The sequence below is a fragment of the Anabrus simplex genome, chromosome 7 (genome assembly GCF_040414725.1).
Source record: "Anabrus simplex isolate iqAnaSimp1 chromosome 7, ASM4041472v1, whole genome shotgun sequence".
In the NCBI taxonomy this organism is placed as follows: domain Eukaryota; kingdom Metazoa; phylum Arthropoda; class Insecta; order Orthoptera; family Tettigoniidae; genus Anabrus; species Anabrus simplex.
This window is the reverse complement of record NC_090271.1, coordinates 139810628-140025380: the sequence shown is the minus strand read 5'-3', so window position 1 is coordinate 140025380 and position 214753 is coordinate 139810628. Positions and strand designations below refer to the sequence as shown.

Here is a 214753-nt window from a genome sequence, read left to right as displayed (position 1 = left end):
TGTGCCATGGAGTTTGGTTTGGTGTTTGGTTCATACTCTGTGAGGAATAAAGTCATCAGAACCACTTCAATCAATCAATCAATCACTACTGATCTGCATTTAGGGCAGTCGCCCAGGTGGCAGATTCCCTATCTGTTATTTTCCTAGCCTTTTCTTAAATGATTGCAAAGAAATTGGAAATTTATTGAACATCTCCCTTGGTAAGTTATTCCAATCCCTAACTCCCCTTATTATAAATGAATATTTGCCTCAATTTGTCCTCTTGAATTCCAACTTTATCTTCATATTGTGATCTTTCCTACTTTTAAAGACACCATCCAAACTTACCGGTATTCGTCTACTGATGTCCTCCCACGCCATCTCTCCACTGACAGCTCGGAACATACCACTTAAATCAGATCAAAAATTAGATGTATGGCTTTTCAGGCATTTGCTCTATTAACCAGCATTTCGTCTTAGGTCTGACACTAGACTCGTCAGAGTGGGATGTGTCAGACCCTACCCACTGATGCTGCGGTGTATGCAGGTGAACTTATCAGAAGCCCATTTATGAGGCACAGTCTGATAACTGCATACGGGAGACAAAACTCCACAATGGAATTAATGCCCGCCTAGCAATTCCAAATGGAAATTCTAAATTCCCATGGGGGGAATTAGATATTTTTCCACCAATAGAGCATATCAAAAACCACATACCACTTAGTCGAGCAGCTCGTCTCCTTTCTACCAAGTCTTCCCAGCCCAAACTTTGCAACATTTTTGTAACGCTACTCTTTTGTCGGAAATCGTCCAGAACAAATCGAGCTGCTTTTCTTTGGATTTCTTCCAGTTTCTGAATCAAGTAATCCTGGAAAGGGTCCCATACACTGGAACCATACTCAAGTTGAGGTCTCACCAGAGACAAATATGCTCTCTCCTTTACATCCTTACTACAACCCCTAAATACTCTCATAACCATGTGCAGAGATCTGTACCCTTTATTTACAATCATATTTATGTGATTACCCCAATGAAGATCTTTCCTTATATTTATACCTAGGTATTTACAATGATCCCCAAGGGGAACTTTCACCCCATCAATGCAGTAATTAAAACTGAGAGGACTTTTCCTATTTGTGAAACTCACAACCTGACTTTTATCCCCATTTATCATCATACCATTGCCTACTGTCCATCTCACAACATTATCGAGGTCATTTTAGAGGTTGCTCACAATCTTGTAACTTATTTATTACTCTGTACAGAATAACATCATCTGTGAAAAGCCTTATCTCTGATTCCACTTCTTTACACATATCATTGATATATATAAGAAAACATAAAGGTCCAATAATACTGCCTTGAGGAATTCCCCTCTTAATTTTTACAGGGACAGATAAAGCTTCACCTACTCTAATTCTCTGAGTTCTATTTTCTAGAAACAGAGCCACCCATTCAGTCACTCTTTTGTCAAGTCCAATTGCACTCATTTTGGCCAGTAGTTTCCCATGATCTACCCTATCAAATGCCTTAGGTAAGTCAATCGCAATACAGTCCAACTGACCTCCTGAGTCCAGGATATCTGCTATATCTTGCTGGAATCCTACAAGTTGGGCTTCAGAGGAATAACCTTTCCTAAACCCAAACTGCCTTCTGTTTCAACCAATTATTAATTTTGCAAACATGTCTTATATAATCAGAAAGAATGTTTTCCCAAAGCTTGCATACAATGCATGTCAAACTGACTGGCCTGTAATTTTCAGCTTTATGCCTATCACCCTTTCCTTTATATACAGGGGCTACTATAGCAACTCTCCATTCATTTGGTAAAGTTCCTTCATGCAAACAAAAATCAAACAAGTACTTCAGATATGGTACTACCGGTATATCCCACCCATTGTCTTTAGTATATCCCCCGCAACCTTATCAATTCCAGCAGCTTTTCTAGTTTTCAACTTTTGTATTTTACTGTAAATGTCATTGCTGTCATAGGTAAATTTTAAAACTACTTTAGTATTAGTCACCTCCTCTATCTGGACATTATCCTTGTAACCAACAATCTTTACATACTGCTGACTGAATACTTCTGCCTTTTGAAGATCCTCGCATACACACTCCCCTTGTTCATTAATTATTCCTGGAATGTCCCTTTTGGAACCTGTTTCTGCCTTAAAGTACCTATACATACTTTTCCATTTTTCCCTAAAATTAGTGTGGCCACCAATTATGCTTGCCATCATGTTATCCTTAGCTTGAAGTTTTCAGTAGCATGCAGAAATCATCTTTTTGCCAATGATAAAATATCACATGTGTGAAATGGAAACACATGAGATAACTACGTTTAAGGGGTGAAGTCCTGATATATTATATTGGCAATGGGAGAAATCAATTCATACTAAGTACTTAGTAGAATTTACAGTATCAGAACTTAAAATTTCATGGTCAAATGGATAGATGAATAGAACTCTCAGTCCAATGAACTTTCTTCTTCCTAAGATGCCATCTCCCTTCAAAGGCTGGCAATTAGATATGAAGGTGTTCATCTGAACCGATGCATAGATTCTTAAGGCAAGAATTTCTATCTCTTTTCATAGATCTTCCTCCTTCAATTTTCCGCTCAATGACAAGTTGGGGAAGTTCGTACCATTTGCCTCTCGAGATGTGTCCAATGTACTGGAGGTTAATCAGAAGCTCTTCCATTCGCTTTTCTTCATCCATCCATCTAAGGACTTCATCATTAGCTTCCCAGTGAACTTATGAAAATCAAAATAAAGCGGAGTTCAAATTCATTAATTTAATTTTAACAATTTATGCAAATCTTTGCAAAACAGTGAGGGTGTGGCAACTGAGCAACATTACTGGTTTATCATCTAAGCAAGGTGCAGTTTGAATTCCAGCCGATGCATGTGAGATATTTGAAATTTAAAAAAATGGTCTTGTCCCTTCAGCATGAAAGCAGAAGTCCTGGTGCTATGATCAGAATATCAAGAGTCATGTCATAGGTCCACCTAAACTACATCTTCATCTTTGTTTGGTGTTCCTTTCAGCTTACAAGATCTGTTAACCGTTAATCAGATTTAGTAAAAAATACATCCAAAGAAATATTTAAAGCAAGGGAGCTCATCTTTGTTGTATCAAGTCATAAACCCAAAGACAGAAACATCAATAGGAACACATAATAGGATAATTTGTTAAGAAGGAAGCCATACTTTCCAGTGTCGACTCAGTTCAATGTAACTTAAACACTTTTCAGTCTGTTGAACACACAGGTTAAATATAAACATTATACTACAACATACCTGCAAAAAAAAAACATTTTTAAATAAGGGATAAAAAGGGATAAGTTCTAGAATTTAAGTTCCTGAATATTAAATAGAGATAAACATAATTATTATTTCTAAATATTTGAGTGTGACTTGGTAGAATCTGATGATGTTCTTTTAAGAACAAAACATGTCATTCTTTGTTGCCATTGATGTTTTCATGGCCCGTAGTTATAGACATGATACTGTATAGGCCTTTGGGCTTATGCCGTATCAAGAAAATAAGGTGAAATTCTTTATGTTTCTTAAACAAGAAGCCTTTCTCGTGGACAGTCGAGATTTTCTTCTGATGACGCAGAGCACAGTTCTCTTCGAAACGGAAAGAATTTCACCTTATTTTCCTGACACAGCATAAGCCCAAAAGCCTATACAGTATCATGTCATTCTTTGTTTAATAGTGTGTATTTTTATCCCTTATTTAACAATGTATGTTGTAGTATAATATTTACATTTAACCTGTGTGTTCAACAGACTGAAGAGCTTTTAAGTTGCATACTAGAATAAACACAGTGACAGATCAATATGGGAAGAGGGAGCAACAGACAAAGGAGACAAGGACATACTCTAGATCTTTACTAACTAGTGTATTCATATAGATGGGCTCTATGCATCAAGCCCATGGTGCTAATTTACTAGTCCCTAGCCCTAGACTGTTGTTGTAGTTCTGCTAGCCTGGTAGATTATTGAAATTTGTGCCTACTTCATATCAAAATCATAAACTCTTTATTTGCAAGTGAGTTGTTGTCTACCTCGGTGGCAAATGGTACACTAAAATACATTATTGTCAAGCACTAAATTTTAAATTAAAAAGGAGAGACAATTTTTCTAGAATACAATATTATACAATTTATGCTAACAATTTTTTCTATTAAACACACAGCTCATCCTTAATAAATTTATATTGTTTACAAAATTCTACTTATATCTCCTGTACTTACAAATATAGTCAACTCATATACAGTATGTGGAATTACTTCAAATAATAATATACAACTGGTATAAGATTAAAATTGACATTACATTTATTTACTTATTTATTTTTTTGGAACCTAAGTAGCATAACAACCTGCTGCATCTTAATCAGAGTCCCTTTTGCCACCACTTTTCAGAATTCCTGAAGGGCCTTCCCTACCGTAGCGGTCCCAGGGCCCTCGAAGTCCCCACTGTACTTCACCCCTGCAGGCAGTCCCCTACTTTGGCTGTCCAAACTCCTTAGACCAAGGGATGGAATTAATTTATTCATATACATTTTTTATTTATAATAACCTGCACTGGTCGAATGCCCTCTAACATTTCACTTATTTTCTCTGTTGCTGTTTATTCTCTTCTTGAATATCTGTACAGATTTTGGAAAAGGATCAAACAGTACCCCTGGTAAACTGTTCCACTCCTTCATGCCCTTCCCAATGAATGAAAATTTACCCCAATCGCTTCTGCTAAAATTCCTTCTAATTTTATACTTGAGGTCAGTTCTGCCAATATAATTATTTTCCAACTGAAGCCTCTCAAGGATATCACCCCATGCTCTTCTCCTGTATAGGCTCTATATAATCCTAAAAGTCTAGTCTTCTCCCTTCTCTTACTTAAAGGTTCCCACCCAAGTTCCTTTAACATTTCTGATTCACTACTCTTTCTCCTTAAATCCCCTGCTGCTTTCCTCTGCACACTACCTATTTCTTTTATTAGGTATTCTTGGTGAGGATCCCAAACACGGTTTGCATATTCCAATAATGGACGAACCATACTTAAATAACTTTTCTCTTTTAATTCTTTGTTGCATCCTTTAAGTAGCCTCATTATGACATGTAACGATCTGTATGCTTTCCCAACAATGTCATCCACATGACCCTTCCAGTGCAAGTTACTTTCAAATCTCACACCTAAGTATTTGCACTTGCCATTTTTTGGGATAACTACCTCATCCAAAGTATATTCAAATTCGGTTTTAAAACTCCTGCTTGTAAATGTTGTAACAGTTGATATCCTCTATTATACATGAACATGACTATTTAGGTGCACTGTATTTTAAATACAAGGTGTATGTTGAATCCTTCGTGCATACAGAGTGGTAGTAAATGAGAGCACTCTAGCCAACATGCACTGAGCATGTACCCACACCAAAAGTTAATTATTCAAGGAGAGGAAAAAATACCAGATTGCAGCAAGTATTGAAAATACTCTCCCCATTAGCCTGTAGACAAAGATTAGATCAGAGGATCATAAGCCAGTTTATCTTCTGCCATTTAGACTCCAGTATTAACATTTCTCTGCAAATGGCATTTTTCAGTTCTTCCATAGCGCTTCCCTGGAACAGGATGTCATGCTTGGAAGGGTTGGTGGCAACAGAGCAAATAGAAAGCTATGATCAAGTTGGTTACTTGGCATCAAAGGAGATAATGGCACGACAGTCATCAATTAAAACAAGCTGCCCGGAACAGAGCTGAATGGAGACACACGATCAATAGGATGACCAAGAGCTGTACTTGACTGAACAGACAAAAAGAAAAAACTACTCCCACAAAAACGGCATAAGGTGCTGGAATATTTATCAGAAGAATGTTGCACAATACATACACATTAACATTAGCATTTGCTTTGTTGGTAATGTTATTGTTGTCTTTCCAGTTACAGCGGATGCAAATACAAAAGAACACACTCATGCATAAGAGATCTGTGCTCAGATGGCCTTCACTTAAACCGCAGTGGTACGTGTAAATTAGGAAATTTTTTGGCAGGGTTATACGGAGGTACATTCAGGGAAACGGGATGGTCTATGGAGCGGTGATAAGGGTACAGGGATCTGGAAGTCAAGTAGGGATGACATAAAAATGTTAATGTTGAACTGTAGAAGTAATGTAAAGAAAGGAATAGAACTAAGTAATTTAATAGATATTGTAATAGGAGTTGAATCATGGCCGAGAAATGAGTTGCAGAAATATTCTCACGGAACTGGAGTGTGTATCGTAGAGATAGGATAGGAATGGTAGGAGGGGGGGTATTCATCCTGGTGAAAGAAGAATTTGTAAGCTACGAAAAAGTTAAAGGTGACAAACATGATATTCTAAGTGTAAGGTTCATTTCTAAAGAAAATTGGAAACTTGATGTCTTTGGAGTGTACAGACCGGGAAAGGGTAGCACTGACGCTGATTCAGAATTATTTGACATAATCAGCTATGTGGGAAATGACATGGAAAGGAATGTGATTTTATTGGGAATCTTAATTTATGAAATGTCAACTGGGAAGGAAATGCGAACGAAAGGAAGAATGACCAACAAATGGCAAATAAGTTAATATGGGAAGGGCAGCTGATTCAGAAAGTGATGGAACCAACTAGAGGGAAGAATATCCTGGACGTGGTGCTGGTAAAACCAGATGAGCTCTATAGAGAAACCGAAGTAATAGATGGTATTAGTGATCATGAAGCTGTTTTTGTTGTAGTTACAAATAAATGTGATAGAAAGGAAGGTCTTAAAAGTAGGACTATTAGGCAGTACCACATGGCTGATAAATCAGGTATCAGGGAGTTTTTAAGAAGTAACCATGATCAGTGGAAAACGGTAAATAAAAATGTAAACAGACTCTGGGATGGGTTTAAAGCAATTGTTGAGGAATGTGAAAACAGGTTTGTACCTTTAAAGGTGGTAAGGAATGGTAAAGATACACCTTATTATAACAGAGAAGTAAAGATACTAGGAAGGAGGTGCAGATTGGAAAGAAATAGAGTTAGAAATGGCTGTAGAAGTAAGGAGAAATTGAAGGAACATACTAGGAAATTGAATCTAGCAAAGAAGTCACCTAAGGAAAAGATGATGGCAAGCATAGTTGGCAGTCATACAAATTTTAGTGAAAAATGAAGGGATATGTATAGGTACTTTAAGGCAGAAACAGGTTCCAAGAAGAACATTCCAGTAATCATTAATGAACAAGGGGAGTGTGTATGTGAGGATCTTCAGAAGGCAGAAGTATTCAGTCAGCAGTATGTAAAGATTGTTGGTTACAAGGATAATGTCCAGATAGAGGAGGTGACTAATAACAAATACAGTAGAGACAATACGCGACACTCAGCGAGATATTGAGGGACAGCTATTAGAGCTCTCTCTAGCGGGTAGACCTGAGAACTACTGATTCTGTCATAAGAGCACGTGTATTTGTGTGTGAAGTTTTTGGTGTTATTTATGAGTTTTCAGTCAATTGACATAATTAAATAGTAGCGTGTGTCATTCCTTGATATCTCCTCTCACCATGAGGGAAAAGGTATGTGCTGTGTTTGGCTGCAGTAACTATGAAGTAGAGAAGAATGCGCGGTCTTTCTTTCGCTACCCTCGTGACAAGAAAATGTAAGTAATATTGTGTTTGCATATTTATTCTTCCAGTGACAAAGAGATTTTTATAGTACTTCATAATCTTCTGACCTGCTCGAACCATATTTTAACTGGCTTAATATATAATACGCATATTTTATTGTATAGTGCAGCAGTTAACCTTCAATACCAATGTGTTGTTGTAGGTGTGATATGTGGGTTTTGAAATGTCACAGAAGTGATTTGGATAAGGTGTACAAGAAAGAAGGGGCGTTACGCTTATATAAGAATTATAAGATCTGTTCAGATCATTTCCAGGTCAGCGACTTTAAAAATCCTCGACTATACAGCCAAGTTAAAAATTAAATAATTGAAAAAGAGGTTCAACCTATTCAATACATAAAAGAAAGAAATGTAGTGATTACATTCTTATTTAATAGTAACTATAAATGGGACCGGTTTCGACCCTAGTCCAGGTCATCGTCAGCCGTAAAAACATGTAAAACAATGCATATGAAAAGGAAAAAGAAAAAGATTAAGTGAACTCTGGATCGGTATAAGATGAAACATAAATTAACAAAGGGGGTAGAAATTGTGAGTCACTTAGAAGAAAACAGTACGTAATATTAAGAATGGTAGTATGGCATACGCAATGATAGGCGAAGTCTCATAATGTTTATGAATATTGGAGAACGGTCAAATGGGTCAGTTTCCACACTCTGTCAGGCACAAAGTCACAACACAATTAACTTGAAGTCGCAGACGAATAGATTTGTAGAAGCAAACTGCCAGCTCCCGGTGATCAGCGCGGCACATTCAAGGTCATGCGCTGCGGTCTCGAACGCCAAAGTTGAAAGGAGAATATCCTGAAGGTCCAGTATTTGTCTCGGTAGCGGGAAGTTAAGTACGTATATATAGAAATATACAACGCAAATCAGTATAATTGAATGAGTACTTGTGCTCCTGCTAAGTTCTTGGAAAACAGTTGACTTGAAAAAACAATTGTAAAGAGAAAAGAATATAGTAAAATGCGCAATATCGGAAAACAAATGAAAACTTATATGCACAGTGCGCTATTTTTTTTAATTGAAAAAATTTTAGGTCATGATTGAAGTAGTCGAAGTTGGCGCAAGACAAGAGTTAAAATTTGAAAGAGGAGAACCGAAATGAAGGTTTATTTTTTTTTTTAAATAGAAAAGGTAGAATAAATTAACAGAGGAAGAGCGAGAGTGAAATAAGAGAAAGAATAAAAGAAATTGAAGTTAGATGGTATTGAGGAAGGATAAGATAGGGAAATGAAGGAGGGGTAGTTTAGGGTGGGTTAGGAGGGTGGGTTATTGGAGGTACAAAATGTGGGTGGGAACTTTGTAAGGCATGGAAAATAGAATTGGGGTTTTGGAATTTGGAATTTTTTAGAAGAAGAATTAGGAAGTCAGAAATGTCGTTTAAATTGAAATTAGGGTTGAAGTACTGGTCAAGGTGGATAAAGCAATTTTCAGTAATGTTTAAGAGGGGGCCTTTGTTAATGATTTTAAGTATATTCATGTCATTGTCAATACTGGTGAAACTATGCTTGGAGTCTTGTATGTGCTGTCCTATGGCAGAGAATCTGTTGTATTTGATGGCGTTGACATGTTCAGAGTACCTGATATTGAAGTTGCGGCCAGTTTGTCCGACGTAGGAGGAATTGCAGTTGTTGCATTTGAATCTGTATACACCAGATTTAGAAAAAGCATTAGACTTATTTAGAGATTTAGAGTTGTGTAAGAGATCAAGATTTCTATTGTTAGTTCTAAAAGAAATTTTCATGTTATGTTTTTAAAAAATATTAGTTATTTTATAAGCATCCTGAGTGAAAGTGAAGGTGGAAAAAGCAGTTGGTTTTATTGTGTCTTTAGATAAAGTGGTTTTTGGACGGTGTTTGAATTTGTTGATGATGCGGTTTATGAAGGAGTTGTTAAAGCCATTGAATTTAGCAATGTTGCGGATGGTGTTTAATTCATTATTTAAATCTTTTTTGGACATAGGGGTGTTGAAGGCATGAAAAATTAAGCTGTTATAAGTAGCACGTTTATGAGCTTGGGGGTGCGAAGAATCTTGTCTTATTGTGGTTGCTGTTTGGGTTGGTTTTCTGAAAATTTTGTAAGATAAAGAAGAAGGATGTCTAGTAATGGTTAGGTCTAGAAAATTAAGAGTTTGGTTGTGTTCTGATTCGAGGGTGAATTTAATGTTAGAGTCTAAGTTGTTGAGATGAAGAAGTGTAGAGGCTGCGTTTTTTGATTCCTCATTTAATATTACTAATGTGTCATCGACATATCTCGCCCAAAAGAGGATGTTGGAGAAATTATTATTATTATTATTATTATTAATTCTTGTGTTTTCTAAGAAGTCGAGGTAAATTTCAGCAAGAATGCCAGAAGCTGGTGAGCCCATAGCCAAGCCATCTTGTTGATAAATGGTGTTGTCAAAGGTAAAATAATTATTGTTGAGAACTAATTTTAAAATAGACATGAAGTCTTGAATTTCAAGTTTACTTAGGTTACTGAATTTGTTTAGGTTGTTGTTTATAATGGGGAATAATTTTGAAATTGGAATACTAGGGTACATGTTCACAATGTCAAAAATTTGGTTGGATTTCAAAATTCCTTAATTTGTTGATTAGATCAGAAGTGTTTTTGATAGATTTGTTGGATAAAAATCGATAATTTTTTAGTAAAAATGTTTGGATGAATTTAGAAGTGTTGTATAGGGGACTGGGTCTGTAATTGATTATTGGACGGATGGGAATGTTAGTTTTGTGAATTTTAGGGAGGGCTTTGGCAGTGGGTAGTCCTGGGTTCATGTTTATTAATTTAGTTTTTTATTGATCTGTGAGGAGAAAGGAAGCGTTTTTAAAGTATGTTTGAGTAGGCGTTGGATTTCTGTGGTTGGGTCTTTTTTTACTATAGAAAAAGAAGGGTCACTGAAAAAGTTTTTGGTTTTATCTAAGTAGTCAGTTTTTCCCATTATGACAGTAGTGTTGCCTTTATCAGATTTGGTGATAATGAGATTATTGTCATTGATTTTCTTTTTAAGATCTGAAATGATTTTATTATCTTTAATTAAATTATTAATATTATTATTATGATTATTATTATTATTGTTATTATTAAGAGGAATGTTTTTGTTATTGTTAATGAAGATTTTTTCGAGTTTCCTTTTTATTTGATATCTGATTTCATCTTGTTCATCTGTTGGCATTTTGTTAATGGCTATTTCAGATTCAATAATTAAATTGGTGGCTACATTGAAAGTGTTGAGATTGGGCCAATTGTGTTTGAAGTTCAACATCACTCAGAGTTGTTTTAGATAGATTTACGATGGGAGGATGGAATTGTTCAATAGTTTTGGAGGGTGTGTTACGGTTCCTAAACTGGAATTTATGTGAAGAAGAGTTGTTCTTACGAATTTTGAGTTTTTTCTCTAGGGTTTGTTGTTTGATTGACAGTACATGAAATAATTTATTGTCTACTTGAGTTAGGAAGAGGTTCCATTGTGCACTCGGGAGAAGATTAGCAATTTCTAGATGTGTTTCGTATAATCTGTTGCTTAAAAATGATTTTTTCTTTTATAAGAAACGAATTTCGTTTTTTAACCAAATTTTGTTGGTTATTCTTTGGGTTTTTAACATGTGAGGGGAAGAAATGTTTTTTCTGGTACAACTTTGAAGAAATTTGGGGGTAAGATTGTAGGATATGCATTGTTTCAGGAAGTCGATGTCTTTTCCTAATTTAGCGATCTTGATCTTAAGGCCCATGTAAGAGAAGGCTTTTTGTTTAGCTTGGTTAGCTTGTGCATTTAAAGATAAAATTTTTTTAAAGATAAAAATTTCATTGTTCCGTATTGAAAGTATTAACGTTAAAAATTAAATAATTGAAAAAGAGGTTCAACCTATTCAATACATAAAAGAAAGAAATGTAGTGATTACATTCTTATTTAATAGTAACTATAAATGGGACCGGTTTCGACCCTAGTCCAGGTCATCGTCAGCCGTAAAAACATGTAAAACAATGCATATGAAAAGGAAAAAGAAAAAGATTAAGTGAACTCTGGATCGGTATAAGATGAAACATAAATTAACAAAGGGGGTAGAAATTGTGAGTTACTTAGAAGAAAACAGTACGTAATATTAAGAATGGTAGTATGGCATACGCAATGATAGGCGAAGTCTCATAATGTTTATGAATATTGGAGAACGGTCAAATGGGTCAGTTTCCACACTCTGTCAGGCACAAAGTCACAACACAATTAACTTGAAGTCGCAGACGAATAGATTTGTAGAAGCAAACTGCCAGATCCCGGTGATCAGCGCGGCACATTCAAGGTCATGCGCTGCGGTCTCGAACGCCAAAGTAGAATGGAGAATATCCTGAAGGTCCAGTATTTGTCTCGGTAGCGGGATGTTAAGTACGTATATATAGAAATATACAACGCAAATCAGTATAATTGAATGAGTACTTGTGCTCCTGCTAAGTTCTTGAAAAACAGTTTACTTGAAAAAACAATTGTAAAGAGAAAAAAATATAGTAAAAAGCGCAATATCGGAAAACAAATGAAAACTTATATGCACAGTGCGCTATTTTTTTAAATTGAAAAAATTTTAGGTCATGATTGAAGTAGTCGAAGTTGGCGCAAGACAAGAGTTAAAATTTGAAAGAGGAGAACCGAAATGAAGGTCGATTTTTTTTTTTTTAAATAGAGAAGGTAGAATAAATTAACAGAGGAAGAGTGATAGTGAAATAAGAGAAAGAATAAAAGAAATTGAAGTTAGATGGTATTGAGGAAGGATAAGATAGGGAAATGAAGGAGGGGTAGTTTAGGGTGGGTTATTGGAGGTAGAAAATGTGGGTGGGAACTTTGTAAGGCATGGAAAATAGAATTGGGGTTTTGGAATTTGGAATTTTTGAGAAGAAGAATTAGGAAGTCAAAAAGGATATTGGGTTTTTCAGAAATGATGTTTAAATTGAAATTAGGGTTGAAGTACTTCTTCTCAAAAATTCCAAATTCCAAAACCCCAATTCTATTTCCCATGCCTTACAAAGTTCCCACCCACATTTTCTACCTCCAATAACCCACCCTCCTAACCCACCCTAAACTACCCCTCCTTCATTTCCCTATCTTATCCTTCCTCAATACCATCTAACTTCAATTTCTTTTATTCTTTCTCTTATTTCACTATCACTCTTCCTCTGTTAATTTATTCTACCTTCTCTATTTAAAAAAAAACAATCGACCTTCATTTCGGTTCTCCTCTTTCAAATTTTAACTCTTGACTTGCGCCAACTTCGACTACTTCAATCATATCCAAAATTTTTTCAATTTAAAAAAATAGCGCACTGTGCATACACTGACTGACAGAGCAAATGCAACACCAAGGAAGAGTGGTTCGAAAGGGATGAAAGTTGGGGAAAAAACAGAGTCGGCACGGAAGAATAATTGATGTTTATTTCAAACCGGTATGCAGGTTACACAATGTGCACGGCATCGACTCAGTAGGATGTAGGACCACCGCGAGCGGCGATGCACGCAGAAACACGTCGAGGTACAGAGTCAATAAGAGTGCGGATGGTGTCCTGAGGGATGGTTCTCCATTCTCTGTCAACCATTTGCCACAGTTGGTCGTCCGTACGAGGCTGGGGCAGAGTTTGCAAACGGCGTCCAATGAGATCCCACACGTGTTCGATTGGTGAGAGATCCGGAGAGTACGCTGGCCACGGAAGCATCTGTACACCTCGTAGAGCCTGTCGGGAGATGCGAGCAGTGTGTGGGCGGGCATTATCCTGCTGAAACAGAGCATTGGGCAGCCCCTGAAGGTACGGGAGTGCCACCGGCCGCAGCACATGCTGCACGTAGCGGTGGGCATTTAACGTGCCTTGAATACGCACTAGAGGTGACGTGGAATCATACACAATAGCGCCCCAAACCATGATGCCGCGTTGTCTAGCGGTAGGGCGCTCCACAGTTACTGCCGGATTTGACCTTTCTCCACGCCGACGCAACACTCGTCTGCGGTGACTATCACTGACAGAACAGAAGCGTGATTCATCGGAGAACACGACGTTCCGCCATTCCGTCATCCAAGTCGCTCTAGCCCGGCACCATGCCAGGCGTGCACGTCTATGCTGTGGAGTCAATGGTAGTCTTCTGAGCGGACACCGGGAGTGCAGGCCTCCTTCAACCAATCGATGGGAAATTGTTCTGGTCGATATTGGAACAGCCAGGGTGTCTTGCGCATGCTGAAGAATGGCGGTTGACGTGGCGTGCGGGGCTGCCACCGCTTGGTGGCGGATGCGCCGATCCTCGCGTGCTGACGTCACTCGGGCTGCGCCTGGACCCCTCGCACGTGCCACATGTCCCTGCGCCAACCATCTTCGCCACAGGGGCTGCACCGTGGACACATCCCTATGGGTATTGGCTGCGATTTGACGAAGCGACCAACCTGCCCTTCTCAGCCCGATCACCATACCCCTCGTAAAGTCGTCTGTCTGCTGGAAATGCCTCCGTTGACGGCGGCCTGGCATTCTTAGCTATACACGTGTCCTGTGGCACACGACAACACGTTCTACAATGACTGTCGGCTGAGAAATCACGGTACGAAGTGGGCCATTCGCCAACGCCGTGTCCCATTTATCGTTCGCTACGTGCGCAGCACAGCGGCGCATTTCACATCATGAGCATACCTCAGTGACGTCAGTCTACCCTGCAATTGGCATAAAGTTCTGACCACTCCTTCTTGGTGTTGCATTTGCTCTGTCAGTAAGTGTATAAATTTTCATTTGTTTTCCGATATTGCGCTTTTTACTATATTTTTTTCTCTTTACAATTGTTTTTTCAAGTCAACTGTTTTCCAAGAACTTAGCAGGAGCACAAGTACTCATTCAATTATACTGATTTGCGTTGTATATTTCTATATAAACGTACTTAACTTCCCGCTACCGAGACAAATACTGGACCTTCAGGATATTCTCCATTCTACTTTGGCGTTCGAGACCGCAGCGCATGACCTCGAATGTGCCGTGCTGATCACCGGGAGCTGGCAGTTTGCTTCTACAAATCTATTCGTCTGCGACTTCAAGTTAATTGTGTTGTGACTTTGTGCCTGACAGAGTGTGGAAACTGACCCATTTGACCGTTCTCCAATATTCATAAACATTATGAGACTTCGCCTATCATTGCGTGTGCCATACTACTATTCTTAATATTACGTACTGTTTTCTTCTAAGTGACTCACAATTTCTACCCCCTTTGTTAATTTATGTTTCATCTTATACCGATCCAGAGTTCACTTAATCTTTTTCTTTTTCCTTTTCATATGCATTGTTTTACATGTTTTTACGGCTGACGATGACCTGGACTAGGGTCGAAACCGGTCCCATTTATAGTTACTATTAAATAAGAATGTAATCACTACATTTCTTTCTTTTATGTATTGAATAGGTTGAACCTCTTTTTCAATTATTTAATTTTTAACGTTAATACTTTCAATACGGAACAATGAAATTTTTCTCTTTAAATGCACAAGCTGACCAAGCTAAACAAAAAGCCTTCTCTTACATGGGCCTTAAGATCAAGATCGCTAAATTAGGAAAAGACATCGACTTCCTGAAACAATGCATATCCTACAATCTTACCCCCAAATTTCTTTAAAGTTGTACCAGAAAAAACATTTCTTCTCCTCACATGTTAAAAACCCAAAGAATAACCAACAAAATTTGGTTAAAAAACGAAATTCGTTTCTTATACAAGAAAAAATCATTTTTAAACAACAGATTATATGAAACACATCTAGAAATTGCTAATCTTCTCCCGAGTGCACAATGGAACCTCTTCCTAACTGAAGTAGACAATAAATTATATCACTGTCAATCAAATAACAAACCCTAGAGAAAAAACTCAAAATTCTTAAGAACAACTCTTCTTCACATAAATTCCAGTTTAAGAACCGTAACACACCCTCCAAAACTATTGAACAATTCCATCCTCCCATCGTAAATCTATCTAAAACAACTCTGAGTGATGTTGAACTTCAAACTCAATTGGCCCAATCTCAACACTTTCAATGTAGCCACCAATTTAATTATTGAATCTGAAATAGCCATTAACAAAATGCCAACAGATGAACAAGATGAAATCAGATATCAAATAAAAAGGAAACTCGAAAAAATCTTCATTAACAATAACAAAAACATTCCTCTTAATAATAACAATAATAATAATAATCATAATAATAATATTAATAATTTAATTAAAGATAATAAAATCATTTCAGATCTTAAAAAGAAAATCAATGACAATAATCTCATTATCACCAAATCTGATAAAGGCAACACTACTGTCATAATGGGAAAAACTGACTACTTAGATAAAACCAAAAACTTTTTCAGTGACCCTTCTTTTTCTATAGTAAAAAAAGACCCAACCACAGAAATCCAACGCCTACTCAAACATACTTTAAAAACGCTTCCTTTCTCCTCACAGATCAATAAAAAACTAAATTAATAAACATGAACCCAGGACTACCCACTGCCAAAGCCCTCCCTAAAATTCACAAAACTAACATTCCCATCCGTCCAATAATCAATTACAGACCCAGTCCCCTATACAACACTTCTAAATTCATCCAAACATTTTTACTAAAAAATTATCGATTTTTATCCAACAAATCTATCAAAAACACTTCTGATCTAATCAACAAATTAAGGAATTTTGAAATCCAACCAAATTTTTGACATTGTGAACATGTACCCTAGTATTCCAATTTCAAAATTATTCCCCATTATAAACAACAACCTAAACAAATTCAGTAACCTAAGTAAACTTGAAATTCAAGACTTCATGTCTATTTTAAAATTAGTTCTCAACAATAATTATTTTACCTTTGACAACACCATTTATCAACAAGATGGCTTGGCTATGGGCTCACCAGCTTCTGGCATTCTTGCTGAAATTTACCTCGACTTCTTAGAAAACACAAGAATTAATAATAATAATAATAATAATAATTTCTCCAACATCCTCTTTTGGGCGAGATATGTCGATGACACATTAGTAATATTAAATGAGGAATCAAAAAACGCAGCCTCTACACTTCTTCATCTCAACAACTTAGACTCTAACATTAAATTCACCCTCGAATCAGAACACAACCAAACTCTTAATTTTCTAGACCTAACCATTACCAGACATCCTTCTTCTTTATCTTACAAAATTTTCAGAAAACCAACCCAAACAGCAACCACAATAAGACAAGATTCTTCGCACCCCCAAGCTCATAAACGTGCTACTTATAACAGCTTAATTTTTCGTGCCTTCAACACCCCTATGTCCAAAAAAGATTTAAATAATGAATTAAACACCATCCGCAACATTGCTAAATTCAATGGCTTTAACAACTCCTTCATAAACCGCATCATCAACAAATTCAAACACCGTCCAAAAACCACTTTATCTAAAGATACAATAAAACCAACTGCTTTTCCCACCTTCACTTTCACTCAGGATGCTTATAAAATAACTAATATTTTTTAAAAACATAACATGAAAATTTCTTTTAGAACTAACAATAGAAATCTTGATATCTTACACAACTCTAAATCTCTAAATAAGTCTAATGCTTTTTCTAAATCTGGTGTATACAGATTCAGATGCAACAACTGCAATTCCTCCTACGTCGGACAAACTGGCCGCAACTTCAATATCAGGTACTCTGAACATGTCAACGCCATCAAATACAACAGATTCTCTGCCATAGGACAGCACATACAAGACTCCAAGCATAGTTTCACCAGTATTGACAATGACATGAATATACTTAAAATCATTAACAAAGGCCCCCTCTTAAACATTACTGAAAATTGCTTTATCCACCTTGACCAGTACTTCAACCCTAATTTCAATTTAAACGACATTTCTGACTTCCTAATTCTTCTTCTAAAAAATTCCAAATTCCAAAACCCCAATTAGTATTTTCCATGCCTTACAAAGTTCCCACCCACATTTTGTACCTCCAATAACCCACCCTCCTAACCCACCCTAAACTACCCCTCCTTCATTTCCCTATCTTATCCTTCCTCAATACCATCTAACTTCAATTTCTTTTATTCTTTCTCTTATTTCACTATCACTCTTCCTCTGTTAATTTATTCTACCTTCTCTATTAAAAAAAAAAAAAAATCGACCTTCATTTCGGTTCGCCTCTTTCAAATTTTAACTCTTGTCTTGCGCCAACTTCGACTACTTCAATCATGACCTAAAATTTTTTCAATTAAAAAAAATAGCGCACTGTGCATATAAGTTTTCATTTGTTTTCCGATATTGCGCGTTTTACTATATTTTTTTCTCTTTACAATTGTTTTTTCAAGTCAACTGTTTTTCAAGAACTTAGCAGGAGCACAAGTACTCATTCAATTATACTGATTTGCGTTGTATATTTCTATATATATGTACTTAACTTCCCGCTACCGAGACAAATACTGGACCTTCAGGATATTCTCCATTCTACTTTGGCGTTCGAGGCCGCAGCGCATGACCTTGAATGTGCCGCGCTGATCACCGGGAGCTGGCAGTTTGCTTCTACAAATCTATTCGTCTGCGACTTCAAGTTAATTGTGTTGTGACTTTGTGCCTGACAGAGTGTGGAAACTGACCCATTTGACCGTTCTCCAATATTCATAAACATTATGAGACTTCGCCTATCATTGCGTGTGCCATACTACCATTCTTAATATTACGTACTGTTTTCCTCTAAGTGACTCACAATTTCTACCCCCTTTGTTAATTTATGTTTCATCTTATACCGATCCAGAGTTCACTTAATCTTTTTCTTTTTCATATGCATTTTTTTTACATGTTTTTACGGCTGACGATGACCTGGACTAGGGTCGAAACCGGTCCCATTTATAGTTACTATTAATAAGAATGTAATCACTACATTTCTTTCTTTTATGTATTGAATAGGTTGAACCTCTTTTTCAATTATTTAATTTTTAACGTTAATACTTTCAATACGGAACAATGAAATTTTTATCTTTAAATATACAGCCAAGGGCATGTTACATTTTTACTCTAATTGTGTATAAATATTCCTCAAAGCATCACTATCGACAACATTTCATACTTTTCCTTCTTTTATCCCTCTTCTCAGATTAAAGCCAGGATTTTATAGGTTTTCTTTCTGTTAGTAGGCTTCATGTTAAGAGGAAAATTGTCCAGCTTTTAAATGTTAATTCATTGCATCATGTATGTAAGGAATATGCCGATTTTTTATTCAAAAGTGTCTTAATATGATACAATGTTTTTTAAATGAGAAAAAAGACAAATCTAACCGTAAAAGTTCAGGCAGGAATGCTAAAGCAAAAAAAGTAATGCATAAATGAAAGATCAACCCATGTCACAGCAGTCCATTTCACATCATATTTATATGTCTAATTTCAATCTTTAAATAATAACCTTTAAAATAATTCTTCATTCATTTATCCAGAATTGCTTTAGCAACTTCAAAGTTAATATCTCAATAATACTTTCTTTCTAGACGTAATTTATTTATCCATTTTCGTATATGCATTTCCATTGATATTTGAATTTAGCGCGATTTTTCAGGTCAAGTCACTAGGAGCGCCACCGTCGAACTGTCTCCCATTTTAACAAGTTTAAATCCGTAAGTGTTGCGTATTGTCTCTACTGTGTTTGCTAATACTAAAGAAGTATTAAAATTTACCTATGAAAACAATGACATTTACAGTAAGATACAAAAGTTGAAAACTAGAAAAGCAGCTGGAATTGATAAGGTTTCGAGGGATATACTACCATATCTGAAGTACATATTTGATTATTGTTTGCATGAAGGAGCTATACGAAATAAGTGGAGAGTTGCTATAGTAGCCCCTGTGTATAAAGGAAAGAGTGATAGACATAAAGCCAAAAATTACAGGCCAGTCAGTTTGACATGCATTGCATGTAAGCTTTGGGAAAGCATTCTTTCTGATTATATTAGACATGTTTGCAAAATTAATAATTGGTTTGACAGAAGGCAGTTTGGGTTTAGGAAAGGTTATTACACTGAAGTTCAACTTGTAGGATTCCAGCAAGATATAGCAGATATCCTGGGTTCAGGAGGTCAAATGGACTGTATCGCGATTAACCTATCTAAGGCATTTGATAGGGTAGATCATGGGAGACTACTGGCAAAAATGAGTGTAATTGGATTTGACAAAAGAGTGACTGAATGGTTGGCTGTGTTTCTAGAAAATAGAACTCAGAAAATTGGAGTAGGTGAAGCTTTATTTGTGCCTGTAATAATTAAGAGGGGAATAACTTAAGGCAGTATAATTGGACCTTTATGTTTTCTTACATATACAACCTGTGACAATAAAGTTCGGTGAATAGTCCTGTACTATCAACAAAGATGAACAATGCACGACAGTGACCTTACTATCATTCGGAATTGTCCCCTCCCATAACTATGCACTGCTGAAATCGGCGATACATGTCCTGGAAACTTTGCAAGAAGGCTTCCTTTGGGATGATGTTCAAAAGCCTTGTCACGTTCTGTTGGATAGCAGAAATATCGTCAAATCTCTTTCCTTTCAAAGCGAGTTTGAATCATGGGAATAGGAAGAAGTCTGGAGGATTGAGATCTGGCAATTATGGGGGATGTTCAAGTAGCCCCACCCCCTTTTTTGCCATGAACTGTTTGACGATATTGGCTGTGTGTTGGCGAGCGTTGTCATGGACAAAAAACCATGAACCTTAGAGTGCATACTGGGGTTGTACCCTGCATAGACGTTTCACGAAACGGGTCAAATTTTCAATGTACTGTGCAGCATTCAATGTCGTTCCCTCAGGTAGAAATTCCTTGTGGATAATGCCTTCACTATCGAAAAAGGTGATGAGTAGAGCCCGGATTTCCATGCAAATGCACGTTTTTAAATAAGCTAGCTACATTTCTCAAACTTCGCATATATTCGTTTTACGGCTTGACAATTCCAAATAACTGTTCTTTCTCCGTGCATATTTTCATGTTTTGGCCTTTATAGGATAAAATTCATGCATAATGCATATTTGGAAGATTTTGGATTTAATAGCGAATATTTGGATGTTTAATATTGCATAATATTACGTTTATTCTTACTTTGACGCATATATATTGTTAACTTGCATGATAGTGCCTTTTCTGAATGTTAGTTTGCAGAATTTGGTACAATTTTTCCACGTTATAGGCTACAGTATGTCTATTACTGAGAGACTGAGAGAATGTATTCCTGGCATCCTATATGACAACCAAAGTTAGTAGCATACATACGGTACAGGTCCCATAATCCAATTAACCAGACACTTTCTTATCTGTTGCTCGAGTAAATAATGACTTAAGTCGGAAGGCCCCATGTCGATCTCTAATTCTTAGGAATAAGGTGTTCCAGTTTTACAGTTGTGCATTGCTGTAAATTGAACCGTAAATTGTGCATTAATCATTGATGGCTCAATTTTCGTCTATGTTAGACGAACAAAAGAAAACTTGTAACGCACTTCTGTGGCGCCGCGTTACTGAGATAGCAGCTTACAAACTCTTTTTGCATTGAACCCTCTTCCATTGTTATCCTGGAATTTCCCACCTGACACTCTCACTCGTCACACGTCTTTGTTGTCGCAACAGGCAATCATTACCAGTTACTGAGGACATTCAAATGTGTCTGCAATCATCGCATGGAGAAGTAGCTGCCTCAGCTAGAGATAAGATGAGCAAATTAATTCGTTCAAATACTGATTTTGAATTCGTCAAGCTTATACAAGCTGTCCACTTCATGGCCGTATCGATGAGTTTAATCAACAAATTAATCTAAAAAGCCACCTAATCGATACTTTATTTCTTTTGCCTTTGGCAAACTTAAAAATACATTAACAAACACAGTATATGTTTCGACCACTTAGTGGTCATCTTCAGCTGTATATAAAAGTCTTAGATGATAACATTTAAAAGCAAGCACATTGGATCTTAAAAACTATATCCCAAGGGAATCCAAAAACTATTGTTCTAGATGCTTTAAATGAATTGGAAGATGGGGTGGGTAAGGAGATTTATGTGAATGATACTTAAATTACAGCATCGTTTACAATTGTGTTTAAAAAACTTAAATGTTGAAAAACATATTTAAAATATTTAAAAGCGTTATTTAAAAGAATTTTACCATAGACGCTTTTAAATATTTTAAATATGTTTTTCAACATTTAAGTTTTTTAAACACAATTGTAAACGATGCTGTAATTTAAGTATCATTCACATAAATCTCCTTACCCACCCCATCTTCCAATTCATTTAAAGCATCTAGAACAATAGTTTTTGGATTCCCATGGGATATAGTTTTTAAGATCCAATGTGCTTGCTTTTAAATGTTATCATCTAAGATTTTTATATACAGCTGAAGATGACCACTAAGTGGTCGAAACATGTACCGTGTTTGTTAATGTATTTTTAAGTTTGTCAAAGGCAAAAGAAATAAAGTATCGATTAGGTGGCTTTTTAGATTAATTTGTTGAAGCTTATACAAGACGTATTGTGGTGAAAAAGCAAAAGACGTACAATTTTACCTCACTTTGTCCAAATGTCTGAATTGAAGTATGCATCTATCACTTCCTGTGACGTAAAAAGATCATTTTCTGTGCTTAAGAATGTGCTGACAGATAAACGGATGAGCTTCAATCGAAACAATTTGGAGAAATTAGGGTAGTTTTTGTACAAAGTTTCAAAAGGAACTGAATTTTGATAGTGCATACTTTCCAGTTTATTGTGCATGTTTTGCCATATGATAGTGCATGAATGCATGCATATTTTGAGATTTGATAGTACATGGAAATCCGTGCTCTAGTGATGAGCATCGTTTTGATGTGTGACTTTTCGGCTCTGACCTTTTTCCGACGAGGGAATCCCGTAGAACACCATTCCATGCTTTGCCATTTCGTTTCAGGGTGGTACCTGAGACACTAGGCTTCATCCTCAGTGACAATACAGTTCAAGAAATTTGGTGTCACATCCGCCGTTTCGACAAAATCCTGTGAAGCCTCTAAATGTGCCTGCTTCTGATCGTTAGTCAAGTGATGTGGCACAAGACGAGAACACGTTTTTCTCTTCCCTAACTTCTGGGTAATGATTTGTCGCACAGATTCACGGTTAATCTGCAGTTCATCCGCTATCATGCACACAGTTAATCGCCGATCGTTTGTGATTAAGGTCCTCACCTTCTCAATGTTTTTGTCACTGATGGCGGTCACCGGTCTTCCGCTATGGGGGTTGTCAGAAACACTTTCCCGGCCTCCTCAAAAACAGGCAAACCACTCGTACACACACTTCAAGGACAGTGCTTGATCTTCATAAACATGTACCAGCATCGCATACACTTCTTTCAGTGTCTTGCCAAGCTTAAAACAAAACTCTACATTGATCTTTTGGTCATTCATGTTCCTGCTCGCAGTTCAGAACCAATGCAATAAACACGCACTGTGTCAAACAGGTCTTACACAGCACACACACGATGCTCAACTGAACAAGGTTGGGAGCAGGTGGTCAAAACCTGCTGCTATGCAGGTGCAGCGTTGTGTGTCGCCAGTGTTGCCGGATCAACCGTTCTGACTTCATTCACCAAACTTTATTATCACAGGTTGTACAAATGATATGAGTACAGATGTGGAATCAGAGATAAGGCTTTTCGCAGATGATATTATTCTGTATGGAGTAAACAATAAGTTACAAGATTGTCAGCAACTGCAGAATGACCTGGATAATGTTGTAAAATGGACAGCAGGCAATGGTATGATGATAAACGGGGTTAAAAGTCAGGTTGTGAGTTTCACAAAACAGAAAAGTCCTCTCAGTTTTAATTATTGTGTTGATGGGGTGAAAGTTCCTTATCGGGATCACTGTAAGTATCTAGGTGTTAATATAAGAAAATATAAGAAAAGATCATCATTGGGGTAATCACATAAATGGGATTTTAAATAAAGGGTACAGATCTCTGCACATGGTTATGAGGGTGTTTAGGGGTTTTAGTAAAGATGTAAAGGAGAGGGCATATAAGTTTCTGGTAAGACCCCAACTAGCTTATGGTTCCAGTGTATGGGACCCTCACCAGGATTACTTGATTCAAGGAATGGAAAAGTTCCAAGAAAAGCAGCTTGATTTGTTCTGGGTGATTTCTGCCAAAAGAGTAACATTACAAACATGTTGCTATGTTGGGGCTGGGAAGACTTGGGAGAAAGAAGACGAGCTGCTCGTCTAAATGGTATGTTGCAAGAGACTATTCTCATTTTAGATCCTGTATTGAAAATCAATTGAAAGGAAAATAATAAAACTTTGTTTTACACCTATTCAATACTTAACTAGCATACAAAATTAGGATTTCATCCTTATTTTTTGCCAATTTATTAAAAACGTGGTACAGGTTTTGCTCATTTTCTGAGCATCTTCAGCCATGTTGTCATCACAAGGTTAATTAGGGACAATGAACTTGAATTTGTATACATGATTTGTCAGTAGCAAACTTAAATAATACAATTTTTTGGAAACCTTATCTTATATATTACATCATTTGGCTGTGATAAGAGGATATAACAATTATTAACATTGAAATTAAAACTATTACAATATTCTTGTATGTGACGTCAATTAGTTTGTCTAAGTATAACAATTTTTCACATTCTGTTAAAACTATTAATTATCTTAAAAGTTTGTTGTTTGAACTTAAAATGTTTTAATAAAATCTTGAATAATCATTGTCACTTCATATAAGTTTGAAAAATGAACTATATTACACTTTCAAAACAAATTATGAGATCAGGCGCAATTATTCTTGTGTTCGTCGTCATAATATCTGAAGCTCTAAAGTCCCATGGATTATTATAGGTGATGATGTTGCACACTTGAAATTAACATTTGTTGAAACTTGTTAAATTTAACATTTGCTGTTATCTTATACACGATTTAAATATCCTGTGTAAGTGAGCAGAGTCTAGGTCTGACGGAGACTCAATAGTTTTAATTTCAATGTTAATAATTGTTATATCCTATATCACAGCCAAACAACATAATATATAAGATAATTATATTTAATCAGGTTTCTTAAAAATTGTATTATTTAACTTTGCTAATGACAAATCATGTATACAAATTCAAGTTCAATGGTCCTAATTAACCGGCACGATGACCTCGATGTTAGGCCCCTTTAAACAACAAGCATCATCATCATCATCACCTAATTAACCTTGTGATGACAACATGACTGAAGATGCTCAGAAAATGAGCGAAACATGTACCACGTTTTTATTAAATTGGCAATAAAATAAGGATGCAATCCTAATTTTGTATGCCAGTTAAGTACTGAATAGGTGTAAAACAAAGTTTTATTATTCTCCTTTAAGTGGTATGTTCCGAGCTGTCAGTGGAGAGATGGCGTGGTATGACATTAGTAGACGAATAAGTTTGAGTGGTGTCTTTAAAAGTAGGAAAGATCACAATATGAAGACAAAGTTGGAATTCAAGAGGACAAATTGGGGCAAATATTAATTTATAGGAAGGGAAGGTAGGGATTGGAACAACTTACCAAGGAAGATGTTCAATAAATATCCAATTTCTTTGAAAAATTTTAAGAAAAGGCTAGGAAAACAACAGATAGGGAATCTGCCACCTGGGCGACTGTCCTAAATGCAGATCAGTATTGATTGATTGATTGATTGATTGATTGATTGATTGAGAGGAATAGCATGGCGGTGAAGAATGATGCAGCGGAAGGGGGCAAGTGTCACAGTAAAGAGGATTATTTACAACAAGGAGAGTATGAGATAGTACATTCATAATTTCTAAAGCCACGAGAACTGAACATGTAACAATGTACATACATGCAGATGATATGACTCTGGTTTCGAGAAGCCGAGAAAGACTTCAGGAATCCTTCAATAAACTGATAGATTGGACAGAGAAGAATGATCTTTTGATCAATGACAAGAAAACTGTGACTATGGTGTTTAGGAGAGGTGGAAGACAATCCAGAGACGATGTTATCTACCTGAAGGGAAGAAAACTGGAATAGGCGAATCAATTTAAATATTTGGGCGTCACACTTCAAACCCGTGGGGAGTGTTTTGGAATGCACATGCGGGAGAGGATCACAGCGGCAATAATAGCAATAAATGACATCCCTCGCTTAAGACTTTTATCTGTGGAGACTGCGATCAAGTTATTCAAATTCAAGATAATTCCAATAGTTACTTACGGTTTAGAACTCACGTGGGAATTCTTAACTAAGAACGACCTAGTAAAGCTGGAACAATTAAAATCCCTTTACTTAAAGAGAGTCCTATGTGTCCAAAAATATTCCAGGGCAAGATTGGTATATGAGATGGCAAGGGAACCGTTCTTCATCGAGGAACTGAGATATGAAATATGAAATGACGTTGCCGTGTACACAGCAAAGCTTCACACTACTACAGACTCTGTATGAAAAGAAGAGGAATATTCCTATAGAATTCTACGCCACAAAAGCTATGACATCTAATGAATGGAAAAGTACTAACTAGAATTGAGGCATACGATTACCTGTTTTTCAGTACATGGATTTCACTTCAAGCTGTGTACAAATATAAAATTCCACGACCCAACCTCAGATTGCAAGTGTAAATGGTGTGGGGGACAGTGTGGCAGATATCACGCTCTAATGTGTAATAAAAGGACTATCTCAGTAAGGCAACTTTGTAGTGAGTGATAGTAGAATTGCATTAATATGCATCATGCACATTGTGAGCTTTCTATTTAATAAACAATTTCTAAAGCCCATGTCACTGTAATTGTACCGGGAGGTACACCCCAACGCCGCGCATTTAAATGTAGCGCCTAAAAGAACTCCTCTACTGCAGAAACCGTGAACTTGAAACTAGACCTACTTAAAACTTTACTCACAAGATGTCACCACTAATATATGATATAATTTTGTTATTGTGAAGTTTCCTGAACTGACTGTATTTCTACTTGTTTTGTTTGACATTCATCAAGAAGTTTGGACTTTCTCTCATAGATGACACTACCAGAAACTATGATCATGCACCCTGGTGCGAAGTGAAAGAACTTTTGATTTATAGAAGTTTTGTATTCATAAGTTTTTTTATTGACTGATGTTCATTTATTTTTGGGTTGGCAATATTTATCTTTTCTTTTTGCCAGTTTTGAATCTAGCCAATCCCGAATTTCTGTAATTAATTTTCTGCCTATCACAGGCTTCTTCCTCGAATGTTACTTTTGAATTTAACCAATAAAATTCTGTGGGTGTGTCTTGATTATTCATGAATGATCTCAAACTTTTCCTGAGGGTTTATAAACTATGGCTTTTCTCATCTCTTGGACATTTGATCGTCATCTAACTAAGTGTGTGTGTCAAGTAGAAGGTGGGCTCTTTCATCAGGCAGCAGTTCTTCAGCAAGGTAATGGCCACCTAACATCTTACTTTCTTGTTAGCTCCGCAGTTTAACCCAAGGGAAAGGTCCGACTCATTAACTATGTAACCTACTTTTCTAAAAATGTAACTTTCTGACGGCTAATGTAAAAACTTCATAAAATCGGGGGAGTGATGTACCCTCTCGAGCTCCCCTTCATATTGGTTTGAGGTAACTACGTTTTGTAACAGGTTTTCTTCCTTTCTGTAATGTCTTAATTTATTCTTATACGAGTCACCTCCATAGTTTGGGAATAGTCCCTGTTTCATCGGCCTAGTGCCCTTTAGGTTTTAAGAATTCATTTCTAGGAGTGCAAGTACATGCCTCCATTCAATTTATGTTTCGGGCCATTTACTTAACCTGATTTTTTTCCGCAACGGCCCAATAGGTTGGGTACTACTGTAGATACCTCTGTTTCAAATTTGTAAGTTGTGCCTTGATGGCGAGTGATTGTAATTTTCTGATATCGCCTTGAATAGGCTTGGAAAACTGAGAGCACATCAGCTCTTTTCTAGTGTTGTAAAAGTGCCTCTGGGAGGCTTGATATTGTGAGTTGGGAGCAAACGCTCTATGTATTGAGGGATTTCTGCCCCTGAATAAATTTGTGCTTTTGTAAATTTGAGCTAGGAGCTCAAGAACTGTAAAGCGAGGGGCTTGAAGCCCAGTTTTTTTTTTTTAAACAGTCACTAAATTTTGGATTTCTTGTCTTGTCTAGAATTTGTCAGTGTACCTGACATTTCATTGATATGAAAATTTTGTTATTTAAGAAAATATAAACTTCAGTTTAAGTTTTAAATTCTTTTCTTGACATTGTAGTTAGACCCATTCACCCCAGCACCTTCTTTCACCTCTGCATTCCACGGGTAACCCCGGATCAGTAATAATCCCATTTTCTGGCCCCATTTAAATCTTATGTTGGCATTTGGTGCAAAACCATCCTCCATGCCAGCATGAATGATAATTCGATTTTCTTTCAAAACAGGTTTAAAAAAGGCCTGCAGTGAATTATTACTTCATATGGTCCCATGTGAGAAGCATGAATGCAAGTCTCCTCTATACAGACAACTGGACCGTACCCATTCCTGTACCTTTGGTTACTTCTTCATTTGACCCCAATACTGCTTTATTACTGGAGTACTTTTTGGTTATTCTTTGTATTCTTCCTCCTGAATCCTAGAATGCAAATAATTTTGCAGTATAATATGTTAATACTTCCTTTGGAATTCATTAGTCTGTAATTTTGCATACATATTCTTTAAAGTGGGAATTCTTTTATCTGTGATGTAGAAATTATTTACCACCCAGCAAAAGGCTCGCTCATTAAAATTGTCTTAAGTGGCTTGCCAAGTTCTTCTGGGCCTTTCCTAGTGAGGTGTTGAAAATGACCTGCCTGGACAATTTTCAGTTAATTCTTAATTCACTACATGGAAGTAAACAATACATCAGCTGCTTCGACCACTCATTTCAGTGTGAATTTGAGTTTTCCACAGCTTCTTTCTTCATAAATTGGTAAACATTAAGAATAACTTTGCAGGTTTAAATATTAAGAAAACTGTCCTGTAACTTGCTTTGTGCTGGTGAGATCTTCAACTTTAAATGTGTTCCCAGAGAGTACTGTAATAGCACCTGACAACACATCCACTGCTGGTGATCGACTGAGCAAAGAATTCAGACCTGTAGGCCAGGCCCACTGCACATCTTGTTTACAGTGTTTTCCTCTATTCGCATGAGCTGCACTGGTTACACTGTTTATCTTGTTGACTCAGAAAACAAATGCAGCCATGAACGTATATAAAACAGCCATATACCGCAGCTAACACGGGCCGGAGTTTCTGTCACAAGAGTCACTGTGGTTATTCTTTGTCTTCTTCCACCTGAATCCTAGAAAGTGAATAATTTTACAAAGTGTATTAATACTTTCTTCAAAATTCATTGGTCTGTAATTTTTCATAAATTTTATTTTATCTGTAATGTAGAAATTATTGACCATGCAGCAAACGACTTGATTCGCCGGATGGAAGTAAACAATATGCCAGTTGTTTCGACCACTCATTTCAGTGTGGATACGAGTTTCAATGGAGCAGCAAGCTTCCTTCATAAATAGGTAGTCATTAACAACTACTTCACAGGTTCAAGTATCAAGAAATTTGTCCTGCAACTTACTTTGTGCTGGTGGCATCAACTTCAAATGTGTTCCCAGAGAGTGTGAATTACAGTAAATCAGTGTATTGATTCAAATTAATAGTATGTTAAATCAAAGGTCCTATAATTCTTATTGCAGCAATAGCACAATGAATACCAATTTTTCGGTCATAGAGAGGATTTTTATGAATTAATCAAGTTCTTCCGCTTTGTCATACAATGAAGATATTCGAGCATGTCCTAGACGCACGCCTGCGTGACATAGTCCACATTGCCCCAAACCAATGTGGCTTTGTGAAAAGAACGGGAATGATCAATGCTATACATGCAACGTCTTTTGATAGAACGTCACAATGAAAAAAAGAAACCTCTCCACATCTCTTTCTTGGATCTCGAAAAGGCCTTTGACAGGGTGCCTCGTGATCTTATTTGGCATGCACTCAGGCTGCATGGTGTACCGGAAGTATATATGCGATGGATCCAGCTTCTGTATCGGAATACTACCAGCTCTGTCCCATGTGCTGCTGGAATGTCTGCACCATTTCACATTCAAGTTGGTGTTCATCAGGGATTGGCTCTATCTCAACTTCTGTTCATCCTGTCTCGACACCATCAGCATAGAAGTGTTAACACCACATCCGTGGACTCTACTCTATGCTGATGACGTTATGGTTGGCTGTCAATCCCGCCAAGATTTGCAACAACTAGTCCGACATTGGAAAAACTTCTTGGACAGATATGGACTGTGACTTAACGTCGGGAAGACTGAGTACCTAGAGTGTGGGGTACAAAGTGATGGGTCAAATAACATCGAAGGCGTTGATATACTGAAAACATCTCAATTTAAATACCTGGGATCACTTATCCAATCGGATAGTGACACGCTCCCAGATGATCAAAGCAGAATCAACGCTGCCTGGATGAAGTGGCATCAAGTCACAGGAGTCCTTTTTGATCGGAAGGTGCCAATGTAACTGAAATCCAAAATCTATAGAAACATCATTAGACCAGTGGCATTGTATGGAACTGAGTGTTAGCCAGTTACAAGGAGACACGAACAACAGCTACATGTCATGGAGGTGCTTCGCTGGCCAATGGGACACTCTAGACTGGAGCACATTAGAAATGGGGATGTTCAAAATGCATTTGGTGTGGCCCCAATCCCTGAGAAAATGCAAGAGAATCGTTTGCAATTGTACGGCCACATGCTACACTAAAATGGTTCTTCAGTTGTGAGAAGGGCATTACATGGAAGTCCCAAGGGCCGGAGACTACAAGGATGACCAAAGAAGCGCTGACTCGATACTCTGCAGGAGGAACATGCATGTGGCGAAAGTCTCTCCTAAAGATGCACAAGATCGCATCAAGTGGAAAGGAAAGTGCACAACAGCAGACCCTGCAATTAAGCGGGATAAATGCTAAGAAGAAGAAGAAGAAGAAGAAGTCAAATTCCTCCATGACTAATACTGGTTATATTGTAGATTTGCATGGCTATGGAAATGATATCTTTCATTTATGCAGCGCTAATTCAGGGTTTCCATCTCACTCCATAATGACATCACTGGGAGCATATTATTAGTCATGCAGAAGTTACATGACCAACAGTGCTGCATCATGCTTGCACATGGGTGAAACAGTGCAGTGGTTCCACCACAAGTTATTGTACTTTGCAAGATTTATTTCTCTACACTTTGTCTTTCAAACTATCCCACAAGTAAAAGTCACAAACAAGTAAAAGTCACAAGATGTTAAAACATTATACACTGCATTCTTGAAATATATGCCGTAGCTCCATATTGGTGGAGATATCCAAGTGTCCTTTCCTCTTCAGTTTGTGGCAGAAAGAACTCATTAAGAATTTCAGTAATTTACTCTATTCAAATTAATAGTATGTTAAAATGACAGGTCTTATAATTCTTATTGCTGTAATAGCACATTGAATACCAATTTGTATGTCATGGAGAGGAGTTATGAATTGACAATGATGACGATGATGATCGTTATTTACAGGGGCCCAACAGCTAGGTTATTGGCCCTAAATGCCACGAGGTGCAACAAAATGAAAATTAAAACTTCAAAATGTATCCACTGACTAGAATCTAAAACAAATGATAATGAAAAAATGATTGTGAAAGAAAAACAATCAGTGGATCAAATGCTTATTACCTAAAGGGGTCCAAAATCTAGGTCACCAGTCCTCAAAGTAAAGCAGAACCATGGTGTTCCTCCTACAGTGGTAATAATCACAGGTAACGTAGACTCATGGTATTTCTCGCATGATGGTATTAATCACAGGTAATGTAGACCCATGGTATGTCACACACAATGGCACCACTCACAGTAACATAAACCCGTGGTGTTTCGCACTTAAGGATACAACTCACAAGAAACGCATACCCATTGTGCTCCGCACATAGTGGGAATAATCACGGGCGCCGGTATTCCCGTGATGTTCCTCACTTGTGGAAGTAATCAAGGCCAAGTATACTCATGGTGTTGCTCACATAGTGGTACTAATCGTAGGTAATGTAGACCCAAGGTGTATCACACATTATGGCACCACCCACAGGCAACACACACCCATAGTGTTCTTCATATAATGGTACTACTCCCATAATAATCTCCCCCATTGATACTAAACACAGAACCAGCTGAAGGCCATAGTGGTTCGCGTTCCTTAGGTAGTAGTGATTATTGCTCTAAAAGGGAGCACAACCAGGCACATGTAGTAGTACTAATAGCAAGTAAAGTTGACCCATGGTGTTCCGCACGTTATGATACTAATCACAAGTAATCTGATGATTCTAATGTCATCATCCCTTCTCGCCACTCACACACCACACATAACACTATCCTCCACCACAATAACACAGTTACCTACACATGGCAGATGCCGCCCACCCTCATCGGAGGGTCTGCCTTACAAGGGCTGCACCCGGCTAGAAATAGCCACACGAAATTATTATTATATCCCTTCTCGCCCCTTTTAGACACCTCTTATAACAGCCAGGGGATGCCGTGGGTGTATTGTTCGTCTGCATCCCCCACATACAGGGGGTGTTTTATGAATTAGTCAAGTTCTCCCATGATTAATATTGGTTATATTGCAGATATATGGTTCATCTTTAAGCAGCAGTAATTCAGGGTTTAATTGATCACTATAACTAAGTGATGTAACCAATTGTCTAATAATGTACTCTTCCAGCTGGATCTCTTGGGCTCAGTAACTGTGCTTATTTCCTCATGGCTTATATTGGGGAATGTTCCAGTCTTCCACAAATTTTCTGAAGCTTTTCATTTCTTAATACTATCGGCTGTTTTAAATTCATGCTATATAGACCCACAGTTTTAAATGTATTTAAAGTGTTTTAAAGTCCACCTAATGTTGGCACTAATAAACCACGAAACTGATAACAAAATTCCTTCCTAAATCTTACCGCAGATTCGCGCTTTTTATAACACATGAAAAATACACTGTTCAGCACTCAGAAATAAGGTAGTATTGCAACACATGAAACCAATCACTTATTACTATATAAAATGCAACTCTAATTTATGGAATGTTATCTTAGACTGATGAAATATACTTTAAGGATGCTCCACAATTACATCAATGGGAGTGTAATATCAGTCATGCAGAAATTACATGACCAAATTCTACTTCATGACACGGTGAAGCAATTTTAATATAAACCATCTCACTGTGTTTAAGTTTAAAGGTGCAAAACAATCTGATTTCTCCTTCTAACACTATTTGAATGAGTACCGTAATTTCCCACAACTATGGTCTGGCAATAAAACTATGGTCTGTGATACATACATATCCTTGAAATGTTCTACGAGTTAGTGCCATTTTCTTCTGCGTTTTCGCTACAGTGGATTGGAGAGCTAAGCAACTGCTGCTATCTATGCGTGCACTTCAATACTAGTGGCGCAACGTTGAACGAGCTCAGAGCAGTAAATCTTCCGTTACAGATGTACGCGTTTTGTATTGTATTGTGAACTTTGTTGTCTGCTGTTATCCAGGTAAGAGCATTGGGCAAATTTAGCTTTTACTTTGGGTAGCAATGCATTAGTGACATGTTTAATTTCTATTTATTCTTTAAAGCTACTACAGGTAACTTCTAATTAATATAAAATTTAAAAATTGTAACTTGAAACATAACTATGGTCCAATAAGTTTGTTGGAGCATAGTTGTGTGCTTCCCCGTATTCCTAACCAGATCCAATTTAAAACAATATAACAGTAATAATACACTTGTATCTGAATTCCAGGTTATTCCTAGCTGCAGTAATGAATTCAAAATACAACAGACGAAAAATTGGGGGTCGCTGAAAAAAATGGAATTATGCTTAAGTGCGATTATGGGAAAGAAATTAACTCAAAGAGAAGCATCAGCCAAATATAACATACCTCGTAGTACTCTAATTCTCAAAATGAAAGCTATACGCAATGACAATGTGCCGTTGCCAGGTCGTACATGTGTATTCACATGAGAGGAAGGAGACTCTTTCGTTAACTATGTAGTGAAAATGTGTGACTTTGGTTTCCCAGTTACTCCACTGGACTTGAGATTTATTGTCAAAACATATTTAGATAGCACTGGGTGGAAACAAGAGAGGATTTCAAATAATATGCCTGGGAAACGCTGGGCGGAATCATTTCTGCATCGCTATAAGGCAACGTCGCCCCACAGATTCGGTAGCAACATTAAAAGGAGCAGAGCAATGGTGAATGAAGAAATTCTTGGAAATTTTTTGACAATCCTGAGAAAGAAGTTGAAAATGTTCCTCCGGAAAATATATTCAATTTCGATGAAACTAACCTTAAAGACAAATAAATATTAATGTTTATTTACTCCACCTATTAAATACATATATATTAATATTTATTTGTCTTTACTGTACAATTCAATACGGACCAAAATATGAGAATTATAACATGTAATGAAACTAACCTTGTCGACGATCCGGTAAAAAATAAAATCTTATGCAGGAGGGGTTGCAAATACCCAGAAATAATAAGGAACTCCACTAAAGCTGCAGTTTCAGTGATGATGTGCGGCAATGCCGCTGGTGAAATGTGTCCACCATCATCAACTACAAAGCGGAAAATATGTGGGACACATGGACTGAAGGTGGCCCTGAAGTAGCTGGGTATAATAGAACAAAGAGTGGTTGGTTTGACTGCAACAGTTTTGAGGACTGTTTTTTTACCACATTGCTTCCACGTCTCAGAAAATTAAGTGGGAAGAAAGTTGTGATTGGAGACAACTTAAGTAGCCACATCAGCAACAAAGTTTTGTGCGCATGTTTAGCCAACAATGTAGCCTTTTTGCTTTGCTGCTGAATGTAATGCATCTCGAGCAGCCACTTGATGTCGCATACTTCAGGCCAATGAAGGTGGCATGATGCCAGGTCCTTGATGGATGGAAAAGTACTCCACTGGGAACAAGACTTTCAACTATCCCTAAAGATACATTTCTATCATTGTTGAAGGAACTAATTGAGAAATTGGAAGTAAATGGCCCATCGAACTTAAGATCAGGTTTTAGGAAAACAGGTATATTCCCCACTGATTGAATGGAAGTCCTCGGAAGACTACCAAGTACCGGCACAAGACCTGCTTATAATGTTGAAGCTATCAGCACTTCATTTGTGGAACACCTTAATACCCTGAGGGCAGGAGACAATGTAGCAACTCAGAAGAGAAAGCACTCCACAGTGAATATGGTCTTTCACACATTCACAAACATTCAGGGAGAAGAAAACAGGTATGATGCTGTAAATATTTATCTTATTTATATTTATATTATAAATATTTATACTTTGAGAACAACAGCAGCACCGAAGATGAGGATAACGTCCTTCTCAAATCTGACACAGACTCTGATTTCCACCAATCAGAAAAGGAGCAGGAACTGTTTTCTAAAAAGCGTGATTATGATCCTACAGTAAATGATTTTGTCATAGTGAATTATGAAGGAGAATACTGGCCTGGTATTGTTTTAAATATTTCTGATTCAGGAAGTAAGTTGCATGGCTAGGAGTGGTAGGTTGTGGACTTGGTTTAAAGACACAGATATCCTCATCTATGAACTTTCCGATATCATTTCTAATATAAACCCTCCAGTACAGGTATCCTCCAAACGGGGGTTATATTCCGTGAATGAACTGAGTGCTAAATGGGGTAACTGATAACTTTATGATTTTCTGCATTTTAATTGTTCATTATTGATTCAATAAAACATCATTTAATAAGTAGAAGCCATTTTATTGCGAATTTCACAGTAAAATACTAAAACGAATGCTACAACTATGAACCATGGTAAGGAATGCGAGTTGGACCATAGTTAGGCACCTCGACATACAACTATGTACCATGATTCAAATTTATTTTTCTTCATGATTTATAAATATAACTCAAAAGTAACAGATATTTTCTGATCAAATTTTCTACTCATTGAATTTAAAATTATTTTAGCAAATTGTATTCACGAACAGTGGAGAAAATTTGAAGAAAGTAATGAAATATGGACCACAGTTGTAGGAAGTTACGGTATATCAAGTAAAGAAAGGATAACTCAAGCCATGTATATAGAAATAAGAACATATAATAGGATAAAAATGAAAGGTCAGCAGCGGAAGAAGGAACAATTTAAAGAAGAGACAAGAAAAAACATGAAACCACAAAAGGAAAAGGACAATTTTCACATTTTTATACACTCCTTTCTTCAAATAGATAGATTCCATCCATTTCTCCTCAGGTCCCGATGAGCTTGTTTCTGCTTCCCAGCTCCATCAGGAGGGCAGGCTTCAACACTCAATTCATTTAGGGGCTGTTTGACAGATATTCAGGCTTTATACAGGAAGTGTAGGATAAGAAGAAAGTCAGGTAAACACAGGGGAACAGACAAATACATAAAGATGAATACCAGTGATAAAAGACTAGGAGAACAAGACACACACAAAAGTAAGAAAAGATCACAGTTGTCTTTGAAAGTACGAGGTTTCAGATCCCGAAACTGTTCGCTAACCATAAAACATTTCAAGATCAGCTTCTTAAAAGATTATCAAAAGCGTATATATATATATATATATATAAACCAAGCTGCCTAGTTTTTCCTGTAGCATGGAGGTGGTGTTTTTCTGGATATGCGTTCCTATTCAAAACTTAATCTACTAGGTCCTGTCTACATCATCAAAAAGTAATAGGAATTTAAAATCTCTCCATATATTTTTATTGTGGTTTATTTGAACGTTGACATATCCTTAGAATAAGCTTCAATTTTGAAATTAAATTTTTAATTGAAAATTTTACATTTGGTAGCATTAATTCTTTGCAAATTTAGTATTCTGCAGCTAATTGGCGACATATATCACTGTAATTCAATATTTTAGATTTAGTATGCCTTTCAGTTTCAACTGATACTAGCTTCATTAGATTGAGAGTATCCTCTATCTTCCGGCAATTTAAAGCCTACACAAAGTGCTGATGTAAATACAAAATGCCTAAATTATCTGTTAATATGATAAATAATATGAATATAAGTAGGACAAGTTACAAAAGAGTCTGCTGAAGCGAATTGTATGTTCTGTACACAGAATCATATTAATGAGCTCTCATTCTGATTTTTTTCCTTTAAAACCAAGCAGTGCTCTAACTACAGGGTGGGCAAAATTAGACTGGCCCAGAAAATATTTATAAGACTGATGCAGAATTGACTCTCTTTAATGAACAGAACTGCCCATCATAGGAAATACTGGAAACCGTGATTTTAATGCACCTATCGGTTGCTGTCACATGTCTGCGAGTTCGAACACCAAAAATCATTGCTTGAGTGAAGGAAAACCTGGAACAAAGTTTGGTGAAATCTCAATACCGTTTATGGGAATTAAGAGATTGTTGTGTTGAAACATTATCAAAAAGGATCTGGATTTATATCCTTACAAATTTACTGTTGTGCAGGAATTAAAGCGTCCAGATGAACCTTCACGTGTTGAGCTCTGCCAGTGGTTTCTGAGTGAAGTGGAGTCAGGACTTTTGGATCCTCAGATTTTCATTTCTTCAGATGAGGCCTGTACCATTATGCATCAGAAAATCCCCATCAGTATGTTGAAAAGCCATTGCATAACCTCAAGATTGGTGTGTGGTGTGCAATGTCTGGTGTACACATCATAATATGATTCTTCCATCAAACTGTTAATGCTAACCGTTATGTCCAGACACTGTTTAATCCATATGTATCAACTCACAGATGAATGGCAGCATGGATATTATCAGCAAGACGGAGCAACAAGCGCACACCAATAACCCAACAGCTATTGCTACGCGTCTCACAGTTTGATAAATCAAGCACAGCGCTACATCAACGGTAATGGTTGCCATTCCCAGCATCTTCTATGATGTTCATTAACGAGGGTCAATCCAGTGTCAGTCCTATTGTAAATATTTTCCAGGCCAGTTTTATAGTTTTATTGTTGTCATAATTTTCAGATGAATATATTCATGTTGATAATGTGTAAGCACCATGGTTCTAGGTGTAGTGAGCTTGTCTCTTGCCTGGTGGCCCCAGGTTCGATCCCCAGCCAGGTCAGGATTTTTACCTGGAGCTGACGGTTAGTTTGAGGACCACTCAGCCTACGTGATTGCAATTGAGGAACTATCTGACAGTGAGATACTCACCCCAGTTTAGAAAGCCAAAAATAATGGCCACGTGGATTTCTTGTGTTGACCGTGTCATCAAGCCTTCAGGCTGAGCAGCAGTCGCTTCGTAGGCCAAGGCCCATCAGAACTGTTGCTCTATGGCAAGGATTTATTTTTTTGTTTGTTTAGTAGTATATAAGCTACCTGTGTTATATACATCTCTTGGAAAGTTAGGTTTGAACTGAATATAGAAATATACTAGGAAGATCTTAAGAAAGTGAAGGAAAAAAATTAACAAAATTAACATACCTGAATGATACATGTTCTTGGTCTAAGTGATGTCCGTAGGGAAAAGCCACAAGATGCTAAAAGGTGCAAGAATTTAAAATAAAAATATATGCATGTTGGAAGATTACAGCTGTGCAATTAGGATAATGACTTGATCAGGGAAGAAGGAGACAGAAGTCTGGTTCATTGCCATTCAAAACAAATTTTCACAAATGCAGGAGAGATAAAATAACTAAATAAACAGAATTCTTATAGTTCATACTATTTTATTTTGCAGAAAGATTTTTCACTTTTTTCTAATTTTTTTACATATAACTTTTTCTTTTTTGCTTTCATGAGTTTGATCTGGGTTCTAGCATTGACTTTAAATAGTATTATACTACGAAGTGTTTTCACATATTGCAGGACACTAGGAAAAACTAAATCACTTTCATATTCCATCTGCATTATCATTTACAGTAAATATGTTAACTGGCAAATTTTCAACTGTTAAGACAGTATATCGTCACAGCACCTGCGGAAATAGCTATATGAAATATTTCAGTTTAGAATTTTGGCCGGTAAGGTTCTGTCTTCTAAGGTTAAAAAAATGTGCGAGTTATTCCAAAAAGTCTCGCTCCTAATGATATAATAATGCTGCTGGTCAGTATTTCTCCAACATCATCACATAACCACTTCTGCAGGCACAATGTATTCCTCAAGCACTTGCAAGTGGAGTTATTCAAGTTAAGTCCATACGGCTCCAAAGGGAGTCTTCTTTAGATTACTTTAAATAAGATATACTTAACCTGTTTCCAACCAAATGAAATAAGAAAATGAAGGCCCAGTTAATCCAGAGATATATATTTTTTACAATTTACTTTATGTCATACCGATCCAGAGATATAGAGACCAAGAATAACTCCTTTCTTTGGCTACAAAAAGGCAGTAAAGAAAATCAAAGAAGAATTTTCAAAGGGAATTACAATACAAGGAGAGGAAATTTTCAGTAAGTAACTATTTCCTGGCCATTTGTCCTATTCTTTACGTATATTTATTTCTATATTACTCAAAATTTGGTTACACAAATTTCTCGATTTCTTGAAGCAAACATTTCCTCCCTTGATCTAAAAATTCTCTGTAACTCGAATTTTGTGCAACATTAACTGTGCAATATGGCATTTGTGGTTTTTGAGGAACAGTTAACAAATAAAGTAGTAATCGGAAAATCGGCGAAGCCTCGTAGTTTCTCGGGTGTGAATTAATTACTGGTCATGTATGAAAGCAACCCCTGAAGTCGCGAATGACAAGCTCCATTTACAAATCTCGGGTGCGTGGTATTCATGAGAAGTTTCAACGCGAAGGGAGGAAAAGTAAACCGTAGCAAACAAAAGAGACTAATGGATATTTTTTTTCCAAAGGTGTTAACGGAGGTATGTTTCTTGTTTCACTACTGTATGTACTGTATCCTGTCTTCTAAAATGTTACTATAATAAGTGTTATAATTAAAGTGATGCCGTAAAATAGACTTTGTTTGTATATTTATAAGTACTGGTACTGTTAAAAATGATGTATTCAGCATAAGTCCATAAAGACGTACGATTCAAATATGTGCTATACATGCTAAAAAATGGTATTCTCTATATCTTGAAATTTTGATAACTCAAAATTTAGATCCCGAGGTGATTTGAGATACCAAGGTTCCACTGTAGAGAAATTACTGAATGGTATGGACATTGTCTGCAGAAGGAGTACAGGATTAAAATAAATAACTTACTGTAAATCCAAAACAAATGTAATGGGAGTACAGTTAAACAAAGTCATGTGATGCAGGAAATATTTTATTAGGAAATGAAATCTTAAAGGAAGTACATGAATATTGTTACTTGGGTAGCAGAATAACTAATGATGGCAGAAGTAAGGAGGACAATAAAAGACAGACTAGCACAAGCAAGGAAGGCCTTTCTTAAGAAAATAAATTTACTCACTTTGAACATTAGATATAAGAACTGGATAGATGTTTTTGAATACTTTCACCTGGAGCGTGGCATTGTATGGGACTAAAACATGGATGATAACTAGCTCAGAAAGAAAGAGAATAGAAGCTTTTGAAATGTGGCATTACAAAAGAATGCTGAAGGTGAGGTGGGTAGATTGAATCACGAATGAAAAGATACTATTGAATTGGTGAGAGGAGAAAAATTTGGTGAAATTTGACCAGAAAAGATAGAATAAGACGACCCATCTTAAGACACCTCGAGTTGCTTTTCGAGGAAAGTGCAGGCGGAAAGATTGGTAGGGGTAGATCAAGGTATGAATATGACAAGCAGATTATAGTAGATGTAGGATGTAGTAGTTATATAGAAATGAAAAGGTATGTATTTTATGTCGTACTAACTCAATTTGGTTTCTGGCAACAAAGGGATAGGAAAGGTAGTGGCTGTGGCCTGGTGGCTAGGTGTGAAAATTGAAAACTCTAGAAAACTATCTTCAGAGTTGCTATCTATGTATCTATCTACATCGATCTTCTCGTTTATCCCTATGTGGGGTTAGGTCACCTTTTCCTATTACTCCAGGAGGTTCTTTTCAACATCATGTCAGCGGTCAGATTATTCGACTTAAGATCTTTCTGATCGTCATCCTCCACGTAGTTTGGAGGGCATGTCTCTTCACAATTTGTGTGGGTGACTAAAGCTCAATTTGTTATGAAGCAGTCACTGACACATTCAACCAGTAAGAACATTTTGATGCAGCAGAAGAAGTGATCAGGCAATGCACCATACCAATGCATTTCATTCCATGCATGCATCTGCTTTTTTTCTTACATTGATAAAATCTTAATATTCAGCTATACATTTCTTATCGAATATCCCATTTTATAATGTATGTTCCTAGTATGTTCTTAACTGACCAAGTTGGTCTTCCTTAAAACTTTTCTTACTTTGCCAGCTTGATAATGCAGCCCATAATTCACCTGTGTTTGACTACTCTTCATTGAATCCCAATAAGAATTTATATTTAAGATCTATTACGGGGTGATTCATTCTTTGGTTTCAAAAGTTTTTTAAATAATGTAACTTTCTCACTACTGATTGGTATATCTTTTAACTGTGAGGTTTGCTCCCAGCTGAAAGGTCTTATATCTGACCAAAACCTCTGGTTGGGTGGCACTTCAAGTTTTTGAAGCAAAATGTTGCAAAGCTCAGGTACAATTGGCTGCAGTGCTATGCCACATACACGGAGAGTTTCCATAGTTAAATGAAGGACAAAATCTAACTTGGTCCTCAATTCTGGCGATTTCTTCAATTCCCAAGGTTTCTGAGACTCAAAGAATCTATTGGCTTCATGTAGAGTGGCAATAATGACATCAATGCCTTTGTAAAAATTTAGTGCTCCAAAATGTGATTTTACAGCATCTGTAAGAAAAATATTAGTTATACTCAAAATGAAAACAGTTATTATAAAAGAAATGGAAGCAATGACAGGATATAGGAACAACATAAAACTGTAGAGAAACCTGATTAATTACTCTGACTATTTAGTTCATGGCTCCAATGATCAATCTGAGATACGAATATCAGGAATTTCAAACAATCAACAGCTACCACCACAATGTTACCATTTTCGTGTAATCACTTCCATTTTATCGCACCTACATGCACCTGTTTTTATATAAATTCATCAGGTTATCACACCAGAACACCTTTATTAATAAATTTGACTACAGACTGCATAATCAATAGGACATAACTGTGTTATTCTGATAAAGCCAACATACTGAGAGACTGCAGCCCTAAGAGTTAAATGCAAACATGATACAGTATATTTCTGTGTTCAAAGTTTTTTTACAAATTAATTTCATTTTTGTTCCATAATAAATTAAATAAATTAAATAAAATTAAATAAATTAATTAAAAATGAAATAAATAAATAAAATGATTTGAATAAGTGGATGTATATTTGAACAAAGTTTCCTTGTGGAAATGTCTTGATCTTAATAATGAAAGTTATTTTCTCTGTATAAGTTATGAATACCTATGCGATTTGAATGCCTTTGCTGGTGAGACCTAGTGTTTACAGTTCACTATGTCTTCTAGTATGAGCTAGAGCAATTTTGTTACTTTCATTGGTCTATCTCAGTATTATCCTTGGCTTTGACAATATGAAAGTGACTGAGGTATGAGTGATGCTAGTAATGCCATTTCCTGACACAGCAGCCCTGCTATGAATAGTGTGAAAATGTTGTTCATAGGACCAGTTGGTGCATGCATTTCAGTGGGCTTGGCAGACTGATAAATAATAGCAACTTTTGGAGTGAGAAAAGCAATGGGAAACCACCTCACTTCTCATTTCCGTAGTATGCCTCTTCAGTGATGCCTAGGCCTACTATGATAGCTAATGGTGGAGCTGTTGAGGATCCAACCAGCCTTTGGGCTGAGGACTGAACATACATACATTGTGATTTGATTTGCTTAATATTTGTGCACTTTTATTATCATTATTTATTTAATTCTAGCTCTGTGACGAGAAACCCATGCTTCTCCTCCACTCACCGTGGAGAGAACGATCGAAAAATGAAAGAAAACAAACCTGAACGGTGGATCACTCGGCTCATGGGTCGATGAAGAACGCAGCAAATTGCGCATCGACGTGTGAACTGCAGGATACATGAACATTGACATTTCGAACGCACATTGCGGTCCATGGATTCCGTTCCCGGACCACGCCTGGCTGAGGGTCGGCTGCTAAAACTGAATGCGACATTGTGTTCGAAGGGTGGGCGCGTCGCGGTTCGTGCGGCCACGGCCGCCGCCGCGTCTCCTGAAAAGAGCTTCACGCTGGTGGAGTTGGACCGGTCGACACCACCACTGAGAGTGTGTGAGACGAGAGGGTTGGTCCGCGCAGCGTCTTTGTGTCTGCTGGCGCCAATTCGCCGCCCTTTCCCCGCGACCAAGCTCGAAAGTGTGTGCTGTGTGTGCAGCGACCGAACATTTTGTGGGACACGCACAAACCAAACACGACCTCAGAGCAAACGAGACTACCCGCTGAATTTAAGCATATTATTAAGCGGAGGAAAAGAAACTAACAAGGATTCCCTTAGTAGCGAACAGGGAAGAGCCCAGCACCGAATCTCGCAGGTTCACCCTGCCAAGAAATGTGGTGTTTGGGTGGGTCCACTTACCCCGGGAACCTGCGGCGAGTTAAAGTCCTTCTTGAATGGGGCCACGCTCCGCAGAGGGTGCCAGGCCCGTAGAGACCGCTGCGGCTTCCGGGATGATCTCTCCTTAGAGTCGGGTTGCTTGAGAGTGCAGCCCTAAGTGGGTGGTAAACTCCATCTAAGGCTAAATATGACCACGAGACCGATAGCAAATACACAGGTAGTTCAATATATAAGGTAACAAGCCTCATCTTGGGTGTACTATTCACTCCAGTGTTCAAATTCATTTTAGCAAAAAACAGATTTATTTGACAATTCAAATATCTAATATGACAGCAGTTCCATAAATAAGGTAACAGGCTATCTCTTGGGTGTACTATTTACTCCAGTATTAGATTGTTTCGCTAGACTGAATCAAAGGGACGGCATCTATGGCAGATGGTCATTTGCTAGTGCAGCATGACAGGCATCCCCTGCCATATCAGTTGTACCAATGCTGTATTGAAATATTGTCAAACAAGTAAGAACATAGTGTAATTCATTTTAGCAACTAAAGGACACTGCACCAACATAAATTCATAAGCAACTTGTCACAATATATGGTGCAAACCTGATGTCATAGAAACATGTGGATGTATGGTGTACTGCCTTTGATAACAGCAGAACATGAAATAAATTTAATTTTGAATTCGTATTGACAATTATGTTATATAAATTGAAAAATTAGCATAATGGTTCCACCTAGTCAATACTTATAAGTTATTTATTATTTCAAAGTTGTAAAAGCATCTTATTAAAATGACAGGAAATGTTTCGGCCACATTAGGCCATCTTCAGCTGTTGACAATAAACTTAAAATCAATATACTAATAGTTACAAAACATGGATAAATTTCACTCATATGATACGTGGTATTTACAAATTAAAAAATACTTGCTGAATCATCATCAGATGAAGAAGTCACTAGATGAAATGTAATGAAGTTAGAACAGTTCTGTGTAAAATGACGAAGATGTAAATAAAAAGTTTCTTCTGTCCTTAAAATTCATTTCAGTCAGTTGATTCAGTTGATTCAGTAAGATTGTTGTCCTAGTAACGAAAATTGGGAACTAGAAGTTGGGGGGCAAACAAATGTAGATAACAGATAGTACCCGGGTTTGTGGGATATAGCGGCGGGAGGGGGGGAAGGGGGCAGTGGCGCTGGGTATATACATCAAAACTGAAAAAGAAAAAGCTACAGCACGGTAAGTTTTTATGCACTCTGAGCGAATTTTGACAAAGAGGTAAAGACTGACAGTTTACCAATTGAAGTGTAGTAATGATAGTTTTTTGAGATTGTGATTCAATATTGCACAACAGAACTTTCACCAAAGGAACAATTACATATGTATTACAATTAAATAGAAGCATGGCGTGATTATACAATTAAAAATCATTTCGTATTTGACTAAACACTAAAAAACTAACAGACCCTAAAGAGACTACGAGACTGACAAATGCACGTGCCATGCGGATAAATCATACCTCAGTGTCATACCTTGGCAAAACAAATCCCTGCTACTACTGGCGGCCAGTGAACCTGTTAGGTCAGGGGGGGAGGGCACAGTACCTTTTCCTACACCTCTTTCTTGACAATTTTGACAGAAAAGAGAAGAGCAAATTGAAATCCTAAGGCTGCACTTTTCAGCTGTTTTTTGCTATTTGGATATATTTAAAGGACACTATCACTGAGGATCTGATGTGAAAACTATGTACATACAGAATAAGTCAAGCTTTATTCGCCAAACTAGATAAACTGGAGGTAAATAAGTCCCCTGGAAAAGTAATAGCTGAGAGCTATGGTGGCTCGAATGCGGGCAACACAGAGATGTACAGGCAAGAATGAAGGCCGTGTAAAAAAATGCGCACTTTGTTCATTGTTACGTCCATCAATTGAACTTCGTCATCGAGCGCTGTGCAACCCAAAACAAGCAAGTGAAAGGATTTTTAAAATAATAATTTAGAAGGATTTTGCAAGTTTTTCTCCAAATTTTCCAAATGGACAGCTGTACTAGACGAGATCATTTAGAAACGTGTCCTGAAAATTTCTGTAACTAGAAGGAATTTTAGGGCAGGATGCGTAAGAACTGTTTTCATCTCAAAAAATGAACTGAGTGAAGATTTTGTAATGACTGTAATGGTTGTTCTGGTTGTCTCAGAGAAATCTTGTCATATTTCAACTGAAGGCGTGCGGAATAAATTGAGTCTAAAAGCTCGTTCTGTATAGTTTAAGACAGTCCCAGGAAAACACGACTGTTAGCTTTCTTCAATTTGCCCCTTTAAGTAGAGTCTAGCTCGACCATTAAATTACCCAACCCACGAAAAATTCTAGGATTATCGGATGAATCTGTTTCATTGTGTCCTCACAGTGCAAACTCAAATTTCCCGCAAAACTTAATGCAGTCAATCAGTTTACTGAGTGTGAAACGGTTTTTTGATACACCCTCATTGAACTGTTCAATTTGCAACCTATATGCACCATCTAACTGGCAACTGGTGTCTACGTTACCAAGCATCGCGAACTGGATACTACTATATATGTGCTACTCCCTACTTTTTTTTTTTTTTTTTTTTTTTTTTTTACACATTCGAGTGTTCTAGGTTTGTAACACCAGTTAATATCCACGCAAGATCACGAGGATTCATAGTCAACCCATCTAGCAAAAGAATGTATTTCTTACCTCACATCCACACAACCAGTCTGCATGCTTATGGATCCTACAATGTGCGACTGAATTTACTGGTATAACCAGCTTTACATTTGCAAGGATTCTAAACCTGTGTAATATTTAGGTTTCGGAGGTCCTAGCCTTTTCAGTTCTAATCTGCTGTCAAAAGAAAGACATCCGCTCTTGAAAATAGCATCCACAGAATTCATTTTCAAAAGCAGGAATAATTAACCACCCTAAGATGTAAGCATGGTTAGAATATGAAAATTTTAAAAAATGAACGATTTTAAGATTTAAGCACTATGAGCACAACTCACCACTTTCAACTCCAGTGCACAGTAGCACACAGATAAAGAAATCACGAGGATATCACTATCACCACAAGTGGTTCCAAACCACACCCGAACCGGTAAATTAACATACACTATTTTCAAAGCTTAACAGCGTACAGAATAATCACCACCAAGCACGGACATAAAGAAAGATTACAACCAAAGAGTACAACTATGGACCAGTATCACCGCACACATTCAACTCGCTCACTGCTGCCAACCCACAAGAAACGCAGGATGCAAGCCAGAGGCCTGTGTTACTTCACCTTTGCAATCTGAATCAACATTCCTGGTCTCAAATGTTACATTTCATTATCATTATTTATTATTTTTCGTCTTCAAATATAAATAAAAATAGGTTAAACAAGGTCATGAATTATTATTTAATTTCATTATATGCCACCATGGCTGGCGCATGCTCATAGAGGGGTTTGTGAAGATGCCTTTACTATGGACTCCGCCAATATTAAAGCCTCTTCCTGCATCCTTTGTCCCTCTGAAACCATCCACCGGTGTGCTTCCCCTTTACATCTCTCTCTCCTCACCTTCACTATACCCTGGTACGGAAGCTTGAGAGTCCGTGCCTCATCTTCGACTTGAAAACATTTACCAGCAAACTGCGCGCTAAAAGTCACTCACCTAAGCTTGATATTGCCTTAACAGTCTTCCTTATTGATCGATTATAATTTACAGTTTTACGATGAAATGTAATTTTCTTAGCGTTATTCGAGTCCAGTTTTTTACTTCAAATATCGAGAGAAAACAAAAAATATTTTCGTTCTCTAGGGAGGACACCATCCGGGAGCCACTACTGCCTGCTACCCTTTCTCACAGCAGATGCAAAGTGTCCACTACTTCCTGCGGCGCTATACATATCAGTTAGCCACAACGAACGACATTTATTGCGTATTTCTGCTGATAATTTTGTTAATAATTTTAAAAAATAAAGGAAAAATTAGCTGATAAGACAACAGGATTTGTACAAATTGCTTATTTTAATCATTCCTACTTACAGCCAGCTAAAATGTAATAAAAATGTAAAATTTTCTCCACAAAGTTGGGGGGTTGCCCCCCCCCTCCCTAATCGCAACTACTGTGTTGTTCCATTTAATATAAAAACTTTGAAATATTATGAATTCACAAATGTGGATCAAAATGATTCAATGCCAGCCAGACTACTGAGTAGGAATCAACTGTCGTCGGGTGATGTTGTGCAATATGAAATCTAGAAGGAAAACGAAAAAATTTACTAAGATGATTATTAAAATCAGGGAAGCAATATTTAGGAGAAGAAGAACCAATGTGAATAAAAATATAGAAAAACTGACATAAAACTAACTTACAAAAGCTCTGTGTTTTACGTCATATCATGCCTGTACGCTGGCTAAGTTGACATGGTTGACACTAAGTCGGCAACACGTTCGTCCTTGTGTGAGTGAGAGCAATGTTATCGGTAGAGCGGAGCATGGGAGGGGAGATTTTACAAACAGGGTGAGGTGTGGAATGCGCACGTGAGACCGACATATAATACGGTGATGGCAATAAATTGAACTTATTATAAAAATTTATAATTTCACTGTGTAAGATATTGCCTTTCTCCAAAATTTCATTGAGGCTGAAGGTTGCTTTAAATCTTTGATCCAGGTGAATGTGGATATCTTCCCAGATATTGAGTAATTTGCCCTTCTGTAAGATCTTCATTGCGTTCATGTCATTTTCAATGGATGTATAGGAGTGCTTGAAATCGTCCGTGTGTTCACTCATGGCCGAAAATCTATTGTATCATTTTGCACTGACATGTTCTCGGTAGTGGGTATTAAAATTTAGGATGTTCGACCAATGTAGCTTGGCCGGCATTGATTGCATTTCATTCTATAGATCCCCAAATTTAGAAATTTATTATTATTAATGACATTCATATTGTAGAGTAATCTAGCATTGGTATTATCGATCTTAAAAGAGACTTGAAGGTTATGTTTATTGAAAATATTGGCAACTTGAAAAATTTTGTTACTGTTACATGTGAATGTAATGTACTTTTTTATTTTTTACAGTCGGCACTATCTTTTTTTAAGCTGGTGACAGGTTTATTTTTCACCTTGGTGATGATTTTATTCATGTAGCTTTTGTTATAACCAATTTTTTAGAGCTATTTCATAGATGGTAAAAATCTCTTTCTTATAGTTATGCTCGGAGAGCAGAATTTTCAAGGCTCTATGTATCAAACTGTAACAAGAAGTTTTCTTGTGAGAATTCGGGTGAAAAGCATCCTGTTTTATTACATTAATCATCTGAGTGAGTTTTCTATAGATGTCATAGGTAAGACTGTTGTGATTCTTGGTGATTCTAAGGCCCAAATAATTCAAAGATTTGTCAACTTCTGATTCTATTGTGAATTTAAGGTATGGGTTTTATAGAGTTGAGAAAATCTAAAGTGTTTTTTCATCTGTTTTTTGTTGATCAATGACTGCGAATATATCGTCCACAAATCTGTACCAGTGAAAAATACCTTCATATTTATTAATAATGTTGGCCGTTTCTAAGTAGTCTATATAAATATCCGCAAGGATACCCGATGCTGGTGAACCCATAGGAAATCTGTTTTGTTGACATATGTCATCAATGAAAATGAAAATATTATTCTCCAGGACAAAACTTAAGATTGCTATAAATTCTTCAATTTTCAAGGTACTAAGAATACTAAATTTATTCAAGTTATCTTTAACTAGATCATCATCTCCTAAATCTTGCTTCCCTAACTTTAATATTCATCTTAGTAATATTTTTGTTGTCCTAATAGATTTCATATTGCACATCATCACCGGATGACAGATGATTCCTACTCTATAGTCTGGCTGGCACTGAATCATTTTGATCCACATTTGTGAATTCATAGTATTTTAAAGTTTTTATATTAAATGGAACAACTATTTTACTGAATCAACTGACTGAAATGAATTTTAAGGACAAAAGAAACTTTTTATTTACATCATCACCACCCATTTTACATAGAACCATTCTAACTTCATTACATTTCATCTAGCGACTTCATCTGATGATGATTCAGCATGTACTTTTTAATTTGTAAATACCATGTATCATATGAGTGAAATTTATCCATGTTTTATAACTATTAGTACTGTATATTGATTTTAAGTTTATTGCAAACAGCTGAAAATGGCCTAATGCAGCCAAAACATGTCCTGTAATTTTAATAAGATGCTTTTACAACTTTGAAATAGTAAATAACTTTTAAGTATTGACTAGATGGAACCATTATCTACTTTTTCAATTTATATAACAGCAGAACAGACATGTAGGACAAGCACCATCACCGCAGGCAAAGCATATCCTCCATAGTGATTTTCATCTATTTGGGCCATCGAACAGCCTTTGCTGGCGTTTCACATCCAATGAGGAGCTGCAGCAAGTTGTATCGAGGAGTGACTTTGGGAGCTTGATACAGAGTTCTTCTATGTTGTCTTCGATTCTTTGGTATACTGGCAGAAACAATGTTCATATACGTATGGTGACTATGTTGAAAAGTAATTTGTATCACGGCCAAGTTATGGATGACATGTATATGTGAACCCTGAATACAATCTTGCAATGAGAGGAATTGTTACCTTATTTATTGAACCATCCTTGTAGTTTACTTAGCTTCATCACGTTTCATTCTTCTAAAATCATAACAAAATTGCTATGAAAGAGAGGAAACCACAATTTATATAGATACTGGGTTCACACTTAAATATCATTTCCCTTCTTTTTGCAAGATTAAATTAAAAACTTGTAAAAGTCCTATCCTCTTGCACTCCAATCTATATATATAAAATAACTTGTCCTGACTGGCTGACTTATTCATTATCGCCAAGCCAAACCTAATGGACATAAAGAAATGAAATTTTGGGGATACAGTACATTTATATTACAATGTAGGTGCTCACTCACTAAGGGAGGATTTTTGGATATTCCGTCGCAAAGGGGGTGAAAAGGGGGATGAGTATCTATATCTCGAAAACTGAACAGTTTAAAGACATGAACATTGGTATTTGGAATCAGCTTTAAAAATAAAGAAGCACATTTTTTTTGTTTTTGTTTCCAGAAGATCCTGTTAAGTGGGGTGAAAAAAGGTGAAAAAGGGGTTGAATACCTTTTATGTTGATACTTATATCTCAAAAACTGAAGATGTTACAGTCATGAAAATTGGTATTTGGAATCTCCTTTAAAAATAAACACATTTTTTTTTTTTTCTGAAAAATGTATAGAAGGTAAAATGAAATGGCGCGTGGCTTTTAGTGCCGAGAGTGTCCGAGGACATATTCGGCTCACCAGGTGCAGGTCTTTCGATTTAATGCCCACAGGCGATGTGCGTCATGATGAGGATGAAATGATGATGAAGACGACACATACACCCAGCCCCCATGCCAGAGAAATTAACCAAGGATGGTTAAAATTCTTGACCCTGCCGGGAATCGAACCCAGGACCCCTGTGACCAAAGGCCAGCACGCTAACCATTTAGCCATGGAGCTGGACTGTATAGAAGGTATCCTAACCCTTTCCTATTCTTACGTCACCGAAAACCTTCGATGTGAAAGTGTGACATTAAACCACTAACAAAAATAAAACGAAGGGTATAAATATATGTTTGTCGGTAGTCTTGTGATTAGGTTACGGTATTTATTATGTCTACTTTATTTGTAACAATTGCATTATAAGGATACCCGAGACTTCAGGAATGTCAAATCTTCATAAACGCTGCCTACCCAAGTATAAAATGCAAATTAAAAAGTCATGAGTGAAAGAGGATTCGAACCCTCATTGCTCTGAAAACTCTAGTTTGTCTACTGTGTATACAGCTACATACAGCATGCAGGTCTACACATTATAACTCCCTATTCACTAGAAGACTGAAAATTCTCACTTCAAAACATTTCTTTCTTACAGCATTATGACCTTGCTTAAAGCCTTCCTTGAATGCTCTACCAGCAGTAATTACATGGCATAAACCATCACATCTGCTGAATATTATTTATGCCCCATAGTTTATACCATAATTTGAAAAAACCCACTTTTCTATCAATTGTGATGAAATGATTAATATAATAGTGAATAAGCATGTCTGTAATTGGTCACAATTGTCACCTGTGGTAGGAAAGCCAAGATTTAAAATGATGAAAATCGCAGTTTGACTATTCATTTATTATTAATTGAACCTTTTGAACTGCAAAATTAACTGAGTGAAAAATTATTTTGTGTGTTGTATAAATATATCTCCATCGAAGAAATTATTTAGGATTGAACAAAATTATTATTACTATTATTAATATTGAGGCCCATGAAGAAAATGGACTCTAAAGAAGAATTTTTTTTAAATGTAACTTGAAGAAATTATATGTTAGGAAAACAGGAACTATTAATTATGAAGATATTTCGATCTATGAAGAATGTGAAAGTTGATGAATGTTGGTTTTAAGGAATTTTGTAATGTTGAGTAAAGGTGCATTTAATATTGGTAACAAACTTTTGAGGCAGCTTGTACCGACACGTGTAGATTTCTAATTACGAAATTGCTAGGTTTCGCAATCGAACTCTCTAGAACTTGCCCATGTAAGGAAGTGTATTTTTATTGGTCGGAATAATGACCTTTTCCATTGGTGAAAACTGAGATCTGGGGAAATTCTGTGTTATCATTGTTTTACTTGTGATCGCTCTATTTCCGGTTTGGGGCTCCTCGTGAGAACAAGGCAACTGTCCATGTCTTTGAATTCTGATCACCTTAGTGGCCGGACGCGCTCTGAGTCCGGCCCGTCTCGTCAATTGATGTAAGTAGAATAACTCTTGCACCAGGATAATTGGTAGACTAATATTCTGCATGTAATCAAAAGTTAGCAGTGCAAGATCATCCCTTTCTTGACATTTTTAGAGTATTGTAGAAGTTTTTGCTCTTCTCTTATGCATGGCTGGTTCAGCCTTCAGCCATTTCTTTTGCAACTAAAGAACAGTGATTTAAGCTTCAGCTCAAGCACCTCACAGATTCAACTGGTGTCCACCTGAGGTCACCTAAGTCGAAGTGTTATTCAAAATATTTTGTATAGTATTGATAATTCTCTTCAACATGTGTGCAGGTTTCAGTTTGAAAAGATCAAACATAGTTTTCACTGACAGTTTTGCATCTAAATATTTCTCTTTTTTCCAGAATAGTAACACTGTTTTGTAGGGAATGATTTAATATGCTTATGAACAAGCATTCTAACATCAGTAGGCTTGGTATTGACTGCAATGTTTTTACCTTATTGGTCAACTGGAGATCTTTCAAGTAGTACTAGATTCCTATAAAAACCAAACCCCATGGCTCTACAGCCCTTGAAGGACCTTGGCCTACCAAGCGACCGCTGCTCAGCCCGTAGGCCTGCAGATTACGAGGTGTCGTGTGGTCAGCACGACGGATCCTCTCGGCCGTTATTCTTGGCTTTCTAAACTGGGGCCGCTATCTCACCGTCAGATAGCTCCTCAATTCTAATCATGCAGGCTGAGTGGACCTTGAACCAGCCCTCAGGTCCAGATAAAAATCCCTGACCTGGCCGGGAATCGAACCCGGGACCTCCGGGTAAGAGGCAGGCACGCTACGCCTACTCCACGGGGCCAGCACTAGATTCCTAATGCAGTGAATTCTTCCATCATCACTTAGACCATGTAGGCTAATGGAGGCCTTCTGACACAGTTCTTTCTTTGACTCATTTACAAGAACATGGTATTTGAAACTATGAAACACCCTGGGAAAGAAAACAGTTTGGTGGAGTTTCCTCTGCGCACACTGACATTCTATTATTCCTTGCATGTAAAGATCTTGTTCACCTTTATTTGGAGGCTGTTAAATCTGTTTAATATTAGTATTTGTTGCAACTCATCTATGTCACAGACATACCTTACTGCAGTTGCATCTTGAGCGGGTCTTTTGTTCTGGAACTATTTTACTATTGTTGTTTATATATTCTTTCCCATGCACACAAGAACGTTTAATTATTTCACTTGTATAACAAGCGTTATTTTTAACACTTCTGTGCTTCTTTTTTCATTTTCACCATCCATACTTACGTAGAACACATTAACACATTATTATTACATATTATATATATAATATATATATTATGCTGCATTTGAGTGCAAAAGAATAAATAGCTACTAACAGTTGAATATTGCACAGCATTGGAAACAGCCATACCAACAATAATAAAAACATCAACTTCAGGATACTGTATCCCTGCAGGAATGCATTGGACTACCGTGGTTTCTATGCTGAATTGAGCGACTTGCCCCATAGATACATATTATGCAATAATATCAATTTATGAAAAAGTGGATTTAACGTTGTTTCTAAAATAAGCGATTAATTTATTCAGGCTTATGCTTCTTCAAGGGATTGTCCACAAACCTATGATGGAACATTATTTTTCTCGTAAGAAGTTATTAGCCACGCCCATATTTTAAAAGATCTAGCCACGCCCATATTTTAAAAGATCATGACAGAAAAGAGATTTTTTTTCCCCTTCTTCTGAAATTTCTCTATTTTTCTGACAATGAGGCATATGATGGGCAATTGCCTCCAAAACTATACAAGGTAAAGCCAGTCTTCGACCACTTTGTGAAAATGTTTCAGGAGGCTTACATCCCAGATGACCAGCTATCCATAGACGAAAGCCTTCTCTATATTGGAAAAGTTGCCTTGGTTGGAAGGTCTACATTCCACAGAAAAGATCCCAGTTTGGAATGGAATCTTACAAAGTTTGTGAAGTGAGAACTAGCTATGTGTGGAATATGTTGCGGTACACTGGAAAATCGATAGAACTCGACAATGAAGTACATGGTATTGATGTACCACGGTGTTCCAAGCCGAAGAGAATTGTATGTACCCTGGTAGATAATCTTCTGAAACAAGGATACCTGATAAGAATGGACAACTATTACAGCAGCCCTGAATTGTACGACCTGCTAAATTACCTTAATACTGACGCAGTGGGTACATTAAAAACCAACCGGAAAAACCTCCCTAAGGAACTTACAAGTAAAAACTGCGAAAAGGAGAGGAATCAGCTGCTTTTCAAAAGAAACCGATGGTTCTAAAATGGAAGGACAAGAGAGACGTTTGCATGCTCAGTAGTATCCACAATGCAGAAATGATAACTGTCCTTATCAGAGGAAAGGACAAAACTAAAGAGAAACCTGTAGTTTGCATTGACTGCAATGATTCTATGGGGAGAGTCAATCTTTCCGATCAGTACGCCATTACGTACTCAACAGCAATGAAGCAAATGAAGAAATATTAACAGAAAATTTTCCAGCATCTTCTGGACCTCGTGGTATTTAATTCATTCATCATTTTCTGACAACATGGAGGAAAATTCAATCACCTGCAGTTCAGAATTCACCACACTGATAAAATCCTTGAGAAGTACACAGGATCAACCCCACTCTGAAGCTGTATCTGTCCACTTGCTGCTGCTCCCACAGAAAGATTCAGCGGTAGGTATTTTCCTGATGTGAATCCACCATCGGAAAAAGACAGCACGATGTGAAGAGGTGTGTGGTGTATCTGGCAGAAAAGGAGAGACATAAAACCATCTACAGGTGCAGCGACTGCGATGTCGCTCTCTGTGCAGCTCCGTGTTTCCATGCTTACCGCATACAAGAAATGTAAAAGACAATGCACGAGGTGCAAACTGTGTAAATAATATAATTAGTGAAATCGGTCCTGATGTGTAAATTTATTGTGATGAAGAAGTAATTATCGTGAGAAGATGATTAGAACCAGGTTACAATTGTATGTACTTACGCTCATATTATTACTGAGACTGCAAACACTGCATGAAATGTTTCACAACTGCAGTATTTACTTCAGAAATTTGTAGATTAATTTATGCTTAAGTGTATTTCCAGTGCACATGTTTTATAATTTTCCTGAAATTAATATGAAAATTAAGATATTCTGAGAAGAAATTTATATTATTGTAATATTCCAAAGCTATTCGTAGTACGAGACTTACGTAGTTTTTGCTCCAAAAATAAAAGACCTAATCAATACAATATAAAATAGTACTTCAATTTATTTTAATCATGTTACTAGTTTTGGCTTATTGACATTACGCCATGATCAACCAAAAGGTCTTAAAGCACTTAAAAAGCTAATTGGCCATACATATAACAAAAACAGATAGGATAATATTTGAAAATAGTTCTTATCTAATATTCAATATACACTAAAATAAGTCATTGCCTTGAGGATGTAACACAACACTTGAAAATTCTTATGATTTGTTGGTATACTTCAATATAAACCACTGTCTTGAAGATCTTTTTTTTTGCTAGTTGCTTTACGTCGCACCGACACAGACAGGTCTTATGGCGACGATGGGACAGGGAAGGGCTAGGAATGGGAATGAAGCGGCCGTGGCCTTAATTAAGGTACATTTGCCTGGTGTGAAAATGGGAAACCACGGAAAACCATTTTCAGGGCTGCCGACAGTGGGGTTCGAACCTACTATCTCCCGAATACTGGATACTGGCCGCACTTAAGCGACTGCAGCTATCGAGCTCGGTTCTTGAAGATCTATACACGCTGAACACTTGTATAAAATTAAAAGCAATTGGTGAAAAAATTAAGATAGAATAGATTGATGTTAAACTAGATCTAAGATGATTGCCCGGATCCAATGTGTAGGGGAATATGCTGACCTCGTCTGGTACTTGGATTTGAAAAGTTTTTGTAAATAATCCTTTCAAAATGTATATTTACTTCTTCCGAAATTTCATTTAAATTATGAGATGGATTACTTTTTTTATCTAAGATTCATAAATATGTTCTCGTAGATATTCATCAGGTTGCTTTTCTTACATGTACATAATATTCAAAGGTCTTGTTCCAGAGAAGTATATGCATGATTATAATCCAACATGTGGTATAACCTTACCTGGCAGTGCAGACACTGTATCTACTAATCTTCTAGCATCATCAGAGCAATACTGATCAAAATCATGTTGGCAAAACTTAGGGAATACATGTAAAGGATTAAGGGCAGCTCCACAACATCTATTCAACAAGTTTCCAAATGTATCAGCAAGCTCAGCATTCAAGATATGAACTGCTTTGGTTTCACTGTAATCTGAAATAATAACAAAAACAAAATACCATCAGAGGCAAAATATAGGTAGTAAAATAGCCACATCTCTAAAGAACATCTCCTCTAACGTTAATACTGAAGTTTGCACAGAATGTGAATTACGGTTAAAAAAAATAAATAAAAAAAAATAAAATAAATAAATAAATAAATAAATAAATAAATAAATAAATAAATAAATAAATAAATAAATAAATAAATAAATAAATAAATAAATGATACAATCAGGAAAGGTTGGACTTCAGATATCTTTTGAGAAGGCCAAATTCATGACCAATATAAGAGATGCACCTATAGAACTAAAACCAGGGAATGGAAAAATCAACAAAGTTACTCATTTTAATTATTGCATCGCTTGACCAAGAAAAGTCAATTTTGAAATAATTCCACAAATGCAAAACTCTATGAATTAATTCATCATTGTTATGGAATATAAAGTTTTGTACATCAAAATGAAGATAAAAACACAGAATTTTCTTTTTAAGTTATCAAAATTAGTGATATTTTAAAAATAGTCATAATTTGAGATAATGGTGCTTGGTCATTTGGTGTTTATTATGGGTTTTTTTACTTTTTGTTTGGCATCACTTGACTAACCAACAAAAAAATAATTTAGTCATTCAGTTTACTTCAAAACACTTCAGTGCAGTGTAGAAAAATTACAGTACTTTCCTACAATTGCTCATTTAGATTTGGCGATTCCATGATTTTTAGCGTCTTTCCACGGTTCTCTTTGTCTTGTTGAGGCTCTCCTTCCACCTGGTGGATGCCTGGATCCTAATGCTGCCGTACAAGACAGCACATCTCAGTGGTCAAGCTTAGTCGGCACAGTTCCCCCTGATATTAGCAAAAGAAGTATTCAAGCTGCCTGAGATGCTTCTCTAATCAGTCATCTCCACTCGCTTCTGTAGCAGCCAATTAGCAGTTTCCAAGACAAAGCCTGTCTCCTCGCTGCTTCTTCTCCTGAATCTGGTGCATGGCTCCAAGCATTCATTACCTTCACCTTCTCTTGGTCTTCATCTTTCCAATGAGAATTTCTGTATTGTTGTGGCTTTACATTTGGGAGCAGCCATCTGTGAGCCTCACCAATGCTCAGCTTGTGGTGCCTATGTTGATCAACATGGCCTTTCCTGTATGAAAAGTAAAGGCAGACACATATGCCACTCCACTATAAACGATGTCATCTTTGCGGGCTCTGATTTCAGCAGAAGTTCCATACAAGAGCCCACTGGCTGCTGCCATTCAGACGATAAAAGGCCAGATGGAATGATACTTGTGCCATGGAAAAGGGGAAAATCTCTCTTGTGGGATTTTATCTGTGCTGACACGTTCGCCCAGTCCAATCTTTCCCTTTTGTCTTTGAGTGTTGGAGGTGCAGCCACGAATAGGGAAAATGCTAAAAGAAGAAAATACAGCAATTTGTTAGATAAATTCTTCTTCGTGCCAGTAGCCACTGAATCGAGTGCTACCTGGGGTAATGAGGGCCTCAATTTTATCAAAGAGGTTGGCCAACAGATTGCTCGGATCTCCGGTGATATGCGATCAACTGCTTATCTTATTCAGCGCATCAGCATAGCTCTAATGCGCGATAATGTCACATCCGTTCTTGGGACACTGATGATGATGATGATGATCATGATGCTTGTTGTTTTAAGGGGCCTAACATCGAAGGTCACTACCACCTGGCAAAGAGCTAGATGAAGTTTTTCTTCTTTAATGCATGACTTTGTATTTTTGGATGTTCAGGATACATTACATTAGTCTGACATTAACTTTCTAGACTAGTATTATATTATAGCTTGCAAGGTAAAGGTACCTTATATTAGTTTAATAAGAATATATTTCATCTCTTCATGAATATTTCAAGTTAACTCTCTAGATTTATATCTAATTCCAGCTCGTAATGTTCCTTTTCTGTTAATTCCCTAGAATATGGATTCATTTTAGGTCTTCATGTAGCGAATGGCGAGAGGCAATCAAGATGACATCGAATGTTTCTGCAGTACGAACTATCCCGGGCAGAACTCAGGACGGAAACCTCTGTCGCAGATGCGTCAGAGAGAAAGAAACACTGGCTCACGTCCTGGGTTCTTGCCCCTACGGCGAAGTACTGAGAAACTCACGTCACCACAAGATAAGATCACTGATTGCAGAAGAACTCCGTAGCAAAAACTTCCGTGTATATGAAGAAGTCCACGGTTTGTCTACGACACGGAGCACAAGACGAATTGACATAATTGCCTTTAAAGATAACGACACGAAAGGCTTCATTATCGATCCGACTATCCGATTCGAGCACCATGTCGGCCAGTCTACTGAAGTTCATCTTGAAAAACAGAACATCTACGCGCCCACCATTCCGTTCTACAAAAATAAATACCAGCTGAATGAAGTAGAGATTATCGGCCTAATGATTGGTGCTCGTGGCACAATACCTGCCTTGTTCGTAGAATTCTGGAAAATGTTCGATCTGCCCATCAACAGCATTGAAAGAATAGTTACCACCACCATACGTGGATCAGTACAAATCCTGAAATCTCACCTGTTCGGACCTCCATAATCCTAGAAATCCTTATTATCACTATATTTCTATATGATAAAAACTTTCTCTATCCTGATATGCTTTACTTTGTCCATTGTGGCAACCCGTAATTGCGGGAAGTCGTTGATTCGTTCAATATATATATATATATATATATATATATATATATATATCTGTTCTTGTATTCATTTCCTTGATTAATGATCCATTTAAGCTCTTAATGTATATTTGACATTGACTTTCTAGACTAATATTATATTCTAGCTTGTCATGTACTTTCTCTTGTGCTGTTTCCTAGATTAACGATGCTTTTCATCTTGTGTCTATTTTGTTACCGTAATTCCCATGACTAAGGTACCTTTCTACAGGATCTTTCTTTTAGCTCGTTCCACAGCACCACTCAAAGCATGGCACGGCTGGCACAATAATACTCTGTCGCTTGCCAGTATAATGCGCCCTTTTCCTCCCTACTACTCACGGTAATTCACACTTATAGAAATCCATTTTTAGTGAAACTAGAAGTCTAAAACCTACCTGGCATTACATTTGATGTTCAAAATGTTGTCACTCAGCTGTCAAACATGCCTGACAACTCGTAAATAGGTTTGCAGACACTTGGGGAATCTCAGCCCGTGTGATGTTCGAAATAACTTGTGTAATGTTCTCTAGTAGTTCTTCTCTTGTGTGAGGGTTGTTCACATACACTTTTCCCTTCAGCATCCCCCACAGGTAATAATCACAGGGATTTAAATCAGGAGATCTAGGGGGATAATTAACCACAGGATCTTCAAAAAATTCCCATATTACCTCCAAAGGCGGATTAGCAGTGTGTGCATTCGCATTATCTTGCATGAAGTAACCATTACTCCTTTCTTCTTCTATCAGCTCTTGAAAGAATAGTCTTAGAATGAGGTATATATACTGATCAGCATTTATTGTTTCACAGAAAAATATAAACCCTATAATGCTGCGACCACTTACTGCGCACCAAACTCCTATCTTTACATCATGAAGTGGATGGACATGCAGTTGGTGGGGATTTTCTGCACACCAGTAACGATTGTTTTAACTATTTACATAGCCACTTAAGTGTAGCCATACTTCATCACTATAAAATAAAAGTTCTGGGTCAACATACCCATAGTAAACTGACTGAAGCAATGAGTTACAACATCGAACCCTAGCAAAACTGTCAGGTTCTCTTAAATATTGGGCAGGGGTGGGTTTGTACGATTTTGCTTTTTTAACAGTTTTGTTGCTTTGTGGGCAGAAGATAATGACACATTAGCTAGTACGGCAAGACGCGACAGGGATTTTGTTGGGAGTTGTTTCCAAGAGAGCTTCTATTTCGTCAAGCTTTCCCTCTGTTAAAACGGTTTGTCTACTGCATCATTTCTTGTTAAGAATGGACCCGGTGGTGCGGAACTTCTTTACTAATTTACGTACCGTACTTCTATAGAGAGGGAGGATGCCAAGAAATTTGCAAATGATTCGAAAGCAGCACTCTGTATAAGAAGAATGCTTTGCATAGCACAACACAATGAATACACGTTGTTCTACTGTATACATCACTCGCTAAACATACTATTACAGTAATATTCCTACAGAAACGACACTATTTTAAAGCAAACACATTGAACACGCTACCAATACCACAGATGTTAAACTAAACTATTGCTGGGAAGCAATGGTTATCGCTACTGTACTGCATTAGATCATCTCAGCCGGTCATGAAGCAATATATCTCTCAGCAAATGAGTCACCCGGCCGCATTATCGCCTTCCGTGCATGTTTCCCTGATACAAGGAACGAGCCAAAAAAAGAAAAAGACCCTGCAGCTAATTAATTTATTTATTGTCACTTGGTAGGCAAAGTCCCATACGGCTGTAGTGCCATGGGGTATTACGTTAATTTTTTAGAACAATGATCCAATTAGGCTCTAAATATATGTGTTTTATTTTAAATATCTAGAATAATGATTAATTTAATCTATTCATGTATATTTCATGTTGACTCCCTATAGTCAGAGTTTCTCTAGCTCATGATATACCTATCTATACAGTATTGATCCTTTTCAGCTCTTAATGTATGGTACGTGTTCTCTAGATCATTATTCCTTTTAGCTCCTAATGTATCTCTTTCAGCATTAAGTTCCTACACTTATGTTCCCTTCTAGCTTTTAATGTTTTTGTACCTTAGACTGTTTTTCCTTTTCACCTCTCATTGTATTTGTACCTAGCTCATATTATATTCTGTGAAATAACACATCGTGTGTTATATTTAACATTCAGTGAAATAACACATCGTGTGTTATATTTAACACATATGGTACCTTTTCCTTCACATGTCAGCAATTTTGCAAGTAAGCAGAACAGGTTTTCAACATTAGGATTATACTATACAATGTACGTGCTCGCCATATCTTCCTGTCTGCATATATCATCTGTTCCAGGATATCTTCCCATTTGAGACCCCTCTCCTCCACATCTTATTTCACTGTGTCTATCCAGAGTTTCCTTGGCCTTCCCATTGGTCTCTTTCCTTGGACAGTACAGTCAAAGTATTGTCTGGCAAGTCCCTCATTCTTCATTCTCATAATGTGCCCAGGCCACTGAAGTTTACACTTCTTTATTACATTGGTAACAGGGACCTCAATGCCAGCTACCTTTCTGTTTACTTCATTCTTGACTTTGTCCTCTCAAGTAGTTTAATTCATAGTTCTAATGAATCTCATTTCTGTTGCCTGAATTTTGCTGTAGTCATTGTTTAGTAGAGTACATGCACATGCCTCTAAACCTTATGTGAGAATCGGTACGAAGTAGGTTTTGTACAGGGTTGTTTTTGCTTTCTATGGAATTTTGCAGTCCTAGAGTAGATTTCTGACTTGATTGTAAAAGTTTGATGCTTTTTGTGTCCTGCTGAGTATTTTTTGCTTGACAGTGTTGTCTTTGGGGATTGTGCTTCTGAGGTACTTTAAGTGAAAAACTGATTCTAGTTTTGCTCCTTCCAAAGAGAGGTTTAAGTTTGTTCCTTTCCTGTTGATGGTCATTTCTACAGTCTTTGTTTTGCTTATCTTCATATCAAATTTATTGAATATATTGCTCCACTCAAACAGTTTTTTCTGTACTTCAGCTTCTGTTTCTCCCATTAATAACATGTCATATCTCTCTCTCTCTCTGTATAATCATCATCATCATCATCATTTTCCAGCTCCAGTTTTCTGGGTGTGGTGTATAAGCGCTCGCCACTTCTTCCTGTCAAAGTATAGTTTCTGTTCCTCTATGTCCTCCTACCTGGCATTCCTATTGCTGACCTCTGATTTCACTGTGTCTATTCATCGATTCCTTGGCCTCCCAATTGGCCTCTCCCCTTTCACTTCTCTGTCAAAGCAATTCCTTGCTGTTCTCATTCTGTCTATCCTCATAACATGCCCAAACCATTGTAGCCTCAGTCTTCCTAAAAGCTTGGTAACAGGTATTTTGAAGCCAGCCTGTTTCTGTTTGCTTCATTTCTAATCTTGTCCTTCCTGGTTTTTTTGTTCATTGTTCTGATGAATTTCATTTCTGTTGACTGGATTTTACTATTTGCCTCATTATGCAGGGCAAATGTTTTGAGCCCATTTGGTGAGAATTGGAATGAAGTAGGTATAAAACATGAGAGGATTCATCGTGCTGACCACGTGACACCTCATAATCTGCAGGCCTTCGGGCTGAGCAGCGGTGCTTGGTAGGCCAAAGCCCTTCAAGGGCTGTAGTGCCATGGGGTTTGTTTGTTGGGTTATAAAGCATGGTCAGTTTTTTTACTGTGGTATTTTATCATCCCAAAATAGATTTCTCAGTTGAAAATAAAATTGAGAAGCTTTCTGAGTCCTATTATTTCTTGGTTTATTGTATTATCTTTTGAAAGGATACTTCCAAGGTATTTGAAGTTAGAAACAGACTGTAACAGAGTTCCTTCCAGGAAAAGGTTTGAATCTGTGCCTTTCCTGTTGATAGTCATTTCAACAGTTTTTGTTTTACTGATGTTTAGTCCATATTCTTTAAACTTGCCATTCTAGAGATTTAGTTTCTCGTGCACTTCTGCTTCATTTTCTCCCCAGATCAGAACATCATCTGCAAATATTAGCAATATTTTTAATTTGATATAATGGTGCTTGATCATTTGATGCTTATTATGGTTCTTTTACCTTTTTGTTTAACATTACTTGACTAATCAACAAAAATTTCATTTGGTCATTCAGTGTACTTATAACTACATGAAAAGCAATCGATGCCTAGGCAAAACTACTCGACATAAGCAAATGAAATTTTGGGGATACCGTACATTAATTTCTATTAAGAGTGTAGGCACCCACTACAGAAAGGTTTCAAAACATTCCACCTCTAAGGGAATAAAATAGGGGCAAAACCCTGAAAACCAAAATATTTTAATTACTCTGAAACCATTCACTGAACAAAATTGAAATTTCACTCAATGATACTCTTATGTACTAGATGTTAAATAACACAAGTTAAAAACAAAATTGAGCCCATAGGGTCAAGTGGGGTTTAATATCTGAAAATAAAAATTCATTTCTCTGAAACAGTTATACGAGGTTGAAATTTCATATGACAGTTGTCCTATATACGGTCTTATTCTGAAAGAAATGGTCTAAAACAATACACCCCTAAGGGTGCTTGACTAGGGGATGAGACATGATGACATAAATATTCATTTCTCACAAACCGTTTGACATACAAGATTAAAATTTCCTTTATGTTTTCGATTTAAATAAGAACGTGTCTTATAACCACCCTAAGGGGTTTTGGCTGGGTGGGGGGGGGGGGGGAGGGTGAAGATTTATGACAAAATTATTCATCCCTCCAAACTGTTTGACATATCAATTCGTAATTTCACAAGAACTTTGAATTTTGTAGGTGTCAAATATGATATAATTCAAAATATATCACATATACAAGGATTGTTTTTTATTTTTATTTAAATTTTTTTTTTTTTGCAAGTTGCTTTACGTCACACCGACACAGATAAGTCTTTGCCTGCTGTGAAAATGGGAAACCACGGAAAACCATCTTCAGAGCTGCCGACAGTGGGGCTCGAACTCACTATCTTCCGAATACTGGATACTGGCCGCACTTAAGCGACTGCAGCTATCAAGCTCAGTCGTATACAAAGATTGGGATCGTGTAGAAGTTGCTGAAGTTCTAAAATAAGTCTTTACAACAACCAAGGTACTCGACCAAATTTTTGACTCAGTTTCTTTATTGCCAAAAAAAATGTATTTGTAAAACTCAGAGGTTTAACTGAAATAATCGTAAACTTAGTACACAACTGGAGGAACATTTTTTGAGACTATACCATTAATGGTACCTACGTTCTTGCACATGTTGAATGTCCATTTTTTAAAGATTTAAACCTCTCAAATTACTAATCATATTCTCCAAGCTTAATATATTTAATAGGCCTAAATAATAAAGAAGGTCCCATCTTGATTTTTATCACAGATTGGTGCTGCTCTCTATACACACAAAATTATGTCTTAGAATTTAAATAAGAAGTGGAAAACAATACACCCTAAGGGGTTTTGAGTGGGGGAGAGGTGAGGAATGATAGACAAAAATACTAATTTCTATGATGAAACCGTTTAAATTGCAAAGTTAAAATTTCAAATTACATGCTAGGTGTTAACTAACAGAAGGTCTAAAACAAATTTAACACCTCAAAGAGTTAAACGGGGGTTAAGATCAAAAAGATTAGAAACCATTTAACGTACCAAACAACATTCCAAATAGCGGTATTTATTTTAAATCTTAAGTTTGCAGTAGGAAATATTTTCAAACATTCCACCCCTAAGGTGTTAAATTGGGTCAGGAAAATAAATTACTCATCCCTCCAAAACCGTTTGGCGTACAAAGTGATAATTTTACAACAAGTTTCTTCTTTTATGTCCTAGGTGTAAAATATCATATACTTCAAAATATCCACTCTTCCAAAATCATTTCAGGCAGGAACTTAAAATTTTACATGAAGGGTTGTCTTTTATGCCTAGCTGTAAAGAAATGTTTTTAAAAACATTAATTCCTCTATTACAGTTCAAAGTACAAAATCAATTTTTCACATGTCGGTCACTTTTATGTCAGAGATGTTCAATGGGATAGGATTTAAAAACATTCCAATTCTGCTGGGCTGAGTGGCTCTGAGAGTTGAGGCGCTGGCCTTCTGACCCCAACTTGGCACGTTCAATCCTGGCTCAGTCTGATAGTATTTGAAGGTGCTCAAATAAGTCAGTCTCATGTCGGCACATTTAATAGTAAAGAATTCCTGCAGGAATAATCAATCACTACTGATCTGGATTTAGGGCAGTCGCCCAGGTGGCAGACTCCTCTCTGTTGTTTTCCTAGCCTTCTCTTAAATTATTGCAAAGAAAATGGAAATTTATTGAACATCTCCCTTGGTAAGTTACTCCAACCCCTAACTCCCCTTCCTATAAACGAATATTTGTCTCAATTTGTCTTCTTGAATTCCAACTTTATCTTCATATTTATCTTCATACTAGTGTTACAGTATTTATACAAATACTTTCAATACGGACACAAAAATGAATTTTATCACATGTAATACCAAAGCCAACCAGGCAAATGTTAAAATGAATAATGTACTAATGTCATTATACACCATCTCTCCACTGACAGCTCGAAACAAACCCCTTATTACATGTGATAAAATTCATTTTTGGGTCCTTATTGAAAGTATTTGTATAAATAACACTAGTATTCTTTATTATTCTCCCACCTATTCAATACAATACAATATTAAAAGTTAGGACTTTGCCCTTATCAAAATATTAACATAAAATGAATACACCTGTCACAAACTCTTCCCACAAATACTACATTAAAGAAGATGGCCTAATGACGTCTACACAAACTTCAATATAGCCTACGGAACCAACATTCCAACTAATATTATCTTAAAAAGAACCAGTCCATACAATTATATGGAATGAACTTTTTGATTTTTATTTTTATTGTATCATCTTTTAATATCAAGAACAAACCACCTATGTTGTATATTTTTAGACTCAAATATTAACACAAATATTGTTAAGTAATAGTATACCACATTTTATATTGTAATACTTGTTTAACGATCTCTAATCCATTTACAAGACATAGTTTTTAACAGTATTCATAAGTCATTCCCAATCAGGTACCTGATCTATTCCTAAGGTAAAAAATGGCTGATGATGCCTACTATTGATAGGCAAAACATGTACCATCCAATGTATTAATTTTATGTTAACATTTTGATAAGGACAAAGTCCTAACTTTTAAGACTGTATTGAATAGGTGGGAGAATAACAAAAACATACTAGTGTTATTTATACAAACACTTTCAATACGGACCCAAAAATGAATTTTATCACATGTAATACCAAAGCCAACCAGGCAAACGTTAAAATGAATAAGTATTTGAACCTTAGAATAAAGATCAGTAAAATCTCAAAAGACATAACATTTCTCAAGGACTGCTTGAAACTAGGACTAATACCTAAGTTTCTTAAACCACTACAAAGGAAAAATATTCCATACCAAACGTCAAATGGCACTCAAAATAAAGTAAACAACATATGGCTGAGAAATGAATTTAAACAAATGTACAAGAAAAAATCATTCCTAAATTTGCAATTATACCAGACGCATTTGACCATCTCATACTATTCATCTCCACTTGAATGGAGTTCTTTTCTTAGGTACACAGACTGACTACTATATTAGATAGAAAACAAAAGATACTAAACCACAAGCTAACTTGTTTACAAAAAGCCGAACCCAAAGCCCTCAATCAGAACAGGAACACCAGGTTTTCTGTCCCTTCGTTGACGAACATTCCCACTACAAATAACTTATATGACACAGTTTTCTCAGATAGTGAAATGGATCTCCTCAAGAAAGGCATAAAATATAACTGGATTAATCCACAAAAGATCGAAGATGTAATCACCACCATCGCCGAGACCGAATCTAATATTAACAAACAGATTCCCTTACAGAAACAAAATGATGTAAAATATGAAATAAAAAAGAAAATACCTACACTCGTCAATGATAAAATAACTAACAATAATTCTAACTTTTCAAAACAAAACTTAAAACTAAAATTAACAACAATAATGTCATAGTAACAAAGGCTGATAAGGGCAATACAACAGTTTTAATGAATAAACAAGACTACAAAAAAAAAAAAAAAAAAAAAAAAAAAAAAAAAAAAAAAAAATCCTCCGATAAAACTTACACAATAATCAATAAAGATCCCATAGTAAAAACACAACGCAATCTAAACACACTCCTTAAAAATTCAATATTCCTACTAAATGAACAAGACTATTAAAAAATGATCACTATGAATTCGAAATTACCTACAGCAAGATCATTACCTAAAATACACAAGAAAGATACCCCCATCAGACCATTAATCAATAGCAGAAACAGTCCCACTTATAAAACTTCTCACTTCCTCCACATGTTCTTAAAAAAGCATTTTAAATTTCACAACGCAAATCCCATCATAAATTCTATTGAACTTTGCAAAACTCTAAACAAATTCAATTTACAACCATTTCACGTTTTATGTTCGTTACATCACGAATATGTACTCAAATATACCCGTCAACGAAACTATTACCATAATACAAAATATCCTCTCCGAAAACAGCACATTAAGCAAAACTGAAATAGACGAATTCATAAAGTTACTAAGTTTTGTTTTACACAATAATTACTTTACTTTCAACAACAAAATATATAAACAAGAAGGCTTAGCTATGGGAGACTCAATCTCCGGCATTTTAGCGGACATCTACATGTACAATCTATAATACAACAAAATAGTTTAAAAAAAAAACATTAACAAATTCAGTTTATGGCTCTGTTATGTCAACAACAATTTAGCAATTATAGATAAACAACTTAACAATAGTGATAACATCCTAACGTTTCTAAATAATTTAGACGATAATATAAAGTTCACAAAGGAAAACGAAAACAACAATTCAATCAATTTTCTAGACATCAAAATCATGCGTGTTGTAGACAAATTTAATTTCCAAATTTACCACAAGCCTTCATTTACTCCAATAACTATAAAAAACTAATCTTTGCACTCGAATTCCCATAAAAAAGCCACTTCTTACAGTTTAGTATACAGGGCATTAAAAATCCCTCTTTCACCTAATAATCTAAAAATGAATTAGATTTCATAAAAGCCAGATTCAATGGGTTCAATCCAGATATGATCAATAAAATCATTAATAAAGTTAGATTAAAATTAACCACAAACCTTTCTCCAATAAAACCCAACAAACCAAAATTTGCGAATTTCACATTTACCAACCCAAAAATCCATCAAATTACCAATCCTTAAAAAAACATGAGGTAAAAATTGCTTACACAATGCAGAATACAATTCAAAATTTATTTTTTAATCATAACTCAGTCAATTTAACTAATAATAAATATTCAAGCTCAGGTATATATAGACTCAGATGCTCAGTATGTAATTTTTCTTATGTTGGCCAAACTGGCCGATGTTTCTCAACTAGATATGCAGAACATTATAACGCCCAAAAACATAAGTTCTCTGCGATGAGTAACCACATGAAGGTAACAGGTCACAAATTTACTACAATAGATCAGGATTTACAAATCTTAAAAAGAATTGAAAAAGGTAAGCTCTTGACGGAATATGAAAACTTATACATCTTCCTAGATCAACAATTTAACAAAGACAAGAACCTAAATGATGTAATAGATAACAAAAGTCCTCTTTACAAACAGATTCCAAATATATTAAAAAAACATCCCTTCTGAATAGTAATTTCTATAAAAAATTTAGCGCCACAGTAAACACTTCCACCAATCTAACACACACACCACCCCCACCCCTTCTCCCGCTGCCAGCAACTCCTCCTCACGCACAGCGAATGGGTCCCTAGCCGCGCCTTCTATAGCTCAACCCCCTCCACCAAGACTTCACAAATACAACACGTTAAGTAAGAGCTCGGCGAATGCCAGTTGCTCTAAAGCCCTCAACATAAGTTAATATCTCAACACTTTCCATTTAACTTCCATTATTCAGGCCCTTAATTCCCATTATGGTCCTTCATTAAATTTTAAAAACTTTTTATTACAGAATTTCATCACACACTTGGCCACCCACCGATTGACAACAACGTTCCCTTTCGACTAGTACGCTCACCTCAACACGTTGTGCCGTTCCCGGCTCCCTGAGAGGACGCATAAGATCCAGGCTAGCTTAACTACGATCCTTCTGACTAACATAATTCTATCATTTGGGCTATGAGTTCCGAATATGAGAAAGACATACCATACGGAGCCAAAGAAATCTTAAATTACACATAGAAACAACTCTCATACGTTGCTTATTGAATTTCTTACGCTACCAAGATGTTGCAGCATTCATTAACTTAAATCTAAGTCTCTACGCTACGAAACACTTTGAAAGAACTGTTTAAATTTTTACATATCTTATTTATTATATACTTGTTTCAATCCAAAGGTCGAATGTTATGCTATCCTCCCTAAAGAATTTCTAATAGAGGAAACTGCATGAACATCTGATTATTTCGCCCATCTCTAGCGAACATGGCCTTAATTTGTTAAGTCTATCTATTTCTTCTACCCGAATGCATAACCAACCATTTATTTCCTGTCTTAGCCTCGCTCCATATCAACATTTCAATCAACACTTCCACATTTCTGGCATAAGGAGAAATCGAAGAAATGTCAGTATCGGGTAAAAATATATGCAAGCGACATTCATCTTGAATCTGCCGGTAATCGACACGTTCGACATTCACTATGCATTATATAAGAAATGCTATTTGAGTTAGTCATCCTTTAAAATGAATCTATTGAAATCTATTGCACTAAGTGCTTAAATCTTGATTGACCCAAAAATCAAGGACAGAATGTAATATACGGCAAATTATTGAAGTCCGTAAAACCAATTATTTAACTGAACCTTATTATAATTCAGCTCGTAATTAACAAATTAAAAATCATAAGTCCAAAGATGTCGAACTCACCATCTTAGACTTTTAAAGAAATGATCAAATCGAAATAAAGTGAAAAATTAATAGACTGAAGCAATTAAGTTAAATATGTTTGGGTAATTAAAACTTGTGAAATAGTTTAGAACATATTTGAGTAATCAAAACTTGTATGGGTAATTAAAACATATCGGGATAATTAAAACTTATTTGGGTGCACCCTAGCAAAGAAAAATATTTACAATACGCTATCTTACAAGCTAAAGGGTAGACTGAGGGCGGTTTCAAGATATTCAGGACGCATTTTAGGCCTAGAACCATATCTCATGAATTGGAATTCTCCTCTGTTACCTATGAAGTCTCTGTTAAATTACTGGCTCTTACTTGGAGCTCATATTAATCTGCTGACCTACAATTATTCCTATGTCTCACAACATATCAGTAGATACCTGTAAATGTCAACTTGGGAGGATAGTTCCCTAATATTTCTACAAATAACTGGTTTACAATTCTGAATATTCATGCTTCTTACTTCTCTTCTTCTTCTGCGTGAATATTGATAAGTCTTCTTTTAAATTAATGTAATTTTTATAAATGGTTCAATCAGTACCAGTAAGTTCCACATACCATTCTAAGATCTGAATCTTCTCATTATTTTAAATTGAACATACGTGCGACATTATATATATTCTAACGACTACTCTACTAGTCTCATCTGAAGTATACTAGCTAAGGTGGTCTGCATTGTGCGAAGACTCGACCATAAAATACAATTCATACGTTTTCAGTCAGTCATCAGTGATAGGATGTTGCCTAAGAAGTTACTACATTTCCTTTCGCCTGAGAATAGATCAGAATTAGAAAACATCTGTGACACAGTGCATGTGTTTAGTTCATCCTCCTAACAAACTTCGTTGGCACTACCAAGTACGTACGCTAACCAACAGGTGTCACTCCAATCCTACTTGAACTTTCTCATGCTTGCTCGTAAGAGAAATAGTACATATAAATGCTACATATTCACTTCCACTTAGTAAAAACTCAACTTGAAAACCATTAAGTCCACTACTACATCACCGTGCTCAAACTCGCGAAGAATCAATAACTACCACCATTCTAAATTATCAATCTCATATCAACTTCTCTTAAAATAATCATTATTATACCTCCAAACATTTATTCCGTCTCCTTTACTAAATACGTGTCCACTTCATTTAATCGTGGCCTTTATTATTTTACTCACGGTTCATGGACATATTTCACGACATTATGACCTTAATTCCGTCATAACCTTAAATTATTGTAAACACATCTGTCTATTTAGCACGCATATCCTACTGCTGGTTCCTAACTTGACATTCTTTGGTCATAACCAATGTACACGCATACCTAAATCTCTCTTTGACATAGCATATAATTCACTGTCACCTTCACAAACTCAGTATTTCACACTACATGGATCACATCTCGAACGTAGGCTTTCATCACTGATTGACTACCTATCTATGGATTTATCATTCATATACGAAGATTACCTATCCACCTTTGCTCTAATTCAATACACCACTTTCGTCGCTTCATTATTTCGCACGGAATAAATTAACAAATCATATTACACTTACATATGAATATAAAACATTACTACACTAATTTAAAAGTAAGACTTATCTGAATTCAGCAGCTCCAGTCGTCGGCATATGTCCAGCTGACAGGACATACGGATACGCTTCCTTTTATTTCCCTAGGTGAATGGGAAATACTGGCATAATTCTCCTCTGGGCTTAGTCGTCTCTCGGCAGGCAACGTCATCCGACGGCACCCATTTGGGCAGTCTGGCCTATCATCTTCTTAGAACATCGTGCTCATCCTTGGACTAGTTGGAATAGAATAGCAAACAGAATCAATTAGCATTGCCATCATGAATAGCTGTGATAATTTGTTTAACGCGAAAGATTGCTTCCTTTGAAAGAGTTGATCTACTTGACAAATAATAATCTTGGGGTAGTATAATTATATGACTTGAAATGAACAGAATTTTCTCCTTTATCTGTCCAGGAGTTACTATAGGATCCCCACTTCCATTGTGATATTGAGTAATACGTCAGCAGAGACTGCCGTGACGTAAGCTTGTCGTAGTTTATGCTCGACTTCGCGGAATGAAATTAATAATCTTCTGCTTGATTTGCGACGCAACTTCCAATAAATCTGTTCTTTGTTTCCGCTGAAATGATCTTTTGTCGATACCCTCTTTAAACTCTGACATAGTTGCTTTCCGTCTTCGACTCTAATTTAGAAGTAGCAATTCAATCTCGTTTTTTTATTTTTTCTTCAATAATTGTTAGTAACAATCTTCCCATTCGTTCTTTTTCACTGCCTTCTGGATCTAAATTCTTTTCTCTAGCGCCTAGGGTAAATACTTTTGCTTTCGCTCGCGGTACCATCAGACATTTTGACGTTAATTATTCTCGGAGACCTGGACTCCATCTTTGTCCTTCTTACGGACGGAACTTCTTATAACAGTGAAATGGCACAACGTTCAACAACAAAGACCTATCACAAACTCTTCCCACAAATACTACATTAAAGAAGATGGCCTAATGACGTCTACACAAACTTCAATATAGCCTACGGCATCAACATTCCAACTAATATTATCTTAAAAAGAACCAGGCCATATGAAAATTCTTCAAATTTATAAGCATATAAATGAAAATCAATACTTATTAACTTCAAGAACCAACGACCATTACCAATGCTCAACTTCTTTCCTCAAGTTTTTGACACGTCATTTGACAATTATATGGAATGTACTTTCAGATTTTTATCTTTATTGTAACATCTTTTATTATCAAGAACCAACCAGCTATGTTGTATATTTTTAGACTCAAATATCAACACAAATATTAAGTAAGAGTATACCACATTTTATATTGTAATAGTTGTTTAACGATCTCCAATCCATTTTACAAGACATAGTTTTTAACAGCATTCATAAGTCATTCCCAATCAGATACCTGATCTATTCCTAAGGTAAAAATGGATGATGTTGCCTACTATTGATAGACGAAACATGTACCACCAATGTATTAATTTTGTTTTAACATTTTGATAAGGACAAAGTCCAAGCAACTGAAATGAGATTCATTAGAACCATGAACCAAACAACCAGAAAGGACAAGATCAGAAATGAAGTGAATAGGAAAGTACCTGGTATTCAGGTTCCTATTATCAGTGTCATAAAGAAACGCAGACTTCAGTGGTATGGGCACATAATGAGAATGAACAGGGAAAGACCTGCCAGAAAATATTTCGACCTTAATCTCGTAGGAAGAAGACCACAGGGAAGACCAAGAAAACGCTGGATAGAGACTGTAAGATCAGATGTGGAGGAGAGAGGATACAAATGGGAGGATGTACTGGATCAGAAGATGTATGAAGACAGAAGGAGATGGCGAGCGCTTGTACACCACACCCGGGAAACTGGTGTTGGGAAATGATGATGATGATGATGATGATGATGATGATGATTGTATTGAATAGGTGGGAGAATAATAAAAACATACTACTGTTATTTATAGATACCCCTTAGTCAAGCAGCTCGTCTCCTTTCTCCCAAGTCTTCCCAGCCCAAACTTTACAACATTTTCAGAACACTACTCTTTTGTCAGAAATCACCCAGAACAAATCGAGCTGCTATCCTTTGGATTTTTTCCAGTTCTTGAATCAAGTAAATCTGGTGAGGGTCCCATACACTGGAACCATACTCTAGTTGGTGTCTTACCAGAGACTTACATGCCCTCTCCTTTACATCCTTACTACAACCCCTAAATATCCTCATAACCATGTGCAGAGATCTGTACCCTTTATTTACAATCCCATTTAAGTGATTACCCCAATGAACATCTTTCCTTATATTAACACCTACGTACTTACAATGATTCCCATAAGGAACTTTAACCCCATAAACGCAGTAATTAAAACTGAGAGGATTCTTCCTATTTGTGAAACTCACAACCTGACTTTTAACCCCATTTATCATCATACCATTGCCTACTGTCCATCTCACAACATTATCGAGGTTAATTTGCAGCTTCTCACAATTTTGTAACTTTATACCGAATAACATCATCTGCAAAAAGCCTTATCTCTGATTCCACTTCTTTACTCATATCATTTATATACATATACAAGAAAACAAAGGTCAATAATACTGCCTTGAGGAATTCCCCCTCTTAATTATTACAGGGTCAGATAAAGTTTTGCCTACTCTAATTCTCTGAGTTCTATTTTCTAGAAATATATCCACCCATTCAGTCACTCTTTTGTCCAGTCCAATTGCACTCATTTTTGCCTGTAGTCTCCCACAATCCACCCCATCAAATGCCTTAGACAGAACAATCATGATACAGTCCATCTGACCTCCTGAATCCAAGATATCTGCTATATCTTGCTGGAACCCTACAAGCTGAGCTTCAGTGGAATAACCTTTCCTAAACCCGAACTGCCTTCTATTGAACCAGTTATTAATTTTGCAAACATGTCTAATATAATCAGAAAGAATGCTTTCTCAAAGCTTACATGCAATGCATGTCAAACTGACTAGCCTGTAATTTTCTGCTTTATGTCTATCACCCTTTCCTTTATACACAAGGGCTACGAGAGCAACTCTCCATTCATTTGGTATAGTTCCTTCATGCAAACAATAATCAAATACTTCAGATACGGTACTATATCCCAACCCATTGTCTTTAGTATATCCCCAGAAATCTTACCAATTCCAGTTGCTTTTCTAGTTTTCATCTTGTATATCTTAATGTAAATGTATTTGTTATCATAAGTAAATTTTATTATTTCTTTAGTATTAGTCACCTCCTCCATCTGCACATTATCCTTGTAACCAACAATCTTTACATACCGCTGACTGAATACTTCTGCCTTTTGAAGATCCCTGCATACACACTCCCCTTGTTCATTAATGTTATCCTTAGCCGACTTCTTTGCTAGATTCCATTTCCTAGTAAGTTCCTTCAAGTTCTCCTTACTTACGCAGCCATTTCTAACTCTATTTCTTTCCTACCTGCACCTTTTTCTTAGTCTCTTTACTTCCCTGTTATAATATAGTGGGTCTTTACCATTCCTTGTATGTACGTATGTTGGGTAATCAGCCCAAAGGCTGGTTTGATCCTCTGCAGCTCCGCCAACAGCTGTCATAAATAGCCTAGGCGTCACTGAAGAGGCGTACTAGGGAAACAAGGAGTGAGGTAGTTTCCCGTTGCTTTCCTCACCGAGCCAGCAGTTGCTCTTACATATCAGTCTGCCAAGCCCACTGAAATGTATGCACCAACCGACCCTATGAGCGATATTTTCACACCATTCATAACAGGGACTGGCTGCATTAGGAATGGTATTACTAGCATCACTCATACCTCAGTCACTTTCATATTGTCAAAGCCAAGGATGAGACTGAGACAGGTCAATGAAAGTAACAAATTTGATATAGCCCATACAAGAAGACATAGTGCACTGTAAACACTACATCTCGCCAGTACGAGTACCTTTAAAGGTACAAACCTGTTTTCACATTCCTCAACAACTGCTTTAAATCCATCCCAGAGCCTGTTTACATTTTTATTTACCGTTTTACACCTATCATATTTGCTTTTTTTTTAAACTCCCTCAAGCCTGTTTTATCAGATATATGGTACTGCCTAATAGTCCAACTTTTAAGACCTTCCTTTCTAACACATTCATTTTTAATTACGACAAAAACTGCTTCGGGATCACTAATATCATCTATTACTTTGGTTTTTCTATATACATCTCATCTGGTTTTACCAGCACCATATTCAGAATTTCTTCTCTCTAGTTGGTTCCATTACTTTCTGAATCAACTGTCTTCCCATTTGCCATTTGTTGGTCATGTTTCTTGTTGTTCGCATTGCCTTCCCAATTGACATTTGGTAAATCGAGATCACTCGCTACAATCACATCCCTTTCCATATAGTTTCCCCACGTAGCTTATCAAATAATTCTGAATCAGCATTAGCGCTACCCTTTCCCAGTCTGTACACTCCAAAGACATCAAATTGCCTATTATCTTTAGAGATGAGCCTTACACCTAGAATTTCATGTTTGTCATCTTTAACTTTTTCGTAGCTTACAAATTCTTCTTTCACCAGAATGAATACTTCCCCTCCTACCAATTCTATCCTATCTCAACGATACACACTCCAGTTCCGTGAGAAAATTTCTGCATCCGTTGTATCATTTCTCAGCCATCCGACACCACGGCATCTCCAAAAACCGTAAAAGTAGTGGGACATAAAGTTAATAACATTATTTACATTCCAATTCTTCTGTACAGGGTTCAAATGAGTTTTAGATCAGAAGATAAATAATCATTCCCCCAAAACCTTTGACGTACAAACTGATTGTGTATTTTACAGGTTCAGCTGACAGTGGATTCTCCAAAATGTAACACTTTGATAAACACTTTCAGTTCAAAACCGCAGCAAAGCACGGGTATCTTGCTAGAATATATATAAAGTAAGAGTTTTGTCTGTACATTACTCAGAATTTAAAAAGACGGATATTTAAGTATTGGCCATTCCACAATAATAAGGAAAAGCAACTTTTAATTTTTCATCATATCTGTCCGTCCACCTGTCTGTACGCACATCACAAGAAAATGGCTGAACAGAATTTAATGAAAATCAGTATGTTATGTCGGGGAATAAGGCATTATGGTCTAGGCTATAAATAATTTTGTTCACAATGTGTGAAATGGTAGTTTACGGCAAGGCCTAAAATGTAATTCTCAAATATCTATGTTATTAGTGATCCTGGTGATAAATACTACGTACAAAAGTTATAGAGAATGTAGTTCTAATCATTTATGTCTTTTACAGTTTTACTGTACTGGCGATAACAGAAATATTCATGAATTTAAGCTTTTGTTGCTTCATCCATATCAGCGCCTTGCTAACATGGAAATATTGTTCAGTCATGTTAACTGCTGATGGTGATTTTTGTCGTGCCTTACTCAAGGTGAAAACCGGCAAAGTCATCACCTCATATTGACAAGGAAAATTGTGAAGATGGATGTGAAAATGAGAAAAAAATCGTGGTGGAACAATCTCTTCAAGAATAAGAAAAGAGCAAGTCATGAAAGGAGAAAGAAGGACTCCCTTTACACTGGATGCTCTAATATTACAGAGTCAAAAGAAAACTAAATGTGAATATCAGAAACTCATAAAATTAATCACAGTAACGTTACACTGACTATTGCTTGTCGTGAAGTATTTTGAATCTTCTGCTGCCACTCATCTCCAATAGATGGTGTTATTGCTGCATGCCCCATAAGGGAGTTACCTATTTGAGTAGAAAAGCCTGCCTGAATATTGGCAGGAAGTAGCTGGGGAGTTACACTTTTTTTTAATTTTTTTATTTTACAATTTTCCTATGGAAATCAATGTCTACATCATCTGATGGCTTAGCAGGCATCAATTTTTGTAAACGAGACAAAGTCTCTCGAAGTGCACTGGCATTGCCTGTGGCTCCAAGTAGTCTACTCAGTGGCCTCCACCATATGCACTAGCCATGCGTCTTGGTACGAGTGCTAGTTACCAACTGATGAGCCCAAATTGGCACACTAGGGTGAAACGGTGGCAACCAAGAGTGAGATAGCTGAAAAATGTATAATGTCCAATAATGGACCATTTATATTGGAATTATGAATAAACGAATTCAGAACATGTCAGTATTTCAGGTTACCTATGGGAATCAATATCTGCATTGCGAGGAACAAATCTCAGTAAGTCCCTACAATTACAATGCATTCAAAATTTTTACTGTAAATTGTTAACTTCCCACTTGTCCAAACTGTTCAATTTTAAACATCCTAGTATCACTCCAGAGGCATCTGTGGCAAACGTTTCAGTTTTCTTCTTCAAACAGCATCACCTAATCTAACCGTATATGCATTATGAAAACATATTTCAAGTGCACGTAGAGAAATTATAACCATCTTGCTAATAATTTACATTGGATTATTCCAAAAATTAACTAGACACAAGAAAATATAAACTATGCTCTGAAATCAGTGATGCGCTCTGCCATCTCTTGAGGTGTATTGCATTCTTACTTAATTTCAGTGTAGAGTATTCAAATTAAGCGTTAACAGCTGCTATCGACCACGTTATTTATGTATTTGCTACGAAAACTGATGCAAGTGTAATGGACTGGTATAACTTGGAAACAATTCTCTAACCCATGGGTAAATAATGTAAATATCAAGCTCGATTATTATTATTATTATTATTATTATTATTATTATTATTATTATGACTTGTGAGGTGTGGATATGAAGTTGTTACGTCTATTATTATTTACGTAGTTATGTACGGATTTTATTTGGTATAAATAGTGGTCGTAACAAAACGTGCGGTTATGTCACGACATGTCTGCTGTATGTATATTTATATGAGTTTATTTAATGTAAGAACATGTAATTAGTAGTATATAATTTATTATTACCTGTAAATATGATGCATAAATCCAATGTAATGTTGTGCAACATAGAGTAATAGTCCAGAACAACACACTTTGTCATTAGAGGTTTAATGAATGTTCAATCCATTTGTAAATAGGTTATTGGAGGGACTAGAAAATACAAGAAAATATGTTGTGTCATACTTTTCTAGAAGCCTGGCCAGGCAATGTATATAAAGAGGCAATCTTGGGAGTTGGAATTGAGTTGCTAGCGAGACTTGTAATGGAAGTTGTTAGCCGAGTGTGTGAAACCATGTTGCGATTCTGTCGTGTTGGTAATCGGCTGACATGCTAATGGAGCAGTCTTCTTCTTCTTCTTCTTCTTCTTCTTCTTCTTCTTCTTCTTCTTCTTCTTCGTAGTGTTTTGTTCAAGATGGCAGTTTATTAGTGTCTGCATGTTTGTGTGTGTACAATGTGTATATAATTTGTAAATAAAACAGCGTACACAATTGACAGCATCTCCTGTGCGTATCTTTGTGGTTACAAAACATGTAGTCCTGTTTCATTTATAATTTTCTTTATGGAACAGAGACAAGAGAGCTCGCAGGTGCACATAGCAAGAAAAAGATACCGAAGGTCGCATTTTGTGGCAAACGCTTGAGCTCCCTTATTCAATCAGCATCAGCTAACCTAACTTTACCGCGTATGTACCATGAAAACATATCAATATAATCTAACCTTTGAAATCAGTGATGCGCTCTGCTATATACTGAGGTGTATCGCATTCTTACTTAATTTCAGTGTAGAGAATTAAAATTACGCGATCATTTACTTACTGTTTATTTCTAATGAGTTGACAATTCCTATTGACCATGTTATTTACGTATTATGAAAATATGTTGTCCTCTTTCATTTCTTATTTTCTTCACGGAACGGCAGTTGATGGATATTACTGATCGACTCCAATATCTCCTTCGAATGTTGGAGAGAGATCTCGCAAGTGCACATAGCGAGAAAAAGATACCGTACCAAGGATGGTCGATCAGATTTTGTGGCAAACGTTGCCGTTTTCTTATTCAAACAGTGTCATCTAATGAACTATATGTTATCATGAAAACATATTTCAAGCACCAGTAGAGAAATGATAACCTTCTCGCTATAAATTTACAAGATAATAGCCTTTCCAAAATTTAACTCGATGCGAGAAAATATAAACAAATCTCTGAAATCAATGATGCACTCTGCCATATCTTGAGGTGTATCCCAATCTTACTTAATTGCAGTCTGTTTCGATTACAATGCGGTCGTGAAAATTCAATATTCATTGACATGCCCCACAACGGGTGACTTAAACGCACTCTACAGTATGCTAGCAGCAGTGCCAGACCTGTAGCTCAGATCCTTTCAAACAGAACAAAGATGGCCTAGACCACCATAGCTCAATTGGTAGAGCAACCGACGCAAAATCGGGAGGTTGTGGGTTCGGATCCCACTGGTGTCCGGCTGGCCATTTTTGTTCTGTACTTAACATCTCTTCAACACGTACTACATGTACGTAACACGACCTAATACGTTGAAAGTCTGTTTCGATTAATTCCTTGATGTTCTCCTCCTGTCCATCCTCATTCCATGCCCAAAACATTATAGCCTGCAACTTCCTAAAAGCTTGGTAACAAGAATTTTGATGCCAGCCTCATTCTTGTTTACTTCATTTCTAATCTTTTCTTTCCTGGTCTTTTGGTTCATTGTTCCGATTAATTTAATTCTGTTGACTGGATTTTGCTATTAGCTTTGTTATGTACAATACATGTTTTGAGTCCATAGGTGAGAACTGGAATGAAGTACGAATGAAACTGGGTCAGTTTTGCTTTCTGGAGTATTTTATCTTCCCACAGTAGATTTCTAGATTTCTCAAATGAAAATAAAATTGAGAAGCTTTTTGAGTCCTATCATGTATTTTCTTGCTTCATTATGTTATCTTTTGAAATAATATATCCTAGGAACAGATTGTAACTGAGTTCCCTCTAGAAAAAGTTTGATACTGTACCTTTCCTGTTGATGGTAATTTCAACAGTTTTTGTTTTACTGATGTTCAGTCCATATTTTATAAACTTGTCACTCTGAAGACAAGTACACCAGTTTCCCCAGTACTTCTGCTTCAGTTTCTCCCCAAATGAGGACATCATCGGCAAATATCAGAGTGTTAGGCTCTTTGTAATGTTCTTTGATGAATTTTATGATCCAATCCATGACAATTATGAATAGGAGTGGTGACAAGGCACTTTCTTGCTGGTGGACTCCTCTCTTGGTTTCAAGTCAAACTAATCTTCCATCCCCTACTTGGACACAGCTAAAACATTTTTGATAGAGCATCTTTACTTTATCAGTCAGGACGTTTAGCACACCTGTAACTTCTAGGCATTCCCAAATCATCTTCCTAGGACACAGTCATTATAAATAATAGCGGTGACAGTGTTTCTTTTCCCATATACGTAGAGTTCAATTACAGGGCAACTGTGATATGAGTAGTACAAGTAGGTTCTTTTTTCAGCACATTTTCACTACATTTATGTAGTATAGAGGTTTTGCTGTAGGTTGAAAGCATGTTCTATGTCCCAAAAGTACAGGAGCTATCATCAAGGAGGAAACAATGGTCTGAAAAAAAAAAAAAAAAAAAAAAACCCTTTGTGTAATTTTTTTCAATGGTAGGGTGTTCCTCCAAAATTGTTTTCAGAATCTGAACAATTTGAATACTGAGATTCTAGCCTGCACAAGAACCTGACCACAATATGACTTCCTAGGCTGTGTGAATATTTTTCCAACAGATACAAGCAGAACCCAACCACCTGAGCTCCTTGTCCTGCTTCTCCTTCCAACCAGACATAACAGACCATGATAACCCATCTCACTAAAAATCTCCAAGTAGTAAAATCAAAACCTGTACTTAATAAAAATTTTTGCTAGTGGCTTTACGTCACACCGACACAGACAGGTCTTATGGCGATGATGGGATAGGAAAGGGCTAGGAGTGGGAAGGAAGTGGCCGTGGCCTTAATTGCCTGGTGTGAAAATGGGAAACCACGGACAACCATCTTCAGGGCTGCTGACAGTGGGATTCTGTCTAGATTTTCATCTTTGTTTCTGCCAAGTCAAACTTGGGGCTTATGTTACATCTTTGAGACATTCTTTTTTTTTTTCTTATCCTCAAAGTTTTGATTTGCGGTGCCAGTGGAATTACAGTATTAATCTGAAGGTGTATTATGTCACAGGCGTTCCATGTGAGCAAGTTACTGCACACTCTTGTGTGGTCATTTGATGCACATATCACACTCAGAAAAGGTAGTTAATCATGATGCACAACTTTATGACTGAAGGACTGGCATTTGGTCAAAACTCATTTTCAACGGAACCACAATGAGGAAACAAGCAGGAACTATAATATGTTTGTAGCTTTACTAGATGAGCAATAATCTTTTAAAAAATTGGTTTTGCAACTTGGTCAATTGATGCATAACACCATCCAATTCAGATCAATTGGCTAAAAAAGAAAGGAAACAAATCAAGAGCAAAAAAAATATTATAGAACTAGCATATCAGCTGTTAAAGATACTTACAATAAGAATAATTTTCCAAACAAACCTAGAATTTTATATTATTAAGCTTAAGAGTCTCTACCCCACATAATGTATGTTATGTATAAAAACAAGAGAAATAGGAAAGAAAAAGGACAGGAAAGTTCTGAGAAAAGTCTGGCGACCATTGAAAATGGAGTAAGGAGAATTTAGACACAGGAGGAATAAGAATCCATACAAGGACAAAGGAAACGAAAGGATGTCGGAGGCGAACTAAAAGAGAAGAATTAGGTTCTTTGGACACATAACGAGGATGGATAACAGCACACTTACAAAATTAATTTTTAACCATGTTCACATATGCAAGAATAGCAATCAATGGATCCAAGAAGTAAAGAAAGATAAGGCAGAGATCAGGATAACAGAAGACGCAATAAGAATGACTGACTTTAGGAAGATTGGTATAAAAAAGGTCCAAATCTGATGACTAAGCACCTACAAGGGCATTTCCTGACCATTTCTCCTGTAAGAAAGGTGTTTGTTAGGAAGTTTGCAGACTTTCCTTCCACCTGCTAGTAATCTAGAAGTCACATGCAGATTCACCCCCATGTCGCTCTAATTTCAAGCCAACACCACTGCAATGAGCCTCGGTTTAATTTGCTTCCCTGGGAAGAAAGCAGTCATTCGTTGCCCTAGTTTCCTTTCTCCCTGCAATGGTTTTTCCCTTTTCACAGATGAAATTGAGCCAGTCTGTTTATGCCGCTGATAATTTGATTTAAATATCCTATAAAATGGCCAAGTCATCACCTAACAGGCCATGAAGGCCCTTGGAGTGGAAGGTAAAGTCTTCCATTATACCTAACCTCGGAACTAGGTGAGAGAGAGTGGTTGGGTCTATTCCCGCCCGCCTTTGCCCCAAGAAATTAACTGGTATTGGTTTTTGGTGTAGGCTCAGTGAACCTCAGAGTCAAGTGCCACTCCAGAAGTGAAAATCTTGTTTCTTAAATTTTTTAATTTCCTGACAAGGAATCGAACCAAGTCCATCTGGGTGAATGAAGCACGCCTTTACTATTTCTGTCACAGAAGTATTCTGCAATAATGCTATAGTCACAATGCTTCCTGGGAGTTGTATCCATTGAAAGAGAGATATTATGAATCTCACAAAGTAACCTCAAAATTCCTCAAAACTACAAGACATGCTAATAAATGTACTTTTAACGTAAAACAATTATGACAAGGAGCAATTACTATTCAATCAATAAACAAACAATGCATGAAAGCATGGGACCTAAGAAGAAGTAATGTGTAAGCACATTGTTGCCAATTATTGAGGAAAAAAAAGAAGAAACTCTGGTCTGATTAATTCAAATTCACACAAGATTGCAATTTTAAGCATATTCAGCAATGTACTAACTATTAACTTACTGCCATCATTGTGTGCTACACCTTCCCGTAAAAGGAAATACCGCAAACCACTTGCTGTAAACTGGTCAAGTGCATCGGACACCCGTACTACATTTCCCTTTGATTTAGACATTTTCTCTCCATTCACTGTCCAATGAGAATGACAGAAGATCATCCTTGGTGGCTCCAAACCAGCACCAATCAGAAACGCAGGCCAATAAATACCATGAAACCTGTAAAACATCCTAATATCAGTTACTTTATAGCTACTTTACACAACATAGCAAAATGAAGTGATATTAAAAATTTTTAAAACATTAATTTGAGTAGCCGATCACTCAAGCATCGTTAATGAACTACGAGAATATGCAACCTGTCATCAGTGTGTTTAGAAGAGGGTGTTTTTGCCTGAGAGGTCATTCAGCAGTCGTCACCACATCAACTTTTCTCTCCACTCTTGTGTGTGTGTGTATTTTTTTTTTCTTTTACAAACTGTATTTCATAAGACTGCATCATTCCCACCTGACAGAATGCAGCCCTATGCAGCTATGACCTATTACTGTTTAGTGATAAAGAGGGTTATTTACAGAATTAAACTCTTATATGCTTTCCTCTAAACACTGTTTTCACTTCCAATAATGTGGCACCACCATTAAACACCAGTCTCGCAGCTTGAATAACCACTGTCAGCATGGCATGCTGTAGAGATGAATGCTTGCAGGATAACTAAATATTTCATGAACTGCTTGCCGACAGTTTATCTGATTTATTTTCTTAATGAAAGTTTATCGGATGTTCCCGGAAGAAGTACCAGTATCAAAGGAAAGGCTCTGCAGTAAGTATTACTAATTTATTTCAAGTAATATAAACATTCTATGATATTATGCTCAAGCCTGTAACTTACACCAGATATGTTCCTCTTACTCAGTCTGCAGTATGAGAACCAACAATGAGCCATTACTACACGGCCTGTGCCATGCAACCAGTTTGTTCAGTCCTGTGTGGTTAAATGTCACATCTGGATAACAACTTAATGTTGTCCCTAAGAAATTGTCACATGTCTGTTTTTCGTTCACCTTTCACCTATTATCTACAACAATATGAAAATTGTTAAATCATACATTTTATCACAGTGTATTTACGGGCACGGTAGAGTGAATAGCTGTCAAAAGAAAGTGAAGGAATGGTGTATGTCAACAGATCATGTTTCATACGCAGTGCGTCCTTTGGTCATCTGACTCTTTTCTTAATTTTTAAAATAATATTTGCTTTATGCCGCGCCAATAGAGATAGGTTTCATGGCGACAATGAGATAGGAAAGGGCTAAGAGTGGGAAGGAAGCGACGTTGGCCTTAATTAATTTTGTCTGGTGTAAAAATGGAAAACCTTCTTCTGGACTGCCGGCAGTGGCGTTCAGACCCTCTATCTCCCAAATGCAAGCTGAAAGCTATGTAACCCAAGCCGCAAAGCCACTTGTTCATTCTCACATGGCAGCGTATGGTTGGCAAATCAAGCAAATTTGAATAAATCCCATTTTCTTGAGAAGTACAGTACTAGCCAGAGTTTCAAAATAGTCAAGGTGCTAAATTTTTAATCTCCAAAATTTTAAGGCTAGGTCTAAAAAAAACAATGTAGTTCCACTTTTTAAAAGAATTATTATATTTCATCATATATTGACAACCTGGAAAAGTACTGAATGTTCAATTATGAGCCCTTGGTACCATTACTGAAAGTGAAAACAGCAAGTTGACATCTTTAATGGTTCACAAGTTATTTTCGGTAGACATCTTAACTATGTAACCCTGGATAAAGATCACTGAAAACTTTTATACTTAAGAGGGAAAGTTATATAGGAGCTGATACTGAAATGGATCCAGACCTTGTACCTTGTAAGGTAAAAAGAAAACAGAAGAAAAATGAGATGGGATTGATCAAAGTTTCAAACTGGCATATAAGCTCGAGAGAATTTATAAGGAAAACTGTACTAACTGAAATCAAACAGGACAATCAAATCAAGAGAATAGGGAACAAGTCAAACTATAATTACTATAACAGCAAACAAATGCCTTCAAAAAGAGAACAGAACAATAAGTCGATGATCACAAAAGACATTGTAAAGATTATGGAGAAATGAAGAAAGCTTAAAACAAACAATGACTTAGATATGATGAGTTTAGAAACCTTGTAAGTAGCCTGCCTGGTGGCCATGACTGTTAAGGCATCAAGTCTGTATGGTCTGGTACCGTGGTTAGTCGGTTCAAGGCCCACTGATCGAAAAAAAATTCCCTGTCAGAATGTTGGCCAGCAGGGTAGGAGAGGTGCTAGCATACAATTTCTAATCACTAGATTGCGTGCCAAAAGCCTGGATTAAATTACAAATCTCCACAGTGTTCACATGGAGTAATGGCATATGACGCTGCTGACAGTGATCTATCTGTCGGATGGAGATGTTAAGCCTTGAGCAGACCCCCTGGTGCTATTCGACATGAGTAGACTATGTGCTGATACCGGATTCCCTTCCTACTATCATATATCACATTATTAATTTCATCTCATTAATTCCTCTGATATGGTGAATGTCAGGAAGGGCATCCAGTCACAGAAACTCGCTATGAAGATTCATCTCACTCCATACCTGACCCCATAAAGAAAGGGACAAGGGTCGGACATACGTGTTGTTAATGTTTTTGCTAATGGCTTTACGACGCACCGACACAGACAGGTCTTATGGCGATGATAGGACAGCAGCACAATTTTTCCTGGGTGATTTTCAACAAAAAGAGTAGTATTCACAAAATTAGACAAAATAAGCTTGAGCGGAGTTTTAAAAAGTAGGAAAGACCATAATATGAGGATAAAGTTGGAATTTAAGAGGTCAAATTGGAGCGAAAACTCGTTTATAAAAAGAGGAATTCGGGATTGGAATAATTTACCATGTGAGATGTTTGGTAAATTTCCATCTTCTTTGAAATCATTTAGTAAAAGACAAGTTAAACAGCTGAAAGGGAATCTGCCACCTGGGCAACAGCCCTAAATGCAGGTAAGTGGTGAATGATCAAATGAATGACTGATTAAACAGAATGACTTATCGAACCAATAGTGTTGGAGATGCAACTATCTGTAATTCTGCAATATTAAAAAGAACCAGGTAAAAATCATGGATTCTGTAGAACAGCTCCATGTTCAACAGGTGAAAGGAAGATGATAAAGAATGAGGTTAAAGTTGACGAAACACTCTAGGCATGGTTTCTTCAGGAATGCACCCACCAAGCACCCATTAAGGGAGATGTTCTTATAGGATAGGGTGGCATAGAGAGCTGCATCAAACAAGTCTATGAACTGATGACCCAAACAATAACATTCTTATGGAAAGAGCTAAGTTCCTATACAAACAAAGTTTCAGCAAACATGACTTGTGTTAGTGACGGATGCTGAACAAGTTGAGAACACAATTTGACCAGAATTATTTTCAGTCAATATCAGGCAAAAAGTTATCTACAAATTATACTGCAGTGTACCCTTCAAGAGTTACACCCTATAAATCCTAATAATCTGTTTTTTCCAGTAATATGGCAGCCCTCCAGTCCCAAGAGAGCTGGATTACTTACACTGTACCGTAGTATATCAGGAGTGAGATTGAGAGTATATTACAAGTGTTCTAATACCATTATAGAATATTGTTGCAGGCTGATCTAGTAATGACTAACCTGAGAATGTCCTTGCCAATTATTTGCAGGTCTGGTGGCCACAAATGTTGATAGCTAGGGTCAGGATACCCTGCTACAGTAAGATAGTTTACAAGAGCCTCAAGCCAAACATAAATAATCTGGTTGGAATCATCTGGCACAGGAATTCCCCAATGAACACGATCCTTAGGACGTGATACAGATACATCCTGTACCAAAGTCTCATCCTGGACCCAACTCACCAACTGGTGATGGAATTTCAATGGCTGCACCACACGTTCTGAAAAAGAAACCCAACTAAGTTCCCTATTTTTCATTAGATCATGCAATTTGAAATACACTGCCAGAAAAAAAAAACTTGCAACATCCTCAAAGACTGTGTTCAGTGGCACCAGGTTATAATATGTGCATACTGAGGGGTTGTTATTTGGGTGAATGGTCATAATTGAGGCCTTTGGTTCAGAGGGTCCCGAGTTCGATTCCCGGCCGGGTCGGGGATTTTAATTGCCTCTGATTAATTCTTCTGGCTAGGGGACTGGGCATTTGTGTTTGCCCCAACACTTTCCTCTTCATATTCTCACAACATACTGCACTACCAACCACCACAGAAACACGCAATAGTAATTACATCCCTCCATATAGGGATGGCGTCAGGAAGGGCACCCGGCCGAAAAACAGGACCAAATTCTCATGTGTGACACGGCCTGCACCTGCGATCCCACAGGTGGTAGGAGAAAGGAAGAAGAAAACTGAGGGGTGGTTGTGTTAGTGAGTCATCTCTCACGGACATTGGCGATCAGATGGCGTTCAGGAGGCCTGTCCATGTGCACTCTGTTTTGACTCTGCAGGCAGTAACTGAGGTTAGGGGTGAGCAGTGTTTGCAACAATCATTCTAGGGTACAACCATGCCCCGCCGACTTAGCACACTGGAAAATTCTAAATTCCCATGGAGAGAAAAATCTTGCATCTGATATGTTTTTGACATTTTTAGCACACTGGGGTGAAACGCTGGCAACCAGGAATGAGTTAGCTGGAAAATTTGTAATGTAAAATAATGGACCAACAATAATGGTATTATAAATTTACTCATTCAGCAAAAATATTTCATGTTCCCTATGGGAATCTACATCTATATCATCTGATCGCTAGGCAGGCATCAATTTTTGATAATGAGACAAAGTCTCTCATAGTGCATTGGCATTGCCAGTGGCTACACGTAGCCTAAGCAGTGGCCTCTGCGGTATGCACTAGCCATATGTCTTAGTAGGTATGCTATTTACCAACTGATGAGCCCAACTTAGCACACTGAGGTGAAACGCTAGCAACCAGGAATGAGTTAGGTGGAAAATTTATAATATTCAATAATGGACCAACAATACTGGTATTATAAATTTACTCATTCGGGAAAAATATTTTAGGTTCCCTATGGGCATCTATATCATGGAGAGGGAATGGCGCTCTGTTGTCTTCAGTGATGAGAATAGGTTCTCTCTGTATGCAAGTGATAGGCATAGATGTGTACGGCATAGACCTGGTGAGCGGCCTATTGCAGAGTGCATTCACCCACAACACCCAGGTCTCACCCTAGGCTTCATGATGTGGGAGGCCATCAGTCAAAATTGGTGTTTCTGCAGGGTGACATAACCAGTGCCCGCTACATTAGGTTGCTGACGCCGTGCTACTGCCATTTCTTCGACAGGAAGGTGATGTACTTTCTCAGCAGGACAATGCACATCCACATACAGCTGCTGCGACGCAACATGCTTTATGCAGTGTACAACTGCCCTAGTCAGCAAGATCACCGGATCTCTCACCAATTTAACACATACGGGACACGATGAAGGGGGAAATTGCGCGTTCTCCAGAGCCTGCAAGAACCATTGTCGAATTGCATCAAAAGGTGCAAGATGCTAGGGACAATCTATCACAGGATGCCATTCGGCACCTTTATGATCGTTTGCATGTGCGCATACACGCCTGCATTGCTGACAGAGGGGGTACACTGTATTTATGTGACTGTTTGAACACTCTTTACTGTGACGTGTGTTTCATACGGTCTAAATTTGGAATCATATACTCCTGCACTGATGGACTACCTGTCATATAGCTTGTGAATAAAATGACCTTGTCCTTGAGTATGTTGCATGTTTTTTCCAGCAGTGTAAAATTATTATTTAAATTTTTTTAAATTCTTATTACACTATACTGTGTATTACATGCATTTTATCCAGTCGCTAAATATCTCCCGAAAACTTAAAACACCTGCCTTATTATGTTTGATTACCCACATAAACTTACTGTTTTTGAAGGAAAGCAAGTTTTCATAACATGCTTGGAAGGAAAAGAAATTTGATGTTAGTAAAAAGTAAGTATTTTACTGGTTCTAGACTTGATTTTTCCATCCGTTGAGGTATTTCTTGTTGCCATCAGTGGCTATGGTCTCTTCCCAAAGCCATGTGCACCACTTCGGCACAAGTGACATGAGAAATGTGCAAGGGTTACCTTCCCATGCACGACGAAGGTTAAAGAAGCTAGTTCAACAACAACAACAACAACAACAAAAACAATGACGACAACAACAACAACAACAACAACTAAGACTAAGATCTGTTACACTCAACATAGGAATATTGACTGGATGACATTGTGAGCTAGCAGAAATGCTAAATAACAGACTTGTCAATATTGCCTGCATACAGGAGACCAAATGGAGAGGTTTAAAAGCAAAAGAAATTGGGGATGGCTACAAGTCATCATGGTACACGTATTGTACGGAAAAGTGTGGCAATAGTGGTTAACCAGCTCTACTGCAACTGTATCACAAATGTCAACAGAGTGTTGGATAGGCTTATATCTATCAAGAGCGATTTGCTATCAATAGCTGTCCATATTATATCTTGCTACGCCCATCAAATTGGCTGTACAGAGGGTGAGAAGGATGAATTTTGGAACAATCACAATACCCATCTTTGAATGATTCCCCTGGATGAGTCCATTATCCTTGGAGAAGACTTAAATGGACCTGTTGGGTCTCAGTGGGAAGAATATATGAAATGCCACAATGGATATGGACTTGTTGTGTGAAACGATGATGGTACTCAATTATAAAGGTTGGATGTTTCCACCTAATCAATACTATATATTGTACCGGGAGGTACACCTCTACGCCGCACATTTAAATCTTGCGCCTAAAAGAACTCCTCTTCTGGAGAAATAGTGAACTTGAAACTACACCTACTTCAACCATTACTCAGAAGATGTCACTACAGTAATTGGACGTAATTTTCTTATTTTTAAGTTTCATGTACTGTATGAAATTCTACGTGTTTTGTTTACCAGTCATCAAGAAGTTTGGACTTCCTTCAACAGATGTCTTTGCTAAAAAACTATGATCATGCACTCTGGTGCGAAGTGAAAGAACTTTTATGAAGAAGTTTTGTATTCATAAGTTTTTTCTTTACTAAATTTCGTTCATTCATTTCTGGGTTGGCAATATTTATCCTTTCTTTCCGCCAGTTTTGAATTTAGCCAATCACGAATTTTTGTAATTAATTTTTTGCCTATCACAGGCTTCTTCTTCGATTTTGTGTGTAACTTTAAGGTAACCAATAAAGTGAGAGGGTGTGGCTTGATTATTCATGAAAGGTCTCGAACTTTCCCTGAGGGTTTATAAACTGCGGATTTTCACGTCTCTTGGCCAACTGATTGTCATCTAACTTAGTGTGTGTGTCAAGCAGGAGGTGGGAGGTGCCTCTTTCATCAGGCAGCAGTACTCTGACAAGGTATGGCCGCTTAACATCTTTATTTCTTGCTACCTCTGCAGTTTAACCCGAGGGAGAGGTCCGAAACCTTAACTATGTAACCTAACTTTCTGAAAATGTAACTTCTGCTGGCTTATGTAATAACTTCATAAAATCTTTGACTGTAAATCGGGGATAGAGAGTGAGGTACCCTCTCGAACTCCCCTTCGTATTGGTTTGAGGTGACTACGTTTTGTAACTGGTTTTCTTCCTTTCTGTAATGTCTTAAATTCTTTCTTATATGAGTCACCTCCATAGTTTGGGAATAGCCCCTGTTTCATCAGCCTAGTGCCCTTTAGGTTTTAGAATTCACATCTAGGAGTGCAAGTATTCGCCTCCTTTCATTTTGTGTTCGGGCCATTTATTTAACTGTTATTTCTTTTACATGAAGGCCCTATAGGTTGGGTACGAGATACCCCTGTTTCAGTTTGTAAGCTGGGCCATGGAAGGCCAAAAAGGTGTAAGATATTTTTGGTGTTGTCTTGAATTGGCTTGAAAACTGAGAGTATGTTAGATCTTATTCAAAGTAAGATTACTGAATGCCTTTTGAAGGCTTGATATTGTGAGTTGGGAGCCAGCGCTCCATGTATTAGGGGATTTCTGCCCTTGTGTAAAATTGTACTCCTTTGTAAAGTTGAGCTGAGAGCTCAGGAAATGTAAAGCGAGGAGTGGAAAGCCCTGATTATCAAACAGTCATTAAAGTTTGGGTTTTCTTGCTTTGTCTAAACTTTGTCATGGTACCTGATATATCATTGATATCTCACTAAGTGAGAATTTTGTTAACTTGTTGCTTTTTGAAAATATAACCTTCCATTTCAGTTTAAATTCCTTCTTGACATAGTAGTTAGACCCATTCACCCCGGCACCTTCTTTCACCTCTGCTGGTCCATGGGTAACCCTGTAACATATATAATGATAAATATATGTATTTATGTTTTAAAAATATATATTACAGGACTAGTTTCGATCTATAGAGATTATCTTCAGCTGATACATCATACTACTAATAACTAAAATAACATTCACTATTATTAAAATATCACTCTTGCCGACTTAAAAAATTCGCAAACTAATTCTACTGTTCTGAATCAATGTCATGGTAAAATAGGTCATTAAAACTGTCTGCATCAGTCGGAAAAGTACAATCACATTGTCTTAACTCTAGTTGTGAAGCGATGTGTGATGATCCACTGCTAGCTGTTGTTGCTTTTTAAGTAGTTTTAACTAGGAGGAAACATCTCAGATTTTAATGACAGGATTTCTATGGCTTATATAGATGTGTGGAGAAATGAATTTCATTTTATGGGTCAATATTGAATTTTGATTAAAGCAAATAAAATAATAAGTGAGTTATTCTACTGTTTCAATACAAATTAAATAGTGTTTATTAAATAAACATTTAATGGGACTAGTTTTGACCTATTTAAAGGTCATCTTCAGCCATATCGCGTACAGAATTAAGTATTTGAAACACAGTTGTTTTGAAGATGGTCCTAAAACATATAAGTTTGAGACTATGAAAATTGTTTATAGAATTTCCTGAAAACACATTTGTTGCAAAAAATTAGTTCACTTAGTTGTAGAAATATATGAGAAGAAGAAGTCTTAAAATATTCTTCGTAGTATTCAAGAACATAGATACAATTCAAAATTCACAGTCTTGATGAGATGTAGAAATGGGCATATATGCATAGTGTTGTTGTGGTGAAGCAGAATTCTTATGATATTCTTCTTATCACTGCGAAGCGTAGATACACTTTAAAATCATTCATAATCTTGATGAGATGTAGAACTGAGCATATATGCAAAGTATTGTCTTAGTAAAATATGACCAACATGCTAAGGTACGTATTCACGTTTCGGACCAAAATCTCTACTATTCTACCAATTTTTTTTAAATTTGTAAAATGAATACTTGCATTTAGAGAAGTTATTTACATTATAAAAATTTCATATTTAAGGTACCGTTTCATAAATAATTGTCAAAAACTCCAAAATTTTTCATAAATTTCCAAAAATCATAGCTTTCTGGAAAATAGTTCAATTTCAATTATTTTTGCGCATAATTGGTTGTAATAATGCTTATAATGTGATGAACTAAACAGAATATGAGAATTTTCTGATGTTATAATTTTTTGGATATATTTTAGATGGTACTCAAAATTTTAGAGTATTTGGATTTTTTTTTTTTTGTTTGGTACATTTTTATCATAGTCTTATTTATTAATATGTTTAGTTCAAAACATTCTACAGTTAATAAGCTTCAATTTGACACATCATTGTATTCTCTAACTTAAAATTTGAAGGCACTATGATTGTTTGAATTAAGAAAAATGTGCAGAATTTCATCGTGTGGAAAACTGAAGTTGAATCTTGGAAGTTTATTTCGGGATTGAAACAACTTACTTTGGCTGATTGAAACCCTCCTGATGCACAAGTAGGTCCCATTTGTTGTAGTTTATTGTCCTCTTTAAGTCGGTTTCTTCCTCTGAGATACCTTCTCAGTTGTTTCTGCTCCGGGGTGCTCTGTTTTTTTGGCTTTGAAGAGTCGTTCTTTATCTGCTGTCTTTGCACCGGCTGCATTGTATCTTCCCTGAGTGATGTTCATCTTTTGTAGCACGTGTAATTCACTTGCACTGCCACAGTTATAATGGATCACAACATCCATTACGCCTAATCTCAGAGTTGTGAGTCCTACATGAGTGTCTTTTGGACATCGACGCCATATTATGGAACTGAATGACTCATTGCAATTTCACGTCAATCCACGCAGACATTTTCCCAACAACTCCCTACTGCTGAGTCTTTCATAAAATGGCTTTACTTCTTGGAGAATATCCCAAGGTATGCCTGGTTTGTACTTGTAGCTGTTGAGTTTTTTTCAGCTTTAGCTCACAGTAAGAGCACCAACCTTCACTTCCTTCAGGACACCTGTGGTGTGTAGGCCTCTCTTTGGTTGTTGTCAAATGGTATAATGTTGACCAAATGCCATTGTACAATGCTTCTATGCTGGAAATATTGCTTCAAAGTGCAATGCCAAAGTAATTTTGCATTTTATCAATGAGAGCACCTGTCAATTTCCCTTTTCCCCCTAACTTTTTTCCTGTGCCAGTTTCCACAGCGCTGTTCCCAATCTCTTCTGATAATGCCCAACACATTCTAGTTTGTTTATTTGCTTCCCATTGTTAGGATCAGTCTCTACCACAGCTTTGTAGCTCTCTGAGTCTCCATCCCCCTAATAGTCTATGTACTCCAGCCCTCTTTATGCTACTGAGCGACCAAAAATCACTTTGGCACGCTCTGGTTCCATATGTGGTGATGACTCACTGAAGTTTTTCATGCATACTGCAGCGTGATCTGCTTGCCAGGAAAGGTAGAATGGTGACTTTTTGTCATCAGTTGAATGTAGCTTACATCCTACACAACTCTTAGACATTACTTAAACATCAATAACTTTACCAGTGTCTACTGACAATGCTGCTACCACAGAGAGTGAAGAATGTCCTCTTCGGTGCCAACTGCCATCAACAGTCATACCACATTCATTATTGGGTTGTTTTAGATTTTTATTTCTTCTGCAGCATCTTTCATTACTTCTTCAACAACTTCAGTGGTAACTTTAGCCAGAATTTTGACAAGTTCAGTATATGGTGTAGGTGGTGGAGGTAAATTCATTATATAAGAAAATGTTCTTGCTTCACTTCACCCACAACCAATGAGGTGCAAGTCTTCTATTAATTTCAGGCATTTGGCCAATTCTCTTTGATGTACACTGGGGTTCTGATTGAAAATCACAATTACTACACCAAACTAACAACAAAAGTCCAATCTAACCTCTGTTTACAAACGTTTTTCACCAATATTGACCCAGAGTTCATAGACAAGACATACCAGCAAAGATAACAGTTTTTCTACACATTCCACACTAAATTTAATGTTAAAACTACCTTAAGAATCACCACAATAACTGTCAAAATACTAAGTAGAAAGTTTGGACTCAGAAGCACTACTTACATTGGGAAGATGATTTTCACTCTTCTCATTTTGGCCTACTGTCTCAATAATATTTTGTTTCTTCAGTGTGTATCTATGTCCATAGAAACGGTGTTTTCTTTTATAGCCACTACATCTATTACTACCCATTATTTACTTAGGGGAAGTTAGTCACTCGATACAAACACAAATAACACAGCACATGACAGTCAAAGTTAGATTCCACAGCATTTATGCAAGATTCAACATTCTTTCTCCAGAGATAGATCATATGATAACCCACTTGAGTATGGAAAGCTCCGCCTCTGCTGGCAGGACCTAGTGTTTACAGTGCACTATGTCTTCTGGTATAGGCTAGAGCAATTTTGTTACTTTCATAGATCTGTCTCTGTCTTATCCTTGGCTTTGACAATATAAAAGTGACTGAGGTATGAGCAATGCTAGTAATACCAATCCTTATGCAGTCAGTCCCTGCTATGAATGATGTGAAAATGTTGCTCATAGGGTCGGTTGGTGTATGCATTTCAGTGGGCTTGGCAGACTGATATGTAATAGCAACTCTGGCTCGGTGAGGAAACTCACTCCTCATTCCCTAGTACACCTCTTCAGTGATGCCTAGACCATATATGACAGCTGATGGCAGAGGTGTTGAGGATCCCACCAGCAGCATCGCTGACCGACTGAACATACATACATGGAAAGCTAGTGAATGTCAGCGCCAGACCACACCCCCACAGCAGATAAATCATGAATGCAGTGGTCCACTTAAATGCAATTTACGGCGTTTCTATACATCTCAGGCCAATGATACCTACATATTAGGAAACCAGAAACTCCAGGCTTCCATTTGACATCAAAAACTAAATACTGATTATTTTGACTTAAATCGCTATTTCAAACGTGAATAAATACCAGACTAGTAGAGTGACATTTTAATAATAGTGAATGCTATTTTAGTTATTAGTAGTATGATGTATCAGCTGAAGATGATCTATATCGATCAAAACTAATTTTTAAAAACATAAATACATACATCATCATCATTATTATAGACCGTTATGCCTTTCAGCGTTCAGTCTGCAAGCCTCTGTGAATTTACTAAACATCACCACAATCCTCTATTTTGCAACTAAGGCTGTGGCCTCATTTATTTCTACACCTCTTATCTTTAAATCATTAGAAACTGAGTCAACCATCATCGCCTTGGTCTCCCCCTACTTCTCTTACCCTCCATAACAGAGACCATTATTCTCCTAGGTAAACTATCCTCCTCCATTTGCCTCACATGACCCCACCACTGAAGCTGGTTTATGAGTACAGCTTCATCCCAGAGATGAGATATCTATTAGGTTCCACCTATTCAATACTAATTACGTGTTGATGTTACTAATAACTTTTATTCAACTTGGGACCGGTTTCGGTACATAAAATGTCATCGTCAGCCATAAAATGAATCACAAATATATAAGCAAAGACATAATAATCAAAACTATTGTGAATACATATTGAAATATGATCATTAAAAATCTTTAACCGTCCATTCACACCATGTGTTAAGATAAATCGCCATAACAGAAGAGCAACAGCATAATAATTAAATCTGGTACAGTGACACATTGAAGTATGCATATAGTCTCTCACTAATCAAAGAATAAAAGAAGGTTCTTCAATATGTAGTCTTTGTGCATCCGTTTAATAGAAGGCTCCAACAGGCTTCCAAAGTAGAGAGTCATTGAAAACATTGGCACATGTTTTGCATCAACCAGAGCGTCGAGAACTTATTTGAATCACTTGGTATGTAATTTATACCTGAAAAATTTTTTTAACATTGATGAACATGAAATCAGTCAGTGGTAAAAGACGTTAGTTTTGTGAGAAGGAGATATAAAATGTTATATGTGGTAGGTCTGGAGGGGAGAAGATGGATGGATGGGGGGAAGAAAAAGATCTTGTTAGGGGAGTAGTAGGTTTAAGGTGGGTCTTGTGAACAGTGTGGTGGGGGTTTGTAACATGATAGGGTATTGTGTATCGCACTAGATATTGACCTCCTATTGATACACAGTACCCTATCACATTACAAACCCCCACCACACTGTTCACAAGACCCACCTTAAACCTACTACTCCCCTAACAAGATCTTTTTCTTCCCCCCATCCATCCATCTTCTCCCCTCCAGACCTACCACATATAACATTTTATATCTCCTTCTCACAAGACTAACGTCTTTTACCACTGACTGCTTTCATATTCATCAGTGTAAAAATTTTTTATCAGGTATAAATTACATACCAAGTGATTCCAATAAGTTATCGACGCTCTGGTTGACGCATAACATGTGTCAATGTTTTCAATGACTCTTTACTTTGGAAGCCTGTTGGAGCCTTCTATTAAACGGATGCACAAAGCCTACATATTGAAGAACCTTCTTTTATTCTTTGATTAGTGAGAGACTATATGCATACTTCAATGTGTCACTGTGCCAGATTTAATTATTAAGCCACTGCTCTTCTGTTATGGCGATTTATCGTAACACATGGTGTGAATGGACGGTTAAAGATTTTTAATTATCATATTTCAATAAGTATCCACAATAGTTTTGATTATTATGTCTTTGCTTATATATTTGTGATTCATTTTATGGCTGACGATGACATTTTGTGTGTCGAAACCGGTCCCAAGTTTAAATTTATTAGTAACATCAACACGTAATTAGTATTGAATAGGTGGAACCTAATAGATATCTCATCTCTGTGATCTCAGTTCAATACGGAAACATCAATGGAGCTCATATCTTTGAATACAGCTTCATCCAATCAATACTTATTTATTGTATATATTAAACTACAGGACCGGTTTCGACCTCATATTCAAGGTCATCTTCAGCTGAACCATATATACATATTAATATAATGAAGCTTTGATTAAGATTGTGGTGTTGAAGGAATGCCATATGATGATGATGTACATTTAGTTACATACAAATGGGGCACGTCTTAGCGTGAGCTGGCGTATATGTCATTCTGTGCAATATTGCAACTGTATGTCTAAAATGTTGAAGGTCTTAAAACTAGTGTATAAAACACGTCTTTTCCTAAACTAACTTATATATATGTACAAGATAAAAACAATACATAAAAACACTTCATGTACATGAACATTCGTTCTTGCTTGGTGGTCAATACATCGACTAACTTCAGTATTTAAGTCTTATTCACAGTTGTACACTTCAGCTGCTATTCATAGAGTTTGTAAAATTGCATGGATAAAAGTTTTGTCTTCCTGTGCGTATGTGAGATAAAACACTTTCAATTTAAAAAGGGTGCCAAATGTATGGATGAAATTCAAGTAAAATATGTTCAGCTCTGCTGTGTGTGTTGCCCTTTTATAAGAACCAATTCATGTTTTCTTATTGGCATCCGTAAATTTGGGTGACATTGGTTTCAAAGTAGTGGCTCCTTTCCCATTTGTAGCTGTGCAATGATGTTATGTTTATCTGTGGAAGATAAGATTGAGTTATAAGTGATATTGTGCGGAGGAATGTCTAAGGGTTATGTGTTTGAATTGGAATATGTACTTACTGTTGTTGGTGTAGCTGAGTTGTGTTTGACATGCGAGCTTGTAATGTACTACTTCGTGTTCTTCTTGGGCTTATGCTAGCTGCTGTGAGGGGAAGGAAAGGAGGGGTAGGGAGAGTTGTTGTTGTAGGGGTAGGGATGGAGCTGGGTGTGTTGTTTGGTGTTTTTCTGTTGCTTGTTGCATTCTGTTTATCGATTAACTTAAGGTAAGGGTTTTTTAAGGCGGGGATAACTGTATTGAAGATGATGTTAGTTTTTTCTGTGATTTCATTTATGTTGTAATTTGGATTGGTGTACTGATCCAAAGTGATGTAGAATTCTTCTGTTATGTTGAGCAGGGGGCCTTTGGGGTTTATGTTTAGGATTTGCATATCGTTATCGATGTTTGTGAAACTGTGTTTATAGTCTGCAACATGTTGTCCTATTGAGGAAAAATCTGTGGAAGATAAGATTGAGTTATAAGTGATATTGTGCGGAGGAATGTCTAAGGGTTATGTGTTTGAATTGGAATATGTACTTACTGTTGTTGGTGTAGCTGAGTTGTGTTTGACATGCGAGCTTGTAATGTACTACTTCGTGTTCTTCTTGGGCTTATGCTAGCTGCTGTGAGGGGAAGGAATATATTCTTTGTGTATTTTGGGATAAGCTTTAGCAGTAGGTATTTGAGGATTCATTGCTATAAGTTTAGAGGATTCTACTTCTGTTAAAAGAAAGTGTGACATATATGACATATACGCCAGCTCACGCTAAGACATGCCCCATTTGTATGTAACTAAATGTACATCATCATCATATGGCATTCCTTCAACACCACAATCTTAATCAAAGCTTCATTATATTAATATGTATATATGGTTCAGCTGAAGATGACCTTGAATATGAGGTCGAAACCGGTCCTGTAGTTTAATATATACAATAAATAAGTATTGATTGGTGGAAATCCTCTCCTATTTTTAATTGTGCAATTGTCAATACGGAAATGAAGATTATAGATTACGATATCGTAGCCAACCAGGCAAAATGGAGCGCACATAGATTTCGAAACTTAAAGATCAAACTAACGAATGCGATTAAGAGCATTGTTTTTCTGAAGGAATGTCTAAAAAATGACTTAACACCTAAATTCCTGAGAAAATATAACAACAAACACAGACACACTAAACAAACTCAAAATACGCAAAAAAGAACAAACAAAATCTGGCTGAAAGAAGAAATAAAGTTTTTATACCGTAAAAAACAACATCTTAACAACGAACTATACCGAATACATTTAAAGGCATCTAACGAGTTACCACATAGCTATTGGGATAATTTTCAGCAGATCACGACAGAAAAAATCAGGAACTTAGCCACCAAAAAACACAATACACTAAATAAGAAGTTAGAAGCACTTAAACAACCATCCAAACCAAACCCAAAAACCGAAACTCCGAACACGAACTCTGCCACCTTTTCCAATGAAATCACTGAACACAAATTCCACCCACCCGTAAAAAATCTCACAAATACGTCTTTTAACGAAATGGAAACTGTTATCTTGAGCAAGGGACCCAAGCACAATTAGGGTAACACATCAACTTTCCAGAACATTACAACTACTATCACCGAAATAGAAAACGCTATACAGAAAATCCCATATGAGCTACGAGACGAAGTCAGATATGATATTAAAAAAAGGCTCCCACAATATATTGACAAAATTCACAGTAACTCCCAAAATAATAAATCAACCAACAAAGTACACATAAACAAACTCAAAGACAAGATAAAACAGAATAATCTACTAATAACGAAAGCCGATAAGGGCAATACCACAGTTATTATCGACAAAGACCAATACATATTGAAAACCAAAGAATGCTTTCAAGATAACACTTTCCTCATCAAACGTAAAGACCCGACCAATAACATACAAAGGAACCTCAAAACCCTATTAAAAAATACACACTTTCTTTTAACAGAAGTAGAATCCTCTAAACTTATAGCAATGAATCCTCAAATACCTACTGCTAAAGCTTATCCCAAAATACACAAAGAACATATTCCAATGAGACTCATTATTAACTACAGAGCAAGCCCAACCTATAAACTTTCGCAATTTATTCAATGATTTCTCAAAAAGCACTACGTATTCTTAGCTAATAAAACAGTACGGAACTCAATAGAATTTTGTAATAGGACAAAAGGATTAAAGATTGAACCATATCACAAACTCGCATCATTTGACATAATAAACATGTACCCAAATATTCCCACAAAACGAACAATAGAAATCATTGAATCTAACCTAAAAAGTCATAGCAATCTAAGCACTTTGGAAATAGAAGAGTTCATTAAATTACTTAATTTTGCCATTAGTAACAACTACTTTAAATTCCATGATACTATCTATCAGCAACAGGGTTTACCAATGGGATCTCCCGCTTCTGGTATAATTGCCGAAATTTACATAGACTATTTAGAGCACACATTCATCAACAAAATAGACCATATATTTTTTTGGTGTAGATTTGTTGATGATATCTTTATCATCTTCGACAATAGGTCCACAAATGAAACTGATATATTAGATAAACTTAATGCAATAGATACCCATATAAAATTTACCATGGAATCCGAAAACAATCACAAACTGAACTACCTGGACATAACGACTACTAGACATGATGACCACCTTTCTTACAGAATATACAGAAAACCCACGCATACCTCAAATACAATTAAAATGGATTCCGTTCACCCCAACATACACAAAAGAGCAGCCTACTATAGCATGATACACAGAGCATTCGATATACCGTTAACAAAAGAAGATCTAAACAAAGAATTACAATTAATTCATGACATAGCTAAAAACAATGGATTCAAGAAAGACATGGTTAACAAAATCATTCACAAAATAAAATCCCAACCCAAAACCAAACTAACAAAAGTAAACGAACCCAAGAAAGACTATGCACTATTCACTTTCAACAATGTACACATATACCCCATAACTAACATTTTTAAAAAACATAACCTAAGAATAGCATTCAGAACTACACACAATAGTACCAACATCATACACAATGTCAGGACAATCAACAGCAACAACAAATACAACCACTCAGGGGTATACCGCATCAAATGTAATAACTGCGAGACCAGCTATATCGGACGTACCGGTAGAAACTTCCTAACCCGATATAACGAACACATAAATGCAGTGAAACACAATCATTTTTCCTCAATAGGACAACATGTCGCAGACTATAAACACAGTTTCACAAACATCGATAACGATATGCAAATCCTAAACATAAACCCCAAAGGCCCCCCTGCTCAACATAACAGAAGAATTCTACATCACTTTGGATCAGTACACCAATCCAAATTACAACATAAATGAAATCACAGAAAAAACTAACATCATCTTCAATACAGTTATCCCCGCCTTAAAAAACCCTTACCTTAAGTTAATCGATAAACAGAATGCAACAAGCAACAGAAAAACACCAAATAACACACCCAGCTCCATCCCTACCCCTACAACAACAACAACTCTCCCTACCCCTCCTTTCCTTCCCCTCACAGCAGCTAGCATAAGCCCAAGAAGAACACGAAGTAGTACATTACAAGCTCGCATGTCAAACACAACTCAGCTACACCAACAACAGTAAGTACATATTCCAATTCAAACACATAACCCTTAGACATTCCTCCGCACAATATCACTTATAACTCAATCTTATCTTCCACAGATAAACATAACATCATTGCACAGCTACAAATGGGAAAAGAGCCACTACTTTGAAACCAATGTCACCCAAATTTACGGACACCAATAAGAAAACATGAATTGGTTCTTATAAAACGGCAACACACACAGCAGAACTGAACATATTTTACTTGAATTTCATCCATACATTTGGCACCCTTTTTAAATTGAAAGTGTTTTATCTCACATACGCACAGGAAGACAAAACTTTTATCCATGCAATTTTACAAACTCTATGAATAGCAGCTGAAGTGTACAACTGTGAATAAGACTTAAATACGGAAGTTAGTCGATGTATTGACCACCAAGCAAGAACGAATGTTCATGTACATGAAGTGTTTTTATGTATTGTTTTTATCTTGTACATATATATAAGTTAGTTTAGGAAAAGACGTGTTTTATACACTAGTTTTAAGACCTTCAACATTTTAGTCATACAGTTGCAATATTGCACAGAATGACATATACGCCAGCTCACGCTAAGACGTGCCCCATTTGTATGTAACTAAATGTACATCATCATCATATGGCATTCCTTCAACACCACAATCTTAATCAAAGCTTCATTATATTAATATGTATATATGGTTCAGCTGAAGATGACCTTGAATATGAGGTCGAAACCGGTCCTGTAGTTTAATATATACAATAAATAAGTATTGATTGGTGGAAATCCTCTCCTATTTTTAATTGTGCAATTGTCAATACGGAAATGAAGATTATAGATTTCGATACAGCTTCATCCATCGAGTTCACTCTCAACTTAGCCTTTATCTCCTCATTCTGAGTACCCTCCTGTCATTGTTCCCACCTGTTTGTACCAGCAATCATTCTCACTACTTTTATGTCTGTTATTCTAACTCATAAATAAGATATCCTGAGTCCACCCAGCTTTTGCTCCCGTAAAGCAAAGATGGTCTGAAAACAAACGGATGTAAAGATAAGTTTCGTCAGGGAGCTGACTTCCTTCTCACAGAATACTGTTGATCGCAACTTCGAGCTCACTGCATTAGCTTTACTGCACCTTGATTCAATCTCACTTACTATACTGCCATCCTGGAAGAACACACATCTTAAATACTTGAAATTATCGACCTGTTCTAGCTCTGCATCACCAATGTGACATTCAATTCTGTTGGATTTCGTACCTATTGACATCACTTTAGTCTTGGAAAGGCTAATTTTCATACTGTACTCATTACACCTATTTTTAAGTTCCAAGATATTAGACTACAGGCTTTCGGCACAATCTGCCAGTAAGACCAAGTCATCAGCATAGACCAGACTGCTTACTACATTTCCACCTAACTGAATCCCTCCCTGCCACTTTATACCTTTCAGCAGATGATCCATGTAAACTACGAACAACAAAGGTGAAAGATTACAGCCTTGTCTAACCCCTATAAGTACCCTGAACCAAGAAATCATTCCACCATCAATTCTCACTGCAGCCCAATTATCAACATAAATGACTTTGATTGATTTTAATAATCTACCCTTAATCCCATAGTCCCCCAGTATGGTGAAAATCTTTCCCTTGGTACCCTGTCATATGCTTTCTCTAGATCTATAAAACATAAACACAACTGTCTATTCAACTCGTAACATTTTTCAATTACCTGGCGCATACTAAAAATCTGATCCTGAGAGCCCCTCTGTGGTCTGAAACCACACTGGTTTTCATCCAACTTCCTTTCAACCAATGATTGCACCCTCACTTCCAAGATGCCAGTGAATACTTTGCCTGGTATACTAATCAATGAGATACCTTGATAGTTGTTGCAATCCTTCCTGTTCCCTTGCTTATAGATAGGTGCAATCAATAAAAGTAAACATTCCTCAGTACTGTATTAAGACATTATTTGAAAATCCCTAAAGTATAAAAAGCTCACCAAAAAATTGAGTTTCATTTACCTCAGAAACTCTTTGAAAACCATGTTTGTGGTATTGCCATTTGGGGCTAAGATGACCATGAGACATAGAACTGTACATGCGAGAAACAGTCTTCTCTCAAGTCAAATGTTTCTTTATTTTTAAAGGAGAATCCAAATACCAATTTTTATGTCTGTAACATCTTCAATTGATAAAAGTAATCATTCCTCAATAATGTACTTAGACATTATTTGAAAATCCCTAAAGTATAAAAAGCTCACCAAAAAATTGAGTTTCATTTACCCCAGAAACTCTTTGAAAAACCATGTTTGTGGTATTGCCATTTGGGGCTAAGATGACCATGAGACATAGAACTGTACATGTGAGAAACAGTCTTCTCTCAGGTCAAAAAAGAAATGTTTCTTTATTTTTAAAGGAGATTCCAAATACCAATTTTTACGTCTGTAACATCTTCAGTTTTTGAGATATAAGTATCCTCATAAAAAGAATTCAACTCCTTTTTCACCTACAAACCCCCATTAAGTTGATTTCCCTTACCCCCAAAAATGAATGTTTCCTTGTTCTTAAAGGAGATTCCAAATACCAAAAATACGTCTGTAACCTTCAGTTTTTTAGATATAAGTATCCCCATGAAAAGAATTCAGTTCTTTCACTTCTTTTCACCCTTCCCCCTTAAGTGAATTTTGTGAAAACAAAAAATATATGTTACACTATTTGTAAAGGAGCTTCCACATACCAAGTATTAGGACTGTAACATCTTCAGTTTTTGAGATATACCCCCATAAAATGAATTCAATCCCTTTATCAGTCCTTCCCCCACCTCCTCCCAAGATCATTATTTTTAAAGGAGATTTCAAGTACCAATTTTCACATCTGTAACATCTTCAATTTGTGAGATAGAAGTATCCTCATTAAAAAAATTCAACACTTTTTTCACTTCTTTTTACCCCCGTAAAGTGTCTTCTGAAAAAAAAAGAAAATACATGTTCCTGTATTTTTAAAGGACTCTCCAAATACAAAGTTTTATGTCAGTAACATGTTAAAGTTTTTGACATATACTGTAGATATACAAGTACTAAATTTAAAAATTCACCCATTTTTTCAATTCTTTTCAGTCCCTTAAGTGGATTTTTCTAAAACTAAAAAAGAAATGTTTATTTTTAAAAGGACATTACAAATACCAGTTTGCATGTCTGTAACATCTTCAGTTTTAGAAATATAAGTATTCTCAAAAACATAATTCAACTCCTTGTCACACACACACACACACACACACACACACACGCGCGCGCGCGCGTCGATTTTCCGAAAACAAAAAAATACACGTTTCTCTACTTTTAAAGTAGATTCCAAATACTATTATTTACGTCTGTAACCTTCAGTTTTTGATATATAAGTATCACCATAAAAGGAATTCCCTTTTTTCACTTCCATTCACCCCCCCCCCCCCCCAGGTGAATTTTTCGAAAACAAAAAATGTGTGCTCCTTTATTTGTAAAGGAGTTTCCAAATACCAAGTATCAGGACTGTAACATTTTCAGTTTTTGAGATATATGCATATCCATAAAAAGAATTTAACCCCTTTATCAGTCCCTCCCCCACCCCCACCTACGTTCTTTATTTGTGAAGGTGATTTCAAATACCAATTCTCACGTCTGTAACATCTTCATTTTCTGAGATATAAGTATCCTCATAAAAAATAATTCAACTCCTTTTTTCATCCCCGTTAAGTGCCTTTAGCGAAAAAAATAATACATATTCCTGCATTTTTAAAGGACCTTCCAAATACCATGTGTCACGTCTGTAACATGTTAAGTTTTTTACACATACTGTAGATATACCGGTACTCAATTTAAAAATTCACCCGCTTTTTCAATTCTTTTCACCCCTTTTAAGTGTATTTTCCATAAGCAAAAAAGGATGGGTTTCTTTATTTTGAAAGGAGATTCCAAATACCAGTTTGCATGTCTGTAATATCTTCGGTTTTTGAGATATACGTATCCTCAAACATAATTTAACTTCTTCTTTAATTATTTTCTCTCTCTCCCTTTAAGTCAATTTTCCAAAAACTAAAAAATAAGTATTTCTTTTTTAAAAAAAGGAGACTCAAATACCAATTTTCAAGTCTGTAACATATTCAGTTTTTGAGATATCCATATCCTAATAAAAGGAATTCAACCTCTTTTTCAGTCCTTTTCACGCCACCCCCACCCCCCATGTGTTTTTTTTTTTCAAAAACAAAAAATAAGTTACATATTTTTTAAAAGAGATTAAAAATACAAATTTTCATGTCTGTAACATGTTAAGTTTTTGAGATATACTGTAGATAGTCTTTTTAAAAATTCACCCCCTTTGTCACTCCTGTCCTAATAATAATAAAACAAAATTATTATTAAATAATTATTAAAATAATAATAATAATAATAATAATAATAATAATAATAATAATAATAATAATGAAAAAAAATGAAATGGCGTATGGCTTTTAGTGCCGGGAGTGTCCGAGGACAAGTTCGGCTCGCCAGATGCAGGTCTTTTGATTTGACTACTGTAGGAGACCTGCGCGTCGTGATGAAGATGAAATGATGATGAAGACGACACATACACCCAGCCCCCTGTGACAGCGAAATTAACCAATTAAGGTTAAAATTCCCGACCCTGCCGGGATTCGAACCCGTGACCCCTGTGACCAAAGGCCAGCACGCTAACCATTTAGCCATGGAGCCGGACATAATAATAATAATAATAATAATAATAATAATAATAATAATAATAATAATAATAATAATGGCTAGTGGCTTTACGTCGCACTGACACAGATAGGTCTTATGGCGATGATGGGATAAGAAAGGCCTAGGAGTTGGAAGGAAGCGGCTGTGGCCTTAATTGAGGTACAGCCTGGTGTGAAAATGGGAAACCATGGAAAACCATCTTCAGGGCTGCCACAGTGGGATTCAAACCCACTATCTCCCAGATGCAAGCTCCCTATTTATTTTTAAAGGAGATTCAAAATGCCAATTTTGATGTCTAACTTCTTCAGTTTTTGAGATATAAGTAGTCTCATAAAAGGTATTCAACCACTTTTTCACCTTTTTTCATCCCCCTTAATGGGATTTTCTGAAAACAAAAAAAATATGTGGGTTTTAATTTTTAACTCCTTAGCGATGGAATATCCAAAAATCCTCTCTTAGTGAGCACTTACACTCTAATATAAATGTATTCCCAAGATTTCATTTCTTTATGTCCAGTAGTTTTGGGTCAGTCGGTCGGTCGGTCAGTCAGTCAGTCAGTCGGTCAGTCAGTCGATCGGATTGTGCAGAGGCTCATGGACTGGTTGTGACCAACACATACGTGAAGAAAAGGTTAACACATCTAGATACCTATAACAGGGTAGGCCATGCTACACAGATAGATTACTGGATGGTTCGACAACAAGATTTGAAGCTGGTGACAAGACACCAAAGTGATTCCATATAAGTGCATCATCCCCAACACTGCTTGCTTGTCCTTGTTCTTCTGAAAAATGTCAAAAACCCTACAACACCTAAAACTGGAGAAGGGCGAATCAGATGGTGGAGAATTAATGTTCAATGAAATGCACATTTAAACAACTTCAGTGAAGCCTGAATAAACAGTAAAAGATATGCTGTGAAACAGATATATCAGGCAATAAAACTCTGGGGAAAACTATATCTGAACAAAAATATATTGACAAACAAACCTGGTGGTGTGATGAAATCCAGCAAGTAATTCAGGAGAAAAAGATAGCTTTGAAGACTTGATGGAACTCACATCTTGATGCTGACTTTTGCCAATGTTGAGAACTGAAATTAGCAGCAAAAAAGAGCAGTCTGTTGCAAATGACTGGTATCAAAGATCTGTACAACTTGAGAAGCCATCAAGGGAAAACATATATTGTCTTCCTAAATCTTGTAATCCATCAACTTTGGACATCTAATGCATATAAAGGGAACCAACAACAAACTACTCCAAGACCAATCAGCTATCCTCTAATGATGGTTAGACTACTTTGCTGATGTCAGCAACAAAGAATTTACCCATCCGCCAATTGCAATTCCTGCCACCACCTTCGGACTTGTGCCCTTAATTACAGCTGAGGAGGTAATGACTGCCATCAAAAAGATGAAGAACGGGAGAGCGACTGACCCAGATGACATACCAGCAGAAATATGGAAAATGCTTGGAAAACCTACTTCAGAATTCCTTGCTATTCTTTTCAACAAGATCATCAATGAGAACGAACTTCCTTGCACACGGACAACCACCACAACAGTTCCAATTTGGAAGAGTAAAGGAGATGTGAGCGACTGCTTGACTTATCGCCCTATTCAACTCCTCTGTGATACTCTGAAGACGTTCCAGCGAATGCAGGGCAGTAAGGCTGCTATTAGCCGTGGGCGACTAGTGGCGCAACTGAGCAACTAGTTGCCGGCCGTCATCTGAGCCGGCAACTGCTCTGGCGACTTTTAGTTGCTCAACTGTGTGGCGGGGCATTGCAGTAAATGTAGCCTATTAGCCGTGGGCAACTAGTGGCGCAACTAGTCGCCGGATGTACCTCCCCGCGCATACGGAAACGTCACTCAAGTTCGTGTTCTCACACCAGCTTGACATAATGCGGACGATGGAACGCAATTGAATCAGCGATCCACCTAACCATTATCTTTCCTCATTACCTTGTTTGGTCTCATGCTGTGGCAGAGTGAATATTTTACTTATTGTGATAGTTTATTTATTGAACATGGAGACATCAAATAAACTACAACAGCAAATACTGAACATGGAGACATCAAATAAACTACAACAGCAAATGAAGGAGATGGCAAAATAATTTGAAAGTCAAATAAATAATGAAGACCATTTTTGACTTAGAATGAAAACCGGTCACTTGGGATTCCAGAACTGAAGCTTAGGCCTACACTGATAAAATAAAAACACTGAATTCTTGGAACAGCATTTTAAAGAACTTTAGGCGAGTATTATATATTATTTTTTTGCTAGTGGCTTTACGTTGCACCGACACAGATAGGTCTTATGGGGATGAGGGGATAGGAAAGGGTCAAGAGTTGGAAGGAAGCGGCCGTGGCCTTTATTAAGGTACAGTCCCAGAATTTGCCTGGTGTGAAAATGGGAAACCACGGAAAACCATCTTCAGGGCTGCCGACTGTGGGATTCGAACCCACTATCTCCCGGATGCAAGCTCACAGCTGTGCGCTCCTAACCGCACAGCCAACTCGCCCGCTGTGTGAGTATTATAAAACGTTTACTACTCTTATATGGAAATAGAGTATGTAATGCCCATATAAATTCTATAATCGTTTACATTTACAAGTACCATTGATCCATTATATGGCTCTATTAGTGAATTACAGCTCAACTGGGAAACACTTGTTTAGTCCTATGTCGTTTCCCGTTATTTCTTCTTTTATGTGGCCAAGCAGTTCGCAAAATGAAGACTTTGACATGCGCAGGTAATTGAAAAATTTACTATCATCCTCATTTAGATCGTCAAACGATGTATAATATAATCCTCTAGTCAGCCGAAAAAAATATAGGATGTTTCCGCACTTTCCTAACCCTTCGGTTTTTCCATTTTAATAGAAGAGCAAGAAGAAGTAGTTCTTCGTAGGACGCCATTCTCTCAACTGACTATTACCGGGTATGAACCGAGCAAGTATTCACAAGTTGCGCCACTGATCGCCCGGTACTTAAATCCACTAGCAACTAGTGCCCCACGGCTAATAGCAGCCTAAGCTCATAAACATTATCAACTTAATACTCAGTCAACGTGGATTTGTTAAGGGCTGCAACACCAATGATGCAATCCATGCCAAGTGTCTATTGAATGAAAAATACAGAGAGAGGGGCAGAAGAGTGTACACAGGGCATTCCTAGACCTGGAAAAAGCATTCGACTGAGTCCCACAAGACCAAATTTGGCAAGCTCTTCACTGTCATAGAGTTCCAGAAGTCTATATAAGCTGAGTACAACTTCTATATCAAAATAAATAACTAGTGTAGTCCAGAGTCCAGCCAGAATGTCACCACCTTTTGATATCGCTGTGGGTGTACATCAGGGCTCTGCTCTATCACCATTATTATTCATCCTGTGCATGGATACAGCAATGGATGATATACAGACACTTCATCCCTGGACCCTTCTCTACACATACGATGTGGTACTTGCCCAAGATACACACCTCGAACTCCAACACCAGGTGCAAACTTGGTCAGATAGACTAGCTGAAAATGGACTGCACCTCAACATCCATAAGACTGAATATCTTGAATGTGGCCTCCATTCTGGTACTATTAGAAGTGATGATAATGACCTGCAGAAGACCAAGCATTTTAAATACCTAGCGTCCACTGTCACCTCAAAACTGCGATGCCAATTCTGATATCCGGGCGAGGGTAAATGCAGCTAGGCTCTAGTAGAGAAAAGTTACTAGAGTCCTTTGCAATAAAAAGATGCCTCAGCATCTAAAAACAAAAGTTCACAGCATTTATGGGACAGAATGTAGCCCAATGACAACAAGAACATGATAAGGCTCTGGAGATGAAGCTTCGATGGACTCTTAAACTGACGCGTGACCACACGAGAAATGCAGACGTTCAACAAAGATTTGGCGTTGCTCCAATTGTGAAAAAAGTAAGGGAAGCTCATCTCTGCTGATACAGTCATGTAATGAGAAGGCAGGACCACTCAGTTGTAAAAACAGCTCTACAATTAGACCCGGGTGAAATACGACCACACAGAAGACCATTAAAGCGGTGGAGCAATAACATCCAAGCCGACATGTGTGATGTTGACTTAAAACCTGAAGATGTAACAGACCGAAATGGAGGAGATACAGTAAAACAACAGACCCCATCTGTTGGAATAAACGTTACGAAAAAGTGAGAGAGACGTAACTTTTCCAAAAACAAATTTTTCAAAAAAGTTTCCTACAGTATCTCAAAATACAACCATATATAATAATGTAGTATCTGTCCATACATCCACTTTTTTTCATAATTTTGAGAAAGTTGATTGTATACATGATGCAGATATTATATCCATCATTTTTTTAAGTTCTGTCTATCAGTCATTTGGTTTGAATTGAATAAATGCAAAATCTCCTAATCCATTTTTTGTTAAACTTGCGAATGGGGGGGGGGCTGAGTGGCTCACATGGTTAAGGCACTGACCTTCTGAACCCAAGTTGGCAGGTTCGATCCTGGCTCAGTCCGGAGAAATTTAAGGGAGCTCAAATACGTCAGCCCCGTGTCGGTACATCTACCGGCATGTAAAAGAACTCCCACAGGAAAACATTCTGGTACCTTGGCATCTCCGAAAACCATAAAAGTAGTTAGTGGGACGTAAAACCAATAACATTTTTATTACTGTATTAAACTTGCTAATAGTACAGGCATCCATACTTTACCTCTCCTTGATTTTATCGCAGTGTGTTAAGTAAGAGCTGATAAATAAATTTTTTGAAAGAATACTGCTCTGACAGATAGAAGCGAACAATGAGTCAATGACTCCCCCTCCAGGTTACTGATACTATGCCCAGGACCACTCTCGATTTCTTCATAACAATAATCACTGTGTTTGGTATTTTCTCCCCTTCTGCTTGCTGCGAGGAAACCAGAGGCATCCAAGTTATCTTATTCAAGCACCACACTTGTTTTGAGACCTCAGTTTTAGTGGTGTACCACTTGGAGGTGGAGGTTTCTTCCTGATTGTGGTTTTATACGTCCACTTGAAACAACTTTCTAGGGGTTGATGGTTTCTCTCTCTTTTAGTTTTGTCTTTCTGAAAATACTGAACTTCTATCAATAAATCACCAGAAACTAGCATGTTCCAACATTACTAAAATGATACTGAACACACACTAATGCAGCTTCCAGTATTCTTCAGTTCTATAAAAAGCCTCAAAATTAATTTCCATGCATGAAAAGCCATATGCAGAAGCTAGTACAGTATAAAAATCATCACATTCTTAACCCGTAACTGCCACACGTAAGCGAAATTTGGTTTTCTATTTTTGTCTCAGCTGTTGCTAGCCTGGAGCTATGCGACTGTGTATGCTCCTGCTGTTCAGTTAGCCTTGGGGTGTTACTGTGTTCTGTTTACTGTCGTGCCCAGTCTGCTTAGAATAACAGTCATCGGGTCCTCTGCACCCATGTGTGTCTTAAGTGTAACTGTTCTTGTTAACTGGGCGTAGCTGGTTTTCTATAGTTATGGCAGACAATATCGATGAAGAACAAATCCTGGAACTTTTAAATCAGTCGTCCAGTGACACTGAAGATTTTAGTGCATCAGAAAGTGAATATGAGTTAAGTAAACATGATTCAGTCTCTGATGAAAGTAGTGAAGAAGTGGAGGGTACTGCGGATACCGGTCCAACGTAAGTTTTAATGCTTATTACGGTAAAAACAGATTTAATAGACAATAACGTACAGCAGAGGTAATGTGACATGCCAACGACGAAAGTAAGTGGCAGAAATGACAAACTGTATTATTTGTAATTTCTTGTGTGGTACCATTCTATTCACTTCAGCTTGTTATGTGACTGCTAAAAGAAGTATGCAGTTTTTTCTGTTTTTTGTTTAACGTGACAATTAAGTTAATTTTTCAGTTTTCTACTCATTCTTACTTTACATAACCTACATATTATTAGCAGACATTGATAGGTTTTTGAGCAGCAAATATTTTTTGAAATAGTGGGTGGTTTTTTTTTTTGTGTAGCTATTTTTAAACTCCTGTTTGAACTATTAACTAGGAATATTTCAAAATAATTTTATGTTAAATGATTAATAAATTAAGGAAAGGTTTCAAAGGTGTTATGACTGATTTTATTTCAATAATTTTGCTGTAAGTGACAAAAATTCCCAAGCAGGTCCCAAGCACCCATGTGTGTCTTAAGTGTAACACATTTCATGTGTGGTTGTTACGGGTTAAGAATCAATTAATTATACGCTGCATTTCAAACACGAACAAATCTGGTTCCAAGTAACTAAAAACACTATAAAAAATTATTAAAATACAAAAAAATGTACTGCCATATTTATGTAAATCTCAAAATTTGTTCCCAAACTAGGAGGAAAAAATAACTAAAACAATATTCATCAATATCTATATAATTTGAATCCCTACATTTTATATTAGCCTTTATCATCATCATCATCATCATCATCATCATCATCATCAATGTCCCACTCAAGTTGCCCGGGTGCGGTAAACAAGCCTCCTCCACTCCTTTCTGTCCTCCCACTTTTTCTGCTCCATTACTTCCCCCACATTCAATCCAGCTTCTCTAATGTCTTTCCAAATCTGATCCATCCACCTTTTTCTCGGTCTTCTAACTGGTCTCTTTCCCTTAACTTCTCTTTCTAATCCCCTTCTTGCTACCCGTTCCTTTCCCATTCTTTTTACATGTCTGAACCATCTCATTCTTGTTTTCTGTATTGTACTATGATAAGTCAAAGGAAGAGGGGCATGAGAACTAAGGGGTGTTCAGTTCTTAGGAGCAGGTACAGAGAGTGGTATTCACAGTGCGAAGTAATAGATGGCACTTTAAAATTTCAAGTTTATTCAACTTGCAAATAGAATGAATAATTCCTTTATTATTTCAAATTTGAAAATAGAAAATCAAATTTAAATATCTTCTGTTGAATTTATGTTGCCCGACTCCAGCAATATCATCAATTTTCAATGAATGTTTGTAATAAATGAAATTCAAAATTAATAATTCCTTTCATCAAGTTCATAGAGTTCATCTTGAGAAATAATGCAAAATATTATGTGAAAATAAATATCACTTCACTTTGAGAATGAATAATCCTACACTCTCTAAAATGTTATCATTTCAAAATCCCTACAGTCTCTTTATAACGTTAACACTGAGAATGTAAAGAACGTAAATTTAATCTTCTTGCAAAGTCTAGTGTTGTGTTCTATTTTATAAGTACTGTCCAACACTTGGAAATATAAAGTGAATTATGTGACTTCCAATCAGCAATCGAAAATGAAGAAATCACTGTCTTTAAAGTTCAATCTTTGAGAAAAAGTTGATTCTGTTGTAAGATTGCTGGTAAAGGCACTTATATGACCTGATTAGTCTTGAAACTGGAACTGAAAAATATGGTTCAGCGAACAGCATTTGGAACTACTAAGTGCAATTTTAAAATGTTAAGTCACTAGCAGAAAGTAATTATTGCTTGACTAACTGGAAGCACAGTTCAAAACACAGTTTATACTATTCACACACATAATGCAAAGTTTGTTCAATGTATAACAAATGTTTGGATTCTAATTGAATACAAGTTCAAATGACTATCATGCTACAAAGTGTAAAATGTAGTTCACTCGCAACACAAGTCTGGTTGAGTTCAAACATTCCTAAATATTCGTCGCACACAAATTAAAGAGGTATTATGGATTATTTCCACTGAATGAAGTTAGTATTCAGTTAAATTGTCATAAAATAGCCTTATTGTTCACTCAGTTATTCAGTATAACAGTTCAAAATAAATCTCGTTTCAGTGTTAGCACAAGACTAAGTTAAGTAAAGTTGTTCACTTTCTAGTACAAAAAAATACTAAGTTTGTGAATCTCAGAAATATTATAAGTTCTGAAATAGCACCATAAAAGGTTTAAGTTAGTCTCGAAGCACTGGAAATTTTCTAAGTTCCAAAATACTATACAATTTTTACAAGTACGATGAAGACTGTATCGAAGATATTACGCGACAAGATTACCGGGTTCGACTCTTACAGACCCTACATGGAGACCAGCATGACAGTCTGTCAGCTGTGAGTTGCAAGTTGTAACTGAACATGCATTGCTGGACCCTGTCCTTTTATACAGATTGTCGAGGTCAGCTGTTTCTCCTTGTGAAAAAGTGCAGTTTGTTTGCAGCTGAATAACTTGAAAATCCCTGGACCGATTTTCATGAAATTACGGCATGTTAACATTTGGATAATGAGCTACACGATGATATATGTCATTTTTCAATATCTCAAAGGGTTTAGAAGTTAGTAAAATCCTTCTGGTATATTCTAGAGAGTCAGGTGAAGTTCACATGATAGTTGCATCATCCGCATACTTGCAGATGGAGACGTATCTCGCTCGTTGCTCGCAGCTCCGTGCCATACTGTTACCTCGTGCACTCTACACATACGTTCGAGTTGTCCCTGTTGCAAATATTCATGTAACCAAAACTATGTTCCAGTCCATAGGCATTTCCTGGTACAGTATGTTCTGTACTAACGGTTCTATATTTAGCTCTTCTCTGATTTTAATATTCTGGATTCTATCTCTTCTTGTCTTTTTAACCGATGTTCTTAAAAATTTCATTTCTGCTGCCTGGATCTTACTATCTTGTCTCTTATTAGCTACCAACGTTTCTAGTCCGTATGTTAAAACGGGTAGGAAATTCTGTTTATATAATGTTAATTTCATTCTCTTGGGTACTTTGTCATCCCATCTGCAAATACCAGTGTCTCCTGATAACAACATTCTTGAGATGCAGAAATTCACTCTATTCACAAACTTTCATAACTAAAATGATAGTAAATCTATGTTGCTTCCTATGACAGTAATATTAAATCCACCGAATTACATCTCAGTTAACTGACAAATTGCAGTCAGACTGTGAACTCAATGACGTAGGTTTTAATGACCAAAACTTCAGTTCCTTTCCTAGTTTTGTGTATATCATAGGCAATGGCAAGACACGATGCTGATTCATTGAGGGACATTCCAATCTGTTAGTGGCTATAATCTCCTCTGCATCTATTACAGACTGAATCTCCAAAAAATGCTTTTCAGTCGGTCTCTCTATACAATAAATTTCACGTTTCTAGGTTTAGTCATTTGGACTAGGCGTTGAAAAGCAAATCAGGGCATCTTCAAAATTTGTAGCAGATCCTGTAAATTAGTATCTAAAATATTTTATCCAAGAATTTGTTTTACATCCCACTAACTACTTATACAGTTCTCAGAGACTCTGAGGTGCCAGAAGTTTGTCGCATGGGAGTACTTTAATGCACCAGTAAATCTATCAACACGAGGCTGACATATTTGAACACCAAATACCACCAGGCTTAGCTAGGATCAAACCTGCCAACTTCAGCTCAGAGAGCCGGCATTCTATTGCCTGAGCTACCCAGTCCAGCTAAAAAGAGATCTCTAATTACTGATAATATCGCACCGAGAATAAGGCATATGACACCGTATGCAGAGTTAAGGTTTGGGAAGCACTCAGAAAGAAACGAGTGACTAAGGAAATAACTGAGAGGGTTAGGAGCATGTCTGAGTGAAGTGAGAGCTGTGTGAAGGTGAGAGAAGAGAAGACAGCTTGGTTAACATTAGAGAGTGGTCTTAAGCAAAGAAGTGCTCGTTCACCTCTTATTGTTTATTATAGTGATAAACAGAGTCCCAGACAGTGTGCCTGGAAGAACTGGAGAAGATAAAAAGAAAGTAATGCTATTTGCAGATGGTCTGATTGTATGGGGTGATATTGAAAAAAGAAGTACAAGAACAGTGGGATGCATGGGAAGTAGAAGTCTCCATATATGAAATTCTCAGCATAGAAGAGTGAAGTAGTCATTACAGCATGAAATAAGAATAGACCAGAAATGGAAATAACACGTGAAGGAGAGAAATGACAGAAAGTAAACAGTTTTAAAACTCTGGGAAGCGCCACTGAGGAAAGTATGAGAAACCAGAGGGAAATATATGAGGTTTAACACACAGCAGAAAAGTGCCAGATAATGGTAAAAGAGGAACCCATAACAGCTAAAATAGAAAGATCACAGTTACAGTGGTATGGGGCATATGGGGAGAAGGAATGAGGAAAGATTGCCGCGAAGGATGTTTCATATAATGGAAGGAAAGAGATCTAGAGGAAGGCCAAGACACACATAGCTGCAAGCAGTTAAGGAGAGTCTAAAGGTCAGAGGACTCAAATGGAGAAAGACAGAAGAGAACAGAACGCAAGCAGACAGAAGACAGTGGAGAGCCTTATGTTCCCAACAGACCTGGCCGATGGCTGAAAAATGTTGGAGATGATGATGATATTGAAAATAACAGTGCTAGTAGCATACTATAGATGAACTTGTAAACAGTGTAACCTTACCAGACAAAAAGCCACCCCTGGAGAAATCATTACAAGCATCATTTATTACCGTGTAACTCTGCCTCTGGACTTGGTAATCACCTGGATTCTGTTAGGAAGTAAGTCCACAAGGTTGTGCAGGTATGTCGTATACAGGTTAAGCCACTCGCTGGGGCCGATGACCTTCGATGTTAGGCCCCTTAAAACAACAATCATCATCATCATCATCAAGCCACTCACTGAGGATTTGATCACACAATTCCACCAAATTGTGGGGATGCTGATGTCAGTGTTCTACCCGCTGTTCCAACATATCAAACAGATTTTTCAATGAGGTTCAAGCCAGGTGATTTTGAAGGCCAATCGAGATCTAATAGGGTGGGGGAGTGTTCATAAGACCAGTCCAGCCTGATGAACTTTGTTGTTGTCTTGAAAAATTGGGGTATCATAGCATACTCATCATGCAGACATTGACTGAAAAACATCATCTGATCATCCCATCCCAAATTTCTCTCGCTAACAGGTTGGGACGGACCTTCATTCACTGACTGCAGCAATTCCTGTCAGGTTTGGAAGTGATTTTAATTCACAAGCCGTGAAACGCGACTCTGGTCCCTCTCAGTCAGGATCATCCAGCAACTTCATGCACCGTGTGGCCATGGGCACGGCTAAACAAGATTGGCCCTTTTTGCCATTCTGACACATCCTTACATCTACCCATGTTGATGTACCCTGTCCGCATGAAACATCAATGCCTCACTGATCGCTACGGCCTTATTCTCACATAGAGGCAGTGCGTGTGCGGTTGAGCACGGGACTCGTTCACTGTACCATCTGTACAGGCTTAACTATCCATCTGTGTGTGCGCACTAGGATTGACTAATTGTTTGACCGGTGTGCTCATATAACAATATGTTTTATGTTACACCAACAAAATCATGTCTTATGGCAACAATGGAATAGGAGAGGGCTAGAACTAGGAAGGAAGTAATTGTAGCCTTAATTAAGGTACCATCTCAGCATTTACCTGGTGTGAACATGAAAAACCATCTTCAAAGCTCCCAACAGTGGGTTTCAGACCTACTATCTCTCGAAAGCAAGCCGATAGCTAAGTGACCCAAACCATGCAGCCACTCACTTGGTAAACTTCTGTTTCAGTTTATTCATGAGCCAATTTCCATGACACAACTTTCCACCCATTCTCAAGAAAGCCGGGTTTGATTCTGACTGAGGTCAGTGACATTTGAGTGTGTGTAATGCAACACCTCTGGGTCATTAAAGAACTTCCATGGGACAAAATTCTGACACCCAGGCATAGCTCAAAATCTGTAGTTGAATGGATATATATATTTAATGTTATTTGTTTGAGGCGTAGACCCATGTGGATCTTTTGCCCCTACTGGTACCAAGTTGTATGAACCTGTGTTATTGGAAGGGCAGTAGTGTGGAATGTTGTGTGTGAGGAAAGGAACATTAAGGACATCACAAACACCCAGTCCCCAGTCCAGGGATATTAATCATTACAATTACAAACCCCTGACCCGGCCGGGAATCGAACCCGGAGCTGCCGGGTGACAGGCGGACGCGTTGCCCCCTACACCGCGGGGCCAGACTGAATGGACATTAAATAACATTATTATTATATTATTATTAATTTCTTAGTTTATTTGTGAAGATGGAAATAATAGCCCTTTTTTTCCATCCTTTTCCCCTTACACTGTATCACAATTTCTAATAAAAGAATAAAAAATTACTAATTCTTTCATGGCTCAGAATCCAGATGATATTCTTTTGAATTTATGCTGTATGAAATGAGACCAACTATGAAGAGACTTTATGTTTCACAAAGACTTTCCTCTGCTCTCTCGGAAGTGAACCATGCTCGAGTTAAGATAACTTTTTTTTTTTTTTTTTTTTACCATGTCATTCCTCTGGTTCATACATGTCCTGAAAACTACTGGTAGGTAACACACTGGTTTAACATAGTTCCTGCTCTGAGGCTCTGATAGGAATGAGGAGTGTGTATATTTCAAGAAAAACAGCAGACCAGTGTTTACCGTTCTCTGGGGCCGAGTTATTCCAGCTCTGGAATTTGGCGCTGTCAGAACACTAGTGATTGATTGTGAAAGGTGAAGAACTGTGTCATTTTTCATTTGATTGAGTGTTTTATATGATAGCATTGCTTTTAAATGCGACATCCAAGTCTGTTAGATTCTGAGAATAATACTATTTTTTTTTGCTAGTTGCTTTACGTCGCACCGACACAGATAGGTCTTATGACGACGATGGGACAGGGAAGGGCTGAGAGTGGGAAGGAAGCGGCCGTGGCCTTAATTAAGGTACAGCCCCAGCATTTGCCTGGTGTCAAAATGGGAAACTACGGAAAACCATCTTCAGGGCTGCCGACAGTGGGGTTCGAACCTACTATCTCCCGAATACTGGATACTGGCCGCACTTAAGCGACTGCAGCTATCGAGCTTGGTGACAAGAATACTGACGTCATTGTAATGACCTATGTCAAGTTCAGTTTAATATTTGTCTGTTACAGGATCACAGAAAATGGATGGGTAGGTTTTAATGAAACTTGGTATTTCAATTTAGAAGTAGGATCTTAGCTATAAGTTGTCCAAAAATTACACCAGGAATGGGTGCTTCAGAAAGAACCTAAAGCATAAAACTCGATGTATCTCTCTTAAGGTTGGTTGTACAAAAAAAATAAATAATAATAATAATAGTTCCTGGCAACTTTTTGTTCTATAACTTTTCCCAGTACAGTGAAAAATAAGGGAAATATCAGTAGTAGTCATGTGAAAATTTAAGTCCAAAAGCCGGTAACTAGCTCTATACATTGTAAATATATACTGTAAACAGAGTTGCTATGGAGATAATTCTGGCAATGTTTTGAAGTGTTTGTATCTCTGTCAGTGTCTTCTTAAATATTAGCCTGATACAGTACTTGGAAGGAAGAGATCAAATCAAGACCAGCAATGACAAAAAAAAAAAAAAAAAAAAAACTGTAAAGGGCCACAGAGAGCAAGGAGCGAGTTGTTATGACAAGCCACTGACAGGGAGAGGCACGCCTACTTATGTGCCTCAGAATCTGCGGAATAATGTGAGGGATGAAGAAACATGTCATCGTGCATATGCTAAGTGATCGCCCGTCAATGACGGGTACTACAGCTAATATTATAAGTGTATTTTAAATATTCTGAAAGAAGGTAGCGAGTTCACAAATTCAATTTTCAGTTTTGATTACTCATAATATGGTACCCTGCTTTCCTGTTTCATAGGCTTCATAAGTTGATATACACAGCTGGAGACAGGAAACTGCGTTCAGTTCCAATTGTTTCCAATATCAATTTATCAGTTATCAGTTCTATTCTACTCTATAACAGGTATGTGTACACGAGAATTTTGAATTAAGTTAAATCACTGGAATCATTATTCAAAATGAGTAAAGTAAGAAGATACTTTGTGCCAATGAGTAAGAAAAGGAAGGCTGAAGAAGCAGAAGTTGTTGAATCTCCTTGTGACCCTATAAAACAGAAAACTACATGTGGTAAAAAGGTTCAGAAAACCACAATTAAAGATTTATTTGATCAAAACAAAGCAGATTCTGACAATAAATAGCCTGTATTGGACACTTCTGAGAGAGAAACAAGTGGCTGGAGATAATGAGGGTGCAGTACATTGGAGGATATATTAAAAGTGTGGAAGTTTCTGCGATAGCATCTTGATGGTGAATACCGGCACCTTTTTCCCAGAAAGGAAAAAAAAAAGAAAAACCAGCACTGATGATAACATATTTCTGCTAAATGAAATCATAATTAAAAGTATAATAACCAGCACAAAGGAATGGATCACTTGGCTCCAGTTAAAACCCTCCAATGCATCCTTATTGTATTTGGGGTCTGTTTTCGAAGTGCTTGTGTTATTATTAACATTTCCTACCTAATCAGTGTACAATAAGGATCATAATGGAGAATAAGGACAGGAGACCTGAATAAACCATAAAACCATAAGAGATATATGTTGACAAGGATAACAGATTTATCATCCTCTGTAAGACCTATAAACCACCACAGCTGAGAACAAGAATTACCTTGAAACAATGACAAATACATAGAAAGTGTTAGTAATAGGTCAGTTAGGCACATTGGTTTTACATCCCACCTATTACATTCTTTTACGGTTTTTAGAGACGCCGAAGTGCCGGATTTTGTAGTGCAGGAGTTCTTTTACATGCTCGGTTATCAAAGAGTCTACTTTTAAAAGTGTAACCGTTACTTCAGCGGCTACAACAAACACAGTAAAGGGAGGAAAGTAAGTGCAATTACACGGTACCTAACACACTACACACACAAGAAAACAGCTGATGAACTACGCGGAACTCCGCCGATAACAACACTGGTAAATATCAGTAGGGGCAACTTGACGATTAAAACCCAGGAACGTGAAAGGAGCTGGGAACCTACCAAGGGCATGGAGATGGCTTAAGATGCAGATTCCGGAAAATCAACCCTGATCCTTGATTTTCAAAATATATTTATCAAAATATTATTTACAAAGGACTTTACAAACGAATTCCGAACAATTTCAGTCATATCGAACTTGTGAACTACAAATGACATGTTCCTTGAGACACACAAATTGCACGTTCCTTGACAATAGCTTCTATAAGTTCAAAGAGTCAAGCAAATACCATATATCTAATTACAACCCAAGTCATACAATACAATTTAGAGTGAAGTTACACGTACCTTTCAAAATATCTGAACAACATAATTGAACACGTCAAGTGACACGGAACTACTAGAGGCAAAACCCCAAGGTAAATACATAAAACTACAATTTACATGTTTAGTGAAAAAAGGAAAGGGGAAGGCCTCGGAAACAAACAGGCAAGCCCAGCTGAAAAGCTAAGGCATCCGAAATAATTGAGTGGCGAGTCTGGGTGAAGTTAGAGCAAATTCCTATATGAAAAAGCAAGCAAACATTAAATGAAATTTAAGGTGGAACAGAAATCAAGAGTGCTTACCCCAAAGTGACCCATCCCGTTAAAACTTCGGACAGTCAAGAGATAGAAGACGGACAGCCAAACAGATCACGAAATGTTGCCTCGCTCTCTTTAAAACTGAAACCCTGGCCTTGGAGTAGCCAATCAGAACACAGGGGCCCGCCTATCGCCACCCAGATTCACCAATCACAACTCCTACTTCAGTCGCGAACTTTAAATCATTTTCTTGAATACGCACGATCGCGAATCTTCCATTTCCAGAACAGTCAGAACATACTTTCTAGAATATATACCTAACCTGTTCAAAAATTCAAGTTACAACCTTCTGGATAGTTCCAGTAAATATAGAAATGAAATCTAGTTGTTACAAATACCATATGTTACCAAAATATTTACACTGTACAGGTTAGGTAGTTACATGGAATACAAATAAAATATTTATCACCACACTTCAGATCATACAGTAAGTAATACTTGACAAGGTTTACAAATAAAATCTTCAATAAACACTTTCCACTTCCAATATATTCTACACCTGTGACAAAAAAGTCCACTATCCAAACAACTCACCATTTGGTAATGTCCACCTATGGAAGTCCTCCATTTCCTTAAAATGTCCTTATTCAAAAAGGTCCAAAATTAAAATGTACTCATTGTTTCTACTCTGACCTTCCCATTCTTACTGTGATCTCTTTCACCAGACTCATGCCTTCATCGGTGCTGTTCAAAATGTTGTGGGCCTTCATGAACAATATGTTGCCACATCAGCCAATACACCCTTGTATTGCTTTTGCTATCCTACCTACTTACTTTCTCCATACTTTGATTCAAAATGCATCACTTGCTTTGGAAGGCATCATGCAGACAATGTGACCAGTCTGTTGAAGTTGAAGTTTGATAATCAATGTCTTCCAAGACCTCATGTTTGTTTTAGGGTCCTGTCATTTTACTGATAAATCCATCTTCTGGCATTTTTCCAGACATTTTACAAAGGGCACTAAGAAAGTTTTCCAATGTGAGTGAACGCTTTAGATTTTTTCAAACTAATTTCCACCACACTCAATACACTTCTCCACACGTTGAAACCAGTCACTGAACGAACTCTGCCACTTTTCTTCGGTTACATTTTTGCACTCTTGATCCCATGCTGCCAGAAGCTCCTCGTCGAATGCAAAACGCCGCCCTTAAAGCTTCATCTTCACTTCTGGGAAGAGTGCGAAGTCACATGGGCAAGATCAGGACTGTATGGAGGGTGATCAAGCACAGTCAACCCTGATCTGGCAAGAAAATCCATTGTTAGATTAGCACGATGTGCTAGAGAATTGTCATGATGCAAGAGCCAAGTGTTGAGCCGTGACCTTGGATGGAGCTGCTTGAGTGCCTGGATGACCTGAGGCAGACAAGTCTCACTGTATCACTTCGCAGTAACTGTCCTTTGTGTTTCTAGCACAACCTGAGTCAGGATGCCCCGTTTAGTGAAGAATACTGCAATCATCCTTTTCTTCACTGACCTTGACTTTCACACAGTCACAGGAGTACCCTCATTTTCAAACAGCCAGACCTTGCTCAGGGATTTCATTGGGACATCATAATAATAAAGCCAAGTTTCGTCACCTGTAACGATGCTATTGACGTTACGCGAAGTCCCATTTTCAAAATGTTTTAGCATTTTTCGGGACACATTTCACTTGATGTGCCCTTTGTTCCTCTGAAAGTTAATGGGGCACCCAAAGGAAACAAACCTTTCTAACATGGAGATGGTCATGTAGAACTGAATGAGTAGCTGGTGCAGGGATGTGGAGGGTCTCTTCTATCTGCCGATATGACAACCACCTCTCTTGCTGCAATATTTTCCTCACAGTTTCAATGTTTTCCTAAGTCACTGATTCATACAGTCACCCAGAACGAGGATCATCTTCAACCCCAAAATTTCCCCTCTGGAACTCTTTGTACCAGCGGAAAATTGTTGTCCGATGTGGACAGTCTTTCCCCAGCACAGGAGTCATTTCCTCCAGGCACTGGTCAACAGTTAATCCGCAAGCAAAATTGTAGTGGATCACTGCGCGATATTCACCTTTAGACCACAATGACATCTTAAGTTGCTTTCAATCCCACTGCTTGGTAACAACTGGTGTGAAGGTCACGCCTTGTCTTCTAGACCAGCTTTTACCCCTTTTAATCCCTCACCATAACAGGGGTGTCCAGCCAACCGTTTTTGCGTATTGCAAAACTTTCCTAGTGCCCTTTGGAAGTGTCTTCGTAAATGTCTTCTGTAAGTAGTCTCACATCTATAAAAAAGAGCTGATATGACTATGACAGAGCAAATTTTAACTTTGTCTGACATTGACGTCCTGGTTACCAAAGACCCTCTTGAGTAGATGAACAAATACTGCACAAGCATATCCGAGGCATTACCATATTTCAGTGTCTATACTAGTATTTGTTGAGAGGTAGTCCTGAAGATAAGGAAAGTATTTAGTAATAAGCAGGGTCTCAACACAATGTACTATGGCACCCAAGAATCATAACCTTGCAAAAAACCATTTCTGAAATTGAGATATCTGGATATAAGATTGAAAACCATGTATGTCAAGCTGCTCACTGACAAAAAATTGAAAAACTGAATTATACTGCCTTCCAGCAACCAGTTAGTAAACCACATATATCTGAGCAGGCAGAATTTAGTGTGAAATATTTGTTGGCTGTAGATAATGAAATATTTTAGATTTAGGTGTCTGTAATAATGCTTACTTGATAAAATAAAACAACTAATAATAGATCTACTTGTCAAATAAACAGTTGTAGTCATCTAAATGAAGTAATATTTTCAATTAAAAATTAAACTCTTTCCGCCTTTCATGTAATGCGAGTTACACTATATTCGCTGGAAATGTATTGAAATATAATGAAAACTTTGTAATCCTCAACTATGAAAGTATGAAAAACTTGCATGTGTAGTAACTGGCAAATTAAGCAAATATTTTTTAAAGCAGACAATACATGCATTTCAAAGATGCTATAGAACATAATTATCAATAAACCTACTGAGAGAGAGAGACTTTGAAATTTAAAGGAAAATTGTTTTTTGCTTCCCCTTTAAAATGAGTTAAATCAGACAAACTGTAAGAGAGTTGGTAATTATTGCAGTATGGAAAACTGAATACACATTACAAGAACGCACTGATAATAAACTATGATTCTGCACACGTTTATTGTACTTAATTACAAATTCCAGTTTTTTTAACACGAGAAGACAATTACACACACATGCTTCCATTTTACCAGTCCTATTTCTCAGAGTTTATATACATCCTTTACTGCCCGTGACAGTGCTTCCTAGATTTCTAACCTATAAAAACAGAGGTTCTACACATCCGCCCACCTTGCAATTTTAGAGTAACACAAAACTGCAAACTTTCCTAGTTTCCTCACAAGTTCAGTCTGTCAGGTATTTTCACACAACGCACGGATCTTGTAGTTGTATCTTCCTTCCAACCTCGGACACCTTGGAGTCTTTTGGCGGGACGTCCAATGGAGAATCAGGTTCCACAAGCAGCTGCTTCATTGTTGCACACACCTCCAAAGGATAAAGGTGTTGAAGTGGCCTAATCCTTTCACCATGAAGTCCTTATCTCGCCACTCTAACGTTGCCATCTGCTCCTGGGTAGGTTTCTAACACCAGACCGAGGGGCCAGTTGATTTTCTTCACCCCAACTGACTCGATCAGCACAATCTCTCCCACCTGTAGAGTTCCCTGCTTCTGCACCCTCTGTTGGACCAGCACGGCCAAATATTCACTGCAGAAACGCTGATGAAGTCATCTCGGAGCTTCTGAAGATATCTCAGCCTTCTGTTCAGGCTGCGGGCCTCCATTTCATCCAAGTCTACAAAATTTCTTGGTAGATCTTGTACAAACATAGCTAGTGTCAATGGTTTCAGAGTCTCTGTTGTGTCTTCTATGAAGGTCAATGGTCTAAAGTTTAATGTGGCTTCACAGTCACATGGTATGGTTTCCAACTCTTCAAAACTTACAACTTTTCTGCCTAAGGCTCTTCATAGGAGTTCTTTTACCATGTGGATCAATCTCTCCCACCATCTCCCCCACCAAGGTGCAGCCAGAGAGCTGAAGATCCACTTCATTTTCTGTACGCCGGACATAGCAATTATTTCCTGCCAATTCAGTTGTTTCAGGCTGTTGCTCACACCTACAAAGTTGGTGCCGGTATCAGTGTATATGATCTGTACTCTCCCCTGTCTGGCAACAAATCTTCTCAAGGCCATCATAAAGCAGTCTGTGGATACGGACCTGGCAAGCTCAAGGTGCACTGCTCGGTAGACAGCGCACGTGAATAGTACTATCCATACTTTACCTTCCGAGTGCAGGTATAAGGGACCTGCCCATATCAATGCCAGTCACTTCAAATGCCGCTGCACATTTAACACGGTCTTTCGGTAATGGTGCAGAAGGGGGTTCAACCAGTTTGCTTTGATATCGTCTACAAATCACACATTTTGTCACTATGTTTCGTACCAATCTCTTGATGCCAATAATCCAGAACCTTTCCCTGATGTTGGCGATCATTATCCGACAGCCAGCATGCTGCATTTGACAGTGCTTCTCAAATACTATTCGATAGATTATGATGTCGTCATGAGGTAGAAGTATTGGGTGCTTGAATTAGTCTGGTTCATCGCTAAGCAATAACCTTGTTCGGACTCTAATCAGCCCATGTTGGTCTTTGAACGTCTGGAGTGCCTTCGGGGTTTTGGATTCATCATTTCTGAAGTGCTCTAACTGAACACATTGTAACAGCATTATTTCCGCATTCCCTACTTCTTCGTAGTGAAGTTCTCCTGTTCGCTTGCTCGAACTGGCACAATAGTGTCGAAATCTCAGTATCCAAGCAATCATTCTTAGAATCTTCACATAACTGGACAAATAATGAAGATCACCACTGAATCTTGAGTTGCCGCTGGAAACAGTGCACAAAGTAGTCTTCTTTCTTTCCTTGTTCACATTCTGTTCTGGAGCAAGTATCTCTAACTGTGGCCAGTTAGGACCTTCCCACCATCGGCTGAGGAACAAAACCTTTGCATCGCACCCTCTGGAAGGCAAGTCAGCTGAATTGAGAGCACCTACAATGTATTACCATTCATCTGGAGAAGTGTTTTATCTGATCTCTCTGCATCTGTTACTGACCAAGACATTCCAATCATCATCTCTCCTTATCCATATGAGAACAACCGACGAATCACTCCAGCAGTATGTCTATACATCCTTCTATTCCTAAGCTCTCCTTCACTTCACAACACAATGGTGAAGCAATAAGCACTGCTATCAGTTCAAGTTGAAGGATAGACCAGTATGCTTTCTTACTGGCATCACTGAAAACATGTAGGCTTACTGTTTCTGGTTTAATCGTGGCCTCTGCTAATCTTCGTTTCACCCAACATTTCCCAAGCCAATGCAAATATCTCAGAAATTTGCCCAATATCTCTTCCAGCAGTTCTCCATCCCAAGTGGTATTTAATCTCCAAGTTTCCAGTAGGAGCAATTTCGGCACTAACATCGTTGGACTAGCAAAACCGAGAGGATCGAAGACTTTCTGAGCAATGGACAGCAGCATACATTTTGTAATTTAGTTATTGGTGAATCCTATAGTATCAAAATCACAGAAAATCTCATCCGCGTTAGTTTCCAATAATAGTCCCAGCAATGGTACTGTACTGCTTCCAGTCTTTTCTGCGTCCTTATGAAGTTGTGTACTAGTCCATCCTCAGAGCTCAAATTTTGCAGTGACATCAGTTCCTTTGCTTCTATGATGAATTTTCTCAACTCCTGCTCAGAATCAACACATGTAACGCAATTATCAATGTAGAATGATTTCTTCACTTTTTCAGCTGTTTCCTTTACTTCCTCCAGTGCCTGTTGCAAGTGATGGCGCACAGTAGCACTTAGCAAGAAAGGATTTGGTGCAACCCCGAATACCACCCTACATTGTCTTAATGTTATCACTTCTCTTGATCACAGCTTTTCCACCAGAGAAATTTCAAAAACTGTCAATCCTCGCGTACTACGCTGATCTGTAAAAATGCTTTGGCTATGTCCGCAGTAACTCCAATTGCATTCTTTCTAAACTGAAGTAGTAGATTCAGAATCAATTCTATTAAATTTGGTCCTATTTCCAAACAAGAATTCAGCAAGTTGCCTCACGTATCTCGAGAAGAGGCATCGAATACAGGGTGTATCTTTGTTACCTCACTAGATTCCTTTATCACTGCATGGTGTGGGAGAAAATACCCTGACCTGCTGTCTTCTACATCTGGAACCATTTCAGTGATGGCATCCTTCAACCAATTTTCAAAGTCTTCATGACTTTCATTAAGCTCATCAATTCTGGAAAGAAGTCTTGTCACCGACAATAGTCTTTTCTCAGCCGTTGTCTGATTATCTGTTAACTTAGAACGTCCTTCCTTCCATGGCAAGCAGACTTCATATCTGTTGTCTTAATCTGTAGATAGCTCCAACAATTCTGAAATCTCTTCTTCTTTTCGTGCCTTCGATTTCAGCTGTGCTTGGTCTAGAATTCATATGACGTCTAGTTCCCAAAGATCCCGTAAACTGAAATTCACATTAGTGAATTTGTCCACATTTTATATTCTTCCTGCATCCCATGATGGTCCATCCTAAATGTGTCTCTATTGGCAGAATATCATCATCAGTTTTCATGGTATTGCCAGTCCAAAGTTTACCGAGGACACCTGCTCCTAATAGGATTTCAATGTCTGGTGCATTGTGACCTTGATCTGTGAGTGTGATGTTAGCTTCTTTCAACTGCAGAAATATTTTCTGATTTTTCAGTCAAGGAACAAAATTACATATTTTACTTTGATAAAAAACCATCACTGAACATTCAAATTTCTGGTCTAAGCTTCAAAATTTGATATCGCTCCCTCAACGCGCCTCCACCAAAGAGGTTATGACTTAATGTCTCTTCACCTAGATATTTCAAATTGAGTTCTCTGGGTATGTGATCTACAATGTATGATCTCTGTGAGCCGGAATGTAGAAGAACCTACCGGTGACTACAGTTGCGATGAGTGTCTGTAGCAATGCCTGTCCTCCCTGCTGAGATAGTAAACTGTCTGTACCATTGGTTTGTGTATTGTTGGACACTGGTCTTACTTCCATACACAACTGTGGACACATTATTGTAACATGACGCTTATCACAGATCAAACATTTCATGAAACATTTACATTTCTTAGCATTGTGCCCTGCTTTAAGACATACATAACATTTTGCCTTTTGCCTTAGCAAATTCTTCTTGGCCTCTACCGTTAACTTCTTAGCATTAAAACACTCTACAGAAGTATGGGATGGTTTATCACACCATAAATATGCATCCTTAGTAGAACACTCACTTGCTAAAATACATGCAGCAGTGAGTACCTCTGATGCAGAACTCTTAGCATCAAAACTTGAGCTGAAACCAGATCTAAAGAGTGCAAAGCGTTCTTCAGTTTCAACTTCTAACCTCAGCTAGCTAGAATATCTTTCTCGTCTGCTTCACTCCTGTTGTTTCGTGCTCTTTCCCAGTCTAACATTATATCTTCTGGCAATGAATATTCCACTAAAGGGTATAACATGGCAGCATATTTCTCCTGGGTAACTCCCTCAGATTTCCAAAGCTCGCAGATGAGTTACCAATTTATCATGTAAAGTAACCAGTGCCATACTTTCCCCCCTAGTAGCCTGATTTACAACAAGGGACAAAAGCTCATGTATATAAATTTCAATAAGGAGTTCATCCTTTGCAAACAGAGATTTTAACTGTTCAATACCGTGACGATAATTGACGCCTGTTGAGGGAAACTTTCCACCAGCTCCCTAGCTTTCAAACTTGGTACCATCGATTGCAAAAGATATTGAAATTTATCATCGTCTAAAGATTTGTCGGCATCAATTTTACTATTAAACTGGCCCCGAAATCCAAGCCAGTTCCTTACATTTCCGTCGAATTTCGTAAGCTCCAGTTTGGGGAGACGGAAATTTCTGTTAGGTGACTGTACTATGGCACTATTTATCTCGTAGACCTGGTCTGCAGCTACAGAATGAACTTGAATAACATCTTCATACTTGTTTTGATGATAATATACTCAACTCTGTAGGTTTCTGCTTCATCGTAGTCTTTCTGGTAGGCTTCCTCTTCTGCTTTGCTCTCATATAACCAAGATTCACGCATTTCTTCATCCAGTTTGAACAGTTACTTCCAATATGTTGAACAACGACTCCAATTCCACTTTGTCTATGGTATTTTCTTGTACATTTTGTTTCACTTGGCTGATAACCCGCGTAAACATGAGTCTCACTTGCGATCTTTCTTTCTTCAATTTTTCCCGTCCTGTCACGGTTGTCATTACGTAAGAGAGTAATTATTGCAGTATGGAAAACTGAATACACATGACAAGAACGCATTGATATTAAACACACATTTATTGTACTTAATTACAGGTTCCAGTTTTCTGAACATGAGACACAATTACACACACATGCTTCCATTTTACCAGTCCTATTTCTCAGTTTATATACATCCTTTACATCCCGTGACAGTCAGGGCTTCCTAGATTTCTAACCTATAAAAACACAGGTTCTACACATACAATGTTTTCATTACTACGTGTTGATACTCTGCTATCAAATCTGTACACTATTTCTACATCTGGAATGAGAGTCTTTCCTCAATAACATACAGTACAGATCCCACAAATGTAGAGAACAAAGTCTGAGCGATTACACATCCCCGCTTCACATCTACTGTGATCCAAAAGGGCTCACCAGGTCCCTTGGAGCAGAGAACAGAAACACTCATGTTGTCATATAGCAGTCCAGGTAGTTTGATGAATTTTGGTGGACATTAAATTAATGCCAGGGCTCCAAATAACTTCTCAGTTACAGAATAAAAGGCTTTCACAACATTTATAAACCCCATGTAAAGAGGCTGATTTTGTTTAGATTTTTCTTGCATTTGTCTGGCACTGAAGACCTTATCGAACTGGTGGTGTACAGTTGTAATTCCCAAAATGTGTGATGCTCTGGGGAGTGGCTGCATCCTCACTGATGTACTGTGGAATAGTACTAGGGTTGCCAATGATCCAGAATTTTTCCGGACCATTCGGAATATACGTATGTCTGTCAGAAGAAATCTAAACTTCTTTTCAGACACAATACTGAATTGTCGGGATTGACCTATTTTAAATGGGAAAATTCTAAATTAAATTCCATCAACCAAGTATGTTATTAAAATACATTCAATAATGTTGCAATCAACAAAGTGTAATCATTTTCAACAAAGAGTAACAAATTCTGTTCCTTCCTCTTTAAATCAACCAAGGTTTTGCCACACAAACATGAAGTTAGTTGGCTTCAGAAAACAATAATTAATTAAGAGTTATCGTGGTCCACAAATGTCTGAAGAAAGCGAAGACATAATTCTGTTCATTCCCCAATGAGTGGTTGAATGTACCAGAGTTCAAATCGTGGATAGGATGAGACAATGATCGCTCTTTGGAGAGGTGCAATGTGTGTGTAGAAATAAAAACTAATGTAGAAATAAAAACCAATAGATAAAAACATAAACAAAACATAAAATCACAGGAAATGTAGGTAAACCTTCAGAAGTTCTTTGTTAATGTTAAAACACCAGGAAAACATCAAATAAGAGGTGAGGAGCTTGCAATGATATTTTATGGTGTTAACACAACCACAGTTACGTTTCTCAGGACTACAGAAACAAATTGATTAACAAAGTGTTTTCAGATTCTAAAATTAGCAGCAAGTTTCAGTGTGGATGCACCAAAGTGCGGCATTAGTATTGAATCTGCAGAGCCCTATTCTGTAGAAACCTGCTTTCCAACTTTTTTTGCTATCATTTAACACTGGGTATACCGCAGCAGTCAAAATGACCTATTCGGTTTTGTTTTCTCTATCACTCTCGTTATACGGTTAGAACATACAAACCCTTTGGTGGCTTTTATTGATATTAAGTGCACTTTTCGGCATATAGCTTCAAAAACCCGTAACTCCTTTCTAGTTAGCGCTATGAGGTCATATACCTACTTTTACCGGACAGTCATTTTGACCGGTATTGCAGTAGCTACCCCATCAGACTTTTGTGGCATTCATTTAGAATGGGATATCATTCTAACAAGCTGTTAAAGTGTACTTTATTACCACAGTATCGAATAGAACTTATTGTTGTGCTGCAATGGGACAGCTGTTGGCTCTTTTCAAACAATGACACAAGTACACTGACAGGAAAATATAGTCAGTGTTTGTTCAGTAATGAAAGGTGTGCAATCGTAATGAGCAGTCAACTGTCGTGTTCACTCGTTACAAACATTCAAACTAGATTTCCCGATTGTTTGTAATTACCCCGAAGAAACATGTTCTCAGGTAGTCTGCAAATGGATGCCGAAATTCTGAAGTATAAGCATATAATTTCCCCATCACAATCAAGCGATGAAGCTGGGACTGATTTAGACCTCGATTATTGTGAAGACATGTATAACTTGACAAACGGAAATAGTTCGGATAGTGATTCTACAGGGTCTTTATTTATGCTTGGCAGGGACTTTCTTGCTCAACCTTGGCCGCCAGTGACGGTTCTGTTGCTGGCTACCGCGGGTGCGTATGTACGGCAGAATACGGTGCTCAGAATCATTATCATGGATTTTACTCACCATGTTTACAGTTTATGCTCAAAAATCATTATCATGCATTATCATGAATTTATCATGCATTTTACTCACCATTTTTACAGTTTATGCTGAAAATGTTCCCCATGCGCTGCCAAAATAATCGGCATCTCCTAATGAAGTTTTTGGTTACTCTACCAAGTTCTTCTGCACTGATTAGTGAACATAAACTACATTCCCATAAACTACATTTTTTAACATTCCCCAAAAATAAAAATCACATGCCGTTAAATCAGGGCTATGAGGGGGCCACAGATTTTGACTTATGATCCTCGTACCAAACACGCTTACACCTTTACGTCTATTTTTATAGTTTACTGAACCTGTAAGTTTGAATCTCTTGGCCATTTGTTTTATTGTCTAATTGATAGGAATGGGTCTCCCTGGAAATTTTGCTCGAAACTTTTGTCTTGTCCTGGCGCACGATTTTCTGCACTTAATGTAAGTATTGTGCAGATATACACGTTCACGTAACGAATATTTCACATACATTACAGCACTATACACAATCACAATAAAACACTATACAATACGACACACAGTACGCAGTAGCTTCATTGAACACCCTACTATCTCGGAGCTCAGCTCTCAGCAACAGCAGAAGTGCCAGAAACCGCGCGCGCCAGCGGCCTGTCATCGCCAGCCAAGTTCGATCGATAATGTCCCTGCCAAGCATAAATAAAGACCCTGTAGTTGCACTGAGCCTGCAGAATTTCCACGTGAACATGAAATCACACAGCAGCCTTCGACCTTAAAGGTTAGGGAACTACCCGCCAAATGGTGATACGCGCACACTAGCAAAGCAGCTGATGACACAGGTAAGCCTATTTGAAGTTAGTCATATTGTATTTAAGTAATTCTGTGCACAGTGTAAGTAAGTTTGGTATTATATTTTGCAGGTGAAGGAAACACTAAGGAAGATAATGAAATTACTAGTAAGGAGCACGATATCAACTACAGAAGGCCGAGCATACGCTGCGGTAAGTCAACATATGGGCGTGGTCAGCACGACGGTCGGCGAGGAAGAAGTCGCTTTGGATGGAACAGTGCGGACTCTTGTTGATCTACAAAGCCTGCCAGGCCGTCGAGGAGAGTAAAATATACTTAGGGAAGTCCGACGTCCCACAGGACATGCAAAACGCCACACTGAAGGAACTTGTGTCGCTACAGTTTGTCATTTTATTCACGAATCCAAGCTGTGCCACATCGAATTATATACTGAGGTTGGAGCCCACGAAGTTCTGAACAATTCTGAAGGGACACTTTCTTTGGAAGAACTGGACGTTGTCATTGGTATTTTATACGCACACGGAACATATGGAGCTGACACGAACGTTCTCGATCTGTGGTCACAGAAGTGGGGTCCTGGAATTTTCTCCCAAACTGTGGCACGAAACCGTTTCCTGGATATCTTGAGGTTTCTTCGATTTGATGAAAAATCTACCAGCAGGGATCACCTGAAAATTGATAGATTGGTGCTTGTATCTGTTGTGCGGGACAAATTTATATCTAATTTTACTATTTGCTTCAGACCAAGAGAGTACATTACCGTGCATGAACGGCTCTTTCCATCGATAGCTAGATGCCCATTTATGCAGTACATGGCCAATAAACCAGGAAAGTTTGGTATGAAATTTTGGTTGGCTGTCGATGTGGAAGCCAAGTATGTTGTAAACGGTTTTCCCTATCTCGAAAAAAGATGAAACATGACCCACCGATTAGACCCTAAGTGAACACGTAGTATTGCGTCTTGCTGAGTTTTTCATCAATCAGGGAAGAAGTGTGCAAAGGACACCAAGCAAAGTGTGTGTGTGTACAGTGCGACAAATAAGTTGAAAAGCAGAAAGTGACATTCATGCAGATATGTATATACTGTAAGCTAAAGTGTGTAAGAAGAACATTCTGCCTTACTAGTACGGTATACTTATTTATTTATTTATTTATTCATAATAGTGTTTACAAGTCACGCATGATAATAATTAAATTACGGTCTATGATGTTTTTATACTCAATACGAACCTTTTTCTGGCACCAATATCCTCAAGAAACTAATACGTGCCACTATCGGTCAAAATGACCGCTTCGGAAAAAGTAGGTGTTAAGGAAAGACTAGGTAAACAATTGATTGGGAATCTGCCACCTGGGTGATATATCAATAGATATGTCCAATAGGGCAATCTAAAAATTTACCCAGTGTGTGCAAAATAAATTCAACCTCATAAATGAGTCTTACATTTAACAGATTCTCTAGAAACATCAAACAGCATTTCTTCAACTCTGTAATAAAAAATGTATAATTTATCCATTTACAATGCTGATAATGCCTCAATAAGCGACAGCAAACATCAATCTATATATTGTGAATCTAAAAAGAAATAGCAACCAATCCTTAATAAAGCTAACTGTCATTGCCATAGTCTATACAATGCTGCTAAATATGCATGCAAAAAAATTATTGTATGATACTGAAGAGTTAATGTTGAAAGTGTTCAATGACTTCCCTTGTTCTGAAAAAAGCATTGCATAATTGAAATCCTGCTCTGAGTTTGCTGAAGAGCTCCTCAGACATGTGTCCACAAGATGGTTGTCATTGGAAGTAGCAGCATACCATCTGGTAAAATGCTGGAAAGGCATAGAAACTTAACTATCTGGCTAAAGGAGATGAGGAAACAAACTCTCATATGGACCCTTCTGATAGGTCAGGTGGAAGGAATATTAGGGGATGAACTGTCCCTGTTTGAATGTGATATACATTTTGTTCAGTTTCATGTTTATTTTCACCACACGGCACCTCATAATCTGCAGGCCTTCGGGCTGAGCAGCGGTCGCTTGGTAAGCCAAGGCCCTTCGGGGCTGTTGTACCGTGGGGTTTGGTTTGGTTTCATGTTTATTTTCACACCAACTACGGTATATCCTGGAGCCCAATGCTGTAACTGGAGCAGACATATTTCCTGCATTATTTCAGGTTAAAAATAAACTGGAAAACTGAAGACTTGATAAGTTTCCTAGATTCAGAATGAATAATAATTTGCACAATCTTTCTGGAAACAAAGCAGATTGAGGGACTGGAAGCACATCCCAAAGTTCTTGGTTATTTCTTGTTCAATTCTTGTTCAATTTTAGTGAACATTTTATTTTCAAGAATGCTGAGATTTTGAATGATAATTCACTTTCATTTTGTGTACTAGTCATCAATCAGTCACTACTGATCTGCATTTAGGACTGTCACCCAGGTGGCAGATTCCCAATCAAACATTTTCCCAGTCTTTTCTTAAATGATATCAAAGAAGTTGAAAATTTATCAACTATATCTGTTGGTGAATTACTCCAATCCCTAATGCCTCTTTCTAAAAATGAATATTTTCCCCAACTTGTACTCAAATTCCAAATTCACCTTAATATATTGTTCATTCCTACTTTTTTTAAACTCCATTCAAGCTTAACTGTCTACTTATGTCATTCCACACCATCTCTCCACTGATCAAGTGGGTCATCTCCTTACTCCCAAGTCTTCCCCGCCCAAAGATTACAACATTTTCATAACACTTTTGTTGGAAATCACCCAGACTGACTGACTGACTTGACTTAGTGAAAAATGTTGAGTGTACAAAATAAAATAGATGGGGATTAACTACACATACAGTATTATTTTCTGCAAAATGTTAACAGTCTTAGTGGTGAAAACACTGATGAGCATTTCTTTCAAGAAACCAAAACTCCAAATTTACTGTTAATAGTGAAACATGGTCACGTAGAACGAATTTTTACTTTAATGAAAATTCTGTGAAAGAAACTACTGAGGCCTGAAACTGTCAAGGATCTTGTGTGTTAAAATTAAATACAGCTTCAAATGCTATTCATTAGCGCAGGCTGGATTCTTTTTTTTTTTTTTTTTTTTTTCAGACTTGCAGAGGCAATAATAATAATAATAATAATAATAATAATAATAATAATAATGATGATGATGATGATAATAATAAACAGGAGGTCCAATGCTAACTATTCATTCTACACATTCCTTAGAGGGCCAAATGAACAACAACAATCATCATCACCACCATGTGAAACTTGATCATCTAACCTGAAGTGATTTCAGACATACAGCGAGCGATGAACGAGTCTGTAGTATGGTATTTTGCCAAGGACCAATGCCAAAAACACAAGAATGATGTTCTCAAAAATCATTTAGACTTACAAACAAAATGCATTTGATGTTTCTTGCAGAAAATTTAATTTCAAGGCCACATGATTCACTTCATTTTTCGACAGAGCCAATTATTTGCTAGTTATTTTTTTATTTACACAGAAAAGCGCACAATGTGCAGGGGTATAAACTTAATCACTACGAAGTTTTGTCAGAGAACACGGTCTCTTCGGGCACTCCAGTGCGTGGTAACGACCACAGAACTTCTCACACCATCGACATATACAGTCATGGTTCAGATCGTGAAATCTAGGTACAACACATGCCTTGTGATGGAAGCCATGGACAGCTGCACGGGTCACCGTATGTCTGAGGTCGAAGCAACTCCGACACCAATTGACTGTTGTCATTGCATCCGTTATATAGAAATCACTCCAAATTTTTGTCTTCTTTAATTTTAATTCATGTAAGAGCTCTTGATATGCCTTTGTTGATTGTAGAATCATTGTATGTCGCAAGTCCTCAACGAAGAAAGGTTCTCGGGTCAGTTCATACACAAGTCTAGAGGGTGTGTATTTAGATACACATAGGGCTATTTAAGGAAAATTGCTTTCATCCTTTCTATCTCTTTTAGATCTTTCTTTTTCAGGAAGGTCCAAATTGTTTCAATGCCGTAAGTGACAGTTGGAGTAACTTTGAGGCGGAAGAGTTTCAAGGCCGTTTTGATTGACAGTTGACTAAGGTGATCTATGTCATTTATTGCTATGATTGCTGCCAGAGTCCTTTCCTTTATGTGAGCTGTAAATGTGGTTCCAGTTGTCTGAAAAGTCATTCCGAGATACTTGAAGGTGAACCTTCGTAGCATATTATGTCTGATGCTGCTCTTCTTCCTCCCCTTCTAAAAACCATGACTACTGTCTTCTGATCATTAATTTCTAAATTGTTTTCTTTTGACCAATTTGTCAGATTGGTGACTGCTTTTTGAAGTTCATCTTGATATGGCGATACAATGACCATGTTTAGTTGATGTAGGGCAGTGCCCAAATTTGGGATATACACCTGTAAAATCCCCCACCAGTTCTTTAACAGTCTCCTGTTCTGGGTCTCGAAGCAAAGCTATTTATTTTTCCGACTGTTAGAGCTCGAAAGCTGTACACTGTTGTACCTTCCACAATATTGCAATCCTGCACTTGCAGCTCATACTGCCAGTCGCGAGGAAGTGGACACTGTGATAAGATGCTATGACACGGTCCCTAAGACCAGCCACACACTACATGTTGAGATCAGTGTAGTGACTAGGTAAGACCTACAGTACTACAGTACCTACAGTACTTTTACTGAGTCTTATTTTTGGTGATGGAATTATTTGATAAGATAAATCAGCTATGTGGGAAATGATATAGATAGGACTTTGAATGTAGCAGGTGATCTCAATTTACCAAATGTCAATTGGGAAGGTGATGCGAACGACAGGAAGCATGACCAACAAATGGCAAATAAGTTAATATGGGAAGGACAGGTGATTCAGAAAGTGATGGAACCAACCAGAGGGAAGAATACTCTGGACGTGGTGCTGGTAAAACCTGACGAGCTCTATAGAGAAACCGAAGTAATAGATGGTATTAGTGATCAAGGCACTGTTTTTGTCGTAGTTAAAGATAAATGTGATAGAAAGGAAGGTCTTAAAAGTACGACTACTGTATATGGCTGATACAACAGGAATCATCATCATCTAGGTATTCTGCCTTATGGCAGGTCTTGTCATGGGATGAACCTCTTCCACTGTTGCCTGCGCCAAGTTTTTCATGTCCGAATATTTATTTCCTTGGATATTGTCCAACATTTGATATTTTTTCCTTCCTCTTCCTCGTTTGCCTTTCACCATTCCTTCTTTCAGTAAACAGTCTCTCCTCAAACAATGTCCGATCCAGTTCATTTTTCTCCTTTTAATGATTTGTAACATACTTCGTTCTTCTCCAACTCTTCGTAATACATCCTCATTCCTTACCCGGTCTTCCCATTTCACTCGTTCTATTCTCCTCCATACCCACATCTCTAGTGCCTCCAATCTTCTCTCATCTTTCTTTCTCAATGTCCAAGTCTCTGTGCCAAATAGCGCTATGCTCCAAATGAGGGAGTTAAGAAAAAAGTAAATATGATCAATGGAAAAAGGAAAATAAAAATGTAAACAGACTCTGGGATGGTTTAAAGCAATTGTTGAGGAATGTGAAAACAACTTTGTACCTTTAAAGATGGTAAGGAATGGTAAAGACCCACTATATTATAACAGAGAAGAGACTAAGAAGGAGGTGCAGGTTGGAAGGAACTAGAGTTAGAAATGGCTGTGGAAGTAAAGAGAAATTGAAGGAACTTACCAGGTAATTGAATCTAGCAAAGAAGTCAGCTAAGGATAACATGATGGCAAGCATAATTGGCAGTCATGCAAATTTTAGTTAGAAATGAAAGGGTATGTATAGGTACTTTAGTACAGAAACAGGTTCCAAGAAGGACATTCCAGGCATCATTAATGAACAAGGGGAGTGTGTATGTGAGGATCTTCAAAAGGCAGAAGTATTCAGTCAGCAGTATGTAAAGATTGTTGGTTACAGTGATAATGTGACTAAAAGAAGTAATAGCATTTACCTATGACAAAGACATTTACAATAAGATAAACAAAATGAAAACTAGAAAAGCAGCTGGAATTAATAAGATTTCTACAAAGGACAATGGGTTGGGATATAGTAGCATATCTGAAGTACTTATTTGATTTTTGTTTGCTTGAAAGAGCTATACCAAATAAATGGGGAGTTACTCTAGTAGATCCTGTGTATAAAGGAAAGGGTCCAAAATCCAAGTCATCAGCCCCTCATAATGGTACTTATCGCTAGGAAAGTGGAATGATGGTATATGTCATGTTGCGGTACTAATCAAAAGTAGCGTAGACTCGTGGTATTCCACACAGTATGGTACTACTCACAGGTAATGAATTTCGCACATGTAACACAGACCTATATTGTTTCGCACATTGCAGCACCATTTACAGGCAACGCAAACCTATGATGTTCATCACATAAGTGTACTAACCACAGGGACTCGTACTATTCCGTGGTGCTCCTCATATGGGTACTAATCATAGGCAAGCCAGAACCCTGGTGTCACTCCTACAGTGGTACTAATCACAGGTACTGTAAAAGCTGGCAGCGCACTCTGTTGCTACTAATTACAAACCTATTTTTTACCTAACATAGTGGTACTATGCTCAAGTAAAAGCGACTCATGGCGTTCTCCGCGTGGTGGTACTAATTATAAGTAGGCTCATGGTTCTAATTCGATCATCCCTTAGTTGCCCCTTACGACAGGCAGGGGATACCGTGGGTGTATTCTTCGTCTGCATCCCCCACCCACAGGGGGTGGAAAGATCTTCATTGGGGTCATCATCATCATCATCATCATCATCATCATTTCTTCGCTCCAGCAAGCCGGGTGCGGTTGTGTACGAGCCTCTTCCAGTTTATTCTACCCATCCACAGATGCTGCTCATATATGTGACACCAGTTCACATCTCTAATTCCGAGGTCCTTCATTCTCTGTTTTTCCCAAACATCACGAGGTCTTCCTCTTGGTTTCTTCCCAGGAACATTGTGTTCAAAGTATGTTCGAGGAATCCTGTGAGGGTTCATTCTTTTCATGTGACCATACCATTGCAATCTCTTCACTTCTAGAGTCTCCAGCAAGCTTCTTTCCAATCCAAGCTGTTGTCGGATATCCACATTCCTCATTTTATCCATTTTTGTTTTTTGTAGACAAGAACGGAGGAACTTCATTTCTGTTGCCTGAAGACGACTCTTTGTTGGTCCAGTAAGTGTTGCTGCTTCCAGGCCATACGTCAATACAGGTACTAGGTATATTTTGTACAAGCTGATCTTGGAAGCTAATGGAAATGTTTCACCCCAAAGTATTTGACGTACAGCATGATAGAATTTGGAAGCTTTCTGTACTCTGTTACTAATCTTTTGATGTATGGTATTGTCTGATGACAGAACACTACCTAAATACTGGAAGTTGTCTACAATATCCATCTCCTCATCTACAATTCTTAGATGAACAGTTGGAGAGTTTCTACTCATCACCAAGCCAACTGTCTTTGTTTTGCTGATTTTGAGACCTAAGGTTGTAAAAGCTTTATGCCAGAGATCTAGTCTAGTTTGTACTTCCGCTTCTGTCTCGCCCCATACCATTACATCATCAACAAAAACCAGGGCATTAGTTGTTGGATCCTTTCTCTTAACAGCTTTTAAAACTTCATCCATTATGATTATGAAGAGAAGTGGCGAAAGACAACTTCCTTGCTGGACTCCACTCTTCGTTTCAAACCAACCTGATCTTCCATCTTGGACCTGGACACAACACTTGGTTTCATCATATAATCACTGTACTCGTGCTATGATGTTATCAGGTACTTTCTTATGTCTCAAACATCCCCATATATGCCTGCGTGGTACGTGGTCATATGCTTTCTCAATGTCCAGAAATACTTCTCATAGACCATTCTGGTGGCAAAAATTAGGTCTATAGTTGATCTATGAGGTCTAAATCCATGTTGTTCCTCCTCAAGTGTAGGTTCAACATATTTTCTAATCCTGCTCTCAGGATGAATTCGTAGATTTTGAGGCCATGTGACAGCAGAGTTATACCTCTGTAGTTGGTACATTTCTTTCTATCACCTTTTTTCAACAATGGAATGATGACTCCTTGCTTCCAGTCACTGGGTATTACATTCTCTTTCCAGATTCTATTTAGTACCCTGTACATCCTCTGTTGTCCTACCTCTCCTAGTGCTTTGATCATCTTAACACTTAATTCATCTGATCCAGTTGACGTGTTGTTTTTCAGCTTAGATTTTGCTGTCTCTACTTCCAACCATGTCGGACTAGTGGTATTTGTGCTGCCAAAATCATAAGGTTCGTCGTCTAATGGAGTGACATTTTCATAACAGTTCAGCAAAGTTTCAAAGTGCCTTTGGAACTCCTGCAATATTTGGTCTTATCCCTAGTCACCTCACCATTAGGAAGTTCTACGGATTGGATAGATTCGTTTTGAGTTCTTCTATTCTTAACAATACTGTATAACAGTTTTTTATTTCCATCCTGCATTATTTTGATAGCCAGATCTTCCTTGCATTTCTGCTTTTCAGCTTCAACCAACCTTTTGTCCTGTAATTTTATTCTTTCTGTAAAGTGACAGCTTCTCCTCTATTTCATGTTGATCTCCCCGCTTGCTTGATATAAGGATCTTCTTGCACGGTTTCTGTCATTGATAGCCTTTTTAATATAATCATTCCACCAGGCAGTTTCTTTAGGTTTTCTTATTTGACTCTGTCGTCCGCATACTTTTTCTGCTGTACCAACCACAACCTTCTTTAGAATATCCCATTCTTCATCTACCAATTTCAGTTCTTCTCTCGGCAACAACCTGCGGATACCTTCCCTGAATTCTTCCTTTACACTGGGCTCAGTTAGTCACCAAATTTTTTGGACTCTTTTGTTACAGACTCTGGGAGGTCTTTCCTCTGCAATAACTGCAACCAACAGTCTATGGTCTCCACCAAGGTCTTCACTTGGAATGACCTTAACATCATTGACATTTTTCCATACATTTTGATCTATCAGAATATAATCTATTACTGTACCTATTTTATCATCCCAGCTATATCTTGTGATTTTATGGGAATTGTTTTCTTGAACCAAGTGGTACTCACTATCAGGTTGTTTCTCATGCATAGATCTAGCATACATTCTCCCTCTTCATTTCTGTTTCCCATTCCATGAGGGTCCAGTATGGATTCATATCCTGTTCGTTGGGAGCCAACTTGTGAATTAAAATCACCCATGACAATTAGATTGTTATACTACTCAGTGTGTTCTTCCAAGTTATTAAGGAAGTTGGCCTTTTCCTCTTTTGAGCATCCTACCTGTAGAGCATAGACTTGGATCACATTGTACTTTTCCCTCCTAAGTTCACAGATAATTTAATTATCCTTTCACCAACAAAACTCAACTTCACTACAAACATCTATGTCTTTATGTATTAAAAATCCTACTCCATTCTTAGACTCTACTTCATTTCCAGACCAGTAGAGACTATAGTCCAATCTGATATTCATTTTCCCAGTTTTCTTCCACTTTGTTTCACTCAGGCCCATGATCAGAAGTTTCCTCCTTTCCATGAAGTCGACCAGCTCTTCAGTTTCGTTTGTCAATGTCAGGATATTTAATGTTCCCACTCTGATACTTTGTCTTCGTTTGGTTTGGGTAGCTGGTGTAACATCGGGCTGTAAACCGTCATTCGCACCAAACTGATGTCGTCGTCATGAATTCCTACATCCGAGGCTTGTATTATTCTTGAAAGCAACCTTCAGAAATCCCTCTGTTGACCTGCTGAGCCTAACACAGACAGAGATTTTCTTTCAGGGTTTTCTCCCTTAGCCTTTGGTGTCCAGTCACCTCAACCTACAAGGCAGCAGGTTGTACTCATATTAATCCCTGAATACAGGGCTGCCTCTTCCGCCATCTCCACCGTACCGAAGTCCACCTTCTCCGCTGTAGAAGTCATTGAGGTCTTCACTCGTAACCCTGAGCTGGGACCCTTACCAGATGTTACACACCGGGTCAGTGTGCTCCGGGACTCACATAGGCAGGGGCGCCACTTCCTGGGTAGGACTGCCTCCAAAAAGGGTCCTTACATAAATGGGATTGTAAATAAAGGGTACAGATCTCCACATGGTTATGAAGGTATTTAGGGGTTGTAGTAAGGATATAAAGGAGAGGGCATATAAGTCTCTGGTAAGGCCGCAACTAGAGCATGGTTCCAGTGTATGAGACCCTCACCAGGATTACCTGATTCAAGAATTGGAAAAAATCCAAAGAATAGCAGCTCTGAGTGATTTCTGACAAAAGAATAGCGTTACAAAAATGTTGCAAAGTTTGGGCTGGGAAGACTTGGGAGAAAAGAGACGAGCTGCTCGACTAAGTGGTATACTGCAAGCTGCCAGTGGAGAGATGGCGTGGAATGACATTAGTAGATGAATAAGTTTGCGAGTTGTCCTTAAAAGTAGGAAAGATCACAATATGAAGATAAAGTTGGAATTCAAGAGGACAAATTGGGGCAAATATTCATTTGTAGGAAGGGAAGTTAGGGATTGAAATAACCTACCAAGGGAGAAGTTCAATAAATTCCCAATTTGTTTGCAACCATTTAAGAAAAGGCTAGGAAAACAACAGATAGGGAATCTGCCAGCTGGGCGACTGCCCTAAATGCAGATCAGTAGTGACTGAGTGATTGATTGATTGATTGATGCTTTTCATTTAAGAATGATTGAACTATTCAATTATACCATGTTTAAGTAAAATACTCTATGAAAGAGAATAAGAATGACTGCAATGGCTTACGAGGAGGCCCCAGGTTCGATTCCCGGCCAGGTCAGAGATTTTTACCGGGACCTGAGAGCTGGTTCGAGGTCCACTCAGTCTACGTGATCAGAATTGAGGAGCTGACCGCGAGATAGCGGCCACTGTCTCAAAAGCCAAGAATAACGGCTGAGAGGATTTGTCATGCTGACCACACAACACCTCGCAATCTGCAGGCCTTCGGGCTGAGCAGCGGTCGCTTGGTAGGCCAAGGCCCTTCAAGGGCTGTAGTACCATGGGGTTTGGTTTGGTTTGATTGTTGTTGTAAATCTGTTTTCAAAACCTGAGTTACAATTCATAATTTAATTAATAAAGGAAAAATAAATACCTGCTCTCAGACACATGCCACACTGGGCATGTTTCATTATCACGTGTCTGCAAGGTTAAAAAACATAGTTTCCTAAAATTCTATAACTGGAGGTTTGGCCTTTCAAATTAATAGGACAGATTTTAAGAACATTTATATCTGATGTATATCCATTTGTTCATAACAAGTAGGAAATGTTACTACACTTTTTTTAATTTTGTTATTTATGGTTGTTATTGTGCAGTTCCATCACATATGTCCAGCTCCATGGCTAAATGGTTAGCGTGCTGGCCTTTGGCCACAGGAGTCCCGGGTTCGATTCCCGGCGGGGTCGTGAATTTTAACCATAACTGGTTCATTTCGCTGACACGGGGGCTGGGTGTATGTGTCGTCTTCATCATTATTTCATCCTCATCACGACACGCAGGTTGCCTACGGGTGTAAATTCAAAAGACCTGCATCTGGCGAGCCGAACTTGTCCTTGGACACTCCCGGCACTAAAGCCATACGCCATTTCATTTTTTTTTCATCACATATTACAAAGAAATAATCTCTCCTACAACCCCTACCCCATCTGTGATAAAACTACAGACACACTGGTACTATATCGTTTTTTTTTTTTTTTTTTTTTTTAAACCTGGTACCCTAGATAGTACAGAATATTCATTTTCTTTCTTCAGTTTCCAATGCAATGCAATGTGATAGGACATCTAGCAATCCTGGTGTAGCCCAATACCTCAACTAGTAAATGACTTTGCTAAAGTCTCCACTTGATAGTGTTCTGCAATATTTACATACATTTATGGATTGTTCTACAAATTTACTGAACTTTCTCAGTGTGTTGCATTTGTAGATAAATAGCAATCAATTTTGTGGAGTGTAGTGTAGTATTCAGCCGTTAAATCAAATGAGTGGCAGTACGATTAAGCATGTTGCTAAGTCGATTGATTTTTAAAGGTATTTCTTTTTGTATTAAAAATAAATGGAAAAGTAATAAAAGTAATAACAAATGATTACTGTGAGAGTGAAATAAGGAGGACCCCAACCAGTGTGCACTGTGTAAAAACGCACAAGTATAATAAATATGATGACAGTTATTTGAACTTCGGATTTATATTAATGACAGATGAATGTATCTATGTAGTGAAGAGCAGCAAATTTTGACTCCATTAACAACTTATTTGTGCAAAGCTGGGTTTTGGTAGTTGCTGTTCTAAAGAAGCAGTATTGAATGAAAAAGTAGAGAAAAAAATTAGAATGGCTGTGTTCAGTCCGATTCTAAGATTTTGCGATAAAAAGCAGCGATAAATGTAGTATTAGTAAGGGCACCATGAACATTAAATGTATGGGAACCAATGGCATACAGAGATGTGAACCACGTTCAGTATAACTAAAAATTAGTAGTTATTATTAATAAATATGCTATGGGTTCATTTTTTACAACCTTATCTCACCATCAACTTGAGGAGAAATACAATATTATGCAATTTTGTTCTACATTTACAATGGACTCATTTTCATTAATATTGTGACTTTTTTTGCAGACATAAACAAAAAAGTCAATGAATAATCAGTCTGCATTTAGGACTGTCACACAGGAGGCAGATTCCCTATCAATTGAAGACCCCACGGGAAAAACAGGGTAAGTCATGTTTTGTAAATTTTTCAGAAGAGCAAATTTAAGCTTTCAACATAAACAAGACATACTTAAAAAACCCCAATTGAGTGTAAGCAAAATAGTTATTTTGCCAAACTTATTTCTTATAAAAGAAGTACATTTAAAAAACAACTGAAGTTAAATTATGAAAAAAGTAAGAAATTTAAATTTGCCGCAGAAAGAACATGACAAGTCCATTAAGGTTCAATACAGATTTAATATGAAGTTTTTAAACTTGAATGTATTAATGTATCTTAATACAATAAGCCTTGAGGGAGGATTACTAAAAACAATAGGTATGGTATTCACGACCAATCATGATTACAAATAATGTTTCAAAGCAACCTTTGAACCTAAATTTAGTATTTTTAACACTTTTTTGTTCATGGTTTTTCACTTTTCTTCCTATCTTTGTGTTTTTTGTTTGTTTTTTGTAGTTGGGTTTGGTTAGTTTTGGGTTCTTTATGAGGTACTTTGGAATATAAACTTTTTGCTTCCTGACCACAAAACTGTCAAAGTATCTGAAGGGCTGCATATTTCTCACAAGATATTGGCAGGAGCTCTTGACATATACTGTACCTCTAGAATTAGTTATTTGCATAACATTAATTTTGGTTTGCCTTATAAAAGTCTCATATTACAGAACACTTACCATTATATGTTCGCTGAGGCCATAAGAATTTGTCAGGTCTGTGTGTTTGACATCTACGTTCGACGACTACTTGTAAATTACCAGAATGTTCCAAATTACTGATTCAAAGGCTCCGTCTGTATTTGAACAGTTTATCTTCCTTCACAACCAGAGCTTCTCTGAGTGGTCATGTCTTGAAAATGTACTTTTGGTTTGTAATGGCCTTTCAAAAAGGTCGTTCAAGCACACACAATCTCCTGTTGAACCGGAATTACTTTATAAGGCCTGAATTATCTCTTGCAGTTTTGAAAGCATAAATCCAGACATTTAGTAACTCTGAAACAGTTTTCTTTTTAATAGAACTGAAATTCTTATCGCATTCCATACAAGAGTGTCCTCTAATCAGAAATACTATTTTGACACTATTTAAACTCTTAATGGTGGTGTGAACAACATAGCGAAGATACAAGAACACTGCATAGTTCTTATTCTGTCCAGAGCGCAAATCACAGAATATTACAAGAACCCTTATTTTTGGATCAGGGACCTCACTCCCATAACTATGCAATAAACTAATACCTTCATTCCCTCCTTTATTCCTTATAACTCCAGTTTAAGGATAAAATATCGCATCATTGTCGGACAATTGATGAATGTTGACAAGTGACTTACTTCCTTTCAGCTGTATTTTTATTTTGTTTCCTACCTTTCCACTTTCTTGTATAAAGCTTAATAGCTTGTGTACCTGGTTTCCCATAACAAGTAATTTAATCCGTATTCTCTAATTTTCTTGTTCAGTGACATTTTATGAAAGCTCTGCATTCATAGCCTTATTTCTGCTTGAAATATGTCACATGTTGAACAGGTATCGGTACATCGGTACCAAAATGACAATTTAAATTTGCTGTTAAATATCTTCCTGTAGATCTCATATGAAACTATAAGTCCAGTGTACTTTTCTTTACATAATTCACAGAATTTTGTTAATGATAGTTCTTCTGGAAGGAATTTTTTTTTTCTGTCTTTCCCTTGCCATAGTGCCTCCTCCTTCCCTTAAATGAACCAATGGGGTTTATAACAGCTTGCTCCTTTTCTTTAGATATTTTCCATGGCCGGTGACTATGTGTGCCTCTTTTATCCTTAGGAGATATTCCTGTTTCCTCCATACCCGATTGTACTGTTGCCAATCTGCGCTTTGTTTTTCCATGTAAAGCAATGAAGGCCTTTTGGCAAACAGGAATTTCCCTCATGGTGCCATTTCATTTGATTCTTACTATGTATCAGCAAGAGCAATCTTTTGCATTGGAATCGTCATACCTAGGCCTTCTACAAGCAATTAATGTCACAGAACTTATCCTGGTTAAATAAGAAGACTGATCGTTCCAGTTACCTAGCACATTGACGTTCCTGATAAGTTCTTCTCTTTTGTGGGGTTTAATTTTTTTGAAACACTCAAAGAGCATTTGCAGTCACTGCCTAATGCTTTGGCCACAGTGCAGGTGGCGAGCGGAGCGTTGCGTTGTGTTGTGTGGCGGCAAAGACGAGACTCAAACCTGCGTTAGCAAATGCATGTGGCCATAGTGCCAGCGGCGCGGCATTTTGGAGGGGAAGTTGGCTCAAAGACAACACTGCCTGCCGCCAGCCGCTCACTCCTGTTTGAGATTTCAGCTGCGCCGCTCGCAATGGCTGTTAGTGAATTAACAAGAGAGGAGATGAAAGTGCTAATTTCTGAAGTTCAAACCTGAACTTTCCTATGGAACGACAGAGAGAACAACTTTGAAAACCTAATAGTGACAAGCAAAGCCTGGAAAGAGATTGGAACGATCTTAAATATACCAGATAAATTCAGTTAAAAATCAATCACGGTTATGGACATAAACAATATTGTCTTTAATGCATCATATTATTATTATTATTATTATTGTTTAATTAATATTATTATCCTTTGTAATATATTGCCGATATGAAACTTGTATTCGTCATTACATCCGACTTTTATGGGTCTCTGGAAGTTGGTGACATGCTTCTGCATTCGCGCCTTAAGTTTTAGAAAGAAGTCAAAAGTTTGAATGGACATAGAAGTATATTTGAAAAATCTTAGCAGGAAATCAATTCAGTTCTCAATACAAATGATGAAACTCCCCATGCATTTCACGTTATTTATTTACCTACTGGATGATTACGAAATTCTATCCTAGTTCTGCGTCGAATTCTTCAGTTTAGATAAAAAAAATTCTAAAAGCAGAGACAAACGAGAAAACTTTGAAACTGCCATTATCTAATCACCTAGTGCAGGGAAGACGCCGCGCCGCTTACTGACTCTCGCTAGATGTCCACACAGACACTCTCTCCTCTCCAAACTTTTCGATAGCGGCAATGCTCCGCTCGCCGCCTGCACTGTGGCCGAAGCCTAACACATGAGACATTGCCCCAAGATCCCTACAAACTGTAATAATTCTACCATAAGCGTTTCTCTCTTTGGCTGATTGATGAACTCCAACTTCCGACAATTCACTGATTTTAGAGATCCTGAATGAATCACACCACTCTCAAATTTAAAAGTAAACACTATTAGAGGAAAGAAGAAAACAGAATAAATAACTTTAACCACAACTTATTACGCTCATGTTTGCAACTCGACTGACCAAACTGATATAAAGAGCTGTGGACCAAAACACGTTTGAACTTGCCCCGTTCTTTCTCAGGAAGTGGTCTAGGGCCGTTCTTTACATTTCCACTAAATATATAAAGCTCTGTATCGGTAATTTACCGCATTATTTGAAATTAATTTCAACTGATCTGTAGTGACGGTGATCAGCCACCAGAATGTGCTAATAGATTATGATACGCGCCATAAACTCGTTTCCGAAAAAGTTGACTTGCCCCGCTTTTCCGTGGGGTCTTCAATTGTTTACCTAGTCTTTTCTTAAATTATTTCAAAGCACTTGGATATTTATCAAACATCTCCTTTGATAAATTATTTTACTCCCTATTTCCTCTTCCTATAAATGGGTATTGAATATTTGCCCCATTTTGTCCTCTTGAATTCCAACTTCGTCATATTGGGACTTTTCCTACTTTTAAAAGCTCCACTCAAGCTTATTCGACGAGGTAACATTTTCATTTTTTAAAATATATGTATATATTTTGTTTTACTATTTGCTTAACATCGCACCGACCGTCTTATGGCAATGATGGGATAGGAAAGGCATAGGAGTGGGAAGGAAGTGGCCGTGGCCTTAATTAAAGTACAGCCTCAGCATTTGCCTGCTGTGAAAATGGGAAACCACGGAAAACCATCTTCAGGGCTGCCGACAGTGGGGTTTGAATTCACTATCTCCCAGATGCAAGCTCACAGTTGCGCGCCAACATTTTCGTAACATTACTGGTACTCTTATGTTGGAAATCACCCACAACAAATCATGCTGCTTTCCATTGGATCTTTTCCAGTTCTCATATCAAATAATCCTGATATGGGTCTCGCACACTGGAACCACACTCTACTGAAGTCTTACCAGCGACTTAAATGCACCCTCATTTACAGCCTTACTCATCATCATCATTTCCCTTTATCCAGCTGTAGCCGGGTAGGGGCAAATATGGTTCCTCTCCACTTTCTTCGGTCTTTCCACCACTGTGTCCCAGTCCAGGTTTCTTTCTATAATGCTGCGTAGGATGGTATCCTTCCATCTCAATCGTGGTCGTCCACGGCCTCTCCTTCCTTGGATTTGCATTTCCATCACCTTTTTTGGCATTCTTTCGTCGCTCATCCACTTTATGTGCCCAAACTATCTTAGTCGGCTCTTCTCTATTCTATCATTAATTTTTTCCACTCCAATTTCTTCCCGGATTTTCTCATTCCTTATTTTGTCTCTTCTACTCTTCTGTATCATACTCCTCAAGAACTTCATTTTGGCTGCCTGTATTCGACTCTCATCCTTCTTTGTCACTGTCCAAGTTTCTGCTCCGTAAGTTGTTATGGGTACGTAATACATCTTGTACATAATATCCTTTGCTTCCGTTGGCACATCTCTGTCCCATAACATGTTTCTTACACTATAATAGAAACAACTTCCAGCTTGAATCCTTTTACTAATCTCAGCATCCAGTCGAGCATTCTCCATTAATTCACTCCCCAGGTATTTAAACGTTTCCACTACTTCCAGGGGCTTGTCTGCAAGTCTAATCTGACCTTTCCCTTCTTTCTCCCCTCTAGTCATAACAAGAGTTTTACTCTTTTCTACACTTATTTTCAATCCACATTCTTCAATCTTCCCATTCACCACATTCAACTGTTCTTGAACCTTCCTGTCGTCTTCTCCCCAAATCACATCATCATCTGCAAATAACATCATGTTCATTTCTCTTCCTCCATATGCTGCTCTTGCTGTTCTCATGATGTCATCTATTACTATTGTAAACAGGATTGGTGATAGAACACTTCCCTGTCTCAGCCCACTAGTTATTTTGAATCAACTTTTCCTGCCAACTTGCGTTTGCACGCAACTACAACATTCCTTATACAATGCCATGATCATTTTTATTAATCCCTGTCCAATTCCTTTTTGCACCAGACTGTCCCAAACTTTCGTCCTGGGGACACTGCCTTACTACAACCCCTAAATACTCTCACAACCATATGAAGAGATCTGTAACTTTAATTTACAACCTCGTTAACGTGATTACCCCAATGAAGATCTTTCCTTATATTAACACCTAAGTAGTTACAGTGCTCCCTGTGAGATACTCTCACTCCATCAATACAGTATTTAAAACTACTGATCATCTCACAACAATGTCGAGGTCCTTCTGCAGTCGCTCAAATCTTGTGATTTCTCTACTAATCTATGAAATATAACATCATCTGTAAAAAAAGTCTTATCTGTGATTCCTGTTCTCTACTTATATCACTCATATATAAGAAAACATAAGGTCCAATAACAGTGCCCTGCACTACACCCCTTTTAATTGTTACATGCTTCACTTACTCTAATTCTGAGTGTTCTATATTCTAGAAATTTAGCCACTCATTCAACCATTATTTTGTCTAGTCAAATAGCCTTCATTTCTGTCACTCATCTACCATGATCAACCCTATCAGAAGCCATTGATAGGTCAACAGCATAGAGTCCATTTGACCTTCTGAATCTAAAACATCAGCTAAATCTTGCTGGATTCTTACAAGTTGAGCCTCACTGGAATAACCTTTCTGAAAGCCAAAATGCTTTCTACCAAGCCAGTAAGTAATTTTGCAAACCTGTCTAATACAATCAGAAGTAATACTTTCCCAGAGCTTATATGTAACACATATCAAGCTGACTGGCTTATAATTATCCCCTTTATGTTTATCACCTTTCTCCATGCACACTGGGGCTACTACAGCAACTATCCATTTATATGTTATAGTTCTTTCATACAAACAGTAATCAAATAAATAATTCAAGGTACAGCACTAAATCCCAATCCAGTAATCTTACCAATCCCAGCTGCTTTTCTGGCTTCCAACTTACGTATCAATTCGTAAATACCTTTATTATCATTGGTAAATTTCAGTACTATGCTAGTGTTAGGAACCTCCTCTGCCAGGATGCTATCCTTAGATCCAACTATCTTTACATGCTGCTGACTGAATACCTCTGTCTACTGTAGGTCCTCACATGTACACTCCCCTTCTTCATTAACCTGTTCCCCGCGACGGACAACAAATTGTCATCGAGCAGAAAATGCCCACCGCACATTTTAGACATAGATCTATTGCAAAATATTTTTATCAAACGTGCATTGTATTTTACTGAACGTTTTGGAAAAATACTTTTCTTCAAATACTTATAAAATTTATTTGTATCTTACCTTTACATGTTGAGTTTAGTATGGTATGGCTCAAAACGGATTGAAGCAAAAGAGTACATTTCCACAGGCAGCGCACATTGTTCTTACATCTTCCCTAACACCTATTTTCTGATACAACACACATCTCTGGGGAGCATATTTTTTCTTATCTGTGGATAGAATCTTGGAGACGAAATGTTTCTCTTTTAGCCTAAAGGGTGAGGACTTCGTTAGTATTTTGCCCTTTGTGTGGATGGGGCGTGGCACACGGTGCTGTTTTGTCAGGCCACACGCTACCACGAGATGGAAAACGAGAAGTGACAATCTCTTTCCCTCATTTAGGGCTGTCCAAATGACTAGGTTGTTGTAAATAGCAAAACCCAACATGTGAAGGAACTATTTCTTCTACCACTTCACAGTATTCCTCATAGATTGATATGCATTTGTCCCTTACCTACTATCTACATCCCCCATATTCTGATTATATCTGACTCCTCCTTCACCCCTACAGGAATATATTCATCTCTTTCGGTTTCGCCACTTGAACCAACAGCTTCTCCAATGTTGTTTTCTAAATCACATTCACCAATGCTGAAATCAATGTCCCTTTCATTATCTAGTACATCCACAACAAAGTCCGTTGTAATTGCCACACCACTAACACTCACTAAACGTTGCGAACCACTCAACTTGCCTTGACTTCTTGTAGCCATAGTTACGAGTGATCGTTATCTGACCTAAATATTCAAGGCATATTATTTGTATAATCTCATTGGCTATTTATACATCTGTACGTTTACTTTTGTAATCTCATATGCTATTTATAGGTCTGTATCTTTATTACAAGATAAGCAGATGCGTCAACCAGCATCTGCCCGCATTCGTAATTCATAGCGAGACCTAGCTAGCATATCTAATTGTGAACGAGGAAATGATATTGCTGACGAAATCTACACGAGTTTCTTTCATAAAACAAGCGGAAATGTCTGGCCACATAGATTGTACAGTCCAAATACAAGTTTTTAACTACTGTTGGCATTTTCTTGCAACTAACCTAAAAAGGAAAAATAAATTTCTGCTATAAAACTATAAATATAATAGCTCAAATATTGATTTAATAAGTCTGTAACTTCCTACGTATGTTTTTTTTTTGCTAGGGGCTTTACGTCGCACCGACACAGATAGGTCTTATGGCGACGATGGGATAGGAAAGGCCTAGGAGTTGGAAGGAAGCGGCCGTGGCCTTAATTAAGGTACAGCCCCAGCATTTGCCTGGTGTGAAAATGGGAAACCACGGAAAACCATTTTCAGGGCTGCCGATAGTGGGATTCGAACCTACTATCTCCCGGATGCAAGCTCACAGCCGTGCGCCTCTACACGCACGGCCAACTCGCCCGGTCCCCTACGTATGTAGAGAAAAGGTTCACAACCAGTATAGTTTTAATTTCATAAAAAAATCATAAAAATTACTGAAGATATGAATTGTCTTCCAATTATATGTGCAGGGTGAAATCACAAGGCCTAATGAGCAACATGGTAGCGCCCACGGGAGATATAAATGGCCAACGGTGAATGGGTTAATGATCCGTGGAATGTCTTTCTTAGAATGTGGTTTTTTTTTTTTTTTCAATTGGCTTTACGTTGCACCAACACATATAAGTCTTATGGTGACAAGAGAATCTGTTTCTGCCTTGAAGTACACACACATGCCCTTCCATTCCCCCCCAAATTCATATAACCAATAGCGGCGACTGGAAATCAGAAGTGGAGGAGGAGGGGCACAAAAATTTATAAACAAAACCTACTCGGGTTTGGGAGACATAGCAGGAGCAGGAGGTAGATTTCAAAATTGAAAAATATAGTTAAAAATGGTAAGTTTTTATGCTCTACAAGCAAATTTTGACAGAGAAGTAAAGGGTGACAGTTTACCAACTTAAGTGCGCTAATAATAGTTTTTCGAGATTTTAATTCAATAATATACAATAAAATTTTCACCAAAGAAACAATTACACATGTATTACAATTAAATAGAAGTATGGTGAAAATATACAATTAAAAAGTAATTTAGTATTTGAATAATAATAATAATTTTATTTGCTTTATGTTCCACTAACTACTTTTTTTGATTTTTGGAGACGCCGAGGTGCCTGAATTTAGTCCCGCAAGAGTTCTTTTATGTGCCAGTAATTCCACCAACATGAGGCCGACATACCTGAGCACCTTCAAATACTACCGCGCTGAGCCAGGATCGAACCTGCCAAGTTGGGATCAGAAGGCCAGCGCCTCAACTGTCTGAGCAACTCAGCCTAGCATTTAGTATTTGACACATGTTACACGTAGTTGCGTGAGTCTTCGATACTTGCTGTGGCGCTGTACAAATAGCTTAGCCGCAACAAATGACATTTTGTGCATATTTCTGCTAAATGCTTTTGTAATAATTAAAGAAATTGCTTTTTTTCATAATTCCTAGGTTTAAGTAGCTAAAATGGAATAAAAATTTAATTTCTTCCCCCTCGCTCGCTCCCCCTAATCGCCGCCTGCATATCACTGCCAATTATGTTTGCCATTATGTTGTACTTAGCTGACTTTCTTCCTAGTATGCTCCTTCAATCTCTCCTTACTTCCACAAACATATCTAACTATATTTCTTTCTAACCTGCACTTCCTTCTCAATGTCTTTAGTTCTCTGTTCTAATGGGTCTTTCCAATTACTTATCACCATTAAAGGTGCATACCTATTTTCACACTCCTCAAGAATTTCTTTAAACCCATCCCACAGGCTGTTTACAATTTGATTTACCATTTTCCAATGATCACAACTACTCTTTTAAAAACTCCCCCATTCCTCTCTTTTGAAACATATGGTACCGTATTGTCTAACTGTCCTAGTATTACAACCTTCCTTTCTATCACATTTATCTTTAACCACAACAAAAACAGATTTCGTGATCACTTATACCATCTATCACTTCAGTTTCTCTAAAGAGCTCATATGCTTTTATCAGTACCATGTCTAGAATATTTTTTCTTCTAGTTGGTTCCATCCCTGGTTCAGCTGTCCTTCCCAGATTATATTATTTACAATTTGTTGGTCATGCTTTCTGTCATTTGCATTTACTTTCCAGTTAACATTTGGTAAAGAGAGATCACCCACTGCAATAATGTTTCTTTCTATGTCATTCCCCACACAGTTAAAATAATTCCGCATCAGCATCAACACCACCCTTTCCAAGTCAGTAGTACACCCACAAAAATATCAAGTTGCCTATTACCTTTAGAAATGAACCTTACATTTACAATTTCATGTTTCTCATCTCATCCTTAACTTTTTTTGCACTGAACAAATTCCTCTTTCCCCAGTATGAATAGCCCTACTCCCCTCCTAACATTCCTATCCTGCCTCTACAATAAACACTTCAGTACCGTGAAAATTTCTGCAACCATAATACCACTTCTTAGCCATGATTCAACTTCTATTACAATATCTTGTACATATATATCTATTAAATTACTTAATTCTATTCCTTTCTTTACATTATTTCTACAGTTTAACACTAACAAGTTTATGTCAACCTTACTGGGCTTCCACCTTCCTATACTCTCATCACTGGTCCCTGTTCAAGCCTGTTTCGTTGAATGTATCTCCCTATAAGTTATCTAAACAAATCCGCTAACTTACATGTAGCCTACCACTGCGGTTCAAGTGAAGGCCATCTGTGTGTAGATCCCTATCTCCTACCCACCCATTACGATCAAGGAATCTCGCTCACAATTTCCCACTTACCCACTCCACAGTCTAATTGAAGTCCTCTATCACTTTCCATTCAGTATCCCTTCTATGCAGTATCCCACTGATAACAATCCCTGTTCCTTTAAACTAATCCCACACTGTTATAACCAAATCCCATACATACACAATCATGTTTAGTACCTATTCCTACTTGCCTTACGTTGTTGATACCAAAATGGAAAGCTACCACCTTCTCCTTACCTTCCTTCTTCCTTTCTACTTTCCTCAAAATCTGCCTTATCCTAATCCCTGAATAACACTCTACCCTGGTTCACTTTCCTCCACACCATTTCCCCATATGCCTAACATTAGGGTAGCCCATGACCAGAGCCTCAACCGCACCTACCTCATTAGATCCCCTCCTTTTCTGATCTCCCTTAACTTCCCGGATGGCTACAGAATTTACTTCTTCCTTCCTTCTCTCCCTCTCACGACCAAGTTCCACTTCCCTCTTCCTATCCTCTACTTTGATTTTCCCTTCTCTGTTGCCTCCCCCCTCTTCTGCAATACTTCCCTGTTCCTCATCTTCCCTCTGCTGTTCTACCTGCAGTGACCCATACTGATTCCTCCCTGATGCTTCTCCTGAACACACTTGCCCTCATTTTCTTTCCTCTTAAAACAGTAGCTCACCTGTCTTCCACAACTTCTCCCCTTGCTTCCCCTCCCTCTTGCCTACCAACCATATCACGTACATTGATTAAGGGAAACCTACCTTCATTCCTGTCCTCCATTAAAAGCCTAATCATCTCCATCAAATTTGCAATCTCTTCTGTCATTTTTCTTAATGCCCGCTCACACCCACAGTCGCTACACCTGCCTCCCTCAGCCAATCTTCTTTACAGAAATATGAAATAATATGGAAATATCAACAGAAATAAAATAGCAGATACTGGGAATAAAAATATATAAGCCAGTTCAGTCTTCAACATTTTTACCAATCAAAGGCTGTAAGTTAGTACAAGGCTTGAGTCTATTGTTGCATAAACCCCAATGATCATACTTCCATAACAGAATCATGCTGATAGCCTAAAATAAGAACCCTAATGGCAAATAAATATTTAACTGTGTTCCAGAATAGCCACTTGCTATACCTCCAACCTCCAAAAAATTCTACACTTAAACAGAAGTCCAATGAAAACTCAGCCCCCAACCCGACAAATAATTTCCAAATATGTCACAGAGTCTTACCATCCTTCAACCAATACAGGAGATCATTCTGCAGAGAGCTCAAGCGAAACATAAAATTGTTTTCTGTAGTCCACTCAACAGGATGACCAGATTCAGCTGATACCTTGCAAAGTTTGCCATCTTTTCCTAGCCCATCTTTCAGTTGTGTATTTCCCAGGAAGGATTCTTCTTGAACACAATACCACCCTGAATAGATCCCAGGATAGATCAGGTCAGCAGCTTTTAAGCATTCCTGAATACAAAATTAAGATACATATGCAGTAACATATCCAATGTCATACTCTCCAATCTAAAGCAGAACTAAAGAACATTTCAGAAATTTCTCAACATACCCAGAAATAATGAACTGATTTTTTATGCCTATCTTCAGTTGTACGCAAGAAATCAGTAAAATCTATGTCACACTGTTCGAATAAAGACTGATACTGCTGGGATATAGCAGTACAATATTCCAGCAAAGATGTATTATGTTTAGCTGCAGACTGTTGAATTTTGATGCCATGCTCGTCTGTTCCAGTGCTCAATATACCTCTCTTATGGTCAAGCAAGTAATAAAATCTATGGGCCGCATCTGCAATGACAGCGCTGTACAGATGACCTATGTGAGGAGCTACAATAAGGAACAAAAATAAAACACAGGCAAATAGCATTAATACTTCAACTACGACACAAAACAAACAGATTCAAATCTTAGACGCAGATAACAGTGGATTGTAACAGAGCCTTAAAACTGTTTGCATACTTCAATTTTCATTCCGGACACATGTTGTCGGCACCAGTTTCTATACAGGTTATCTAAAGTGAGGTTATACCTAACATACGAAAGATACTTCCAACTTACACGCATTTACATAAAATATCGGTGTTGTAATGTAAAATGTGTTCTTCAGATTATTCGGATATCTGGTAAAAATGTTCTTACAAAACATTAAATTCTTTGAACATTTCATCACTCAAATTGTATACTTCTTGTGAAAATTACTACCGATGCTCTCGAAAGAAGAACACTAACTCATATTTATCGAATATAATTGGGTAAAAAACAGAAGCCGCTGCCACAACAAATATGTCACATGTACAGTAACTTAGTTGCATTATTTCTGGACACATTTATTGAAATGTTCATTCTTTAATCATCACGAGATGTACGTATATGTTGTGGTATACTAAATCAATAAATTATTCTTTTATTTTGGTTTATGAGATATATACTAAGTATTTATCATTTTTAGAAAATGGGATGTTTTATTTTTATTCAAAATAAATAGAATTAAGTGACTGATTAAAATACTTTAGTATTTCAAAATCAAAAATCAAATTAAAATCAAAATCTATTTATTTGCAAATGAGGTGTCTACCTCGGTGGCAAATGGTACACTAAAATACATTATTGTCAAGCACTAAATTTTAAATTAACAGGAGACGAAGAAAATTTTCCTAGAATACAATATTATATAATTTACGCTAATAATTTTTTCTATTAAACACACACATCATCCTTAATAAATTTATATTGTTTACAAAATTCTACTTATAATATCTTACAAACATAGTCAACTCATATACAGTACGGTATGTGAAATTACTTCTAACAATACTATACAACTGGTATAAGATTAAAATTAACATTGAATTTATTTACATATTTATATTTTACCCATTTTGGAACCTAAGTAGCATAACGACCTGCTGCGTCTTAACCAGAGCCCCCTTTGCCACCACTTTTCAGAGTTCCTGAAGGGCCTTCACAGCTACCGTAGCGGTCCCAGGGCCCTCGAAGTCCCCACTGTACTTCACCCCTACAGGCAGTCCCCTACTTGGGCTGTCCAAACTCCTTAGACCAGGGGATGGAATTAATTTAATCACACACATTTATTATTTACAATATCCTGCACTGGTCGAATGCCCTCTAACATTTAATTTATTATCTGTGTTGTTGTTTATTCTCTTCTTGAATATCTGTACAGATTTTGGGAAAGGATCAAACACTACCCCTGGTAAACTGTTCCACTCCTTCACGCCCTTCCCAATGAAAGAAAATTTACCCCAATCGCTTCTGCTAAAATTCCTTCTAATTTTGTACTTGTGGTCAGTTCTACCAATATAATTATTTTCCAACCGAAGCCTCTCACGGATATCTCCCCATGCTTCTTCTCCTATATAGGCTCTATATAATCCTATAAGTCTACTTTTCTCCCTTCTCTTACTGAAGGTTTCCCACCCAAGTTCCTTTAACATTTCTAATACACTACTCTTTCTCCTGAAATCCCCTGTTACAAACCTTGCTGCTTTCCTCTGCACACCATCTAGTTCTTTTATTAGGTATTCTTGGTGAGGACCCCAAACACTGTTTGCATATTCCAATAATGGACGAACCATACTTAAGTAACATTTTTCTTTTAATTCTTTGTTGCATCCTTTAAGTAGCCTCATTATGACATGTAACGATCTGTATGCTTTCCCAACAACGTCATCAACATGACCCTTCCAGTGCAAATTACTTTCAAATCTCACACCTAAGTATTTGCACTTGCCATCTTTTGGGATAAATACCTCATCCAAAGTATATTCAAATTCAGTTTTAAAGCTCCTGTTTGTAAAAGTTGTAACAGTTGATTTCGCTCCATTAATCTTCATATTATTTTCTTCAACCCATTCCTGGATACTGTCAAGGTCCCTTTGTAATTCTGAACAATCCTCAATATTATTTATTTCCCTATAAACAATTATGTCATCCGCATACAATCTTATTTTCGATGTTATATTGTTCCCTAAGTCATTTGCGTATATTAAGAAAAGTAACGGACCGATTATACTACCCTGTGCAATTCCCTTCCAGACTTTCTCTTCCTGTGATATATTATTTCCTACTTTGACTTTCTGAACCCTTGAATTTAGAAATGTTCTTATCCAACGTATAACCATTCCATTCAACTTCAGGTAAGTTTAGATCTCCCCCAATTATTACCGTATCATTATTGTTTTTATGAGTATAATCTATTATTTTCTCAAATATTTCCATGTCTCTTTCCTCTCTTCCAGGCCTATATGTTCCTATAATTCCCACCTCCTTCATATTATCACAAACTAATTTTATCCCTAATATTTCATCCCTTTCATCAGTAAACCATTCATGCGAACAATAAGTTTCCGTCACCAGAATAAATACCCCTCCTCCCTTTTTATCTCCTCGGTCTCTACGATAGACTGTATACCCTTCTGGAAATACTTCTGTATTACCCACCCCTTCTCTCAACCACAATTCCACTCCTATCACCACATCCGTCTCATAAGATTCCATCAATGTACCGAATTTTAATTGTTTATTTACTACACTCTGACAGTTTACCAAGAGCAATCTCAGACCTCCTTCCTCCCTAAAACTTGACTGTTGCAATTGGGTAACGTTTGACTCATGAGTTGAGAACTTTTACATGCATGTGCAGCAGCAAAACAAGTTTGCCATTTATTGTGTTCAAAGAGAACGGGTTCTATTCCAACAAATCAAACAGTAAATGCGTATCACTCCCCATATCGCTATATCCCTGGTTCAGCTGTCCTTCCCAGATTATATTATTTACAATTTGTTGGTCATGCTTTCTGTCATTTGCATGTACTTCCCAGTTAACAATTGGTAAAGAGAGATCACCCACTGCAATAATGTTTCTTTCTGTGTCATTCCCCACGCATTTAAAGTAGTTTTTTTGTTATGGCAGGGGAAAATCTTTTAAAGACACCACTCCGTGTGGGAGTTGGATTTCCACCAACTAAAAACCCCTGCCCTCTTCACTCAGACCATTCTGGAACTGCTTGTCGGCATGACATCAGAATGGAGTGATGTATGTTATTAAGTTCTTCCTTTCTCTTATCCTTCATCCCCATAATGCTTGTCGCAATTGCCTTTACTGTGTTCCAGGCAAACGGGCTCTCTAACATAATCTGAACCAGATTCCCTGGCGTGAGTTGTCGGCCAAGTTGTTGGCAGGCTTTTCTTCATTCTTCTTCCCATCGAACACAGTAGAAAAAGGTGTGTTCTACTGTATCCCTTTCAGAACAGTACCAACAACCATCTCCCTGCGTCTTTCCCATCTTCATGGCGTATACGCCGAATCTTCCATGTCCTGTCAGGATCTGCGACAGATAGTAATCTACCTGCCGATGTCTACATTTAAGCCAGTCTCCTATGCTGGGTATTAGCTTTTTTGTCCATTGGCCAACATCGGTTGTGCCATCCCATCGGTCTTGCCAGTCTAGTAAGAGTTGGTTCCTCGAGGCTTTCTTTTCCTCAGCAGATATAGTTGCACCCCTTTCATGCCAAAGTTTTCTCTCTGCAACGAGGAGGTCAATGGGAATACTGGCAGCTACAACTTGTAAAGCTGCTGTCGAAACAGTTCGATATGCACAGGTAACTCTGAGCAGCATTTTCCTCTGTACTCTTTCCATAGCTCTTCGGTGAATCTTCCTCCTGAGTGCATTGTGCCAGATAGGTGCAGCATAAAGTAAAATGGAATATACTGCAGAGCACATAATCTGTCTCTTAACTGCTCTTGGTCCCCCGATGTTAGGCATAAGTCTGGCTAATGCCGATGCCTTCTTCTCTGCCTTTTGGGTTACTGCCTTCACATGTGCACCAAATGTGCAATTCCTGTCAATAAGAACCCCAAGGTATCGTACAGACTTTCCTGGGATAATCACTGTATCATTTAATAAGAAACGGACATTTTTCCAATTCCTGGAACCTTTCAAAATTACAGCCTCAGTCTTATGTGGAGCCAATCTCAACTTATTATTTACCATCCAAATGTTAACTCGTCTCAGTGATTCATTTACTCGGAAGGTCAGTTCTTTTACATTCTCTGCTATTACCACTATTGCAAGGTCATTTGCATAACCAATAGATGTTGTCCCTTTTGTCAGCTGCAGGCGTAAGACACCGAGTGTGTATGTCAGGATCTTCAAAAGGCAGAAGTATTCAGTCAGCAGTATGTGAAGATTGTTGGTTACAAGGATAATGTTGAGATAGAGGAAGAGACTAAGGCCAAAGAAGTAATAAAATTTACATATGATAACAATGACATTTACAATAAGATACAAAAGTTGAAAACTAGAAAAGCGGCTGGAATTGATCAGATTTCTGGGGATATACTACAATGGGTTGGGATATAGTACCATATCTGAAGTACTTATTTGATTATTGTTTGGCCGAAGGAGCTATACCAGATGAATGGAGAGTTGCTATAGTAGCCCCTGTGTATAAAGGAAAGGGTGATAGACATAAAGCTGAAAATTACAGGCCAGTAAGTTTGACATGCATTGTATGTAAGCTTTGGGAAGGCATTCTTTCTGATTATATTAGACATGTTTGTGAAATTAATAACTGGTTCGATAGAAGGCAATTCGGTTTTAGGAAAGGTTATTCCACTGAAGCTCAACTTGTAGGATTCCAGCAAGATATAGCAGATATCTTGGATTCTGGAGGTCAAATGGACTGTATCGCGATTGACATGTCTAAAGCATTTGATAGGGTGGATCATGGGAGACTACTGGCAAAAATGAGTGCAATTGGACTAGACAAAAGAGTGACTGAATGGGTTGCTATATTTCTAGAAAATAGATCTCAGAGAGTTAGAGTAGGTGAAGCTTTGTCTGACCCTGTAATGGTTGAGAGGGGAGTTCCTCAGGGCAGTGTTATCGAACCTTTATGTTTTCTTATATACATAAATGATATGAGTAAAGGAGTGGAATCGGATGTAAGGCTTTTTGCGGATGATGTTATTCTCTATAGAGTGATAAATAAGTTACAAGATTGTGAGCAACTGCAACGTGACCTCGAAAATATTGTGAGATGGACAGCAGACAATGGTATGTTGATAAACGGGGCTAAAAGTCAGGTTGTGAGTTTCACAAATAGGAAAAGTCCTCTCAGTTTTAATTACTGCGTTGATGGGGTGAAAGTTCCTTTCGGGGATCATTGTAAGTATCTAGGTGTTAATATAAGGAAAGATCTTCACTGGGGTAATCACATAAATGGGATTGTAAATAAAGGGTACCGATCTCTGCACATGGTTATGAGGGTGTTTAGGGGTTGTAGTAAGGATGTAAAGGAGAGTGCATATAAGTCTCTGGTAAGACCCCAACTAGAGTATGGTTCCAGTGTATGGGACCCTCACCAGGATTACCTGATTCAAGAACTGGAAAAAATCCAAAGAAAAGCAGCTCGATTTGTTCTGGGTGATTTCCGACAAAAGAGTAGCGTTACAAAAATGTTGCAATGTTTGGGTTGGGAAGAATTGAGAGAAAGAAGACGAGCTGCTCGACTAAGTGGTATGTTCCGAGCTGTCAGCGGAGAGATGGCGTGGAATGACATTAGTAGACGAATAGGTTTGAATGACGTCTATAAAAGTAGGAAAGATCACAATATGAAGATAAAGTTGGAATTCAAGAGGACAAACTGGGGCAAATATTCATTTATAGGAAGGGGAGTTAGGGATTGGAATAACTTACCAAGGGAGATGTTCAATAAATTTCCAATTTCTTTGAAATCATTTCAGAAAAGGCTAGGAAAGCAACAGATAGGGAATCTGCCACCTGGGCGACTGCCCTAAATGCAGATCAGTATTGATTGTAATATTGTATATTGCATATAGAATGTTCCACAAGGTGGGTCCTAGGACAGATCCCTATAGAACGCCAGCACTCATTTCAAGATCTTCTAAATCATGAAATCGTATTCTTCGTCCTTTGAAGTACTTAACGATTATTTGTTGTAGATACTGAGAAATGTTCATCCTACGAAGTTCTCTCAAAATAATGCTCCAAGAAGCAGTGTTAAAAGCATTTTTGACATCTAGCGTTATCAAGGCAGCCCATTTCTCACTGCTTTCTGCCTGTATTTGAATCACCCTCTCAATAGCTTGGGTTGTGGTTCTACCCTTTCTAAATCCAAACTGGTTCGAAGAAAGTCCTCCCTGTTGTTAAAGTTCTTTCTCCAGTCTAGTTTTAATCAATCCTTCGTAAAGTTTGCTCAAGGTGTTTAATAAGCACAGTGGCCTGTATGCTGATGGATCTAATGATAGTTTTCCTACCTTCAATAACAGCACTAGCTTGGCTACTTTCCACTCATCGGGGAATTCACGCTTTTTTAATAAATCCTTGAAGACTGATAAGATCCAACCAGGTGCCACCTCAACTGCATACTTGATGGCTTCTGGTGGGATTCCATCTACACCTGGTGCCTTGCCAGTCTTCATATTGCGTGCTACCTCTTGTAACTCAACCACAGTGAACGGTTCTGCAACACAAAATTCTGAATCCGTTTCAAGTCTGTCATTAGTACAAGGGAACAACTCCATTGCTATGGCTTTCCTTCTATCAGCTGGGAGCTGAACTGGTACCCTGTTGATTATTCGACCGGTCACTATCTTATATCCCGCTCCCCAGATATCACTGTCTAGATCTTCGCATAGCTTTTGCCAGAGATTTCTCTTAGAATCCTTTATTAGCTTCATTAGTTGCCTCTTTGATGCCTTATAGTCAGCTTCTAATGGTATTAAGTTGACCTGGCTGATTTTTTTTCCTAGATCTTGTAAGAATTCGTCTCTTGCGATTGCAGTCTTTCCTTTGCATGTCTATTTCATTGTTCCACCAGTAAGGGACTCGAGTTTTATATTTTGTTGATCCCCTCAATCGGCTGGTCCTACAAGCATCTTTAAGAGCAGCAGTTACATCTTTTAGAGTATGTTGCACTGTATCTACAGTTTGTGACATCCACTCGATTGCAATTTTAAAGGTTTCCCAATTATAGTTCCACACCGTTTTCGTGACATCATTAAGCTTCTTCGATCCCTTAACTTGAAAGTAAATAAAACGATGGTCGCTGAGAGATTCATCTTCCATAACTTCCCAGTCAACAATGAATGATGCTATACCCTGCGTTGAGCAGGTGACGTCTATGAAAGACTCTGAGTTCCCTCTGGAAAAAGTTGGTAAGATTCCAGTGTCATGAACCACCAAGTCTAGGGTCGCTATCCATTCTGCCCAATATTCTCCCCTACGATCTGCAGTTGGTGCTCCCCACAGAGGCGACTTGACATTTAGGTCTCCGAGAATGATAGATTCAATACCTGACGCCATGCAGTCCTGAACTATTGCATCTACTTCAGCTTTGAAAATATCAAAAGGGATGTTAGGAGAGATATAGCAACAATAAATCTGATATTGCTGAAGTTGAATACACAAATATCCTTCTTCTGCCCTTATGCTTAGCACCTCCAACTTATCATTTAAAAAATATGTTGCTACATCACATCTTTTGTCCGTGAACCAACCACCTTCGGCTACTCGCCTTCTATTTGGCTCGCTAACAAGCACTAAGTCTACTTTCTTTTCCAAGGCTGTCGCATACATGATGTCATGACTGTCGGATTTCCTCATGAGATTCGCCTGCTGTATGTCCATTATTGGTCGTTTAAATTCAACTTCCTTGCCTCTAATATTAGCTTCCTGTAAGTAGGGCATTTCATTTGATCTGAGCGGTGGCCCTCCACTTGGCACATGGTGCAAAACGAAATGTCCCCACAATCCTTCGCCAAATGGCCTTCATGTCCACAATTTAGACAGCTCCGTGACCGGTCATCCTTAACGTCGCAGTGTGGCGCTTTAAGTCCAAATCCAAGACATTTAAAACACCTTGCAACTGTAACTTTTTCCTTCACCATACAGGTTGCCCATCCCACATTTATTTTCTTTTTCTTTAACAGAATTTTCGATGGTTCCGTTGGCAATATTACGGTAGCATTCAGATTTCCGAATCTCCCCGGTCTTACGGACGTAATATTGATCTGAGATTCTTCGACAGCAGCTTCTAAGGAGAGTGCTGCTCTGAGATAGTTTTCATTTAAATCCGGATCCATACCGTACACTAGAATTGTTGTCTCCTTCCTTTTTGTTGAAACCTCTGTTTCCTTGACGTTTTTAGTTATCTCACATTGTAATACGTCAGCCTTTCCTTTGCCTTCTACAGTAAGTATAAGGTCATCCTTTGCTGTTTTCCTTATTCGTTTTATTTTAACGCCAATTTTTTCGATGTTTACTCCTTCCTTTACTGTTTTAAGCAATTCGGCGTACGTTTTTCCCGCAGCTTTTCACGTAACTGTTTCCTGATTATTGTCATTTAAGGATTTCTTTTTCGATGTTAATCCCACAGAAACAGCCTGTTTTACCTGCGTTTTACCCGATTCCAAGCACCCTATTTCAATATCACTCTTACGAAACATCCATTCCAAGATTTTCCTTATATAATTCCGATCAAGGGTATACGGGATAGTTATCAGCACCTTCTTTCTTGCATGAGTCTCAATTATCTCTCTCCAGTGGGTGAGACATGAATACAGGCTCTGCAGGTCATTTACTCCATCTTGATTAAATGAATATGGTATTACATATACATATCGCAGCTTCTCCCGCTCTCCTCCTCGACTCGTGTAGGTTTGCGTAACAGTGCGCAGGAATTCCGTCTTACCTTCCTCCAGATTAGAGTTCAGCAAGTCAGAGATTTCTGTATGCATATTCTTCATGCTTCTCATAATTCCATCCTCCTCTGTAAGATGTTTGGGATTTACAACCATTGATATATCCCAATCAGTCAATTTCCCTATATTTCCGGAGATGACGTGCGTGTTACTGTAAACACAGTCAGGCCATTCCTTATCCAATAGCTTCGCAAACTCATCAAAGCACGTAGCTTCCAAGAGGGTCTGCTCTATATCTAGAACTCTGTCACTGAATTGCGCCTGTGTCCCAACATCACGGGTTATTTTCTTACTGGAGGTAGTGCCCTGTTCCAAATCACTCCTAGCCTTTGAATCTTCATTCACATCAAATTGTTCCCATTCCCACGAACGACTACGGATTATTTATGCCATTTGTCCCATTACTTTAATACCTTTCTTTATCTCCGCTTTGGTATTGGGAGTCATCTTAACTAATGCTAATAAGTCTTCACTATGCTTGACTAACTTATCAATTTCGAGTCGCATCTCTTCTAATCCTACTCTTTGGTTTATAGTCTTCGTACTCTGTAATTCCATGGTTACGTCCAGCTCCTCATCCGACATAGTATCTCTTTGGTTTTCTACGTCTATTTCAACCTCTTTGGATTTGACATTTCTATTCTCAGTACCTCTACTCTCTTTTCTCTTTGAAAACATTTAAAGCAATATAAATGGCCTATTTACCGTGTCAGAAAAGGGATGCCTCTTTAGCTCATCAAAGAGAGATAATACCGCGTTCTGAAGGGCAGCACTTCCACTTATAATTGCAATATATTTTAACCATACACAGCCTTTAAAACACCACTTAATTAAGCAAATACGCGGAGCACTAAACAACACCAGCCATTCAATAGCAGCACGCGTACAGTAGTAGTAGTAGTAGTAGTAGTAGTTGTTGTTGTTGTTTTGTTAGGGCAGGGGAAAATCTTTTAAAGTAGTAGTAGTAATAGTAGTAGTAGTTTTTTGTTATGGCAGGGGAAAACCTTTTAAAGACACACTCTGTGTGGGAGTTGGATTTCCACCAACTAAAAACCCTTGCCCTATTCACTCAGACCATTCTGGAACTGCTTGTCGGCATGACATCAGAATGGAGTAATGTATATTATTAAGTTCTTCCTTTCTCTTCTTTCTCCTTCATCCCTATAATGCTTGTCGCCATTGCCTTTACTGTGTTCCAGGCAAACGGGCTCTCTAACATAATCTGAACCAGATTCCCTGGCGTGAGTCGTCGGCCAAGTTGTTGGCAGGCTTTCCTTCGTTCTTCTTCCCATCGAACACAGTAGAAAAAAGTGTGTTCTACTGTATCCCTTTCAGAACAGTACCGACAACCATCTCCCTGCATCTTTCCCATCTTCATGGCGTATACGCCGAATCTTCCATGTCCTGTTAGGATCTGCGACAGATAGTAATCTACCTGCCGATGTCTACATTTAAGCCAGTCTTCTATGTTGGGTATTAGCTTTTTTGTCCATTGGCCAACATCGGTTATGCCATCCCATCGGTCTTGCCAGTCTAGTAAGAGTTGGTTCCTCGAGGCTTTCTTTTCGTCAGCAGATATAGTTGCACCCCTTTCATGCCAAAGTTTTCTCTCAACAACGAGGAGGTGAATGGGAATACTGGCAGCTACAACTTGTAAAGCTGCTGTCGAAACAGTTCGATATGCACAGTAGTAGCAGTAGTAGTAGTAGTAATTGTTGTTGTTGTTTTGTTATGGCAGGGGAAAATCTTTTAAAGACACCACTCTGTGTGGGAGTTGGATTTCCACCAACTAAAAACCCCTGCACTCTTCACTCAGACCATTCTGGAACTGCTTGTCGGCATGACATCAGAATGGAGTGATGTATATTATTAAGTTCTTCCTTTCTCTTCTTTATCCTTCATCCCCATAATGCTTATCGCAATTGCCTTTACTGTGTTCCAGGCAAACGGGCTCTCTAACATAATCTGAACCAGATTCCCTGCCGTGAGTCGTCGGCCAAGTTGTTGGCAGGCTTCCATTCTTTCTTCCCATCGAACACAGTAGAAAAAAGTGTGTTCTACTGTATCCCTTTCAGAACAGTACCGACAACCATCTCCCTGCGTCTTTCCCATTTTCATGGCGTATACACCGAATCTTCCATGTCCTGTCAGGATCTGCGACAAATAGTAATCTACCTGCCGATGTCTACATTTAAGCCAGTCTCCTATGTTGGGTATTAGCTTTTTTGTCCATTGGCCAACATCGGTTGCGCCATCCAATCGGTCTTGCCAGTCTAGTAAGAGTTGGTTCCTCGAGGCTTTCTTTTCTTCAGCAGATATAGTTACACCCCTTTCATGCCAAAGTTTTCTCTCTACAACGAGGAGGTGAATGGGAATACTGGCAGCTACAACTTCTAAAGCTGCTGTCGAAACAGTTCGATATACACAGTAGGAGTAGTAGTAGTAGTAGTAGTAGTAGTAGTAGTAGTAGTAGTAGTAGTAGTAGTAGTAGTAGTAGTGGTAGTAGTAGTAGTAGTAGTAGTAGTCCTTAAAGCGAGCTGAGTTGAGAACGGAAGACAGTATTGAAAAAATGTCTCCTGTACCGAAACGTGCAAATTGGTCACAGAGTGAAAGAAGTATAAGGCATAACACTCGGTAAAAAAGGTTATACTCACTCGCGGCGATCAGTTGGGGGAGGGGGCATTCTCCCCACAAATATTGGAGAAAATATTCCATTTCTATTCGCATTTTAGCCGGCTGAACTAGGGGTTATTTTTTTAAAGGAATTTGTACAAGCCCTGTTGTCTTATCCGTAAATTCTTTCCTTTATTTTCTTTAATTGTTAACACAATTCTTAGCGGAAATACACACAAAATGCCATTCGTTTCGGCTAACCGATTTGTATAGCAATACAGCAAGACTTTGCACGTGATGTGAGGAAGGGTAGTTGGGGTGTATATAAATTTATTTCTTTTTACCAGATTCATGGACACTGAGGTATGATTCACCGGCCTGCCGAGAGCATTCGTCAGTTTGGCATTCTCTTTAGTGTCTTTTAGTTTCATAGTGTATGGTCAAATACTAAAAAATATTTTAATTGTAATAAATGCGTAATATTGTTCCTTTGGTGGAAGTTTTAATGTGTAGTACTGAAATAAAAGCTTTTTAAAAAAACTATTACTACCCCACTTAAATTGTTAAACTGTCAACCTTTAACTCTTTGTCGTTATTCGGTCAGAAAGCATCAAAACTTACCATTTTGTGGCTTGTTTCTTCATTATAATGTATGAACGCCCAGGGCGCATGGCAAAACATGGCACTTGGCGTCTGATGATGTTAGTTGGCACCATTAACGCCAAAGAGTACCAAGAAGAAGACTTATGCCTGTTGTGCACCATCAGATTTTACTTTCTATTCAACTTGAAAAAGATTGTTCAGCATTGCTGAAGGTTTGACAAGATTTGAAAAGATCTGGCAAGGTTTGATAGCATCTTGTTTTAAAATGGAGGAAAGGCAAACAGCTATTGTGGCTCTTGTACTAGCAGTAACATCCATTCTTAAAATGAAGAGAAACGCGCAATATACCATATTTTACATGACAAAAATATTAATGATGATTTTTCAATGTATTTACTACCATAATTTTATTTGCAGAGGTTACGTTATATTCCATGTAGGGCCTACTCACATTAATTGAATAAAAATGAGAGCAATGCAACGGAAATTCAGGTCTTATTACGTAAAAAGATATGAGGAATTCCATAATAACAATAATAATACGCGGAGATCATCATAAATCGATCATTGCTGACAGTATTTACTTATGGGTTCCTATACGACAATAAACATACAAGCTGTCCACTTTCTTGAGATATTTCTCTTGCAACCTCCTCATACGATGCAGTTTTATTCATTTTAGTTTTGTACCCAACGGAGTCCACTAAATATGAGCAGGAATGTTCCCCATTCTTAGAAATTATACGCATACAACATCACCGGTCATGAAAAATATTGGGGCAAATATTCGTTTATATGGATTAGAAATTGTATGGCCGCATCTAAAACTGAAACAGTTCGAGCAATTAGAAAAAGTGAAAGCTACGTTTCTGAAAAAGGCACTTTGTGTCTCGAAGTATACGCCTTCAAGGCTTGTATATGAGTTACAGTCTAGCTCGAGCAGTCGAGGAGAGAGGTTGCGTAGCGAAGTGCGTGCTGTAAGCATGGTTGGCATTGAACAGTACCGGGCCGCTATTGGGAAATGGCAGGCAAGGCAGAAGAAGGAGGTCAGGAATGGATTGGTGACGGACGGATTGAAAATGAGTGAAGCGGCACCCAGGCCCAAATACCAGTGGAAAATATAGCACGGAGGATTTGGCCGCACTCAGGGTGGTTGTAAGTGAAGTGATGCAGGAAAAGTGTCAATGGGATAAGGTGCAGGAAATAAAGGACATGATGGAGGAGCAGAGAAGGGAGATAGGGAACATGAAGAAATGGCTTGAAACGAAGACTGAGGAATCGAGCAGGAGAGTGGTCAATAACGAGAAAGAAATCGAGTTATTGAGAGGGGAAGTGAAGCATCTGAAAGACGAGGTGATGAAGATGAAGAAAGAAGCGGAGGGGTACAGGCAGGAGAGATTGAAAAAAGCCATATTTTTATATGGAATTGAGGAAGGGGCGAGAGAGAGCAAGATTGAGCTGATATTTAAGGTGGTGGAAGCTATACGTGATGTTATGAAGGTAAACTTTAGTGAGGTAGACATTGATGATGTAGAGAGAGTTGGTAGAATCAAAGGTCGGAGGCCAATTAGGGTTACATTGTTCTCAACCCTAATGGCAGATTCTGTGTTAAGAAACAGCAAGAATTTACAAGGGCGGAAAATAGGGGTGAAAGGAGATATGGGAAGAGAAGGAAGTGAAAACGCGAAGATCTTGAATAGGCACCTTTGGAGAGCGAGGAACCAGGGGCTAAAGGCCCGAATAAGAGGTCTGAGGTTGGAGGTGACGAACGGGCGATGGGTCAGAGTTCATTCAGTTTCTAAGCTAAAAGAAATGGACGAAAACGAGAGGGTTGAGAGTGGTGAGAGGTCAAGGCAAGATGGGAAGAAGAAAGAAGAAAAGAAGAGGAGGAGGGACGTGGCAGGAGAACAGGGCATCTCGGAAGAGAATGGGCAGTGCAGCCGGGAGACAGAAGACCAAGATAGTGAAGTGGACGGTGAGAGTGGACCGCAAGAAACTGGGAGAGGAGAGTGTAGTGGTGCAGTGAGTAAGAAAGGACAAAGGGAGATGGATTCAGAAGTCCAAAATAGTGAGGGGGAGAGTGGGGGTGAGCAGCAAGAAGAGGTGAGTGCAGGGTGCAGTGGTGTAGCGAAAAAGAAAGGTCAAGAGGAGACAGATCGACAAGAAGGTAAAAAACTTATGAGTAAAGTCAGGAGTAAGAGCTTAAAAGACATATTGGGAAAAGTACGTAAAGGGATGGAGGATACAGAGGGAGAGAGGTCGATAAATACTAGAAGTAAGAATAGAGTGGGAGACCTAGAAGGGAGGGAGGGAAAGTTATAACAATTTTGGAAGATAGGATGTGTGAATATTGAAGGAGTAAGGAGCAAATTGGGAAACAAGAAAGTTAGGGAAGTAATTGAAAGTTTCGATGTTGTGGCACTCTTAGAGACGTGGTTGGAAACAGGGAGGGAGATTGCATGGAAGGGGTTTGAGATAAAATATAAATATAGAAGAAAAGAGAGGAATAAGGGACGAGCACCAGGAGGGATGATAGTTCTAATTAGGGAAGAAATTAGTGAAAGAGTAGAGGATATAGAGACCGATATGATGGAAACCATATGGCTGAGATTGAATTTGGGAGAGAGAGAGGGACGGAGGAAGAAAATAAATCTAGCTTTTGTTTACTGCCATCCTAGTAATTCAGAATATGCAAATAAATATTTTTTTGAAGAGTTATTGGTGGATATTGGTAGGATAAGGGGAATGTATCCAGGGGAGGAGGATATGTTGTTATTTGGGGATTGGAACGCGAGAATAGGAGAACAGAGCCCAATTTATAGTAGGGAGGATGGAATGTGTTTGTTAGAAAGCAGAAGGAGTGAGGACAAAATTACAAATAGTTATGGAGAGAAGCTCCTAGAGATGTGTGCTGTGGGAAACTTGTATATTCTGAATGGGTGGATAGAGGGTGACAGGACGGGGAAATTGACATATGTTACGGAGAAAGGGGGTAGTGTGATAGATATGGTTCTGAGCTCGGAAGGGATGATTGAGGAAGTTGTAAGTATGGAAATAGGAGATTGGATTGAGTCACACCATTTCCCGGTGAGGGTTATGCTGAAAAGAGAGGTAGAGAAGCGTACAATGAAGGAAAATGAGACAAAGGATAAACGAGGGAGGGGTTATAATAAGTACAAATGGACAGAGAAGGTGGGCCGGGATTGGAATAGGGTAGTAAAGGAGGAGTTACATCTTCTGAAATATGGGTGGGAAGGGGCGTTAGAAGAGAATGATACTGATAAAGCCTTGGAATTGTTGCTACATCCAATAAAGATGATAGCGCAGAAGGTGAAAGCTAGAAAAGGAAATAAGAAAGAGGGAGAAGAATGGTTTAATAGGGAGTGTGAAGGATTGCGGAGGAGGGTGATGGACGCTTTAGGAGAATATAGAAGGAAAGGTGGAAGCCAAGAAAGGGAGTTTTTCTGTAGATTGAGGAAGGAGTATAAAAAGAAAATTTCTGAGACAAAAAAGACGTGGTTAGAGGAACAAATGGAAGCCATAAATAATGACTGCAAGACTAACAATTTTGAGAGAGTCTGGGATAAGATTAATAGAATTATTAAGGGTGGAAGGAATATGGAGAGAACGAGTATTGAGGAAGTGCAATGGGTCAGGCACTTCGAGGAATTACTAGGAATAAAGGGGGGTGATAGATGGAGAGGTTCGGGAGAAGAAGTAATTTGGAGTAATAGGGGAGTGGCAATTTATGACTTGGATAAAGAAATCACAAGAGAGGAAATCCGGGGAGTGATAAGCAGAGCCAGAGCGAAGTCGGCCGGGGGGTGTAATGGTATAAATAATAAGTTTTGGAAGGAAATTAGTAAAAATGAGATAATGATAGAGGGCATGGTGAAACTATTCAATAGGATATTCGAGGGAGGAAATTACCCTAGGGAATGGGAAACAGGAATCATATGCCCTATATACAAGGGAAAGGGTAGTAGGAACGATGTGAACAGTTATAGGGGTATATCTCTGTTGGATTCTCTGAGTAAAATATATACTGGGGTGCTAGCGAACAGAATAAGTGGGTGGGCGGAAGAAAATGGAATTTTGACAGATTACCAAGGGGGATTTAGGAAAAAGAAAAGAACAGTGGATAATATAATGATAGTAAAGACTATTTTAGAAAAGTATAAGAATATGAATAGAAGTACGGTTTATGTAGCAGCAATAGATTTTGAGAAAGCTTTTGATAAGGTAAATAGAGAGGCCCTAAGAGAGAAATTAGGTAGGCTAGGGATTTCGGAGAAGATGTTGAGGGCAGTGGAAGGAATATATAGGGACGTCAGGTTTTGTGTAAAATTGGGAGAAGGGAGAATGAGTGGACCATTAGAGTCCAAGGTGGGTTTAAAACAAGGTTGCAAGTTATCGCCCATACTGTTTATTTTATTTATAAACGATATTTTAGAGGGGTTTGGGGCAGGAAATTGGGCTGTACCGGTAATTAATGGTTTGGAAGTGCCAGGACTGATATTTGCGGATGATGTGTTATTGATGACGTTAACTTCAGGGGCGATGAATAGGGCCTTAGAGTCAGTGATGCTATTTGCGAGGAAATGGGGATTGAAAATTAATGGAAATAAGTCTAAAATATTGATAGTACAGGTGAACAAAAGAAGAAAGATTGAAGGGAATTGGGTAATACAGGGAGAAAGATTGGAACAGGTAAGGAAGCTGGAATATCTAGGAGTTATTTTTAATGATAAAGGAACTTGGAGTGACCAGATCAAAAGAATGAAATATAGAGGCTTGGCAGCCTTAGCCTCAGTCAGAAATTTGCTACTCAAGTTCCCGGGGATCAGTTACAAAACACTGAGACTCGTGTTCAGGTCGGTAATAGTGGGGAGGGTATTATACGGGGCAGAAGTTTGGGGGCTGGATGAAAAAAGAGAGGAACTAAGAAAGATTGTTAGTAGTTTTGCGAAGTTAGTGATGGGCTTACCGAGGTGTACAGCAAATGTAGGGGCGGAATTAATGTGTGGGGAGGATTTGGAATCAGAGGGTGTGAAAAGAATAGTTAGATATTGGATGAATTTAAAAAGACAGGAAGGTGGGAGAGTTTTACAGGCTGCATATGTACAGCAATTTAAGAGCATGTATAAGGGTGGGTGGTTAGAAAAAATAAAAGGATATTTAGAGAGGATAGGATTAGGGCACCTGTGGGGGGAGGTTTGGTCAAAGACAGAAGTGAGAGGGATGAAAATACTGGAAAGGAGAATTAGGGATATCCATAGGCAGAAATTAGTGGGGGAAAGCAGACTAAGAAATTCGCTGATTGTTTTGACGAAAATAGAGGAGATAGCAGGGTTGAATATTAGATACGTCGATAGGTCAAATCGATATGGGATGATGTGGTGGCTTTTAGGTCTGCCAAGGAATAAGGGCTGGTTACAGGGCAGGGATAAGACAAGGTGTGTACTTTGTGGAGATGTGAATGATGAGTTTCACTTGCTAAGAGACTGTGAGGGAACGAGGGGGTTAAGACATGGATTATTGAGTGCCGAGCATCGGGAAATACTGGGGAGAGGGGATGAGAACGCAATACTGAGATGGATTCTTAAACAATGGGAAAAAGGGGGTGAATTGAACAGGTATTTGTGTGCGACAAAAAAGGCCTGCGAGAGTAAAATGAAGGAGAGTGAGTTAGAGGGTGGGCAGGGGAATAGGGGGGTAGAATAGTTATCTGTATAAGGGAAGGAGATAGTAGGTTAAAATTTTAATGGTTTAGTGTATATAGGGACTGAGTATTTAGTTAGGGGAGTTGGGTAAGAGGACAGGATGGCATGGTCTGTTTGTTTTATGATATGTCAGTAATTGTTATTCATTGTAATTTTATTAGGTTATGATGGTAACTATTTGTGAAGACTGAAATAGGGTAAATAATTTGTGAAGGCTGAGACGTGGTAAGGGTGAAGTGATATATTTATTGTGATATTTGGAGTTGACGCTGATTGGTAAGTTTTATGATATGTCAGTAATTGTTATTCACTGTAAATTTATTAGGTTATGATGGTAATTATTTGTGAAGACTGAAATGTGGCAATGGTGAAGTGGTATATTTATTGTTGATGTATATAAGAGAGAGGATAGCATGATAGTGTGGTATGAGATTGAGAGGTGGTATATGAAGCGATGTGTTGGTATTGAAGGGTAGATGTATTAGCTTTTGGTTTGGTAGGAGGTTATTTAATGCTAACTAAGTGAGTGTTAAGAGGGACAAGAGTTTTGGATGGTAGAGATTGGAATGTGGTGTTGGTGAAGAGATGGTATATGAGTGTTTGGTATTTTAAGGTGAAGATGGCCTGGTATCTAGATACGATTAAGTTAAGATGTGTCATATTGCTGAAATGAGGTGTTGGAGAAGTGGTGGTATAAAATGGTCGCAGTTATTGAGGACGATGGTGGAAATATGGTGAGAAGCGGTGTTAAGCGGTGTTATTTGGTAAATCTGAGATGTTGTAAATTTAGATTCAGTGGTGTATTGTGGAAGGTATATGAGGTGGATCTGGAATGGAAATTGTGGGTAAGAGGTGGTATCTGAATCCGGGAGTTTGTATGTAGATGGTTTATTTATTGCTGAATTATTTTAGATTTATCGATTGAAACAAAATGTGGTGTGGGAGAAGTGTTGGTATAGGCGAAGATGGTTTGGTAATGAGATGGTTTAATTTATTGCTGAAACTTTTGGAGTTGGAGAGATGATTGTATTAAGTGCGGGTTGGTTAATGTAGTGTATGATGGATTGAAGGGCAATTGCGGAATGTTGGTTGTTATGGTTTGGACAGAGAGTAAGTTAGAGGACAATGAAGATGACGTATGTGCTGAATCCACAAGGACACGTAATGAGTGGTGGTTGCGATAGCAAATGTAATGCTGAGCATGGCGTGGGTTTTAAAATGAGATCAAGCATGGCTAAATAATGGACTAGTTGCAACATGAGAGGTAGTAATGCATTGAAATAAAAGTGGTATTTAAGGTAAGTGTGGAGGGAGACCAGTGTTGAAATTTGATTGTAAGTTATTATGATTTTCTGCTGGGTTAGGATTGTGTTATTTATTGTTGTGAACGTGGAGGACTTTTGTTTGTGTTATGGCTGGTTAGAATGTAAGTGCTGACTGTCGATGTTTTGGTATTGATCGGGAGTATGTCAGGGAAAATGAATGTGACGAAAGTTGCTGTAGGCATTAGGACAAGTGATGAGTTTGCTGGATCCTCGAGCCGAGGACTGCTACAGAATTGTTATCATTTTTGTTATTATTTATTCCTATTATCTCTATTATCATTATTATATTATTATGTATTTAGTTATTATTATTATTATTATTATTATTATTATTATTATTATTATTATTATTATTATTATATTATTATTATCATTATTTTATTATTATTTTTATTATTTTTTTTTATTATAATTATTAATATTGTGTCTTATTGCTTTGTGAACATGTAATGGGGCGGAAAGCCTGTTTGTTCATAAATAAATACTACTACTACTACTTGTATATGAGTTAAACCGCGAACCTTTCTATGTAGAAGATGTCCGTTGTCACCTACCACTACCAACTACACCAACATATCTACAGTTCATAGAGAAATTACGAGCAAAGAAGAGAGACATATGGAGCGAATTTTACTCGACGGACGCAATGGTTTACAAAGACTGGCAAGCAGGAGGATATGAGCTCAGACACATGATTACACGCTTTGCAATACACGGATTTCATTACAAGCTGTGTAAAACAAAGAAATTCCATCAACCAGACACGGACTGTGTATGTGAACGTTGTGGTAAGAGCTGTGAACGATATCATGCCCAGAGCTGTACTTGTCGGCGCGAATCGATGATAGCCTTCTGCAGAGATGACTAATGTTGTGTATTAATGTAAATATCTTTTGGCCATTGGCTGCAATAAAATATTATTATTACTGTTGTATGTCCGGCGCTCCCTTCTCGCTCCGCCAGCCAGCTACACGCGCGCCAAGTGTCATTCTTCTAGCCTCGACGCGCAGCCCTCAGTGCGCGTGCCTGAACAGTCGTGTGTGTACTATAAAGAGGAACTCCCAGCCTGTCCAGATGCCCACTTGCCCCGGTGTCCAGCTCCAGAATACACCCTACGTCGAGCACGGAGGCTACTCCTCTTGAAAATGTGCTTCGACCAGGTGGACTGAATTTCTGGCAGTACGAGGTCTCGCCTCTGGTCACCGCTCCTCTTCCGCTGCCCATATCCAGTCATACTATTACATACCGTAATATTTCCCTAATTAATGCAAGCTCCCTTGGTTTCGCCAAGTAAGAATTCTTCCAACATTGAACTTGCTTTTATGAACTCAGCAAGGAAGGACTTTCCAAAACATTTATGTCAGTACTTAGGATAGTTTTCGACTATCGACTTTTCGTATCAAGGACTATCTTTTCGAGATAGAAGTGGATGTAAATACTGTAAACTTGTATATAGTGTACAGAAGATAGACTCTTTCTCAAGATTCCTAATTCATTTTGCTTCAAGTTAAATTTCAGTTTTATTTGTGTAAATAGTGTATTTTGCATTTGAAGCGAATAATAAAGTTGTGTTTTGTAAATCTCAACCTTGGTTACAACACAACTCTATGGCGACGAGGTAAAAAAAAAGAACGCAACAAACACTCCAATTCATCGGCCCCAGTCACCAACTCTGTGACGACAGGATAATAACTTGCAATTCATCCACTCCTTCACAACGAGGTACAGCAAACTCAGTGCCCTCATACACTTCGACATTGGCGACGAAGTCAATCAGTGCTCAGTGTGTCGCCCACTCAACAGACATTCCACAGCTCTCTGACGTGCGCTCCACCTGTGTGGCACGCTCCAGCGTGTTTGCTTGCTCTCTCTCTCACTCCCAGCATATACCGGTCAAGGTCGCGCCTACAACCAGTTCTGACACACAGCTCTCCTTGCTCTTTATTGCACGCATCTCGCAATGGCTACAGCTGAGCAACTTGCTACGGTATTCCAAGCCTTACAGCAGCAACAACAACAGTTTATGCAACAACAACAGGCAGCATTAATTCAGGCTATTCAAGCTATTTCTGTCTCTACACAGCCATCAGCTATTCCTCCGTTCTCTGCTTTTGATCCGGCTAAGGAAGAATGGTCAGTTTATTTAGCCCGCTTACAACAGCATTTCATCTGCCATTCTGTCACAGATGATCAACGCCGCCGAGCACTATTTCTTAGTTCGGTTGGCAATGCTACGTGTGAATTACTACGTAAATTAGGTCCAGAAGAAAACCTTTCTGAGGTACCATTCGTACAGCTCCTGGCCCGTCTCACTGAACATTATGCCAAAGCTCCTCACATAGTGGCTGCTCGCTATAAATTTTTTCAGAGCAGAAAGCAACCCCATCAGACACATACTGAATGGATAACTGAATTGCGTGGTCTCGCTAAACCCTGCCAGTTCATATGCTCCAAGGACGGTTGTGGTTCACCCTACACTGATTCTCTCATTCGGGACATGGTAATTTTACATACTCCTGAGGACAAGATACGTTTTGACGCTGTCAAGCAGAGTAACCCTTCTTTAGAAGACGTCCAGCGTATTGCTACGGTTTATGAGCTTACTACCAAGACTGCCGCAGCCATAGCTTCTCCACACGAAGTTGCTCAAGTCTCGACTCAGGCCCGCAAGTCCTCTGCTACAGTGAACCGTCCAGATAAGGCGCTCTCTACCAAGCATTCTCGCCCGGTTCCCTCTCGTAATGCTACAAGGAAGCCCAATTCTAAAAACACCTCGAAACTCCTGCCTTCCTGCCGAGGCTGTTTCAAGCATCATGAACGTCGTGACTGTCGTTTTTTCAAAGCCACTTGTGAACGATGTAAGAAACTTGGACACATTAAGACTGTATGTCGGAGTTCGCTCCGCCCTGCTAAGGCTCCTGCAGCACGCCCGAAGCATATACAGCCCCGCCAAGACATGGAAGTTGATCAGATCAATCTTATTCTTCCCACAAGATCATCGTTCCTCTCTCATTCTCTACTCGATCTGTCGATTTTCAATTAGACACTGGATCACCTGTCTCTATTATTAATCTAGCTACCTACCATGACTTAGGTTCCCCTTCATGCTCTCCAGCTGACATCCAGCTTGTGACGTTTAACAAAAGGAAAATTGACATTAAAGGTCAAATCCAGCTTCAGGCTAGTTATAAAGGAATTCAGAAGGCCATTCCTCTTCTCGTAGTTAACAACTACACTGCATCCAACATTATGGGCATGGATCTATTTAACTTATTTGGTTTCCAGATACATGACAACATTAACGTTGTATCTACATTGCATCCTACTTCTGACGTTACCGATCTCCTAAAGCAGTTTCCTGAAGTCTTCGACTCTCAGCTCGGAACAGTAAAAGACTATACAGCTCACATACAGCTGAAATCCGGAGCTAAGCCTCGCTTCCTCAAAGCACGTCCAGTACCCCTAGCACTTCAAGACCCGGTCACGAAAGAATTAGAAAGATGGATACAAACTGGCATTGTGGTACCAGTTACTTCTAGTCAATGGGCTACTCCACTAGTGGTAATCAAGAAACCTGATGGTAATGTTCGACTTTGTGGCGATTTTCGATCTACAGTCAACGCACAACTCGACACAGATATCTTTCCTATTCCACGTCCAGAAGACTTATTCCGTCGTCTCGCTGGTGGACAATTCTTCTCTCGAGTTGATCTTAAAGAAGCATATCTCCAGCTACTTTTAGACGAAGACTCTAAGAAATTTCTGACACTCAACACTCCTCTCGGACTGCTCCAGCTCCACGGCTCCCATTCGGTGTTTCATCCTCAGCGGCTATTTTTCAGCGCTATTTAGCTCAACTCACTGCCTCCATTCCCGGTTGTGCTAACTACCTGGATGATATTATTGTTACTGGAAAAGATCATCAGGAACATCTAAACAATCTACGCCTCCTTCTACAGAAATTGAAAGACAATGGCCTACGAGCGAATCTCGCTAAATGTACATTCTTTCAGCCTCAAGTTCACTACCTAGGACATATACTTGATAAGACTGGAATTCGCCCTAGTGCACAGAATGTCTCAGCTATCGTCAACATGCCAGCACCTCAGAACCTCAAGCAGCTCCAGTCCTTCATAGGCAAAGCGAACTACTATAATAAGTTCATTCCCCGCTTCGCTACAGTGGCAGCTCCATTAAACGCTCTACGTAAAAAAGGTGTTCAATTTCAATGGACTCCGCAATGCCAACAGGCATGGAAAACCATCAACAACGCCTTAATTCAAGCTATACAACTCACTCATTTTCAGCCCGACAAGCTCATCACGCTAGCTACTGACGCTTCAGACTACGGTGTCGGTGCCGTTCTCTCCCAGAAGGATCGTCATGGACGGGAACGCCCCATCGCTTTCGCTTCGAAAACACTTAATGACCATCAACGTCGATACTCACAGATAGAGAAAGAAGCTTTAGCCATCATCTTTGGTATTCGCCGTTTCAATGAATATCTCTATGGCAACCATTTCCTGATCATTACTGATCATAAGCCTCTCGTACACTTATTCCATCCTGGTAATAAGATCCCTGAGAATTCCCTCAGAAAGCTTCAAAGATGGTCCATGTTCCTTTCTGATTATTCCTATCAGATTGTCTATCGAGCCACATCCCAGCATTGTAATGCTGATGCCCTCTCACGCTTACCAGTTGGTCCTGATACTGCCTTCGATTCTCAAGAATCTGAATGTCTTCAGTTGGACATAGAACTTGAAGATACTGTCTCCAGTTTTCCTGTTGATGCTACCTGCATAGCTAAAGCTACGGATAAGGACAGTACACTTGCTACTGTGCGTACTTACATCCGCAACGGTTGGCCTCTTCAGAGCAATCTTCCCGCCCACCTTGCACCTTATCATCGTATGCAGCATCGTCTCACGACTCGTGCTGGAGTCGTACTCCTAGAAGCAGGCACCATCTTCCGAGTGGTTATCCCACTTAGCCTACAGAAACAAGTTCTCGAATTATTACACCAAAGCCATTGGGGTATATCCCGAACGAAGCAACTAGCACGTCAACACTGCTACTGGCCCGGTATTGATGCCGCCATCGAAAAGCTCATCCGTCATTGTGAACAATGTCAACTGAATCAGAATGCCCCGTCTTCTGATCTAGCTTCATGGCCTCCTGCTACTACTCCATGGGAACGAGTTCACATCGATTTCGCAGGTCCTTTCCTCAATTCCATGTGGTTAATAGTCATCGATTCACTATCGCACTTTCCATATGTAGTGGATATGCATTCGACTACTACGACCGAAGCTACCATTCGTGCTCTACAGAAAATATTTACTACAGAAGGCTTACCTCAAGTACTCATTTCGGACAACGGACCTCAATTTACAGCTACTGCTTTTAAGAAATTTTGTACATATAATGGCATTCGTCATATCCTAGCACCGCCTTTTCACCCTCAATCTAATGGTGAAGCTGAACGCTTGGTACAAACATTTAAAAGAAGTATGAAAAAAGCTGTCTCTTCAGGCTTAACTAAAGACCAAGCATTGCTCCAACTCTTAAGCAACTACAGAACTCTGCCCGGCGCTGATAATATCACTCCTGCACAGAAGCTCCATGGACGACCTCACAGAACTTTACTTTCTCTGTTGCAGCCTCTTCCGGCCCTGTCTCAGACCTCACCAACGAAGTTCTCAGTCAACGACAAGGTCTACACCCGGACAGTCAGGTCAAACCCACTCTGGATACCTGGAGTCATCTGCAGATCTTTGGGTCATCGTCTCTACGAAATACAGACTACGGAGAAACGTATCTGCCGCCATCAAGACCAGATACGTCTGCGCTACCGCCCATGTCCAGCTATTGATTCTATTGCTCTGCCCGATAAATCTATTGCTGAACGAGCTTTAGACCATTTAATAACAATGGGTTCCTTTCAGGACGAGACAGCGCCACTCCGCCCGGTCCCAGCTCCGGACAATCCAACAGAGACATCAGCAGCTCCGGCCTAGCATCGCAGCCGCCGCCAGCGCCGCCGCCGTTTCACGCCGTACCGGCGTATTTAGGAGGGGAGGGTGTTGTATGTCCGGCGCTCCCTTCTCGCTCCGCCAGCCAGCTACACGCGCGCCAAGTGTCATTCTTCTAGCCTCGACGCGCAGCCCTCAGTGCGCGTGCCTGAACAGTCGTGTGTGTACTATAAAGAGGAACTCCCAGCCTGTCCAGATGCCCACTTGCCCCGGTGTCCAGCTCCAGAATACACCCTACGTCGAGCACGGAGGCTACTCCTCTTGAAAATGTGCTTCGACCAGGTGGACTGAATTTCTGGCAGTACGAGGTCTCGCCTCTGGTCACCGCTCCTCTTCCGCTGCCCATATCCAGTCATACTATTACATACCGTAATATTTCCCTAATTAATGCAAGCTCCCTTGGTTTCGCCAAGTAAGAATTCTTCCAACATTGAACTTGCTTTTATGAACTCAGCAAGGAAGGACTTTCCAAAACATTTATGTCAGTACTTAGGATAGTTTTCGACTATCGACTTTTCGTATCAAGGACTATCTTTTCGAGATAGAAGTGGATGTAAATACTGTAAACTTGTATATAGTGTACAGAAGATAGACTCTTTCTCAAGATTCCTAATTCATTTTGCTTCAAGTTAAATTTCAGTTTTATTTGTGTAAATAGTGTATTTTGCATTTGAAGCGAATAATAAAGTTGTGTTTTGTAAATCTCAACCTTGGTTACAACAATTACTTCAAATATTCGTTTATAGGAAGGGGAGATACGGATTGGAATAACTTACCAAGGGAGATGTTCAATAAATCTCCATTTTCTTCGAAATCGATTAAGAAAAGGCTAGGCAAACAATAGATATAGAATCTGCCCCCTGGGCGACTGCTCTAAATGCAGATCAGTAGTGATTGATTGAAGCCATTTCTATTGATTTAATCCCATCCCAGCTTGCCTAGCGGCATAGCGTACACCGTTAATTCTCAAATTTAATTGATCAATTCAGTCAAAGACTAGCAATTCTTTGACCGATTAGAAACTGTTCTAATTCACTTTGAAGACTTCTGAAGACTTCTCAAAACTTGTCAAGGATTCAAAGAGATTTGAGAAGTAAACTTCTGAAGTACCTAAAATTCTTGTGAAGTCTTGTATTTGACAAAAAAGTTGATCGTGAACAACAGGCTGTAGTGTTGAAATTGCTGCCCTCCATCCGCGATCTGTTTTAAAGTGACAATCATCAGTGCATCCGTAAGCAAGACAGTGCATCATGTCACAGCGCTAAATTCAACAAGAAATGGTTCGCTGACCATCACATTACTGTGCTTCTTTGGCCTAACAACAGCCTCGAACTCAACCCAACTGAGAACTTGCGGTCAAGGCTGAAATTTTGGTTTCACTACGTAATCCCAGTAACCAGATGGAGCTGCTAGAGGCCATCGTCAATTCATGGTTCAGAGTAATCAAACCAGAAGATCACCGATATTTGGTAGACTCGATTCCGCGCAGAATCGAGGTAGTGCTTAAAAAGGGAAGATACCCCACGAAATACTGAGAAACATTGCAATAACATATGTACCAAATAATTTACAACTTGCTGAAATTGTTGGGTTGTGATTATTTTGTTGAATTTTTAATTATATTTTTATATTTAAACTTACATTTTCAAACAGTGGACATTAAGGCATAATTTCTGAAAATGTGTAATAAAACTGAAGTATACCCAACTATAATAAACTGCTGAATGCAAATATTCTATGAATCTCTACAAAGTGTCCAAATGTTATGCCACTACTGTAAACGAATTATAACAAGACAGTAGAAAAATTAAAAATATAGGAAACACCTTCCTATAATTTATTGTCGTTTTAAGGGGCACAATGACGGTCATTCATTGCCCAGTCTTGCATAAATAAAGAGGATGAGATCCGACACTTAGAATACTGAAAGGAGGGGACTATAAAAGCATAACTCAACAGAACTATACACCGCCCCAAATTTTATATCGCGGAGATCGAAAGAACGTAAGAGTTGACCAAGGAAAGTGGGGAAGAAGAAGGTGGTAGAGAGATGTTAGGCACGAGTAAGTGTAACCAATTTCAAACTCGATAGCATCTCGTGTTTCCCAAATACATGAATGAGCCCCAAGGGGTTTGAAAAGCACATACCGGTAACGATAGAATGTATTTATTTATTTATTTATTTATTTATTTATTTATTTATTTATTTATTTATTTATTTATTTATTTATTTATTTATTTATTTATTTATTTATTTATCAACAAATGAATGCTAACCTATAATATAATATACAGTACAATCAAATAGTGCAACAATATCTTCTGCCTCTTCTACTTCGTCGTACTTTATTGGTCTTCGCACCATTCAATGCACTGTATGTCCAAATTTGTCCCGTTTCCCTACGCGTTCGGGTATGAAGTGAGACGAATCCTCATAGCGAGGTTTTACGAAGGACATTCTTTCTGGCATCAACCTCCTTGAAGGTATTAATGAGATGAAATGAATGATTAGATATTGAACCCATGACTTTTGAGTCATAAGGAGTCAGAGTCCTAAATTCATTACAAGAGGCATCCTATTAAATTACAGATGATGAGGAGCCCTAGTTGCATTTTATTTCTGACCAGAGACGGCATGTGGAGAACAGAGTGGGATGATTCTCATTCTCACGCTTCATAAATTACGTCACCCACACGCGTAGACTGTGCAGGGATACGAAGTAATTTGGCGGAACTAGTTTTTGTTAAAAGTCCATTTTAAGAAGAGTTGGTGATGAAACCGCCGTGGTAAACGTCAGGAAATCGTAAGTGAAGCAATGTGGTTGTTAGTGGTAAAGACTTTAGACCGCTGGATAGCTGCAGATTGAAAACTGTCGAGAAGAGCGCCTGTTTGTTTGCATTGTTACATCGACCAAAATATAGTGCCTAGCTTATGAGTTAATTTAATGACTCAAGTTTGTTAATAGAAACCCTTAATGCTTACCATCAAAACCGCTACTAAACTAAACAATTATGTGTTATGTCAGAATCGGCCATAATTATACTTTCTGTGATCTGAAAACAGTCAGTAAACTTCTGGCGGTAAATGCGGATGGCATGGTAGTGGGAGAAAAATGTATAAAACACGCCGTGCCACTTGCAATTCCCACATTGTGTCCAGTGAATTTGATGCGACACCGTGTCGTTTCAGACAAACATTGTAAACTTATTAGGAAGACGAAGTCCACAAAAGGCAAGGTAGTTTTGGAAAAGGTGGCTATATAACTCCATCTCCAACTGGAGATAGATTAGAAGGCAAAATAACGGTATTCCGAAATGCGGAACCGTCATTTAGATTTACGTCCAGCCAACAGTCGTTCATTATAATGCCGAAATGCTGCAGGTGAATTAAAAAATATCATTGTTTTACTTTATTTCCTGTGCAGATCGGTGATTTGACGAACGTGTTTGGTTCACGAGGAAGAAAACGTGTGAAAGGCATTTTTATGTCGATAATTTCAGATGAATGATATAATAATAAAAATGGAAAGAAGAATATGATTTGTAAAGCCACTATCTGTCGAGATAGATAAGAGATTGAGAGAGGCTGGTGGGCCTGTAATGATCCAAGGCCACGTACAATTTTCAGGTATGTAAACTACACTAGGTAAAATGCATTTGTTTCTTTCATTGTCATAATTTCATTTGCGTATTTGTGACGCACAGTGGTCACCCTTTTCATTTCGTGATAATGTCAAAGGAATGCGACGAAAGTGCATTTTATGTTTCTTGGATAATCGGTAGAGCCGCGAAACTAGCGTGTGAAATGTTGTATAGTAGTAGATTTGATGGTTGCAAAACTAATATGTCTATAGCGAAGTATCATTTCAGTACGTTTATATCCTATATTTGTTGTTTGCCCAAGTCAAGATATTAATTTATCACGAAATTCTCACCAGTGTAAAGATGAAATCCCTGTAAGTGTAATCCGTGTTTTATCATTCAGAGCGGTTGCGTAGTTATAATTGGATGCAAACTGTTGCGGAAATCACACCGTCATGTGTTCAGAGCTGTAAAATTTGTTGAGGGGTGTACGAGGCGAAACTGGCGTGTGATTTGTGGACGGGAAGTGTTATTCCAAAGGTCTATTAAAATCTGTGTGGAATTTATGAGAGGAAAATAACGGCAAAATTTTTGTAAATTATGTTGTGAGTTTCGGTTTTGGAAATATTGTGTTGTCAAATTCAGATATGTGAGAAGAGATGGTCAGTTCGTCACAGATTGTTTTATGTAACACCATAGCGGGTCGCGTAAGAGAGATATTGCAAATTATTTTCGTGAAGAGAATTTGAGGTAGCAAGTGGTTCAAGTCTTGCAGTGTTAGGAGGAATTGTGGCTCAGGTTGTTGAAATCCTGTAGTGTTGATGAGATTTTGTGCCGGGATTTTTCATTGCAGGGAACACGTGGATTTATTTTGTGTAATATATTGATATGGAAATAGGGTCATTCCATATTTAGGATCCTACGTGAATCCGTAGGGCCGTGATGGATAAGAACATTTCAAGGGAAGTTTTAAATTAAATCTTTTCTCATATTCTATGTTGTTTAAGTATTCTATTTCACGCGAGTTGTCAACAAGGCGAGACTTCAGTTTTGATGCAGATAGGAGGGAAAACGTGTTTGCTTTTATTATAGTTAACGAGAGAAGTGTCTACTTTCCAGGTAGAAAGCCACCTGTTTTCGGCCAGCGAGCCACTTCATTGTCAGAATGGGATTGTAATTTTGATTTTGTCATTTATAATAAACTAGCAAATGTACCCTGCTTCGCTACGGTATTCTACATTGTATTCGAATATCGAAGTAAATACTGTACATGCAGTAAATAAGATAGTTTTAAAATTGCATGTCTCTTAGCGTTATCCCAGAAACAGCATGGGGAGGTCCCCACACGCTGTTTCCAATGTAAAGTGTTTGTTACGGATTTGTGATATAACGGCAGGCTCACTTGCCTACTGCCATTCAAAATCCAGTAGGGAAGTTTACATTAAAATTGCAGGCCTCATGGCCTACTGCGCGGTCACAATCGATCTTGGGAGTTTTCGTGACAATGGCAGCCCCCTTTTCCTACTTCCAGACAGATAACAGTTGAGGAGTTTCTATTATAATGGCAGGCAACTGCCCTACTATCAGTCGAAATTGAGTTGTGCAGTTATCATTATAATGTCAGGCCCCTTTTCATACTGCAAGCCAGCTTACTGCCAGTCACACCAAGTTGGTGAGTTTCCATTAAAATAGCAGGCCACTATGCCTAATGCCAGTCACATTTTAGTTGATGACATTTCTTTATAATTGCGGGCACCTTTGCCTACTGCCAGATACAATCGGGTAGGGGAGTTTTAAACAAAACTGCATGCTCCCTTGCCTTCTGCGAATCAAATCGAGAAGTAAACTATTAATTAAAATGGTAGGCCTTCCTTACTACTGCCAGTTACACAGGAGTCGGAGAAGGACCCCATTCCTACTGCCAGTCAATGTCGGTGTGGGGAGTACTGATTACAATAGCAGATACACAATTTCTCGATCGCTACAAATCGACAACAGTGCATATATATATATATATATATATATATATATATATATATATATATATCGACACGAAAGTATATGCGTGTTTACAACATTGGAGATCTACGTTTACAGATTAACTGACGCTAAACGTACGTCATATCGATAAAGGATTGTACCATAAGACACCGGATTTAGTGGCCTAAATGGCTGGTCCTATGATATCTCATCTATTCTTGGGTCAGACTGAGTTAGAAACGTTGAACAGGGTAAAGTTTTTGTAAGATTATCTCACATTGCATTATTTTTCGGATAATTATGTGACAGCTACATGCATAGCCTTCAGCTTAGAATTTTGGACAGTCATGGGTTCACCAACCTCGGTGACTTAGATTACAGCCATCTGCCATTATAGCATCATTTTCCTGTGGTCATCATCTACAATGACTTTAACGTAAAACACAAAGTTAGATGTCGGTCTATGACATAGTCGCAAGTCACATCGATTCAATTAAGGGTCCATGCCGAACAACGACTGTGTGACATATTCCAATTGGGCCGCCTTAATTATACCAAGAGACCAGAGCTCGTGTTACGGGGACGGGATTAACACGAATCATTAAGGCGGTACATACAGTCTCACAGGCAAGCCGGTCATAGGTTTCTCCAGACATTATTTCATCCTTAAATTAAGACGGTTGTTTCCAGTAAGGATGCCCCTCAGATGATTGAGTTAAGGTCTCCAAAGCCAGCCATCTACGTGGTTATTATTCGATTCTTTTTAAACGGACCGGATTTAGTTCGTTGATTAGATATTGTGAAATGTCACAAGATTTTTCAGATTTCGTCTCCAATGGTAAATATACATTTCTCTTAAATCTAGTTAAATCTTTGTAGACATTAATTTAAATTACTGAAACCCACCTCTTACCTAATATGCAATGCGTTACACGGCATGCAGTAGCAAATAACAAGTACATGCCAACATAAGACGGCTCAAAACTTGAATCATACACAATGTATTTTGACGTCAACTTGTATGCTTTCGCTATGCAACAGTTTCTTCCAACAGGCGGGTATCAATGGGTAGATTTTTATGAACTATCCTAGACAATATTTCTTTCCTTTCATTTGTATTTTGCATAGAATAAGTTATCTTATATTTCCTTTTCTTTTCATTATTCAGTAAAGACTGGCTAAGGAGTGCAAGTGTATGAACTGTGGGTGTGGCCAGGCATTAGGGAGTATGAAGGAGCATTTGGAGAATTTGAGGGAGATAATTAAGATTCTCTCAGAGGACAGGAAGGAAAATGGGCTTCTCTCAAACAATTTACAGGATACAGTAGGTGTAAAGGTGGGATAGGAAGGAAAAGGGTGAATTGTAGAAGACAGGTTGTCTAATGTTCTAAGGGTAAGGAGATTGCAGGCTAAGGGCTCCATTCAGGATCAGAATTCAGGACAGGTGTCTGTGAGAAATCGGTACGAGTCACTGCAGATAGAACTACCGAAGGAAGATGAGGAACAGGGAACTGTTGCTAAGAAGTGTGGAAGTAGGAGAAAGGGAAAAGATAGGAAAGGGAAATGTGGAGTACTGGATAGGAAAAGACAGGTGGAACAGGGTCATGGGATGAAGAAAAGGGAGGAGGAAGTAGCTTCTGCAGCTGTCAGGAAAGAGAGGACTCACTAGGAGGGGAGGGGATCAAATGATATGGGTAGGGTTGAGGCTCTGGTCATGGGGGATTCCACTGTTAGACATGTCGGGAAATTGTGTGGAGGAAAGGGTACCAGGGTAGAGCGTTATCCAGGAATTAGGTTAAGGCAGATCTTGAGGAATGTAGAAGAGTTGAAAGAGGGAAAGCAGAAGGTGGTAGTGTTTCACGATGGTACTAACAACGAAAGACAAGCAGGTACAAGTACCAACATAGTTGAGGATGGGTAGGACCTGATAAATGCAGCACGGGTGATGTTTAAGGAAGCGTAGACTGTTATCAGTGGAATGCTGTGTAGGATGGATACTGACTGGAAAGTGATCGGGGATGTACATGAGACTGTGGTGTGGGTATGTGGGAATTTGGGATTGAGATTTCTAGATCCTAATGGGGGGGGGGGTAGGAGAAAGGGATCTGCACTCAGATGGCTTTCACTTCAACCGAAGTGGTATATATAAGTTAGGAAATTTGTTTAGAAGGGTTGTACGGAGGTACATTCAGGGAAACGGCCTAGGGAGCGTTGATAAAGAAAAGGGGAACTGGAAATCAAATAGGGATGACATAAAAATGTTAGTGCAGAGCAGTAAAAGTATTGTAAAGAAAGGATTATAATTAATTTAATTGATATATACCTACCAGATATTGTAATAGGATTTGAATCGTGGCTGAGAAATGACATAATGGATGCAGAAATTTTCTTACGGAACTAGAGCGTGTTTCGTAGGGATAGGATAGGAATGGTAGGAGGGGGAGTAATCATTCTGGTGAAGAAAGAATTTGTAAGCTACGAAAAAGTTAAAGATGACAAACATGAAATTATAGGTGTAAGGCTCATCTCTAAAGTAAATAGGCAACTTGATGTCCTTGGAGTGTACAGACCGGGAAATGGTAGCGCAGATCCTGATTCAGAATTATTTGATAAGATAATCAGCTATCTGGGAAACGATAAGGAAAGGAACGTGATTGCAGCGGATGATCTTAATTTACCAAATGTCAATTGGGAAGGTAATGCGAAGGACAGGAAGCATGACAAACAAATGGCAAATAAGTTAATGTGGGAAGGGCATCTGATTCAGAAAGTGATGGAACCAAATAGAGGGAAGAATACTCTGGATGTGGTGCTGGTAGAACCAGATGAGCTCTATAGAGAAACCGAAGTAATAGATGGTTTTATTAATTACGAAGCTGTTTTGTGGTAGTTAAAAATAAATGTGAAAGGAAGGAAGATATTAAATTAGGATTATTAGGCAGTGCCATATGGCTGATAAAACAGGCATTAGGGATTTAAAAAAGTAACTATGATCGGTGGAATACGGTGAATAAAAGTGTAAATAGACTCTGGGATGGGTTTAAAGCAGTTGTTGAGGAATGTGAAAATAAGTTTATACTTTTAAAGGTGATAAGGAATGGTAAAGATCCGCTGCATTATAACAAAGAATAAAGAGACTAAGAAAGAGGTGCACGTTGGAAAGAAATAGAGTTACAAATGGCTGTGGAAGTAAGGAGAAATTGAAGGAACTTACTAGGAAATTGAATCTATCATAGAAGTCAGCTAAGGATAACATGTCAAGCAAAATTGGCGGTCATACAAATTTTAGTTAGAAATGGAAGGTTATATATAGGTACTTAATGTTCGTAGAAGGATATTCCAGGAATCATTAATGAACAAACGGAGTGTGAATGAGAGGATCTTCAAAAGGCAGAAGTATTCAGTCAGCAGTATGTAAAGATTGCTGGTTACAAGGATAATGTCCAGATAGAGAAGGTGACTAATACTAAAGAAGTATTAAAATTTACCTATGACATCAATGACGTTTACAGTAAGATACAAAAATTGAAAACTAGAAAAGCAGCTGGAATTGATAAGGTTTTGGGGGATACACTAAAGACAATGGGTTGGGATATAGTACCATATCTGAAGTACTTATTTTATTTTTGTTTGTGTGAAGGAGCTATATCAAATGAACGGAGTGTTGTATAAGGCTATAAATTACAGACCAGTCAATTTGGCATGCATTGCATTTAAGCTTTGGGAAAGCAGTCTTTCTGATTATATTAGACATGTTTGCGAAGTAAACAACTGGTTTGATAGAAGGCAGTTTGAATTTAGGAAAGGTTATTCCACAGAAGCTCAACTAGTAGGTTTCCAGCAAGATATAGCAGATATCCTTGCTTCAGGAGGTCAATTGAACTGTATCGCGATTGATCTATCTAAGGCATTTGATAGGCAAACTGGCAAAAATGGGTGTAATTGAACTTGAAGAAAGAGTGACTGAATGGGTGGCTATTTTTCTAGAAAGTAGAACTTAGAGAATTATATTAAGCGAAGATTTATCTGCCCCTGTAATAATTAAGAAGGGAATTCCTCAGGGCAGTATTATTGGAACTTTATGTTTTCTTAATATATCAATGATATGTGTAAAAAATTGGAGTCAAAGATAAGGCTTCGCCGATGATATTATTCTGTACAGAGTAATAAATAAGTTAGAAGATTGTGAGCAACTGCAAAATGACCTCGATGTAGTCACATGGACAGTAAGCAATGGTATGATGATAACCGGGCTTAAAAGTCAGGTTGTGAGTTTCACCAATAGGAAAAGTTCTCTCAGTTTTAATTTCTGCGTTGATGAGGTGAAAGTTCCCTTTGGGGATCATTGTAAGTACCTAGGTGTTATTATAAGGAAACTTATTCACTGGGGTAATCGCATAAATATGATTGTAAATAAAGGGTACAGATCTCTCCACATGGTTATGATTGTACTTAGGGGTTGTAGTAAGGAGGTAAAGGAGAGGGCATTATAAGTCTCTGGTAAGACCCCAACTAGAGTATGGTTCCCATGTATGGGGCCTTCCCAGGATTACTTGATTCAAGAACTGAAAAAAAATCCACAGGAAAGCAGCTCGATTTGTTCTGGGTGATTTCCGACAAAAGAGTAGCGTTACAGAAATATTGCAAAGTTTGGGCTGGGAAGAATTGGGAGAAAGAAACGAGCTGCTCGACTAAGTGGTATGTTCCAAGAGAGATGACGTGGAATGGCATTAGTAGACGAATATGTTTGATTGGCGTCTTTAAAAGTAGGAAAGATCACAATATGAAGATAAAGTTGCATTCAAGAGGACGAATTGGGGCAAATATTCATTTATAATAAGGGGTGTTAGGGATTGGAATAACTTACCAAGTGCGATGTTCAATAAATTTCCCATTCCTTTGAAATAATTTAAGAAAAGACGAGGAAAACAACAGGTAGGGAATCTGCCATCTGGGCGATTGCCCTAATGCAGATCAGTAATGATTGAGAAGCACAGTTCACTTGGAAATTTCACTTGCATTTTACGTGAATGTCTATGAGTGCACTTGTGTCTATTTATGTAGTGCGAATCACTTGGAAAAATCACTAGCGTTCGTAACAACTGCATTCTGAGCGAAGCAATTATTATTATTATTATTATTATTATTATTATTATTATTATTATTATTATTATTATTATTATTATTATTATTATTATTATTATTATTATTATTACATCGTAATGTCCTACTCAGAAGCACGGTTGAACTTGCTTAGATGATGTGTTGGCCTTCTTTTCCTCCCAAAATCTCTTCATTCTCGCGCTGAGCTCCTTCCTTCGTTCTTCTGTCCAAGTTATAGTAGCTCTGGTATTGGGTTTGTCTTGAAAATGGGGGTTTCAACCTGTTCTCCTATCGGGAGCGTCCCAGATTGCGGATCGGGAGGCTCGCCGGACTTGTCCGGAGGGTCTGAGGGAAATAAAATACCTCTCGCGGACCAATAACAGGCACAGCTCGCCAACATCTTCAGCAACCTCTGAAGCTCACTACTTCAGTTGTAACCATGACACAGACAAAGATCGATGTCCCCAATACTTTTAACTTGATAGAATTATTATTATTATTATTATTATTATTATTATTATTATTATTATTATTATTATTATTATTATTATTATTATTATTATTATTATTATTATTATTATTATTATTATTATTATTATTATTATTATTGCGAAAGATATGTTCGAAAAAAATATCACTTTCACTGCCGCATTTGATATAATGTCTGAGTGTACGAAAAGCAAAGTCTCTGAATATTCTGTTATTCACATCGTCATGTTTGAGTTCACTTGGCAAAATCACTGTTATGTCTTCTAGCACACACATAAAGCTATACAAGTATTAGAATCTTCTTCTATAATATGTATAAGTTCCTCCCTGAGGTTCTACTCACTGAAAGTTTATAAGTACCGTAACGCCGGAATTATTCTATGTTCCAAAACTCGCACGTCACTTAGGCATAATCTCGCACTGCAGGCTGACTCCGTATCATGCGGCGAACAATATCGTCCTGTTGCCGGTATGAACTGCCGTGGCAGTATGCTAGCAAATCGAGACTATGTGATCCCCGAAGAGGGTCGCGAGGATTTTTGTGAGTTTTTGTGGGACCGCCGAACTAAATTAGGTCCTTTGTCCCAAGCCTACGGGGAGGATAATTTGCTTGGTGCAACTAGCTTTCTTATTTTCATTCTCTGAACTCAATATGAGTTTGATTCGGGTGTTGAAATTGTGTATGTTACACTGTTCGATTAAGATAATCTAGCTGGTATTTAACTTAGCCCTATTTACATTAATTAATTGACCTAAGTAATATTATATTACAAGGTTAATACTAGCTTTTGCCCATTTCCACATATTTACATTGTATGATTATTCTCTACAATGTGATTATGTCATGGTTCCTGGTCTTCGGATGTTTTATCTTATATGCACCTGCTCATCCATGTCCTATGTCTGTTTAATGAGAGGGTTACTTATGCCTGCCTGCTTGTTATAGGATTTTCTAACAGCGTTTCGTATTTCTTCCTTACTTGTGGGAGTTTCCACAAATACAGTAGAGACAATACGCGACACCCCCGGATTTCGCCTTGTTAAAATGGAAGACAAGTCGTAAGTGGCGCTCCTAATGGCTTGACCTGAAAATTCGCACTAAATTCAAATATCAATGGAAATGTATATACGGAAATGGATAAATAAATTACGTCTAGAAAGAATGTGTTACTAAGATATTAACTTCAAAGTTGCTAAAGCAATTCTGGATAAATGAATAAAGAATTATTTAACAGGTTATTATTTAAAGAATGAAATTAGACATATAATCAAGATGTGAAATGGTCTGCTATGAAAGGGCTTGATCTTTCATTTATGCATTACTTCTTTAGCTTTAGAATTCCTGCCTGAACGTTCAAGGCTAGATTTTCTTTTTTCTCATTTAAAAGCATTGTATCATCATATTAAAACACTTGTCAACAAAAATATCGGCACACTCCTTACACACATGATTCAATGAATTTACATTTAAGAGCTGGACAATTTTCCTTTTAACTTGAAGCCTACTACTACTAGAAAGAAAATCTATAAATTTAGCCACAAAAAATTCAACTTTCCCTATAAGCAATACTTGCCATAAAGGTATTACATTAGGGTAACGCAAATTTGCAACATATTGTTTCAACAAAATATGTACATTTCTTAAATCACCCATATTTTCTTCAGTGCTTGACAACCACACCTAAAACAACACATCGGTATTGAAGGTTAACTGCTGCACTGTACAATAAAATATTCGTATTGCATTTTAAGCCAGTTAAAATGTGGATCGAGCAGGTCAGAAGATTATGAAGTACCGTACTATAAAAATCTCTTTGTCACTGGAAGAATATATATGCAAGCACAATATTACTTACATTTTCTTGTCACAAGGGAAACGGAAGAAAAACCGTGCATTCTTCTCTACTTCATAGTTACCGCAGCCAAACACAGCACATACCTTTCCTCTCATGTTGAGAGGAGATATCAGGGAATGACACACGCTACTATTTAATTATGTCAACTCACTGAAAACGCATAAATAACACTAAAGACTTCACACACAAATACACGTGCTCTTATGACACAATCAGTAGTTCTCAGGTCAATCCGCTAGAGAGAGCTCTAATAACTGTCCGTCGATATCTCGCCGAGTGTCGCGAATTGTCTCTACTGTATTTGGTTTCCATCATTTGCCCGATTTTCCTATTGTTAATGCGGTATGGCACATCCGCTATCATTCTTAGCAGTTTATTTTGCTGTACCTGTAGTTTTTCGAGGTATGTGTCACGTACGGTTTCCTAGGCCGGGGCAGCGTACATTTTGAAGCTTCGAGTTAGCGTTTTACACAGTAGGAGCTTGTTTGTTCTGTTTAATGGCGGGGAATAAGCAACTAGCTGTGTGTAGTTCGTGCATAAAATCAATTACTGCCGAGGACGACTACATCATCTATGACGGTAAGTGTCATAAAAAACATCACAGAGCGTGTGTTAAATAAAATAAACGGGAATTCAAGAGACTAATTGAGGACAAATCAAAGAAGTGGTACTGCGGCAAGTGTGATAGTGTGAATGGCGATCTGGCCACAGGGCCGAGTGACCATAAGCTTGGGGATATGGAATCTGTACTTAGGGACATCCACAAAAGGTTATGTAAACTAGAAGGAATCGAAGCTGAACAAGCGGAAATTAGAAAGTCGGTAACCTTCTGTGCTGAGAACTTCAACGATATTAAGGGTCAGCTGCACAAAATAACTGACGACTTTAAAAACGCTATGGCAGAAGTAGCGGCATTGATGTCTAAGGTTGTTGTCCTCGAAAGGGAAAAGACAAGAGCAGATGAAGAAGTCTCTAAGCTTAGAGTTGAAAATGAAGACCTACAACTGTACGTCCGGAGGAACAACGTAGAAATTCATGGACTGCCTCAGCTTGGTGACGAGAATCCAGTCGCAGTTGTGAAAGCATTTGGCAATGCCCTCGGTGTCGAACTGACCGACGGTGATATTGATGTATGTCATCATCTACCCCAAAAGAAGCAGGAACTCCCTCCTCCTCTCCTTGTAAAATGTTGTAGCCGGTTAAAATAGGATCAACTGCTCGCAGCAAGGAAGAATAGATCAACACTAAGCTCAAAAGATTTAGGTATCCAAGCAGCTAACCGAGCTGTATATATCAATGAACATCTGACATCGGGGAATAAATATCTCCACAAGATGGCCAGGGATCTACGGCAATATGGATATAAATATATTTGGACAAGGGACTGCAAAATCTACGTAAGAAGGAATGAAAACCATCGATCAGTGCGAACTAGGAGCATTGATGATATTAGAAAATCGCAGAGCGAAGACACAAGTGTAAAGGCACAGCCAAGATATACCAACACTCGTTAATGGCAGTACCTAAGAGTTACAACAAATATTCCATTTTTCCATTAGGCCGTTATGAAATTCAATACGATTCCATAAGTAATTTTGTTTTACAGAACATCAGTTCATATACAGTTGCTTCTCACCTGGACGGAAACAGCTCTACTCCGTCAAAATCTTACAGAGAGGTTAGGTGCTTGTACCTAAACAGCAGGAGTATCCGAAACACACTTGAGGAAATAGAAATTCTGTTTCACATTATAGGCCAGGTAGATATATTGGTTGTGACAGAAACATGGGTGAAAAGTGAGGAGGCGAAATACCAAAATATACCAAATATAGAAGCATCATTCCACACAGAGACGGCAAATCTGGAGGTGACTTAATTACAGTATTTACATTTCGCACTGTTGGAAAGTAAATTTGAAAATGAATTGTGAACATAATCATAGCTTGATATGGGTTGAAATTTATAGGGATAAATTTAGTAGTAGTAGTAGTAGTAGTAGTAAATCAGGGGCGTATTCTCCTTGAATGCAAGGCATTCATTGCATGCGTTATGATAACACAAAGAACTGTCTGATGTACGATTTTAGGTTGTTTCAAGTCAAATATTAACGATTTCATCTCTCAGAAGTTAAAAAGTCCGCGCAACTGTACTGGTTCCGTTGCTTGACTACGTGTGGTGCTGGTGTAGTCTCGCCGTCTACTCCGCTCTAGGAAGAAAGAGACAGCGAATGGAGGAGTTAAGGATGTAAGACATTCAATCTTAAAATTGCATTCGGTCAAGGTCTGTCTAGGGAGGTCTGGTCACGTTACCATAATCCTTTGCGGTGGCGGCCATATTGGGTCTTAAATATCGTTGTTATATGGGCGTGCCTGATGTAATGATGTGAGTTATTACTTGTATTTTGAAGGAAAATGGGATACAGTGCCGCACCAAATTGTCAAAATAAGACCACTGACGGAATTAGAGTGTTTCGCTTCCCGAGAGTTAAGCAAAGGAGAGCTCAGTGGATACAAAACACTAGGCGTGACAAATGGTAACCTACAGATAATTCCGTCTTGTGCGCGGTTAGTGAATTTATACACTCGTATTATTCCTGAATAATAATATGTTTATATGAACGATGTTTTATATTTATAGGTTTTATTATGTATTTTCTTCTAGCATAATTTTGAAGAATTGCAATTTGAACTAAAGAGGGCAGATGGACGGAAACTACTCAAGTGGAATTCCATCCCAACAATTTTCAACGTCCCTAATCTACCCAAGTCTTTGACATATAGGAAATCTCCAAAAGAAAGGGAACGGTCTTTCAAAACAAGCAAGAAAAGTAACAGGAACTGTATAATAGTAGTACTGTTGTTTATGAAAATATCCTTTTCAGGTGTCCTGCCCCATGGCTAAATGATTAGTTGGTCATAGGGGTCCCGGGTTCGATTCCCGGCAACGTCAGGAATTTTAACCGTAATTGGTTAATTTCGCTGGCCTATCTCTTCAAACCAGCAATTTGTGTCCAGCTTGCCATCATTGCAACAATAATTGTTAATAGCAGTCTTATACGATACTGTAGTTATTATTTACAGCTATATTTCATTCATCTAAATGTTCTATGGAGTACATTATATGGCTGGACAAATACTTAAAATTCCCAACACTCGCACTAACCAACTACTGTAATTTCATGTACCGTAACCTAACATAATATCCTAATGTAATCCCAAAAATAGCCTAACATAGGTTAACTCAACTTAATAGTGACTGAATTTCTATTTCTTAAGGAATCGTGTCTACCAACGGCTTTAATTTTCTTAATCACTATTATTATTATTATTATTATTATTATTATTATTATTATTATTATTATTATTATTATTATTATTATTATATGCCTGAATGTTAGGACTCAGTTAAGAGCCCCGTGGTCGCCAACACGCGTTCCCTAGTTAGGAGCTCCTGACGCCCCTTTCAATCACTTCTTATGACAGGCAGGGGATACCGTGGGTGTTATTCTATTGCCCCCACCCACAGGGGGAAATCAATTTGGGTTGTGACTACGAGGCCCTTAGCTGAGTCTTGACATTGCTTTCACTTGTGTTAGGCTCTCACCTATTTTATCCCATCCGACCTCCCCTAGTCAACACTTGTTCTTTTCCGACCGCGACGGCATTAGCGCATTCGAGGCCTAGGAGTTTTTTCATTTACACGCACTTTGTGGCCTCCATTTTTCTTTTGTCGATACCTTCATTTTTCGAAGTGTTGGATCCCTTCCATTTGTTTTCTTCTGATTAGTGTTTATAGAGGATGGTTGCCCAGTTGTACTTCCTCTTAAAACAATGATCACCACCACCACTTGGTACTATATAAGCTGCATGGGTTATCAGTAAACTAGTTAAGAGTAGCTAAGAACATCACTTTTGTTGCACATGTGCAGAGTATTTTTACCTTAGAACCCAAAGAAATACCACATGACTGGATAACAACAGTTACCATACAGAATTTAATGCACTCAACTCAAGAGACATTCAGCGTTTGTCAACATATTGGGGTAACCTCTTAGAAACGAAGTATCGTTAATTACTTTCTTAATGAAGAAAACGCTGAAGGTAATTTATTACATCTGTCTTTTAGTACTTTAAGTACAGTACTTCAAGTTTAGTAATTCATGTACCTGTAATCATAACATGACACAGGTACTGTACAGATTTCTACGTTTCTGTCAATAAGATTCCGTATTAATAAGAAACACAGTAAGACAAAGTTGTAAGGAAGTAAAAGAGTAGGACATGAGCTTTCCTGTTGATTCTTGTTTCTGAAAAAAAAAAGAATTTCAGGCTCTGCTAATTATCTTCCTATTCAAATAGCTGTGAATGTATTAACATCATTTAAGTGTTATACAGTTATATATACATGAACAATAGATGCCCAGTTAAATTATTTACGAAAAATAGTTGGTGCTTTGTTTTTATTTCAATGTACGGTACCGAAATCCTCTAAATTCAAATACACTTGCTTTTGGTTACGCTCGTTTAAAGACCCAATATGGCGGCTCCATAAGAAGCATTGGTGACTTGACCTCCCTAGACAGACCTTGCATTCGGTGGCAGACGTAGTTCTGAAACCCGCCGAACAATGTCGCTGCAATTGAAATTGGTCAGAATTTGTCACCCCATACCCGTGCTACCCTCTGCCATCTGTTAGCAACTTGGAGAAAGTCGGCATCTTTACAGCGAACGGGACCGACAGATTACCCCCCAGCGAGAACCCAACGTGACGAAACTGACGAATTCCACTGGGGTGACTTACCTCCAATGCATGAGTTATGGCTAACTAGTGAGTTAATTGTGTTTTCGGTGTTTTATTATATTTTGCGCACATGTGGTATTAACGATGGATGAGTCGAAAACGGATATAATTGTAAATCAGTTTGAAAAGCCATTTACTCGCCGTTCGTTTGATGAAAAGCTTCAAATAGTTAAAGCCGGGAGACCTCTACCTTCCCTCGTAAATTTCTTCTTCCCCTTCTTAATCTGCTTACCCTCCAGGGTTGGCTGTTCCCTCGGACTTAGCGAGGGATCCCTCCTCTACCGCCTCAAGGGCAGTGTACTGGAGCTTCAGACTCTGGGTCGGGGATACAACTGGGGAGGATGACCAGTACCTCGCCCAGGCTGCCTCACCTGCTATGCGGAACAGGGGCCTTGCGGGGGATGGGAAGATTGGAAGGGATAGACAAGGAAGAGGGAAGGAAGCGGCCGTGGCCTGAAGTTAGGTACCATCCCGGCATTTGCCTTGAGGAGTTGTAGGAAACCACGGAAAACCACTTCGAGGATGGCTGAGGTGGGAATCGAACCCACCTCTACTCTGTTGACCTCCCGAGGCTGAGTGGACTCCGTTCCAGCCCTCGTACCACTTTTCAAATTTCGTGGCAGAGCCGAGAATCGAACCCGGGCCTCCGGGTGTGGCAGCTAATCACACTAACCACTACACCACAGAGGCGGACCCTCGTAAATTTAAAAACAGAAAACAAGAATTGTGTACGCACGTTCAATCCAGAAACTTACAGTAAAACTGTTTGGCTCGAGTTCACCTACATGTAATTAGGGTGAGTAGAATTGAAATTTACTTAATACATTGTGTTAACTGCATGGTTACTAGTTGCATGCCTCAGTGGAGATTCCAGGATACGCCACTGTAATAAATATAAAAGTATTGATTTAATTGCAGGATATAACCCAAATAGAAATAATGCCACACCATTTCTAGCATGCCTCGAAAATTTTATAAAACAACTAACAATTTATGCCTATTTTTTGGGTGACACGAATATTGATATCTTAACTATAGTTGGGCCCACAAGAGTTGAAGTCTGACAATTGTGCGGCGAAAGCAGTAACTACGAAGTACGCTGCTTTGTCATAATACCGGTACCCCAATCTGTGGCATATCACTCTTTCACACAGGCTGTGTATTTAATCAATTATGTTGGTCCCATGCAATTCAATAAACTTTGGCCCGTTCCTAAGCTTGTGCTAATAAATCCGGCACTTAAGACAGAACACGTCATTGGCGATAAATATGAGATTTCATACTTACTAAACTGACAATAACCTCAACAAATGCACATGTTAAATAGATAATAAAACTGTACAACTATCCACTGATTAACTTTCAAAAATATAAACTAACAACGAACATAATATTCGGGAAACACACACTTAAATTATTACATCAACACGCAACAACTAACACAGCTAACACAGTACTACTCCGAATAATATCGCAAAAAGCGACCAAGACCAAGCCAATCCACTTGGCAATAGCATCCTTAAATGTGGCATCTCTGTTAATGTTGCCATAGCAACAGACCATTTTTGAGCAGCGTTAGTCAACTTTTTCTCGCCGGTGGCGCAAATCGCCAGACTTCAACTCTCGTGGGCCCAACTGTAGTGACCAACTAAAAAGAAAATACATGAACCTGCTTTCTTGCTACGATTTCAAGCAATGCAATAATGTATATTCAACACGAATATGTGATACCACAGGCACTTTAAAAGATCATGTGTCTATAAATAATTCTGGAATATATTATTATTTATCAGATGTTAGTAGCTACATAAGTGACCATAATACATTAATATTTGATATTCTTTTGCCAAATTCTAAATCTCCATCACAATCGTTTGAACTGAAAAGGCAGAAAGCGACTAATGTAGAACTAAAAGATGGTAGACGTGAAAGTAGTAATATCACTGAACATAACACAGGAGTAATAAACAACACTACTAGGAGGATTGACATAATATCTAATTCCTTTATTGACCAACTACCGCTTAGTACACAAAGACAGAAAGCACAAAGTCATCGAACAGATAGAACCGGTAGCTCGCCATGGATATCTTCTGAACTTCTCAGCATTATTAAGCGACGTTACATTTTACATGCGAAACTTAAAAATCCCATCCTAAAGAATAACATCAGTCTCAATCAGAAATATTGCAAGTGTAGAAACAATGTAACAAATTTAAAGAAAGAGCTTAAAAACACACATTACTCTGAAAAATTTAGAATTTAGAACAAGAACCCAAAGGAAACGTGGAAAATTACCGTGAGTTACAAAATGAATTTTCTCAAGGCTTTTAGTTTTGATGGGTGATTGTAATGTAGTTTTGCCTCCTGTTTATGAATCTGAAATCAATTTTTGTGAATCACGTAAGGATTTTACAGAATTTTAAATAAAGTATTTACTTAATGTATAGTAACACTTACAGCGAAGTTTGGGAACTAAACACCAGTAAAGTAACTATAACTAACTTAAATTAAAAAGAATCCAGAAAACAATTTATTATTTACCTTGTTTGTGAACATATAAAATTAAATTCTACAAATGGCAAGTCCAGGATACAATTTTCATGACTTAAACTATATTCTTTTGCTCCGGAAGTGTGATCTTCGTGATCGTCTGGCGTGTTGCAACTCCGGATTGTCCCTCTTCATAGACCAGCAATGGTCAGCTAACAACACAGCACTCCACCTGCCCTGATAACGTGTTTCTATCTCTTTCATGTCCTAGTGGAACCGCTCACCATGTTCTTCACCAAAATCTCCTAAGATTTCAGGGAAAATATCGAGGTGACTATGAAGGAAAAGTAGCTTGATACTCATATTACAACCTAAATGTGTCATAGCCATCAACATATCTTCTACGATTTTCTTGTAATCCGGGTGCTTCCTGCTCCCCAAAAAACCGTTTATCGCATTCTTGAAACCTATCCAAGCCAATCTTTCCTCAAATGTCATCAACGCCTAAAATTGTTCATCTGTCGTAAGGCTCCGTATCTGTGGTCCCACAAAGGTTCCTTCTTTTAGTTTCGCATCAGACTGGAAGGATCATTTCTGACGACAGATGTACTTAAAACAGTCACCATCTTTATTCAATCCCTTTACGAACTGTTTCATGATCCCTAGTTTAATATGGAGAGGTGGCAGAATGATTTTTTCTCGCTTCACCAAACATGATATTATATTCTTGTCTTCTGAATCCATTGTTGTTCTAGATGGTCATTCCTTCCTATCCCAGTGTGCATCACGTCTACGGCTGTCCCACAGGCAGAGGAAACCTGGATACTTTGTGTAACCTGACTGTTGTCCAAGAAGCATTCCTATGACTTTTAGCTCACCACATGCAATCTATTCGTGCTCTGAATACTTAATTGCCGTTAATAGCATTGTATGGGTTTCATAGTTTTCCTTCAAGACGTAAGAATACGCTAGAGGTATCGATCCCTACTTATTGGTGATGTGTAAGAGACAGCTTTGATATTGTTTACGGTTCCATCGATAAATAACCTCCATTCATTCTTGTTGTATGTAATTCCGCATTTTGATACTGCTCCCTCAATGTTCTTACAGTAAACGAGAGGACCCTCTTCAGTGAAGTACTCACGAAATTCTTCTTCTCTTGTTCGGTACCAGGAAAATGTTGTACCTGGGGCTAGCAGTATTTTCTCCTTTAAACGAGAACCCAGCAATTGTGACAACTCCTTTGAGAGACCCAGATCCCTTACTAAGTCGTTTAGTACACATTGAGTAAACAACTCTAGTTTTAGCTCTTCTGCGGTTATCGACTTTTCATCGCTGTCACTAGAACAAGACGACGATGATGATGATGATAATGATGACGATGATGATTGCAGGGTTGCTGGTGGGTTACGCAGAGGAATGTCAGGTCCATGTGGTACAGGTCTGATTGTTGATTTCAGGTTTGGATATGCAATGCTCTTAATACTTTTCTTGTTATGGCCTTCAACTTTTACCATACAAAAATAACAATCATCTGTGTGATTTGATTGCTCTCTCCACACCATCGGAATTCCAAAAGGTAATGACTTCTGCTTCCCCTGAGTAAATTTTCTTAATCCCGTAACAAACGTATGACACACACTGTGCGGCGCAATTCTTTTATCTTGGTCGCCTAACTTGACACCGAAATATGCCAGGTAAGCTTTCTTTACGAATGAGGTTATGTTCTCTATTCCCGATTTCAAAGTAAGTGAGTCGCAAATGAAATAAAAGGAGTTGGGATTGTTTATACACTGTCGTGTTGAGGAACTCGCCATTTATAGACTGATTTGCACTTGTAATATGTACTAAATAGCTATTCAGAGCACGTTTCCAAGGAAAATAAACCAGTTCCAGTGTTCCTCTGTAAACAGACATCAGACTATCGATTTTACCGCAATTGATCGTTTTCGATTACTCTAATGTACATATTTTATCGATCAGTGCACATTGTTACGCGCGAATTAAAAAAGGAAAATTACGTAATTAATAAAAACTGTGGGTGTTACAGGAAATCTGATACCATATTTGTAAACAGCTCTAAGAAGAGATCTAAATACTCCCATTTTCATGTGAAGCCCAAAAATGATGTTACCCAGTGTAATCAATGAATTCATACATAACAGAAAAACAACAAAAGGGGATAACTGTACATCTCTAGAAATAGATAACAAGATAATTACAGACAGTCAGGAAATATGTGAATCATTAAATTTATATTTCTCAAATATTGCTAAAACTCTGGCTTCAGCAATCTCTCTCCAGAGCACTGAAACACTTGGGGGTTCTAGTTAACTGAACTCATTTTACCAATATCGAACTTATGAAACAGAGGAAAGATCTATAATATAAAATCTAAAAAAAACCAAGAGTAGCTGTGGGCAGGATGCTTTAACTGCCAACTTTCTAAAAGAATTCAAGGATTCTTTAAGCGGGATGCTAACGGAGATCATTAACGAATCCTTGGCATCTGGTACATTACCTAGTGAGCTAAAAGTAGCTAAAGTAGTTCCTGTCTTCAAGGGTGGGGATGGGAGGAATCCTAGTAACAATAGGCCTATCTGTATTCTCTCCATAATCTCCAAAATATTAGAAACTATTGTTAAAAAGAGACTTCTCACGTTTTAAACAAAGTAATTTATTTTACAATGCGCACTATGGCTTTCGTGAGAACTCTAGCACTGAAATAGCAACCGTAGATGTCATAAATCTGCTGCAAGAGTCAATAGATTTTACTAATTTTGCTGTTGGCTTGTTTATGGATCTAAAGAAGGCCTTTGATGCAGTGGACCATGAAAGACGTTTAGCTAAATTAGGGAGAGCAGGAGTTCGTGGTGTTACTTTGAAGTGGTTCTATAATTATCTGTCTGATAGAAAACAGTATGTAGTGCTGAATAACTGTAGGGGCTCAGCAATTAGGGTAACGCATGGCGTTCCACAGGGGTCGCTATTAGGGCCGATACTCTTTTTAGTCTTCATCAACGACATTGCAACTTGCCGTTTGAAAGGACGTATCACACTATATGCCGACGACACAAACATGTCCTATACTGGTTGCAATATAGACTCCATTGTTAAAGATATGCAGGAAGACCTTAATACTCTGTGCTTTTGGTTTCAAGCAAACAAATTAACAATTAATGTGCAGAAGACTAATTATGTGATTTGACAAAACAAGGTCAGAATGAAATCCGACACAGTAAAATATATTTGCAGAATACTGAAATAACTAGTTAGTACTATCAAATGTCTTGGTTTGGTAACTGATAGGAACTTGAACTGGACAGACCATGTTGAATACATGACTAAAAATTTAACACCTGTTGCAGGCATTTTAAAGAAACTTCGTTATCTTATCCCATAACATCTTCTAAAACAGATCTACTACTCTTTGGTTCATAGTCACCTACAATATTCGAATGTAATCTGGATGCGCTGTAAGAAGTCTGATTTGAATGAGCTAATGGTAGAAAAAATAGATCTGTTAGAAATATACTTATACTTCCCTACTTAACGCCAATAAAATATATGTACCTAAGTGCTAAAATACCACACCTAAGCATGAGTACAGAATTCAATACAGCTGTACTCAAGTATAAAATAAAACATAAATTTACACACCACAACACTACATATACCCTGAATTCTGACAACCATCCATATAGTACTAGGCACGCATATGACTTTGCCTTATACAACGTTCGTTCTTATAAATATGGTATAAACAGCTTGAAGTTCTCTGCGATCCAATTATTTAATAACATCCCTGTGGAGGTGAAAACAGCACCAACATTGGCAAAACTCAGACAAAGAGTCAAGCATTATTTTTGGGAAAGCTACAGTGCTGTTTAAATCAAAATGTCAGTTATCATTTAAGTCATTCTCCCAAACAATCTTACAAACTGTCCGGAACAATTTTTGTACCTCTGCAACTTTTATGTTATGTAAATATAAATACTCTGTAATCTGTTCTTGTATCTCTGCAACTCTGTGTTATGTATATGTACTGTAAATACTCTGTAATCAATTCTTGTACGTCTGCAACTTTTCTGTTATATAATTGTAAATAATCTGAAATCTATTCTTGTATTTCTGCAATTCTTATGTTATGTAAATGAAAATACTCTGTAATCTCATCTGTACCTTTGCAACTTTCATGTTATGTAAATGTAAATACAGTCAGAAATCCACATATTGATGATGTACATATATTTTATACATTGTATGTGTTTATATGCTCAACCGATTACGAATAATCTTATATACACAAACTGTATTTTGATATGTAAGTGCGCGCCAGTAGGTAATGTCCTGTAAAATTCCTATGTATGAGCCTGCAAGCTCGTTGGAATTAATTGAAATAAACGAATGAATGAATGAATGAATGAATGAATCATTTTGACGTAGAATTGGAGCAACAGGGATTCAGATACGATGGGTGCTGAATCCGCGTTTTCCAATGAGGTCATTGACCCCTGGCTAGGTCATTGACCCCATGACGTCACGGCCACGTGCTATTGTTTACAAGCAAGCTCACGCGCTATTGTTTACAAACAAAGAACGTGTTAGGCGCGGGATTTGAATGAGAGGACGACCCTAACCTCACAAACGTCATCTTGAAGGGTCCCAACCTCACTACACGTGCTTTATTGTTTTCACAGGTGTCAGGCGTTGATTTTGAACAAGTGTGCAAGGCTAACATCTCAAACGCCATCTTGGAGGGCCGTGTCCTCTCTCCACATGCTTTTTGTTTGACAACGTGCTCTTTTCTGACAGGTGTCAACACGACCACGTGGCGCAAGACGCGGAATTTGAATAAGTGTGCAAGGCTAACTTCACAAACGTCAACTTGAAGGGCTCTAACCTCACTGCACGTGTGCTGAAGTATGCAATGCTAACCTCACAGACGCCACCTTAGAGGAGCGTGTCCACTCTCCGCGTGGTTTTGGTCTGACCACGTGCTCTTGATTGACAGGTGCCATCACGGCTACATGTTCCAGGTGTAAGGCGCGGAAGAGTGCAACGCCATCCTCGCAGACGCTATCTTAGAGGGGCCTTACTAAATATGGCCTAGTTTTACGGTTAGATGCCCTTTCCGACAACATCTTGCCGGAAGCCCTTCCCAAGTCATCTTTGCCTGATGCCTTTCCCGTCACCATCTCGGTTGGATAATCCTCCGGTTGCCATTTTGGAGGGGTCCAACTACACAGTCACCATCTTGTGCCTAGTTGTATGGCTAGATGCCCTTCCCGACGTCATCCTTTATTCCTGGCGTGACAATGGGGAACCATGGAATGCTATCTTGCAAGATGCCCTTCCGGACGTCATCTTAAAGGGGCCTATCCTTACTGCGTAAGGTTTACGGCTAGATGACCTTCCCGTCGTCATCTTGCGAGATGTTTTTCCAATCGTCATATTATTTGCCTAGTATGAAAATAGGAAACTATGGAATGCCATATTGCAAATTGCCTTTTCCCGGCTCTATCTTGCAGGGGCCTCCTCCTCCCTTCAACACAACATCTTAGAGGCTTTACGCCCCATCCTACAGACATATATCTATGGACGGGGAGATGTCCCTTCCCGACACTATCTTTGTGGCTTTTTGTATCTATCCGACAGATAGATGACTGAACACTCCTCCTCTTCTTTCACGAAAAGCAAACCCCGTGATTTTTTCTAAACCGAGGGCTTGAACGTTATCCAATAAGCTAATGTAGTTAACGAGTCTTTGCTGAGCTGAGCTAGTGAGCAGACGTGCATGGTAACGCTGCGGAAGTGCGGGAAAAGCAGTATGGGCGTAACAGTGCAGCAGTATAGGAGTGTGATAGGGCGATGGCACAACCGGGTCAAGTGGATTAAGACGGAGTGTAAATTAGGAGTTAATAAAGGAATAGGACTGACAGAACTGTTGATGGCGGCAGCTATAGTGGCTACTCTATTAGTCACCGGAGGCGTCGAGATGAACCCAGGCCCATTGACATGAGAGGACATGGAGAAAATCAAGGAAGTTGTCCGCGATGCTTCCCAGGCTGACCAGACTAAAGAAATGTTCGAAGCACTGTTTCAACAAATCAACGCCATGAAGGACAACACAACCATCTATCAGAAATAAAGGCGAATATAAGAGAAGACAAGAAAGAAAGAGCTATGATATATCAGAGGATGAAGGCGCTAGAAGAACAAGTTCAGGTACTTCAATGACGAGATAGCAGAAGAACGGAGGAGGAGGAGAAGAGAAGTAAGCTAATGAGAGACGAATTAGGCATTGATTGTACTGAAAGGGAGATAGATGATTTGTATAGGATGGGAAATAGTAGGGGAAGAAGACCTGTTAGAATTTTGTTTCCTTGTTAATGGCAAGCCGAATTTTGAATAGTGCGAGGAACTTGAAAGGCAGCAGAATTTGGATAAAAAGGGATATGGACAGAAAATGCATTCAAGAGGAAAGAGTTCCACAATTTCATTTACGACAAGCAAGAAAATCGAATCTACGGTCATTTATAAAGTAATGAACAATTATGTACATCTACATTTATTATTTTCGTACAAACGATATTATATTTTTTTATTAATACAATTGAAGAGCTGTCTGATGCCGATCCCCCGTCTAGTTTGCAAAGAATGACGGATGAGAGGATCTGTTTTGCTGACTACACGTCACTACGTAATCTTCAGTCCTTCAGACTGATTCATAACAGGTTTCACCATATATCAAAAAATCATAATTAGAAGGCTAAAGGAAGTGTAATATTCCATAACTATACATTAATAACACCTATCACCCCGTTTTGCTGCAGATATATATTGTTATGTTATCCACCTTGTAAGCATGGTGTATAGATGTCCTCCTGTTCTTCTTACCTCCTGATAAGATATGTTGCGTAAGTTTTTCAATTTTACTCACCCTTTTACACTTTTCATCAGATAAAAGAAGAGGAGGGAGCGGTAGATGAAAGAGGAGGATGCGGTAAGGAGACGATGATAATTTTTTACCCGTTTTAATTTGTGTGATATTAATCTATTACAGTAAAAGTAAAATAATATAGCTTTTTGTATTATTCATCATCATTATCGTTATCATTATGAGTGATTTTCTGAATATTGCAAACAAATTTTATTATTATTATTTGTGATTTTATATTAATATAGGAATGTTATAATTTTCTGAAAATATTTTACATATACATTATTTTTTGAAAATAAACATAATGTTACAAATCCAATATGTGAATGAAATTAGAAATTCAAAACTATTGAGAAACACTATTAGTGATTTTCGTATATTTCAAAACATATATAATTAATATAGAAATGATAAAAATCGAATTTCATTTTTTAATAATGCATATAAATGTAAAAAACTCTGGAGGAATTATATTTTACATAATACTACATCTTGAATATAGAAATAAAAATATAATTTTGAAATGAACGATAATGTAATAATCATTTTCATTTTCGTATTTACTTCTATTTCCAATATTTTTAGATAATCTTTCCCCTTTTACACATAATCATTATATTTAAAATAATGAATGTTTCATGAATATTATTTACAAAAATAATCATGGCAAAACAAACAGCTATATATTTTTATACCCCATGGTACACTCGTAAGAGAATCACTGTTCCATTGACCTTTATTATAAAATGGAATTAATGGACATTTATTCTGTTCAATAGTAAAGACATGATGCCTGCGCGAAAGATTTCTCATCTGTCAAAATAGCAGCATTTTTGGATGCTAGTACCTTACGATAGTGTTGAACATGTACTGTAAATGCCTAACTACACTTGAACGTACGCCTTTTGCGTTTTTCAAAGACTGTGAATTTTCTGTCTTATAAGCATACATTTTTGGTGCAAAACCAATATACTCAGTCGTAATATTAATACTACATTAATCTTTAATAAGACGTATGACTTCTTTATTAGGTGGCTTAATTTAAAATTGATTTCGTGGTGAAAAAGAAGAAGCGTTGAAGTATTCAGAATGGTTACGCATTATATTGTAAACGTTCGAATTTGGAATATGATAAATAAAACTATCTGTACCGGTATACAGAAGTGAATGATCTGTAAACTGCCACTTTGCAAAACCATAATGAAAATCATACATTTTTAGTTTTGAGAAATCTAGTATGTTGATTCCCAAATAAATTGGCTTTGCATAAACCATCCCAGTTTTTTTAATTTCAACAGTAATAAGGTCACGATCAAAGACATGCTAGGATTTAACATTCGGTTTCGAGGTGTACTTGCGTGCCCCATACCGTCCATCCCATTTATTAATTTAATGTCACGACGTTTGCGTACATTGTCCATACTTTTTCCATAAATGGAGTTATTCATGAGTTTGAAAAACGTACTTTTAAATTAATGAAGTAGCACGTTGACGATGCTCTGTATTTAATTCCATGTACGGATTAAACCACGTTTCCGGCTTAAACGCGATAATATGGTGAATACACTCTAATTGTAAAGCCGTATTCTAGATATTGAAGAAGACATTGAATGTGAATAACATACCACATGTTTGGAAATAGGGTAAGTAGCAGTTTAACATGCTTTAAAGTATTGTCATCGAGAATCATTTTTCAACACAAAAAGGAAGGTCAGAATGCGAATTATGGAGATTAGAAAGGTATGCAAGGGAAACCTCTAAAACGAAACAGCTATTAGGATCTTTAGCAGCTGGTAAACATTAAGATGTTCAATTTTATTTTCTGTTTTCCTTACAAAATCATTATATGGTAAAGCCTGCGACACTGCATACCCATACAGATTATTAGCATCAAAATACATAAGATAAGAATCTTCTTTCTCTGAATCATAATTGTTGAGATATATATTATTTGCAATTGCATGTCTGTTAACAAGCGAAACAAGTCCACCGCGAATTCCGCGTTCAAAAAACAAAAGCATGTCAACATCAATAAAAAGATCAATTCTACCACCTGTACACATTAACACTGCATCTCACGAAAGACCCTGAGTCGTCTAGTAATATAAATATTTAGCAATAACTAGTTAAACACATTTACGGAACTTTTCAAACACTTCACAGAGTAAAAGTGTGTCTACTTTTAAATACAAGTCAGCATATCCACTTACTGACTTTATGTTAAATGTTGACCACACAATGCATGAATGCAAATAGTCTTCATCTGAAATGGATATTGTATGCTCATCATATGAGGATGAGCTTAGTGATGTTGTACTGCTTTCATTTAATACACTTGAAAATGCAGACTGAGGAGGTAATTTTGCTTCTTCTAACGTTTGAAAGCTTTGGATAGTATCATATGGCAAAATACCTTTCTTTATACGAAGTTTAAGCTTCTCAGGATCTGGAAAATACTCATGAAATTATTTTAAGTCCTCGCTTGAAAGTCCATTTACAAGTGTATCAAGAGAAATGTTAATAAATTATATGTGTCTAAAAAGCGAATTCTCATATCGCCTACACGTTGACTGAATGATATAAAACGTTCATGATTTTTTTTGCAATTACATTGAACTTTGTGCATTTTAAACGTGCAAACTCGCGAACGATAAAATGCAAGTCGTAGCCTGACAAATTATGAAAAAACCAAGGAATACATTTAGGAACACGATATAAAATGCTACATGATTCATGCGCAGGACTGCGATATTTTCCAGTAATGTGGCAGTGATCTCTAACCTTAATCTCTGGGAATATAATAGGCTGATTACAGATGTGGCAATCATCTGTTTCATCACGCATAATCATGTCATCAAATGACATTGGAATTGGGACGGGATGTGATATAAGAAGTTGAACACGATCTGCTAACTCTTGTCATTCATTTAACAGCCATGAATTACAGTTTCCTCCACGATATGTCATAAAAATTATAATGATGAATCGTATGAACAAACAACTTTATGAGCAACAGGAACGGTATATGCTTCTTATGTAATCAGTATATGGTTCCGCCAAATTTGGTTGGCAACGATGAAAAGGTGTTGTAAAACAATCTGCGTAAACAGTAAATGGAAGAGGTTCCTGGCGATAATAATTCTCAAATTTCATTTCTGCTTTATCACGACGTGGAAGAATAAGCTTTACGGCTGGGTGTGTTGTACAATCAACTAAGTGAATAGCTAACATACTTTCTGTTGAAAAGTACTGCAAGTATCTGTCACATATATACTTCTTTTGTTTGTATGATGGATGTTGTGAACTTAACAAACGTGAATGGTTTGTTATAAGACAGTAGTGACTTGTGTTTTCATTACAAACATACAAAAGATGAATATGATGTTGTTTAGGTGAAGAAGCGGTATAAAGTGGACCTACAATTCTCTCACCCTTTACACCG

The 214753-nt window shown here is 38.0% G+C and overlaps 1 protein-coding gene and 2 non-coding genes across 3 annotated transcripts; 2 read left to right on the top strand and 1 right to left on the bottom strand.

Annotated features, from left to right (window-relative positions):
• Positions 1-38436: 38436 nt before the first annotated feature.
• Positions 38437-159243, bottom strand: MetRS-m (Methionyl-tRNA synthetase, mitochondrial). Its single transcript, XM_067151347.2, has 7 exons — positions 159078-159243; positions 158569-158846; positions 158237-158468; positions 87327-87585; positions 83641-83852; positions 56337-56528; positions 38437-41585 (listed from the first exon to the last, which is right to left on the bottom strand). Exons 1-7 carry the CDS (start codon positions 159184-159186, stop codon positions 41188-41190), a joined length of 1680 nt encoding a protein of 559 aa, XP_067007448.2. The 5' UTR covers positions 159187-159243; the 3' UTR covers positions 38437-41187.
• Positions 42756-42910, top strand: LOC136877852 (5.8S ribosomal RNA). Its single transcript, XR_010860802.2, has one exon. It is a non-coding gene; the product is annotated as a 5.8S ribosomal RNA (ribosomal RNA).
• On the top strand, positions 80071-80144 carry TRNAL-CAA (transfer RNA leucine (anticodon CAA)). The gene has a single exon. It is a non-coding gene; the product is annotated as a tRNA-Leu (tRNA).
• Positions 159244-214753: the final 55510 nt, after the last annotated feature.

Bases quoted from the DNA above. Each gene is read 5' to 3' on its own strand.
- MetRS-m (XM_067151347.2), bottom strand. From the start codon at position 159,186: ATGAAATGTTCAAAGAATTTAATGTTTTGTAAGAACATTTTTACCAGA. The intron at 87,586-158,236 runs GTAAGACTCTGT...TTTCTTTTTCAG, and splicing joins CCTGTATTGGTTGAAGGATG to AACGTGTGGTGCAGCCATTG. The intron at 41,586-56,336 runs GTAAGGTTATAC...TTTTTCTTACAG, and splicing joins TACAGTGTCTGCACTGCCAG to ATGCTGTAAAATCACATTTT.